Source organism: Apodemus sylvaticus, chromosome 4, assembly GCF_947179515.1.
Source record: "Apodemus sylvaticus chromosome 4, mApoSyl1.1, whole genome shotgun sequence".
In the NCBI taxonomy this organism is placed as follows: Eukaryota; Metazoa; Chordata; class Mammalia; order Rodentia; family Muridae; genus Apodemus; species Apodemus sylvaticus.
Genome location: NC_067475.1, coordinates 113,407,763 through 113,680,262, shown reverse-complemented (window position 1 = coordinate 113,680,262; position 272,500 = coordinate 113,407,763). Strand labels below are relative to the sequence as shown.

At 43.7% G+C, this 272,500-nt stretch overlaps 6 protein-coding genes across 18 annotated transcripts; 3 read left to right on the top strand and 3 right to left on the bottom strand.

Moving 5' to 3' along the window:
• Window positions 1-14,677: 14,677 nt before the first annotated feature.
• Window positions 14,678-16,498, bottom strand: LOC127683693 (exonuclease GOR-like). The gene has a single exon (XM_052180967.1). It carries the CDS (start codon window positions 16,496-16,498, stop codon window positions 14,678-14,680), a length of 1,821 nt encoding a protein of 606 aa, XP_052036927.1.
• Window positions 16,499-87,688: 71,190 nt separating this feature from the next.
• Supt20h (SPT20 homolog, SAGA complex component) lies at window positions 87,689-119,872 on the top strand. 11 transcript variants are annotated; one of them, XM_052180508.1, is made up of 27 exons: window positions 87,689-87,738; window positions 87,976-88,085; window positions 90,440-90,525; window positions 91,714-91,749; window positions 92,188-92,246; window positions 92,844-92,910; window positions 95,906-96,035; window positions 97,632-97,735; window positions 99,506-99,622; window positions 99,736-99,789; window positions 100,845-100,984; window positions 101,613-101,769; window positions 101,859-101,915; window positions 102,973-103,044; window positions 104,059-104,216; window positions 105,176-105,202; window positions 105,711-105,743; window positions 106,648-106,756; window positions 107,104-107,203; window positions 107,490-107,645; window positions 109,306-109,612; window positions 110,213-110,370; window positions 112,680-112,735; window positions 114,139-114,258; window positions 116,921-117,026; window positions 118,693-118,796; window positions 119,437-119,872. In XM_052180508.1, exons 3-27 carry the CDS (start codon window positions 90,523-90,525, stop codon window positions 119,572-119,574), a joined length of 2,568 nt encoding a protein of 855 aa, XP_052036468.1. In that variant the 5' UTR covers window positions 87,689-87,738; window positions 87,976-88,085; window positions 90,440-90,522; the 3' UTR covers window positions 119,575-119,872. The 11 variants fall into 11 exon arrangements, with proteins under 11 accessions (XP_052036468.1, XP_052036474.1, XP_052036469.1 ...); XM_052180514.1 differs by having other exon boundaries at window positions 87,697-87,773; window positions 95,909-96,035; window positions 109,543-109,612; XM_052180509.1 differs by having other exon boundaries at window positions 87,697-87,773; window positions 95,909-96,035.
• Exosc8 (exosome component 8) lies at window positions 119,783-126,052 on the bottom strand. Of its 2 annotated transcripts, XM_052180521.1 has the most exons (12): window positions 125,972-126,052; window positions 125,496-125,532; window positions 125,300-125,363; window positions 124,679-124,763; window positions 124,109-124,202; window positions 123,797-123,842; window positions 123,198-123,303; window positions 123,066-123,111; window positions 122,157-122,253; window positions 120,822-120,942; window positions 120,292-120,398; window positions 119,783-120,001 (listed from the first exon to the last, which is right to left on the bottom strand). In XM_052180521.1, exons 1-12 carry the CDS (start codon window positions 125,986-125,988, stop codon window positions 119,886-119,888), a joined length of 936 nt encoding a protein of 311 aa, XP_052036481.1. In that variant the 5' UTR covers window positions 125,989-126,052; the 3' UTR covers window positions 119,783-119,885. The 2 variants fall into 2 exon arrangements, with proteins under 2 accessions (XP_052036481.1, XP_052036482.1); XM_052180522.1 differs by lacking the exon at window positions 124,109-124,202 and having other exon boundaries at window positions 124,690-124,763.
• A 232-nt stretch (window positions 126,053-126,284) lies between these two features.
• On the top strand, window positions 126,285-143,643 carry Alg5 (ALG5 dolichyl-phosphate beta-glucosyltransferase). Of its 2 annotated transcripts, none has more exons than XM_052180520.1 (10): window positions 126,285-126,375; window positions 129,388-129,559; window positions 129,870-129,916; window positions 131,624-131,692; window positions 132,361-132,453; window positions 138,412-138,525; window positions 138,916-138,975; window positions 139,816-139,967; window positions 142,345-142,430; window positions 143,079-143,643. In XM_052180520.1, the coding sequence occupies exons 1-10, from the start codon at window positions 126,352-126,354 to the stop codon at window positions 143,192-143,194; spliced, it is 933 nt and encodes a 310-aa protein (XP_052036480.1). In that variant the 5' UTR covers window positions 126,285-126,351; the 3' UTR covers window positions 143,195-143,643. The 2 variants fall into 2 exon arrangements, with proteins under 2 accessions (XP_052036480.1, XP_052036479.1); XM_052180519.1 differs by lacking the exon at window positions 126,285-126,375 and adding an exon at window positions 126,582-126,689.
• Window positions 143,644-149,815: 6,172 nt separating this feature from the next.
• Window positions 149,816-203,343, top strand: Smad9 (SMAD family member 9). The gene is made up of 6 exons (XM_052180505.1): window positions 149,816-149,954; window positions 179,847-180,464; window positions 183,738-183,995; window positions 188,208-188,429; window positions 194,800-195,056; window positions 198,775-203,343. Exons 2-6 carry the CDS (start codon window positions 180,053-180,055, stop codon window positions 198,916-198,918), a joined length of 1,293 nt encoding a protein of 430 aa, XP_052036465.1. The 5' UTR covers window positions 149,816-149,954; window positions 179,847-180,052; the 3' UTR covers window positions 198,919-203,343.
• A 1,458-nt stretch (window positions 203,344-204,801) lies between these two features.
• Rfxap (regulatory factor X associated protein) lies at window positions 204,802-209,482 on the bottom strand. Its single transcript, XM_052180506.1, has 3 exons — window positions 208,875-209,482; window positions 207,049-207,156; window positions 204,802-206,253 (listed from the first exon to the last, which is right to left on the bottom strand). Exons 1-3 carry the CDS (start codon window positions 209,259-209,261, stop codon window positions 206,143-206,145), a joined length of 606 nt encoding a protein of 201 aa, XP_052036466.1. The 5' UTR covers window positions 209,262-209,482; the 3' UTR covers window positions 204,802-206,142.
• Between the last annotated feature and the right edge of the window lie 63,018 nt (window positions 209,483-272,500).

Here is a 272,500-nt window from a genome sequence, read left to right as displayed (position 1 = left end):
AGGCAGACACCATGCTGGAGAAAGAGCTGAGAATTCCACAGCAGTGGGGAGCTTATGCATAGGAGACCCTCAAAGCCCATTTCCACAGAGCTGCACTTCCTCAAAAAAGGCCACACCTCCTTAATAGTCCCCCTCCCTATGGGCCAAGCATTCAAACACGTGAGTCTATGGGAGCCAAACCTATTCAAACCACCACATTAGATATGAAGAAAACATTCTCCCAGAAGCCAAGAAATAAAAATTCTTCTAGAAGTATACATTAGTTACCAAGGGGTAAATGAGAAAGAATGTAAAGAAAGTATCTGGATGATGGTGGGAACTTAGAGAAAGATGTTTTTAATACAAATCAAAGTTGAAAAAACAGCAGAGAGAAAGCAGATTTTTCAGTATGGGAGAGTTAAGAATATTTGGTAAAGTGAAGGTATTGGGTCTAGACTAGATTTAAGATGCAAATGGTAGCCTAAAAAGCTGGTCAGTATCCTCAAATAAGGAGGCCTAGAAATTAATTCTTTGATTGTAGATTTTGATTGCTTTAAGATATAAGCGAAGGGGTGATACAGGCCAGTACCCACCAATGAGGACAGTGGCTCAGTCAACAGAGCAAATGTTCACCAGCATGAGGTATCACTGCTGAGAGCCTGGACAAGGTCTGACTCAGGAGACTGGAAGACACCAGCAAGTCTACAAGGAGAGCAAGAAACTGGGCATGCTAGCCGATACCTGCAATCCCAACAAGAGAGTAGGGAAATCAGGAATTTGATGTCATCTCCTGCTACATACTGAATTTAAAACCAGCCTGGGCTACATGAAAACTGTTTCAAACAGAGAATGACTACTGGGGTTGAAGAGATGGCTCAGTGGATAAGAGCACGGGCTGCTCTTGCCAAAGGACAGAGGTTCAATTCCTAGCACCCACATGCTGTTTACAGCGGTCTATAAATCCAGTTACAGGGAGTCCTATACCTTTTCCTTGTTTCTTTAGGCACAGATATTTGGCAAGCAATACATACGTACATGTAAAATAAATACTTTAAAAAGTATATAAAGGAGACAGAACAAAAAGATGTAGGAGATCAACAATTAAAGAGTTTTATGGAAAGTATTCAAAAATAGTGGCTGTGAGAACACAGATGATTCAGTTGTGGAAATCAAGATTACCGAATTTCCCCCAGTAATAGGAGTGGAATAAACAGGAAGAAGAAGGACGGAGCAGGAAGGGCAGCAGAGATATCCAAAACAAGGGAAGAGCCCTGTAGGAGCTCCCAGGATGGACAGAGGCTCTGGCTCTCCAGCTCAGGGTGGAGACGTGATAAGGGTGGAAATAGAAAGCAAAGAAAATCTATAACAGCTGCTCTGAGGAACTAGAAAGGAATTTAATGAACAATGGATAAAAAGGACGGACTAACAAGCAGCATTTGGAGTCCAAACAACATGAGATAACATAAATTTGCAGTGGACCGGAGTCTTTCGTCTCCTAAGTTTCCATGACACCAAGCAGGCTTCATTATCTGATCACCTCATCAATTTTCCCTTGATACATACATTCTTTTTCAATTTTTCCAGTCCACATTTAAATGTATCCAGTAATGAATTAAGAAACCACATTGTTTGATAAAAATCTATGAGAAACAGTATCAGAAAGATAAAATCATATTTAACCAAATATATTTTACCTTAATCATGTATCATAATACCATGCTAGTAATTTATTGAACAATATTGCCTGTTCAAGTAAAATTATTTGAAAATATGCTTACAGAATTAGCATAATAAATTGAAAAAAATCCCTCCCAATTGCATAATTTAATTGATATCATGTCAAGTTAAATAGAATGCCTCATCTCTTCCTGCAAATTCTGTGAGATGAGAGCAGTTTCCATATTCTGACCTGGGTGTGGTTGGAAGCTGATATATTTGAGAGGATGATTTGAGAAGATTGCCACAAGTTTCAAACCAGCCTGAGCTACCAAAAATTAGCAAAGGAAAAGTATGAACAATACATGTAATTTCAGTTTCAGCATCCTGCATCCCCTTCCGAGAATTTCCGTGAAACAAATCTAGTCTCTGCATCTAGTTATTTTGTGTGGCTGCTTTTACAATGCATAGGCATGGTTTAAGTTTCAGTGCTATGAAGAGACACCACGACCATGGCAACTCTCATAAAGTCAAAGATTTAATTCGGGCTGGCTTATAGTATCAAAGGTTTAGTCCATTATCATCATGATGAAAAGCATTGCAGCATGCAGGCAGCAGACATGATGCTAGAGAAGGAGTTAAGAGTTCTATATCTTGATCCAAAGGCAGCATACAGGGACTGTGTTCTGACCTGGGTGTGGCAGCCAGAAGGAGACTAGAATTCCACACTGTGAAAAGCTTGAGTATAGAAGACCTCAAGCCCATTCCCACAGTGACACACTTCCTCAAACGTGGTCACACCAATCCTGACAAGGCCACACCTAACAGTGACATTCCCAATGGGTCAAGCATTTAAACACATGAGTCTTTGGGGGCCAAACCTATTCAAACCACAACAGGGTAGTTAGTTGTAACAGAGAATGTATGGCCCATGGAGCCTGTTTTAATTGGAGTTTTACCACTGTGGAAAAACACCATGACCAAGCCAACTCTTTTTTTTTATTCAATATAGTTTTATTTACATTTCAAATGATTTCCCCTTTCTGCCCCCCCCCCACTCCCCGAAATTCCCATAAGCCCTCTTCCCTTCATCCACCCCTTCCTACTTCCCTGTTCTGGTATTGCCCTATACTGCTATACCGAGTCTTTCCAGAACCAGGGGCCACTCCTCCATTCTTCTTGTACATCATTTGATGTGTGGATTATGTTTTGGGTATTGATTTCACCTTACACCAGTCAGAATGGCTAAGATTAAAAATTCAGGAGACAGCAGGTATTGGCAAGGATGTGGAGAAAGAGGAACACTCCTCCACTTCTGGTGGTGTTGCAAATTGGTACAACCACTCTGGAAATCAGTCTGGCAGTTCCTCAGAAAACTGGGCATGTCACTTCCAAAGGATCCTGCTATACCACTCCTGGGCATATACACAGAGGATTCCCCAGCAGGTAATAAGGATATGTGCTCTACTATGTTCATAGCAACCCTATTTATAATAGCCAGAAGCTGGAAAGAACCCAGGTGTATTAGTTTGGGTTCTCTAGAGTCACAGAACGTATGATAGTCTTAATATAGTTAGGGAATTTGTCGATGACTTACAATCTATAGTCCAACTCCCCAACACTGGTCAGCAGCAGCTGTAGATGGAAGTCCAAGGATCTAGCAGTTGCTCAGTCCCATGAGGCAAGCAGGCAAGGAAGAGTGAGTCAATCTTCCTTCTTCCAATGTCCTTATATATCTCCAGCAGAGGATGTAGCCCAGATTAAAGGCTATAGATCTCCAACAGAGGGTGTGGCCCACAGTAAAGGCATGTGCCTCCATGCCTTTAATCCCAGATGATCTTGAACTTGGAGATCTCCTTGTCTTAATCTTCTGGAATCCATAGCCACTATGCTTCAAGATCTCCATGCCAAGATCCAGGCCAGAAACTTATATCTCTGAGCCTCCAGATTAGAATCATAGGTGAGCCTTCCAATTCTAGATTGTAGTTCATTCCAGATATAGTCAAATTGACAACCAAGAATAGCCAGTACACCAGGTATCCCTCAGTGGAAGAATGGATGCAAAAAAAATGTGGTATATATACACAATGGAGTATTATTCAGCCATTAAAAACAATGAATTCATGAAATTCTTAGACAAATGAATGGAACTGGAGAACATCATACTAAGTGGGGTAACCCAGTCTCAAAAGATCAATCATGGTAAGCCAACTCTTATTAAGGACAATATTTAATTGGGGCTACCTTACAGGTACAGAGGTTCAGTCCATTTTTATCAAAACAGGAGCATGGCAGCATCCAGGCAGGCATGGTGCAGGGGTTGCCAAGAGTTCAACGTCTTGTTCAAAGGCTAACAGGAGCTTCCAGGCAGCAAGGATGAGAGTCTTAAAGCCTGTGCCCATACTTCCTGGAACAAGGCCATACCTATTCCAACAAGGCCACACCCACTAATAGTGCTACTACCTGTGGGTCAAGCATATTCAAACCACTACAGAGACTAAATGACTAGCTGCCCTATAATGAAGTTTCCACCCAGTATCTGCTGTGTATCTTCTGAGAATAAAGTGCTGAGAGAAGAGAGTGGTCAACAGAGGGACAAGTCCACCCTGTGGGACTCTATTTTCTTAATGGTGGGAAGTTACTAACCTGTGTTTGAAAGTCAAAAAATGTCTACTTTATGCCTCATGAAAACAGACCCTCACAACACATGTCCCTCTTACCTTCTGAAGAGAAAAACAGAGATTTCAAGTGTACAACGGGCTCATACACTATTGAGACTCACACAGAGAAGCGGGACCACACACCTTCTGACACAGGTTCACTGCTCTAAAGGGATATTTAACTTTAATCACTGGGTCTGTGTGGTCATTAAGTAATAAGGTAAGAACTTATTTTGTCTTATGTTTTTCAGAGGGTTAGAGTCCATCGTGGCAGGCAGTCATGGTGCTAGATCAGCATGCTGACCACTCATGTCTTTAAATGCAAGCACAAAGAAAAGAGTCAACCAAAGCATAGAGAGAAATTTAGATCTATCAGATTTGCTTGGAGCAAATGGCCTACTTCCTCAGTAGGGCCATGCTTCCTAAACCTCCCCAAATTGAGCCACCAACTAGGGACCAAGTATGGGAGCCCATAGGGGACATTCTCACTCAAACTACAACTTGCCATTACAGAGTGACAGGGTGGGTAGAAGTTGGCACTGAGATCCTTCCTGTGGTTGTACTAACTAAAGCTGCTAAAGACCTGCTATTGGCTAGGGAGGCAGCTCAAAATGCTGCAGTTGTCCGGCAAGCAAGAGGCTCTAGCTTCAATCCCCAACACCTAAGTTATAAAATAAAATAAAATAAAATAAAATAAAATAAAATAAAATAAAATAAAATAAAATAAAATAAAATAAAATAAAATAGACAGAAAAAAGAGAAAAGATGTTTGAGATTTCTGTAGACAGTGTTCTCACTACATGTATGCATATGAATCAAGGCAAATGTGAGTTAGCTTAGGTGCTCATCAATTTAGAATGTAATTTTAAAGTACAAATTTTTATTTGTACTTAGGCATATATGTGTCTCTGTGTGTAAGGGGTGTGTGTGTGTGTGTGTGTGTGTGTGTGTGTTGGTGTCCTGGTATCCACAGAGGCCAGAAGAGGTTCTCAGATCATTTGAAGCTAAAGTTCTAGGCAAATGTGAGCTGGGAACCAAACTCAGATCCTCTACAAGAGAAGCAGGCACTCTTAACTACTGAGCTTTCTCTTGAGGCTGACAATATTTGTTTCTTTTTTTATTTTAATATTTGTTTCTTTTCTTTCTTAAAACAAAACAAAACAAAACAAAAAAAAACAAAGAAAAAAGAAAGAACATCAGAGTCACACTGTATAGGAGACCCCAGTCTAGCCTCCAACTCAGGTTACTCCTGCCTCAGACTCTCAAGTTCTAGAACTACATGTGTGCACTACTGTACCCATCTTTAATTGATTAATTTTAAAACAAAGTAATAAAGATAAATATAAGCAATTAATTTAAAAGACAGAGTGTAAAGTCAGGCATGGTAGCATGTGACTATAATTCCAACTCTCAGGAGATAAAAACAAGAAAATGAGTTCTAGCCCAACCTGAGATACACAATGAGGCCCTGTCTCAAAACACAAAAACAAAACACTCACTAGGAAATATACAAAGGGTGGCCAGAAGACACAAAAAAAGTTGCTATGGTGATAGACTGCAAAAAGGGTATTATCCCAATGAAGGTCTCAAAATAGAAAGCATGCTCTGGAATGATACATTAATTACTTTGTCAGAATGTGTACTCTGGACATGGTATATTAGTTACCGAGTCAGAAGGTGTGTTCTTGGTATGGTCTATTAGTTACAGAGGGTGACTGTGCTGGGCATAGTGCATTGGTGACTTAGCCTCTGGGCATGGTGTGTTAATCATGGTTCCTAGAGTCACAGAACTTATGGAATGTCTCTCTATATTGAGGGAATTTATAATGATGACTTACAGTCTGTAGTCCAACTAACCCACCATTGGGCAGCTGTGGATGGGAAGTCTAAGAATCCAGTCAGTCTCACAAGACTAGTTGTTTCATATGGTCTCCTATAGAAGTAGGTTCCAACAGATGTGCTGGCAAGTAAATGCAAGCAGGTGAAGAAGAGTTAATCTTCCTTCTTTCAACGTCCTTAGTAGGCCTCCAGTAGACGGCATGGCCCAGATTAAAGGTGTGTACTGCCATGACTGGATATGGGACTTGCTTTGTCCTAGGCTGACCTTGAACTCAGAGATCTCCTTCCTTTAGTCTCCTGGGATTAAAGGCCAGTACTCCCTTGCCTGGGCCTAAACTTTTCATGACCACTGTGCCTCAAAATCTCCACGCCAAGATCCAGGTCAGAAACTTGTGTCTTCCAGCCTCAAGATCCAGATCACAGGTGAGATGAGCCCTCCAATTCTGGATTGTAGTTCATTCCAGATATAGTCAAGCTGACAATCAGGAATACCCATTACACACAGTATATTAGTTACTTGCACAGAAGGTATACTCTAGGCATCGTATATTAGCTGCTCACACAGAAGGTATGGTCTGGGCATGGTATATTAGTTACTGCCTTAGAGTTTCCAATGCTGTTGGAAAAGGTTTCCAATGCTCCAAAAAGGTTACCATGACCAAAATAACTCTTATAAAGGAGAAAATTTAATTGGGGTTAGCTTACACAATAGGTTCAGAGGTTCAGTCCATTATCATCAAGGTGGGAGCATGGCAGCATCCAGACAGATGTGGAGCTAGAGGAGTTAAAAGTTCTACATCTTGATCCAAAGGCAGATAGAACACTGGCTCCCTCATGGCTAGGAGAAGGGTTGAAAAGCCCACCCCACAGTGACATACTTCCTCCAACAAGACCATGCCTACTCCAACAAGGCCATACCTCCTAAGAGTGCCATTCGATGGGCCAAGAAACCACCAGTTACTCCGTCAGTGTTTTCTTGGTATGGTCTATTAGTTACACAGGAAGTCTGTGCTGGGCATGGTGCATGGGTCACTTAACCAGAAGCAATGCTTTGTACATTGTATATTAGTTACTGTGGTGGTCTGAATGAAAATGACCCCCACAGACTCATGGGCAGTGGCATTATTGGACGTGTGGCTTTGTTGGAATAGGGGTGGCCTTTTTTGAAGGAAGCTTGTCACTGCAATGCGGTCTTTGAGGTTTCAGAAGCTCACACCAAGCCTAGTGGCTCATTCTCTTTCCCTGTGACCTGCCAATTCAGATGTAGAAGCCTCGGCTCTTTCTCTAGCATCACGTCTGCCTGCATGCCGCCATGCTTACCACCATGATGGTAATGGACTAAGCCTCTTGGCTGTCAGTCAGCTCCAGTTGTTTTCCTTTATACGAATTTGTTGTGGTCATGGCATCTGTTCACAACAATAAAATCCTAAACAGTTTGTTACCTGGAATATTAAAAAAAAGTAGAACCAGCACATTCCAGCACTTGTACCTCTGCCCTGGTGGCCTGGCAGGCAATGGTTGACCTGATTTTTGGTTGGTTGGTTGGTTGGTTGGTTGGTTGGTTGGTTGGGTTGGTTTTGGGTTTTTTTTTTTTTTTTGGTTTTTTTGTTTTTTGTTTGTTTGTTTGTTTGTTTGTTTGTTTGAGACAGGGTTTCTCTGTAGCCCTAGCTGTCCTGGAACTCACTCTGTAGACCAGGCTGGCCTCAAACTCAGAAATCTGCCTGCCTCTGCCTCCTCTGCCTCTGCCTCTGCCTCCTCTGCCTCTGCCTCTGCCTCCTCTGCCTCCTCTGCCTCCGCCTCCTCTGCCTCCTCTGCCTCTGCCTCCTCTGCCTCTGCCTCCTCTGCCTCCTCTGCCTCTGCCTCCTCTGCCTCCTCTGCCTCTGCCTCCTCTGCCTCTGCCTCCTCTGCCTCCTCTGCCTCCGCCTCCTCTGCCTCCTCTGCCTCTGCCTCCTCTGCCTCCTCTGCCTCTGCCTCCTCTGCCTCCTCTGCCTCCGCCTCCTCTGCCTCCTCTGCCTCTGCCTCCTCTGCCTCTGCCTCCTCTGCCTCCTCTGCCTCTGCCTCCTCTGCCTCCTCTGCCTCTGCCTCCTCTGCCTCCTCTGCCTCTGCCTCCTCTGCCTCCTCTGCCTCCGCCTCCTCTGCCTCCTCTGCCTCTGCCTCCTCTGCCTCTGCCTCCTCTGCCTCCTCTGCCTCTGCCTCCTCTGCCTCTGCCTCCTCTGCCTCCGCCTCCTCTGCCTCCTCTGCCTCTGCCTCCTCTGCCTCCTCTGCCTCCTCTGCCTCCTCTGCCTCCTCTGCCTCCTCTGCCTGCCTCTGCCTCCTCTGCCTCTGCCTCTGCCTCCTCTGCCTCCGCCTCTGCCTCTGCCTCTGCCTCCGCCTCCTCTGCCTCCTCTGCCTCTGCCTCCTCTGCCTCCTCTGCCTCTGCCTCCTCTGCCTCCTCTGCCTCTGCCTCCTCTGCCTCCTCTGCCTCTGCCTCCTCTGCCTCTGCCTCCTCTGCCTCCTCTGCCTCCGCCTCCTCTGCCTCCTCTGCCTCTGCCTCCTCTGCCTCTGCCTCCTCTGCCTCTGCCTCCTCTGCCTCTGCCTCCTCTGCCTCCTCTGCCTCTGCCTCCTCCGCCTCCTCTGCCTCTGCCTCCTCTGCCTCCTCTGCCTCCTCTGCCTCCTCTGCCTCCTCTGCCTCTGCCTCCTCTGCCTCCTCTGCCTCCGCCTCCTCTGCCTCCTCTGCCTCTGCCTCCTCTGCCTCCTCTGCCTCTGCCTCCTCTGCCTCCTCTGCCTCTGCCTCCTCTGCCTCTGCCTCCTCTGCCTCCTCTGCCTCCGCCTCCTCTGCCTCCTCTGCCTCTGCCTCCTCTGCCTCTGCCTCCTCTGCCTCCTCTGCCTCTGCCTCCTCTGCCTCCTCTGCCTCTGCCTCCTCTGCCTCCTCTGCCTCCGCCTCCTCTGCCTCCTCTGCCTCTGCCTCCTCTGCCTCTGCCTCCTCTGCCTCCTCTGCCTCTGCCTCCTCTGCCTCCTCTGCCTCTGCCTCCTCTGCCTCCTCTGCCTCTGCCTCCTCTGCCTCCTCTGCCTCCTCTGCCTCCTCTGCCTCCTCTGCCTCCTCTGCCTCTGCCTCCTCTGCCTCCTCTGCCTCTGCCTCCTCTGCCTCTGCCTCCTCTGCCTCCGCCTCCTCCGCCTCCTCTGCCTCTGCCTCCTCTGCCTCCTCTGCCTCCTCTGCCTCCTCTGCCTCCTCTGCCTCTGCCTCCTCTGCCTCCTCTGCCTCCTCTGCCTCCTCTGCCTCCTCTGCCTCCTCTGCCTCCACCTCCTCTGCCTCCTCTGCCTCTGCCTCCTCTGCCTCTGCCTCCTCTGCCTCCTCTGCCTCTGCCTCCTCTGCCTCCTCTGCCTCTGCCTCCTCTGCCTCTGCCTCCTCTGCCTCCTCTGCCTCTGCCTCCTCTGCCTCCTCTGCCTCCTCTGCCTCCTCTGCCTCCTCTGCCTCCTCTGCCTCTGCCTCCTCTGCCTCCTCTGCCTCCGCCTCCTCTGCCTCCTCTGCCTCTGCCTCCTCTGCCTCTGCCTCCTCTGCCTCCTCTGCCTCTGCCTCCTCTGCCTCCTCTGCCTCTGCCTCCTCTGCCTCTGCCTCCTCTGCCTCCTCTGCCTCCGCCTCCTCTGCCTCCTCTGCCTCTGCCTCCTCTGCCTCTGCCTCCTCTGCCTCCTCTGCCTCTGCCTCCTCTGCCTCCTCTGCCTCTGCCTCCTCTGCCTCCTCTGCCTCCGCCTCCTCTGCCTCCTCTGCCTCTGCCTCCTCTGCCTCCTCTGCCTCCTCTGCCTCCTCTGCCTCCTCTGCCTCCTCTGCCTCTGCCTCCTCTGCCTCTGCCTCCTCTGCCTCCGCCTCCTCCGCCTCCTCTGCCTCTGCCTCCTCTGCCTCCTCTGCCTCCTCTGCCTCCTCTGCCTCCTCTGCCTCTGCCTCCTCTGCCTCCTCTGCCTCCTCTGCCTCCTCTGCCTCCTCTGCCTCCTCTGCCTCCGCCTCCTCTGCCTCCTCTGCCTCTGCCTCCTCTGCCTCTGCCTCCTCTGCCTCCTCTGCCTCTGCCTCCTCTGCCTCCTCTGCCTCTGCCTCCTCTGCCTCTGCCTCCTCTGCCTCCTCTGCCTCCGCCTCCTCTGCCTCCTCTGCCTCTGCCTCCTCTGCCTCTGCCTCCTCTGCCTCCTCTGCCTCTGCCTCCTCTGCCTCCTCTGCCTCTGCCTCCTCTGCCTCCTCTGCCTCTGCCTCCTCTGCCTCCTCTGCCTCCGCCTCCTCTGCCTCCTCTGCCTCTGCCTCCTCTGCCTCTGCCTCCTCTGCCTCCTCTGCCTCTGCCTCCTCTGCCTCTGCCTCCTCTGCCTCCGCCTCCTCTGCCTCCTCTGCCTCCTCTGCCTCCTCTGCCTCCTCTGCCTCCTCTGCCTCCTCTGCCTGCCTCTGCCTCCTCTGCCTCTGCCTCTGCCTCCTCTGCCTCCGCCTCTGCCTCTGCCTCTGCCTCCGCCTCCTCTGCCTCCTCTGCCTCTGCCTCCTCTGCCTCTGCCTCCTCTGCCTCCTCTGCCTCTGCCTCCTCTGCCTCTGCCTCCTCTGCCTCCTCTGCCTCTGCCTCCTCTGCCTCCTCTGCCTCCGCCTCCTCTGCCTCCTCTGCCTCTGCCTCCTCTGCCTCTGCCTCCTCTGCCTCCTCTGCCTCTGCCTCCTCTGCCTCTGCCTCCTCTGCCTCCTCTGCCTCTGCCTCCTCCGCCTCCTCTGCCTCCTCTGCCTCCTCTGCCTCCTCTGCCTCCTCTGCCTCCTCTGCCTCCTCTGCCTCTGCCTCCTCTGCCTCCTCTGCCTCCTCTGCCTCCTCTGCCTCCTCTGCCTCTGCCTCCTCTGCCTCTGCCTCCTCTGCCTCCTCTGCCTCTGCCTCCTCTGCCTCCTCTGCCTCTGCCTCCTCTGCCTCCTCTGCCTCTGCCTCCTCTGCCTCTGCCTCCTCTGCCTCCTCTGCCTCTGCCTCCTCTGCCTCTGCCTCTTCTGCCTCCGCCTCCTCTGCCTCCTCTGCCTCTGCCTCCTCTGCCTCCTCTGCCTCCTCTGCCTCCTCTGCCTCCTCTGCCTCCTCTGCCTGCCTCTGCCTCCTCTGCCTCTGCCTCTGCCTCCTCTGCCTCTGCCTCTGCCTCCGCCTCCTCTGCCTCCTCTGCCTCTGCCTCCTCTGCCTCCTCTGCCTCCTCTGCCTCTGCCTCCTCTGCCTCCTCTGCCTCTGCCTCCTCTGCCTCCTCTGCCTCTGCCTCCTCTGCCTCCTCTGCCTCCGCCTCCTCTGCCTCCTCTGCCTCTGCCTCCTCTGCCTCCTCTGCCTCCGCCTCCTCTGCCTCCGCCTCCTCTGCCTCTGCCTCCTCTGCCTCCTCTGCCTCTGCCTCCTCTGCCTCCTCTGCCTCTGCCTCCTCTGCCTCCTCTGCCTCCTCTGCCTCCGCCTCCTCTGCCTCTGCCTCCTCTGCCTCTGCCTCCTCTGCCTCCTCTGCCTCTGCCTCCTCTGCCTCTGCCTCCTCTGCCTCCTCTGCCTCCTCTGCCTCCGCCTCCTCTGCCTCCTCTGCCTCCGCCTCCTCTGCCTCTGCCTCCTCTGCCTCCTCTGCCTCTGCCTCCTCTGCCTCCTCTGCCTCTGCCTCCTCTGCCTCCTCTGCCTCTGCCTCCTCTGCCTCCTCTGCCTCCGCCTCCTCTGCCTCCTCTGCCTCTGCCTCCTCTGCCTCTGCCTCCTCTGCCTCCTCTGCCTCTGCCTCCTCTGCCTCTGCCTCCTCTGCCGCCTCCGCCTCCTCCGCCTCCTCCGCCTCCTCCGCCTCCTCTGCCTCTGCCTCCTCTGCCTCCTCTGCCTCCTCTGCCTCCTCTGCCTCCTCTGCCTCCTCTGCCTCCTCTGCCTCCGCCTCCGCCTCCGCCTCCGCCTCCGCCTCCGCCTCTGCCTCCGCCTCCCAAGTGCTGGGATTAAAGGCATGAGACGTCTCTTTTCCTTTCCTTTCTTTTTGTTTTTGTTTGTTTTGTTTTTTGAGACAGGGTTTCTTTGTGTAGCCCTGGCTGTCCTAGAACTTGTTCTAGAAAGCAGGCTGGTTTTGAACTCACAGAGATCCTCCTGCCTCTGCCTTCCAAATCCCTTCCTGAGATTAAAGGCATGCCCCACCAGTGTCTGACTAAAGATGAAGATTCTAATTCTATATGCATTATCAGTTTCTCTCCTTCAAAAGTTTGTTGATGCTGTTTGGGGTTATTAAAGAATATTTTCATCTGCACAGAGCTCAGCTGAAATACATGTTTTCTGAAAATGGGTTAAGGATATGACTCTTACTGCATAAAAGCTCTACTTTTGCAAATGATTTGTATGATCATTGTAATTAAACACCAGGCTGGCCTCGAACTCAGAAATCCGCTTGCCTCTGCCTCCCAGAGTGCTGGGATTACAGGCGTGAGCCACCACCGCCCGGCATTTAAACTTTTTATACCCAAGGCAGGAAAATGAGCTCATTAGCATTAAGAACTTCATATTTCTAATTTGTGTTAAAATGTTCAAAATGGAAATAGCACTTAATACTGTTTTGTCCCCTGGCTCCCCTGGGTGGGATTACAGGAGTGAATTCCCATGCCTGGTTGATGTCCCTCAACTGCTTTTTCAAAAGTAAATTCTAAATTACCAGAGCAAAACTAAACATTCTATTCTTTGGACTAATAACTCTTGCCTGTGTTCTTTTTGTTTTGCAATCTTATATGTTATTCTCAAATAAAGTTTTTTTTTAAAAAAAGGAAATAGAGATTTGTGCCCATGTGTTTGTTTAAATTTGATAGGATGGGTGTAGGGTTTGAGACAGACTGCCAGGACAGGAGATTCTAGCTCAGAATCAGGCTTTGTGTTCTGAGCCTTACAAAGCAGAGACAGAGCAGATGTTTCTGTTGGTCATTCACGTATTTTGGAGAAAGAGTCTGGCTTTGAACTGTGCTGAAGTTCTCCCCCCCCCCCTTCTTGCTCGACCCCGCTCGCCCCAGTCCAAAGATTAATTTACTTACATACATATAAATGTAAGACCACACCCCAGAAGAGGGCATCAGATCTCATTACAAATGATTGTGAGGCACCATGTGGTTGCTGGGAATTCAGTGCTCTTAACTGCTGAGCTATCTCTCCAGCCCTGTGCTGAAGTTCTTATGTGGCTGAAATAGCTGTGAACTTTAATCCATCTCTCAGTTGTGTGCTTAGACTGTTGGTAACTTGGGTTACATGTGCAGCCCTTGTTTTAAATATATACATACACACACACACACACACACACATAATAATTTTAAATATAGGGGTCTTACATAGGCTGGTTGGCTACCAACTCTGTATAGCCAACCATGACTTTGAACTCCCAGATACCTGTGTTTAGAAACTAGCCAGAGTTTATGTGGAAAAACAGTGTTTGGAAAAGATGAAATTGTTTTTCATTGATTCATTGAATTGAATCAAATTAAAGCAATTCTAGTGAAAGAGAATAGGATTGTAGGCATTGTGACCATATCGGCAATATTGTGCTTTTAATATTTTATCACTTAAACTACGAATCGGGGATAAAGGTGTGTGTGTGTGTGTGTGTGTGAATTCTTGTGAGGGACCTAGTATAACAACAACAACAAGCTGTAGAGAAGCCCTGTGTGTGTGGGGGGGGGGAACCAAATCCAAAAAACCAAAATAAAAGAGTTTAAAGTTTTATTGTGTGTGTGTGTGTGTGTACAAACACTAACATTCCTTATTAAACTTATCCTATGCCACCCAAAAGATGGGTAGTTAAAACTAGCTCATTTTCTCCCCTTGCATTCTAAAACACAGTAGCTTGCATTAGCCTTCATATAATAACAGAGTATGACCTTTCTTCACAGTTAAGAGAAAAGTGCATTTGATTTTTTGGTTAAAAAAAAAAAACAAGAATCATAAGAAGAGATAAAGAGTGTTTGGATCCACAATATTTTCTAGTGGAAATAATTCAATAAACTTTCAACCAAGTTCTGAAAATCATTCAAAAACCACTTGTATTTTATAATGGATATATTTTACAAATGAAATTTGTTTATAAAGTAGAAGGAATTGAGTTACCTCCATCTAAAACATTCTTAAACAATTTCAACTCCAAGAACAAAACAAAACAAAACAACCTGAAAACTGAGAGATTATCAGTGTTCCTTGGAACTAGTCACTTCCAACAAATTTCATTCATCTTCTTGACCCATTAAGGACCTAGCAAACTAAGAGTGGTAGCTTCTATGTAGGCAAAGTTAAAGTCATACTAACAGTTCCAGTGACACTTGTTGAATCAAAACTGTCTCACCTCTAAGGCAGGCAGGCTGTTTTCTTCAGGCAACTCTGAGAAAGTTCTGGAATCAGCTGAAAGATTTCCTCTTTCTCCCTTTAGTTGGGTGTGATGAGACTTAACTAAAGTCATTCTGTATGAAGAATTTTCACGCCCACAACACTCCAAGCAGTGCCCAGCCTTGCTCGGTAAGACTGCATAACTCTGCAAGGTTTCAGGCTTGGACTAAAAATTTAACAACTGTATGGCATCCACTCCTCACCCACACATCTGTAATCAACACAGCGAAGTCTTCAAGTCTCTAGCTGGGGAAGTTGTTCTGAGTCACTTTCTTCCAGGTATAACATATCTGGCATCTCGGACATCTCAGGCATCTCCACCATCTTGGGCGTCTGGGTGTATCGGCTAGTGCAAACAGGCAGCTTCTGCTGAGAGCCTCTCTTCTGGCAAGCTGCATGCTGCTGAGCGGGGCTAGAGGTCTTGGTGTCTTCTTGCATCTTCCAGGTCACCAGCTGCATACAGGCTCTGGCATCCTCGATGGAGTTGTGCCCACCGCTGTGTGCCTGGATCTTCTGGCTGAGGTACTGAGAGATAAGGCCCCGCAGGGAGCGCTTGTAGGGCAGGCCCCGGTGATGCGGGAAGAGCACGGATGTGTCCACCACAGTGTCATGGATGAACTTCAAAGCCAGTAGGTCACTCTCAAGGCTGTGTCCAATGAGGATGGTTTCAGTGCTGAACAACCTAAGGAGAATGGACTGGACATCACACAGCCTAACTCTGGTGTTCACCACGTCAGCCTCGGTCACTCCAGAAAACATGGTGTTGTAGTCCACAATCTCATTGTCCGGCTTGACAAAGGAGTCATAAATCACGCATAAATCAGTGTCCACCACTGTGACGCGGGTGAGCTCTAGGCCATGTGTGGTATAGGACATCTCACAGTCCAGGGCGTAGATTCCCGCGTGCGCTTCCCAGTTCTTCTTCGGTAAGGTCTTGACAAAGCCATACAAGTTGTCCTTCCTGCCATCCTGCACGTGTTGCTTGGCCACCTTGCAGCCTGTGGCGTCCAGGGGCGCGTAGCAGCACGAGTAGTGCACCTGCCAGCCTCCCTGCACGGGGATGGAGAGGACACGCCCCCAGTGGTACACGCAGGGCTCCGAGCAGAGGCTGCGGCCTGAGGATGACACGAGGTACTTGGTGCCACAGCGGCAGCAGAACCTGTGTGCCGGGCTCAGCTGAGGCTCTCCTGTGAAGAGCTTTGCCGACCCTGGCCTCTCCGGATGCTCGAACGGGAAGCCATGCCCCTTGCGCTGCTCCTCGGTGAGCAGATAACCCTTCAGGCAGTTGTACAAGGTGGCCTTGCTGAGACCCGGGATGGCGCTGGGAACCCGGCCCCTGAGCATCTTCAGGGTGTGCAGAGCGGCATTCAGGTACTTGTTCTTGCTGGGACTTTGGTCATAGATCACTTTCTCCTCTGACTGTGCCTTCTCGATGGCCTCCAGATGCGAAGAGGAGAACTTAAGGCACACTTCGGTGAACAAGCCCAAGTAGTGCTGACGCAGGGCGACAGGGATCTTGTCCTTAAGCTCCTTGGTGAGGATGGGCTTCTTCACTCCACAAAACGTATAGCTGTAGATCACTTGCTGCGGAGAGAGTGTGTAGTTATTGCAATGTGGAGGCTGACCTGTGGCTATGCTGCTGCTGGTCCTTTTGGCAACTGTGGTGTTGGCCAGGCTGGGGCTGGCCATGTGGATGAGCCTTCTCTTCTCTCGAGCTGAGGCTGAGGATGATGACGAGGAGGGAGACAACAACGACAAGGAGGAGGAGGAAGACGTGGTCGACGTCGTCAACGTCTCAGGGCAGAGCATCTTCCTCCGAACCAGCTGGGGTCGCCAGTGCAGTAGCTCCGAAGGTGCTTCAAGACAGCCCTGGTGCGCGCCGGGGCCAGGCCTCAGCAAAGGCGTCTGGACCACGATGAGTTGGTGGCTCTGGCGACAAGTTGGGGGGCAGTCGTAGTAAATCAGCAGAAAGTTCCCGACTGGATGAACCAGGACTCTCCTGGCTTCCGGATGCCCTGGTGGGAACCAACTACGCACGGTAATTTTCAGGCTCATACTGCTCTTCAGCGAGGGACTCGCCTACCAGAGTTGTGGAGGGTGAAAGAGCGCTGCAGCCTTTAAATACAGGGCGGTGGGCGGAGCTCCCGCCTCTCTAAACCGATCCCATCCAATCACATTGGATCTACTATCCTCTAGACCGCTTCCGGACTACTGGGCTCCTCCTACCAGGAAGTGTAGCTCTTGAATCAATTGGGATTCCTGAGTCCAGTTTGTCCTCCTGTTTGTTTGATTTGTAATTGATGTCTTTATTAGTTTCTTTTGAGAAGTTTGTACACTGCATTTCAATCCTAACCATCACCCCTTAACTCATTCTAGAACCATCTATCTCCCTTCCATGGATAAGGATATAACATATAACACTTTGTTTCTTTTTTTTTTTTTTTTTTTTTTTCCGAGACAGGGTTTCTCTGTATAGCCCTGGCTGACTGTCCTGGAACTCACTCTGTAGACCAGGCTGGCCTCAAACTCAGAAATCCGCCTGCCTCTGCCTCCCAAGTGCTGGGATTAAAGGCGTGCACTACCACCACCGGCTAGCACTTTGTTCCTTTATTTTATTTTAAACCCACAGAGTCCAATTTCAGCAGCCCATATACTCTCTTAGGTATGGGATCATCCCTGGGTTATTATTACATTTTGGGTCGGTGGGAATATTTTATGTTTCTTTCCTTCCATTCCCCCTTTTCCCTCCTCTCCACTCTCCACCTCCCTCTTTCATTCCTCTGCCTCCCTTCCCCGCTCCCTCCCCCTCCCTTCCTCCCCTCTCTTCCATTTCTGAGACAGCCTTGCTAAAGTTCTTGCATCAGCATCCTGAGGTAAGGCCATGAGCAAATAGATTTGAAATTCCAGACTTTGACCCAGGAAGGTCAGGCTCTAGCCCGAGTGACCTGGCAGTCGTATAACCCCACTATCATCTTGAAAGCACACCGAAAGAAAATTAAAACTAGAAGACTTCACCCACTTTACCCAAGGTCAGTCAACACAGCATTCCTCGCCAGATAATCCAATAACCATTTCCAGGGATTCTGCAGCTCCTGGCCTACCAACAGCACCGGCACAATTACCAAGTAATAAATGAGAAGTAAAATAGCATAAATATTTAAACGATTCTTAAACCTTAAGACTTTGCCTCAAATGAGAAATATGTAAATTGAACTTTCATTAATTTCAAAATAAAAAAAAATCAATTAGACCTAACAATGGCAATTTACTGAGTGAAAACTTGAACTTGTTCTGAAATCTCTGCATTGAATCTTTTGTGCAAATAAATGTTGCTGTGTGGTTGTAGACAATTTACCCAGACTCAATGTTTTTATTCAAAAATTGGTTTTATTTTTTGAAAGGATGGATGATGGGTTAAACACACTGTGAGGGTTAATGCAGTCAACTGAACTGGATCTATAAGACAAGAGGCTGTCTCAGTCAAGCCTCCAGGTGAGTTTGTGGGTGATTAGAGTAACTACTTAGGTGAAGTAATATGGGAAACCCCTCCATTAGAGCAGCATTGTTCCCTAGACCTGGGATTTGGATGGCTTAAAATGGAGGAATGGAACTGAACACTGGCACTCACTGACTCCTCCTCCCTGCCTGCCATAAGACCTATCTCTGCACGATCCTGACTGTGGTTTTTCTCATCAAGATAGACTACACCCTTGTACAGTGAACTCAAAGAAACACTTTCTTCCTTAAATTTGTTTTGTCGGGATATTTTAAAATTATTTTTATACAATGTATCTTGATCATGATCTCCCTCCTCCAAATGCCTGGATCTTCCCCCACCTCACCACCAAGCAATTGTCATGTTCTTTCTTTTCAAAAATTAAAAAAAAAAAAAAAAAGTAAAAGAAAATCAAAACAGCCAGGCAATGGTGGTGCACGCCTTTAATCTCAGCACTTGGCAGGCAGAGGCGGGAGGATTTCTGAGTTGGAGGCCAACCTGGTCTACAGAGCAAGTTCCAGGACAGCCAGGGCTACACAGAGAAATCTTGTCTCAAAAACAAAAAAAAAGAGGGAAATCAAATCAAATTGTAACAAATATTAACAAAAAATACTGAAATGAAACCAAAAAATTCCACCAAAACAAAGAAAAAGAATCTTTAAATCTATTTGATGTTGGCCAGTAACTACTCCTGGGCATGGGACCCACTCTGGAGTGTGGCAGGTACTACCAATTGTTAGGGTACTTTATCACAGCGACAAGAAAAGTAAATAAGATGCAGGGTAGGGGCTTTGAGGTTTCAAAAACCTTGGAATCCTCAAATTCCTGCTTGCAGCTCACAATGTGAGCTGTGAGCTGTCCCTGCTGTTATGCCTCACTCTGCCATCATGCAGTCTAACCTAGCCCACAGCCTTCTCTTTTACAAGTTGTCTTGATCTTGGTGACGTTTTATTTATTTTTGAAATTGTAATGTAGTTGCATCATTTCCCGCTTCCTTCCTTTCAAACACTCCCATATGTTCCTCCTTCTTCTCCTTCCAATTCCTGGCATGTTTTATCATTAATTTTGTTACATGTGTATATGTAAATATATATGTATTTCAAAATGCAACGTGCTTGGTCAGTATAATACTACTTGTATGTATGTTTTCAGGGATGACCAGGTATTGGGCTACAAGCCAAGTTTTAGGGTCAGAATACTGCTGCCTACAGGGCATCAGTCCTGCTGTTCGCCGAGTCTTACCATTCTGCTTGGGTAAGATGAAATCTCATAGTTTTGATTTTCATTTCTCTAGTTTCTGGGGACAATGAACATTTATTTAAATATCTATTGTAGTGGCTATACTTGGTTGTCAACTTGTCTATGTCTGGAATGAACTACAATCCAGAATTGGAAGGCTCACCTGTGATCCCAATCTGGAGTCGGGGATATACAAAAAAAAAAAAAAAAAGAAGAAGAAAGTTCTAACAGATGTGCTGGAAAGTAAGTGCAAGCCAGCAAAGAAGAGTGAATCTTCCTTCTTCCAATGTCCTTATGTAGGCCTCCAGCAGAAGACATGGACGAAATTAAAGGTATGTGCCACCATGCGTGGATCTGGGACTTACTTTGTTCCAGGCTGACCTTGAACTCAGAGATCTCCTTCCCTTAGTCTTCTGGGATTAAAAGTGTGCACTACTTTGCCTGGGCCTAAGCTTTTCATAGCCACTGTGACTCAAGATCTCCATGCCAAGATCCAGGTCAGAAACTTGTATCTTCCAGACTCAAGATCTGGATCACAGGTGAGCCCTTTGTGGTGGCAATTCCTGGTTGTCAACTTGATTATATCTGGAATTATATCTGATTATATCTAGACTACAGTCTAGAATTGGAAGGCTCACCTATGATCCTAATTTGGAGGCTCAGAGATATAAGTTTCTGACCTGGATCTTGGCATGGAGACCTTGAAGCATAGAGGCTAAAACAAGGAGATCTCCGAGTTCAAGATCATTTGGGATTAAAGGCATGGATGCACATGCCTTTAATCTGGGCCACACCCTCTGTTGGAGACCTACACCCTTTAATCTGGGCTATACCCTCTGCTGGAGATATATAAGGATTTTGGAAGAAGGAAGACTCTCTCACTCTTCCTTGCCTGCTTGCTTCGTGGGACTGAGAAACTGCTAGATCCTTGGACTTCCATCCACAGCTGCTGCTGATCATTGTTGGGGAGTTGGACTATAGACTGTAAGTCATAGACAAATTCCCTAACTATATAAAGACTATCCATACGTTCTATGACTCTAGAGAACCCAAACTAATACACCCTCCAATTCTGGATTGTAGTTCATTCCTGATATAGACAAGTTGACAACCAGGAGTAGCCATTACTTTCTGTTTCACATTCTATACATATTCTGCACAGGAAGAAGATGGAATAACATCTTTTGAGGGGTTTCCAGTTCTTTCCTTTCCTTCTTTGGTCAAGAATAAGATTGAGCCAGAAGCTGGAAAGAACCCAGATGTCCCTCAGTGGAGGAATGGATACAGAAAATGTGGCATATTTATACACCAGAATACTAATCGGCAATTAAAAGCAATGAATTCATGAACTTTTTTGGGGGGTTGGGGAGAGAAGATTTGTTTTTTTCCTGAGACAGGGTTTCTCTGTATAGCCCTGGCTGTCCTAGAGCTCACTCTGTAGACTAGGCTGGCCTCGAACTCAGAAATCTGCCTGCCTCTGCCTCCCAGAGTGCTGGGATTATAGGCATGTGCCACCACCACCAGGCTTCACGAACTTTTTAGACAAATGGTTGGAACTGAAAAATATCATGCTAAGTGAGGTAACCAAATCACAAAAGAACACACATAGAATTCAGTCGCTGATAAGTGGATATTAGCCCAGAAACTCTGAATACCTAAGACAAAATTCACATATCAAATGATTCACAAGAAGGAAGGAGAAAGCTGCTTGCACACTGGAACTGAGCACTTAGGCGGCTTTTGTCTGCCAGCCAGCCGGGCTGGGGCCTGTAATCTGCCCAGGGAACTGTGGAAGGAGAGAAGCCCCTTGGCCAAACTCCCTGCCTGCAGGGACACAAAAGGATCACTAGGTACTGTAACACCCTGAGCTTTAGATTTCTGGTGGTGCAAACCGACAGGGGTCTGCCTGCACTCAGGAACTGAGCACATAGGCGGTTCATCTGCAAGCCAGTCCGTCACAAGACCTGTGTCCTATGTGAGAATCAACAGAGGGAGTGACCCCCACCACAACTTCTTCCCTCCATAATAGAGCAGACAGAGAACACATGGTTGACCTTGACAACCTAAGTATAGCATTGCTTGAGGCAAGATTGAGAAGGGCTCCAAAGGCACAAAAGAGGAAGCCAGCATATCAGTAATCTGTGCCAGAAGAAACCCAGTCATCCAGTGGTGCAGAGATAACCTTAAAGATCCACAGTAGGTTGAAGCACCAGCCAGTGACAATAAGACCATCTAACTCCTGGGAGAACCAGATGGCTAAAGGCAAACGTAGGAACGTTACTAACAGAAACCAAGGCATTATGGCAGCATCTGAACCTAATTCTCCAACATTAGCAAGTCCTGGATACCCCAACACACCAGAAAAACAAGATTTGGATTTAAAATCACTGGTCATGATGCTAGTACAGGAACACATGAAGGACATACTTAAAGAAATTCAGGAGAAAATGGATCAAAAATTAGAAGCCCTTACAAGAGGAACACAAAAATCGTTGAAAGAAATTCAGGAGAATACAAAAGCCAATAAGGAGGAAACGCAAAAATCACTTAAAGAAATACAGGAGAACCTTGATCAACAGGCAGAAGTCATGAAAGAGGAAACACAAAAATTCCTTAAAGAATTAGAGGAAAACACAAACAAGCAAATGACAGAACTGAGCAAAAAATTTCCAGGATCTAAAAACAGAAGTAGAAACAACTAAGAAAGCACAAAGGGAGACAACTTTGGAGATAGAAAACCTTGGGAAGAAATCAGGGACCATAAACGCAAATATCAACAAGAGAATACAAGAGATAGAAGAAAGAATCTCAGATGCCGAAGACACCATAGAAACCATGGACTCAACAGTTAAAGAAAATACAAAATGCAAAAAGCTTGTAACCCAAAATATCCAGGAAATCCAGGACACAATGAGAAAGCCAAATCTAAGGATTACAGGTATTGATGAGAGTGAAGATTTACAACTTAAAGGGCCAGCAAATATCTTCAACAAAATTATGGAAGAAAACTTCCCTAACCTAAAGAGAGAGATGCCCATGAATATACAAGAAGCCTACAGAACTCCAAACAGACTGGACCAGAACAGAAATACTTCCTGCCACATAATAATCAAAACCCCAAATGTACTAAACAAAGAAAGAATACTTAGGGCAGTAAGAGAAAAAGGGCAAGTAACATATAAAGGAAGACCTATCAGAATTACACCAGATTTCTCACCAGAGACCATGAAAGTTAGAAGATCCTGGGCAGAGCTCATACAGACTCTAAGAGAACACAAATGCCTGCCGAGACTACTATACCCAGCGAAACTCTCAATTACTATAGATGGAGAAACCAAGATATTCCATGACAAAACCAAATTTACACAATATCTTTCTACAAACCCAGCCCTACAAAGGATAATAGGGGGAAAGCACCATTACAACGTGGGAAACTATACCCTGGAAAGAGCAGGATATTAAGCTTCTTTCATCAAACCCAAAGAAGATAACCATACACATATAAAATTATAATCAAAAATGATAGGAAGCAATAACCACTATTCCTTGATATATCTTAACATCAATGGACTCAATTCCCCAATAAAAAGACATAGACTAACAGACTGGTTACATAAACAAGATCCTACATTTTGCTGCATACAGGAAACACACCTCAATGTCAAAGACAAAAACTACCTTAGAGTAAAAGGCTGGAAGACAATTATACAAGCAAATGGTCCCAGGAAACAAGCCGGAGTTGCCATTCTAATTTCAGATAAAATTGACTTTCAACCTAATGTCATCAAAAGAGACATGGAAGGTCACTACTTGCTGGTCAAAGGAAAAATCCAACAAGAAGAACTCTCAATCCTGAATATCTATGCCCCAAATACAAGGGTGCCCTCATTCATAAAAGAAACTTTACTAAAGCTCAAAGTACACATTGCACCTAACACAATAATTGTGGGTGACTTCAACACTCCACTTTCACCAATGGACCGATCAGGAAAACAGAAACTAAACAGGGAGACAATGAAACTAATTGAAGCTTTGAACCAATTGGAGTTAGATATATATAGAACTTTTTATCCCAAAGCAAAAGAATATACCTTTTTCTCAGCACCTCATGGTACCTTCTCCAAAATAGATCATATAGTTGGTCACAAGACAGACCTCAACAAATACAAGAAGACTGAAATAATCCCATGCCTCCTATCAGATCACTATGGAGTAAAAGTGGTCTTTAGTAACAGTAAAAACAACAGAAAGCCCACATACACATGGAAACTGAACAATACTCTACTCAATGATACCTTGGTCAAGGAAGAAATAAAGAAAGAAATCAAAGATTTCTTAGAATTTAATGAAAATGAAGGCACAACATACACAAACCTATGGGACACAACGAAAGCAGTGCTAAGAGGAAAACTCATACCTTTGAGTGCCTCCAAAAAGAAATTTGAGAGAGCTTACATTAGAAGATTAATGGAACAACTGAAAACCCTGGACCAAGAAGAAGCTAATTCACCCAGGAGGAGAAGAAGACAGGAAATCATCAAACTCAGGGCTGAAATCAATCAAGTAGAAACCAAGAGAACCATACAAAGAATCAACAAGACCAAAAGCTGGTTCTTTGAAAAAATCACCAAGATAGATAAACCCTTAGCCAGAATAACCAAAGGGCACAGAGAAAGTATCCAAATTAACAAAATTAGAAATGAAAATGGAGATATTACAACAGAAACCGAGGAAATTCAAAAAATCATCAGATCCTACTTCAAAAACCTGTACTCAACACAACTGGAGAATCTGGAGGAAATGGACATTTTCTTAGACAGATACCAATTACCAAAATTAAACCAGGATCAAATAGACCATCTAAACAGATCCATAACCCCTAAAGAAATAGAAGGGGTCATAGATAGGCTTCCAACCAAAAAAAAAAACAAAGGACCAGATGGTTTCAATGCAGAATTCTATCAGACCTTCAAAGAAGACTTAACACCAATACTCTTCAAACTTTCCCACCAAATAGAAACAGAAGGAACACTACCCAACTCCTTCTTCGAAGCCACTATTATGCTGATACCAAAACCACACAAAGATCCAACTAAGAAAGAGAATTTCAGGCCAATTTCCCTTATGAATATCGATGCAAAAATACTAAATAAAATTCTTGCCCACCGAATCCAAGAACACATCAAAACGATCATCCACCATGATCAAGTAGGCTTCATACCAGGGATGCAGGGATGGTTCAATATAAGGAAATCCATAAATGCTATCCACTACATAAATAAACTCAAAGAAAAAACCACATCATCATTTCATTAGATGCTGAAAAGCATTTGACAACATTCAGCATCCTTTCATGCTAAAAGTCTTGGAAAGGACAGGAATTAAAGGCCCATATCTAAACATAGTAAAAACAATATACAGCAAACCAGTAGCCAATATCAAACTAAATGGAGAGAAACTTGAAGCAATCCCACTAAAATCAGGGACTAGACAAGGCTGCCCCCTCTCTCCATATCTTTTCAATATATTTCTTGAAGTCCTAGCTAGAGCAATTAGACAACAGAAGGAAGTCAAAGGGATACAAATTGGAAAGGAAGAGGTCAAACTATCACTATTTGCAAATGATAAGATCATATACTTAAGTGACCCTAAAAAACTTTACTAGAGAACTCCTACAGCTGATAAACAACTTCAGCAAAGTGGCTGGCTACAAAAGCAATGCAAGCAAATCAGTAGCCTTTATATATTCAAAGGATAAGCAGACTGAGAAAGAAATTAGGGAAATGACCCCCTTCACAATAGCTACAAACAGCATAAAGTATCTTGGGGTGACTCTAACCAAACAAGTGAAAGACCTATATGACAAGAACTTCAGATCTCTGAAGAAGGAAATCGAAGAAGATCTCAGAAAATGGAAAAACCTTCCATGCTCATGGATTGGCAGGATTAATACAGTTAAAATGGCCATCTTCCCAAAGGCAATCCACAGATTCAATGCTATGCCCATAAAAATTCCAACCCAGTTCTTCATAGAGCTAGAAAGAGCAATTTTCAAATTCATCTGGAATAACAAAAAACCCAGGATAGCTAAAACTATTCTCAACAGTAAAAGAACTTCAGCGGATTCAATATCCCAGATTTTAAACTCTACTACAGAGCAATAGTGATAAAAACTGCATGGTATTGGTACAATATCAGGCAAGCAGATCAATGGAATAGGATTGAAGACCCAGAAATGAACCAACACACCTATGGTCACTTGGTCTTTGACAAAGGAGCTGAAGGCATCCAGTGGAAAAAAGATAGTCTTTTCAACAAATGGTGCTGGTTCAATTGGAGGTCAGCATGCAGAAGAATGTGCATCGATCCATTCTTATCTGCTTGTACCAAGCTCAACTCCAAATGGATCAAGGACCTCCACATAAAACCTGACACACTGAAACTAATAGAAAAGAAACTGGGGAAGACCCTGGAGGACATGGGCACAGGGGAAAAGTTCCTGAATAGAACACCAATAGCGTATGCTCTAAGATCAAGAATTGACAAATGGGACCTCATAAAACTACAAAGTTTCTGTAAGGCAAAGGACACCATCAAAAGGACAAAATGTCAACCAACAGACTGGGAAAGGATCTTCACCAACCCTAAATCCGACAGAGGGCTAATATCTAATATATACAAAGAACTCAAGAAAGTAGAACCCAGAGAAGCAAATAACCCCATTAAAAAGTGGGGTACGGAGCTAAACAAAGAATTTTCACATGAAGAACTTCGGAGACCTGAGAAACACCTTAAGAAATGTTCAACATCATTAATCATTAGGGAAATGCAAATCAAAACAACCCTGATATTTCACCTCACACCAGTCAGAATGGCTAAGGTCAAAAACTCAGGAGACAGCAGGTGTTGGCGAGGATGTGGAGAAAGAAAACACTCCTCCACTGCTGGTGGGATTGCAAGATGGTGCAACCACTTTGGAAATCAGTCTGGCGGTTCCTCAGGAAACTGGGCATGTCACTTCCTGAGGACCCTGTTATACCACTACTGGGCATATATCCAGAGGATTCTTCAGCATGCAATAAGGACACATGCTCCACTATGTTCATAGCAGCCCTATTTGTAGTAGCCAAAAGCTGGAAAGAACCTAGGTGTCCTTGAATGGAGGAATGGATACAAAAAATGTGGTATATATTTACACAATGGAGTACTATTCAGCCATTAGAAACAATGAATTCATGAAATTCTTAGACAAATGGATGGAGCTAGAGAACATCATACTAAGTGAGGTAACCCAGTCTCAAAAGATCAATCATGGTATGCACTCACTGATAAGTGGATATTAGCCTAGAAACTTTGAATACCCAGGACATAATCTACAAATTAAATGATGTCCAAAAAGAATGGAGGAGTGGCCCCTGGTTCTGGAAAGATCCAGTGCAAGAGTATAGGGGAATTCCAGAACAGGGAAGTGGGAAGGGGTGGATGGAAGAATAGGGGGATGGAAGAGGGCTTATGGGACTTGCGGGGAGTGGGGACCCAGAAAAGGGGAAATCATTTGCAATGTAAATAAAAAAATAAAATAAAATAGAAAAAAAAAAAAAGAAGAAGGAAGGAAGGAGAAAGCCCTGGTCCTGGAAAGGCTTGATGCAGCAATGTAGGGGATTATCAGAACAGAGAAGTAGTAGGGGGTGATTGGGGAATGGGCAGAGGGAAAGGGGCTTAAAGGACTTATGGGGAGGGATGAACCAGGAAAAGGGAAATCACTTGGAATATAAACAGAGAATATAGAAAAAAAAAAAAAAAGATTGATTGAGCCCAGGAGTGGTGGTGATTGCCTGTAATCCCAGCACTCTGGCAGGCAGAGGCAGGCGGATTTCTTCTTTAGGTGCTTCTCGACCATTCGAGTTTCCTCAGTTGAGAATTCTTTGTTTAGCTCTGTACCCCATTTTTAATAGGGTTATTTGATAGTCTGGAGTCTAATTTCTTGAGTTCTTTGATATATTGGATATTAACCATCTACCAGATATAGGATTAGTAAAGATCTTTTTCCAATCTGTTGGTTGTCATTTTGTCCTATTGATGGTGTCCTTTGCCTTACAGAAACTTTGCAATTTTATGAGGTCCCATTTGTCAATTCTTGATCTCAGAGCCTAAACCGTTGGTGTTCTGTTCAGGAACTTTCCCCTGTGCCCACGTATTCAAGGCTCTTCCCCAACTTCTCTTCTATTATTTTCAGTGTATCTGGTTTTATGTGGAGGTCCTAGATCCACTTGAACCTGAGCATTGTACAAGGAGATAAGAATGGATTAATTTGCATTCTTCTGCATGCTAACCATCAGTACCATTGTTGAAAATGCTGTTATTTTTCCACTTGATAGTTTTAGCTCCTTTGTCAAAGATCAAGTGATAGTAGGTGTGTGGGTTCATTTCTGGGTCTTCAATTCTATGCCATTGATCTTCCTGCCTATCTCTGTACAAAAACCATGCAGTTTTTAAATAACTATTGCTCTGTAGTACAACTTGAGATCAGGGATGGTAATTTCCCCCAGAAGTTCTTTTATTGTTGAGAATAATTTTCACTATCCTGGGTTTTTCATTATTCCAAATAAATTTGCAAATTGCTCTTTCTAACTCTATGAAGAATCGAGTTGAAATTTTGATGGGCCTTGCATTGAATCTATAGATTACTTTCAGCAAGTTGGCCATTTTTACTATATTAATCCCTCCAATCCATGAGCATGGGAGAGCTTTCCATCTTCAGATATCTTCTTAGATTTCTTTCTTCAGAGACTTGAAGTTCTTGTCATACACATCTTTCATTCACTTGGTTAGAGTCACACCAAAGTATTTTATATTATTTGTGACTATTGTGAAGGGTGTCATTTCCCTAATTTCTTTCTCAGCTGGTTTATCAAAGTCTTATGAAATAAAGACAACCTTCTGAACTAGATGTCACTCCCTAGTCACTCCTGAAGGCTTGCTGTGATGCTTGAGAGCTGCCTTTGAGTTTTCCTTTCCCTATCTACTCTGTGGCTCAGCTGTAAGTAAATAGAGACATACCACTCCTTTTAACTTGCTGTTAGAGGAAAAACTAAGAAACAAGTAAAATACTATTTTTTGTGACCAGCAGAACTATCAATATATTGATTGTGAGCCACTATCACAAACCAAGAAGAAAATAGAAAAGTTTATTAATGTTAGATGACTTCTTATATATTTGTTTATTTTAAATATTATATATTGCTACATTTATTTTACTTCATTTTTAAAAGATACCACACTCCCACACTTGCACTCCTGCTGACATACATAGTAATATTTCAAAAGTGAATCTTTTTGTTTAAACGAGATGCAGAAAAGGAGTTCGTAAGGGTGAATGTCACGGTTGATATTGATGGCAAACAGTAGAGAATTCAGTGCAAATCAGCTTTCCAACATCCATATCTTGGAATTCTGACTTCTAGAACTATGGGGGAATAAATGTGTACTGTCGAAGTTATTTGATCTGTGGAACTTTGATGTGGTAACCCTGGCAAACCAATACAACTAGGAAGGTCAGTGTCCCTGAGATTAGCTTGCTGGATGGAGCAGGACCATGGAAAGCCCTGATTAGGCCAACTCTACCACCATCTAGCCATTCTTCCACAAAGGACAACAGAGAACCTGCCCCACCCCCACAGCCAGCTCTGCAGATGGCAGGAACTAAGGACAAGCAACACTCACGCACCACTGTGTCTTCTCTAAATAACATGAAGGCTGTCCTTCTTCAGAAATAGAATCCAGGGAAAAATGATACAATAGTTGCTAATTCCCCACAGAATGGAAGAACCAGCTCTGGTCCCATCAAATACTGAATTAGATTCCCAGCCCAATTTACTGAGAAAAGAACTTTCCCTTCTCTGTCACCAAAAAAATAATACGGTCCCGCCCTAAAATCTTCTCCTCTCCAGCATAGCCTCCACTGGCAACAGGCTTGCTTCTCCAGCAGTGGCTGATGTTGTCTGCCACACAAGAGCAGAAGTGAGTCCTTCATTGCAGTTGCCACTGTACTCCAAAAGCATAGCCAAGGCCCTGGGGTCACAAGACACATTCACAGTCACTTTAATGTTTCTGTGTTATGTAACTCCATTGCTGTTAATTAAGTGAATCGATATAATGGCTCAAATGCAAATTTGCAAATAAAGATTATGTTTTGTAAATAGATAGTATAAATATAAAACATATTAATACCTTTATTTTGTGATTTTAATTGCAATTAAATCCAAATATTTATTATGAAGACTCAAGTAATGTTGATTTGACTTTTTTTTTTTTGCTAGTTAATAGTTCTTTATTATTGATCCAGGAATACATCTTTTAGTTCTAATACTGTAATCAAGCAATTATGCAGCTGGACAGAAGCCTGGTAGAATTCAAACTCTTAAACTCTTAACATTGTATTCTTTTTTTTTTTTAGATGATTTTTATTAGATATTTTCTTTATTTACATTCTGAATGTTATACTCTTTCCTTGTTTCCCCTTAGAAAACCCCTACCCCTTCCCCCTCCCCCTACTCCCTAACCCACCCACTCCTGCTTCCTATCCTGGCGCTGGGGCATCGAGCATTCATAGGACCAAGGGCCTCTCCTCTCTTTGATGTCCCACTTCTCCAATTGCCCCAGGCTGGATATCAACTAGGAACACATTTGCTAACTCAATTGATATCTTAGGCTTCGAACTCAGACATTTGAAATGGAACCACAAAGGTTTATACATAGTGCCCTGAGACCTGAGCCCACACCCATGACCCAACACACACACACACACATCTCACTGCACCCCCACAAATATCACACATACATACAACACACACACTTACACACACACTATAAAACACTGATATGAACGAGGCCAAGAACTATTACATCAATTTATCAATATGTGTGCAGAAGGCAGGCTTAGGAAAACAACATTCTGGCCAAAACCATGAATTATGATAACTTGGGATTTGGACACAGAGCAAAGACAGGGTCCTCTTTTCCACAGTATTTCTCTGTCCTTTCAAAATGTTTGAAACATCTCATCACAAATATGAAAATATGCCACGGGAAAAGCACTTAGGGACTACTAAGAAGGACTTCTGGAGCACAGATTAAATTTCTTTTGATGCATCTGAGTTAGAAAAGGAAACTGAGTTTTCTTTTCCTTCAGGGAAATCCTTCAGGCCCTTGTAGGCTTTTTTAAACTCATGGCCTGAAGCAAACAAGCCTGAGATTTTTCTTCATTCGACTAATCTTCTGAAGAGAACTCAACTAATCTTCTGAAGAGAACTCACTTAAAGCTTTTAGAAGACAAAGGTACAATTCGTGTCTTGCATTTTATAACATGTTCTTAAGAGTACAAATGATGAATTCTACCACAGACAAATGATGTCAAGTTTTCTGGAAGAAAACTTTAAACTGAGGTCCTCTCTGTTTTATAGAAACCTCATGGTCCCTGATGGCTCCCTCCCCCCATATCATGAATGTTTATCCTAGTTCTTTTCCTTGCCAGAATGTTTTGCAGCCAAGCACTAAATCAGAAGCCAGTGGATTTCCCTAGAGGTATGACCACATTGGACACTCAGTAAGGTTTGAATTCATTTTGTTCCAAAGTTTTCTAAGGAACTCATAAGATAATCTCTGAATCTAGAGATGTTAGTCATAGGGCCTAAAGGAATTCACCTTCACTGAACCAACAAGAAAAAACAGCAGTAGCAGAAAACAGGCTGCAGGAATCTGCACCAGGCTTCCCAGGTTTTTAAAACAAGTAAGGATTCACAAATGATGCATTTAAAAATTTTACTAATTTTTTTAAAACTATGTGCACAGCATGCTATGTGTCTGTTATAAGTGAGTTTTTCCTTGGGGCAGCAAGATTTGGTTTTAGGTTTAGTTGTAGTGCTGGGGTTAAAATTCAGACGAGGACTCTGCCACAGAGCTGCACCACAGTGCTCAATATCCCATTTGAGAGCAATGGAGTGATTCTTCACACTGAATCAGTGTTTGGAGACACCACTGACCTCTATGCTGTTAGAAATCATGTCTTTCCAGGACACAATCAAATGACAGTTCCCTGCCTCTCTAAGAACTTTTCTCCCATAACTATTAGAGGGAAATAACTCATGATTTAACACTGATGAGATATGAGCAGAGTTACTGACCACCCTCCAACTCCTGTTATGCGGATTGCACATTTTCTCCTGGGATCCAGAAAAAAAAATAGGAAAACTTTGGAAACAGTATACTCAGACTCCAGAGAAATATGTGTTCTACTCCAAAGCCCCTAACTAAGAGGGAAAATCCTGTGGCTTTTCAAGAAGCTCAGGATTCACAAACACTACAACCATTCCATTACCAAATTTTCTAACAACAATTTTTTTACAAACATTTCTAAAGTGCTTTAGAAAGCAGGTACTAATTATGTTCTAGAGTCATCCAAAGGTGTACTTAAGTATAATAAATATAAAACAAAACTCGTTACAGGCAGTTTATATGTTTGTTGCAAACCAATTCTTTTCTTGGGGGGGGGGGGTTTCCAGACAGGGTTTCTCTGTATAGTCCTGGCTGTCCTGGAACTCACTCTGTAGACCAGGCTGGCCTCGAACTCAGAAATCCGCCTGCCTCTGCCTCCCAGAGTGCTGGGATTACAGGCGTGCACCACCACCGCCCAGCACAAACCAATCCAAAAATAACAGGTGTCCTGCACTCGAGGGGGAGACAGCACGGTGAGGGCCTCTGAAGGACAGCCTGGGCAGCACAGTGAGAAACCTTATCAGGGGAAAAGGTACTCCGGGGCTCTAAAGAACTGGACACAAGTATTGACTTACTTCCGGTTGTCGGCCGTCAGCCCTCACATTACTCATTCACAGTGAGTGCTCCCTGAAATTCAGAACACTATAGATTTGCTTCCATTGAGGAGTGCCCCACCCCCCAAGATGTGTCCAATTTCCTTCTTCGCAGCAGTAAATGGCAACTGCACCTAACTTTCCCTAGAACTTAAAATCTCACTAAATAAAATGTGCAGAGGTGGACATACAGCTGGCTTTAGTTGTCGAGAAACCATAGCAGCTGTGCGAGCTCCATTAGAGGGCGCCCCTCTCGGGTGAAGGAGAGGTTACAGGTCACAGTAAGCATGGAAGGTGGGGAGCTGCACTAGCAAAGGACCCTGATTCCTGTACACAGCACTGGGGCTCAGGGGTCCAACTGCTCAAATGCCAACCTGTGTCACCTACTCCGCTAATCCTTCATAAAGCTTTGCAGGAACAAGCCCTCTTCACGCTCAGGGCTTTTTTGCTTTTAATTACACTTAAAAAGATTTCTTAAAAAGAATTTCATGCATATGCACTGTATGTACATCACTGCATTGGCTGTGTGATAAGCTTTTGGGGGGGAAGATGAAACATACTTATCTACTCAACCCAAAGAGAGATCCCACAAAAGACCAGTGACTGGATACCACAAAGTCCACCCTGGTGAACCAATGAGTTTTATTGAAGCTAACTACAGGAGTACATTGAGGGGATTCTTAGAGGAGCAGAAATGAGTCAGAGACAACAGCATCTCCAAAGCCCACCCCAGCGTGGGTGACAGCTCACAGATGGCGGGAACCTGGAGCACAGGGCACAGCCTACAGACAGCTCAAGAGGCTGGAGAGTGTCCTTTCCCGGTGCCTCTTTCTTCCAGGCAGTTGTTAGTTGGTATGCTCTAGGAGGCTTCTTTGCAGCTCAGCTTCCTTCCCATCTGAAGGGCACTTACAGCTTTAATTACTGACTCTGGCAAGGAGGTGCCTAGTGAATCTAGTCAGCTTCAGGGACTTCCTGAGGCACTTTTGAATAGTTTACCTTCTTTCTGCAGGATGGAATGCTTTACTCTCAGAGGAAACTCTTAAATAAAAGCATTCCACCTTCTCAAGATAGGTTGTTTTGAAATTCCAGAATTTGACTTACCCACAAAGAGCTCTTTCATTTTGCTGCAGAACAGTGTATCCACATACCCTGGTTTGAGCAAAGTACCAGGACAATCAAGGTCTTTCCACAGAAAAAGATAATGTCTGTTATCACAGACTAACCTCTCCCCTTTCTCACCCCTTTGCAAAAGTTTCGCTTCCACTGAGTTTTCTCTCTAAGAATTAGTTCTACAAGGAAAGCATCTGAATTCCACTTGTGAGGCAGAACCCAAGTTCATTCTGGTGTCAGCCAACTGGTATGAAAGACAGTATCCAAAAATCATAGGAAACATCCAAGCATACAAATTAAGTACAAGACAAATGAATAATATTTTCAATGAAATATACATAGATTAGCCTTTGCTTTTATACATTTAAATATGTACACATAAATATTCATGGATATACATACATACATACACAAGAGAGAGATAATATTATCTGAGGATTACAAAGGATGTAATGAACACATAAATACCTGGAAAACTACATAATTTCCATTTCTGGTATTAGCATTTATATAAAGAAAAATTGGTTATTCCCTCGCTGACTTTTTGACTTGTATAGTACTTATCTGTCAGACAGTCTGACATTCATGTTTAAAGAATCATCTTTCTGCACGGTGTGTGTCTACCCCGTGTTCTATTGCTATGAAGAGATACCATGACCAATGCAACTCTTTAAAAAAAGAACACATTTAAATGAGGCTTGCTTACAGTTGATAAGTTTAGTCCATCCTCCTCCTGGGGAGGGGAGCATGGCAGCACGGAGGCATGTGGTAGCTGAGAAGTCTATATCCAGATCCAAAGGCAGCAAGGGGAGAAAGAGAGAGAGAGAGAGAGAGAGAGAGCGAGAGAGAGACAGACAGACAGACTCTGGGTCTACCCTGGGCCTTTGAAACCTCAAAGGCAGCCTTCCTACCAGAAGGCCACAGCTCCTAATCCTTTCAAATAGCACCACTCCACGGTGACAAAATATTCAAATCTATGAGTGATTCAGCACAGGGAGTGTGTAGCATCAGAAGCCTTGCTCCTCAGTGCTCTGTGTTGCTATTCCCATTACTCCCTCATTATAAAGTTTATCAGCACACAGCCATGCCTGCTCATTGCCTGTTTCCTGTGGTTAATATCAAAGAGTTAAACAGTCGCAGCATGGATGCTAGTGGTCTACAGAGCCTTAAATCCTTGCTTTCTGCCATTTCAATAAAGTGTTTCTCTAAACTTTATCTACATCCACCTGACCATCTTTCCTCTCCCAGTTTACCTCACTTTTCCTTCCAAAATACAGACTACTAGCACCTTCTTTATTGTAGATCTGAATGGTCATTCAGTGTCCAGTGTTCATCTTAGAGAGAACCTTTTTTTTTTCTAAAGTATTATATGTGAGTACACTGTAGCTATCTTCAGATTCTCCAGAAGAGGGCGTCAGATCTCATTACAGATGGCTGTGAGCCACCATGTGCTTGCTGAGATTTGAACCCAGGACCTTCGGAAGAGCAGTCAGTGCTCTTAACCGCTGAGCCATCTCTCCAGCCCCTAGAGAGACCCTTTTAAATGTTTAGGCTCTACCATTGAAGTACGAGTCATCGCTAGTTCTCATACTCAAGCCTTGCTCTCCAGCCTCTGCTCTTTCCTGTGTAGTCACGTTATCCTCTCCAAGTGCCAGGACATGTATACAATACATATGTGGTCTGTTGGTTTGTTGTTCATTTTGATACAAAAAAGGACCCTGCAAAGAGGCCAAGCTGGGGTTGAATGCCATCATCCACAAGCCCAAAACCTTGCTGCAAGGTCACTTGCCCTCAGATATATGGGACACCATTAGACCCCTTTTGGTTAGACTAGACAGCCAGCACTCAAGGAGGGAGCTGTCTGTCTCTGCTCTCCTAGCACTAAGGGTACAGGTGTGTATCACTGCATCCTGTTCTTGTGTGGATGTGTGGATCCGAGCACAGGTTGTCATGCCTGTGTCACTAAGCAATGTCTCTGGCCTAACCTCTGGATTCTTTAAAGCCATCTGCAGTGTATTTTGCTGTCGGGAGTCATTTGCTGCTTCTCTGAAGCAGAGGCAGGAAAGAGAGAGAAAAAGTCTGCCTTCCAGGCAGAGTCCAGGCAGGTCAGGGCCTGCTGGCAGATTTTTCTGGCCTGCTGACGCACAGAACAATAAAAGGAGGTGCCCTTCAGGTTCAGCGTTAGGGGCTGAAGATTCTATTGAGCTTTGTGGAAGGAACAGGAAGGTCTTGGATGGAAATAAATGTCTTGTGAATATTTCAGCAAATTGTTTCTGTTAGCTCGTGCCTTTGCTTCCCATGGTAATGATGTATAAGAAGGTTATGAGGAATATACTTGCTACTGACATGCTAATGACCTGCAGTCCTCCCATATCTGTCTCTCATATCTTTTTCTATCTTTCCTATAATCAGCTTCACATCCTCCACAGAAGACTGTTTGACTTCCTACCAGCCAGACCTGTACATTTTACCCTAAAATTAACTTCTCCAGCATCCAGAGAAAATGTTGCTCGTACATTATTAGAAATTTCTCCCACATAACCTCCTGCTTGACATATAGGGTAATAAATCATAGGATGGACGTGACAATAATATATTCACAGGCTAATTCATTTTTAGAAGCACCAAAAATGACACTATGACGTGTGTGCTGTCCTCTCACCTCCTTAACATAGTCAACTCCAGGCCGCAGCACCCTGAGAACAAGATACCCAGTAACGTACACAGCAAATCAACTGTGTAAAGTCAAGCTCTTTCAGAAGGAAGGAGAGACTAAGGCAGAATCTAATTTAACTATGAACTGGGCTATATGCATCCTTTTCCTAGGCATTTGGTTCCAAAACCAATCATATTTGTCAGCATTGAAAACCGTTTGAATCAGTATGCTGCTGCAAGCCTTTAGTCCCAGCATTCAGGAGGCAGAGGGAGGCAGAGCTTCTCAAGTCGCCAAGTTCCAGGCCAGCCAGAGCCATACCATGGGACTCTTTCAGTCTCAACTCCCAACATTGTTTGATCAACAATTCTTTTCATTCATCTGCACTCATTCAGAAAACTCACTCGAGGACATGATTTGTAAATTTTGTTCATTCAGTTTTCCTTAATTAGCACATCAAGTTTCCCTCCTTGTGCAAGTTCTGGGGCATCTCTGATGGGTTTACCATCTAATGTGGGCTATGCTTGCTTTGCTCTCTGTTTAGCCTTGCAGCCTGTGCCTGGTTGCTCTCTAGTGCAAGGGCTGATTTTCTGACTTTCTCTCCTTGTCACTACCTTATCTCAGTGCCTATACACACATGCAATAAATCCTTATCTAAAGATGGTACAGGGCTGGAGAAATGGCTCAGTGGTTAAGAGCACTGACTGTTCTTCTGAAGGTCCTGAGTTCAAATCCCAGCAACCACAAGGTGGCTCACAACCATCTGTAATGAGATCTGACTCCCTCTTCTGGAGTGTCTGAAGCTACAGTGTACTTGCATATAATAAATAAATAAATCTTTAAAAAAAAAAGATGATACAAATCAGAGAATTGATAAATGAATGATCAAAAGTTAGAATGTCAAGAGGGCCTGGCGTAAAGAGATGTTTTTATGCTCTCCTAAATCTAAGAGAAGAAAATAATTGCTTGGTTTAAGGGACAAAACTAATCTGGCTTTAATTTTTGTTTGTTTGTTTTAAGATTTATTTATTTATTTATTTTCTATGAGTACACTGTCACTCTCTTCAGACATACCAGAAGAGGGCATCAGATCGCATTGCAGATGGTTGTGAGCCATCATGTGGTTGCTAGGAATTGAACTCAGTACCTCTGGAAGATTGCTTCTCGGCCTTTTAGCTAAGATCAAGTGTAGTACCTCTGGAAGAGCAGTCCGTGCTCTTAACTGCTGAGCCATCTCTCCAACCCCTTTCATTTTGTTTTATATTTGAGGCTGGAGCAATGGCTTAGCAGTTCCAGGACTGGCATTCAGCTCCCATCAGTCCTGTCCCTTGGCTCGCACCTGCCTCGAGCTCTAGCTCCAGGAGACCCGACTTTCTCTTCTAGACTCCTTGGGCACTGCACTCACATGCATATACACAAATAAAATATGACATAAACATTTTTTTAAACTTGAAGGAATATGTCTTAGTCAGGGTTTGTATTCCTGCACAAAAATCATGACTAAGAAGCAAGTTGGGGAGGAAAGGGTTTATTCAGCTTACATTTCCACATTGAGGTTCATCACCAAAGGAAGTCAGGACTGGAACTCAAGCAGGTTAGGAAGCAGGAGCTGATGCAGAGGCCATGGAGGGATGTTTCTTACTGGCTTGCTTCCCCTGGCTTGCTCAGCTTGCTTTCTTACAGAAACCAGAACTACCAGCCCAGGGATGGCATCACCCACAATAGGCCCTCCCCCATTGATCACTAATTGAGAAAATGCCTTAAAGCTGGATCTCATGGAGGCATTTCCTCACCTGAAGCTGCCTCTCTGTGATAACTCCAGCCTGTGTCAAGTTGACACAGTCTACCATCCAGTATAGCGTATATCTATCATCTCTGTTTATTCTGAAGCAGAGGTATGACTTCTTGGGTATGAATAAGGAAACGAAAGAGCCATGATGCCTTTCCAATCAGGTGATATCCTCAACTGGACCAAAGACCGACCTCAGAGCAGAAAGAATATTCTGGTAGCGAATGGCTTTCTGGCTTGAGCTGCAGCCCCCATTCTTGTATGTCTAGGCTAAAGGCCTGTCCAGCAGACTTTCCACTTGCCAGTCTATGTACAAATGCCAGGGTCTTCAAACGGAAATGCATGTGAAAGTACAAAGGATGTAGGCTCACATTTACATATGGGCACACACATGCACATCTGATTGGTTCTTTGTCCCAGCAGCTCTAAGCACATCCCCAGAACCTTGTAAACCTTCTTGCCCTCACAATAGCCAGATGTGATTGTCCAAGTTTGGATTTGTTTTGTTGTTGTTTGCTTGTTTGTTTGTTTGTAATTGAGCCAGGGTCATATTGTGGATGCCTCTGGCTGGCCTGAAACTTACTATTTAGACTAGCCTGACTTAAACAAATTGAATTCTTCCTGCCTCTGCCCCTTGGATGCTGGGATTAAAGGTAAGCACTACCACATCTGGCTCAGGGTCACAGTTTGTGCTGCGTCATTCTGTTGTTAATCTGACATTAACCCCATCCTCTTCAAATATCTCCTGGGCCCCACACAAGAGAAACTCGGAGCCTCAGATCTGGAATCCATTTTGTTCTAGGTTTCCATCAGTCTGCCTACAAACTGATGGAAGCATCTGCATAAATCTAAGGAGGGGCAGGAAGGGGAAAGGGCCAGGGAGGGGGGATCTGGAAGGCTATTGCTTTCTGGAGACAGGAGCATGCCCTGGAGTTGGACTGACAGGAGGAACAAAGGAAGCTTTGCTTGGGTCTCTGTAAAACTCTATGGCAGATGCAGCCTCAGCGCTGCCTCCTGACCTGTGCTGCTAAAGTCATAACAGCAGTGCTGACCTGCATTGAAAACGTCCACACAGAGCTTGCTTTCTTTTCTTGTTGCTGTGATAAAATACCCGGACAAAAGCAGCCCTCTTGGCAGACAGTGAATTTTAGTTAGATGCACAAGATATAGCCGACATTGGTTGGCAGTTATTGCCTGGGACACTTGAGGTACCTGGTCAAGTTGTATCCCAAGTCAGAAAGAGAGGGATCAAAGCTTGTGTTCCATTCACTTTCTTTTTCAGGCCAAGATCCAATCCCAGGTGCAGCCATTTGAGGACAGGCCTTGCAACTTCAACTAATGTATCACCACCACCACCCCTCACTGGCAGGGCCAAGGGTTAAGTGTTCCTGACAGGCAGAGCTGGAGCCTTGGCAAATTGACATTAAAGACCATCACATACTGTTTCCTTGTTGGTCCAACCTTGAGTGAATCCTTGGCTGCTCCTCTGGAAAGGAAAGAATTGAACCTTCATTCTTTCCCAGCTTCTGGTGTTAGTAGGGCTACAACACTCTTCTGACATGGCCTATTAGTTTTGAACTCCATAAGTGAACACAGTCTTCTTCCAAGTCCTCATAACCCTGTTTTCAAGTCTTTAGGACATGTGACTCTTATCTAGAGGAAGAGTCCTTCTAAAGTCACCTCCCATTACACTCACATCCCCAACTCATCCTCCAGATGGAGACAAGAAAACACCTTCACAGAACAAAGGAAATAAGATGATTCTTTCACCATTACAAAGGTGCAAGCACTGATAAGGACACACTTTTATTCCTCGTACTCCTCTGGGTGCGCTGTTTATTTTTGCCTCATAGGGAGCCCACGATAGCTTAAAACCTAAACTCATTCTGCAGTAATCTGATAAACCTGACCTCACACAGAAGAAGAGGCCCTGGTCCACCCGGCCTCTGGATGGCCGTTCAGATTCACTCTCGGCACTGAGTTCAGCCATCAATTAACTTTTGTTGCTTCCCTGACTCAATCCTCATCTGCCGGTCTTAAGGCCTTTCCATGGCCTTTATTTCTGCATAGAATAGCTCAGGAAGTCTGTCCTCACCCTCATGCCCTTTGCCCCAGTCACTCCCATTCACTCAAGGAGTCTACCTTGAATGTCCTGCCTGATCGTACACCCATCTTAAATTTCTCCTTTGGAGCACATTGGTTAATTTAATTAACTTTAGCCCAAAGCTACCTCTGTACATGTTCAAAGTTAAAGCTAAAGGGTTTTTTTTTTTTTTTTACACAGTTAACTACTATCTGAATTGATATCTAAACAAGGACCTGAGTCTCAGATATTCACAAGCACTTAATCCTCAAATACAACAGACAGGGCTATATCCAACCAGACTGCCTCCACAACTCACTCCTTTTCTCTGGTTTTAATAATAACTTGCTCATATGGTTGGGGAAGAGATACTATGGACATATTTGGAACACACAGTTGGTAACTCCAGAAAGTCAAAGAAATCCCATCAAGATGTGGAAAACTAAATTTGCTGTAATCTTGTCTTTTAATTACATTACCTCTATAATTCACTAATTAAAAGTGTGTCTTTCGATGCTTCCAAACTGTGACTTCCTGTTACGCTTTCTCTGTATATCCTTAGTACCCGGCATGGTGTTCACCAAACAGGCCTTCAATATGCACGGAGCGAAAGAAAGAAATAGAGAACAGATGGCACGTAATGGATGGTTACAATTAAAATCCCTCCATTTCAGTGATACACCCTTTGAAACTAAAGCAAGTCTACTACAGGCTGGAGGGCAGGAGAGAAGTGGAGAGGAAACAGAGGAGGAGGAATACTGAAGGAAGAAGAAAAGGGAAGAAGTGGAGGTGGGGGAAGCTACCTCCAAAGAAGGCTAGAGATGTATTCTGTCTGGCAGAAAATTAGCGTAGTGGGTGGGTGAGCACCCTCATAGAAACAGGGGGAAGGGGGATAGGATAGGGAGTTTGTGGAGGGGAAACCAGGAAGGGGGATAACATTTGAAATGTAAATACATAAAATAACCAATAAAAATGAAAGAAAGAAAGATCTACTGATTCCTTTCCTTGCTCTCCAGCACCCTCCCAGAAGACAACATGATAACTTCCCCTAAGGGTGTGTGTGTGTGTGTGTGTGTGTGTAGGAGTTGATGTTGGTGCCTTTTTCATTAATTCAGAAGCAAAAGAAGCCTAGTACCACTTGGGTAAACCAAGTCGGGTCAAAGAAGTTCATGTGAAGGGAAATACAAGAGACTCCCTGTAGAGGACACTACTTTTCAGCTGAACACATGGATGGCAACTCCTAAGCCACACACACTGCTTCTTATGTGAATTCCAGAATATTGACAGCACGGAACTTCCACAATTAAGAAAGTTAAAAGACATTTGTATAAGGGACTGATGCACTCAGAACGGAAAGAAATTGTGTTTATGATTTTTAAATTATAGGAAAGGGGTCTGGAAGATGGCTCAACGGCAGAGCACTTGCTTGGCATCTGTGCAGTTCAGGGATCCAACCAAATATGGGAAACTTCATAGTCTATTGCAGAGAAGGAAACAATTTATCCAATCTGGCAATGTAAGAAAAGGGGCAGGAATCAGCTCAATGCAAAGCACCTACCAGCCTGCATGACACCCAAGATTTGATCTCTGGTATGTTTTTTCTTTCTTTCCTTCTTTCTTTTCTTCTTTCTTTCTTTCTTTCTTTCTTTCTTTCTTTCTTTCTTTCTTTCTTTCTTTCATTATCCAGGCATACCAGAATATCCCTGTAATCCCAGCAGTCCTACTCTAGGAATGGCTCAAAAATCTATATTATATAAAAATCTATGATTTATAAGTACTGGAAACTAAATCAGTCTTTAAGTAATTATAAAGCCCATTTTTCTGGTCCAAGCTGCTTGAATAAGCATATTAGAATGGGATGTCAGCACGTGACCCTTTTTCCATAATCACACCATGCCGCAATTCCCTGCAAGCACCGGCCTTGTTTTCCTCTATTGCGGAACTCTCTGTGCTGATCCAGGTTTTCAGATTCAAATGTCTACTGAGCATCTTCAGTTATATGGCTTGAATGTGCTTTACACTCAGTAGGTCTGCAACAGAATTCATAGTCTCATCATCTGGTTCCCTTAGAAGAGTGGGCTCCTTCTATTTTCACTAATGAATCATTATGGTTCCTAAAAGCTACATATTACATATAGTTGGGTATCTGTAGTGGTTAATCTTGACTGCCCTGAGAACAGCTAGGCAACTGTTAAGCCATGCCTCTGGGGTGTCATTGTTTCTAGCAAGTTCATAAGGGCTCTGCCTTAATGAGGGTTTAGTCTGCTGACAGACTCAGGTTGTGAGTAGACTGTGGGAAAGTGGAACCTGCATTTAAGTGAGTTGGGGAGGAGGCTACATCTAGCCCTGGTGCCTTTCAGTAACTGGGTCATTTTACTTCCTGCCTGCATGGCTTGGGCTGCTCTACCATGCCTTCCCACCTTCATGGACTGAAAGTACGGAGGGAGAATATCTTTCCTCTTTTGTTTTGTGAGATATTTCATCACAGTGACTTGGAAAGTAACTGCTACACTGTGGATGTGAAACCTGAGTGTCCTGTCTGTGTTATAAAGGTGCAAGCTGTGAACATAGAACCTGAGCATTGTGTCTGTCTGTGATCTACAGGTATAAACAACATAGTTTTATATGTGGACTGCATGTACATATGTGTACAAGCACATCACTAGTACTGATAGAGCACAGTAAATTACCGGAGGATACCATGGAGACCAGGTGATAAAGTGTGTCTCTCTTCACCCTGTGAATCCCAGGAATCCAGCTGAAGTCCCTGGGTTGGTGGCAGCTGTCCCCACCCAGTGAGCCATCTCTCTGTTCATATTAGCCCCATTTTATACAGAAGAAAACTGTATAAAGGTTTTGTAAGATCCCCCAAAAAACCGAGGGTGCCCCAGCACCCCACACCCTGGAAGGCGACACCCAAATCACTCGCCAGAAACGGTCTCGATGCAATAACATGAGGATTTCTTTATTCTAGAATTCTGGGTTCCACAGCTGTACACCGTGCAGGGTGAGAGGACTGTGGACCAAGAGTGCCGAATTGCAACAGCTTTTATAAGTTTACGACAAAACCCAAGAATCACAAACCAATCATTTCTGAGCATGGAGAGCCCGCGAAATGTGAGCCAATAGATTATACTACTCCATAGTTTTTAGGCCAATCAGTTTAAATTATCGCGCTCAGTGGACCAATTAGTTTCCTATTTTCTTGAATGTCTATATGTGTGAACTCCTCCTGCACAGGGATAATGGGGTAAGCAATTTACAGAAGCAAGATAAGCTTAGCCCATTTCCAGTTACCTTGTGGGGCCAGGATCACCTATTCAAGGCCTTTCTGCTAGCTCTAAACAAAGGGCGGGCTCTGGAATGTGACCTTTTACCTAGTTTCTAACAAAGCGAGATAGCATTTTAAACTTCTGACTTCTTGGGGTCATTAGAGTTAGGCTGTATTATTTTCTATCCTTTCAGTTTCAGACCTTTGGGCTAAGGCCTTCTATGTCTGCATAAAGCATCTACATCATTTCAGGCTTCTCATATCCTTTACTGAGTGTCCTCTCACCGTCTCAACCACTGTGTGCTACCATAATAATTCTGCAGGACCAAAAACAATATCAAGGCTTGACATTAGGTAGCTACTGCCAATATTTTAATATTTTTTAGATCAGTGAGAACGCAGCTGTATTTCTCCTTGCCAGGTCTGAGGAATACCATCCAAGAATTTTGATGGGATCTTTGAGACTTACAGGATTCCTTTATTATTTCATTTAATTCCACTTGAGAGGCCTTTTTTTTCCTGCTCGGTTGTGCAAAAATGTCCTATGATATATACCTGGCAATACACATTTCATAGCCTCCAGACTTCTAGGATGAAAGCCAGAGAGGCCTGAGTGAAATAATGCATGGTAATGAGAACATGACAAAAGCAGATGCGAGACACTTCCCAGGGATTTCTCCCTTCTAGCAGACAAAGAGCAGCCCTTGAGGGGCCGAAGCTGAGACTTTGTCTAAGGACAAAACCCTAGAATTCCTTATAAATGCCTCATGAGAGTCATATCCAGTTCTCTGGAAGGTCAGGGCACTAGGCTGTACTCTGTAGAATGAGAAAGACACACACACACACACACACACAAAAGCATCTGCCTCCATCTCTGGATGCTGGCCCCTGACACAGTCATACAATCCAAATTAACTGTGCAGGAACTAAATTGAATCAAGTTTTCCTGGAATCCAGCCAGACCATGTTAGCCTTCCCATCTGTAAAGTCTAAGCCTTCTAACAGTTGGATTTGGTTTAAGATAAGAATTCCCATCCCTCGCTCAGGGTGGGGAGCAGGTAGAACTGTGAGAGAGGAAAGAAAAGAGAAGGCGCAAGAATCAGAGACCCACCCACTCATTAGCATTAGAATCAGAGACCCACCCACTCATTAGCACACTCAGGAGCCCCATAAACACACTAATTTATACTCAGTCATGTGAGCTTTGTGCATGCTGCCTCCGTTCCTGGGAGTTCCTAGAAGCTTTGATCGGGTTCTTTTAAAAGGCTTTGTTTCTCAGGAGTCTTCCATCCCCTCTGCCTCTTGCAGTCTTTCTGCCTCCTCCTCCATAGCTGTCCCTGAGCCCGAAGGGGTGGGATTTGATGTGGCATCCCACTTAGGACTGAGTGTTCCAAGGTGTCATATCTATCTCCCTCTTTCTGTCTCCCTGTCTCTTTGTCTCTGTCTCTCTCTGTCTCTCTGTCTTTGTCTGTGTGTGTGTGTGTGTACATATATTTTATATATATAATTATATCATAAAATACACATTATGAAGCTTCTACTGTATTAGGTTTCACTACCCATTAAATAGCCCCACTTGCTCATCACATTCCAGCCCCTCCCCATCTGTGCTAGTCAGGGTTCTCTAGAGTCACAGAACTTATGGAATGTCTCTTTATATTGAGGGAATTTGTTGTGATGACTTACAGTTTGTAGTCCAACTAACCCAACAATGGTCAGCTCTGAGTGGGAAGTCAAAGAATCTAGTAGTTTCTCAGTCCCACAAGGCTAGTTGTTCCAGCTGGTCTTCTGTAGAAGTAGGTTCCAACAGATGTGCTGATAAGTAAATGCAAACAGGCAAAGAAAAGGGAATCTTCCTTCTTCCAAAGTCCTTATGTAGGTCTCCAACAGAAGGTGGCATCCAGATTAAAGGTGTGTACCACCACGCCTGGATCTGGGACTTGCTTTATCCCGGGTTGACCTTGAACTCAGAGATCTCCTTCCCTTAGTCTCCTGGGATTAAAGGCATGTACTATCCTGCCTGGGCCTAAGCTTTTCATAGCCACTATGCCTCAAGATCTCCATGCCAAGATCCAGGTCTTCTCTTGTGTCTTCCAGCCTCAAGAGCTGGACCACAGGTGAACCCTCCAATTCTAAATTGTAGTTCATTCCAGATATAGTCAAGTTGACAACCATGACTAGCCACTACTGAAGGGGCTTAAAAAAGAGAGGATGAGGGTTAAGGGAGTGTGGCACGGGGGTATGGGAGAAGGGTGTGCCCAGGCAGGCCTTTGTCCAGGCACCTCTTCTCCCTGAGGGACCACACACACAGAGGCATGGTATAGAATAGAGTTTATTCAGGGTAGAGGATGGGAGTTAGTGGTAGAGAAAGGCAGAGAGAGAGAGGGAGAGAGAGAGAGTAGAGAAGTGAAGTGGAGGCTGGCAATGACCACTTGGGGTGGGGGGGGAGGGAAGGGGAGGAGAGCCCAAGGGGCAGAGAGGTGAGAGTGGGATGGAAGAGAGCTAAGAGAGAGAGAGAGGAGGGACAAGTAGCCCCTTTTATAGTGGACCAGATCTATGGGGCAGGCCATACCTGGCTATTGCCAGGTAAGTGTGGGGTGGAGCTTAGACAGATACCAACAACTACACCATCCATCCATAACTATATATTCTATTTTCCTTTCCTAAGGAGATCTATGTGCTCACCTATAGTCCCTGTATTAGTTTGGGTTCTGTAGAATCACAGATCATATGGATAGTCTTTATATAGTTAGGGAATTTGTTGATGACTTACAGTCTATAGTCCAACTCCCCAACAATGATCAGCAGCAGCTGTGGATGGAAGTCCAAGGATCTAGCAGTTTCTCAGTCCCATGAAGCAAGCAGGCAAGGAAGAGTGAGAAAGAATCTTCCTTCTTCCAATGTTCTTATATATCTCCAGCAGAGGGTGTAGCCCAGATTAAAGGCATGTTCCTTCCTGCCTTTAATCCCAAATGTTCTTGAACTCAGAGATCTCCTTGTCTTAGCCACTATGCTTCAAGGTCTCCATGCCAAGATCCAGGTCAGAAACTTATCTCTGAGCCTCCAAATTAGGATCATAGGTGAGCCTTCCAATTCTAGACTGTAGTTCATTCCAGATATAGTCAAGTTGACAACCAGGAATAGCCACCACAATCCACCCCTTGTCAACTTGACACAAATGATATCTCATGTTCACATGAAACAATAACAAGATTGTGAATACGCCTAACATGATATAATTACTCCTCGTTCAATCGCAAATGCATTTGTAAATTTATAATGGAGAAATGTCCCTTGGGAACATTCTTTTAGTGTTTCAATACCAATTGATGTTAAAGGGATTGGAAGAAAGACAAATGTATCTTCAACAAAATAAGACAGAAGCATTCATATTACTTATAATCCTCGTTTCTGCAACTGGTTACATGGCCTTAGTTGGTATTTATAACTACCTTCTTCTGCTACCCATTCTGTATTTCCTTCACCTTCAGAAAGCACCTCAGCAGGTCTTGGCTCTTTTCCTGGAGGACTGACCCATACCTTCATTCCTGGTGGGTCTGTGTCCTTTGTCATCCTGCTTGGATTAGGCTGTTGTAGTTTCCCATTGACTTTAATCACAGGACATGGTAGTACTAAAAGACAGCCTAGGGGATCTCCTGCACTCCAGACATAATCCTGCTTACCTCCATTGTGGAGAGGCAATCCAATTTCCCCATGGTAATCTGGATCTATTACCCCTCCTAACACTGTTATTCCTTTCTTAGCCTGTTGGTTTAAGGGCATTAGAAGCCCAAAATGGCCAGGGGGAAGTCTGAGCTTCCAGTTCAATGGAATGTTTCTTGTGGCTCCTGGTAGGAGCACTCCCCTCTCTGGAACCAAAACTTCTAGGCCAGCAGAACCTAAATTATGGGGACAGGAAGCAAAAATTTTCCTAGAGGGTAACTAGGAATAATAGTGAGTGGAACAATTCCCTTTTCCACCCCTTGATTCCTGGACCAATGGTTCCTGGCTATGGGAGAAACTCTACCATATATTGAACGCTGATTCAAAGCATATACTGCCTTCTGAAGAACTCTGCCCCAGCCCTCCATGCTGTTGCCACCTAATTGGCACCGTAACTGTGTCTTCAAAAGGCCATCCCATCTTTCTATCAGACCAGCTGCTTCAGGATGATGGGGAACATGGTAAGACCAGTGAATTCCATAATCGTTGGCCCACTGTCACACTTCTCTGGCTGTGAAATGAGTTCCTTGGTCAGAAGTAATATTGTGTGGAATACCATGACGATAGATAAGGCATTCTGTGAGTCCACGGATGGTGGTTTTGGCAGAAGCTTTACTTGCAGGAAAAGCAAATCCATAACCAGAATAAGTATCTACTATAGTAAGAACAAAACGCTGTCCTTTCCACGGGGGAAGTGGTCCAATGTAGTGAACCTGCCACCAGGTTGCTGGCTGGTCACCTCGAGGAATGGTGCCATATCTGGGGCTCAGTGTTGGTTTCTGCTGTTGGCATATCTGGCATTCAGCAGCAGCTGTAGCCAGGTCAGCCTTGGTGAGTGGAAGTCCTTGTTGCTGAGCCCAAGCATAACCTCCATCTTGGCCACCATGGCCACTTTGTTCATGTGCCCACTGGGCAATAACTGGGATGGCTGGGGAAAGAGGCTGACTGTCCACAGAATGGGTCATCTTATCCACTTGATTACTGAACTCCTCCTCAGCTGAAGTCACCTTTTGGTGAGCATTTACATGGGACACAAATATCTTCACATCCTTTGCCCATTTGGAGAGATCTATCCACATACTTCTTCCCCAGATGTCTTTCTCACCAATTTTCCAATTGTGATCTTTCCATGTCCCAGACCATCCAGCCAGTCCATTGGCTACAGCCCGTGAGTCAGTGAACAATCGTACATCTGGCCATTTCTTCTTCCAAATAAACTGTAATACCATGTGTACTGCCCAAAGTTCTGCCCACTGTGAAGATTTTCCTTCACCTGCATCTTTCAGGCTTGTCCCAGAAAGGGGTTGTAATGCTGCAGCTGTCCACTTCTGGGTGGTGCCTGCATAACGTACAGAGCCATCAGTAAACCAGGAACTAGTCTTCTCTTCTTCAGTCAACTGGTCATAGGGAACACCCCATGAGGCTATAGGCGCATGCTTGGCAGCAGATGGCATTGTAACAGGAGTAGAAACCATAGGCATCTGAGCAACATTTTCATGTAACTTACTTGTGCCTTGAGGACCTGCTCTGGCCCGATCACGTATATACCACTTCCATTTGATAATAGACTGCTGTTGTGCATGCCCTACTTTATGACTTGGAGGGTCTGATAACACCCAGCTCATGATGGGCAGTTCAGGTCACATAGTAACTTGGTGTCCTATTGTCAAACGTTCAGTTTCCACTAAGGCCCAATAGCAGGCCAAGAGCTGTTTTTCAAAGGGAGAGTAGTTGTCTGCAGATGACAGTAGAGCTTTGCTCCAAAATCCCAAAGGTCCCTTCTGTGATTCACCTACAGGGGCCTGCCAGAGGCTCCAAACAGCATCTCTATCTGCCACTGACACATAAAGTACCATTGGGTCTGCTGGATCATATGGTCCAAGTGGTAGTGCAGCCTGCACAGCAGCCTGGACCTGTTGAAAAGCCTTCTCCTGTTCTGGGCCCCACACAAAGCTAGCAGCTTTCCCAGTCACTCGGTAAATAGGCCTGAGTAACACACCTAAGTGAGGAATGTGCTGTCTCCAGAATCCAAATAGACCCACTAAATGTTGGGCTTCTTTCTTGGTGGTGGGAGGGGCCAGGTGCAATAACTTATCTTTCACCTTAGAAGGAATATCTCTGCATGCCCCACACCACTGTACTCCTAAGAATTTCACTGAAGTAGATGGTCCTTGAATCTTGGTTGGATTTATTTCCCATCCTCTGATATGCATATGTGTTACCAATGAATCCAAAGTGGTTGCTACTTCCTGCTCACTTGGTCCAATCAGCATAATATCATCAATATAGTGCACCAATGTGATATTTTGTGGAAGAGACAAATGATCAAGGTCCCTTCTAACTAAGTTATGACACAGGGCAGGAGAGTTAATATATCCTTGAGGCAAAACTGTAAAGGTATACTGCTGGCCTTGCCAACTGAAAGCAAATTGCTTATGGTGGTCCTTATGGACAGGTACTGAGAAGACGGCATTTGCTAGGTCAATAGCTGCATACCAGGTTCCAGGAGATATGTTAATTTGCTCAAGTAACGAAACTACATCTGGTACAGCAGCTGCAATTGGAGTTACTACCTGATTTAATTTTCAATAGTCAACTGTCATCCTCCATGATCCATCTGTCTTCTGCACTGGCCAGATGGGAGAGTTAAAGGGAGATGTGGTGGGAACCACCACCCCTGCATCTTTCAAGTCCTTGATTGTGGCAGTAATTTCTGCAATTCCTCCAGGAATACAATATTGTTTTTGATTCACTATTTTCTTTGGCAGAGGCAACTCTAAAGGCTTCCATTTTGCCTTTCCAACCATAATGGCCCTCACTCCACAGGTTAGAGAACCAATATGAGAATTCTGCCAATTTCTGAGTATATCTATCCCAATTATACATTCTGGAACTGGGGAAATGACCACAGGACGTGTTCGGGGACCCACTGGACCTACTGTGAGTCGCACATCAGTCAAAACTCCTTTAATCGCCTGTCCTCCATAAGCCCCTATTCTAACTGGAGGGCCACAATGTTTTTTGGGATCTCCTGGGATCAGTATCAATTCAGAACCAGTATCCAATAGCCCCCGGAAAGTCTGATTATTTCCTTTCCCCCAGTGTACAATTACCCTTGTAAAAGGCCATAGGTCCCTCTGGGAAAGAATTGGAGAAAGACTAACAGCAAAACTTTTAGGTATCTTATCAAGATCCTTCCTCAGGGGAACCCGGCCACCCCTTCATTCAGGGGTTCAGGATCTGTAAACTGGCTCAAGTCTGGAAATTGATTCACTGGCCGAGATTGCCTTTAGCCATGATCCAATGCAGCCTTCCTATCATTTGTTTGAGGATTTTTCTGCTTATACAAATCAAACAGGTATGCAGTAGGTTTCCTATGTATTTCATCCCTGGAAACACCATGATCGATTAGCCAGCACCAAAGGTCCAAACAAGTCATACCATTATAAATTCCACCTCTCTGCCCATTACGGGGTATGTCATTATAAACATTGTTTTGTCTACACTGTCCATTATAATAACTACGATCACCTTGTCTCTGGCGATTCAATGCTGCCACCTGGCCCTTGTTAACTTGTGGCCCAATTAAACCCAGTGAATTTAATTCATCTAATTGAGCAGCAGCATCTCCAACCCTAAGGTCTGGCACAAGGAAAAGGGCAAGAACAAAACTCTTTAAATGTGCTGGTGCCCATCCCACCAGTTTGCATCTTATAGGACTGGTGAAGGGCATATCTTCTGGACCTTCCCACTGTGGAGGACTAGGTTTTATACAACGTATCGACTCTAGCCTTGCAATTTCCCTAAGCCTTAAAATCCCTTCATCAACACTAAGCCAAGGGATATCAGGCATCTCCAACTCCTTTTCAGTAGGCCATCTTTTGATAAATACTTCAGTCAACCAACCAAACAAACTTTTGACACCTTTTTGAACTGTGCGAGCTTCCATATTAAACCTAGAATCTCCACTCAGAGGGCCCATGCCAATAAACTCAGCCAGCTCTAGTTTTATGTTCCTTCCACCATTATCCCACACCCTTAAAATCCATTCCCACGCATATTCCCCAGACTTCTGCTTGAATGAATTAGCAAACTCATTAAGTTCCTTATTAGTATAGTGTATTTCCTCATGGACTACACTTTCTACCTCCCCTTTAGGGGCCTGCTTTGCCTTGAGTCTGGTTATAGGTCTAGAAGAAACTATTGGTGGGCCCTGAGAAACATCAATATTGTCAGCAAAAGTCACTGCTGGATTATCAGGCTTTGAGGGATTAATTTCCTCAGGTTGAGAAGGCATTATTTCAAGGTGTGGGGCTGAGGGTACTACTTCTTCAGGTGGAACAAATTCTTGAAAATCTGAAGATTCAAAATTCTCAATTTCAACAGGGTTTTCCCACACATCCCCATTCCAAGTTATAGGATCTCATTCTTTGCCAATTAATGCCCTTACTTTAACTGCTGACACCTTCTGAGGTCGAGACTTAAATTTTCGCTGTAATTCAGCCAACCTTATAATGAGGGCTTCAGTTTGATTTTCTGCTACTTGAGCTCTATGGCTGCTAGAGAGTAGATTCTCTTCAAGGGCACACTTAGCAACTTTTAGATTTTTTACTTGAGTCTGGAGCTCTTCGATTTTATCACACAACTCCTTCCTTTCCTTCATTGTTTTTTCCCCGAGATGCTAAGAGCAACCAGCCAGCAAAATCATTTTCTGATTTTTTTTCCCCAACTTGGAGAAAGTATTGTATACCACCGAATCACCTAATTCATCAAGATAATCAAAGGCATTAGCTTCTTTAAGCTTGAGATATAGTTTCATCCACGGGTCTTCAATATTCTCTGAGCTCCCAGGAGGGAGAGAATCTGGAGAAGTTTCAGTAGTTGAAGGTGCTAATGGATCAACCAACCAACTCCAAAAATTTGAAACATTCATCCTTATACTTCTGCTCCTCTAGAACCACTCCCGGTACCAACTTCTGTATTAGTTTGGGTTCTCTAGAGTCACTGAACATATGGATAGTCTTTATATAGTTAGGGAATTTGTTGATGACTTACAGTCTATAGTCCAACTCCCCCACAATGATCAGCAGCAGCTGTGGATGGAAGTCCAAGGATCAAGCAGTTTCTCAGTCCCACAAAGCAAGCAAGCAAGGAAGAGTGAGAGAGAATCTTCCTTCTTCCAATGTCCTTATATATCTCCAGTAGAGGGTGTAGCCCAGATTAAAGGTTGTAGGTCTCCAACAGAGGGTGTAGCCCAGATTATTGGCCTGTGGGTCTCCAGCAGAGGGTGTGGCCCAGATTAAAGGTGCATGCCTCCCTGTCTTTAATCCCAAATGTTCTTGAACTCGGAGATCTCCTTGTCTTAACCACTATACTTCAAGGTCTCCATGCCAAGATCCAGGTCAGAAACTTATATCTCTGAGCCTCCAAATTAGGATCATAGGTAAGCCTTCCAATTTTAGACTGTAGTTCATTCCAGATATAGTCAAGTTGACAACCAGGAATAGCCACCACAGTCCATTACTCTGTACATAGCCTCTAAGGTTTGTACTGTAGTTGTATGATTTATATGGCTATAGATTGCAGCTTGGTTCTTATTAAACAAATAATATCTACATAAAGTAAATACATACCATATTTGTCTTTCTGGGTCTGGGACACCTCACTCAGAATGGTTTTGTTTGTTTGTTTTCTAGTTCCATCCATTTGTCTGTGACGATCATGATTTTATTTTTTAACAGCTGCATGAGACTCCATTGTGTAAATTACCACATTTACCTCATCCATCTTTAATCTAGGCTCTTTCTAGTTTCTGGCTGTTATGAATAGAGGAGCAATGAGCATCAATGGAGCACGTGTCTCTGTGATAGGATGAAGGATCCTTAGGGCACATGTCCAACAGTGCTACCTTAAGGTAGACTGGTGCTCATCTTCCTGAGGAAGTGCCAAGTGATTTCCGCAGTGGCTGTACAAGTCCGCACTCCCAGTAGCAGTGGAGGGGCATTACCTTACTCCCCATCCTCACCAGCCCAAGCTGTGGAGCTCTGGCTTCTTTTATTGTTCTTGGCCATTCTGGTGGGTTTAAGATGAAATCTCAAAGTAGTTTGTTTTGCATTTCCCTGATACCTAAGGAAGTTGAACATTTCTTTATTTGAAGAATACACTCAGCCATTTCAGTTTCCTCTGTTGAAAATTCTGTTTAGATCTTTACCCCATTTTTAATTGGGTTATTTGTTTTCTTGATACAGAAGGGTTTTTTTTTTTTTTAGGTCTTTATATATTTTGTGTATATATTGATCAAGGGTCATTTCTTTTTCTTCATATCCTGACATGGTTTTTTATTTTATTTTTATTTTTCTCCAAAATAATATTTTTATTATTTGAGAATTACATACAATGCACCACAATCACATTCACTTCCTATTCCTCCCAGGTCCACCCTCCTACCCTTGCACACCTGAAATTAAACCAAATTCAGTTTGTGTTGCCCATATACTCGCTGGAGCATGGTCAAAATCCCAGTGGTCAGCCCCTTAAAGAAAACTGAGTCCTTCCCCACCCCACCCCTTGCAGAAGCCACCAAATGTGGAGAGCTACACTTCAGCATCTTTATCACAATTTTTGAGGGCGCCCTTCAAAAACTCCATGTCTGGACTGTTTCTTTTTGGAGGGGGAGAGAATTAGGAGAGGTTGTCACAGAAACCTTCGATATCTCCTATTCTCAAATTTGAGTCGGCAGTTATTGATTCCACTACAAAAGAGGGTTCCCTGCCCAATAGCAACTAGCAGGGTGGCAGTACAGATCATGGATGTCTTTTGAGGAGGCTTAACCCTGAAAACCAAACATTCTTCACCTCAGATACCTTGCTATTGCTCAGATTGGGCCGTGTGTCTGGGGCAGTATGGTGGGAACTTCCGGCTGCTGTACACCACCCCAACTGCCAGTACCTCTGGTTATGACCATCATGTTTGGTTTGCAGGCCTCTTCATGACCCTGTATTTGAGGACCTGCAGGGACAAGCTCCTTTGTCCACTACGGCTGTGCCCCCTATCTGCTGCTACTGCTGCTACTTGTCAAGTTTGTTATATGTGTTATATATTGGTCCTCTATCAGATGCCCAGCTGGTAAAAATCTATTTCCGTTTTGTAGGATGGCGATTTGCCCTTTGCCATGTAGAAGCTTCTCAGTTTCTTGAAGTCCCACTTATTAAATGTTGGTCTCACTGCCTGTGCTAACAGTGTTTTGTTCAGAAAGTCCTTTCCTGTGCCAATAAGTTCAAGGCAATTCCCCACCTTGTCTTCTATCAGGTTCAGTGTATCTGGTCTTTTGTTAAGGCCTTGATCGATTTGGAGCTGAGTTTTGTGTGGACCTATTTGCTATCTTCTATACATACATCCAGTTTGACCAGCACCTTTTGTTGCAGATATTGCCGTTTTCTTCGTGTGTATTTCTGGCTTATTGCTAAAAAACCAGATGTCCATAGGTGCATATGTTTATATCTGGTGCTCCAGTTCAACTGCATTGATCAATGTGTCTGTTCTATATAAATACAACGCTGCCTTTATTAGTATAGCTCTGCAGTGCAACTTGAAATCAGGGATAGTGATGCCTATTGCTGTTCTTTTATTTTTTATCTATCCTTTTTTGTATTTCTATATGAAGCCAAAATTTGTGTTTCGAGATTTGCAACAAACTATGTTGAAATTTTGATAGGGATTGCATTGAATCTGTTTATTATCTTTGGAAGAATGGCCATTTTCATTATTTTCATCCTGCCTATCCAAGAGCATGGGAGATCTTTCCATCTTCTGATATCTTTTTCAATTTTCTTCTTCTGTTTCTTAATATTTTTATCATATAAGTCTTTCACTTGTTTGGATAGAGTTACTTCGATAATTATATATTTTAAGGCTATTGTGAAAGGTGCCATCTCTTTGATTCATGTCTGTTTGTCACTTGCATATAGGAGAGCTGCTTATTTTTATGGGTTAATTTTGTATTCAGGTACTCTGCTTAAATTATTCAATCAGATCTAGAAGTTTTAGGGTCACTTACGTATACTATCATGTCATCTGCAAATAAGGATACTTTGACTTCTTCCTTTCCAATATGCATCCTTTGGGCTGCTTCAGTTATCTTAATGCCCTGGCAAAGACATCAAGCACTCTATTGGATAGGTATTGACATGTGAAGAACTCTCCATTGCTCTGCTTTTCATGAAATTGTTTCTCTTCACTTAAATTGATGTTGACTATGGGCTTGCTATGAAGTATCCTTAGTATGTTGAGGTATGTTCCTGTATCCCTAATATTTCCAGAACTTTTGTCAGGAAGAGGTATTGGATTTTTGCCAAAGGCTTTTTTTTTTTTTTTTTTTTTGCGTCTAATGAAATGACCATGAGATTTTTGTCTTTCAGTTTGTTTATATGGTGGATTACATTTATCTATAAATGTATGCTGAACTATCCCTGCATCTCTGGGGTGAGGCCTACTTGATCACAGTGGATGGTCTTTTTATGTGTTCTTGGACTCAGTTTGCAAATATTTTATTGAGAATTTTTGCATTTATATTCATAAGGGAAGTTGATCTGCATTTCTCTTTCTTTGATGAATCTTTATGTGGTTTGCATGTCCATGTAACTGTGGCCTTATATAAAACAAATTTGGAAATATTCACTCTGTTTCTGTTTCGGTTTCATAGAATAATTTAAGGAGTATTGAAATTAACTCTTCTCTGAAAATCTGGTATAATTCTGTACTAAAGCCATTTAGCCCTGGACTTTTTGTTTGTTTTATCAGTAGGAGACTTTTAATTCCCGTTTCTATTTCATTTGGTGCTACAGGTGTGTTTAAATTTTTCATCTGATCTTGTTTTAACTTTGGAAGGTAGTATATATTGAGAAAATTGTCCTTTTCTTTTAGATTTTCCAATTTGGTGGGGTACATGTGGAAATTTATTATTATTATTATTATTATTATTATTATTTTGCTTTGATTTAGGGATATTTGCTTTGATTTGGTTTGGGTTTGGTTTTTAAAATGTTCTTTTGATTCTCTGGATTCCTTTGGTGTCTGTTATATCCCCTTTTTTCATTTCTAATTTTGTTAATTTCAGAGTTCTTTCTTTGCCTTTTAGTTAACTGGATAAGGGTTTATCAATCAACTGATTTTTCCTCAAAGAACAACTTTTTGTTTCATTGGTTCTTTTTACTGTTTTTGTATTTATTTGAATCTTGTTTATTGATTTCAGTCCCGAGCCTGATTATTTCTTGCCATCTACACTGTGTGTGTGTGTGTGTGTGTGTTTCTTTTTGGTCTATAGCTTTCAGGTGTGCTGTTGTGTTACTAGTATGAGATATCTCCAATTGTTTAATGCAGACATTTAGTGCTATGGCTTTGCCTCTCAGAGTTATATTTATTGTGCTTTATAGGTTGGGTGTATTGTATATTCATTTTAATTCAATTTTAGAATGTATTCAGTTTCTTCTAATTTCTGTCTTGGCCCATTTTTTTATTCAGGAGTTGTTCAGTTTCCATTTGTGAGTTTTTTGTTTCATTTCTGTTGTTAATATCAGCTATTAGTCCCTTGGTGGTCTTCGAGGATGCAGGGTGTTATTTCAATTATCTTGTATCTGTTGAGACTTGTTTTGTGTCTGAGTATGTGATCAGTTTGGGAGAAAGTTTCAAGTTGTGCTGAGAAAAAGGTATATTCTTTTGTAATAAAATATTTTGTAAACATCTGTTAGGTCCATTTGGTTTATAATGTCAGTAGCTCTGGCATTTCTCTTTTTAGTTATTGTCTGGGTGTTGGGTCTGTTGGCCAGAGTGTGGTATTGAAGTGCCCCACAATTAGTGTGTGAGGGTCAACATGTGATTTAAGCTGTGGCAGTGTTTCCTTTAAGATCTTGGTCCCCTGTGCTTGGTGTGTTGATGTTAAGAATTATAACGTCCTCTTGGCAGATTTTTCCTCTGAGTATGTAGTGTTCACCTCTGTGTCTTCTGGTTAGTTTTGGTTTAACATCTTTTTTTTCCAGATATTAAAATGGCTATATCCCAGCTTGCTTCCTAGGTCTATTTACTTGGATTGTCTTTTTCCTTCTTTTTCTCTTGAGATGATGTCTACCTTTGATGTTAAGGTTTGTTTCTTGGATGCATACAAGAGCTCCTGCTTCCCAGGCCCTGACCCTTCTGATCTCAAAGTGCCCAAGACCTCACTTTGCCTTAGTTACCTCTAAATGCTATTAGCATACAAACCTGGAGAGTAGGTCTCTGACTTACAACATGTGGAGAACACATCAGAATTCCAGCTCCTTCTTTATGACAATAGGTAGTGATGTACACTGCTTTCTGGGCTCCTGAACTTAGCGGGAACAGGACTATGTCCCATCTTCCAGTGCCGGCCGGCATCTGTGCTCTTGATAGCTGTTCCAAATACCTTTATCAAGCCCTTCAAAATGAAAAGTACTCACTTAAAACATCTAAAAGTTCCAGAAAATGTTACAAAGATCTGTGGATTGTGTTAAAAAATGGAGTAAAATCACCATGTTTTGACAGCAAGAACTCAGGCAGTGCGGAATGTTTGATGTGTCTAGGCTACACATGGTAGGTAGCCAAGGATGTGGCATAGAAAGGGAATGTGAAGAGGCCATCACCAGCCCTGGGTAGACGCAGGGTCAGCTCTGCCTGGTATGGGGTCCAGTTTTCTTGTAAAGCACTCGAGGATATTTTAATAAACCAAGTTATTATAACCAAGAAAATTAGTTATGGAAATAGTCAAGCTGCATTTTCTTGAATGCAGACAGACTGGACTCCACTTGTGGAAAAGAATCCAGACAGATATTGGTTACCTGAACTGTCTTAAAACTGATGTATTGCAAGCAATGTTTCAAAGTGTGTATAACCGGGATGTGCCACAACTCAGATCCTCCTGAGGAAACCATGAGGACAAAACCAGGACTCACAGAAGTGACTCAGATGTTTGCCAGTGACACCACAGCTGAAATACAGAATAAAAGAATGAGTAAGCATACAGACTAAACTCTGCAAGTTTTTAAAGAATATTCAACATAGAGAACCTAAGGGCTACTACAGAAGCATATGGCATAAACATCACAGCCCAGTCAGGGCACACAAAGTTAGAAAAAGTTGTTAAAGATGCTATGTAATACAGACTACTTCTGAAGGTGACCCTCAACGGACAAAAGATCCTAAAGGACAAAAGGATACTCTACTGGCTGGTTTTGTGTGTCAACTTGACACAGGCTGGAGCTATCACAGAGAAAGGAGCTTCAGTTGGGGAAGTGCCTCCATGAGATCCAGCTGTGGGGCATTTTCTCAATTAGTGATCAAGGGGGGAGGGCCCCTTGTGGGTGATGCCATCCCTGGGCTGGTAGTCTTGGGTTCTATAAGAGAGCAGGCTGAGCAAACCAGGGGAAGCAAGACAGTAAGAAACATCCCACCATGGCTCCTGCTTCCTGACCTGCTTTGGTAATAAACAGCAATTTGGAAATGTAAGCTGAATAAACCCTTTCCTCTCCAACTTGCTTATTGGTCATGATGTTTGTGCAGGAATAGAAACTCTGACTAAGACAGAACCTATGACAGTTTCTTCGTTTTTTGTTTGTTTGTTTGTTTGGTTGGTTGGTTGGTTGGTTGGTTTTCTCCAGACAGGGTTTCTCTCTATAGCCCTGGCTGTCCTGGAACTCACTCTGTAGACCAGGATGGCCTCGAACTCAGAAATCCGCCTGTCTCTGCCTCCCAAGCGCTGGGATTAAAGGCATGCACCACCACTGCCCAGCCCTATGACAGTTTCAAAGCAAACAGTCATGGCAGACAAGGTTTGAAGCAATGGCTCTCAATTACTCTGGTGAGTTGATGGTTAGAGATCTGTATTCCAAGAAAACATGGATGCTTACATCAAAGACTAAGCTACAAATGAAGACAATCCCACATGATTAAGGCAATAAAATTGCCCTGTATGGAATAGCATTTTCCAAACCCTAAGAACAGATTACAGTTCAATGAGAGTTTGCCCAACAGCATCTGGTTTTTGGTTTGGTATCTAGCACATTTGAAAATACAAATGAGCCCAAGCCCCAACGAACACAAGAGCTTTGGAAGATAACAATGTGTCAACAACTGTAGCAAAAGAACCCCTGTGGCCCTGGATGTTGCTAGTTGGGGAGGCTCTGTGTGTTTCAGAATGGGAGTGGGGGTGGTTCAGTAAATGGGAACTCTCTTTTCTGCTCAATATTGATACAGATTAAACCCTTTTCTTAAAAAATAAAGTTTTTAAATAGAAGGATCACAGCTCAGTAGATCAAGGTTGACTGATCCAGAGGTCCCAAAATAACATCTTAAAGACAACAAGGCAACATTCACAGCTCTATTCTGCCATGTTTTCTCCAGGTGCTGCAACTGGCCCAGAGTACTCACCCACACATTCTCAGTTGTCTTCCCTGAGCTGTCCGCTTTCAGAAACACACAATGCACGTATCTTTTGCTTTGTTTTGTTTTGTTTTGTTTTTCCAGACCGGATTTCTCTGTGTAACCCTGAGCGTCTTGCAGCTCACTCTATAGACCAGGCTGGCCTCCAACTCAAACATCACCTGACTCTGCCCCCGAGTGCTGGGATTAAAAGCATGTGCCACCACCACCCAGCTTACATCTTTTAAAGAGAAAGATTTACAAAGTAGAGTTGGGCACATTACTTATCTAATATGATTTTTAGCTGTATATATCTGTAATGCTGGTACTCAGGAGGCTGAGACAGGAATTTAAGGCCAGCTTCTGCCTGGTAGCAAGACCCTGAAGGCCCATACTCAAAAATTTTTGTTACAGAGTTAACAGCTGTTTACTTTTAAATATTAATTAATAAATATCTCCCTTTTAATAAATAGCATAACAGGCACTATTTTTGACCACTGTAGGCAAAGTTCAAAGCTGTTTGATGGAAGTTTAAAACTGTGTGATGGATGCATGAATGAGTATTACATTGGTATCTGCCTTTGTATCTATCTTTGTATCTGTTTAACCTTGTCCTTGATGGAAAGATTTCTTTTTTGTTGTTTTGTGTTTTTGTTTTGCTTTTGTTTTTTTTTCAAACAGGTCTTTTCTGTATAGCCCTGGCTGTCCTGGAACTCACTCTGTAGACCAGGCTGGCCTTGAACTCAGAAATCTGCCTGCCTCTGCCTCCCAAGTGCTGGGATTACAGGCGTGTGCCACCACAGCCCAGCCAATGGAAAAATTCTTAAAGTTTCAACTAAAAAGTGAATGAATCTTTGACATCTATAGGCAGTTGCAAGTTACCTGCTGGAATATACCCAAATCCTTGAAGCCTCAAGTCCTTTGTACAAACTACCATAGTACTTTCATAGACAAATCCTCCTGTATATTTTAGGTGTGTCTACTTTACAAATGAGGCACATGTACCCCAGGATAGCTACAAAAGTGACACAACACAAAATCAAAAATTCACTTAAAGCATTATGAGCCTTAGGTTTTGGGCTTTGTTTGTTTAAAGGGGGATTATTTATTGTGATGATTTTTTTTTTGTAACGTGATTAGATGGTTCTCACGTGTCTTCAAAGGTCAATACTTGTTACAGTGTCAACAGCTAATGCCTCCTTGCAAAGTAAATATCATCTGTTATGTCACTTAAGGAATAAGGATGATGAATGCTTTTATGCTGTTGCTGAATGTGTCAAAACCATGGAAGGCCAGCTGTGTCTGCTCATGCAGCAAGACTCCTAACAGGGAAACTGCTATCCTATGTTAGTATAGTCAGAGAAAATCAGTTCTGTGTTTTAGATGCCTTATCCTGCTCTTTGCTATGAAGAGACACATGACCAAGGCAACTCTTATGAAAGAAAACATTTCATTGAGGGCTGGCTTACAGTTTCAGAGGTGAAGTCCATTGTCACCATGGCAGGGAGCCTGAAGGCAGACATAGTGTTGGAACAGGACAGGAGCAGAGAGTTACATTCTGATCTGCATGCAGAGAGAGAAGCTAGGCCTAGCATGGGCTTTTGAAACCTCCAAGCCCACCCTCACTGATACACTTCTTCCAATAAGGCCACACCTACTGCAGTAAGGCCACACCTCCTAATCCTTCTAACCCTTTCAAATAGTGCTACTCCCTGGTGACAAGGCACTCACAACTGTGAGCCACTAGGCAGTGGTGGCGCAGCACTCCTTTAATCCCAGCACTTGGGAGGCAGAGGCAGGCAGATTTCTGAGTTCGAGGCCAGCCTAGTCTACAGAGTGAGTTCCAGGACAGCCAAGGCTACACAGAGAAATCCTGTCTCGAAAACCAAAACAAAAAAACAAAAACAAACAAACAAACAAAAAACCTGTGAGTCTATGGGGTCCATTCTTATATAATCAAACCATCGTAGGTACCCAAACTTAGGATAGTACTTAATAACATGAGTTCTGAGTTCCCACTGCCTTGGGCTGGTTTTATCCAGTTTTCAGCTGCTTTAACTTTGTGAAAGATTTTTGGTTCTTGTTTTATTCTGGTTACAAGCAATCTCTCTACTAAGAAGTGGCAGTGGTACCATAAGAAGATCATTGTGAGAATTGAGCAACAAAAACGTACAAAATCATATCTCAGAGTCTGGCTTGATATAAATGTCCAATAAACACAAGTTATTGACAAAACCCCAAAGCTCTTCACTGTTCCTCTAATGTTAAAGAGGCAGGAAAGCCAGCAGCGGGGTGTAATCTACAGACCAGGGGAAACTGAGGATTCACAGCTTGGAAACAAAGTCATTTCTTAATTCTAGTGGATTTAAATATTTACAGTCTGTGGTAGTTAATGCCCATTGTGAACTTGACAAGATTAAGAAGTCTCTAGTGGGGTTGTGAAGAACACCTCCAGATGTGTCTACAAGGGCAGTTCCAGAGACAACTCAGTCACAGGGCAATGACACAGTGAACGGATCCTTCCCTTGAGGGATCATAATAGGACAGTTTTACTGGAGGCTGAGTAAGAGGTGCGACCTTGATGAAGGAAGGAGGTGGAGGGAGGCCTTCTTACGCCATGCCATGCCCCTCCCCCACTCTGTCCTATGTCCTCCTCCTCTGTTTCACTGTGATGGACTCACACAACAGTGACACAAGGACAAAACTTTCCTCTAGTAAGATGAGCTGTCACAGTGACAATGAGACCTTTATGTAATTTCGGAAGAATAGACACACAGTGTATGTGCTTGGTATCCACAGAGGAAATTCAAAACTGTAGTATTGTCCTTTAACCCTGACAAAATAATACAACGAGGGCCAGCAGGATGGCTTAACTGGTAAAGGCAGCCTGTGCCAAGTCTGACAACCCGAGTTCAAGCCCCAAGATCACAAGGCAAAAGAGGAGCATCAACTCTCAAGAATTGTGCCTTTAGGCTGGATGTGGTGGCACACACCTTTGGTGCTAGCGCAGAGGAGACAGGTAGGCAGATTTCCATGAGTTCGGGGCCAGCGCGGAGTAGACAGGTAGGCAGATTTCCATGAGTTCGGGGCCAGTCAGTCTATAGTGAGTTCCAGACCATGCAGAGATTTGTAGATAGACCCTTTCTCAAAAAAAATCAAAAGAACAACAACAAAAAAAAAACCCCAAAAAACAGAGTTGTACATAGGTACACATACACAAACAACACACACACACACACACACACACAAAGATAAATTTTATTTAATCCCAGCACTTGGGAGGCAAAGGTAGGCGGATTTCTGAGTTCAAGGCCAGCCTGGTCTACAAAGTAAGTTCCAGGACAACCAGGGCTACACAGAGAAACCCTATCTAGAAAAAAAAAAAAAAGAAAGAAAGAAAGAAAAAAGAAAGAAAGAAAGAAAAAGATAAATTTTTAAATTTTTAAAATAATATAAATACAGGATATATTATATGTAATATATAAATAATAAAATATAGAATATAAAAAACAATTAATATAGAGAAAATTTGTCATCAGAGCAATCAGTTTTAAGTCAGCCCTGGCTCTCACCTCCTTCTATACCTTCTATACCAATCTCAGCTTAGAGTCCTAGGTCCATTGCTTTTCCCACAGAACTAAAACTTTAAGTTCCCCAGGCTGCTCGGCTTCCTTCCCCAGCTAGCAACATAGTTGCTTATCTGGCAATACCAACAGGTGTGTCTTTTATGCTGCAGTCCTCTCCCAGTCCTCTCCCAGCCGTGGGAAGACTTCCCTCTCTGGGAGGGAAGCTGTGGTTGCCATGGACACAGAATGCCCCAGAAAACTTCTGAACAAATCTAATGTGGGAATTGTGTGCACAATGAAGACATGTATCTAGCATGCCTGCAACCCCAATACTCAGGAAACTGAGGCAGGAGGATCCTGAGTGAAAAGCCAGTCTAGCCTACCTAGTAGGATCTTGTCTCAGAACAAAAAAAGGAAGGAAGGAAGGAAGGAAGGAAGGAAGGAAGGAAGGAAGGAAGGAAGGAAGGAAGGAAGGAAAGAGAAATACAGGGCTTTGAAAGATGGCTCTTGCAGAGGACCAAATTCCCACCACCAATATCAGGCAGGTCCCTAACTTGTAACTCCAGTTCTAGATGATCCAACATTCTTTTTAGCCTCTGTGTACACTGAGAACATACACAGTGCACATATATATATGTGAGTATATATATGTGAGTATACTTACATATATATATGGAAGTACTCACATATATACACAAAATAAAAATGAATGTCTTTTCCAAAATACATACGGATGCATGTATGGATATATATATATATATAACATAAAATGTTTATCTATACACAATAAAATATTGGTGCTTTTCTATGTAGGATTTACTTACACAAGTGTTAAGTTCCTTAGGATAGCAGGGGCCTGAGGCATCAAAGACACTGCAGGAAAACCCTCAGGGCTCATAGGAGCTCACAGACAGTCAGGGAGCCAGCATGGGTCTGACCTAGGACCTCTGCATGTATGCTATGGTTGTGTAACTTGGTCTTCTTGTGGGACTTCTAACAGTGGGAACAGGGGCTGTCTCTGTTTGTGGGACCTTTTCCCTCCTACTGGGTTGCCTCATCTAGCCTTATTATGAGGGGAGGAGATTAGTCCTATTGCAACTTGATATACCATTTTGGTTGATATCCTTGAGAGGCTTGCACTTTCCTGAAGAGAAACAAAGGAGATGCGGATTGGGGCTGTGGGGATGGGTGAGAGGTTGATAGGTTGATACTGGGAGGATAGGAGGGAGGAGAAAACAGTCAAAATGTAATATATGAGAGAATCATTTCTTTTAATTTAAAAAACATGTTAGGTTCCTTAACATTCAGCTTCTTAAAAACTAATTAAGAATTCTGAAAGCCGAAAATGAGCCAGATATGATAGCCCCAATCTGTCATCAGAGCGATCTGGTGATTGAGGCAGAGTGAGTGCCACAGGTTCAAAGCCAGCTTGGTTTACTTAGGCAGTTCCAGCCAGCCAGGGCTACATAGCAAAATCTGTCAAAAAACAAAAAGCAAAAAAAAAAAAAAAAAAAAAAAAAACCCCACAAAGAACTGGTATTAAGTAATAAATTATGCTTCTAAAACTTTCATCTCTCTCCTAAAGGATAACTAGTATTGTTTTTCAAAGCACATCTTTTAAAAGGTTCTTGCAGTGTGGGTGTATGATGTCTGGATGTGATATAAAGTCTCTGAAGACAGGCAGAAAACAAGTTAGTTGACACCTCAAATCACAAGACTCTGCCACCCAAATATTCCAGATCTCAAAAGCACAACGAAAGGAGATTGCCAAGGCCAGCCTGGACTACATAATGCATTCCAGGCTAGTCTGGGTAACAGAGTGAGAGAGTGTCTCCGTTTCAAATGTACAAAAATATTTGCAGATTGGTCGTTTACCTACAGACAGGAGTACTCTGAGGAGCGAAAATCAACTTACACAGAGAAAATTCCTAGCTAGGTTCCCACTAGGTCCTGATATGCAAATGAGGGTACTCCAAATAGTACCACTCTTTTTTTTCTTTTTTTTTATTATCTTCTTCATTTACATTGTAAAACCTTTCCCAATTTCCCCCCTCCCAAAAGCCCCTCTCCCCAAAGATTCCCTACCCCTCCTCCCAATCCCTGCCTCCATATATATGCCCCTCTACCCAACACACTCCCACCTCCTCCCCACCCCTCCACCCCCTCACCCCCATCCTTTTCCCTTTGTTGGGGCCTCTATTGAGCCTTTACCTGAACAAAGGCCACTCCTCCCACTGATGCCCAACAAGGCATTTCTCTGCCACATTTTTGGCTGGAACCATGTGTGCCCCTTAGTTAATGGTTCAGTCCCTGGGAGTCTTGGGGTGTCTGGGTGTCCAAAGTCATTGTTCTTCCCATGTGGCTGTAAACCCCTTCAGCTCTTTTCTGATTGGCTGACTGTGGGATACAGTTCCTTGGTCCTGGTGAGATGACAAAATAGAAATTCCCAGGAACTTTTGACCATGCCAGGCTTGAGGCCCAGCCTTAAGAGAAACCTTGTGGTTTCTTAAGAAACCAAAGTAACATGTGGATTCCCCAGTCAGAACTGGCCACACTTTGAATTTAGGCCCAGCTAGCCACTTGAGAGCCTTCTTGGAGGTGTGGTTTTTCTTAACTGTCACAAGATGGGTCCATAGATCAACTGGGCAGCCTCAGTTAGCCGGTCAGCGATGTTCAACCCCAGTTGTTTGTGATGGCCCTAAAGATGGGCCTTGCAGCATTTTCTCTGCCTATATTAAGTCACCATTTTAGAACTTAGAGGCATTTTCCTGAAGGGGGACTGCAAGGAGAAATAGGCGTGATGTTCATGTTTCTATCCACATCCTTGTAATCATTCTGATCATTGAGTAAAGTAACATGATTGACAGGCATGTACTATAACGATCTGCTATATCACTGTATGGTCTCACTGAAGAAGGCAACAACCTGCCAGGAGAAGCAGAACAGGACATAGAGTTTCCTACTGCTGTGGAAGGAAACAGACGAAACTGTTAACATTTTAATTCCTTCACTTAAACTGAGAAAAAAAAATATTTTAAGGTTGCAATTACACCGAACATTCTCAATATAGTAAAGCTGGTGTCTAAAAATGTTTTCTTTCTTCAAATAAACATATGCAAATCTCAAAATGGGTGAACAGATGCCAAGCAATAGAGAAAAAGGAACCTTTCATGAGTAAAAACAGATCCGAAAAATAAAGCCACAGCATTACAAGGTGGCCCCCTGCTGTTTCTTTTTGAATAGTGCATCAAATAGAATCCCCAGCTGGGCGACAGGGCCAATTTTCAACAGTTTGGACTTGGGAAAATGACTTAAATCATTCTAGAAAGTTTAATCATTTATAAAATGTTTTAACAGTGAAACTGATAGAGTCTGAGTAATGTTATGCTGAGCACAGTGTTTGAGCTGCATAAACCAGCAAATCCCTTAGTGACAACATTGTTTATTTAAGGTCAGATTTTCGTTATTTATGTGATATATTGTTTAAATATTTCCAGAAGAAGATTATAATCATGCCAAATGGTTTCTCCAATGGGGATAGTCAGTCCAGCTCTGTGGCCAAACTCTTTTCACTTGGAAGAAAAATCTTATAGTTCATAAACCATTCCTAACACAAAGTACCCCCAAATCACAAGGTTCAACGGAGTCCAGAAAGTTAACTAAAAAAATCACAGCACTAAAGCTAATGCCATTTGGCCATTGCCTTTAGAGTTCTGGGAGCAGAAACAGAATAATCAGAAGAGAATTTAGCCCAGTTTTCAGGGTTCCCTGTATGTACTGGAGTGGTTAAGGGTCAGGAATTGTTTCAAGTAGGGGAAGGAAGTATTTCTACTCAAGCACTTTTGAGTCACTGCGTCTGGAGAGCTGAGGAGGAAGGAATCAGCCTTCAGCGATCAAGTGACTCATCCCATTTCGTTCCCAAAGTAAATACACCATGCTTTGTCTTCATTTTTTTTTCTACTTTTAATTTTCCTGAAGGGGGAAACCACATTTTTTTTTTTACAAGCTCAGGATTCACAAAATCTGCGCCATTCCCATGTACCAACCCAGACTTAGTCAGAAAACACTATTTTACTTTTACTGGGGTCATTCTGTGCTGAGGAAATAAAAACCTATGATTGCAACACAGAAATAAATGACTGGTGGATAACAGGTAGGTTGCCCGGCCTGTTTGCTAACAAGACTGTCAACCTCAGTTTGACCCCACAGATGAGAGGAGAGAGAGAGAGAGAGAGAGAGAGAGAGAGAGAGAGAGAGAGAGAGAGAGAGAGAGAAGAAACAAAGATGGAGGTCTGGGCTGGTGGCTCACACCTGTAATCCCAGTACCTAGAAGGTAAAAGAGAGAGGTTGCCAGGAGTCTGTGGCCAGTCTGCAACTCATAATGAGCTCTAGAGGCCTGTCTTGGATCCCACCTCAAACTAATGAAGCTTAAGAAGGTATTAGTAAACTGTGTGTGTCAGTGTGTGTGTGTGTGTGTGTGTGTGTGTGTGAATCTGCATACTAAGAACACTGTTTCTGTACCACATCCCTAGCCCACATGAAATCTTTAAGGACATGTAAGCTAGTATTGATAAAATAATAGAGCTACCCAAGGTTCAGAGCCTCTTCTTTGTGAGACTTATACAAGGGTAATCAGGCTCCTGTAGGCATTAATTCTGAATCTACTGCTACATTGATGATGACTATTCATATCAGCTCTGTGTTGCAATTAGGAAACATTCAGTGATTACTTCTTGAATGAATGAATGAATGAATGAGTGGAACACTGTTTTGAAAACTTTAATGAATACATTGACTGCCTATCTACTAGGGAGGGGAAAGATATTAGGCCAAACAATAGGGGGGGGGTGCTGAAGTTTAAGGAAAAGATCTACCTGGGCTAAACGTGACAGTTGGTATTTAATTGCTGAGATTATAGGAGAAGGTCCCACTGACACAAAGATGCTGGATGGTGGAGCCCGATACATTCCTGAAGTTAGAACATGGAGCAGACCCAGAAGAGACAAAGTGAGGAGAATTTTCCTGTGAGGGTTGGTAGCCCTGACTTGAGGCACAGAGTGCTCACTGGAAGGCTGACTAGAAGCAGTTCAGGTTTCTGTCAGCACTTTACTCTTGGATCCCCATCCGGAAATGCTCATGGAAGTCCTTGTTCACAGGACCACCATTAGAAATCACATTTGACTCTCTGCAGACACCGCCTTCAATTGATATAGAAAAATACAAGGGTCCGTATAAATGTTTAATAGAGTATATCAAGCTGACTTAGTTTCAGAGTTGAGGAATGAATTTACTTGTTTGATTCAAGTTTTTTATTTTGTTGAATGCTGACTTCTTTGGCACAGAGGTCATCTGAGTTTCAAGGCCACTCGTTGAAGCCACCAGAGGATCACAAGGAAAGGGTTATGTGGTCAAGTCAGAAGACTGTAATCGAAAGCAGATACCAAAAAGGACAGATGGGGAAATGCAGCAAACGCATTTTCACTGTGGGTCACGTGGCCTCCTTCACTTACCAGACCTGGATAGCTTCTCTAAGCTTCACACACAGGAGTTTCCTCTTCTGTGAAATGAGAAGATCCTTTACGATAACAACACGTTACGACCTGCCTGTGAAAGGCCTGGCCCCCAAGTCTTTTGGATCTAACTATGGCTGTGTTTTATTAACTGAAATATGGCATTTACCCCATCTCCTGTTCTGAGGACAGCATACCCCTGGGGAGGACATTCTTTAAACCTGAACTTCAGGACCAGAAGAACTCAAAATGCAGAGCTGTGGCTGGCCTACAGCTGAGATATATTGCTAAGTATGTTTGGATACTGTGAGGCTCATACACTTGGGTACTTATTCCTGCTTCAAAACCAACTACTGTTCCCCCCTTGAACCACACAGCAGGTGATACCAAGAGAGGCATATGGTGCCGTACCAGGCTTACTGTGCTGTATTAGGCCAGAGGTACTAGGCCACTGGACCACCCCAGCACGTGATACTTTAGTTTGAATAAAATGTTCCATATTAGACGTGGTGGTTCGTATCGTATCTATAATCCCAGCCTTCAGGAGTTGGTGTCAAGTTTAAGGATAGCCTGAGCTACATAATGAGGCACATCTATATAGGCCCTTGGTTCATACAAGGGACCCACAAATTCGAGACTTTGAAGAGAAACAGCCATGATGCTCAACACATTTTTTAAAGTATACATGTTGTATATGTAGAAAAAGTCTTATTAATATATACCTATAGCATCTCATGGCACACATGTAGACACAGACCCATGCATCTAAAATATATAGGAATAAATATGTAGAAATAAAACCACATGGTTTCCAAATGTATCAGGTCATCTGCTGTGTTTCTCAGACCTCCAATTCTAAGTCCCTAGGAACTATCAAAAAGAGAAAAGGTCCTCCACCCATCAGAAGTCATGCGGAGTGATTCCAAGGAACAGTAGAAACCTAGACTGCATCCAAGTTTTAACTGCCATGTCTTAAATCTCAGCTCTGGCTTCCAACATGTGACATAATTTAGAAACTTGTTTTAGGCAAAGAGAATTGCAGAACTTAAAACATCTTGTCCCCAAACATGGTAAGTATTAATGGAAAAATCCAGGCTTGTCATAAACTGCACAGAAATTAAATGAGGAAAAGGAGGAATTTGCAAAATGATATCTGTATCCTTTCAATCCTAAAGGGAAAGACGGAAGCGTGGCCCTTCCATGGATGTGCCAGGACAGACACTTCCTGTCTTCACTCTTCCCTGCTGCCAGGATGGGACCTAAAAGATAACAGAGCATCCAGTGTAGCACTGTTCCCTATCCAAGATGACAACAGACATTCAGACATGATTTTTACAACCTAGTAGTACCAGCACCATGTGTATGCACACACATGTAGGTCTGTACATGCATGAATGCACACATGCGCACCTCCTTCCCACTGTATTTTTTTACAGTTGGAATTTCACTCTAGCCCAGGCTGTCCTCAAATTCACTGTCCTTCTGCCTCAGCCTCTGAGTGCCAGGAATGCAAGCATGCACCTGTCACAAATAAAGAAGAATGAAGTTACATCTTTTTTAAAAAAACAAAAGAAAGCACACAAGATGATCTTCATCTGCTTATATGCTAAATGTGTGGACATGTTTTGATCAGCGAAACCCATCTGGGCACGGCTGTCATTCTCCATGAGAAAAGCGAGTCTGCTCCAGGTGCTGGATAGATTTCCTCCTCCACTGATGTGGCCCTGCCTGAGGAATGGTCCATCTGAGCGCGCTGCCCCCTCTCCCACTGTGGAGTTCCACTACACATGACCGCATAATTACAAACAATGCAAGCAGGTAATTAGTCTCATGTCTAGAAAGGGCAACTTTTAGGGTCTAAATAGTCTGTTGCAGATTCCCAGATGAGTGTTATCTCTAGACAACTTCTCCACTTGTGGTTAATGGGCCAAGGTCTTTATTCCCTTTCAAATGAATGAGGGTCCCAATCACTTTTAAGCAGCCCTGGAGCAGGGGGTGGAGGCTAAGGGCTCAGTGCCTGTGGCTGCAATGCCACTCCAAGCCAACTATGCATCTGAGGAGCGGAACAGACTTAGTCCCCCTAACGCATTGTTATAAAATTGCGTCAGAAATAGAAGCAATCAGTGGGGTGTTGGGTGGGCCAAATGACAAAGACACTAGGCATTCTGACTGGTAAATTATAAATGTTGAATATAAACATTTGTAGAACCTAGTGCAAAAGTACAAATGATAACATTCTCCATTATTGTAAACATTCAGACGGTAAACAGCCAAGTCAATAATCTGGGGATTACAATATGTTCTATTTGTATCTATTCTACACTGACAATTAGATTTTCTCATAATGGTCTAGAATTCCTGCAGTTCTGAGTCACAACATGGTAGTTAGCAGACTGTTAGTACTCCTCTTCTTAGGGAACAACTGCCCTTAGCTACCACCTGGGTCTGGGTGGTACTCAGGAGAATGGACATGCACAGGAGACCTAAAGAGGCTCTGCTTAAAGATATTTGGTCTGAGATTTCCAGGCTCCTAGTGACCCCCAATTGTTTGTGTCTCTAAAGAGACTTCACTCATAGGAAATGGCTTGGGAAGGACCTCTAAAGCGTGGTCCCCTGGAGAACCTCTTAAGTCAATGTCTAGAAGTTGTAGGTATTGTTTTGAGTGAGTAAATTTTGTCTGTTATAGAGTAATAAAGCCCTTTTAAAAGTTAAAACAAAAAATCTGTTAGTAAAAGATTTAATAAAACATGTTGGACCATCCATGTATATATTATTCTGTCCAAAAATAGAAAGATAATTATCATGTTATTTTTAAACAATGACATGTGCATGTGTCATTCTATGTAGACATATAAATTAATATACGCATTTACTTATAGATATAGACTAAAGTATGCCCTCCCTAAATTCATGTGGAATCCCTAAACCCAATAGGGCTTCTATTTGGAGACAAGGTCTCACTTTTTAGCCCAAATTGGTCTGTATGTAGCTGTACAAGCTCTGTATGCAGCTGAACTTGAGCTCAAAGTCATGATCCTTCTGCCTCAGCCTGATAGCACATCCCTATGAACCTAGCATTTGGGAAGGGGGCGGGGCAGAAAGATAAGAATTAGTCATCTTTGGCTACACGAGGTATTTGAGGCAACTTTGTGAGACCCTGTCAAAGAACAAGAGGAGGAGGAACCAGTGTTCATTCGCTTCATTTTATAACTAAGGAATCATCATAGTAATGTTGCTGCTATCATTTAAAAATAATCATTGCTTCTGTCCACCCAACCCACTGCCAGACTCTGCAGAACAAAACTATCCTCTTAGACGAAAATAAGAGTGATTCCTATCCCCATGAGTCCTTTAACATAAGGTAATCTAGAATCTACTATCCACACTGGAACAGTTTTGTAAAGGGAATTATTAAAAATCAAATCAGGATAAAGATACAATTGGAGCTGGTCCACACCAACCTGATTGATCACTTTACTTTTAGTTAACAGTCGTGGAGAGAACACCAATCCCTAAGGTAACAACTGAACACAAAGGCAAATGGCATTCACATTTCTGACTTCAGGCTCTTCAGGAAGGTTAAAGACCCTAGGTTTGAGATCAGTCTAGAAAATTTAGCAACATCCTGTCAAACGAAAGGGAGGAAAGACAGAAGGAAGGGAAGGGGCAAAGGGAGGAAGGAGGGAAGAAAGGGAGGGATGGAGGGAGGGAGGGGAAGGGAGGGGAGGGAAGCAGGCAAGAAGGCCAATCACTGTCTTACACCCAAGGAACTCAGCATCTATTAAAAGCAGGACCCTTTTGTATGTTTTAATCACACTGTAGTAACATATGTAGAGACACATGTTCTGTTAATAGAAGCAAAAAGCTCATACAAGACACTGAATGAAGTCTGAGGATATAGGAAAAGAAATGTCTGGGGAAACTTCTAGAAGGTGGCATCTATGTAATGATGAGTGAGCATGAGGCTGTGTGTCCTTTAAGACCTGAACAGTCTAACCAAAACAAGGAGCATGATCAAAGAGGCATAGGCATTCAGTCTCTGAATGAACAGTTATAAGTAATGGAGAATGGAGCTGTGTAAAAGTACAAAACGGTACTAGATGGTTTTATAAGGCTATACAGCCCATGCAACTCCTTGAGAACCACGTTTATTTTCTGAAGTGTTGGACAGTAATTTATCTTCTCATCATTTGTTACCAAATGCTTTGTCCCCACATGTGTAACTTACACTAGAATTCAGCAGGACTTTCTTCTTTTCCATGCCCATCTTCCCCAGACTCAGAGTCACTTAGGTTTTGTAGGAAAGGAGCTGGATTAGGACTCATGGGTAATCATGAATGACAGCGTGAACTCCATCCCCCATAAAAGAGACAAAAGGGCTCGGGCTTGGATGGGAATCAGAATGAAGCCCTTTTGTTGGGAGGAAAACTAGGCGGGGTCTCCATTGGAGATTAACTGTACTACCAACAAAGAGAAGACTCTAGACTAAGAATGCAAGATAGTTTCCCACCTAGAGAATTTACAGCTTAACTATGGATAAGGTCAAGTTTAAAGAAGAATCGATGAGGAGTAAGTCAGAGGTTAATTATCACAAGGCTGGTGAGCAAATTCAATTTCCTATGGCAAATAAAGTCTATAACTTTAGTGAGCTAAGACAATATCCTACAACAAACATTTGAATAAGCCTTGAGGTTACAATGTCTTGTTATAGGTTATAACACTAGAGGATTGTAGATAAAATGGTATATTTCTTTAATCTTCTTCATCTGAAATGAGATTGTAAATACCACTCTTAACATTCAGAATCCTTAAAGTGCCATGTCAATGTTTATTCTAACTTTGTATTGACATGTTAAACAAGGCTGAAGTTATTAAGTCAGACAAAACAGGTGGATAATCAAAAGAGAAGAGGTGAGAGGAAGAGAGGAAAGGAGAGTGGTTAGGGATGGGAGAAGAGAAAGATGAGGGACAAGGGAGTGAAAATATCAAAGGCTGAGTTCCACACTTTACCTCCCCCAAAGGGTAACACCAGTTATAGCAGACAAGGCACGCACTTCTGGGGGAAGATGGGCAAAATTTGTGTGTGTGTGTTGGTTGGCACTGCCAACTTGAAAGACTATAGAATTATCTGGAAGATGGGCCTCTGGACATGAGAGAGGGATTGTTGAGATCATTTTAATTTTGTCAACTGATGGGGATAGACTAGCCCTAACAAGACCTGATTGGACATGGTAGCTAAATAATGAATTTTGATTGTTGGAGCTTGGTGTTTTGTTTCAGGAATGAGTCAGTAACCAAACAAGGGAATGGGCCTTGGGGGCTAGCTGTAGGAATGTAATGTTGCTGGGGGATGGTCTGGAGCTACACTTACAGATACACACACACACACACACACACATACTCAGGAATGCTGAATTCTGAACCCTAAGATCTGGTTGCCCCAGATAACTTCTCATGTATACGGGCTTTAGCTATATAAACCTTACTCTCCAATGTAAAACTATTGATTAATAAGAGGCTAGAGCCTGTGACTGGGCAATGGAGAGAGAAAGGTGGGGCCTGAGAATCGAGTTAGGGATCTCAAGAGAGACCACAGAGGAAAATTAGAAAGGAGAGTGAGGGAGGAGGGGGTTGCAATGCGGCCAGCTGGATCATGACCACATGGCCAGGAGAAATACACTCTGAAGATGAGCTGATGGGACAAGAACAGCCTGTATGATCCTCAAACAAGTAACAAAGGGCATACGGCTGTTAGAATAGGTGAGCTGGAATAGATCAGAACCTGCCCAATCTAGAATCTAGGTTTATAGCTTATAAATAAAATGACAGGATTCTGTCTTTTATACAAGCTAGCTAGAATATACCATCATTTACATAATCTAATAGTTTTTATCATGGAGGAGAAGGGTAAAAGGCAAAACCTGTCAACACCAAGTTCGAATGTTAGAGCCCTTCAAAGACACTGGTAAAGAGAGCAAAAGCTTCCTCCCATGTGGTATCTCTGACTTGGGTATTAGTTTCTACTTTATGACCAGTGGGTACTTGAGAAAAAGGGAGATGTGGTTCCCTTGTAGATGATGTTGCTAATTAAGGTTGAACACATAATACTTTTTTCTTCTTCTTTCCTGAAAGAGTCTTACTATGCAGCCCAGGCTGGTCTTGAACTCCTAAACCTCCTGTCTGCACCTCTGGAGTACTGGGATTATATATAAACTTTGGCCACCAACTCCAGTTTAACACACAGTCTTCATTAAGAAAGTACAGAATCGGCCAGGCAGTGGTGGCACACGTCTTTAATCCCAGCACATGGGAGGCAGAGTCAGGCAGATTTCTGAGTTCGAGGCTAGCCTGGTTTACAGAGTGAGTTCCAGGACAGCCAGGGCTACACAAGGAAACCCTGTCTCGAAAAACCAAACAAACAAACAGAAGCCAGAAAGAAAAGAAAAGAAAGAAAGAAAGAAAGAAAGAAAGAAAGAAAGAAAGAAAGAAAGAAAGAAAGAAAGAAAGAAAAGAAGAAAGTCGAGAATCTATAGTATTTGGTGGTCCAGATTTCTCCCACTGCAAGTCTTTCTGGTGGAAATGTACTTGGGGAGTATCCTGTGTCTTCTCCTGAGTTTCTGGCCATTCCTTCTGTTGGCTTCTCTCTTCTGGCTCCTTTTTGTTTTCCCCCAGATCCAATCTTGGGCTTTTCTTATCATCAAATATAATGATCAAAATCAGGAAACAAGTAATACATTAATAGATATAAGTCAGGCATGGTGTATGGCCAAAATGGGAAGGTTACAATGTCAATTTTGGGATATATACGAAACAAAGTCTTAAAAATCCTTAGGCTGGATGGATGGCTCAGTGGTTAAGAGTGACTACTGCTCCTGCAAATTATATGACTTCAGGTCCCAGGACCCACATCTTACTCAAGTCTAGCCAGATATTTTGGTTCTTAGAGTCAGACATTGGTATTCTGGACACAGAGCTAAACAATCAATGACGTCACAACTACTCTGACTTCTTATCTTCCCAGAGTAACTCCTGTCTGCACTTTCTCTCCAGGGAAATTACAAAACTAGACTTTGACCTTCCTTAAAGCTTTGACTCAGTCCTTAGTGGCCCTGAATCTTTCCAAAGTTCTCTGTTAGTAATAATAAGATCCTCTCTTCTTCCATCTTCCAACTACCCCCATACTACCAGGAACTCAAAGCCTTCTTGTTGTTGAGGTTAGCCTTTCCCTTCTGCAAGAGTCCCATTCTCTCCATCCCAGTGATTCAATGGGGACTGGCACCATCAGAAGACAACCCTCAACCCTCCTACCCTAACAACAGGCACAAGACTAGACTTGCCAGTCAGCCTCTCCCATTCCTCAGCTTCCGTGACCAGGACTGCTCCAAGATAAGCTCGTACAATAACCAAGCCTAGTCAGATAGATACTATTTTTGAGAAAGATAAATACCTGAGTAGAATTATGGGGCAATTTTTGGTCTTGATAAACGTGAACCATTGTTGCTGTCATTTGAAAGGGAACCTGACAGAAAAACGAAGCCCACAAAAATAAGAGTTAATAGATGGAAAGGGAGAGGCCAAATCACTGCCGACAAGGTTTTAGTGTTCGGGAAGGGCCATCTCCAAAGCAGCAATCCTGGGCTTTTCATTTACATAAACCAATAAATTCTCTTTTGCCTAAACCATTTCAAATTAGGTAGAGGTCACCTATGGTAAGGAGTCCTAACCAATCCACCTCCATTGATTCTAGAGTCACTTTAGAAGGGGAACTAATGTCCTTCCTTCCTTCCTTCCTTCCTTCCTTCCTTCCTTCCTTCCTTCCTTCCTTCCTTCCCTCCCTCCTTACTGTCTTCCTGTAACTAAATGACTACAACAGGATTTTCAATTAGCAAAAAAAAAATGTTGCCTTTTACATTTTGTTAATGTTTTGCTTGGAGGCTTGGGAGTTGAACCTAGGCTCTAAGCACATGGCACAGTGCTAACTGAGCAGGCTGTGACAATGGGGCAGGCCTTGACAGGAACTACGCAAGATCAAGATTTAGTTGGGCTAGGAGACCTTACAAGGTTCTGGCTCAAAACAAAATTTTTAAGAAAAGGAATTGGGAGCTGCAGCTCACCAGCAGAAGGCATATCCAGTATACACACAGCTCTGCGTGGGCTCAGTCTCCAGAGGCAGAGCTAACACTGGAGGTGGGGACAGTGCTAGTCTTCAAATAATTGGAGAGGTAGGGAGACAGAGGTGTGAAAAATCACCAGCCTGGTTCCAATACTGAGCCAAGGCTACCTTGTGTCTTCCTGCATCGCGCATCAGGTTTCCTGTTTACTTGAGACAAGGTCCTACATAGTAAGGCCTGCCTCAGATTACCAGATAGCTAAGTCTGCCAAACTCCCGACCCTCCACTGCTTCTACATCCCGTGTTCTGGGATTACAAGAATGCACCACCAGCACATAAACATCATTTTTCTTGTTCTTGCATGAAAGTGTGGTGGTGTTAACAGTCTTAAACTTATAGGATGACAGCATATGACTTATCTCAAGCTATAATTTATCCCATCTAGGTTATGCCATTTCCAGCAAGGCTGCTTTTAGTCCTTTGCTGGGTGTGCTTGGCCTGTTATGGGACTTGCTACTTCTTTTCTTGCTGTCTTGGGTCCATTCAGAGCCAAACTGTGTTCTCAGCAGCTCTTCATGCTGTGCTTCGTTATAATATGCTGAAATGTGTGTTTGCTCCGCTGTGCTCGGTACTCTGTCCAGGACCTTTGTGCTATCATCTGAATGCTGAGGACTCCTTTCCCAGTCTCCCCAACCCAATTCCCAGTTTGGGACTGTTAAAAGGCAAGACTTAGCTGTTTTGGTAGTAGCCTCCCTGTAATTCCAGAACTCAGAGGGATCTGGAGTTCCAGGACAGCTTGCCTGACACAGTGAGACCACATCTCAAAATAAATGAATTAAATAAAGAAATATTGTTGTAGTGTAATTCCTGTGAGAGATTTTATAAGAGAAGAAAACTGTGGCTCAAAAAATTTTATAAAAATGCTGTCTAGGATTTGTCATTCCAATTTATTAAATAGCGCATTAAATGCTTTCCATCTGACAGTGACTTCATTTCAGTGAACAAATGAAGTGACTTAAACACAGGCCAACAGATTATCCAGCTAAATCTGTAAATGTGGGATAAAAAATATAACTGAAAGGTAGGCAGAAGGAATAGAAGCCACCAACAGAAAAGTCCAAGTACACCAACAGAGTACTAAGCACAGCGGAGCAAACACACATTTCAGCATATTATAACGAAGCACAGAATTTATAAATTCTCTTTGAATACTTAAAAAACAAATCAGAAAATCAGCAGTTATTGAAGAGTCTATCACCTACAAGATTGATTCTACACTTACAACCTTATTGCTCTTCAGGCTCACTGAATAGGTGATTTGGAACCCTAAAAACATTTGCCAGATCCCTGCCCCAAAATAGCCCTGAAAATATGCATCCTACTCTGTTTGACTTGGCCATATGCTTTAGGAGTCAGTCTTCATATCAACACAGCAACTCTCCATAAAACACCAACTGGTCTACTGAGAAGGTTAAATCTTGACGTTGATCTGTTAAGTCAACTACTTGGTGAGTGAATTCATTAACAGGCAAAGAGTTTGACCTCATAATCTATGCAAATGAAATTATCTTTTCGTGCTACCAATTAAAACCTGGCCTGGAGCTCTGTGCAGTCTTGCTCGTTTACTAAGCAGACACGGTGAAATAGTCGCAGGAAACACTGCTGTAGGTCATACAGTGACCAAGCAAATGAAACCCAAACCCACCAGGCCTACTGGAGAGAAAGGATAAAGATAGTGTATTTTATATTGCTGGAAACTGACCCTATGACCCTACTTCACTGGTTACGTTTCTATTGCTGTGATAAAATATTCTGCCCAAAGAAACTTAACAAAGGTGGGGGTTGCTTTGGTCTGGTATGAAGTGTGGTTCATCACAGCAGGTATGTGGCCGGAGCTTGAAGTAGCTGGCCATGGTCCACCGGAGGTCAGACTGCTTGTACTTCACTGCCTTTCTCCTTTGTATGCAGGCCAGGCGCCCAACCCATGGAATGGTACCCTTTATGTTTAGAGTGGATCTCCCCTCTGCAGCCAACCTAATTCAAAGGATCTCTTAAAGATGTGCCCAGAGGCTTAGCTTCCAGGTGATGCTAGATCCCAACAAGCTGACAATCAACATTAGCCATCACTCCCACTACATCAAGATTTTATAAGGCAGCCTTAATATTAGTGGCTCTCAACATCAAACTAAATGGAGAGAAACTTGAAGCAAACCCACTAAAATCAGGGACTAGCAAGGCTGCCCCCCTCTCTCCATATCTTTTCAATATAGTTCTTGAAATTCTAGCTAGAGCAATTAGACAACATAAGGGGGTCAAAGGGATACAAATTGGAAAGGAAGAAGTCAAACTATCACTATTTGCAGATGATATGATAGTCTACTTAAGTGACCCAAAAAACTTCACCAGACAACTCCTACAGCTGATAAACAACCTCAGCAAAGTGGCTGGTTATAAAATAAACTCAAGCAAACCAGTAGCCTTCCTATACTCAAAGGATAAGCAGGCTGAGAAAGAAGTTAGGGAAATGACACCCTTCACAATAGCCACAATGTTTGTAGCCATAAAGTATCTTGGTGTGACTCTAACCAAACAAATGAAAGATCTGTATGACAAGAACTTCAGGTCTCTGAAGAAGGAAATCGAAGAAGATCTCAGAAAATGGAAAAATCTTCCATGTTTGTGGATTGGCAGGACTAATATAGTTAAAATGGCCATCTTGCCAAAAGCAATCTACAGATTCAATGCAATCCTCATCAAAATTCCAACTCAGTTCTTCATAGAGTTAGAAAGAGCAATTCTCAAATTCATCTGGAATAACAAAAAACCCAGAATAACTAAAACTATTCTCAACAGTAAAAGAACTTCTGGGGGAATCAGTATCCCATACCTCAAGCAGTACTACAGAGCAATAGTGTTAAAAACTGCATGGTATTAGTATAGTGACAGACAGGCAAGTGGATCAATGGAATATGACTGAAGACCCAGAAATGAACCCACACACCTGTGGTCACTTGATCTTCGACAAAGGAGCTGAAAACATCCAGTGGAAAAATGACAACCTTTTCAGCAAATGGTGCTGGTTCAATTGGAGGTCAGCATGCAGAATAATGCGAATTGATCCATTCTTATCCCCTCATACTAAGCTCAACTCCAAGTGGATCAAGGACTTCTGCATAAAACCAGACACACTGAAACTAATAGTAAAGAAACTGGGGAAGACCCTTGAAGACATGGGCACAGGGGAAAAGTTTCTGAACAGAACACCAATAGCTTATGCTCTAAGATCAAGAATTGACAAATGGGATTTCATAAAATTACAAAGTTTCTGTAAGGCAAAGGACACTGTCAAAAGGACAAAACAGCAACCAACAAATTGGGAAAAGATCTTCACCAACCCTACATCTGACAGAGGGCTAATATCCAATATATACAAAGAACTCAAGAAGTTAGAACCAAGAGAACCAAATAACCCTATTAAAAATGGGGTACAGAGCTAAACAAAGAATTTTCACCTGAAGAAATTCAGATGGCTGTGAAGCACCTTAAGAAATGTTCAACATCATTAGTCATTAGGGAAATGCAAATCAAAACAACCCTGAGACTTCACCTCATACCAGTCAGAATGGCTAAGGTTAAAAACTTAGGAGACAGCAGGTGTTGGCGAGGATGTGGAAAAAGAGGAACACTCCGCCATTGCTGGTGGGATTACAAGATGGTACAACCACTCTGGAAATCAGTCTGGTGGTTCCTCAGAAAACTGGGCATGACACTTCCGGAGGACCCTGCTATACCACTCCTGGGCATATACCCGGAGGATTCCCTGGCATGCAACAAGGACACATGATCCACTAAGTTCATAGCAGCCCTGTTTGTAATAGCCAGAAGCTGGAAAGAACCCAGATGTCTCTCAATGGAGGAATGGATACAGAAATGTAGTATATTTACACAATGGAATACTGCTCAGCAATTAAAAACAGTGAATTCATGAAATTTTTAGGCAAGTGGTTGGAACTGGAAAATATCATCCTAAGTGAGGTAACCCAATCACAAAAGAATACACATGGAATGCAATCACTGATAAGTGGATATTAATTAGCCCAAAAGCTCTGAATACTCAAGACACAATTAGCATATCAAATGATTCCCAAGAAGGAAGGAAGGAGATGGCCCTGGTCCTAGAAAGGCTTGATCCAGCATTGTTGGGGAGTACCAGGATAGAGAAATGGGAGGGGGGTGAGTGGGGAATGGGCAGAGGGAAGAGGGCCTATGGGACATATGGGGAGGGGGGAACTGGGAAAGGGGAAAGCATTTGGAATGTAAACCAAGAATATAGAAAATAAAAAAAAATATTAATGGCTCTGAGAAGTGGTCAAGAGTAATCATTTTCTGACATCCTTCATCACCAACCATTTAACCTTTCTGGCCTGGCCAACATAGTGAGTTCTAGGCCAGCCAAGGCTACCCATGGAAACTCCATCTCTACCTGGCCCCAAGACCTACCTCTAGATAAAGGATCTTCCTTGTGTCAGCGTGTCAGAGTTCTCTAAACCAGGCAGAGAAAAGGTCTGGTTTGGGCTCTGCCTTCAGATGTTTACTAACTAGTCAATGAGACACAGAACATGCATGATGCTCAAGTATACCAAAACTCTGTAAATGTATGTCTGAGGAAAAGAGTGTCTCTCACAACTTTAATCTACTTGAATACTATGTGAAGGAAAGGAACCTTTTACTGGGCCTGTGAACAGGCATAAAATTATACAGAGAACAGAAGAGGTATTGCAACCTAGAAATAGTGAACTGAAGAGCCAGGGGGTTGATGGGATAGCAATTGTCAACTTTTTCAAAAAGCCAGAGGCTGTCTTATGCAGGCCTGTGTCACAAGCTTCAGAGTTTTAGAAGAGCCTTTTGATAGTTCTATCACTCATTAGTGTTGTTCACCCGAAAAGCTCCCTTTTCTTACACAGCTCACCTTGGTATATTTTGTCACTCTCAGTTCATTTCCCATGTTCATATTAACTCTTTGTGTGTGGGTAAAATTAAAGAGGAAATATATGTTGTTTAAATTTCAATACAGTTGTTTAACCTGAAACTACACACACACACACACACACACACACACACACACACACACACACACAATCTGACTCAGCCTCTTTTGTTGGCAGTCCATCTTTGTTTGGCTTTTTTGGGTTGCTATGCTAATATAAAGAACATTACTGCTTTGGGAAACAGGATTAACTAAAATCTAGGTGCTTAAAATATTCCCCTGCCCAACACAAACATGCCAGTGTGTTTATTCATCGGTCACTCCAAGTGCTCTTGACAGGCTATTTTGCTTCCCACTGTAGTTTACTCTTAGTAATTCCCCTTTAATACCCTGTTAAATGAGAGCGAAGGTTTTCTTTTGTGTATGGATGTTCTCTTACTCGCAAAATACAAGCATTTGAATCTCCCTCCCCCTCTTCTCTCTCTCCCTTCCTTCCTTCCTACCTTCCTTATTCTGATTTTTACTTTGAAACAGGGTTTCGCCATGTAGACCTGGCTGTCTGGAACTCACTATGTAGACCAGACTGTCCTCAAACTCAGAGATCCTCCTGCCTCTGTGTTCTGAGTGCTAAAGTCTACCTTTCATCGTCAGCTCTGAAAGATGATTTGTAGTACTGTATAAATGGTTATTGAATAAATTATAAAAACAAAATTAACAGATGCCTGTTGGAATGCTGAACCCTGTCTAAGCACCTAGTGTAGTGGTGTGTGCTTATAACAGCTCTAAGAGACTGAGGAGAGGTGGTCCTGGGTTTGAGACTATTCTACAATTCATGTCTCAAAAAGCAAAACAAACCCAACCTCTAATGTTCTGTAAACTTTGTATTTATATGTAATACCTCATTTTAGAATTTTGAGCTTTCTCTGAAAAGTGAAAGAGAAAATATTAAATGTTTTGGAAGATGGAGAAACTAGCAAGAGAGGTGGGAGATCATTGACAATTCATTATCCCAGTAGCTGTTTTTATGTTTAAACAAATTATTTACTAGCCAGGTGGTGGTGGCATACACCTGAAATCCTAGCACTTGGGAGGCAGAGGCAGGCAGATTTCTGAGTTTGAGGCCAGCCTGGTCTACAGAGTGAGTTCCAGGACAGCCAGGGCTATATAGAGAAACCCTGTCTCGAAAAAGCCAAAAAAAAAAAAAATTATTTACTTAACAAATTGTGATGCTAGATCATTTATCAGTGATTCATTATACCAAAGGAGGCAGATGAGTGGTGTGCCTGTTTTCCAGCACGTGTGCCTGTTTTCCAGCACGTAGGAGGCTGAAACTTGAGGCTCATGAAGTCTGGGCTAGCCTGAACCACAAAGAGACCTTGTCACAAAAATTGCTTTTAAAAAGGGCATGGATATAGCTCAGTGATAGATCTGCTTATATGATTTAGGTCCTAGGTTAAATCAATTTTCAGTACTGGAAAACAAAAAAACAGACAAAACCATCATATAAGGTTTTTTTTTTTTTTGATCTTTGAGATAGGGTCTCTCTCATGTTGTACAGACTGGCCTAGAAGTTGTTGTGTATCCAAGACTCCCTTGAACTCCTGATCCTCCTACCTCTAACTCCTAAGTGCTGGGATTATAAGTGTATGCTGCTATGCCCTAACCAAAACCCATAATTTATAAAAAGTGCCTCTGGAGCCAGCTAAGACAGGACACACATCTGCAGGGAGCCAGGTAAGGCAGGACACACATCTGCAGCCCCAGATGTTCTAGATGTTGTGGAAGGATGATCAGAAGTCCAAGGCCAGGGTGGCACAGGCCTGCAGTCCCAGTTACTGGGATAGATGAAAGAGGAAGAGAAAACCTTCACAGCCTGCCTACATTACAGAATAAAGCCAAAGTCAGCCTGGTTAACTGGGCAAGACCCCGTCTCACAACAATTCAAGCAGAGTTGGAATATAATACATAGTAGAGCACTTGCTTGGCATGTTTGAGACCCTTGGTGCAATCCTCAGAACGAGTTGGCTATTCTTGGTTGTCAACTTGACTACAACTTTTAATTCAGATCTTTTGAGCTGGAAAAAAAGACAAGTCAGCTGAGACTTCCAGCCTCAGAGACTTGGTAACCACTGGATTCTTGGACCTTCCATTCATAATCAGTCATTGTTGGATTAGCCGTACCACAGCCTGTAAGTCATTCTAATAAATCCTTCCTATCTATCTATCTATCTATCTATCTATCTACCTACCTACCTATCTCTATTTTATCTATATATAGAAAAAGAGGAGAGACAGAGTGGAATTCATTCTATAATTGTGTTACTCTAGAGAACCCTGACAAATGCACAGAACTATCAAAAAAACAATTATTTGTGTCAACACTTTACAAGCCAAAAGTCAAACATATTATGAAAACCCATAAAATACTTTTTTAAAATTTTATTCGATATATTTTTTATTTACATTTCAAATGATTTCCCCTTTTCTGGTCCCCCACTCCCCGAAAGTCACATAAGCCCCCTTCCCTCCCTCTGTTCTCCCACCCATCCCTTCCCACTTCCCTGTTCTGGTTTTGTCTTATACTGCTACATTGAGTCTTTCCAGAACTAGGGGCCACTCCTCTGTTCTTCTTGTACCTCATTTGATGTGTGGATTATGTTTTGGGTATTCCAGTTTTCCAGGCTAATATCCACTTATTAGTGAGTGCATACCATGATTGATCTTTTGAGACTGGGTTACCAGAGGATTCCCCAGCATGTAATAAGGATATATGCTCCACTATGTTCATAGCAGCCCTATTTATAATAGCCAGAAGCTGGAAAGAACCCAGGTATCCCTCAACAGAAGAATGGATGCAAAAAATGTGGTATATATATATATATATATACAATGGAGTACTATTCAGCCATTAGAAACAATGAATTCATGAAATTCTTAGGCAAATGGATGGAGCTGGAGAACATCATACTAAGTGAGGTAACCCAGTCTCAAAAGATCAATCATGGTATGCACTCACTAATAAGTGCAATACTTATTTTTAAGTGAAGTCCTGACCTCTAGTGGCTACACAGAATAACCCAATCTACTAAATAATTTTAATGCCATAATGAGAAAATGATATAACTTTCCTATTGAGAAGCAGTCAGTAAATATAATAACTGTGAAACCAATTGAACTTGTTGATTTTAAAATATGAACTTTGAGGCCAGGTGTGATGGCAAATCCCTGAAATGAGAGCAGCTTGGGAGTCAGAGGCAAGAGGATCAAGAGTTCGACATCATTTTCAGCTCCATAGCAAGTTCAAAGACAGCCTGGGAGTAACAGTGAAAACGTTATTGACAAAATAAGGGCTAGCAAGTGAAGGTCAGTGTATGAAAGGAGGGACACAGATGGACTGACCACACAGGGCCTCAAGTCATGTTGTGATGGGTCCCAGACCTTAGTAGCAACCCACACCTTAGCACAACTGACTCCATTAGGTAAAACTCAGTGCACCCTCAGCCTTACCTGGCTAAAAACACAAATGAAGGCCTAATCAATAAAAGTCCATAGTTCCTGGAAAGTTGCTAAATGCACTTACCTTGCTTTTTGGCTTCTGGCTAACTGTTCATGTTAACAAGTGTGTCAACCCAGGATAGTGTTTTTGTGCTTAAAATCCTACTGTGAGAAAGGTTGGGGCTACACTGGGATCCCAAACACCCAGTCCTGCTAATAAAGACTTTCTGTTGACTTAAACCTGTGTCAGCCAGGCAGTGGTGGCGCATGCCTTTAATCCCAGCACTTGAGAGGCAAAGACAGGCAGATTTCTGAGTTCGAAGCCAGCCTGGTCTACAGAGTGAGTTCCAGGATAGCCAGGGCTACACAGAGAAATCCTATCTCGAAAAACCAAAACCAAAACAAAAACAAAAAACCTATGTCTTGAGTTTTCACTGGTGGATATGCCATAACAATATCAAAGATGAGTTTATTTTGTGAACACCAGGGTCTCAGCAAAAGCATTTAGCAGGGAGGATACAGGATTATCTGGGTACTAGAAATGTGGAGGGCATTTCACAAAGGGGAGCCAGGCAGGAAAGAAGGCCTTGTCCATCCTTACTATTACGGCTTCATGGCCAGCTCACCTGGTGTCCACGCATGGCCTGGAGCAGCTTTGTCAAGACTCTGGACAGGGTCCCACAGGTAAGACAAGGCATGAAAGAGAAATAAAGAGATAACAAAGGAGAGAGTTGAAAGCTGGGTTCAAGAAGGGTGCGGGGGCTGACGACCCAGGCCGTTACGTTTATTAACTGCAGAGCTCTGTAAGTGGGGAAGTAGAAAACAAGTCAGTGAGGAGAATTAGACAGAATCACGGGGAGCTCAGAACATCTCAGCTCACCCTTAGCAAGGCACATTCTAGGAGGGCAAACCAAGCACTTTACATCATAATGCCTGGAACACTTGACCACACATAAGCAGTGGGAGGCCACGAGACAGTTTCTGGACTATCTCAGGCCCTCGTGACAGTCCATAGGCCTTGGCTGGCATGGTCTTGCCTAGGTAAGGGGAAAACCGCCAACAACCCATCATCAAGGTCTCCAGGCAGTCTTCAATCCATTCTAGGCCTTGACACATGCTGGTAATACTGTAACTATCCTCTCCTAGCCTTTACTTCACACCAAGACTACCTTGAATTCAATACTAAGAACGGGCTTATTACTTAGGGACTTAGGAAGCAGGGGAGAAAACACAACTCAAGAAAATAGCATGTACCCAGGCTAGAGCTGGGAAGCCAAGCTTCAACTACAAAACTAAGACACACTAATGTGGGGGCACTCGGGACATCAAGATCCCTGGCAGTGACTTGCCTCACTAGCACCCTCAGGGCCAGAGAGGGTGGGCCTCTGCTGGAACAGCTTTCTGTCTCATACTCTTAGATAGTGGTGTTTAAAAACTCAATGTGGGGTTGGCTGTCTACACTAATCTCAGCCTTCAGGGAGAAGAGGCAAATTGATTTCTGTGGGTTCAAAGCTACCCTGGTCTTTATAACAAGTTTCAGGTCAGCTATAGCAATAATAGTAATAACAACAACAACAACGATGACCAGGACCTATGCTGGAGCCTTGCTCTATCTTTATTGCAATGCTAGCTCAGTCGAGGTGGAGCATAGGTACACTGTGAACCATGAGCAAAGTTAACATGAGGGACAGAAAAAAAACATGACTGTCAGATCCTTACAGAGTGCAATCTGCACGTTTGTTGTGGTTAATCTACCATTGTGAAAGTCAGCCAGTGTCTCCTTTGCCAGCTACTCCGGCGAGGAGGTTGTCTGTTGTACTCTCACGACTTCTGCTTCAGATCTTGGCTGTTTGATTTCTGACACAAGACCAAGGCTCACCTAGACTCAATGACAAAGACCACTGGAGACAGATTTGTCTTCAGGAATGGCTTTGTGTTGATTTGCTTGAGGCAATGTCTTGCTCTCTAAGTCCGGCCTGCAAGTCACTGTGTAACGTACAAACCTTAGATTTGTGTCTGTCCTTCTGAGTGCTAGGATTACAGGCATGAGCTACCATGACAGCAAAGGGTTGGCTCTGAATAAAACTCTTCTACCAATTCTGAGCCAAACATTCGACTCCAGTAGTGTAGACTCAAATACGTGTACACGAGTGCTTCCAGTAGTTCTAACATAACAGCATGAAGGCAGAAAATGACCCATCAATTAAAAAAAAATTCTCAATGATTCCACGTGCTTTAAGGTACGGAATTACCACCAAATACTTCATCGTGCTCCGATCGTGCCTCTTCTAGATTTTTAGAACTCAACACTGGGGTGGTTAAAACAAAACTGAATCGGTGTTGGGAGACAGATTACCCGATAAAGGCTCTTGCCGCTAACCCTGACTCTGAGTCTGAACCCTAGATCGGGAAGGAGAAATCGGACTCCCACAAGCTGTCCTGTGACCTCCAAATGCGCCGCATACATACATGAACGAAATAAATGGGTGTAAAAGGGACTTAAGGAATTCGCTGGCACCTGACATACCACAAGCAAGCTCTAAGCTCTGAACTCGTTAACTTTGGTAAAGATGTCTCATAAAGTTTGGAAGTCCAACCGTTTCCAGCATCCCGAAAGTTAACGCTCATGCTCTCCTGCGCCACGTAAACAAGTCGGACAACTTGCTCCAGTGCTCTGCCCACACCTGAAGCTACTCTAAAGCCCTAGAGAGCGGAGGTCCCCCTCGCAGAGCTAGCAGCCCCTTCCAAAACGGCCAGCCACCGCCCATCTCCAACCCCGCCCACGGTCCCGCCCAGTCCGCCAATCAGAAGAGCGGCCGCCGGAACTCGCTGTTGGAGCTGTAAGTGAGCGTTGTGTCGGGCCTTGCACGGCCTCAAGACCCGCCCCTTCCACTAGCAGCGCGCCAATCGGAAGCGCTGCCGCAGGAAGTGGCGGTTGGAGGTGTGGGTGGGCGTTACAGTGGGCCTTAGGTGAGTTCTGAAGCTGAAGGTGGTGGGTGACTTAGGTAGGTTGGCGGACCGGCTGGTGGGGTGTGGGTCAAGAGTCGTGGGGGATCAGAAGTGACGGGAGGAGGTCGATCTGCGCCTCGGAGATCCCGGGGTTGGACGGGCCGGTCGGCGGCCATTCCGCGTGAACGCCCCTCAGCACTTGGCGGCCCCGTTCGCCTGCACTTTTAGTAATAGCTTGTCCTTTGCGCTCCGCTACAGGTATTTCTGGAAATTCGCTGCGGGGTTGGCAGAATGTTTCCTCAGGGCGGAGTCCGGGGTGACTGTTGAATCAAGGCCGATTGCTTCTCTGTGGAGTTGGCGTTCTAAGGGTAAAGCCGGGGTTAAAGAAAAAGAAATGTGCAGTTGACACCCAAGTTCCCCAGGGAGATCAGTTTAGCTGATGTCTGCCCTGGGAGCCATCTTTTATCGCCATCAGAGTCCCTAGTTAGAACGCCAAGTGCAAAAGCGATGTGCACAGACTTAGATTGAGTACAGGGTAATATGATTGATATACACTTAATATCAAAATTAAGAAAATACGTGCGTGCTCTCATCAAGTCGCTTCGTAATGCTTTGCTTAAGGAAAGGGAAAAAAAAAAAAAGAACCGTGGGTGCAGGTTGGAGTAGGCTGAAGGTTGGAATAATAGAACCTCAGGTTACAAATTGAGAAAGGACAGAATGTCTAATTAGGACTGTGATGCTGTGTGAGTCCCTTGCATTGAGTTCTCTGTAAAATAGAGACGTCAATAATGTTTGTAATAGTTTCACATGGGCTCTCAGCTCTCATAAATTATATATACAAGCAGAATATAAGAGATATGTTCGTTCTTTTGTGCGATAAAATAGTTTAAAAATACCCTTCCCTCCTAATTTGGTAAAAAGTAACTAATTTGAGTTACCACATTGGATTTGTAAGTCTTGGGGTTTTTTTGTTTTTGTTTGTTTTTGTTGTTGTTGTTGTTCTTTTTTTTAGTTTTTTTAAGACAGGGTTTCTCTGTGTAGCCCTGGCTGTCCTGGAACTCACTCTGTAGACCAGGCTGACCTTGAATTCAGAAATCCTTCTGCCTCTGCCTGGGATTAAAGGCTTGTCAACCACGCCCATCTGTAAGTCTTGTTATTTAGGTTTTGTGGTAAAAAAAAAAAAAAAACAAAAAAAAAACCCCAAATCACCTAATTTGGTTATACTTCCTCTAGTAATTCAAAGACAGGATTTATGTCATTCTTAAAAGACCTAGCCGGGGCGTTAGTGGCGCATGCCTGTAATCCTAGCACTCTGGGAGGCAGAGGCAGGCAGATTTCTGAATTCCAAGGCCAGCCTGGTCTACAGAGTGAGTTCCAGGACAGCCAGGGCTACACCGAGAAACCCTGTCTTGAAAAAAAAAATCCAAAAAACCTAAATAAATAAATAAATAAATAGTTCCAGGACAGCCAGGGCTACACAGAGAAACCCTGTCTTGAAAAAAAAAAATCCAAAAAACCTAAATAAATAAATAAATAAATAGTTCCAGGACAGCCAGGGCTACACAGAGAAACCCTGTCTTGAAAAAAAAAAAAATCCAAAAAACCTAAATAAATAAATAAATAAATGAGAGAGAGAGAGAGAGAGATTTTGGCTCTTAAAAACTAATATAAAAACCAGATAATTTTTCTTTAGCCTGTACTGGCTTAAGCTTTGGGGGTCCTTCCCTCTGAAAAAGAGTTTTGCATAGGAAATGTGGTTTTCTGTCACTAGAATTTGTACTTTAATGGAGTTGTGTAGTTTTTGTGGCAATAAGTATAAATTCATAGGTAAAGAATTGTAGTAAAACAATTTAGTGTCTTCAGAGCAGAGTGTATCATCTCTGGTAGGCAGAAAGGGTTAGAACAGTGGGCTTCCACTGTGGTGTTTCCTTATTTCTAGGTCCCAACTCTATTTTAGACTTTGGCCAGAATCCAGAGAATGGGACATGGGCGTCCATCTTAAAGCTGGATAGGTTACTTGGCTTTTAGGCCAGGATGAGAACCCTTGCATTATAGGAAAGGTTTTTCAAAGGTGTTTCTCCTTTTCTTAAGGAAAAGTTTTAGAGCAGTCTGGGAAGTGTAGCCTAGGGCATTTGGGGGAATAGAGGTGTGTTCTGGCTTTGCCATCAGTATGATTAAAAACTCAACTTTAAAGTGATCCTGCATAGTTGTCAAAGCCAGTGGGCAGGTTGCACAATCTGCAGAAAAGACAGTTCCGTAGCAATGCTAGAAAGCAAGTTTAGAGGCCAGTGTCTTCTCAGTGTAGTGTTGCTTTTAGGTGGTGTGGGGTAGATTTGGAATCTCAGACTGTTTTGCCCTATTCTGTGAGAGCCCTTTTCATCTGTGTGGGGTTTTTTTTGTTTGTTTTGTGTGGTTTTTTTTTTTGGATTTGGTTTTGTTTTTCCAGACAGGGTTTCTCTGTATACCCCTGACTGTCCTGGAACTCACTCTGTAGACCAGGCTGGCCTCGAAATCGGAAATCTGCCTGCCTCTGCCTCCCAGAGTGCTGGGATTATAGGTGTGCGCCAGCACCACCCGGCCTGTGTGGTTTTAAAACATTGTCTTGTAGAAGTTTGTTTCAAAGATACGTCAGAAATGTATGTGCCTTGAGTACTTTTCCTGATAATGACAATCTTTCTTTTGCAGTCTTAGGCTAACAGTTCCTATTTGTTTTTTCCTGCAGTATTTAAGAAGACATGGTTTCCAACCCACTTCCCCAGCACGGCTAAGTTTTATCTTCTTTTTGGGTCTTTATCTTATGCCACAATGGTAAGCTGTGAACATAGCATGTTAAAATATGTATTCTATACTATTCTCTTCCTTTAGCTCCATAAATTAATAGTGGATAGAAACACTCAGATAACTTAGTAGACATGTCAAAATTTTCTCTAGAAAATATCTGACTTGGATCTTGTCAGTTTAGTCGTAGGACGTGTAAATTACACAGATCCTTCATGTATTAAAAGTTAATTATGCTTTGCCATTTTTCTGAGTGTGGCAAGGAGGTTGCTATAAATACAGATTATTTGGGGGGGAGATTCTCATTTTAAGTTTCCTCTTACATCTTTTTTGTGTATGCTTGTTCTGTACATGTGGGTCTTTATGTTTATAATGAAATGGTAGTAATGTCAATGCTCTTCCTCTGGCCCTGTCTACCTTTTATTTTGAGACAGTCCCTTAGGTCTAGAACTGGCTGAGTAGGCCAGGTTGGCCCCTGAGGTGTACATCCCCTCACTGGGATCCATGCCCTCCTCCCCCAGCTTTCGTCTATGGAGTCTGGAGCTTGATCTCAGTTATTCGTGATTGGACTGAACTATTTCCCCTTCCCCGCGTGCTTTAAAGTTCATAAATGTAGGCAGATTTAGTTTGGCACAGATGTAATTCCAGTACAAGGTCAAAGGATGCCTGTGAGTTGAAGGCCAGTTCTGGCTAGAGAGAGAGCTCCAGCCAGCATAGACTACAGAGTCTCTAAACCCTGTCTCTACTCCCCCCCCCCCCCTTCCCATTCTCCCTCCACACACTTTAGTGCAAAAATACCTGCAGCAGAGCCCAAAGGGCAAGCTATTAACTAAAGTTCAGAGGCTGGTGCGGGTGGGGTTAGAGACAGGGTTTAGAAAATGTGTGTTATCTTCCTGCTCTAGAGGGCTTGCCTATTGATTTCTACCTTTATGTGTACATAAAGTACTCAGAGGGAGTAGTGAATACAGGATACAAGCATGTCTAGCTGGCAGATCCTGACTGCAGATGCCATTTTAGCATTTCTAATGAACTTATTACTGATCAAGTACCTAGGCATTTTAAGAAAAAAATCTTAGTAATGCATTAGAGGATAAAGGAGAGGAAAAACGCATTGCCCCTTTTCAGAAAATGAAATAAGCACTTAATGAAGTGTCAAGTATTCGTTATTTTTTTCTGAAAATAATTAATATTGCCAAATGTACTATTTGCTTTTTGCAGCAGCAAGCTCTCGAACAAGCTTTGGACCGTGCAGAGGTGAGACCTGACTGATTAAATATTGAAATAGTGATGTTTTTAACTGACAGAAATGCCATAATAGGACATTTTGATAACCTTGAAGAGAACAGTATTTTAAACAAGACCATAGAATTTCTGAAGATGTTTTTCTATCCTGATGAATTTTTCTAAAATACCTTAAAGTATAGGTCATTGCACTCAGATATGCAATTTTAAAATAAATGTAGCTATAAAACTTTTAGAATATATTTGTCGTGTGGAGTTGCATTTTGTGGTACCAAGCACTAGGCTGAGTCTTAGTGGGATCTCTGTTACATTTGTTTATGCCTGTGTACAAGGTGAAAGTTCAGGCTTGTTGGAGCCTAGGTGACTAAATGGGCCTCTCTGTCCTACTGAAGACTTGCAGCATGCCTGCACTGACTCATACAAGCTCTCTGACCGACTTCTCTGTTTCAGTATATCGTTGAAAGTGCTCAGCAGAGACCTCCTAAGAGGAAATACCTGTCTGGTGGAAGGTATGACTGCTTAATCGGTAATGTCTAAGTCAATGAAATAAGATAACTGCCACTTACTGTAGACATTTCAAATGTTGTCAGTTCTCTATATGGACAGGTTGAGCATCCCAGATACAGAAATGTAAGATACTCCACAAGATGGAGCTTATGTCTTGATGGAATGTCACAAATGGATGTTTTCATGTCTAACTCATGTGACAGATTACAGTTAGAATGCTTCACAGTAACAAGTGGTATATAAGATTGTCTTACATGTATTTCAGTAGATGTGTGTGACCCTACACAATATATTATGTTTCAGAAACTAAAGAAGTCCAAAACAATACAGATCTAAAGCATTTTAAATAGTCCAGAGATGCTCAGACCGCATTATGAATTCTTCAATTGAGCTGGGCAATATAACACCATGTTGAATTGGCATTGTACAGAAATTAACAGACAATTTGATGTAGAAACATTGAAGTCTAAATGTCTTGTAATATACAGTATAATGTATTAATTAAAGTGATCTTACAAGGTTTGGTTACAGAATTAAAATATTTAAAATAATAAAAAGCAAACAATTTTCATGTTGAATATTTATTGCTCTTTTTCTAGAAAGTCTATATTTCAAAAACTTTATGACTTATATGTTGAAGAATGTGAAAAAGAACCCGAGGTTAAGGTAAATATAAATTCTTTATAGTACTGGGCTTTGGAGTTGAGGTAGAATGGGGCAGTTTTTTAGAACATTGTTTGAGGCAGCTAGTGATTTATATGTTCACGGTTGAATGTCTTTTTCAGCCAGACTGCAGTCAGTTCTATAGCTGAGCAGTTACATTCCCGAGCTAATCTGAGTTAGTGCTGAAGAGCACTGTGCACTGACTAACAGGCCATCATAAACAAGGCCACAGTGCTTGACCTCCTTTGAGACCTGGTTTGCAGACTTGTGCTAGGACCTCAGTAACCCATTTCTTGTGATTTATCTGCACATATGGAAAGGATTCAGATGTGCTAGTAAAAATGAGTTTTACCAAAGAATAAGCTTGTGGCCAGATTAATTCATTTTTATTCAGTGTGAAGGTATCTATAATTATAATCAATAGAAATGGACATTTTTTAAAGCAACGTTGCAATTTATTACAAAAACGTTTTCTTGTGTGTGGTTTGTTTGAGATGTGGGTTTTACATTGCTGGCATAGAACTCATGGAGAGCTCCCAGAGTGTTGGGGCTGTGTGTCTACCACATGCAGCTTTAAGAAAGACATGTATATGGACTTAAACACGAGCATTGAACAGTGTCCTATTCACCCAAATTTAACTGTTTGGAAACTCAGGCTAAAAGTATTTTAGGGTCTTTGTGAGCTTCTATTTTATCTTTAATTTAAAAATGAATGTCATTTAAACAATTAGTCACCCCCCCCCAAAAAAAAACCCTAAACCAATTAGCATACCAGAACTGTCTGATGTTTAAAATTTCTATCTTAGGGAAAAGAACCTTAAATTTATAAGTAACTATTGTGGCATACTTTCCATAAGTTTTATTCAAGTTTTACCAAACAGATTGCATGTTTAAAGCATATGGGTTTTTTAAATTGTATAAAATTTGTATCTGTAAACTCATAACAATCTGCATAATTTCTATATCCATCCATTTTAGAAACGAGAGCTAAGAGAGAGATCCTAAAGAATCTAATGGGAGTCTTCAAGCCCAGCATGTTGTGTAGATTGTCTGCCTATTTTTAAGACACAGAAGCAGAGCTGAGCAATCGCTGGGCCCTGGAGCCAAAGATGCTCTCTGCGCATTTCAGAAAGCCATTTCCAGCCAGTAGTTTTTTTTGTTGTTGCTACCAATTATTTTCTGTTTTTTTTTTTTTTTTAGATACATTAAAATACCCACCCCTTCATTTTCAGATTGCATAGTATTTTCATTCTGTTTTGATATTGATTAGAAATTTATGATTCTTGGGACCAGTGAGATAGTTGAGCAGATAAAGGTACTTGCTGTGAAGCCTGAGAGGATTCCCAGGCTCTGCATGGTGGAAGGAGAGAACTGACTTACAAAATTGTTCTCTGACATCCATGTGAAGCCTGTGGCATGGGTATACCTCATCTGACACACAATGATGAGTTTAAAGTTAGACATTTAATATAAGGCACTCAAAACAGATTTGTAATTTTAAATACTGAAAAAAAAATTTCATATTTTTTTCTAAAGTAGATGAAATGAGTTTAATCTTTTAAGTTGGTTTCATTCAAAACCACATATTTTATAAAATTGTGTATTTTGATGTGTGTACATGTGTCTATATGTTAAAAATATTAAGGTGTTTACCCTATACTTGAATAAAACATATGGTATGATATTTAAAAATATTATAAATAAATGAATTTATAGAAAACTGTCTATTTTCTTTCACCAGTTAGCTCTTTTCAGGCTCAGCATTTCAGCTGATTTGACTTGCTGAACAACTTTCCATCTAAGTAGATTTTGAGTTGTTAAGAAAGTTGTCCCTCTCTACCTGTTAGGCTCATCCTCTCCTATTGAGTCCAGACAAGGCAGTCCTCTGCTGTCTATGTGCCCGGGCCACAGCCCAGGCCATGTGTGCACTCTGGTTGGTGGCTCAGTCTCTGGGAGCTCCCGTGGATCGGGATTACTTGATATGATACTTAAACTGGGTGACCATCCCCTTCAGCTCCTTCAGGCTTCTCCCTCACTCTTCCATAAGTGTCTCTGACCTTGATACCCTCGGGGAGGGAAATGCCTGGCCTGGGGTGGGGAGGGGAGGTGGGAGTAGATGGATAGCTGAGGAAAATTGGGTATGGGAGTGGGAAAGAGAGGGTAGGTGTGGGGTATAGGAAGTGGGAAGGTAGGGGAGCACCCTCTCAAAGGCAAAGGGCAGGGGGAAGGATCAGGAGGGGGCAACATTTGGAATGTAAATAAATAAAATTAAAAATGAAAATAAATAAGTGAATGAATGAATGAATGAATGGGAAGAAAAAGAAAGTTGGCCCTATCACTGTGCAATTAAAGCTGGTACCCCACTCTTCATTCATAGGTTGGGTTTCTTTCTTTTTTCTTCCTTTTGTTTCTGTCTTCCCTTTGAGACTCCAGTAGGCCTTCAAGTGTGATGATGATTCTTTTGCCTCAGCATGCCATGTGCTTGCTAATAGACATTAGCTGTCATGCTTTTTGTTGTTTGTTTAAAATACTGCTTCTCAACCTTCTAGTGCTGCAGCTCTTTAATACAGTTTCTTATGTTGTGAACCCCAACTATTAAATGACTTGCGTTGCTACTTCATAACTGTAATTTTCTTTGTAACTGAATCATAAAGTGAATATCTGATTTCTGATGGGCGACCCATGATGGGTTGTTAGACCCCCAAAGGGGTTGTGACCCACAGATTGAGAACGGCTGCTCTAAAAGCTAGTATTGCTATGTAATAAGATCCATCCTGGCCTGGAACTCAGTCTTTTTTGCCTTGGCATCTTCTGAGTGCTGAGATTACAGGTATACAGTCATGCATAGGAAGTTTATGGTGTGTGTTATTTTGTCTAAAGCATGCTAGTGATATTACTGTCCTATGAATTGTGACAGTTCCCAGGTATTTGGGATTGTAGAATGGGAGGGCCACCAGCAGGTATTTACTGTTTTCATGAACTTCACTTCTTTTTAAAGCAGAAATTAAGAAGAAATGTGAACTTGTTAGAGAAGCTTGTTATGCAAGAGACTTTGTCGTGCTTAGTAGTCAATCTGTACCCAGGGAATGAAGGGTATTCTTTGATGCTCAGGGGAAAAAATGGATCAGGTAAGACCTTCTAAAGTATGCCTACCACAAAGTACCTCTGCTTTTAAAAGTTAGCTTTTAAAAAATTAAAAGTTGACCTTTAATCACAGTTTATCCTGATTAAAAGACAAATTCTTATTCCATACTTTTTTCTCCTCTTGACTTTTGCTAGAATGTTTGACATTGTTGTAGTGTGTAGATGACTCTATAATTGGTTAGATCTTTAAAACTTTAGATTAATTTATTTTTGTTTTATGTGAATGGATGTTTTGCCTGCATCTCTATCTGTGTACCACATGTATGCCTGGTCCCTTCAGGGTCCAGAAGAAGAGGTTGGATACACTGACGACTGTGAGCCACCATGTAGGTGCTGGGAATTGAACCGGGTTCTTCTAGAAGAGCAGCCTGAGCTCGTAACTCTTGAGCCTTCCCTTCACTCCCAATCTCCTTTTATATTTTACTTTATTTTATTTTATTTAGTTGGAGGAGGGAGGGAAGATTGTGGCATTCGTGTAGTGGTCCCAGTGAGAGAACTCAGGTGTTCAAGCTTAGCTCCTAGTGCTTTACCCACTGAACCAGCTTGCCAGCTTGATTATGTCTTATAGTTAATAGAATAGGTGATTTTTAACAATTATTTTTTATTGCTATCTATATTTTAAGGTATTTTAGCTGCGTTTTATATATGAGTATAAAAACTTGCAAAGCATTCATTGTCTTTTAAGTAATTTTTATTGAGACATCAAAAAATAGTAAACATTGAAGACATTCCTAAAAAGGTTCTAATACTGGGGATGTGAAGAGCATTACAACATATTCTTTTTTTTTTTTTAAAGATGTATTTATTTATTGTATGTAAGTAAACTGTAGCTGTCTTCAGACACACCAGAAGAGGGCAACCGATCCCATTACAGACAGTTCTGAGTCACCATGTAGCTGCTGGGAATTGAACTCAGGACCTCTGCAAGAGCAGTCAGAGCTCTGAACCACTGAGCCATCTCTCCAGCCCAACATAAATATTCTTAGATTTCATTTAAAGAGGCACCTCAGAATTTAATAATGTGAGCCATACAAGGAACTTAGCTAGTGAAGAGTTTGATTTATAGGCGTAAGAATGTAGCTCAGTTGTTAGACTACTTACCTAGCATGCACAGAGCTTGGAGGTTAGTTCACAGCACCGCGTAAGCCCGATGAGGTGTCCCTCGTCTATACTCCTAACTCTCGGCATGTAGAGGCAGAAAGAGAATGTGTTTATTTTCCTGTTCTTGTTTAAAATGTTACATACTAAACAAGTTTTTCAGCACTACAATGTGATTGGCTTACAAGACTTAGCCTTTGAGCTGTGTTTTTAAGATTTACTTTTATTGTTTTTAATTGTGTATACATGTGTTTGTATGGGTATGTACATATAAATGCAGGTGCCCCAGGGGTGACAGTTTCAGTCACTGAGCTGCCCTGTGGGTACTAGGTACAGAACCCAGGTCTTCTGCAAGAATGGCAAGTGCTCTTAGTCACTGAGCCATCTCTTTAGCGTAGTGTATTCTATTTTTAAAAATAATTTAAATTATAGTTCCAATTTTTTTGTGAGGTGGTTTTTATAAACTTTGTTTTAAAATTGAGATTCTGAGACCATCCGCTTGCCTTATGAAGAAGGGGAATTGCTTGAATATTTGGATGCAGAAGAATTACCTCCTATTTTGGTTGATCTCCTTGAAAAATCACAGGTAAGAAAACAAGACAAAATATTGTTTTAAAAATAACCTATGTGTAGTAGCATTGCCTCCATAGCTGCTTAGAGGCTGAAACAGGAGCATCTTAAGGAAGTTTGAGGCCAGCCTGGGTAATGTAGCAAAACTCCAGTTCTAAAATTGTGTGTGTGTATGTGCGCATGTATATGTTGCATACACACACACACACACATATATATATATATATATATATATATGTGTGTGTGTGTGTGTGTGTGTGTATGTGCGCATGTATATGTTGCATACATACACACACACACATATATATATATATATATATATATGTGTGTGTGTGTGTGTGTGTGTATGTGTATATATACATATATATATATATGTATATATATATATATGTAAAAATGAAATGTCTTTTTCAATCCCTTCTTTTGTGGTACTGTTTAGTGAACTAAGGCCTCATATATGTTAGGCAATCAGTTTACAATTAAATTATACCCAGTATCCAGAAAAAAATATTAATGCTTTGTATGGTATATATCATGTGTGTGTGTTATGCTTTTTTAGGTACATATCCTTTGTGTGTGGTTTTGTTTTATGAGACATGAATATATTTCTAGCCCGGATAAATGTCTTAGAACTGGTGATATTCTTGCTTCAGCCTCCTGAATGCTACCGTTACAGATTGAGCTGCCACATGCTAGCGTTCTCAGGAGTGTTGAAGGCATAGCGTGAGACGTTGCAGCATTGCTGTTTAAGATGTTTATTGTGCCTTACTTGTTTGCTGCACTGCCATGTGCAGCTCTAGTACTTCTAAAATTGCTGTAATAAATGACCCTAGAATTTTCCCAAGGTTAAAATTAAGAAATTCTGAAAGAATCTGTTTTTGCTGTTTATGAAGCGTGCTTGCACGTCAGAACATAAATAGTAGTGCTTTCAAGAAAGTGCGCACTTTTAGGATTGGGTCTGGTTGATTAAAGGTAATGACTACTACGGTACTATTGATTTGTATTTGAGCACAAATAGCTGTAATGGTGCAGAGTACACGAACATACATGCTTGAGTGGTAGATAGTAGGTAAGTTGTAGCAAAGAGTGCTGAGGTTTCCTGAACTTACTTTTTTTTTTTTTTCTGAGACAGGGTTTCTTGTGTAGTCCTGGCTGTCCTGGAACTCACTCTGTAGACCAGGCTGGCCTCAAACTCAAAAATACGCCTGCCTCTGCCTCCCAAGTGCTGGGATTACAGGCGTGCGCCACCATCACCCGGCTTTCCTAAACACTCAATACAGCATAGTTGAGAGTTAAGTTTGTGGCTGGCTCCTTCCCATTAATAGACTCTAAAAGTCTAAATATTTTAGGAAAGCAAATAGTGAAGTTAGATTCTGGCAGGGTTGATTGACAGTGTGTGGCAATGAAAGACTACATAACAATTACGAAGCTAGCAGAGTGAAATGATGACCAGTGAGCTCCAGAAGAGCCTCAGTCTCAGCAAGTGCTGTAAGCGACTCTGTAGATGGATGCAGAGTCACCCTGGATGTCAGCGGATGCAATGCCAGTCTCCTGTTGACAGTTTTAAATTGCTTTTTAGAATGATGAACATAGAAATAAATAATCCTTAGCAGTCTATATAATGGTATATCCAGTGTATAAAAGCTACCCGCTGATTGTACAGACTTGGAAGAATGTGAGCCATTCACCACAGCTTGCTTATTTTGGTGAGCTCATATATTTGAAAGCTTGTATGTTGTTTGAAAATTGACACTTACCTGAACATTTTTTTTTTTACTTAAAACAGGTTAATATTTTTCATTGTGGATGTGTGATTGCTGAAATACGTGACTATAGGCAGTCCAGTAATATGAAGTCTCCGGGTTACCAGAGTAGGCACATTCTCTTACGCCCAACAATGCAGGTATGGAATGTTTAATTAGAACGTACTGCTTTTTTTGTTTGAGTTGGATTTTTATTAAATGTCCATATATTTGTAAGAACATACGTGTTTTTTAAATGTTTTGTTTTTTCTAGACTTTAGTCTGTGATGTCCATTCTATAACAAGTGACAACCATAAATGGACCCAGGTTAGTTCTCTCTCTAATCCCAAGTAGGCCACACGCAGTGAGAAGCATCAGTGAGAAGCTTCCTTTTACTGACATTAGAGCGGTGTGTTAGGGTGGACACTTGAACAAAACCAAGGTTCCCTTCTGAGCTTTAGGTTCTGATACTTTCTGTATATTTAGAAATCCCTCAAGGAACTACATGTAATCTAGTCCCAGTTGTTTCCAACCTTGCTGATAAACTGGAGTTAACCCGTGAAGCCTAATGTGAAAATTGTTTTTTTTATCCTCTCAAACAAAAGCTTCATCCTTACTATTGAAAACAAACAGATGGTGATTTTCTCTCATAGGATTCTATAATTCTACAGGAAGCCTAGACTTCCTCCCCACTCCCTCCCTTTCTTTTCTTTTTCTTTTTGAGGTAAGATCTTTAGCCTAGGCTAGCTTGGGACTTGAGATCCTGCTGCCTTAGCCTCCTGAGTCTCAGAGTAAAGACCTGTATCACCACACCTGGTCTAACAGGACTTCTTAGTCTGACATCAGCTAATTGATACTCTAGTTCTAGCTCCTGTTGCTTTGGAGAGAAAATGTCAGTAACGTGAAATTCCCCTCTGTGGAATGTGCTTGTGAACTAAGATTCAGGATATATGTAACTCATAAGTGACAAGGTTTAATCTGGGCTGTTATTTTCCTATCTATAAGGTTGAAAGTTCTTGTTAGAGAAAAACTTGCAGTCAACACTAGAGAGCAGAAAGCATCATTTTCTTAAGCTGAGGATTGGTTAAAAAAAGAGAATATAGCTATCCTCAGTTATTTTACCATTCCTGAATAAACTGTATTTTAAACAACCAAATAAATATTCACTCTTTGGATTTGATGATTTTATACATCATGCAAATAATTCAGTTTCCATTAGAAGTTTCTTCATCTTGTCAGATTTACATGTTAATGTTCAAACTTGAGTTACTACTACATTTACTTTAGTCTACCAAACTTCCTGGGAATATTTCTGAATTAAATGATGTATGTTTACATTATCAAAAATGCATCTGAGGCTGACATATGTCTGTGTATTTCAGGAAGACAAACTTTTGCTTGAGAGCCAGCTGATTCTAGCTACAGCAGAACCACTGTGTCTTGACCCATCTGTGGCTGTAGCATGCACCGCAAATAGACTGCTCTATAACCGGCAAAAGATGAACACTCGCCCAATGAAACGGTAATCACCAGCACTTGTGTGACACGGGTGCTTAAGTTTGGTGTTGTTGCTAGCCATAGTGTCCTTTCCTCAGCATGTAAGTGATGGATTCCTAAGTTCAAAAATGAGATTTTTTATGGCCTTGTATTGTGGATTTGTGTTATAGACCTTTTAAAAAATGTTTTCTGCATTATTGTAAAGTGGTATTTTCTTCAGTCTTTTAAAGAAGGAACTTTTATAAGTTTATGGCCTGTTCACCAGTTGTGAGACTGTAAGAAGACGAGATAGGACCAGAGGGATGGTTGCTCATTGCTTCTCAACACTACTTGGAAATAGTTAACATGGAAACAATGTGTAACTTAGAGTTTGGAGAAACCACAATCACAGTTGTAGACATTAGTTTATAATGACTCTCTCTAGTCCTGGATTCAGATTAGTGTGGCTCGATGGTCATGAGTATTTTGTTCTTTTTCTTTCACCTATGCTCTAAGCTTGCTGGTGTGAAAGTTGTATTCCTAGTGTGTGGTGTGTGTGTGGTGTGTGTGTGTGTGTTGTAAATATGTGTTTGTGATTGAATTTGTCATCAGTGCATGCCCTTTCTTTCCCGTGTGTTCTGAGTTGTTGCTTCATTGCTTCCCGTGTATCGTAGGTGTTTGAAGAGGTACTCCAGGTCCTCCCTGAACCGGCAGCAGGACCTCTCTCACTATCCTCCTCCCCCTCAACTGAGATTACTTGATTTCTTACAAAAGCGGAAGGAAAGGAAAGCAGGCCAGCATTATGACCTCAAAATTTCCAAAGCAGGAAATGTAAGTCATTAAGGGGCTCGCTCTGTACTAATAGGCTGGCTTTGCTCTAAGGTTTTTTGGTGTGTAATTGTCTTGTTTTTAATTTTCAGTGTGTGGACATGTGGAAACGGAGTCCCTGTCACTTGGCTGTGCCTTCTGAAGTAGATGTAAGTCCATGAAACGCTGCACTCTAGCATAGGGCCAAGGGTCAGCATTAGGAAGCTGATGCTGAGAGGAAAGAAGGAAAGAAAAAACAGCTTGTTTGAAAAGAAAGTTCACATTTCAAGAATCTGTGTCTATCAGTCATGTAAGTTTGTTGTATTAAGTGGGCTACCAATCCAGTCTCGGTTACTTAAGAGCATAAATTTGAATAGAGTTCCGTGTTAGGAGCAGAAATAATGTTAAGGTCCCAAAATGTGGGTAGAGTATGGCATATTTTATATAATAATAGGAAATGACCATGTGTTTTTCTGTAGTGGTCCTTCATAACTGACTCAGACTGGTAAAATTTAAAGATTAGTAATATTAGAAATCTGGAACTCCCAATAGTATTCTTTACTAATAACACATGAGTGCTAAGCAGTCATAAAGGTGTTATGAAGGACCATTTTATATTTCATGTTTTGTTTCTTTTAGTGTTTATATTTTAGATATACATGTGTGTGTGTGTGTGTGTGTGTGTACATGTGCAGACCATAACACGTGGAAGACCAGAGGACAACCATTGAGGGATGAGTCTTTGCTTCCACCATGTTATTCCTGGGCTGCAGACTCAGAACTTAAAAGGTTCAGTGGCAAGAACCTTTACCTGCTAAGCAATCTTGCCAGTTTACTTAATTCTTTATGATAGCTGTTTCAAAATTATTTACTATTTCAAGAATGCTTTTTGTAACAATTCTAATAGTTCTTACTGTTTTAACAGTTAAAACACAAAGCCAGAGACATCTATAGGCTATGTGTACAAACCAAGAAAGCAAGCCATATTAATCTTCTTGTTGCATATGTGGCCCCCAGGCAGCCAGTGCTCTTAACCACTTAATCATCTGCAGTCCCACATACTACACTTAATTAAACATATCAGGAGGGTTTTAAACTCCTTAAATACAAGTGCTTGGTGATACTGCTGGTTGGAATCCTTGTGCCTGCATTGTTTTTGTGAATTGTGCAGGTTCTTGTCTTTGTTCCGAGACTGATTACATTTTATTCAATGTCTTCATTGTTTAGGTGGAGAAATATGCTAAAGTGGAGAAATCCATCAAATCTGATGACTCACAGCCAACAATGTGGCCAGCTCATGTAAGTGATCAATTCCAGGTTCTTTGACTAATGATCCTGTGGATTTTTGCCTGTGCATTTTTTTGTTTTGAGACAGTGTCTCTTTTGGCCAAAACTGACCTCAAACTTGCAGTGTAGTCAAGGCTGACCTCAAACATACTGATCCTCGTGCTTTCACTGCCCGAGTGCTAGATGTGCCTCTGCTCTATGTTTTAAGTATGTTGTTTGTAAGCTAGGCTCTGAAGTTATTCAACAGAAAATATCTTTTCAGTAAGATGGCTTAAAAACATCTCTGAATGGAAATGATCTGATTTTCTCATTGTAATGGTTTCTTAAAGGGAGAAATTGGAATAATAGTTTGGATGGACTCTAGGCACAAAATAATAAGATTTATAGACATCTTAAGGATGTTTTGTATGAATGGCCTATGACAAAAATACTTCCACTTCCAAACCTTATATTCAGATTGTTAACTATTATAGTTGTATGTACAATGAATGAAGCTCTGTGCTGTCACCCTGGCTTGAAGAGATGCAACATTGGAACACTTGGCATAAAGAACTGTAAAGAAAGCGTCCTATGCTATAGTTCTCTCTGAGGGTTTGGTTGTTCCATTCCTTTACATTTATTTATTTGTTTATTATTATTGGTCTTGAAAGAGATCAGCCTGCCTCTGCCTCCCACGTGCTGGAGGTAAAGACACATGCCACCACCCCTGGCCACTTCATTTACCTGTAATGTGGGAATAGCCACACCAGCCATGAGTTTTGTTTTGACAGTTGGATGAGGTACTACTTGTTAGGTACTGTGACAATATTCAGGAAATGGTTTTTTTTATAATTTTCATTGTGCGTAGAAATGTATAACACTTTCTTAATAAGTGACTCAATATCATAACAATCATACGTGACCTTAAACATTCTTTCAGTGCCATGTATACACCAGACAGAAGTCAGTTTAAATTTTATTATTGGTCGTTGTTGATAATTTTTGCTGCTCGAGAAGAAATGACTTGGGATTCTCTGTTCTTTTCAGGATGTAAAAGATGATTATGTATTTGAATGTGAAGGTGGTAATCAGTATCAGAAAACCAAGCTAACCATCTTGCAGTCTCTTGGCGATCCACTTTACTATGGTAAAATACAGCCGTGGAAAGCAGAGGAAGAAAATGACAGCCAGATGTCTCCGTCCCAGTGAGTTCTGATGAGTGTGTAATAGACAGAGCTGGTCAGAGCCTATTTAGAGCGCCCAAGGAGCTGCCAGCTAATGCATACATTCCCTCTGGGGAAATGCTACTTGGTATAGAGCTGTGTTCTGACAGTGGATGTGAGTACAGTGGAATGCAGTTGCCGAGTTCTCTTAGTTACTTAGAATTAGTTTTGAAAGTGCAGATAATTATTTTCAGCATAGTCTTGGGATTTTGTTGTGGCATATTAATATTATTGTCAATTTATGTAGTTGATTTTCTAAATGGTACATCATTAGTACAGGATACTAATTATCAATTTTTATTTGGGAGTAACTCGGGATTATAAGCAGGGTCTGTGATTCCCTAGTTGGCCTGGAGCATATTATAGAGACGAGGCTGGTCTTGATTCACTGAGATCAGCCTGCCTTTGTCACTGCCTTTTGGGTGCTGGGGTAATTTTGATTGTATGGTTACTTTAGCATTTGTGTGTGTGTGTGTGTGTGTGTGTGTGTGTGTGTGTGTGTGTGTGTAACAAATTACGAAATGAAAAAAAAAAGTTCAGTTGTATGTCAAATTATTGTTAAACCTTTACCAAAATTTGTGAAGAACAATGAGTTTTAGAGTTACTTCACCCATACCTAGGTAAAAGTTAACACGAAGGAGCTAGCAGCAATCCTTGGTTAACAGCTCTCAGCTGGTTTGATTATGCATGCCCCTGAAGGTCTCCCTCATTCACCGCGGTGGGTTTGCCAGCATGGCTGCAGTGTAAGGCACAGTAGCTGCTCCTTTGTAAAGGTGCAGTTCCCATGGCCATGGCCGGCTTCCGGGAGTCACTGATGCCGGGAGTCACTGATGCAGCAAGTCTGTGCTCTTCCACATTCCTCCCTCCCTCTTCAGAACCTGAGAGCTGTGAAGCTTAAGTTTGGCTGGCCTTAATTGACTGTTTTTCATTTTGTATTTCAGCTCCTCTGCTGATGATCATTCAAATTGGTAATTAAAAAATAAAATTCACTTGTTTTAATATGTTAAGTTATAATGTCAAAATTTTTAAAAACTTGGAAAAGATTTATTTTTTAATATTTTTTAGAAAAGATTTTTGAGTTGGCAATAAGCTTTCATTCTTGTCTAGGAATGACTTGTTTAAGAATGACTTCCAGAATTGAATTAAATGAATGAAAAACCACAGGTCTCTCAGTAGTTGAGTAATTTTACTAAAGGGACAATGTTTGTGAAATTGTATAGTGGCTCTTGGTTATTTTATTCCAGATTGTGTAAATTATAAATAAACATTAAAATAAATTTCTCCTAAGGTGACCAGCCAAATGATTATTTTATCATGAATGTACAACTTGAGCATTATTTCTTGTGTTTAATTTTTAAATTAAACATTGGTAGACTTTTAAATGAATTTGAATATATTGCTGTGACTAAATATGAAAGACTTTAAGATGCTTTAAGACATTCTTACCTGAGACTTCTCTCTCTTGGTACATTTTAGGTTTATTATTGGGTCAAAGACTGACGCAGAGAGGTAAAGTGCATTTACTTCTTTATTTTTGGTTAGAGTGGATGTGAATCTGTATTTTTGTAGAGTAGAATATTCTATATTTGAGTCACAGATGTTGACTTTGCTATATATTTAACTGGACATTCCATCATCATTACTGTCTTGGGTTAATAAATCAGTTAAAATCTCTGAGGTACATTTTCTTAATATTTTAATGAAAATTAATAAAAACTGTATAAAATACAGTTTGTTTTAGGTAAGAAAACTTAGGTATGTGAGATATGATTTTAAGGAGAAAGTTTATAATCCAAGTCTAAGGGAAAAGGAATGAGACATTTTGTTGTCTTTGGTTTAATTATTGTAATCAGGGATGACCTTATAATTTCTATATTAGAAATAAGATCTTAAAAGTATGCATTTAAGTGCATTCATTTATCATAGTAACAGAGAAGATTTAAACATAATCTTGTCATTGGAAAGATTGGAGTATACTTTTTTCCATTCTACTTAGTGTGTGTGCTTGTCAGGTCCCTCACAGTTGGATGGCGGGTGGGGCTTGGTTCTCCCTCCTGCACATGGGTTCAGGGCAGTATGCATAGGTCGGCAGGCTGGAGGCCAGCGCCTTTGCGCATCTCCACAGCACATAACACACTTTTAAAGGCAGGACTTCATCATGCAGATCAGTCTAGTCTTGGTCTCTTGACCAGGCTTTCTGCCTTTCTGCTGTGGAGTAGTTAGCTTGTGCTATGTGCTAGGTGAATGAGAATTCACCTGGATGCTCTAGGTTTATGTCTTGGCACTTGTCACATTGGGATTTTTATGTTAAATCTGGTGGGACTTTTCCTATAATAGCATTACTTATTTCCTGTATGATTTGTGTTTAAGATAAATTTGGCCAATCCTTACCTGTTTTTCCCTAACATTTCAGGGTAGTTAATCAGTACCAGGAGTTGGTCCAGAATGAAGCCAAATGCCCAGTGAAGATGTCACACAGCTCTAGTGGTTCTGCCAGTCTCACTCCAGGGGAGGAGGCAGAAGTACGTTCACACGGTTCCTGCTGTGTGCCCATTGTTTGTCGAGAAGTCTCAGAGATGGGAAGAGCACAGCAGTTGTAATCTTGCTTTCACTTTTAGCTTTTTTTTATTATTGTACTTCATGTTTAAAGCTTCCGAAGTCCTCAATGATAGGTACAGGTATCATTTATTCCTGTTAAAGGTGGGTTGAGAAGGCTGGCAGGGGTTCCTTCACTTTCTACCCTTCCCCGGGACTCACCTCACTGCAGATGCTACAGTCTGTGGATTCTGAGTACACATAGGAATCTCAGGTGGGAATTATAGTGATAATGATTCATCTTAACAGATATGTTTAATGTCACTCCTCACAGCCGGAGACCTCGTCCATTCAGTCTTCAGTTTTGGGAAAGGGAGTGAAACATCGACCCCCACCCATCAAACTTCCCTCAAGCTCAGGAAATAGTTCCTCAGGTATTGGAGAAATCCTCGTCTCCGTGACCTAATAGTCATCTTTTTGAGTCATCTTTTTAACATTTCTTAAAATGTTACTCAGTTTGACTGTGAATTATGAATAGGGAAAAGACTTTTATGCTTTTCTATGTATTTATGAGTGTGTGTCTTTTTATATCTTTGCTCCTGGAGGTAGCAGATTTGGGTGGGTTGAGAGATCAGAGCTCTGGTCTGTATGATTGCTCAAGTACTCTTGTATTTACTGCACCAACTCTCCAGCCCTAGGGAATAATTTGTATTCTTCCAGGTAACTATTTCACAGCACAGCAGGCCAGCAGCTTCCTTAAATCTCCAACCCCTCCTCCTTCATCTAAGCCCAGCCTTTCTCGGAAGTCATCTGTGGATCTCAGTCAAGTTAGCATGCTTTCTCCAGCTGCCCTATCACCTGCCAGCTCATCCCAGAGTGAGTCATGATTTAAACTCTTGCTCAAATTTTCCTACATTTTTGCAATGGTATTTCTTGAGGCAGCTCTTATTCAATCTGTGAATAGTGAAACTTGAATGTACTGTGTACCCAAAATGTCTAAGTTGCATGAAATTCCAAGTAGACTTCTTGTTGGCTGTATGTATTTCGTGTTTACTGTAACTGTATTTGCTTTTCTGTATCTGTGTATGCACTCTGTGTATACCTTTCTTTTAGGCTTGTTGCCTAAGCATCTTAAAAAAATTACCTAGCAATAAGATTGCAAAATATTATTTATAGTGCACCCTAGGATCTTTTTTTCTTACTATATAAACTGTGGCTAATACTAAAAAGAAAATGTGAATTATTGAAAGTACTATCTTTATCTTTGTATGTGTAAGACACAGCTGCTTCCAAGGTTACAGGCAATAAATGGAAAATTAGTATTTGAGAGCATGCCTACACTTCTGTAAGGGGTCATTAAATGTGATTATCTGAACACAGGAAAAAGAATTCTCATTTCTGGATTCCCTTCTATATCAGCAAGCAGAGACATAGGAATGTTAGGTTAAATTTGGGATAATATCTTCAAATGAATAACTGAATAAGTTAGGTACTAATTTGGAAGGGGATTCCAGTTTTTTAGCTTTTTTCTTTTTCTTTTTTTTTTCTTTTTCTTTTTTGCTTGGTGGCTAGTGTGTGCTGTCAGTGTACTGCACAGTGCTAAGATGGTCCTAGATATTAACATCTGCATCCTGATAGCTCAAAAGGTGTAATTTTTCTGCCTTCTTGTTTTGCACAAAGAAAAATAAATAAATTTTCTGAAAGTCTTATTCACACTTCTCGTGTTGTGGGTATGGATTGTGGTGATCTACTGCACACAGTTGTTGTGTTAAGTCAGGGTGGAGTGACAGTTTCTGGACATTCACCTCTCTCTCCTTTCTTTCTGCAGGACATGAAAGCTAAAAAGGAAACACCTCAAGAGCTTTTGCTTTACTTTTTTGGTTTCATTTTTTTAAGATTTTTTTTTTAAGTTGATAAAACTGTGCATACTTCATTCACAACAGATTTTCTATACATTCAACATTTAAACAGAAGTACACAGTTACTGTTAAAGATGCAGTATTATCTATAAAGTACCTGCTTTATTCTTTGTAAATTTCTTTGTCAGGGTAAACTTGATATGTTGGGAATTAAGCATGTATATCTCAGTGCCGTAACTGATAGCTTGTGTAGCTTACTAAATATGTTGACAGTTTATCTCTGACAGTTAAACTAAAATAAGCAGTATTTTTTTAAAGAAGTCTTAAATTAGTGAAATCACAAATAACAAAAAATTAACTTAAATTCATTCTCAACTTTGTAGGCAAAAGACAGCATGTAGGAGACTAACTTTTTATTGGGTGTTGTGGTAGAGTGTAAGTGTATTTCCACTGTTAACTGTGATCCAGAGTGGGGTTTTTAGGTGATATACTGCATCCTTAATTGTAATTGAGTGTAGCAACACTCGTGGATCATGTAGAGAGTTAACACTTGCAGTTAACTGCTTTTAAAAAATTGGAACAAATTTGCCAGTGCTAAGTAAGATTCCATTAACCTTATTTTAAAAGGACCAGCTATTTATAACAAACTAGCAATTTTTATTTTTCTCAATGAGCAGGATCTGGAGCTCCTAAGCCATGTACTCCTACACCAACCCTTTCATCGGCCCCACACCCTCCTGACGCTCAGAACTCAGCTCCTAGTACCCCTTCAGCCACCCCATCTCCCCAAGACTCAGGCTTCACCCCTCAGCCCACTTTGTTAACTCAGTTTGCTCAGCAGCAAAGGGCTCTGAGCCAGGCAATGCCTGTGACAACCATTCCTCTTTCTACCATGGTAACATCTATAACAACAGGAAGCACGGTCTCCCCGGTCATGGCAGACTCTGCTGGGCTTAACTCCATCAGTGTAGTGAGCTCTGCTGGGTAAGTTGACAATGTTAATGACAGTTGTATTTGTGAGATTAAGACAAATTGCATATTATACTGAAATATAGTTTTTGATATGGTCAGGAGCTGCTTCATATGAATGATAGAATCTTAGTAACAAATTTATTACCTGTAAAAAGATGTACTTCCAGTTGGCCAGATTTTGTCCCTTGCCTGTTACTGTCTTTGAATCACTTGGGCAGGACATTGCGTCTCTGTATTCTGAAGTATCTAAGGATGTGCTCAGTACCTAAGCCAGCTTTTCACACTTCAGCAGTAAGAAAAAACTTGGCCTAGAAAATGAAAAGTTTTAAAAAAAAAAAAAAAAAAGATTTTATTTTGGGGTGTATGTGCTACAGTATATGTAGAGGTCAGAGGGCGACTTGCATGTTTTGGGTTTGTTTCCTTCTACCGTCTGCATGGTCAGGCTTAGTGGCAAGTGCCTGCTGAGCCATCTCACCTGCCCTAGGAGTTAATTTTTAATTCAGAAGGGATGGAACTTGTTTTTATTGCTTTTTGTCATTGTTTTTAGTCTGAAGAGTTGTGAGGCTGATATTTGCTTTCACCATGTGTAACGCTCTGTCCCTTACCCTGCAGTGGAGCCCAGGCTCTGAAGAATGGCTCAAACTCCATGTTGGGCTGTGACACTGGGGCCATACCTCCTGCAGGAAAAAGCCTGTGCAGCAGCCTGGTGCCATCAGGAGGTCTCTTAGCAAACGCACTGCCCAGTGCTATGCAGGCAACTCCTCAAGCAGGTTAGAATAAAGTCCATGGGAAAGCTTTGATTTATCTTGTTGTTTTGGTTTTCGATGCATTTTTAAAGACAGGATCTCATGTTGCTGGTCTCACCCTTGCTCTGTGCTGAAGGTGACCTTCAGTTGATCCTCCTGCTTCCACCTCGCTGGATGGCTGGCATGTCCCCATACCCATCCATAGAAACCGCTACTGAGGGACAGCGCTAAAAGCATTAAGTGTTTTATTTCTTCGATACTTGAAAAGCCTTTTGTAGTTCTGGTATCACATAACCACCTAGCAAAAGCTTCTAGGAAGAAACCTATTAAATCTACAAATCTGTGCACATTATGTCTTCTGCTTTGGAATAATAAGTAATGAAAGTAGTTTTAGTTACCTTATTCTTGTCTATGTAGTAATACTCCAGAGAAAACAGCACAAATATATATTCTCCTGCAAGCAATCTAGCATGGTATCCAAAAGCATGGATACTTATTTTTGTAATCTGTGGAAGTTGCTTTTTCCCATCATTTTCCCCAGAGATAAAGTAGTGATAGCAATAATAATTTGTCTCATGGGAGAGTGAATATAGGTCAGAGAAATATTCACACTGTAGCTGGGACAAGAGGAGCATTCAGCGTTGCTGTTCTTTGTAGTAGTAGCAGGTGGCTGAGTCAGACTCATTATGTTGCCTACGATAATGCTTGTTGTAATGCCGGTGACCAGTTCCTTTTCTTAACCTCAGGTATGGAAAACCTAGAAAGTATAATGTAAAATGTTATTTTCTAATTCTAGTTGTGCTTATTTTAATGAGAAGGATCCATGGAAATTAAAGTCACATCCTGAATTTTTGATGCTTAAATGAACATGAAAGGAATCTCATGGTACCAGGTTTACATGGCTCCCCTGCTGTTCTTAGAGAAGCCACTTAATCGACCCCAGTCTGAGTCTCACTGACATTATATGTCCTTAGGAGAAAGGGCAAGTCTACCAGTGCCTTGTTCAGCTGGAAAGCCACATACAGAGATCATGCTCCTTTGTATGCTCTACCACAGTGACACACTAAGTGCATGCTAGGACGGGAAACACAGCTGCACAGCAGTGAAATCTCAAGCCATTTCTCCCCAGGGACTCATTCCTAAATGGGACATGCCTGAGACCTTCTCAGTTTCTCATACTAGCCTTTGATGACGTCACATTCAAATTTTTCTATATCTCTTTCTGTAAATAACCTCTAACAGAAGACTACGTGTGTTACATATGTTTTTGTTTATGAGATTTTCCACTTCTTCCTCCCAAACCTTGTGATTACAGTTACAAGCCACTTTACTAGATAAGTTCCAGACTGATGTAGGCAAAAATTTCACATACGTTTTTGAAGAGGCCAGGTGGGGGCTGTTGAGACAGGGTCTGTCTTTATAGCTTCGGCTGTTTTAGAACTCACATCAGGCTGGCCTTTAACTCAGAGATCCACCTCCTCTACCTCCTGAGTGCTGGGATGAAAGGCATGCAACCTCCACAGTGGCTAATTTGCACATACTTGAGATCAAGGTCAACAAACTGTAGCTGTCCCGCCTGCCAGTATTGTTGTTTTATATCTGTCTGTGTGAGCATAGGTGACTCAAGGTCAGAGTCCAGGCCTAGTCAGTCCTCTCCCTTGTGGGTCCTCTCCTCAGTCCTGCCCCCTGTGGGTCCTCTCCTCAGTCCTGCCCCCTGTGGGTCCTCTCCTCAGTCCTGCCCCCTGTGGTCCTCTCCTCAGTCCTGCCCCCTGTGGGTCCTCTCCTCAGTCCTGCCCCCTGTGGGTCCTGGGCTTCCACTTGGTCCACTTGGGTGGCAAGTGCTGCTACCTGCTGTTTTGTTTTTCTTTACTTTTAGAATTAATAGGCCATTGTATTCTAACATTGGTTTTTACCTTCACACACACACACACACATACACACACAAAGGGGTGTGTTCTTTTAACATTTTGGTGATTGGTATTTTGTATGCAAAGTTTAGCATATTTTGTATGTAGCTGAGGAATGTAAACAAGTGACAGTTAATGTGCTTGCGCAGTGGTGGTAGTTTTTTTACATCTTGGTGAATACATAATCCTAGGTGTCTGTTTTCAATAGTAAGAGAAGGGAAGAAGTCTTTAAAATGTAGAATATAGTTTATACGTAATGCCTCACATCTTTTAATACAGTGTCAATATTGACAATAAAATGGTTCTTTTGTTATGTATAAACTAGTCATTTGGAGAAAGGACAGTAATATATTTTCACACGTTGAAGTATACATTTTCATTTGTAATGCTTTCAGTTCCTTTATAACCATTAGTTTTATTTAACAGGTATCCCATTTGGTTTAAAAAATACTTCAAGTCTCAGGCCTTTAAATCTACTCCAGGTAAACATGAAACAATACTTTTGATTGAAATCTTTATATTTTTTATTTTTAAAAACAATGTATATTTATACATGTCAGCTTTTGAAGTTTATCTGGAATCTTCTAAGGGTATATGTAGTTTTACCTTTATGTAGTTATGTGCAAAATAATCATAATAATAAAGGGTGTTCTGTAGATGAGGCTTTCATTGTGTTTACTCCCTACCTAGTCGAGAGCTAGCTGCCCCAAAGGGAGTCCCTGGAAAGGCATGTGCCAGAAATGTGGTAGCAGGGGCACTTGCAGATACGTGCTCGCTGGGCTCACCTGTGTTTTTGTGCTTGAGGTCTTCAAAATGTATGCATGCATTATTTTCTCCAAGGATGATTATGCTTTTTTAATACAGTGACAGATAACTGCTTATCATCTGTAAATGTTTGTTGGGTCTAATCTATACCTGATGATGAGGCCTTTCCTGACATTACTTTGTCACCATACCCATAAAGCCACAGAAACTGAGAATGTGCACACAGCTAGAGATGGCATTACTTTAATTAGAATTGCTTTCCTTCATGTTGTATCAACATGTGCCTTAAGAAGTCTATTCTGACAAGAGATAAAAAAGAAATGAGGACAAAGCTATCTTACCTACTAGCGAAGAAGAAGAAATCCTGAGCCTGAACAGTGTCAGATTCAGTGGGTTTAGTTTTCTTAACCAAAGGATTGCTGTTGTTAAATTTAACTTGAATTCAGAGTAAGAGCAACTAAGTCTCCACAGTAAAGGCTCTTTCTTATCATCCCTAGAATTTCTTGCCTTGTTATATTATGGTAATTTTAGGGCTATTGGCAAGACTACAACAAATTTGGGGGCTGGTTGTCTGACATACATTTCTGAATCATACCCTTTTAACTTTTGAGACAGAGACAGCTTGTGAAGTTGAGGTTGGCTTTGAACTCTCGCTTCTCTTGCCTCAGCCTGCCAAGTGCTGGGCACCCTAGCACCACAGAGCGTCCTCAGCTCGTTCTGCTCACAGCACATGCAGTGATCTTTTGTGCTGATCCATGGGAAGTGAGAAGGGTTTAGTAAGCTGTAAGTCTGTACAGCTAACTATTAACTTGAATTGAGAAGATTTGCATTTGAAAATATACACCAAAAACCAGTAGGACTTAAAAATAACTTCTGGGTGTAGCCTGATGAAGGGCAGGCAACTTGTTCTTTTGCTTCTGTGTGAAGTGCTAGAGGCTGCCCCAGCAGCTGCTGAGCTCCTTCACCACGCCTTGCTCTGTGCTCTGTCTTCATCTGTTCCTTCAGATGCCTAAGAGTGCCTGACTCCTAGTAAATTATCCATTAATGTTTTTAAGGAAATTTAAATACTTCACATGAAAACAGTAGAAAGGCAGCTAATTCTTGTTTAAATTCTGAATAGCTTCCTGGTGGTTCACTCATTTTTAACACCCAGCAGCAGCAGCCGCAGCCACAGCTCTCTCACTTCATACAGCCACCTCAGCAGCCTGCAGCTTCAGGTTCCCAACCGCAGGACGAGCAGGTATGGAATTCTTTTAGCTGTGTGTGTGTGTGTGTGTGTGTGTGTTCACTAGAGAACTTAGGACTTTTATATTTCTGCTGTTTTAATTTGTTGGAAGGAATAGTTCCAGAGTTGTTTCTCTTTATCAGCATCAGTAGCTGCCAGTTATTCCAATCACAGCTGTTTGGAATGGAGTTGTCCATCTTTGCCAGCTGTCACATACCATACGGTGGATGGCAGTAACAGGTAGCCCCACCTCACAGTGTCCTTTCTGACAAGCCTGTTATCTTCTGTTTGTAGAAATGTATTGCTGTTGTAATAGATCTGTGTGTGTTGTTGGGAAGTTTCAGGCAGTGGGAACAGGCAACAGCAGATGCTGCACACTGCCAGTCAGGATGAAGTTTAACAGGAATAGCAGTAACTTGAAGTCTGGAGAGGCAGGGAGAAGTGTGCCTGGACTTTGAATATGCTGTAGAATCAGTTGGGAAACTAAGCATACTTATTCCTGGGTTCCACCGTGTGTATCTCAGCCAATGCTGAAAACTACCCAGCCCCCTCTTGCCTAGCATGCCTTCAGGTCTTTGGTGGAACTCATCCTCTAGTAGGTTTCTCAGAGAAGACATGTTGAAAACTTTTCCTATATACTTAGCACACAAAGGAGTTTGCTTCTCTTACCCTTTTTAGAAACAAATGTTACTTATTTTCTTTCTGTCTGGTGTGTGAGGCCAGAGGATTGGTGGGAAAACGTTCTGACCTTCCACTCTTGGGTTCTGGGGTCAATCTTAGGGACAAGTGCCTTCACTGGATGGAAGCTTGTGGTTGCAGTTTTTTGTTGTTACTGTTGTTTTTGAGGCAAGCTCTTGTTCTGTATTGCGACATAACTTGGAACTCAGCAGTCATTCTGCCCCTAGCACCTAGGTGTGAACCTGCCAGCTGTTTGCCTATTTAAGTTTACATTTTAGTAGTATTGAGTACATTCACATTATTGCACAAAGAATTTTTTATCTTGCAAAATTGAAACTGTTTTGTTTGTTGTGTTTGAGACAGGGTTTCCTCTGTATAACAGCCCTGGCAGTCTTGGAACTCACTCTGTAGACTAGGCTGGCCTCAAACTCACAGAGATCCACCTGCTCTGCATCCCTAGTTTTGGTGAGGCATGTGCCACCACCCAGCTAAACTGAAACTTTATAAAAAGCTGATAACTTCTCAGCCCAAACACTGGCAGCCACCAGTGTGCTGTCCGATCTTACCCATCCTGAGCGCATCATGCAGGGCGGCAGGTTCTTAGTCATATGCCCTTTCGTGGCTCTTGCTGTGACACCAGAAGACCATTCATTTGCATATGTGAACAGAACTTGTTGGGACTCAGAACTTCTCTTCCTTCCTGGAGATAGCATGTTATGTTGCATCCTCACAGTGGTGTGGACCAGGGCCCAGACTGCCCAGATCCTCGCTGACACTTGCTAACTCCCCCGGTGGGCTTCTGTTATTTGTTTTGCTCACTTTCTTGTGGTAGGGATCAGACCCAGGGCCTCCGGCTCATTGGCACGTGCTCTACCACTGCACTTCCTGTTTCAGCCAGTTTTGTTTTGAGTAACTGCTGTCCAAGTTAAGTATAGGGTGAGAGTCTCCCTGGCTGATGGAGTGGGACAGCTTTTCTGAGTTTCTTTGAAAAAACAGTCTATCCAAATCCCTGGACTGTGACTCTTTACTGAGGCTGTTTTTCTGTCTTGTTCAGTTGAAGATGTATATACATACTCCATCTGAGAAATTCCCAAGAATTCCTCCTGCTCTCTGGCTCTGGTCATGTCCTGTGCAGCTTTGATACATTGTGCTCGTACATGTGTACTCTCTTACTATACTTTTGGCTTCATATTGGAGAAATGATTGCCAAATCAAACTAACAAACCCTTTCTCATTTATCTTCCTCTTAAGAGTCCTGCAGTTTTGACTTTGTTATAATTTATTAAGATGCTTTCTCTCTTTCACTTTATATGATCTTGAGAGGGTTGACAAGAGTCTGTCTTGTTAAAATGTCTTGCTTGCATGTATATCTATGCACCAGGTACTTGCATGGTACATGTGGAGGCCAGAAGAGGATACTGGGTCCCCTGGAACTAGATGGCTGAGTCTCCATGTAGGGGCTAGAAGAGCGGCCAGTGCTCTCAACTGCTGAACTGTCTCTCCAGCCTGAATTAACTCTTATAATTCTGTTTATTTAGTTGCTTGGCCAAAGGCCCTGAAGTTAAGTTTGTCTTTAAGTTGTCTACAAACCTTGTATGTGTGTGTGTGTGTGTGTTTTGTTTTACAACAGAACCTTACTATGTAGCCCAGGGTGGCTTCATACTCCTGCATTAGATCCAAGCACTGGGATTGTTGCATGAGCCACAAAGCCAATAATTTCTAGATTATTGAGTTGAGTAATTCTAATTCACTTTTTTTTTTTTTGAGTTTGTTTATTTTACAATAGCACTGCTCTGGAGTCTGGAGGTGATGCAGGGTTCTTGGTTTTAGAGTTTGTTTTTTGTTTGTTCATTCTGAGGACTGGGTTTCCTACTCAGTACTCTTAGTTCTTGCTACTTTTAATTCTTCCTCGTACATGAGAAAGAAAAGCTGTCTTTTCACTGGCTCAGAAAATTTCTCCCTTTTTGCCCAAGTCATTTGCTTTTCTTTTTCTCCTCAGGGTTCTGAACAAGGGTTAACTGCTCAAGAACAGGCCTTAACTGCGCAGCAAGCTGCCGTTATTAATCTTACTGGAGTAGGAGGCTTTCCCCAATCACAGGCAGCTGGTAGGTATCATTCCTGACTTCTACTAAGATCTCATTGAGTCAGTTATTTACCTTTTCTCCTTGCAAGCAGTAATCAGAAAAAAGTTCTAAAGTATTTAATCTGTTAAGTTGTTAATAGTTGACTAAGCGTTTTTTTTCTTTAAAAATTTGGAAGTTTCAAAAACTCTTTACAATGGTTAGCTGGCAAACTTTTACATATTTTTCTGAGTTTCTAGAACACTGTCAAAGAAGTTTTCATTGCTTGTACAGTAAGTGGTTAATTCTGTTTTAATTAAATTACCTGAGACCACATTTTTCTAGATTGCATAATTTTTCTGTTTATAGTTACATGACTTGAATCTTCATAATTAGCAAAACTCCTGCAAGCTACTTGTTATAAAAAGTGAAACTAGCTGGGCGGTGGTGGCACACGCTTTTAATCCCAGCACTTGGGAGGCAGAGGCAGGCGGATTTCTGAGTTCAAGGCCAGCCTGGTCTACAGAGTGGGTTCTAGGACAGCCAGAGCTACATAGAGAAAACCCTGTCTCGAAAAACCAAAAAAAAAAAAAAAAAAAACCCAACAAAAAACAAACCAAGGTGAAACTAACTGAATGCTTCTACTTTCAGGAGAAAATAATAAACCAAAAGTAATATTGTATTGAATTGAATTCATATTTGAATAACGTGATAGAATTTTATTAAAAAAATTAACAAAGGTGGTATGGAATTTGAGAATTAGTCAGTGAATTGTCCCTGTGTGCTGTGCCTTTAGATTTTATAACTTGGCTTCCAAATATGTATTTAATAGGAGTTATCAACATCTTTGTTTTGAAACATGCCTTTAATTCTCAGCATTTGGGAGGCAGAGATAGGCAGATTACTGAGTTCGAGGCCAGCCTGGTCTACAGAATGAGTTCTAGGACAGCCAGGGCTATACAGAGAAACCCTGTCTCGAAAAACCAAAAAAAAAGAAAAGAAAAAAATCTTATTAGAGTTGTAATTTAGAGCTAGTGAACTTCCAAATGAGCTTTGTAAATAATGTATCTTTGCCACACAAGTTACAATTAAAACAGCTATGGTATGATTTGTGAAAAGAATTGTAGACAGATCTTGAGAATGTGTATGGTTTCAGAAAAAGTGAGTCACGTGGCCCGGTCTTCAGCCTTCTGCCTGTATTGAGGAGATGTGGACTGATTGGCCCAGCCAGCTGCCTGTTCTAGTCTCCTCTGCTGGCTCACTGGAAGGTGCATTTAAAAAAAAAAAAAAAAACTTACCATTTTATGCCGCATAAGGGTGGTTTCTTGACCAAGCCCAGTATCAAGTTCCATGGCAATTAAAGAGGAAGGAGGCAGGTGTCGCTAAGGTGCTAGAGTGCTTTAGCACCACAGAGTGCTGGGTAAAATGGAGGACTCAGGACTAGTGAGTTTGAGGCCAGCCTGGGATGAATGAGACTGTCACCAACATAGACCAGGGAATACAGTGCCTTAGCTCGTGAACTCCCTTCCCTCTGTTTGGCTAGAATGTCCTGGAAACATTGAAACCCTTGATTAGGAGTCTAGATTTACTCTGAGATCTCTAAGATTTGATACTTTAATTATACTGCTTCTAGTTTTTCTATGTTGTCCTTTTCTAGCTTTGGTTGCCTTCAAACTTTTTGACTGGCCTGCTTTCCCTTCTCCCTCTGTAGTGTTGTCTCAGCTTGGCTCTGCCGAGAACAGACCTGAGCCAAGCCTTCCTCAGCAGAGACTCCAGCTCTCCTCTGCCTGTCAGCAGCAGCAGCAGCAGCTACAAGTAATCCAGCAGCTTCCCTCTGGCTAATTAAGACACTGAGCTCCAAAAGTACTGTACACTGCCTTCTATAGGGCTGCTTTCCTGTCTGTTCAGGCTGAAGCAACTGGTCAGCAACTTAGTCAATTTTATTTAGATGTCTGACATATTAAATGCCAGTCAGCTTGGAGCACTGAGTGTATTTTATAACAATTACAATTTAAGTCCTTTTTAAGGTTTTGGTGGCACATTCCACACATCCTTTTAATGTGCATTGTATTTTGAGAGTTTGAAGTGCCAATTATTAACTTTATAATTCTGTACTGTGGAAGTATTCCTGTTAGTGTCACACGTTTAGAACAATGTTCCTACTATTTTAGGAAAGTATATCAGCATACTGTGATGGACTCTTGAGTGCTGATTTTGCTATGAATTATTGTACAAGTGGTAACTGAAGTTGCTGCATTACTGCAGTATGGCCTGCCGGGGCTCATGACAGTGTAATGCTCAAGCCCTCAGCAGGCTCCTGCACTGTCCAGTTTGGGGCAGTCCCCTTGGTAATCCTGCTTTCTCCTTTTCTGGCTGTTGTCATCACTCCTGGGGAAGCACCTAGCTACACCTGCGCTTCTGGCATAACGTGCTCTCTTTTCCCTCCCTTTTGCAGCAGTTGCGATTCTTGCAGCACCAAATGGCTATGGCAGCAGCCGCCGCACAAACAGCCCAGCTACACCGTCACCGGCACGCAGGCAGCCAGTCAAAGAGTAAAATGAAGAGAGGCATGTCAACTACGCCAAAATTCTGAGCAATTTTTTTTCTTTTTTATAAACACAAGACCATTGAATGAAAAGAATTGTATTTCTACTTCATTTCCCCCTGAGATGTCAGTATTTTACATTGATATGTGTGCACACTTTATAAAGAAGCACAACCCTGTGATTCTTACATGAAAACATGGTTAAATGTTTTCCTGTACATACCAATTACAGAAATAACGTAAGAAGTACGAGAAATATCTTTCAAAGAATGTAATTAGGTATTTATTTAGTATAAAAAGCCTGTGCACAGTGTAACAAATACAAGTTTTTACATCTGTTTTGCAATCGTGGTGTTTGTTCATTTGTGCTCCATGCTCTGCATGACTCCGTCCAGTAGCCTGCTCACTTCTTTGTGTCTCGTGACTGCCCGACTCATGCAGTCCTGGAGTTTAGCTCCCGTCAGTCCGCTCCCGCCTGAAAAACCAGCCAGAGCTTGGTGCTTTCATCATTCTGTGAAAGCTGGGTTTTGGTTGTTTTTACATCAAACAGATCATCTAAATTGCTGTGGTTTCAAGATGTGCGGGTTAGATTTATTAGGAAGGCCTACAGAGGACAGGTATGTCCTCATTTTTAAGAATGATACACAACACTTAAAATAGCAAAGAAGCCTATAACCTTTTTATTAGCTAAGAGCCAAACACCCCCACTGCACTGCACACCCCACCTACCCCCACAGTTTTAAAGCCGCAGTGGAAAGCACACACCTGGCTTGTGAAGACAGCACAGCTTGCCCTCCTCATCCGTTACTATCGTTAAGGTTCCTGTGGACAGGTGTTCCTCCTCTCCGGTAGGATCAACTATCAATAAAGTGCTACAGTACAGAAAAGTGGGGGGGGGGGGGAGTGGGCATCAATTCTAGGTGCAGAATAATTTCAAACAGTACTAAAAGACATGGCGGCTCCAGCCTGGGTCTGGAAGAGCTAATTCAGACTGGAGGAAGGCAGAGGGAGGGGCAGCACCCCACAACCCAGTACTTTTAAACACTTGCTCTTCAGCTTGGGAACAAAACATCTTAAGTTCTCGGCAAGTACTGAAGACAGTTTCAGAAGATTACACAGTAGTGAGGCTAGAGCATAGCTCAGCACCAGGAGAAAGGCATCAGAAAACCAGGGAAGGGAAGGTGAACGAACACAACTGCTCCTGTACATCAGGAAAGTCTGACCACAGGAACTGCAGGCACAGCTCAAATCACCACAGAACAAGGCCTTGACTTAGGACCTGGAATGTTACTTACTCATCAAACACAGCAAAGGAAGTAGCAACAGGGTTTGTTCTAACATTCAAGTAACTTTTCTTCTTTAAATTGACTTCTGCTAAAGCAGTCTCTTCGTTTATAGTAACTTCAGGCAACTGTACTAGAGAAAGGCAAGTAATCATATAAGTGGGTCTGGTATATAGCTTGGTTTCTATGCTTTAGAAACCTTACCTCTGTTTAGCTTATCCGTAACAGTTATGGATTGCTTTGACAGGATCTCACTATGTAGTCCATGTGGTTAGAAACTCACTCTGGAAACTCGCCTACTATTAGAGTTTTGTGTTAGTATGTCATGACAATTGATGTAAATATGGAAGAGGAAAACTGCTTTTCAGAACAGCTTATGATCCAGCCTAGCTGATTTTTTCCTTTGTTTTGTTTCTTTTCCCTAAGACAGGGTTTCTTTGTATCCTCCTGGGCTGTTCTGGAACTTTGGAACTCCATCTGTAGACCAAGCTGCCTCAAACTCAGATCCTCCTGCCTCTGCCACCTGAGTGCTGGGATTAGAGGAGGTGTGCAGACTTGAACTATCTCCTATTTTATTTTATAACACTCATTTTGGTCATCTACACTTCTAAAGTAGTAGTAGGTGCTGTTCCTGGGCACTATTCTGTTAGAGAGGAAGCAAGCAGGTGGATTGTTTTTTAACTGAACTACAGGAATTCCCTATTAACTACATCTTCTACTCTGAATTAGCTGGATGTTTTATAGAGAGGACCCTGTTTTGTAGTCTAACTGGCCTCAGATCTGCTGTCCTCCTCTCCTCCTGTGTAGTGATTATAAGCATGCACAGCCATGCCTGGCTTAGTTTTCTTATCAATTCAGCACTGTAAAATGACCTGGAATATACACGAGTGAAATTCTAAGACATCAAGCTACCTTGGCCCTTACTAGGAAGCATCACTATCTGAGGTGATATTTATGTTCAGTCTGCACAAGCCACCTGAATTACAAGTGAGAATCCCCGATCCAAGTCGGTAGACTCTGGAAAGGACTGCTGCCCCAATGACGACTGCTGTAGAGATCAAAGCAATTCTAAAAGGCTACAGAACTAAAAGAATATAAAACTCAGAAGTACAGTTTTAGAAAACCCTGTAGAGTTGACTAACTTAGGAGCATAATCTGCACACGGTAGCTCATAGGCTGGGGCAGAAGGAACAAGAGTTCAAGGCCACCCTGGGCTGGGGCATACTCCTCTCAAACCAAAAATCATGAATAATAACTAAATCTCCAGAAAAACCTTTAAAAGTTTGGCCAGCTGGACTCTGACTGTATTAGCAGGAAAACTATCTTTATTAATAAATGGTTGCTTACCATTCTTTAAAGCTGCTAACAAAGCAAAGGTGCAGGCATCCAAAATGTTTCCATCGTAGTCTAGACAAATAAGGTCACAGTATAGAACCCAAGCAAGCTAAAAGAATTGACAGAAGAAATTAGACCTGGTAATAGCACAGTGCTTTTCTCTCTGTCTAAGAATTACAGAACCATTGGTTAGACAAAACAATGGTACAAGCCTAAGACCCTTTTTTCCCCCCTTAAACCTTTATAAAGTAGAAAGTCAAAGTAGTCAGGAAAGGTGAGCTTTGACTAGCAGACCGCAAGAGACAAACTGTCTACTCCCCTAAATAGAGCTATAGGTGCAAAGAGGAAGTTTTATTCTTGCTGCTACATTAGCAAATGAAAGGGCTAGCTGTATGTATGTATATATATATATATATATATATATATATATATGCTCTCTACTGTGTATTTAAGACTTTACAGTAATAGCACTATAAGTTCATGAGAGAAGCCAATGTGGGGACATACTATGTGCTATCCATTAAGATCAGCTTAAGCAAAACCTGATCTGCTATAAGGGATAAAAAAATTTTTTCCCCTTAAATTTGAAAGTATGTGTGTGTAACCTTAAAGGTTAGTTTCCTAGACAGGTAGTATTTGTTAACTGGACATGACACCGGCTATCCTAGCATTTGGTAGGATAAGGAAGGGGGAGGTAAAGACCAGCCCAGTCACACAATGTGACTCTCATTAAACCAAATAAAACCCAGCTGGAAAGGATTTATGAAGCAATTGTTTAGTTGGACAAATACAGATAAAATTGAACTTTTACAGAATCCCTTCTAAACTCTAAAATCTCAGGGTTGAAGGTTGACTAATTCCCACTACCACGCTAGGCTAGATAGCCACTTCAGAGTTCATAAAAGCTCAGTCTGTTCTTACCTTGCCTGCAGAAATGCATAAGTCTTCTTTCTTAATTATCTGTGAGCTTGATTTAATGATAAAGAACACAATAAATGTGAAGGTAAAACACGAGATAATGAATGGTGGTAAACTTTATCTTATTTGTCTTACTTCTCAATGACATCGGCGATGAACTGGCTGGTTACTTGAGCCTCTTCCCCAGGAGGTCCAGTCCGGAACCTCGATGAACACAGTGGTGGCAGGTCCACATTAGGGACTGAAACAAACAGTGCAGCTGTGAACGAAGTTTCATCTGACAGCTTGGGTTACTAGTAAAGGGACTACTCCACAGCGCAGGTGACTGGCCAAGGGTAGACTCTCAGGTGGAAAACATGGCAGTGTTAGAATTATAGTCCTCTGCTCACATCCAACTACTAAAGTTTAAATTTCGTTTCCCACCTTATGGAAAAGATAATCCAAGACCAAAAATATTGCCCAGTACTTTAAGTAGAGTGTAGACAGGGTTTTAATCTGCAATACTGGCTTTTTGAATAAGGGCAACTGAATAAGAACTGTCCATCCAGGGATAGCAAAGTGAAGTCCATGTGATGTCCTTCTCTGTTATCTTCTAATAAGTTTTGGGTGGGTGGGGGTCTATTCTATTTCTGAACTTTGAGAATTGCTATCTACCTCAATTACCAGGACTTCACTACAAGAGTTATCTTTCAACTTTCTTATAATTTGTTAAAATTATAAGACATTTAACTCACCGACATATCCTTTATCGGGGGCATCTACTGGTGGTGCTGCAAATTCCTACAAAAGCAAACAATATATTACAGTGAGAGAAGCCACTCAACACGATGACATTCTAGCCATTCACAGAGCTGTGCCAAAGACCCCTTCAGCCAGTTAATACTTAGGGACTTATGGCAGGTCCCCAAGGATGTAGGCACTGACTCCTAAGGGCTCCCAGGGTGTTATCAAACTGATGCTCATCAACAAGGGCCAGTGGGATTATGCCACCCTCTGTGACTTGATCAGCAGCCAAAATCTGAATTCAATTCCCAAATAACACTGACCTGACCAGGCTGGGGAGCCAGTAGTGGCCAGAAGCCAGGTATATAGCAATAACAGCCCAATGCAGCTGTAGATCCACAAAGGAGACTTAGAGACCTAGGGAAAGTTATCTTTCAAGTTCCTCTGCTGTCACAGGGACAGATAAACAGTACCTTCCTACTTCTGGGGGCCCACATGAGGCAGTGCCATTAAGTCCCAGGTATAAACCAGGCAAGGAGGATGTGTTCTGATAGTTATCACTTCAGCTTGACCACAGACCTAAACAAGAAAAGCTGCCCAGTGTCACATGAGAAAGCACAGGTCTTGTCGTCATGCTCTGCCTGCCTTCTGCTTATAGGCAGCGATTGGGAATTCTGTAGAGCACCTAAAAAGGTCAGCAGACAGTTACCATTCTTATGACTGACAAAAGCTATCCATGGCCACAAGGTATCACAGTAACAATCTGAATTCTGCTTTCAATTTTTTGCCTTATAAAGCATTAATAATGCTCACATGGTTAAAAAAAGGGTGGGGAATATTATTCTAAACCTCACGTGCATTAAGTTAATTTGGAAGTCAGACGACAGACATACAGGAGACCTACTGCTTTAACTCCACAAACGACTGTGGTGTTGCCCAGCCTCACCAGCGCAGAGCCGTCTGCCGTGCTGATTGAACCTGGAAAGGTAAGCACAGCATTAAAAAAAAAAAAAATTAAATGAAAATAACCACAAAGTTCCCTACAAAGTAGTGTAAATCTTTTCCATTGCCTCTGGAACTTTTGACAGGTTCATGTCAGTGACTTGAAAATGGTATTACTACTTAGCATTTTTAATTTTTTTCTTCTGTCTCCCAGTTTGAACTACTGTTTAGATCTACTACAAGGTTGGTGTGATGATAAAAATCTTTTTTTAAGTGCCTTATGTTTTCTTTTTTTTTTTTTAAGATTTATGTATTTTAAGTATATGACTACACTAGAGCATTGGATCCCATTACAGATGGTTGTGAGCCACCATGTGGTTGCTGGGAATTGAACTCTAGACTTCTAGAAGAGCAGCCAGTGCTCTTAACCTCTGAGCCATCTCTCCAGTCTGATAAAAATCTCATAACACCACCAAATGCCTTAGACACAGTAGAGCTGGCAGAAAAACTATGTAGCACCAAGGACGAAGGTGGGGACTATCCCACCCAACTGAAAGGAAGTTTATCCTCACCTATGTTGACAGTTGTAGTTCTGAATTCACCAAGTTCTCTTCCATCAGGACGGCAGTTTTCTTTCTAAATGTTTATAAGGAAACATTATATATGTCACTTGTGCAGCAGAAAACACATTAAGTCCCACTCATTTACATGAATTGAAGCATGGTGTTTTTACCAAAAGCTTTAACGTACACAATCTCCTTTACTCACCAGAAATCTCCTATAATACTCCAGCGGCTCCACAGTTCTGAAACATGTTTAAAATGTGTCTAAGTCAGTGCATCCTAAAGCATAAACCCAGAATTTACATTCGCCAGTATCTACAACTTTACCACGGAAGAGTGTATTCTTAGTTACGGGAGCTACGGCCTCATCAACTACACGCGGCCAGAAGTTAGAGCAGATGTGGTGCACACACCGCAGACACGGGTTTGCAGGTTGCACGCGTGGGCGGATTTGGGTTTAAACAGAACGCACCCAAAGGTTTCACCGTCCCTTCCGAAGGCGGCACTGCGTGGAGAGCGGCGTGGCGCTCGGCTAAGAGGTCCTCCCCGTCCCGGATACACTGTCCCTCAGCGCCTCGAGTGGGCTGAGCCCTCCCGCGGCCCCACGAGTCCTGGGGTCCCCCGCCCGCCGCCACGCGCCACACCCGCACCCGGGCCTTCTTTGCGCGCGCTGCCACTCACTTGAACCCAGCCGCCATTTTCCTGCCTGCGCTGCGCCTGCGCAGCCTTCCGCGCCTGCGCCCTCCCCTCGCCAGGCGTGCCTCCTGCCCAGGGCACTTTGAGGATTCCTGAGTTAGGGAAGTGCTGCGGGAAGCTGCTCTTTTCCCGCTCACGGGGCATCAACGCCAGCTCCGGCCACCCCCAGCGTCCCGCTAGCACCTAGTTAGAATCAGGCCTGTGGGGGAGCGCCGGGGTCGATACTGCTCACAACCGCCTGCGACGCCAGCCCCCGGGGTCCCACGCCCCGATCCCCACGGGCCTGCGCGCGCGTGCACAAACACACACACACGCAGGCGCGCGAAATGGAAAGGGGTGACTCGGAAACACTCCACGCTCCTTAGATGGTGGCGCTGCACGGCGTGTCGGTGAGGCCCGTAGCGCCGTCTGTTCGCACAGGTCCAGTGCTTTACTCGCCGCACTCGGAGACCGGCCTGTAGTCCCGAGTGGGGCCGCGCGGGGGCGCTGCGGATGGCGTCGGCTTCCTGCCGTGGCGGGGCGCAGCCAGGCGGGGGCGCTGCGGGCGGCGGGCGCGGGCCAGCCTGGCCTCTCCTGCGGGGCGGGGTGGGGCGGGGCGCTGCGCCGCACGGCGCTTCCGCAAGTGTGGAGCTGCGGGATGGCTACGCTGCTGCTGCAGCTGGCGGGGCTCGGCGTGGCGCTGGTGGCTGCCGCGCTCGTTCTGGTGAGACCGTGGTGGAGTCCCGGGCTCCGGGTGTCCCTTCCACGCTTCCCTCTCATGCTTGGCTCCCTTGGCCTCAGATTCCCTGAAATAAGAGTGCCCAGAGCCTCGGCCCAGGTCCTCCTGGCTCCTGCCACTGAACCCCCGCCTGTCACCCCGCACCCCACTCCCCAGTCTTCTTCCTGGACCTACCGTATGTACTGCAGCTGGAAAGAGCAGTGGATCTGTAAGACTAGAGACGATGGGTGAGCAAGAGACAAGCCCAGACTGTTCCTTTTGGCCTGGGGTCGTTTTTTGCTCCAGAATCAGGCACCCTAGCATTTTCTTTGCCATTCCTATAAAAATATGGCAGACCCCCGCTGACATGTAGAAGAGGACATATTTCCCAACTGAACTCTGCCACTATAGTTTGCAAAGGAGCCTGTAACTCATTGAGAAAGCAGATTATGAAAAGCTTTCTTGGATGGAGACTAGACTTGCATTGAGACAGGCGGCCAGAATGGCCTCTGCCACCTTGCCATATTCTGTCCTTGCACTGTCTTGGAATGGTGTAGCCGGATGACTGTTGCTGTGTGTCTGGGTGAGCCAGGCGCCCACTCTCACTAACATGCCTTCTTTAAAGGCTTGGAACAAATCTGAACTTTGGTGGCCACATTCCGGCTTGTGGCCACTTCACTTTGAGTCCAAAGGCTTACTGACTGTGTTAGTACAGTTATTACACAGGCTTAGCTGACAGTGTGCACGATGAAGTTGTGTGGATTGTACTAGATCCCACTGGCTTGAACTGGTAGAGTAGCCTTTATTTTACTGCAAGCGCGTTGCACTTGGTGGGCAGTGCGTTGCATCTTGAAGCCTACTTTCCATCCCCCTGTTGGCATTCTTTCTCTTCACACCGTGACCCACTTTTGAAAATAATTTAAAAACAATTCCAAATAACATTTCATCTGCATTTATTTCTATTGGGATCTCCTTAAAACTTGACTACAATAAGTTAATTCCAACTGTCTTTAAAATCTATTATTTCTGTGGTTCCAAATACCCTGTCAATTTAAATCCTCTTGAGTTTGCCAATATGGATTTCAAAGATGGCCTTCCTAAGCATCTTTAGCTTGCCCTCCACATTTTTGTAGGATCTGGCGATTTAATTAAGTGCATGTGTGTCTTCTTGATGTGCTTTGAGTGCTTTGATTTTTTTTTAATGAAAAGTCCTCAGCTACCCAATCACCCGAAACACCTTTACATATGGAAACACCTGTTTTTAAGACGATGAGATGTTTCCCTGATGTCTTAAAAGGGTGGCCAGCTTTTACTTTTGCGTCATTACAGACTTAAAATTTTTCGATGTTTTCATTCATCACAGTGATTATTCTTTCGTTGCTGCAGTTTCTTTTTCACAGGCCTGAGAAACAAACTTCTTCAAGTGACACCCCCCCTCCCCCTGTGTCCCTGTCTGTCCCCTTCCATGCAGCCCTTCTGGGTACAGGTGGAATTTGCTTTCTCTGTGACATGCTGTGTTAACATACACCTTCCCACCCCAGTTGTGGATTAATCGTTTTCTTAGGAGCATTGATTGCTCTCAGGAAAACTGAATTCAGAAGTCACAAACTGGACAGTAGAGCATACCGCCAGACTCTCTTTCTATATTTATTATTTTTAAGTGTGCGTGTGTGTGTGTGTGTGTGTGTGTGTGTGTGTGTATGTGCTCATGAATTCAGAAGCCAGAGACATCGGGTTCCCTGGAGCTGCACTTTCAGGCAGTCAGAGAGCCGCTACACTGGGTGCAGGGAACTGAGCTGTATCTTCTGCAAGAGCAGCCGGTGCTCTCATCCACTGAGCCCTCAAAGTCTTTATTTCCATTGTGGTCGCTCCCCGTACGCACATGGTGGGATACTAGAGAGAGTCATCAAAGCACGATGAGTAGAATTGCACACGTGTGTAGCTTGTTTTTAAAGTTCGCCAATAAAAACAGTGATCTAGATTATGGCTGATTCCCAAAATTTCTCAGTACTTATTTTTATTTCCTGTGCATGAGTGCTTTGCGAATGTATGTAGGTAAGTGCAGTGTGTGCATGCCTCATGTCCCCAGAGGCCAGCTGCCTTGGAACTGGGGTTATGGGTGGTTGTGAGCGGCCATGTGGCTGCTGGGAACCTTGCAAGTAGAGCCAGTGCTCTTAACTACTGAACCATCTCTCCAGCTCCAGGAGCTACATGCCTTAGATGTTACTCCAGAAGATGCTGTATTTTCAATTCAAGTTAAGGATAAGTATCAGAATACATTGTTAAGCATTGTGGTCCCTACTGTGGGCTTCAAGGGACCTCCCTTCATAGATCGAGTCTGTTCATCTTTCCACGTTACAGCTGCCATATGGACGTGTCCTCTCTCACGAGCTGTACCTGGTTATTCATATGTAAAAGTAGGCTGACTCTTAGATCTGGCATGGCAGAGGCCCAAGGACTGAGAGGTAAAAACAAGGCCTCCTGGACCCTTGAGTATGTTACCAATGGGGACAGGGACAATGGTCATTTCATAAGAGGATGTTTAGGAGGCTGGCTGCCATCTAACAGCAGAATCACCTCCAGAACTGTTAAAGAACCAAGCCTGAGACTGCATATTCCCCTCCCCAAATTTTGCAAATAACAATGTTTTTGAACAACAAATATTAGAGAACAGCATAAGTTATTTTTTCATGTATGTCCTTAGGTTTCAGTTGTGGCGTTTGTAACTGCTACAAAAATGCCACCAAGTTACCAACACGAGGAAGAGAAATTCTTTCTCAATGCCAAAGGCCAGAAGGAGGCTCTACCCAGCATCTGGGACTCACCTACGAAGCAGCTGTCTGTTGTCGTGCCTTCCTACAATGAAGAAAAACGGTGTAAGTTCTATTTGAGTGCGTTTGTAAAGGGTCATTTGGGATGAGGAGTTAACATGCAGTGTCTGCCCTCCCTGAAGAGTGCAGAGTTGGAACTGGGACTGGGGAGAGGGGACATGAGATAGCAGGATTGGAGTTCTTAGCAGAGAAGGAACCTGATGCGGGCCAGAGACATTCCGGGAGAGAATAAATGGCCTGGGTGACACTCATGGCGCCTTGGTAGATGACAGGCACCTTCTCCTGGGTAAGTGAAGTGTGCTGGGGCTAGCTAACCCTTTTTCAAAAGTAATCTGTAAAATATGTTTCCATTTAGTGCCTGTGATGATGGATGAAGCCCTGAACTACCTAGAAAAGAGACAGGTACCACACTTCCCTCGATGTCAGGATGTCACGTCTCCAGTCAGAACCACAGTGGGTCACCAGCTACTCCCCAAGCTAGGCGTACTGTGGGAGTCATTGTTCATTACTGGGCCATGTGTGGCTCAACCCGCTGCTGGCTGTCAGCAAGCAGGCTCAGCGTGTGACACGCTGCCCCCAGCAGCAGACAACCCAGGAAGCTGGCATTCCTCGCATGTCCCCTCCCCCAACTTTTCATTCTCTCTTGCTTGGTGACATTATAGATTGCATGCCAGTGAATGTGTGCAGACTTACCTCTGTGACGTTTAAAACTAGGTGATTGCGTATACATATAGTCTCGTATAAGAGATCCATTGGAGACTTTATAACATACTCTGCTAAGCTTAGTTTCTCAGATGAAATCACATTAAGTGATACAAAATTACGATCTTAAGACATATTAAATTATAAACTAAATTCTACAAAAATAAAATATCTTAGTACAACTTTCCCTCAGAAGCAGTCACCATTATTGGGTTGATTTCTATCTAAACATATATGCAGGCAGGCTCTCCTTCCTGCCAGGCGGGCACAGTACAGGGCTGTGAATCCAGCCCGGAAAGGTGGGTGCTTTTTAAACCTTGCACTTTTTATACTCCGAAACATAGTAGTTCACAGCTTTCTTTGGAGATGTCTAAGAACAGTTAAAGATGAAGTAGGCTTTATAGCTGGGTCTCTTTCTGTCTCTCTGTCTAGAAAATTCCTTGTTTTGATTTACTTTGCTTTGGGATTTGAGGCAGAGAGGGACTATTAACAGGCTCAGCACTTAAGTGTGAAGTAAATCGGAAGTGAGCTGAGCCCCTCCTCTAAGGCTGCCGAGTGGTGCAGCCACGCCACGCCACCCCAAACCTTCCTCTGACTTCAGACCTACAGACTTCATTCTTTCCCAGCCTTCCTTAGCACCACAGTGCACGCTGCAGCTTCCACACGTGTGGTGCGGGACAGATGAGGGCACCGAGCGCGAGCTCTCAGTCTACCCACATGTGTCCTGCTCCCTCTGAGCCTTTTTATTTCATGTGGTGGCGTACTACTGTTTGTATTTGTCCCTAGCAACACTGGAACGTCTGTTGCTTAAATTACAAGTTTTGGGGCCTAGCAGGTTGTCTAAGAAAGTAGCAAGCCTGATGGCCTGAGTACAGTTCCTGAGAATCCACGGTGCAAGGAGAGAACCAACTATTGCAAGTTGTCCTCTGACCATCATGCATGTTCCATGCATGTGCACGCACATGGGTACACACACACACATACACAATAGTAGCAACAACAACAATAATAATGTATGGGCATACACGTACACACAATAGTAGTAGTACTAAAAATAATATATTTGAAAGAAAAATATTTTTTAAATTACAGTTTTACAGGCTGACAAGGTAGCTCACTGGGTAAGGACCCTGCTGACAATCCTGACCACTTAAGTCAGTCCCTGAGACCCACCCTGTATAAGCTGGTACGCCTATCGAGGCCAGAGGCCAACAGTCTGTTTCCTCAGAAACAGTCCCCTCTAAGTTGTCCTCTGACCTCCATATGTACACCACGGCTGTGCCCCCCTCTCCCATACATGTGTGCATGCCCACCCAAAGATAAATGAAAGTTAAAATCTGCTGACAAGTTTATGAATCTCTATTGTGATTTTGCCAGATTATGATGTGTTACTTTTGCCTCTTGTAGAAACAAGATGGCACGTTCACTTATGAGGTGATAGTGGTTGACGATGGCAGCGAAGACCAGACGTCAAAGGTAAAATGTGTGTGTGCTCTCAGAACGGCCGGTTGATAGGAAACCTGGAGCCATTGAGTCCCCGTGGCTTGGTTCCACCTGCCGGAGGAGCCCAAACCTGGGATCATTCCTTTCCACCCCGTTTTCACCTCTGACCTAAAAAAGCAGGGAAAAGGGGCTTCTTTGTCTCACAGGTTCCAGCTTATCACGGCACGGAAGTCACAGAGGTGGGCGTCAGCTGTCACAATCAAGGGCAGAGAGAAACAAGTGTACCCATAATGCCTGCTCACTTGCCAACTTTCTTTAGTCAAACAGCATTCAGGGCCTAGAGAATGGCGCCACCCACAGTGGGCCCACCTTCCAGTGCCAGCAGTCAGGACAGTCCCCCATGGAAGTGCCCAAGACCAGCCCGACCTACGTACTTCCCATTCAGACTCTGGTCACAGAAGGGTGGGCTGAGAGTGGCCGCCCAGGCTGTGTGACTTGTGGGACCTAAACTGTCGCTCCGCTCTCTGTTTATACTTGGTTGTGTGTGTCTTAACCCACAGGGAGTGAGCACGCATGTATATGGGGCACAATGTGGCATTTTAGTACATGCATGTAACATGTTCTAATCACATCAGGATAGCCCATATCTTTGACACCAGTTCTCCAAGCTAACCGTATTCTGACTTTTATGTCATTGGCAGGTCGCATTAAAATACTGCCAGAAATACGGAAGTGACAAAGTACGAGTGATAACGCTGGTGCAGAACCGCGGGAAAGGTGGTGCTGTTAGGATGGTAATAAATCACATTTTTGTTTAATAACCTTTTCTGCCTGTAATGCCACATATCGGATAGCAGTGTTTCAAGTTATCAACACCTTTAATAGCTATGTTTGATTTAATGCAGTTTAAGCATCGTACTCTGTCTATATAATAGACGGATGTATTTGTGCTGAGTCTCATGTTGGCTTTGCTGTGGCTAGAGTGACTGAGCGCATAGTAGGACAGCATGCTCTTGTGTGATGAACTCTCCCACGGGAAGGAACCGCAGAGCGTGAACTCAGGTGAATCCTGGGTCTGCCAATGTGGTGCGCTGCAGAACAGGAGAGATGGGCATCTGCAGGAGTGGAGTGAAGGTGGTGTAGACTGGGGAGGCGCTCCGGTGAGGAGCCTGTAAGGCCTGGGCCAGAGGAGTTGGTTTCAGCCAAGGCCCATCAGATAGAAAACAAATTAAACTGAAAAACAGACTAGAAAGAAACAGTGCACATAAAAGAAAATCCAATAACGCTCTTTAAATACCTTAGTGGTAGGGACTCTTGGCTAGCTCTCCAGTTGTCAGCAGAGGCCCCCACTCACCTTTCATTTCCTTTTTCCTCATGAACAGGAAGTGACTCACCTCCACCTTCTGTACACACAGGGAAATGATGTGCTTTCCCAGAACCCCACCTGGTAACTCACTCCCATCTTGGGCCAGGATGGTGACACAAGGCCATCCCGACTCCTAGGGAGAAAGAGGATTGGTTCTCTTATTTTTGGCTTTTTCTTTTTCTTTCCTGTTTTATTATTGTTGTTTACTGCCTTCCTCTAAAACTCAGGGAAATCCTCCTGCCTCAGCACTGCCTCCCAAGTGCTGAGATGACAAGCTTGTGTTTCTGTGCCTCCTGATCACTTTTCTTTTAACATTTTTTTCTTAAACTAATAAAATTTATTTTAAAATATACAACTCAGTATTGACATTTTAAGTCATCAGCATAATTTGTAATAGTTAAATGCCTCTTAAATATACATGATATCTTCTGAAGCTGAAAGTCATATGCACTCAACCAGTTTTTAAAATCTCTTTGGAACATTAAATATGAAAGAAGTAGAAAATAAATCTCTTATGAAGTCCTCTATGAAAGGAAATTGTGACAAGTTCCTGAAGAGACAAAAACCTTTCCATCTCCAAGGGAGAACACTCAGCATAACTGTGGCTTCATAGAATGAATTGGGTAGTGTTCCTTCTGTTTCTATTTTGTGGAATAGTTTGAAGAGTATTGGTGTTAGGTCTTCTTTGAAGGCTTGATAGAATTCTGCACTAAACTCATCTAGTTCTGGGCTTTTTATTTGGTTGGGAATCTTTTAATGACTGCTTCTATTTCTTTAGGGGTTATGAGACTGTTTAGATGGTTTATCTGATCCTGATTTAAGTTAGGTATTTGGTTAGAAAAGTGTCCATTTTATCCAGGTTTTTCCAGTTTTGTTGGATATAGGCTTTTGTAGTAGGATCTGATAATTTTTTGAATTTCCTCAGTTTCTGTTGTTATGTCTTCCTTTTCATTCCTGATTTTGTTAATTTGGTTACTGACTCTGTGCCCTCTGGTTAGTCTGGCTAAGGGTTTATCTATCTTGTTGATTTTCTCAAAGAACCAGCTCCTGGTTTTGTTGACTTTTTGTTAAAAGATTTATTTATTTATTACATGTAAGTACAGAGTAGCTGTTTTCAGATACTCTAGAAGAGCGTGTCAGATCTCATTATGGATGGTTGTGGGCCACCATGTGGTTGCTGGGATTTGAACTCAGTACCTCAGGAAGAGCAGTCAGTGCTCTTAACCGCTGAGCCATCTCTCCAGCCCTCTGTTGACTTTTTATATAGTTTTTTGTTTCTACTTGGTTGATTTCAGCACTGAGTTTGATGATTTCCTGCCATCTATTCCTCTTGAGTGTATTTGCTTCTTTTTGTTCTAGGGCTTTCATATGTGCTGTTAAGCTGCTAGTGTATGCTTTCTCCAGTTTCTTTTTGCAGGCACTCAGAGCTATGAGTTTTCCTCTTAGCACTGCTCTCATTGTGTCCCATAAATTTGGGTATGTTGTGCCTTCATTTTCATTAAATTCTAAAACATCTTTAATTTCTTTACTTATTCCTTGACCAAGTTATCATTGAGTAGACTGTTGTTCAGCTTCCATGTGTATGTGGGCTTTCTGTTGTTTTTATTCCTATTGAAAACCAGCTTTAGTCCCTTAAAATAATCCCATAAAATGCATGGGATTATTTCAATCTTCTTGAATCTGTTGAGGCCTGTTTTGTGGCGGATTGATTATATGGTCAGTTTTAAAGAAAGTACTGAGAAGTACTTTTGTTTCTTTTGTTTTAGGATGAAATGTTCTATAAATATCTGTTAAAATCATTTGGTTCATAACTTGTTAGTTTCACTGTGTCTCTGTTTAGTTTGTGTTTCCATGATCTGTCCATTGATGAAAGTGGGGTGTTGAAATCTCCCACAATTATTGTGTGAGGTACAATGTGTGCTTTGAGCTTTAGTAAAGTTTCTTTTATGAATGTGGGTGTCCTTGTATTTGGAGCATAGATGTTCAGAATTGAGTTCTTCTTGGTAGATTTTTCCTTTGATGAGTATGAAGTGTCCTTATCCTTTTTGAAAACTTTTAGTTGAAAGTTGATTTTATCCAATGTTAGAATGGCTATTCCAGCTTATTTCTTGGAACCATTTGCTTGGAAAACTGTCCTCTAGCCTTTTGCTCTGAGGTAGTGTCTGTCTTTGACACTGAGGTATATATATTTCCTGCCTGCAGCAAAATGCTGGGTCCTGTTTACGTATCCAGTCTGTTTTTCTATGCCTTTTTAATGGGGAATTGAGTCCATTGATATTAAGAGATATTAATGAATAGTGATTATTGCTTCCTGTTATTTTTTATGTTATTGTTATGTTTGTGTGACTATCTTCTTTTGGGTTTGTTGAAAAAGATTACTTTCTTGCTTTTACTAGGGTGTAGTTTCCCTCCTTGTGTTGCCATTTTCCATCTATTATCCTTTGTACGGTTGGATTTGTGGAAAGATATTGTATAAATTTGTTTTTATCATGGAATATCTTGGTTTCTTCATCTATGGTAATTGAGAGTTTTGCTGGGTATAGTAGTCTGAGCTGGCATTTGTGTTGTCCTAGGGTCTGTATGACATCTGCCTAGGATCTTCTGACTTTCATAGTCTCTGGTGAGAAGTCTAGTGTAATTCTGATAGGTCTGCCTTTATATGCTACTAGACCTTTTTCCCTTACTGCTTTTAATATTCTTTCTTTTTTTGTGCATTTGGTGTTTTGATTGTTATGTGATGGGAGGAATTTCTTTTCTGGTCCAGTCTATTTGGAGTTCTGTAGGCTTCTTGTATGTTCATGGGCATCTCTTTCTTTAGGTTGGGGAAGTTTCCGTCTATAATTTTGTTGAAGATATTTACTGGCCCTTTAAGTTGGGAATCTTCGCTCTTTTCTATGCCTATTATCTTTAGGTTTGGTCTTCTCATTGTGTCCTGGATTTCCTGGATGTTTTGGGTTAGGAACTTTTTGCATTTTGCATTTTCTTTGACTGTTGTGTCAATGTTTTCTATGGTATCTTCTGCACCTGAGATTCTTTCTTCTATCCCTTTTATTCTGCTGGTGGTGCTTGCATCTATGACTCCTGATCTCTTTCCTAGGTTTTCTATCTCCAGGGTGTCTCCCTTTGTGATTTCTTTATTGTTTCTATTCCAGTTTTAGATCCTGGATGGTTTTGTTCACTTCCTTCACCTGTTTGGTTGTGTTATCCTGTAATTCTTTAAGGGATTTTTGTGTTTCCTCTTTAAGGATTTCTACCTGTTTACCTGTGTTCTCCTTTATTTCTTTAAGGGAGTTATTTATGTCCATCTTAAAGTCCTCAATTATCATCATGAGATGTGATTTTAAATCAGAGTCTTGCTTTTCTGGTGTGTTGGGGTATCCAGGGCTCACTGTGGTGGGAGAACTTGGTTCTGATGATGCCAAGTAGCCCTGGTTTCTGTCACTTATGTTCTTGCCCTTGCCTCTTACCATCTGGTTATCTCTGGTGTTAACTGGTCTTACTGTCTCTGACTGTGGCTTGTCCCTCCTGTAAGCCTGTGTGTCAGTACTCCAGGGAGACCAGTTCTCTCAGGGAGGAATTTGGGTATGGACAGCTGTGGCACAGGTTCAGCTCTGGGGTGCAGATGGAAACCAGAAGGATCCTGTCCCCGGCTGTTCCTTGGCTCCTGTGTCCTGATGACTCTGGGTGGGTCCCTCTTGGGCCAGGAATTTGAGCAGACGTGGTGGTCCTACCTTTGCTCATAGGTGTGTTGGCCCTCCTGGGAGACCAGCTCTCTCTCTCAGCAGTATTTGGGTATGGAGCGCTGTGGCACAGGATCAGTTCCTGGCGCAGAGGGAAACCAGAAGGATCCTGTCCCAGGCTGCTCCTCAGTTCCCTTCTTTTAACATTTCATCCTTGACAAGATGAGGGTTCTTTCTGAAAAGAGGAAGCCTTTAGATGTGAAGTGATGTGAGGTGCTCGGGCAAATGACTTAGCAGTGTCTGCCACAGGAGGATTGTAAGGGCGAGTAAAGTTAGACCATGAGCCTCGGGACAGGAGCATCCCTCCATTCATCCATTCTTTCATTTATAGTTAAACAGAACATTTAACCTGGAAAGGTGGCCCAGCATGTAAGAACTGGCTGCTCTTGCAGAGGACCCACGTTTGGTTCCTAGCACCAACATGGTGGCTCACAACCGTCTGTAACTCCAATTCCAGAGGATCCAGCACCTCCTCTGGCCTCTGCAGGCACTATATGTACATTGTGCATATTCCATACATGTATGCAAAACACTCATGTACACAAAATTAAAAATCAATAGCAATGTAGAAAATCATGTGTTTCATTAGATATTTTCATACATGGAGGTGTAAATTAATCAGAGCCACCCCCAGCTGTCCCTTCTTGTTCTCCTCACTCCTCACAGTGTTCCCTCAGTGCCTTTAGACTTAACAAAGAGTAAGACCTGAGGAAAGTCATCAGCCGTGAGCCTGTGTAGTATGAATGAGGTTTAGTTCAGTGGTGGTGACAGGACAGAAAAGGGGAAGATGCATGGGAGATGCCACGAGTCAGTGGAGGTGGGTCTGAGGGAGACGAGGACCTGCTGAGGAGGCCTGCTCAAGCCAAGGATTGGTGATAGCGCTCCGTGCACGTGGAGAGGAGCGTGCGTGCCTGCGTGTGTGCGTGCTTGCGCGCGCACGTGCGTGCCTGCATGCATGCATGCAGTCAGTGCTACTGCTGTCAGGGCCGTTGTGCTGCTTACTGTGATACAGCAGAGGTTGGGTTCACCCACTGCTCGTGTCCTTGTGAAACAGGCACGTACGGTGTAGTGTGCACTGACAACCAAACCTGTTCTCACAGTGTCAGGCACTGTGACAGACGGTGACAAGTGTCAGACCTGACACTAGTGCTACCTCCTCTGCCTTGATCAGCAACAGTTTACAATACTTAAGGCACCATAATAAAGAAAACTAACTCTTTACCCTTCACTTCTCAAGATTATGAGGCTTCAGACTTGAAATCCTCCTGCTCCTCCCTCCTGAGGGGATTACAGATGTGCAGAGCCGTATGCCTAGAGCACATGTGTTATCTCTGTTTGTTTGTCAGAGGACAGTTCTTTTATGTGCTCCTCAGGTCGCTTCTGGAGTCATGTGAGCAGCAGGACTCCCTGGCACAGGTACACAGAATGGTGTGATGAGTGTCAGCTCCTCCTAGGAGGATCCTAAAACATTTGCAGCAGTGAGGTGGACAGTAGATGGGTGTCAGGACATCTTATCCTCTTAGCAGTGAACTCCGGCCTCCTCCCCCCCCCCCCCCCCGGGTGTCCTTGAAAAGAATGAACTGCAGTGCCATTGAGCTGGAACATAATTCTAAGCAGTTTTCATCCCCCGGAATTTTTTAATACAGGGTGTATTCAGTTCCCGAGGAGAGAAGATCCTCATGGCAGATGCTGACGGGGCCACAAAGTTTCCAGATGTTGAGAAATTGGAAAAGGGTCTGAGTGATCTACAGCCGTGGCCTGTGAGTATAAGAGCGTGCTGTGAGTGATGGCGTGACGGCTCCAGAGCGAGCCAGAGCTTCCCTGAGGTCTAGCTTCCTTTCTTACTCTACAGAAAGACAGAGGGTCTCTCTCCATAGAGCACGCAGGCCTTGAGCTTGCAGAGACCCACCTGCCTCTGCCTCCCTAGTGCAGGGGCTGAAGATGCGTGCAGCCAAACCCAGCAGAGTCCTCCTAATAAGTGTGACTGGTTGTTTCCAACTATGCATATTCTGAATCCCTCAATAAACTTTATAAATATAATCTTATTTTTTTCAAAGTATTTATAAAGGTGAGATGTTTACATTGAAATGGATGTGCTTGTATGTGATACTTAAATATGGAAGAGAACAACGCTGTTGCTTTTTCCTCAGGAGCAGATGGCCATCGCATGTGGGTCCCGGGCTCATCTGGAGAAAGAGTCGATCGCTCAGGTGAGGCCTTCCCGGGCTCTGGCCTGCTGACACTTAATTTACTGACACGTGAACATCTGACAAGAGACGGGTCCCTAGGTTTTCTCAAAACTGGGCTTCCCTTCAGCTTCACTGGCGTTTATGAGAGTCAGTTTCTGTAAGTGTGCACAGGGGGGGACGAGATCCCCTCAGGACAGAGATCTCCCCTCAGGACAGAGACCTCCCCTCAGGACATAAATGCTCTTAGAGTTGTGTGTAAGATACAGAGAATTGTTCAATCATGGCAGACTTTTCTAAACCATGCTTGTCTTTTTAACAAAAAAAAAGTTTCCAAAATTGTGAGTAAATATTTCAAAATCTGAAAAAAAGCACAAACCCCGAAACATTCCGCATCCCAGGCTTCTGTGGTAGGTTCTATTCAGAGTACATTTTGAGTGTTGTTCAGAGTTTAAATATTTCTTGTTTCATGTTTCTAAGGACATGTTTCTATTGTCAGGCTTGTGACTGTCCCTTTTAGAAAGATACAGATGGTTAACAACTCTGCGTGGAGGCTGCTCCTTTGAGGGGGGAATCTTGCTAATCAGCCTGGGAGCCAGGACTCCAGTCTGCTCAGTGAACGCTGTCCTTATCCTCCCCTGGTTGGGTGATGAGACAGACGGCTGCAGTGCTCGTCCCCTCTGGTCCTGACCTTGTGCTCGCAGACCCAGGCCCTAGGAATTAGTAACTGTTCCCATAGTGCTCTGCTTCTGCAGCGGCCTCCTGCCATCCACACTGGCCATGTACCGGGCCAGCCGCGTGTTTTAAGTGCTGTCCTCAATGTCTCTGGGAATGGTAAATCGTTCTCTTCTGCCTTTGTTTTAGCGTTCTTACTTCCGTACCCTTCTTATGTACGGATTCCACTTCCTGGTGTGGTTCCTCTGTGTCAAAGGAATCAGGGACACACAGTGTGGATTCAAGTTACTGACCCGAGAAGCCGCAGCCCGGACCTTCTCGTCTCTGCACATTGAACGATGGTAGGTTTCCCCAGTGGGCATCCGGATACAGGCTTGTCGCCCGGCAGATATCCAGATGGAGCCACATTGGCATGTTTGATCCATGTTCATCTCAGCACAGGCTAGAATATACCCTGTCTTCTTAATCTTCCTTCCCCTCTCGCACTCTTCCCAGAGGTCTCTCCAGGTCTCTGTCTGCAGCCTGGCCAATGACTGCTGAACTCTTGTTCTCTCCCTCTCTCTCTCCTCCTCTCTCCCTCTTCCTTCCCTCTCCCCCTTTCCCTCCCTCCTTCCCTACCTCCCCCTCCCTCTCTCCTTCCCTCTCCCTTTCTCCCTCCCTCCCTTTTTTCTTCCCCCTTTCTCCCTCCTTCCCTCCCTCCCTCTTCCCTTCCCCTCTCTCCCTCCCTCCCTCTCCCCTTCCCTCTCTCTCCCTCCCTCCCTCTCCCTCCTCCTTTCTCCCACTCCCTCTTTCCCTCCCTCTCCCTCTCCTCCCTCTGTCCTTCCCTCCTTCCCTCTCATTCTCTCCCTCTCTCCCTCCTTACCCCTCTCTCCCTCCTTCTCCCTCTCTCTCCCCCTCCCCCTCCCTTTCTCTCCCTCCCTTCTCCCTCTTTCTCTTCCCCTCCCTCCCATCTCCTTCCCTCCCTCCCTCCCTCCCTCCCTCCCTCTCCCTCCCCCTCCCATCTCCACACCTAGCCCTTTCCATTCCTTTTCTCTCCTGTGTTCTTCCTTCACATTTTGTTCATTGACCCTGCCTGTGTCCTTCGGCCCCTGCCCGTCCACTCCATCCACAGCCTTTTCTGCAGCTACCTCCTCTTTCTCCATCTTGTCCTTCTTAAGTCACACACTTGTCCTTCCTGCCTCTTGAGCTAGCTCTGACATTGGCTCGGCCCTCGCACGTGTGCAGCCGTGACCACAGCCTGTTAGTTTCTCTCCATCTTCATCACCATGCAGCCCCAGGGGTCTTTGTAATCACACTCACCCATCGGCTGCGAGCCGTGCAGTGGCCTCCTTGGCCTTTCGAGGTGACTGCTGTGTTTCCTCCCCTTCCCCAGCCATGCACGTTATACTGGCATTATAGCTGTGGTTCCTCCTCCTCTGGGCCATTACTTAGGTTTTTCTCCTTCAAACATGTGCTCTTGAAGGCCTGAGGACATCACTTAGTTGGAAGAGTTCTTGCATACATGAGGCCCTGGACTTCATCTCTAGCTTTGGAGGGTAGGCTGGGGGGTTCTGGAGGAGAAGGAATCCCTCTAGACTTGACACACTAACCTGTTCTACTACAAGTAGTGCTTGGAGCAGTGCCAGTGCCCAGGACATGCTGCTGAAAGGGTCCTCCTGAGTGCCAGTCACAAGTTCTGTGTAGCTTGTTCCTGGTGGGTAGCTGTATAATTATATAATATGTGCCCACGTTTGATGTCTGTGTCAGTTTTGTGCATTGTTTCAAAGGTCTGTTATCTTCTCTAAAATAAATGTCATGTAAACTACAAAACAACTCTCTTCCACTGTAGCTTCAAAATTAAAATGTGTGTGTGTGTGTGTGTGTATGCGTGTCTATTTTAAAATCTTTATTTCCTAGATTAACGTAGGTGAGGTATAAAGAAGGTGGTCTTCAGGTGCAGGTGTCTGTCCTTCGGGTCCTGTACTGTCACTCTCAGTTCCCAGCGCTTACCCAGCATTCCAAATCCCTGACCCTGGCTGTAGCCAAGCCTCCTTGGCTCTTGCTACCTGGTTCTGTTTTCATGGTGACTGTGGTAGGCCTGCAGATCTAGTTCTGGATGAAAAGAGGGATCCAGGCTAGGCATAGCTGTCACCACGCGTGTAGGGGCACAGTAGCATAGCTGTCACCACATGTGTAGGGGCACAGTAGCATAGCTGTCACCATGCGTGTAGGGGCACATTAACCCCTGTGCGAATTCCTGCCACAACCAGAGCCTTCCAGTCTAGGCTTCCGTAGCTGCCAGGACCCACCCTGTTCCAGACAGCACAGGGAGGGGGTGGGGACCTTGAATCAGAAAAGAAACCAGGGTCCCGGCTGAGAGGAGGAAGCAGAGAAGCAGCCGTAAGGGAGCGGAGAGCCCTTGTTCTGTATGTAGCTGGGTGAGGCTGCGACCTCGGAGTCTGTCTGCGCACACAAGGCCGATTTCATCGGAGGGTGTCCGAGCCGTGGCTGAGGGTTAGCATCTCTCACTTGGATGTCACGTGACCATGCACTGGACATGTTGTTCTTCCTGAAGCGTCTGGTCCACTCAGTGTCAGTTATTTGACCCTCTGTGGGTCTGGCCTTCAGTTTTACATAGAAGTTTTCTTTACACATGTCCAGGAAGCCTCAAAACCTTCTCTGATTGGTGCCCCGACTTGTCCTTTTAAAAAAAAAAAATCAATATATTTTCTGTTTCAGGGCATTTGATGTAGAACTGCTGTACATAGCACAGTTTCTTCAAATCCCAATAGCAGAAGTTGCTGTCAACTGGACAGAGATCGAGGGTGAGTGCACTGTTCATTTACAACTGGTCCTTAACTGGCAATGCTGCTGTTGTCTGCGTCTGCTGGCTGCTTCACCCTCTCCCTCAGCCAAGCCTCCTCTGTGTTCCAGTGGATTCCGTCCTCGTGTTTATCTAGACTCTTCTCTGAGTCTTCAGTGGGCCTCGTCCTGACCCGAGTTCCCAGTAGCCGAGGTCCTCGGGCTGAGTACTACCAAAGCTCTGTGGAGCCAAGCGTCCATCCGCAGGGGCTGCCTCTCAGCTCCCAGGGCAGTCTGCCCAGTCCCTTCTCCCGTGACCTCTGAGACTCCCACACTCGAGAGTCGTCTGCGGCTCTTCACCCTGACAGGCTTGGCCTTATTGGGGAGGAGAATGACTTCAGTTTTATAATTTTAAAAGGATATATATATATATATATTTTTTTTTTTTTAAATACTGAAAATGTTAGATGCTCACAAAGGTCAGTGACTCTCCCACACATGCAGCCTCTCATGCAACATGTATGTGAGTGTGTGCGTGCATGCCCAGGCATCCACACATGTAGAAAACTGCTCTCTACTGTTCAGCCCCAGCCCCAGCTCCAGCCTGACTTGTAGGTTACAGCTGTAAACCACTGTACTGTTCTCCCAGTTTAATTTACTTTTAATTGCAGGTTCTAAGTTAGTTCCATTTTGGAGCTGGCTACAGATGGGCAAAGACCTGCTTTTTATCCGACTTCGGTATCTGACAGGTGCCTGGAGGCTCGAGCAAACACGGAAAGTGAGTTAGTGTGCTGCCTTGGCCGGACTGCATTTTTATCCTACAGTCTCATGCAATTTTACTTGAAATCAAGATTTCCAATAAAGCGTCAATGGACCTGTTCTCACTATCTGCCTTTGTATGTTCTTAAGAATTAACTGCTACGAGGAAACCATGTGATGTCTTTTTTTAAAATATTTGTGTCATAAGTTAGAGAGTCTTTTAATCCGCCGTCTGCATTTTGGCTCCTGTCACTTAAGGTTCTGAAACTTGGAGACCAAAGACAGAAGCAAAATTTTTTTTTATGGCACCTGAACAAGTTTTACAATCCTGATTAAATCACAATTCTGTAATAGTCATTTAAAGATGAAGACAACTGTGAGTTTAAATACAGGTTTCCCTGTTGTCAAAGAGACTTTATTTGTGACTCGGAATGCTAGAAAATTGTAATAAAGGTGTGACCGCGTCTCTGTGCTGAAGGTGTCCACTGTCTTGTCCATTCGTCTCCTAACGCTGCTGTGGATGCTGTGCCGTTCCACCCTCAGCCTCCCCTTGGGATAGGTGCTCTGTACAGCGTCTGTTTGCCCTTCATCCGTTCTCCTTTACTGTTCATTGCTGCCGTCAAACATCCTTGACCATGCAGACAAGAGTATTCCTAAGCCGTGGAACCCCTGGAAACCCTTTATCAGAAAAGTATCTTTTAAGGAAGAAATGTAAGTATATTTACTTATTACTGGAATTTGAGATAGTGTAAAGACCAGTAAAATTATAAAAGATAGTAAAGCAGAATTAAATTATTTCTGACATCGTAGAGAAACTTAAGAACAGTTTAGGTCCAAGCATGGTGATGCACACCTTTAAATCCCAGCACTGGGAGACGGAGGCATGCAGGTATTGGGGTTTGAGGTCAGCCTGGTCCACAGAGAAAGATCCAGGACAGCCAAGCTTAGGCAGTGAAGGAAACCCATAAAAAGCAGAAAGTGTGTGAGGATATAATTGAGCAAGGGGCCATGCTCCAGCCCCAGCAAGCAGCAGAACTTGGTGGCTTCAGCTCATGGTACTGACTTTCAAGTCAAGAACAGAAGAAAGGGGTTATGGACTCTTCCTCTGTGACTAAGGAAGGCTGCTGAGGCCCGGTGTGTGAGGGGTGGGCCCGCATGGGGGTCCAGAGAAGCCATTGTGAGAAAGTGAGGGTGAAGCCTGGATTGCCTTGAAGACCCCAGAGGTTCCAGATCCCAGAGCTGTGGGACAGCTGCTGAGGAGAGCTGCTAACCAGGCACAGGCTCAGCCCCGGGGAAAGAAGAGTGTTGCAGTCAACAAAGCAGAGAGGACTTGGGACCCGAAGAGCCTGTTGACCTTAGACATGGAGACGCAGAGTCCGTAGTCGGCCCCGCTGGTGTTTGGTATTTCCTAACTGCCCTCTTCCCTATGCTTTGGAACCATAATGTATATCATATGTATGTTGGAAGTATGTTATCTATTTTTGATTTTGATATTATAGAGGTTTACAGTTAAGAGACTGCATGAATTTCAGAAGAGACTTTGAACTTTGGATGTTTAAACATTGTTGAGACTGTGATAGACTCTGGGGAAATTTGGAGTTGAACTAAAAGCATTTAGTTCATGTTATGCCTACAAGCCCATGGGGGGGGCAAAAAATGGGCTGTGGTGGTTTGAATGGCTATGGCCCCCATGGACTCATGTGTTTGAATGCTTGGCCCACAGGGAGTGGCACTATTAGGAGGTGTGACCTTGTTGCAGTAGGTGCGGTCTTAGTGGAGGATGTGTGTCACTGTGGGGGTGGGCTCTGGGGTCTCCTATGCTCAAGCTATGCTCAGTGTGGAGCGTGTCTCCTGCTGCCTTTGGATTAAGATGTAGAACTCTCAGCTCCTTCTCGAGCACTGTGTCTGTCTGCTATGACAATAATGGACTAAAGATCTGAACTACAAGCCAGCTCCAATAAAATGTTTCTTTTGTAAGAGTTGCCATGGTCATGGTGTCTCTTCACAGCAATAAAACCCTAACCAAGATACCACCCCACCCTCCAGAGATAAAAAATAGCAAGTCTTGTTCTGTAAGTTTTCTCTGGCATTGCTCTGGTAGGGCCAGCTCATCGGGCTCACACATAGCACCCTCCGCCTTCCCTCTGGCTTTAGGGCTGGGGCTCTGTGTATGACTTGTGGAAGGTTGGAGAGCACAGGTGGCCCAGCTCACACCCAGAGGTTAGAGGACAATTCTGGTGTGGGTTCTAGGGATGAAACTCGGGTGTCAATTCTGTGCAAGGGCTTTTCCCAGCAGAGCCATCTTTCCATACAATTCTAGATTCTCTTGCAAACACACCCTAGTTCTCACGGGCTGTCTCCTCCAGATCCCTGTGGAAGGGGTGTGAGTTCACACTGTCCCCTCAATACCCCAGATGAGCAAGTAAGGACAGGGCTGCCACCCCTGCCTGATCAGGAACACCTGGTGTCACATTTTGTTCACACACTTTACAGTTCCATGTGAACTCTGGCAGCGCCAGGAGGTGTGCTGCTTTCTTGCCTGAGGTCTGGACTCTGGGTGACAGGGGTTTGAACTGTGTGCCAGTGGCTTTGTGGGCTAGGATCTTCAGCTCTAAGACAGAACTAATAACCTCACCTTACGTGATGTGCGGATGGAAGCAGAGGGTGCCCGCCTAGCACACGGCAAGTTCTGGGTCAGGGGGCTTGCGTGGTAGGCCCTCGTCTGCCCTCCATTGCTAAATCAAGACCGTCTCCCCTTTGCTCTCCTCAGTCCCTTCCTGTCTCTCTGAGTGAGCGAGCTCCCACGCATTCTTTATCCTGTGTATTCAGCTAGTTTGAAAGATGAGGCTTCTATTCTCCAAAGTCCAGTAGGTTTTACATATTGTAGGCTTTCTGGATAGTCTTTATGAAGGACATTGTGTCACCAGGCCAGCCCCTAGAGGGCTGCATCCTACCATGCTTCTCAGGGTCTCTGGGATTTCATCTCTGTCACATCCTTCCCATGTCCTCCCCCTGCTGTGACACCTGTGCTTGTGTGCTGGTCTTGAAGGATATGCATTTCTTTTATCAGCTGGAGCTCACACGAGCCAGTGCTCTGTGGTCTTAGTCTAGGTGCCAGGTGCCCAGCAAGCTAGCAACGCTAGTTATAGAGCAAATGACGACTTTGAAGCCAAGTTCTGAGGAAGGCAGGGACAGCATAGTTAGGACAGTTGTGGATGAAATGCAGAGGGAAGTCTGTCTGCTCTGGTTTGACTGAAATGTCCCCATAACCTCGTGCTCAAAAACACCTGGTCTCCAGCAGGTCACCCAGCTTTGTTTGGGTGGTACCAGTCAGTTTTGTTGTTGTTGTTGTTGTTGTAGCTGTTTTTAATCAACCTGACACAAGCTTGGATCATGGGGAAGAGAGACCCTCAGTTGACACAATGCTTCCATTAGATTGACCAGCTGGCAAGTCCCTGGGGAATTTTCTTTCTTTCTTTCTTTCTTTCTTTCTTTCTTTCTTTCTTTCTTTCTTTCTTTCTTTCTTTCTTTCTTTCTTTCTTTCTTTCTTTCTTTCTTTCTTTCTTTCTTTCAAGATTTATTTATTTATTATAATTTTATGTTTATGAGTACACTGTAGGTGTACAGCTGGTTATGAGACATCTACTTGTACTGGCCCCGCGCTCTCTAGCCCAAAGATTTATTTATTGTTTTATGTAAGTACACTGTAGCTGTCTTCAGAAACTCTAGATCCAGATGGTTGTGAGCCACCATGTGGTTGCTGGGATTTGAACTCAGGACCTTTGGAAGAGCAGTCAGTGCTCTTAACCGCTGAGCCATCTCTCCAGTCCCCACGGGGTGTTTTCTTAATTTATGATTGATGTGGGAGGGCCCAGATCACTGTGGGCGGTGCCACCTCTAGGCAGGTAGTCCTCCTGGATTATTGAGAGAGCAGGCTGAGCAAGCCAACAGGAGTGAGCCAGTAAGCAACCTTCCTCCAGGGCCTCTGCTTCAGGTCCTGTTCCAGGTTCCTCCCTGACTGCCCTTCACTGCCCTTCACAGTAGACTGTAAGGTGTGAGATGAAATAAACCGGTTCAGCCTCAGGCTGGGTTGGGTCTGTTTTATCATAGCAACAGGAAGTACCTAGGAATTGGCTGTAGATGTCGGATGTACAGAGGGGCCAGGTGCTCTAGGCCATCCATCTTCCTTCCAGGGCAATGAAACCAGCTGCCTCCTGCTCCTGCTGTGCAGCTGCAAGGTCTTCCAGCACGGTGCACGGTGCACGGTGCTCTTCCCCTCGATGGACTGCACCCTCTCCGATCAAGAGCGGAAATAAATCTCCCCTCCCTGACATCGCTGCTCTTGCATTTTTTGGTCACCGTGTATAGAAGTAACAAGTAGCTGGAAGGGGTGGGCAGGGTACAGTTACAGCTGTGAGCAGAGCCACCCCAATACTGGTCCCAAGACCACTTATGAAGAGCTGAATGCCAAGTCAAGCAGAGGGTACACATCAACTGATGGCCATGCTGAGTGTAAGTCAGCTTCCCGCACTGTGACGAAATACCCTGACAACTGAGGGGGAGGAAAAGCTTGTTTTGGCTCTGAGGTTTGGCTCTGTTTACACCCATGATGGGAGCATGAGGTCACTTCATCACCACCCAGAGAAGGAGCCAGGGTACCTAGATCCTCTTCAGTTCTATGTTGCCAGTAAGCGAAACTTATCTACCAAACCACTTCCCAAACGTGCTGCACGTTGGAGCCCAGGCGTGGTATACACACGATGTGCAGGGTGCTTCAGAGCCCAGCGGTAGCACTGTGCATGTAACAGACCTGGGCAGAGGAGCTCGCGGTAAGGATGCGCAAGTCTGCCCAATAGGTATACTCTGCTCAGAAAATGGAGAATTTTAGCTGTGGTTTTTCAGGTCCCTAGCCAAAATTATAAGGGAATTACCACCACATCACAACTGCAGTTGTGGTTTCCTGTGCATTTCTATCACACAGTGCTTTGGTGGAAGAGAACTGTTTCTATTAGATGATCAAAAAAAAAAAAATAGCAGAAGAAGATAGAGATGAGAATTTTTTGTTTGTTTGTTTTTCAGACAGGGTTTCTCTGTATAGCCTTGGCTGTCCTGGAACTCACTCTGTAGACCAGGCTGGCCTTGAACTCAGAAATCTGCCTGCCTCTGCCTCCCAAGTGCTGGGATTAAAAGGCATGTGCTACCACCAACTGGCGAGATAAGAATTTTTATAACCAGGACAGTCAAAAGAATCTGTCAGCATGAGCGCTCTTCGCCAAGGCTGGCATTTGCTTTCTTGAATCCCACCAGGTCTTATTGTTTTATCTCCCTAACCTTTAGGAAGTAAAGTCCAGAAAGGACAGAGTACACACAAGGGCCCCCGCCCACCCTGCCCCGCCCACCCTAACCCCAACCCCTAAGAGACTTCTGTGAATTCACGTCTCCATTGCAGAAGCATGAGCCTTCTTAGCAGAAGCTCTTCTGTGCTCCAACAGAAAGAGGAAACTGACTGGACCATTTCTTTCTTTAATATCATTTCTGGGAGTGGGGGGAGGGGGATCCCTGAGCCACAAGGTATCAATTCAGGAAACCTAATTAGTTTACTTGCCTCAAAGTGCACACAAAGCACAGCCCTCATCCAGCGCAGGGCTTTCAACATTTCCCAACACTGGACAGTACTTCTGGGGTTTCTTCCTCTCCCAGGTCAATCACAAGCCTATTATACCTCGGTTGCAGCAGGGTATATGAGCCAGGTGTAGAAAGGTAGAAAGACCCTTTCGATTAGAAGTTAAAGAGGCATTTAAACTTCTGTGATATATTTTTATAAACAAGTAAACAAGGTTTTCCTGGGCTACAGTTGGGTGATTAAAAAAAAAAACAACAAACAACCAAACTTGTTGCAGAAAGCAGTGGTTTGGTCTTTAGGAAAAGAAAGAAATGCAACCAAAGGACTTTCATTTACATTTCAAAGGTGCCTTGGCGTCCTAGAGGGTGTTTGTGCTCTGTGGCTGACTGAGGTGGCCCAGTACCATCCTCTTCCTATTGGAAGACCTATAAGGTTTGGGGAATCAAAGGCCCTTGGCACACCCGTGCCACTTTCCAAGTGGCATTTCAGAGCCAGGCAACCTAGGAGACAGCCTGGTCCCTGGGCAGGAAGGTTCTTTGTGCCCATAATATATATCATGAGTAGGTTAGGTAGCATGTATTATACACTGGATAAGAAATCACAACCTACATAATACGGGACTAGTTTGAAACTCTGCTCTCCACTCAGTAAATGTTCTTGGGCTGATGCCAGGGCAAGTTATGCCTCAGAAGAACAGACAGCCAATAAGCATGGTCTCCAGGGACCAAGACTCTGCGGTTCAGGAGACTGCACGGTTGGTGGTCCCGTCTGCCTCTCGGGGGCGTGGGCGGAGGGGGGGGGAGGACAGTCCCACCTCCCTCTGCTGCCTGCAGTCGGTCCAGATGGGAAGGACATTTCTGGGGATGACCCGGAGACTCCTCTGTCCCTGATGGCTATCTGCAGGCACGATGTGCAGGGCGGGCGCGCGGCGGGGCGGGGAGCGTGGCTCGGCCAGGGCGCTTGGCCCCTCCTGGCTGGGGCTGCGCGCACGGCCGCCTGGCGCCCTTCCAGCGCGGCGCACTCACGCGGGCGGCCGAGGAGGAGGCTCCAGCCTGACTGACGCCTCCAGAGCCGCTGTCTCGGTCCCCGCCGCCGCCGCCCGGCCGGCCCTGCAGCTACCGCGCAACCGGAGTGCGCGGGGGCACGCGTGGCACCGCGCGGACAGGTAAGCGCTGCCATGCCGCGGGCGTGGGCACTCGGGAGGTCCCTGAGGTCCTCGGGAGTGGGACTTGGGTTCTCCGTGAGCCTGGTGGTGTCTGGAGTGTGCGAGGGTTCCGCGGCATCCCGGCACCTGGGACCCATTGCGCGACGCGTGGCCCGGGGCGTGGGCAGGGATGCGGGATGCGGGTGGGCCGAGTGCAGAAGGATGCACACTGTCCTGCACCCAGGGACAAGCGCCCTGGAGCTCAGCTCCGGGAAGTAGTTCTTTGCTGGAGAGAGTGACAGCAGAGAGGCTGGAGAGTGCGTGTAAGGTAGTCATTGTGACTCTGGGGGAGATTTTAAAACTCCAGGGCACCCTTGGCTGCGAAGGCTTATTTCATATTCGTGTCATTTTTTTCTTCTCTGCTTACCTTTAAGGCACACACAGTGAGAAAGAGAGGGAAAAAGTTAGGAATGTTAAGTGTCTGTAGCTAGCACTTGGGTTGTGTTTGTCTTCTCCTAGGCCTACCATTGGGTGCCAGCGCTGCGCAGACGGGAGGGGGCGAGGTGGGGACAGATGCAGGCGACTGACTGACGCCGGCCTTGTGGGAGGAGGAGCGTGGGGAACCTTCTTAAGGGTGGCTAATAGCTGCACTTCATATTCCCTCCCCTCTCTCCCTCCCTCACCATGGCAATTGAAAATGATAGTTTTTGAGGTCCTCTGTTTAGGGTATTTCTGGACTGGAAATGGTACTCCGGAGAAATAACCTACAAATGAAGTGGATCTCCTTTTGGAAGCAAATTGTATGTAATTCAGTCAAATGCACAGCCACAGGACACTAGGAATCACTTTTTACTCTTATGGTGACCGTTCCGTGGCTTGCTGACGTTCTGTAAAAATGCAATTAGCAACGAGCATGGAGAATAACGGTTGTCTTCGGCCCTTTAAATGATGCCGCGTCCTAGGCCATTCCTCGGGAATATTTGTGGTTGTGAAATGTGCTAGCATGCCTGTCAATGAGAGGGAATGCCTTCGGATGTTTACACTTAAAGACTACTCATCTATATTTAAAAAAGGAAGTCAAAATATGGCACAAGCACGCTCTCTAGCAAATGCCCAGGATTCAGTGCTCTGCCTTTAGAAAGTCAGGAACATGATGATTTTGGATTCCTTTCAAGTCTTCAGTTGGTTGTCCAAGGACATCACAGTTAAGAAATCCGTGTGGTAGTTCATAAGGAACCTTTAGAATATGATAAGATTATCAACGTGATTTGAAAACAGACTTGTAGTGGTAAAGACTCCCTGATGACAAGGCAGCTCCCGGCAAGCCAGCCTTTGCTGAGTCTGTCCTGACGCTGAGGTCCCCCACTTTTATGTCAGGGTGCTCCCCTCTCCTCCCCTCACCCCTACCCACACCCAGTTTGAGCTATGCTTTGGAGAATGCTCCCATAGTGTGGATCCAGCCAGCTCACTTACCAGGAGTGTTGTCTAAAACTCAGAGACAAATTAAAGTTAATCTTAAGCTCTTGTCAGCAGGAGACACTTGGTGTTTTCTGTATCAAATATTTCTCTTCCTTTTACTGACATATTCCCCAGTTAATGAGCAACGTAGGAAAATATTCACCGATATCAGCTACTGCATCTCTGATAACTTGAGATGTAGGAAGAAAAAAGAGAAACATTTCCATTATAGGAAATTTCACCACAGGTATCTAAGCACCGCATAAATGGTAAATCTGTGTATTTTTTCTGATCCTGTGGTCAAATAGGAGGAGGGGAAAAAAGCCAAGAAATCATTCTTTCATATAAATAAAAGAATTCAATATCAGTTTTACAAATAATTAAATTCTGATGGACAAGAGTGCAATGTACTTTGCAGAGCTGGAGAGAGACGGGTCACTGCCCCGTTAAGGCAGCTGATTATATCTGACCTTCCCTCCCTAGCACAAGAAAACAATTTCATCATCATGCTTTAATATGATCTAAAACATACTTACCCAGGGGTATGCTCCAGTGGTGGGAAGGGCAGGGTCATGATATAAATATTCTTGGGTTTTATGTTTTGAAACATGGCATTTAATCCCAATGTTTTAACAGAGCTTAGCGTAGACGTCTGTTTATTCTTGTGCGTACCGAGGAATTCAGAAATGGGTGTATCCAGGATAAACCAGTAAACTGGGTGTAGGTTGAAAGCCCGGATCTCCTCAAATTGTTGTCATTCTGGACTGTTGGGTTTTTATTCCCTTGATTACTGGTTTTAGTGATTTGGAAAGTTGCCTAAATTTTATTTTGATGCTGTGGACAGGCAGGAGGGTGCTGTGCTAACCTGAGGAAGGTTTGTGTCAGAACAGGGACATAGTAAAATAAACAAATATTCCCTGGCGATGAGCTAACTTTTAAAAGCAAATACTCCTATAAGTTATGTCGGTGCCAACTAAAGTCTTTAGGATTTTAAGAATAAAGCCAGCATTGAATGTTTTCAGAACCATGGAAACTGGGTGCTGGCATTGCTGTGTCTTCAGCCTGCTAGCTGGTGAGCCCTAGGTCCCTTGGTCTGCCTCACACAGGGTGTCCTCTGCCAGGCTTATTTTCCCATTAGCCATTGGGGTTACAAGAATGAATTACAGCTTCCCATGCATACCCAGACTTTCCTCTTATCAGCCTATTTCCTTGAACCCAGGCTCGGTCTCAGAATGCCCCTCCCTCTGGTCTCACCTCCCTCCAGATCCCTGTATTTGCTGGACAACTCTTCATTTTGTGGAGTCTGCTCAGGTGCTCCCGTCACGGCATTCCCTGAGATAACCTCAGTGGCCGGCTTGTCCTGCTGGCCCTCTGAGTCTCCCCTGCTACTTTGCATTATTTGCTCAAGCACTTATGTCTTCCCCTCAGGTGCCCCTCACATGGTCAGGAGATGGTCTGGAGGGAACTGCGCTTCATCTCCCTTTGTCCCCCATACTGTTGACTGCAGCGGCCTGCTCAGGACTCAGTCAATAAATATTAATTAAATGAAGAACTCTCTTTATTGAAGCTGGGTCCCTTCTGAAATCAAATCTATAAAAGCATTTCACCCATAGACTAGGTCTTAAAAGTCCATCTTTCAAAGCTAGTGTGCAAGTGAGCTGAGGACACGTGAGGAAGGGAAGAGCTGATGTCAGCCCAGAGGAGAAGGCATCCTGAGCTCCAGCCACCCCAGTGGGCCTCCCCTGGGAACACCCAGGAGGCTGAGCAGTCCAGTCAGGAAGGTTCAGTGACAACTGTTACTGCAACAGAAAATTTCCATATCAGATTCACTATACACACAATGGAATCTTTTTAGAAAAATCCAGATTTTCATACAAGATAGCCACCACAATAAAACTCTAATGTGATTTTAACAAAAAAATTAGTAACACAATCCACTGGTTCCCCCCCCTCTCAAAATTGACATATATGTGTGCATATGTTCAGACTCCTGATTTGAGCTTCGAGCCGAATGCTCAAGGATCCTTAATATGCGCCAACAGCTGCTCACTGACCTAAGATGGAGTTACCGCGCACGCGCGCGCCCGGGTAAAATGGCAGGCCTGGAGGATCCATTGATGGCAAGGCTTCGGCTTTAATCGGGACGCTCTAATTAACTCCCAATCAACTTCATGAGAACCAGAGGCACTGCATTTAAAATTTTAGCTCCAGCTTGGTTTAAAAACAAAGCGCATGAATATTAAGAGATGGACGGTACATGTGCACGGGCCAGGACTGTAGCCTTCAGAGGCCGTCGTGCTGTCGTTGTGCTAGGCGCTGTCTGGGTTTTGGCTGGCCCTTCATCTCAAGCCCGTGTGTACTGAAGTCAAAGGGAACAAGCGAACCCGTGGGATGAATGCCAAGGAGGCTTACGTAGGCAGCTCTGCGGTTCTTCTAATCGATGCTTGAGTCGCCCTTAAATAATACTAAATATGAAATCCTCTCTCTCTCTCTCTCTCTGCCCTTCTGTCTCTGAACTAGCCAATCCCTTTATTTCCTTTGACTTCTTTCTCTCTCTGCCTCTCTTTCTTTCTCTTTTCTGCCTCCTTCTTTCCTGCCTTTCCCTCCTCCCCATTACTCCTCCCATCCATTTCCCTCCCTCCTCTTCCATTCCCCCTCTCCCCCTCCCTCTTCCTCCCTCCCCTTTCCTCCTTTCTGCCTTCCTCCCCCTCCCTCTCCCATCCTCCCCCTCTCCCCCTCCCTCCCCTCCCTCCTTTCTACCTTCCTCTCCACTCCTCTCCCCTTTCCCCTCCTCTCCCCTCCCCTTCCCTCCCCCTCCCCTCTCCTTTACCCTCCCCCTCCCTCCCTACCTCTCTTAGCTATTTGAGAATTTCATACTTGTTATTAGATTGTACTCATCCCTCCTCCAGCTCCTCTCAGAATCACCCTCACATCTCTACCTGCCCACATTCCTGTTGTCTTTGTGTTGTTGTTAACCTGTTATATCCAGTTTATGCTCTTGGAATGGTGGCCTTCTGCTGGAGTGGACTGACCTATCGAAGGCCACACCTTAAGGAAAACTGACTAACCTTCTCCCAAAAGCTGGGATGAAACTTCATCCAGCCTCTCTTCTCCATGTCGGGATTTTTTTTTTTTTTTAAGATAGACTCTTGCTATGTATTACAGGCTGTCCTCATATTTAAAGTGATCCTCCTGCCTCAGCCTCTCAAGTGTGGGATTACGGTCTTGTGCCACCAGGTACAACTGAAATTCGGTTAATACCTGACCACTTATGAGATTGCAAGCTATGGTGATTGTTTGCAGAAGGTTTGGAGATGGTGGGTGTGTGCACATTCGAACAAGAGCTTCAACTCCCTGACTCAGGGAGGCCTTCAAGACAGAGCAGATCTTCTGCCTTCAAGCCCAGCTTTAGTCTGAAGCCTGTGTCCCTCCTTCCCCAGGGCCTGTGCTTTTCACCGTCATCCCCCAGATGCCTGTTTGGGGTGAGCGTGCAGGCGGCTTGCTCCATGAGTGTGTAGATCTTTCTTAAGGCCTGATTGATGAGGGTTCAGGCCAAGGATTGGTTCCTTAAGCTTTCAGAGCTAAAATTGCCGGCCTTGACAAGACCATTCCTCAGGAAACGGTGGTGACAAGCCAGGAAAGGACTCAGAGAGCCTCCCTACTTTCTGCTCTGTGGTCCAACAGTTGAGCTCACTTACTGTTCATGCTTCATTCTTTTTTTCTCTCTCTTTTTTTTCTTTTAGTTTTTTCGAGACAGGGTTTCTCTGTGTAGCCCTGGCTGTCCTGGAACTCACTCTGTAGACCAGGCTAGCCTCGAAGTCAGAAATCCGCCTGCCTCTGCCTCCCAAGTGCTGGGATTAAAGGTGTGCGCCACCACCGCCTGGCTTCATGCTTCATTCTTAATTAATGGCCTCATCTTTTAGTTTTCTGAGAATCAGAGAGGACACAGTTGGCGTCCGGGAGGAGCAGGTCGTTCTGAAGCTAGCGCATTCATTAGTGCTGATGGGACAGTGTGACACTTGGAAGGTAGACAGGGAGGAGAGTGCTGTGGGAAGTGGGTTGCCACACGTCCTCAGGAAGGACTAAGTTTCTATTTGACCTGGCATTAGCAGAGTACAAGGTCCTTAAGCCACATGACTGTCTTAGCAGACTAGCAGAGGAAATACCTTAACAGCCATCTTGTCTGTGGGAAGGGGAATTTTTACTTGCAAACAAGTTACCGAACATATGTGTAAAGCAAGACCACCAGGGACCAGTGAGTACTCAGAGAGGAGAGACCTGTGAAGCCAAAACCTGTGACAGCGAACAAGAACATTGAGAAAATGTGCCCTGTGGAGCCGACGTCGGGGCCGCCCTCCAGGCCTTCTCTGCTTCCTAGGGACAGTAGAGCTTCCTTCTCAGTGTGTGAGCTGGATCAGAAGTTGGATTATCATATAGATTATCATATAATATGGGTTATCATATGAAAGCTTCGTGTACATGAGTGCTTCCCGATGGCTTATTGACTAATTATATGTTTGTACACATGGCCATTAGGTGCTAGCTGTGTCTGCAAACGATGACAGCTGGCACACTGATGCCATTTCAGAGGTGTGGCGATCCCTTTGCCTTCTGCCGTGATTACCTCTCAACCGCCGGCAAAACAGTCTGTGTAAACAGGTTCTGGCCTTTTGAACTATTCTGTGGATTTTTAAATGTGAGGCTATTGTAGGTGCAGGGTCAGAGTGTAAATATGAAGGGTGGGGATGGTGCTTCCCCCCAAACCAGGCTGTAGGGGGGCGGTGCTTCACAAAATAAGAAACAACATAAAAAAAATAATACCCTGGACTCTGCAGACAAGTTCACAAAGAGTGAAGGAGATCAGAAAGAGATCTGGGTAGCATCCCAGGGAAGCTGCGGACCCAGGGTGGGGCCAGTCCCACTGGAGGACCTGGGCTGCCTTTAGACTCTCAGCCTCGGTCAGAGATTTTTAAAATTTTTTTCTCAGGGGGTAGCAGTCAATGTAGAAATACATGAGTTGTCAAAGGATAAGAGACTGAGCAGGACGTCTGCAATTGACCCCCTGCGCTACCCCAGCGGGGCTTAGAGAACGTCATGAAAATGTAAGATCACAGGATGGGGCAGAGTGCTGGGAAGGGCTTGTTCTCTGGACACGGCATGGCTATTGGGCTCCAGCTCACAGCATCCAGGGTTACATGCAGAAGGTCAGGCCCGCTGAAATTCCCGCCTAGGTGGGGTAGATGACTTCTGAGCCCACCACCCCTCATTAAAGAGCTGAGAGAAGGAGAAGCACTCATTTTGGGGAATACATCTGCTGGTGGGATTCGCATGCTCCAGGGATGGCTCCACCTCCTGCACATGTGGCCAGAACCGGCAGGATCGAGTGGGGTATTAAAGAAAAACAGAGGTGAAGTTAGAAAAGGGGTTTATTAGAAGGTTACAGGGGTGTTGGGTGGGGGGTATAGGGACATATGTGATCATATTCCTTTGCCTATGTGTATGAAAATTTCAAGAATAAAGCAAAAAATTAAGGATAGTTATCATGGTTGGAGAGACAGCTCAGTAGTTAAGAGCTCTGGCTGCTCTCACAGAGGACATAGGTTCAATTCCCAGCACTCATCTGGCAGCTCACAACCATCCGTAACCAGTTTCAGGGGATATGATACCCTCTTCTGGCTTCTGTGGGCATCACATGCATGGGGTGCTCAAGATATACACGCAAGGCACACACTCAAGCACATAAAGTAAAAACAAATATTTACAAAAATATTAGCCAGGCATAGTGGTGCATGCCTTTAATCCCAGCACTCAGGAGGCAGAGACAGGTGGATCTCTGAGCATCCCAGGCCAGCTAGATCTACAGCACAAGTTCCAGAACAACCAGGGCTACACAGAGAAACCGTGTCTCAAAAAACCCATTGCTGTCACGTGTTCGGCCTCCTTGGGATGACTGAACGGTCACAGAGATTTGGAATCAGATTTCATCTCGAGCCACTCAGCCCTAGCACAGGCCCAGGATGTCCTTGATTGCGCATGTTTAGTTTCTGGCTTCACCCGCTTTCCTTCTAGTCCATAATAGCTTGGGGCTGGGGGTGGGGAAATGTCAACTCTAGTGAAGAGAAAAAGCATGGGGATTCAGGATTAGTCCTTAGACAAGGAAGAACTATTGAGTTTTAACGTGTGGCCAAAGGATAACTTTCAGAGGGTTGGGATAGGAAGGTTGTGTTAACAAGAGACAAGAAAGACAGTCTGAGGTGTTGTCATGCTTCTGGTGGTCATAGTGACACCGGGCAGGTCAGGTGTGGTGCTGGCTAAGGCACTATCACTTCTGACCTTCCCTGGACAGCAACCATGGCATGGCTTACTAGGGAGTTGTCTGTCTGTTTGCTTGAGACAATGTGTCACTACCATGCGGGCTGGCCATCTTCCTGCTTCAACCTTCCAAGTGCTGGAATTACAGGCACATGCACTTGATTTATTAGTGATTTCTCCTCACCTCTGGAAGGCAGGAACTCAGCCAACCTCAACACACACACACACACACACACACACACACAATCTGCTTAAAAACGTTGAAATAAATATTATTTATAGCTATGTAAGACTTTCCAGGGATTCACATTTAAGTTAGTATTCTGTATAAGACCATTTAAAACAGGTGTCTTAGGGTTTGACTTCCGTGAACAGACACCACGACCAAGGCAACTCTAATAAGGATAACATTTAATTGGGGTTGGCTTACAGGTTCAGTCCATTATCATCAAGGCTCCCGGGAACATGGCAGCACCCAGGCAGGCACAATGCAGAAGGAGCTGAGAGTTCTACCTCTTCATTTGGAGGCTGCTAGCAGAACACTGGCTTCCAGGCAGCTGGGATGAGAGTCTTAAAGCCCACGCCCACGGTGACACACCTGTTCCAACAGGGCCACTTCCAGGGCCAAGCATATACAAACCATCACCGTAGGTAAACTATTCAATGCCCAGAAGTAGCTGTATGTATTGTGTAAGTCTGCTTTTTAAAGACATTTATTATACGACACTAGTAAAGCAGCCAGTTTTAGACTGGAGGGAGAGTGGACTGATCACATGACATTTAATAAAGCAACAGTTTATGTCATTGATAAAACTGCACTTAGCCCTTGACTCATTCTCCATTTCTCAATGGTGTCTGCATGCCAGGTGGCATGGTTAATGGCTTTGGGGAGAGTCTCAGCTTTTAACAAATACAGGGATGAAGATGCCCGTTTGCCGCTGTGGGAGCTCAGTGTGCAGGAGAGATGCTAGCTGCTGCTGCTGCTTGAGGCCCCTGGGGAGGGTTTCCAAGAAGTCCTCTTCCTGAAGGAGGAGCAGAGGGAGCTGGAGATACAGGAAAGGTCAGAAGGTGACAAGCTTTCGAAGCTAAAGCCATGAGTGCACGCACACCTGCCTCACTCTGTTTCATGAAAATACATAAACTAGGCCAGGCAGTGGTGGCGCACGCCTGTAATCCCAGCACTTGGGAGGCAGAGGTAGACAGATTTCTGGGTTTGAGGTCAGCCTGGTCTACAGAGTGAGTTCCAGGACAGCCAGGGATATACAGAGAAACCCTGTCTCAAAAAAATAAAAAAAAAGAAAAAAGAAAAGAAAAGAAAAAAGGAAAAAGAAAAGAAAAAAAGAAAAAACAAGAAAAAAGAAAAAAAGAAAGAAAATACATAAACTACATAAAGTAAAAATTTAGGGGTGGCTATCAGTGCAACCTATAGAAACAATGGTGATCCCATTGTGCTGCAAGACACAGCAAAGTGTCACGTGGGCTATAGATGGATCTGCTCTGGACTAGGGATAAAATTGGCTAAGGTATCCGAATGGAAGGAAGATTCAGGAGCAGTCACCTGGGACATCGGGATTTGGTGCCCACCAGGATGTGGGGGTTGAAAAGAAGACAACCTGCTTTTCACATGGCCAAGAGCTGTCTCCATGCTTTCTAGTCAGCTCCTGGTAAGAGCTGCAAGAGAGTCTGAAGAGCAGCCAAGCTGCAAGAGAGTCTGCTGGATGGAAGCTGGGATCTCACCTTAAACTGAGCACTAAAATAATTGCTATCTATTTTATTAACCTTTCTTGCCTCAGCCATGATATATTTCTGGTTTGGTTTGGTTTGGTTTTTTTGTTTGTTTGTTTGTATGTTTGTCTCAGGGGATACAGCATCCTCTTCTGGCCTCTGAAGGCACTGGATACATGTGGTACATATACATATATGTAGGCAAAACCCTCATACACATGAAAATAGAAATCAATAAAAAAATTTTAAAGTATATTTTAAATGAACTTCAAATATTCTAGTATGTAATTGTGTAGTATGAGGTAAGTGTGGTTGGACCCATAATGTTTCCATGTGGTCAGCTCTTTTATACTCCTATCACCACATAGTCAGTTTTGAAAGAATGAAGTTCAGACTGTGTGGTTCTTCCCAAATGATGTCTTGGGGGTTCTGAAGTACTAGCAACTGTGACTATCACACTATCTAATTTCCCTCCTTGCCTCCAGAATACTTATAGTTGCCGTAGGAATGTTTGTAATATGATGTTTTAGTTGGAGAACATTTTTAAAAAGATTTATTTGGCCTGCACCATGTGCATGCAGAACCTGTGGAGGCCAGAAGAGGGCACTGACTCCCCTGGAACTGGAATTTGGGATGGTTTGAGCAGCCATGTGAGTGCTGGAAATCGAACCTAAGTCTTCTTCAAGAGATTCCTCCCGTCCCTCTTTCTCCCATCCTCCTTCTCTCCCTCCCTTGCCCACCCCAACGCTGGTTGAAGAACCTTTAGAGTTTACATCATAAGACAAACTGATAGAGAAAAAAAATAGCGCTGAGCAGTATTGATTAAGGCTGTATAAAGTTGCTGTCGGTTGGTTCTGAGGTAGAAAGCAGATCTCATTAAAAAGTGAATCTCTCTGGGGTTTAGTCCATAATTCCTCTTTCCCTCGGTGTTGAAGCAAATGTTATTTTTAAAATGGCACTTTGCTTTAAACCCCAAACCACTGCCATCAGAGGAAATTGATATGTTTACATGAATCTGCATTTACTGAGCAGAAGGGATCTGAAGGGCAGGCGGAGCGCCAGGGCTCAGGGCCTGGGCCCTCCTTCAGGGAGCAGCCTACGGGGATGGCTATCTAAAAGATACCCCGGCATTATACTTCATCAGCCGTTCATATTTCTACATAACCGTGACACATTATTTTACAAGAATTAATATTTATTAAAAACATGTTTAATTCTGGCAGAGGGAGGAAGATAAATCCCTTGAAGGATAACAGAACACACTGTTTGACACCTGGAATGAAATCTTTATCATGTAAAAAATGTGTTTACCGTTTTTAACCGTGGTTGAGTTTAAACTTGGCGGCGTTAAGCATGCCCCTACAGCAAATCTGTCACCACTGCTTGTCTCAGAGCTTTTCATCCTCTCTGACTGACATCTGAAACCTTTTGAGTAGGGGTCCCCATCTCCCCTTCCGGCCCACTCTGGTCCCTCCAGTCTGTGGACCGTCTTTATGACCCCTTGGATCTTCCACGCAGGATGAACCCTTATCGTTTATCCTTAGCGTCTGCTTTACGGCTAAGCAGTGTTCCAGAGGTTTGCCCACCTCGTAGAGCCTCTCTCTTCTTGTGACTGGAAAATAGAGACCTCAGGGGTGTGCGTCACACCCACGGGGCTGACTCTGAGTCCACTGGCACTGCAGGTGTTCTCTGCTTGCTGGTGGTGGATATGGGGAAGCCACACCTCTTTGTGTTTTGATTTGTGTCCCCAGTGATGCTGGTGCCATACGTCATGGGCTTGTCACCTTTGTGTCTTCCTTGAAGAAATGAGTATTTAATGCTGGGCTCACGTGATGGGAGTAGGGACCTGCAGAGCTCCAGTTCCCTGAAAGGCTGATGGGTCCGTTAAATCTATGAGTTTAAAACAAGACTGATCAGCCTGGAGAGATGGCTCAGCGGTTGGGAGCACTGCTTGCTCTCCCCAAAGGTCCTGAGTTCAACTCCCAGCAACCATGTGGTGGCTCACAACTATATAAACTGAGATCCGATGCCCTCTTCTGCCGTGCAGGTGTATCTACAGATAGGGCACTCATACATAAAATCAATAAATGAATCTTTGAGGGGAAAAAAAAAGACAAGCTTGATCAACAAACAAGACTTTAACTCAAGAAGAGAAAGGGAGGGAGGGAGGAAGAAAGGAAGGAGGAGAAATAAATGTCTAATTAAGTGTTTTCTCCACTTTATTTTCCTTTTTGTGAGACTAGGTTTATGTAGCCCTGGCTGTCCTAAAGCTTACATGTAGACCAGGCTGACCTCAAACTCACAGAGTTTGAGTTCCAAGTTCTGGGGATTAAAGGCAGGTGACACCACTCTCAGCTCCTGGGTGTTTTGTTTTGTTTTGCTTTTTGTTTTAACACAGGTCTTCTATGTAGTTCAAACTCATGGAAATCCTCCTGCCCCATCCCCCAATTGCTCTCACCGGAATTACAGAAGGGAAGTAACACAATTTGTACTTCTTCACCTTGCAATGTTGTTGCTGTTGTTGTTGTTGTTGTTATCGTTATTGTTGTTGCTGTTGTTGTTGTTGAGTTACAGGACTAGATTCTTGATGGTGATTCTGTAACAGACATGAATTGAGCAGAATATGGTACATTCTAAACAAATCTCATATATTTTCCCTTTCATGTATTGCATGTATTATATGTGCAATCTATATCCTTAATCAAGAGTATCACTTCTATAGAATTTAATAGCAAATGTAAATGAAAATTTCTAATATTTTTTCTCAGTTCCCTGCCCTTTACTCTGAACAGTCTTCAGGCAGACTGAGACTAGATTAAAGGCCAGCGCCTCGGAGAACAGGCGGTGGCCGCTGTGGCTCCACAGTGGTAAGGTGGTGCCTCCTCTTCAGGTGGCAATGGGGACAAACATCTGGCTTTCATAGTTCTGGGGACTTTTATCAGTGAGGATAAAAAGGTGTCATCTTCCAAGTCTTTGCCTTTTCCCGTAGCTTTTTCCTCCTCATTTAAAATGACCTTAAAGTTTCAAAAATATTTTAAAGCAGGCCAATTAGTAGCAAGACTCTTTAAAACCTGATTTCATTTCTGCTTTTGAAGTATTGACGTATTGGGTAGTTTTTTCTAAAAGTCCAACTGTGAACCCCAAAAATCCAAAATAGTGAAAGATAAGTACAAGACGTATTCAGTAGGAGACCATTAGAGGGGATAACCAGTTTTAGGAAGAATAAGTTCAGATAGGAACAAGACTGCGGACTACTGTTGAGGGTAAGACTCTGTGAGGTCTTCTTCAACTCATCTCTATTGGCAGTTAGATCCAGATCTCTGGTTAGAGGCCGTCTTCTGCATCACAGGATGCTGAGTGGTATCCTTGGCTTCTAACTGGTAGATCCCAAAGACATCTTCCTCCCTTCGCTGTGGCAACCAAGATGTCTTCAAACATTGTCAACTGTCCCCTCAGAGGCAAAAACTAACCTTGTCCTTCCTCATTAGGAGCCGAGATATGTGTGGTTAGAGCATCTGGGTTCTCAGAGCAGGAGGCGGGCTCCTCAGGCAAGGATGCAGTAAGTAATACAGCAGTTAGTACTGTGGAGCATCTGTTGTATTCTAATACCAACAGTTGGTGCCAGCATCATATCAACGATACCATTTCACATAGTTGAACGGTACAGAAGCAAGGGAATCGCTGTCTGTAAAAGCGATGCCTTCCAGTAAAGAAATGACACGGAGATAAGTGCAAGATACACAACATCTCGGGATGCCACAGAGGTCCTGATATCTGAGCTGGCTTTGAAGGGCGCCACTGGCAGTGGGCTCTGCAGACCCTGGTTGACATTTAGTTGTTGAGTGGAAAATCAAGATTGAAGCTAAACTCTCTAGGCCCCTCCCCCCCCATCTGTGCATGGGGGACCCAGTCCTCAGCTGTACTTAGAGCTGCTGTGATTTCATAGGGCAATTATACATTTCCCCCGAGGCTTAAGTAGAGCGATTAGTGCCCGGTAATCCCGGAACAATGCAACTTGAGAGACTATTTGTATACCTCACATATGGTTTGACATCATCACTAGGGCTCTGAGGTGCGGGGCAGGCTCCCATCACCACGGACTCCTGTCAGTTTATATCGATGGTGCACGGTTGATTTGGAAAGTTATACAGTAAAAGGCACATTCGCATCCTCTGGTTAGCAACTCCTCTATTGACTCGAAGTAGCTCTGCCGTGATGGAACCGAGATGCGACTCATGGCTCAGGTTGTGGAGAGGAGATAGATTACTTAATGTCACGGCAGCAATATTTGCCATTATGAAAAAACCTGCATTTACTCGGCAGCTGTTTACATACAAGAATGAGGAGAGTCACGCTGCCAGAAATATTTACATTCAGAATATTCTTCATTAAAAACTAAATGCATAAAAATTGCAAATGTATTTTTTACAGTGCACCCCACCCCAGGCAGACAGCCGCAGCCATTTCCTAGCTGCAGTCTTCCCCTCAAGTGACAGCAGGGTTCAGTCTGGCTGCTGTCACTGCCTGCTTATTTAATTCAACTAAAACTGATGAACGTGTTTACCGAAGACTTCCTTCAGAGGTTTTTCTTTTCTTTCTCAAACATCATAATAGTACTTGCGTATTTTCTGATTTAACCGCTCAAGTGTACTCGCTTGTCAGGAGGATTATTTATATACACTAAAGGCTACGGCCATGCTCAAAGATTAGAAGCAAGCTGGAGTTTCTCCGATTAGGGAGAACAATGAAGTACTCTACCTTCTGCTTCACCGTGTTGTGTTATTTTATTTTTAATTGTGTAGATGTGTATGTTTGTGTATAGGGACAGGGATGTGCACAGAAGCCAGAAGTCTCAGATCCTTTGGAGCTGAAGTCACAGGCAGTTGTGACCCTGCTGTTGTGTGTGATAGGAACCAACATCTGGTCCTCCTGAATGGTAGTACTTGCTCTTGACTGCTGAGGCTCTCCCCAGCCCCTGATGTACCATAGTTGATCGTCATGGTGACCGTACAGTTGAGGACTTAGGAACAGTTGAGGACTTAGGATTCAGGAACAGCAACTGGAGCATTCTTCCTCCATCATGTGACTTTGGAAGTGTCCCTGGGCACTAGAGCCCAAAGCCCTGACTACTGGGCTCTCCTGCCACTTGAACACTCTTCCAGCAGGACTTGCTCAATCATGGTATTTTCTTCTGTGCTTCTTACAGTTTCGCCCTCATTTTTTATCTCAGCTGTGCATGAATTACCTTTCCAGAGCCCATTCAGTCAACAAAGAGTGGCAAACACCTAATGTTAAATACACCTAGATGCCAAGGTACCATATTGTCAAAAAAAAATCCATGTGCTAATTGAATTTGTATCACAACAGAAAAAATAGAGTAAACAATTTTTAAAAACAGAAAAAGACTATAGCGCGACCTTGAAAACTAACACAGACACTTGTAATATTCCAATTGTAAAACACAATATGAATTTACAATAGGCAAAATAATGCTCTGTCAGCCTAGGGACTGAGGGAGATCAAAGAGGTACAATTGAAAGTTCAAAGGTGAAAGCTAAGCATCAATGTCAGTTGTTGAATTGCTGTTTTTTAAGAACATGTCAATAAGACCATGTAATGGAGAAGGCAAAGTGTAACCAGTAGTGGTGACGTGTAAGAGTTCCAACCTCATCTTTTGTATAGGGCTATCTAGATATCTCCCAACTACTTGTACACACACACACACACACACACACACACACACAATTTCAGTGGTCAATGACCTAAGTATAAAAGCCGAAACAATACAACTTTTAGAAGGCAGCATAAGGGTAATTTCTCATGGACTTGATCTTGGTAATGGATTCACCAAAAGCACAAGTAACCAAGAAAGGGTAAATATGTATTACTAAAATTAGGAGTATTTTCAATCTGAGTATAGTGGCACACACCTTTAATCCCCGCTCTCAGAAGGCAGAGGCAGGCAGATCTCTATGTGTTGAGGTTGTCCTGGTCTATACAACAAGTTCCAGGACACAAAGGGCTACTCAGAGAGACCCTATTTTAAAAAAAAACAACAATATTTTTTTATGCATTAAAACATTTTATTTCAAAAGTTTAAAGGGAACCTTCAGGATAATAGCTACATGTGCATGTGCATGCATGTGTACACATATGCATGTGCACATATATACACATACACATGGATCAACATAAACAAAATCAATAAAGGACTTTACAGTGCAGCAACAAAATAGCCCACGGGGCACAGTAGTCTGCACCTGTAATCCCAACACTTGCGGTGTGAGGGCAAGGCCAGCCCCAGCTGCACACCCGCACTCCGTCTTAAAATCAATGCAGAACAAAGCCAGAGGTGTAAAATACTTTGGCTGCTAACAGAAGATAACTGAGAAATCTCTAGCAATGTCAACTCCACATGGCACATGGCAACCTCTGTCCTAGGTCTGTGCCCCAAAGAATTGATCACCATCACTCAAATACATGTCTGCACCCACACAGTCATACCAACACAGTTCACAGTAGCCGGAAGCTGGAAGCAACCTGTATGTGGCCTGTGTGGCTGGATGAATGAACAGATTGGCATCTATGTTTATGGACACATATATGCATTTGTAAATGTGTCTGTGTACCTGATTAGCTGTAGAAGGATCCGACCCACAGACAGAGAGAACCTGTTGTGGGAGGGAGACGGGGTGGGAGTGGGGGAGGTGGAGGGTGGGAGGGTGGGGGGTGTGGCTGGGGGGGGTGGGAGGTGGGGGGTAAGTGGGGGGATGGGGGGGGTGGGGGAAGCTGCCAAGCCGCAACTGCATTTTGGTTTAGTGGGACAAGTTGAGTTTATGAGCTGGCAAGAGGTGGTGGCTATGTAGCATTGTGGATGTACTCAGTTTGATTGAATTTTTCTAAAAAATGAGTAATTCTACTTTGGTAGAGTTTGAGCAAAATAAGGGTAAAAAATATGCTAGCCATCCTTTGGAGTAAGCAAGTGTGTGTGTGTGTGTGTGTGTGTGTGTGTGTGTGTGTGTGTGTGTGTGTGTGGTGGTGGTGGTGGTGGTGGTTTGATTGAGAATGTCCCCCACTGGCTGATACTTTCAAGCACTTGGTCCCCTGCTGGTGGCTCTAAGAGCAGGAAGGTTTAGGAGGTTGGCCTTGCTGGGGGAAGTATGTCACTGGGGTGGGCTTTGAGGACACAAGGCCTTTCATTTCGCCCAGTTTTCTCCCTATTTGCACTTGCTATTAAATATGTGAGCTCTCAGTCCCCTGCCTCAGCCGCCACGCCTCCCGTCTGCCATCACGGACTCTTATCCCGCTGGAATCACAAGCCCAAATAAACTCCCTTCTGTGGGTTTCCCTGTCATGGTCTTTCATGACAGCAGTAGAAAAATCATCGATATAGTCGGTAAGGTGGCCAGCCTGGACTGTGTATAAAAGGTAGCCGGGCAAGCCAGTACAGTCGTGTTCCTCCATGGTTTCTACTCCAAGTTCTTGCTCTGACCACCCCTGATAAACTGTAGCCTGTGAGCCAAAGGCCCTCTCCTTCCCAAGCTGTTTTGGTCGGAGTGGTCCTAGATCACCTTACAACCAAAGTATGTGATGCCTTCCGCAATCGGTTCTAACCACCGACTTCTGTCGGGCAACAATTGCAGTAGCAGCAGCCTGTGTTGTTTTGTGAGCCTCGGGGGTCCTTGACTGCAGGGAAGTGACCAACCCTGGGCATCTGGTTTGTTACTTAGTATTGGGTGGCTTCTAGGGCAGCATAAAAAAAATCAGTGTGGGGTACTGCGGTTTGAACTTAAATTTTAAACATTTTTTTGTGCGTGTATGTGTCATGGTTTTGCCTGCATGTATGTATATCAGCACTGTATACATGCCTGGTGCTCAGAGAAGACAGAGGAGGGCATCAGAGCCCCTGGAACTGGAGTTAGGAACAGTTGTGAGTGGCCATGTGGGTGACAGGAAGTGAAAGATTCCAGGTCCTCTGCAAGAGGAGTCAGTGCTCCTAACTGCTAAACCATCTCTGCAGCCAACTCTAAAAGTTTTAAAAAGCCGGGCGGTGGTGGCGCACGCCTGTAATCTCAGCACTCTGGGAGGCAGAGGCAGGTGGATTTCTGAGTTCGAGGCCAGCCTGGTCTACCAAGTGAGTTCCAGGACAGCCAGGACTACACAGAGAAACCCTGTCTCGAAAAAAAACCAAAATCCAAAAAACCAAAAAAAAAAAAACAAAAATGAAAGGTTTAAAAATATTTATTATTAGCTTACCGATTATGAGTATCCCTTGTGGCTTTGACATGTATCCTTACTTATAGATGGCACTCTCTCCGTTCCCCTCCGCATCTGACAGCCCTGTCACTTTGCCCCCCCTGGCCCCCCACCACGCTTGTGAGAACCTTAGCAGGCACTCTCCATGGGCTGCCATGACTCCTCTTGACTTACACTGCTCTTCTGGTTCTTAATATGTAAAACACTGGAGCTCCTGTGGTGACAGAGCTACATAGAAAGGACTGTTCTTTCTGCATGCCTACTAACTTCCTGGTTGTCCTGGATCTATGGATGTCCTCCTGTTAAGGGGTCACAGATTAGCCATGTCTTTCTTATTATGAAAGGTAGTTGTCCTCCCTTGCACTGATTATTTCTAACAAGAGTTAAAACCCTTCAAGTCAGTGGTACAGTTAATCCTCATTATCCACGTGTGTGTGTGTGTGTGTGTATGAATTGTGTGTACACATACATACATTGAAATAAATATACACATATATGTACATATATAAATATATGTACATATGTATGTATATACATATATACACATATACATATATATGTGTATACAAATATATATGTGTGTATGTGTATATGTATATGTGTATGTGTGTATATGTGTGTATATGTATGTGTATGTGTATATGTATATGTACGTGTACATGTATGTATATATGTACGTGTGTGTATGTGTACGTGTATATGTATATATGTATGTGTATGTATATGTATGTGTATATGTATATGTATGTGTATGTGTATATCAGTACCACCACCATCATCAACAGAAACATTCCCAGCCTGCTCTGCACCCTGTCCTCCCCAGTGTGCTCATCTTGCTTCAACATTACTGAACTCACTTATTGTAGTATAGATTCACCCTCTCCTTCTGTTTCTTTTTGCTACTTAATTTCTGGAATTCTTTACCAAACAAGAGAGTGCCAAGAGGGCCTTGTTGGTGTGGCAGAACTGTGGTGGGTGTAGGAAAAGCAGGCAAGGATGAAGTTAGCCTGCCTGAAGCATTAGCATGATAGTTGGTCCATCTTAGCTACATCGCTATCCCCAGAGAGATCCTCTTGGAGAAAACTGGCAGCCTGGAGGTGCTCACATTCATGCCTCTGCCTCAGGATCCCAGCTTAGGCCTGGGGAGTCAGCTGGGCAGCTCAGGGGAGTCTGTCCTTTGTGAACCTGCTATAGATTGTGGCTCTCTGCAAGCTGGGAATGGTGAGGAAAAGCCATTGCTACCGAGCTGGCACAGAGGACTGGGACTTAGTCAGATTCTCCTCACTGTGATGTAACACCTGACCAAACTCTACAGAAGGAGAGTTACTGGGCTGGTGATGTCTGTCATTCTAGTCCATGGAGGCTGAAAGAGTGTGTCGAATCACAGCTGTTCACATGATGGCTTCCAGAGTGCAGAGAGAGACAGTTCCTCCACTAGACAGATCCTTTTTTCTCTTCTTTTCTTTTTTCTCTTCTCTTCTCTTCTCTTCTCTTCTCTTCTCTTCTCTTCTCTTCTCTTTCATTCTGCCTGTGCCCCAACATGGAATGGTGCCACTCACTCAGAGTGAGAGTCCCTTGCTTTGCCAATGCTCTCTGAAAATACCCTCACAGACATGCCAGTACATGTGCTTTACTGATCTCCCAAGTACTTCTCAGTTGGTTCAAGTGGAGAATCGAGATTAGTCATCTCAGACACTCTTGCCACCTTTTCAAGGAATTTTATGTGTATGAGTGTGTGCCTAATGCATGTATGTGTAACATGCGCATGCAGTGCTTACAATGGCCAGAAGAGGGCATCCGAGATGGTTGTGAGCTGATATGTGTGTGCTACCTCTGTAAGAGTAGCCAGTCCTCTGAAATGCTGAGCCACCTCTCTAGTCCCAGTTAGGATGTTTTTGATGGCACCAGTATCAAGCAAAACAGGTACTCATTCTTTGGGGGTACTTCTGTTTTTCAGAGGACCAAAGTGGGAAAGAAATGAAGTAGAAATTTAACACTTAAATATGACTTCTCTTTTGACAAAAGCAAGGTCCTGAATAAAAGATAGAAAATGTCTTTTTTTTTTTTTAAGTCTCTGTCCTCTGTATTGTGGGACCACTACCCATGTTTGGGCTGAGATACTCTACATGAGTATTGCCTGATATTTAGAATAATACAGTTTATCTTGTTTCTGAAGGCTGTGCTGGCAACATTTTTCCCCCAAGGGGCTCACTGACTTCAGCTGTGAAATAATACTGCCTGCTTACACAAAAGCTGGAGCAGTTGCAAAATTCCCAGGGATTTTAAGATTGGTGGTGTTTTGATGGGCGAAGAGTTTATAACATAAAGTGTCTCCATCACTAATTTGATTCATTCTGCAGTTTGCTGACAATGGTCCTTCAGGGCCCAACAACAATATCCAGTAAGATAGACACTGTGTATTTTTAAGTTAAAATAATATTTTGAAAATAATGAGATCTCTTAATTCTGCTCTCAAGCCTGCATTGGTACCAACCAAAAGATTAGATACACCTTTAGCAGTTAAATGTATGAAGTGTGGTGTTGTCTCAAATGGCAATATGGAAAGGCCTTAGTAAACAGTTTTTGAGTGGAAGGCTACTCATCTCTCAAAAAGCTGAATGTGGAACAGGCTTGGGGAGATGGAATTATGCTTTTACATTCATTATTACTTACTTTGTAAGATAAATAATCTTTCCCAAGTTTGTATTTGTGGTAAGCCCAGATTTTCATGGGTTAGATTTGCTTGGAGTCAAGATACCCTCTGTTGCGTAAGATCTGGTTTATTCTTTTCAGGGTTGCTAAGGTCCAGAATTTCTTAAAGGGCAATAGTTATTCACAAGTTTATAAACAATGCAGTAAAAATAGATTTCTAAGGACCTCAAATTTGCGATTCATCGATCATTCGTGTGGAAATACTTGGCCTGGATGCGTACTGCTCTTGAGAACGTGGAATGTTTTCTAAACATGTGAGGAGTTATGGATATGCCAGGGGAGAGAAAGACCTGCATTGTGTGGAATGTGAAGATATAAATTTCCACCAATGCATTCTAATATAAATCAAGAAGCACTTTTGAATCAGGTCTGGCTTAAGGGTTTTTCTATGAAGTAAAGGCATTATGATTATATTAGTCTTCTGTTGAGTTTGTGATATTTCACCAAAACAATTAATTATGCTCATTCTCTCTCCCCCTCCCCCCTCTCTCTTCCTGTCTCTGGTATGTGTATGTATATATATATATGTGGAGGTCAGAAGTATAATTTGGTGTTTGCCTTATTCTTTTTTAAATTGTATATTTATAAGTGTTCTGCCTTCATGTATATATGTGCCCCTGTAAATTGCTAGTGTCTGTGGAAGCCAAAAGAGAGCATTATATACCCTGAAATTGGAGTTACAGTTACATATGGGATGACTCTATGGATAAGATAGTCACTATTATTAGGGGCTCCAGGGCTCCAATAAGTCTTATCTTAGGAATGAAATAAGCATAAAGCCTAAAGCCTCATTGTTTTTTATAAAGTAGCATGTGTGTGTGTATCTGTGTGTGTCTGTGTGTATGTGTTGTGTGTGTGTGTGTGTGTATAATTTAAGGATTTGAGAAATCTAGTGTTATAGGGTTTTTTTTTGGTATGTGTCTATATGTTCATGTGTGTGTACCTATGTTGGGGAATGTGCACATATATATGTGTGTGTTTGTGGAAGCTGCAGGTGGACATCTGGAATCTTCCTTGACTCTTTCTTGGAGGGTTCCTCAGTTAATCTGGACATCACAGCCTGGCCAGCTTGAGCAGTGGACCTGACGGATTGTCTTGTCTCTGCTTCCCCAGTATCTGGACCCCAGGTTCAGTGGCAGGGTTGGCCTGAGGCGGTAGTCATGCTTGCGAGCTGTGCTGACAAGCCTCTCTCCACTCCTCACTCCACTTAAACCATGCTGAGGATCAGATCTAGGGCCACAGCCAAGCTAAGCCAGTGCTAACCGGTTCCACTGACTATGTCCATCTCTGTAGTCTTAACCAGAGCTGTAGTGAGCTCTGTGGGTGCCTCAGAGCGATCAGATGCCACCACTGCAGGAAGTGCGGGGAGGGACGGGGCAGAATCAATGCTGATTACTAAAGGGCCTATTCAGGGGAGGCTCAGGGATTTTCCTCAGAAGCTCACTGCTCTGAGCAACCAAGGTCGAAGCACTTCCCTCTTTTCTGCATACCTCAGTTTCTACTGTTTTTTTTTTTTTCCAAGTTGGGAGTTATTTCCCAGATCATTGAAAATTCAGGGTGCCAAGCTGGCTCCCTTTTCCCTAGCCTCCTTCTGTCCCATCCCAGTCCCCCAGGCTGGGAACACCCCAGCCCTCTCTCCTGCTGCCACACTGACAGGCTGCCCCATTGCCCTGCCCGACGTCTTCAGGGATCTTAATGTACAAATGCTGAGTTGCTGTGGCCTCATCCCCAAAATAGTCCAGACTTGTTTTTGTCTTCCCTCTTGAGGGCCCTGCCTGCTTAGGGGGGAAAAGTGGCAGGTTTATATTTTGATATCGACTGTGACTGCAGAATGTTTTTGAGGTTCATAAGTGCTGAGTACCTGCCTGACTGAGGTGTTTCTTTATAGCCCCAGCCTCTCAGCTTTCCTAGACCCTCCATCTTCCCCAGCCTCCTCCTCCCCAACCCCCCAGCCTCTCCAGCCCTCCACAAGCCTCCCATCCTCCTCAGCCTTTCCATCCACCAACAGCCCTCTAGCCTCCCCAGCTCCCTTAGTCCCCCCAACCCCAAGCCTCCCAGCCCCCACTCCTGCCTCCACAGCCTCCCAGCCCCCACTCCTTCAGCCCTCAGTCTCTCCAGAAGCCCCAGCCCTGGCCTCCCCAACCCCCAATCTCTCCAGGCTCACAGCTCCCCTCCCCTACCCCACCCCACAGCTCCACTGTGACTTTTTGTGTCCTCAGCTACAGGGATGAGAGGCTCCGTAGGAGTCTCCTTCCAGAATGCACTCTGCTCTTCCATCTACCCCTGTTTCTCAGCTCTTCCATCCCTATGACATTTCTTACCCCCTCCGAGTTACACGGGCTTCATTGACTTTAGGGTCTTCCTGTGACCAGGTGGGTAAACCTGCTGTCTTAGTTGGGATTACTATTGCTGTGAAGAAGATGAGACACCATGACCAAAAGCAGCTTGGGGAGGAAAAAGTTTGTTTCACTCACACTTCCATGTTTCTGTTCATCATCAAAAGCAGTGAGGGCAGGAACTCACACGGAGTAGGAACCTGAGGCAGGAGCTGATGCAGAGGCCATGGAGGGTGCTGCTTACTGGCTTGCTCCCCATGGCTTGCTCAGCCTGCTTTCTTATAGAACCCAGGACCACCAGCCCAGGGATGGCACCACCCACAATGGGCTCCCCCATGGATCACTAATTAAGGAAATGCCTTACAGCTGGATCTCATGAAGGCATTTCCTCTATTGAGGTTCCCTCCTCTGTCATGATGAGCTCTTTTCTAATGACTCTAGTTTGTAACCAGCCAGGACACATGCCTACACCTGTTCCCATTAGTTTCTCTTCTCTGTTCCCCTTCTCCCCCTCCGTCTGTGTTTTGAGAACAGGGTCTCACAGCTAAGGCTGGCCTCAGACTTGCTATGCACCCAAGGATGCTCTCAAATGCCCGAGTCTCCTGCCTCCATCTACCAGACAAACCCTCTGTGCTTATCCTTTCCGCTTGTTTGCTGTCTGTGTGGCCCCCGTGCCTTTCTCAAGACCACTGTGCTTTTCTGCACAGCGCTTCGTGGTTCGACAATATTATCCAATAGTGGAGTACTCAAATGTCAAGTGTCTACGCTTCAGAAGGCGGAGGGCCGTGTGTGCTGGGCGCTCAGTAGATGTTCAGAATGGAGTATGTTGAGACAAATGAGTAACTGGATGGCAGTTGACATAGCTCCGCGCTCTGGTTTGTTACTTCCTTTGAGCCTCTCCTGTGGTGCCCCGCGTGCCCTTAGAATGACAGCTTGTGGGGACTGAGCCACCAGAAGGCTTCTCTTCCTTCAGTGGGTGTGATGGTTGTATATGCTCATCCCAGGGAGTGGCACTATTAGGAGGTGTGGCCTTGTTGGAGGAAGCGTATCACTGTGGGGATGGACCTGAGCATGCCCAGTCTCTTCCTGGCTTCCTTTGGATAAAGATATAGAACCCTCAGCTCCTCCTGCGCCATGCCTGCCTGGATGCTGCCATGCTTTTGCCTTGATGACAATGGACTGAACCTCTGAACCTGTAAGCCGGCCCCAATGAAATGCTGTCTTTTATATAAATGCTGGCCTTGGTGTCTGTTCACAGCAGTAAAACCGTAACTAAGACAGCCAGGTTCCCTTCTTCTTCACCTTCCGTTTCAGTCTCACTCAGCCCCAGCCTTGGGTGCAAGTCTTCTGCTCCGTCTCAGCTTCTCAGGAGCTGTCCTTTTATCCCATCACCTTTGGGAGACAGAGTCTGCCGCTGTAGCATAAGCCTGGGTTCCTAGGCAGGGATCCACTCGTGATGAAGAATTCCCCAGGGCGGAGCTTCACACGCACTGTCTTAAAACCTTCTCACACCCAACTCGTTCTTGTTCTGTCTACCCACACAGACAACATGCCCAGCCTGAAAGCACTTCTTATCTGTTTTTGTTTTTGTTTTAAAGATTGTTTTATTTACTTAAGGTATATATATGGTTACACTGTAGCTGTCTTCTGACACACCAGAAGAGGGCATCAGATCCCATTGCAGATGGTTGTGAGCCACCATGTGGTTGCTGGGAATTGAACTCAGGATCTCTGGAAGAGGAGTCAGTGCTCTTAACCACTGAGCCATCTCTCCAGCCCCCTGAAAGCACTTCTTATTACTGTGTTAATTAGTGTTGGAGGAGATGCAATGTGAAAGTGGTCAGAACAGTTCTTTCAGCAAATGTATTTAAGTTCTGAGTGTTGCGTAAACTGTCTGGAAAGGGCTTGTTAACACATACTCAACACTGGCCACGAGTGGAGAGTCAGAAGGGGCATGCTTAAACTTCCTTCTAAATGAACAGTGGTCCCCCGCAGTGACATTATGTCCTAGAAGAAGGGTTTCCACTTACTGGGTAAGTTGGGATGATTCGGAGCAGCAGTCTGACAGATCTGTCTCAGGATTTTGAGATCCTGTCTTTTCAGACTCTCCCAAGGAGGCTGGGTTAGTGGAAATAAATAGTCAGTAATTGGACAGGCATGATGGTGCACACTTTTAATCCTGGGACCCAGGAAGCAGAGACAGGCAGTTCTCTTAAGTTCCATGCCAGCTTGGTCTACATAGCTAGAAGGACATAGTGGGACAGGGAACTGAAGCCACTCGGGGTCCTGGCTTCAGTTCAGTGGTGACATCTCTCTTCCATCCTCATTGGTGTTAGCTTGTTCCAGAAAGATTCCCGCCACAAATCTAAAAGCTGTTTGTTTGCCGTGTTCTTTGCACATTGCAAAGATAAGTTACAGGCAACACTACCTACCCTCCCACTGATTGTATTGTATTGTTAGATTGCATAAATGACCACAGGAGGGTGCTCTATTCCGGCAAGAGGCAGGCTGGGCAGTCAAGTGGTGGCTAAGGCAGTCAGGTGGGCTGGAGGCCATGGTCAGTGAACATTTAGATGCTCCAACAGCTGTAGGGAGTCAGGCTGGCACTTGCTAAATTCACACAGGGGTCTGCCCTGTGGATGCCCCTCTGATGGGAAGCTCTTGGTGAACAAGGCTCTCCCTTAGTTCCTCTCATGTCTGAAATGGGGAATGGGGTCACTTAACAGAGCCCAGGTTGCTTCTCCTGGGAAAACACCAACTGTCAGGGGAGAACCTTAGTGTTCATGAGATTCTAAGCTTGATTAAGTTTTAACACATTTCCCAGTAGCAGGACATCAGACAAACAGGGAAACAGAGAGGAGCAGGATCCTCACACGCTTCAGGCAGTCTGATTTAAATGTTAACTTTATTTTGCCTCTTTATATGGTGGTCATGGTCATGAATTTGCTGTTTATTGTCATGAGGTTCTGTATTTCATACTGCAGGGGCTCCCTTAATGCAAGGGTCTCTGCCTATTGGACTCTGGATTGTAGCCTTAAAACCTTGCTCTGGGGTCACTGTGTGGCCTCTGCGGTTATTGAAATTTCACGGTGAGGTCAGACTTGAAGAATAAGGCTTCCCAGACCTTCAGTTTATCAGAGATAGATGCGAGTCCCTGAGTATCACTCAGAAAGTTTGGAGAAACTTAGTTTAGGACCAATTGACTGTAAATCATAATCAAAAATAGGAAGTTTATTTTGCTGATGCAGCCAGCTCTCAGACACATAGCTAAGAATGAAAGGTTTTAATCACCTTATTATTCACACGACAGAGCTTGCTTTTTCTGTCATAGACACCTTATGATATAGTCTATTTTTTGTTTGTTTGTTTGTTTCATACAAGTTACTTTGCTCCAATAATTTGATTCTATTTGGTAGGATCCCACAGTTAAAAACAAAAACCCAAACCACCTCCACTGAAGACAACTGTCATTTGTTCCTTGGAACAGAGAGGTGGGCTTTTGTTATTTTAAGTGTATGTAGTTGAATTCTGCTGGACATTTTTTAATGAAAGTCTTTCTTTACCACTGAACTGTGAGTGAAGATTTATGTGATAACTTTACTAATAACAAATCCCACATAAAACTAAGCAGAATCCTAAGAGCTCCTAGGCTCACGTTCTCTTCCTCCTGAAAGCTTCTGACCCCGGCGGCCACTGCTTTAAGGCAGCCTGTCTAGATTGAGTAAACACAACTCACACAACGGTTAAGCCAAAAAGTCAACCTTTCTAAAGAAAACCAAGAGTAAGTCAAGCTGCCAGGTGAAAGGGAACAGCTTTGGAGGGCCTCTCAGGCCTCCTCAAGCACAGTTTGCTCTGGAGCCTCCAGAGGAGGGGGGGGCACGGAGGTCCTGTGAGGAGGGGGGCGCGGGAGCACTGCCTTCCGTGTATGGGACGTTATCCAGTTTGCCTAACCTTAGTGCTCTTTGGAGGCGCTGATCCTGACCTGGGGGGATCAAGAAAAGTTTATTCCAGAGTAGTTCAAGGACTCAGGGACAGCCTAGAATGCACCAGCCTTGCACTGCAAAATAAAAACGCAACAAACACTCAATACTGGTACCTTTCCCTCATGGAAGCAAAGTGGAATGAGATACTTAGAGCCTGTTAACAGGCAGCTGTAGGGGATTTTTGACCTCCGCTGAGTCTAAGAGACTGGAAGGGTTGGTTTGTTTCTCAGCGATGTGGCCAGTAGCCTCGGTGCCCAGGAGTAAGGTAGAGGGTTCCTGACACTGTGCTAAGAAGAGAAAATTCAGTTGCAGCTCAGCAAATTTAAATGTGTCTGTTGTGTGGCACAGGGCGAATGTGTCCTTTAGAGGGAGGCCAGCTGACTTGGGGGCAGAATAACAGATATGACTGTGGTGTCATTTAGTGTTCAGTGACCTGTGTGAAGCTGTGTCTGGTAGAAAGGCAGTTCTCAAACATTCTGGCCAAGGTGCCTTTCCACTTAAAAATTATGAAGAAACTCAGTGGGCGAGGTGTGGGTTACATCTCTCAGTTTTCTTCCATTTTGGCCATTGGAACAGTTCTTTACAAAGTTACTGCTTCACAGGCCAGCCAGGTGGTACAGCAGGAAAGGCACCTGCTACAAAGTCTGAAGACCAGAGTTCCTCCTAGAGCCCACATACTGGAAGGAGAGCTGTGACTCAAAAGTTGTTGTCTGAGCCCTGCAGGCATGTCATGGTGCGCACGCACATGCATACGCACACTCACACACGTGCACACACACGCAGGACATGTACACGGACACAAGCACACACAGGCATGCACACACCAAACAAACAAATAAATGTGATTTTTAAAGCTATTGATTTATTAAAATAAGTACATCTTTTATGAAGCAGATCTCTTTTTCCATTTTTTTATTTGTGTGTATATGGTTTACTGTGTGTATGCCTGTGTGCCGTGTCTGTGTGTATGTGTGTGTGTGTGTATGTACAGTGCCCAAGGAAGCCAGAAGAGGGCAACAGATTCCCTTCAACCTGGAGTTACAGGGTGGTTGTGAGCTACTGGGAATCAAACCCATGTCTTCTGCAAGAGTAACAAGTGCTCTTAATAGATGAGCCATCTCTTCGACATCAAGGAAAACAGTTTAAAATTAAAGACCACGGTTAAAAATTTGTAGAAACAGGCATTGTACTTCTTTGCAAATCTCTCTCTCTCTTTTTTGTTTTGTTTTGTTTTTTTGGGATTTGGTTTTTTCGAGACAGGGTTTCTCTGTATAGCCCTGGCTGTCCTGGAGCTCACTCTGTAGACCAGGCTGGCCTCGAACTCAGAAATCTGCCTGCTTCTGCCTCCCAGAGTGCTAGGATTACAGGCGTGCACCACACTGCCCGGCTTTGAATGACACCCTGTCGCGTCCAACCTCGCCGACAGGGAAAGACGCAACACCGGGGAGTTTTCTTCCTTCTCCAGTTTTATTTCGGGAACCTTGAACAAAGCTTAATTTCCTTATTCTTCTTGTTGGCGGCCCCCGAGCCCTCTCCCTGCTGCCCTTATATAGCCTTACAGCCCCGTCTGCAGTAGAATAGATAGTGTGCCGCTTCCTAATAGGTGAACTAAGTGAATTCTTCATTAGCATGTAAGTGTGATAACAAATACAGCACACTGCGCATGTACTAAAGTTGATTTACCATCAGAGAGCTGCATCCAGCCAGCGCCATCTTGTAATGGAGATGAACAAAAGGTGGCTTACTACAATACCCAATTTCTCATTTCCACCCCTCCATAGGACTGTTACGATCTGTAGTTTTGGCTGATGTATATGAAGACCATTTAGATCACAGAGATTTGTATTTGGAAAAGAGGACCTCACAGCCCAGAAAAGGCCTTAGGAGCCACAGTGATTTCTAGAAGCACACTGTGAAGGACTGATCTAGGGCCTGGGCAGTGACTGTGGGAGGTCTCAGTATCCCCCTTTCTGCCTATGTACATTTTCTACACTGCGGGTGGATTAATTGTGCAACCAAGAAATAAAGAGCAAGCAAATATGTGGTGGGAAGGGTTGAGGAACCCTGGAAACTCAGGCAGAGCCTTCATTGGTGTATGAGGGATCCACACCATTTTTTAACAGGAAAATGACTTGATGGGATTGTGTTTGGGAGGAAAGCGATTGGGGCGGGAGAGAGGGTAAAGGAGGAAAGTCACGATGCGATGAGGAGGCAGCCATGTTTAGGCAGGCTGTACTCGGTGCTGGGTAAATGGAGAGGAAGAGAGAAACTATGGTTAGAGATTTGGAAGGCAGTGACTAAGATCTGGCTGCGAGCAGGAGGGGGAAGGCAGGCTCAGCGGTGCCTTGGAATTTCCTTTTCTTTTTTTAAAAATTTATTTACATTTCAAGTGTTATTCTCTTACCTGGAGTTTCCTTTTTCTTTTTTTTTCTTCTTTCTTTTAATTTATTTACATTTCAGGTATTATTCTCTTACCCAGTTCCCCCTCCCCTAGAAACCGCCTCTCCTATGCCTCTTCCCCTGCTTTTATGAGGGTGTTCCTTCACCCCTGCACCCACTCCCACCTCCCTGCCCTCGATCCCCCTAGACATCTGTCAAACCTTCGTTGGACCAAGGGCCTCTCCTCTTATTGATGTCCAACAAGGCCATCCTCTGCTACATATGCAGCTGGAGCCACGGGTCCCTCCATGTGCACTCCTTGGTGGGTGGCTTAGTCACTGGGAGCTCTGGGACATCTGGTTGGTTGATATTGTTGTTCTTCCTATAGGGTTACAAACCCCTTCAGCTCCTTCAGTCCTTTCTCTAACTCCTACATTGGGGACCCTGTACTCAGTGCAATGGTTGGCTGAGTGCACCCAACTCTGTATCTGTAAGGCTCTGGCAGGGCCTCCCAGGAGACAGCTGTATCAGGCTCCTTTCAGCAAGCATTATCAGTGAGTGCATACCATGTGTGTTCTTTTGTGATTGGGTTACCTCACTCAGGATGATATTTTCTAGGTTCATCCATTTGCCTAAGAATTTCATGGAATTTTAAAGTTAAAGCACTAGAGGGTGCTTTGTTCCCTCAGTCCCATCCACGACCACTCTGAAAATGACCCAGACCGCTCACAGAGGCTTGTTCTGTCTTTCAGAGGCAACTGGCCCTACCTTTCAAGGGCTTTGGAAGAAGTCAGCCCACCTCCCAATTTGAATCGGTCCCCGCTGCTTCCAGAAGCAAAGGCAAGCTTGTTCCTATGACATCCGCGGACAGGTACTAGCTGCTGACCTGCCCAGGGCCCTGCAAGCCTTGAAAGGGCTCCTCCTCTTTCCCCGCGCAGGAGCCCGAGGTCTGCCTCCTATGCACCCCAGCACTCCCATCAGCTCCCTCTTCTCCTTCACCAGCCCCGCAGTGAAGAGGCTGCTGGGCTGGAAGCAGGGGGATGAAGAGGAGAAGTGGGCGGAGAAGGCGGTGGACTCTTTGGTGAAGAAGTTAAAGAAGAAGAAAGGCGCCATGGATGAACTGGAGAGGGCGCTGAGCTGCCCCGGCCAGCCCAGCAAGTGCGTCACCATCCCACGGTCCCTGGACGGACGCCTTCAGGTGTCCCACCGAAAGGGGCTGCCCCACGTCATCTACTGCCGCGTGTGGCGCTGGCCGGACCTGCAGTCCCATCATGAGCTGAAGGCCCTGGAGTGCTGCGAGTTCCCATTTGGGTCCAAGCAGAAGGAGGTCTGCATCAACCCGTACCATTACCGCAGGGTGGAGACCCCAGGTGGGTGCTTCCAGGGGGCCCTGCTTGCTTGGAGGTCAAGATCACCAGGCTCTGGGGATGGCACATCCTCAGGAAAATGATCTCCATACTCCGGATGTAAGGATGTGGGGTGGGGGTGGGGGACAGGGAAGAAACCACGAAGTCAGAAAATCGTGATACTCTTAGATGAAAAGGCTTGTAAGGTTGGTAGGGTTTTGGAAAATGCTGTTTTGAGTGGATTTAGGAGAACTAAATTCTTCCTAGTTCTTTAGAGATTGGGTGCCTTAATGGTTAACGGGGGGGGGGCAAGAATGAGGGGGAAGAGAGAGAGAGAGAGAGAGAGAGAGAGAAGAAACATGGGAAGAGAAGCCCCTTCTCCCCCATGCAGACTGAGTTCAATGACTATTAGGGTTAAACTGAAGACTGGGTGTAGGATCTCCATTACAGGGAAAGTGTCCCATCCATCAGAAACAGCCAACGAGAATTGCTGAAAGAGTCCAGGTTGGGGAAGGTGGGCCATTGTTCCTAAATACGTTTTTGCTGGGATGGCTTCCGGGACTTCACACATGTGAGCCAGCGCTCTCTCCCTGAAAAACCCTTAGTGCCCCTTTTACCCTTTGCTGGGAGTATACCCAAGGCTTCGCAAACCACATGGGAGCACTCTGCCTCTGACCGATGCTCACAGCCCTTCAAAATGCTTTAGGTTTTATGTTTTAAATACAGAAAATTATGTTTCAAAACTCTTCACATACCCGCTTGAGCGTGCATGCATGTGTGTGTGGGTGTGTGGGTGTGTCCATCTGTCTGTCTATCTTGCTCTCCCTTTGGAAGAGGTCTGCTCTTTTCTCCACTGTAGCAGTTTCCTGACCTTCCTGTGGGGGTGGGTGTTCCCGTGGGCTCCCAGGGGGAAGCAGTTTGTAATGGGCACCTTCTCTGTTTTCTTGACTAACTGCCTAGCTTCAGGAATGTGTGGGGGGGGGTCACCCCACCCCACTGTGCTGTCTGAATGGAAGCCCAAGTATTCTCCTCCTATAGTGTTGTATCCAAACCCGTCCACGGCAGGCCACACCCTTCAAGTTCCCCAAACTTGCCATCTTGCCATTAAGAACATCACATCCCCGTGTGCCAGGCTTGCTTCAGGGACTGGGATCCTGTCTGTGATTGGAAGGTCCCACCCTCTCAGCAAACCTGATGAGTTTGCTCCGGATGTCATCCTGCCTTCCCTCCTTCTCTGGACTCTCTTTACATACCAGGAATCGTGAGTGCCCAGGGTTTGATCTCCACCATCTGAGGACAGCTGGCATCCCACTCAGAACAAAACAAAACCCCGTTAACAGTATCTGAGTTTATATAAAAATATCTAAATGGGAAAACGTTCATTAAGAAATTCTGGGCCTGGAGAGATGGCTCAGCTGATAAGATCACATGCATTGCTCTTGCAAAGGACCTCAGTTCAGTTTGGTTCCCAGCACCAATGTTGCCTGTAACTCCAGATCTGGGGGATCCAACTCCCTTTGTGGTACCAGCACATATCTGCCCGCCCCCCATATTCTCAGAAAATAAATCTTTCAAGAATAATTTCTGAGTAACAGTTCTAAAATAAGATTTGATCACAGATAAGATGTGTGTAAAGATACACTTTGTTTTCTTTTTAGATACTCACTAAAAAGCCAGATTTTAAAGAGGTTTTTGAGTTTTCCTTTTTTTTTTTTTTTTTGTTTTTTTTGTTTTTTTTGAGACAGGGTTTCTCTGTATCATTTCAGTTTAGGATTCTCTTAAGATAAATGTCTGAATGTTTTATATATGTGCATAGCTTTTGTGTCATTAATTGTAGGTTTAAATTTCTAAAAAGATGAACTGAGATTATATAATTTAAAATTATAAATATTAATTTAAAATAATATTTAAGCTATAGAGTTTTTTCCCTCACTCCTAACAAATTTTGATAGAATGAGGTGATTTTCCTTACAAGGAATCAAACTGAAACTGACCTGGAAGACTGCTTGCTCCCTGAGGGCTGGTTCTCAGTGTCTGAAGGAGTTATGTAAGCTACTAGGGAAGAAAACTGGTCCCACCTAGCTGTAAAGCTGTGGACCGTGACAATGACCGGCCTGGCAAGATGTCCTCAAGGGTACAATTGTGGCACTTATATCTTAGGGATAACCAACAGCTGTCTAACTCGGCAGCCTTCTAGATACTCAAGCTGTTGATATGGTCAGAACTCCACCCTCGGGGTTTTTTCAGGGTCCAATGTGGTCCCACGTAACCAGGAAAACTTGGGTCCCCCTTTTCAGGTTCTTAGTCTCCTTAATCAAATAATTTGGGCCAGGCAGTGGTACACGCCTTTAATCCCCAAACTAGGAATGCAGAGGCAGGTGGATCTCTGAGTTCAAGGCCAGCCTGGTCTACAGAGTAAGTTGGGAGATGGCTGGGACTACAGAAAAACCCTGCCTTGAAAATTACCATCACCACCACCACCACCACCACCAATAATAATAATAATAATAATAATAATAATAATAATTTGTAAATAGCTGTCACTCATGTTCATTTTGATGAGTGGAACTCAGGTTGGCACAGGCCTGTAAGCCCATCTGTTCAGAGGATGACACAAGAAGATGCACTGTCAATGCCTGCTGCCCCGCCCGTGTGAGGCCCGTGGCCTCCACCTCAAGTACTGCGCAGGTGGAGGAAGGCTAGGAGGGAACCACTGCCCTGAACACATTTAATTGATAGGTTTTCAGGTTGGCTCTGCTTTTGTACTTCATTTCTTCATTTACCACTTCTATTTTACTTGATGGCTTTCGGCCTTTTGCTTTTAGGCCATTGTGGTAAGGCCGTAGAATAGTTCAGCAGCAGCAAGGCGTCTGAGCTTGGGGCTAATCGTCTAAATAATTCAACGTGGGCTCTAATGGAAAATATTCTGGGCCTCACCTAGGGTTTTACTGCAAGCATTTGGAACCAACTATGCCTCTTTTAGAAAGGACTTTGTCGGCAGGGTTGAGGAGAGATGCGAACAGATGGGTGGGAGAGCATGGGAGCCCCCCGAACTTGGTAACTGTAACTGCTTAAGATGCAGCTGGCAAGAAGGAGGGCTGGTGCCAGCGTAGCCCACAGGCTCTTCGTTGGTAGAGCTGACCTTGCGCAGAGCTTTCCACGAACACAATGAATGTGTGGAGAGGGGGCTGGTGGAGGAAAAACAGTCCTCTCACAAACGGTCAAGGTTAACAACCGCTGTCCCAATCCATCGCGGGCCAAGCTTAAGGCACCCTCTGATCTTCTCCTTGTTCCTAGTTCTGCCTCCAGTGCTGGTACCAAGACACAGCGAGTACAACCCTCAGCTCAGCCTCCTGGCCAAGTTCCGAAGCGCCTCGCTGCACAGCGAACCCCTCATGCCGCACAATGCCACCTACCCTGACTCTTTCCAGCAGTCTCTTGGTCCGGCACCGCCCTCCTCGCCAGGCCACGTGTTCCCGCAGTCTCCATGCTCCACCAGCTACCCGCACTCCCCCGGAAGTCCTTCTGAGTCAGACAGTCCCTATCAACACTCAGGTCAGTCGGTGGGAAACGGGGCGCACGTGGCTGATCATAAGTGTGGTTGTCGCATCTCACGCGTCTACAGTGCCTTTCACATCTTGCACGGCTATGGTTTTGGTTTACAGAGCCATCTGTGGGCCCGGGCTGTGTAACTCACCACTCTTCAGAATGATCAGGATTGGACCCAGTTTGGAGTAGAACTGCAGATACTTATTTTTGGATCCAGTCAGTCCTCCCTCTTTCAGATTGTAAATGGAATCGAATGCCATCCCTGGGGATTACAAAATACGTGATTATTGGTTGGTTTGTTTTGAAACATGGTCCCTGCTTTTATACAGGTTGGTCCAGAAACCACCAGTCTCTTGCCTCAGTTTCCCCAGTGCTGGGTTACAGGCACGCATGCTACTTTGCTGGGTGTAGAAGTAAGATTGACATGTTGTTGTATGACAAAAACATGAACATTTAAATGCTAAAAGGAAGGGCTGGCTCAGCAGGGAAAAGCACTAGCTACATGAGTCTGCCAACCTGAGTTACATCCCCAGAGCTTATGTAAAAGTGGAAAGCGAAAACGTGGACTCCACAAAGTTGTCTTCTGATCTCCACGTGTACTTCATGCACTAACTAAAACTAACTAATGAGTTTTGGCCTGAGAGCTAGCAGAACCGAGTTTAGGCCTTTGTTTGTCTCTGAGCAATACAAAGACATCTTTTACTACAAAAGCCATGTTCATGAACTCAGGGAAATGCAAAGCTAGGCCCCCACTCCAACTAATCCTCTCTTTCTGCTCCGAAGCCGAGGCAGCGGCCGAAGGTTCTAGGAGCTTCATGCTAGATTGAAAAAGCATATGTAAGAGGAAGGGGGTCTCAACTCCCCCTATAGGGGGGGTCACATATCAGTATCCTGCAAATCAGATATTTACATTACAATCCATAGTAATAACATTACAGTTATGAAGCAGGTGCAAAATAATTTTATGGTGTGGGGGAGTCACCACTGTAGGGGCGGCTCTTACGCTAACTCCTGTTCCCCAATTGGTTCTTGATCTGTCAGTAAAGAAACCATGGGCCAATTGCTGGGCAGAAGGGATAGGTGGGACTTCCGGGTTCCTAGAGGAAAAGAGACAGAGGAGATAGAGGTTCTCCATGCTTTGGAGAGAGAAGAACCAAGCAACCATGTGAAGTCTGGGGAGGATGGGGCGAGTGGCGGCTTCTACGGGCGGGTGGTCGGGGTGTTTATCAGGGACTAGAAGTATTTTAGCAGCTAAAGTTTAGGGCAGGTGGGAGCTACGGAGATAGGAATATTGTTAAGGGCACACTTTTCCAGGCAGTAGATAGCAGTGCCCACCAATTGTGTCCTAAGGCAAGTTGGAAAGGAACAATTGTGTGTGTGTGTCTTTTATCCGTGGATTCAAGGGAAGCTGGGTGGGGGCTGGTGGCACAGCCCATTCCTGGAGCACAGGCGGGGTAGCCAAAGCTACATGCAACACACATGAGGAGCTGTATTAAAGGGTCACAGCAGTAGGAAGGTTGGGGACCACGGCTCTAGTGTGTCTCCATAACGCACGTGCTATGGCATCGGTGAAGCTGCCCAAAGAAGAAACATGAAGAGGAGAGTTGTAGGAACCTCTTCAGTGTGAAATTAATCATATCTGAAGCTGAAAGTGCCCAAAGGCCTGCACACACACAGCTGGCACACACAGTTACAATCTAAGGGCTGCACACACACAGCTGGCACACACAGTTACAATCTAAGGGCTGCACACACACAGCTGGCACACACAGTTACAATCTAAGGGCTGCACACACACAGCTGGCACACACAGTTATAATCTAAGGCCTGCACACACAGCTGGTGCCCACAGTTACAATCTAAGGCCTGCAGACACAGCTGGCACACAGTTACAATCTAAGGGCTGCACACACACAGCTGGTGCCCACAGTTACAATCTAAGGCCTGCACACACAGAGCTGGCACACACAGTTACAATCTAAGGGCTGCACACACACAGCTGGCACACACAGTTACAATCTAAGGCCTGCAGACACACAGCTGGCACCCACAGTTATAATCTAAGGCCTGCAGACACAGCTGGCACACAGTTACAATCTAAGGGCTGCACACACACAGCTGGTGCCCACAGTTACAATCTAAGGCCTGCACACACACAGCTGGCACACACAGTTATAATCTAAGGCCTGCACACACACAGCTGGCACACACAGTTACAATCTAAGGCCTGCACACACACACAGCTGGCGCCCAGAGTTACAATCTAAGGCCTGCAGACACACAGTTGACGCCCACAGTTACAATCTAAGGGCTGCACACACACACAGCTGGTGCCCACAGTTACAATCTAAGGCCTGCAGACACACAGTTGACGCCCACAGTTATAATCTAAGGGCTGCACACACACAGCTGGTGCCCACAGTTACAATCTAAGGGCTGCACACACACAGCTGGTGCACACAGTTACAATCTAAGGGCTGCACACACACAGCTGGCGCACACAGTTACAATCTAAGGCCTGCACACACACAGCTGGCACACACAGTTACAATCTAAGGGCTGCACACACACAGCTGGCGCCCACAGTTACAATCTAAGGGCTGCACACACACAGCTGGCACACAGTTACAATCTAAGGCCTGCAGACACAGCTGGCACACACAGTTACAATCTAAGGGCTGCACACACACAGCTGGCACACACAGTTACAATCTAAGGGCTGCACACACACAGCTGGCGCCCACAGTTACAATCTAAGGGCTGCACACACACAGCTGGCACACAGTTACAATCTAAGGCCTGCAGACACACAACTGGCACCCACAGTTATAATCTAAGGGCTGCACACACAGCTGGCGCCCAGAGTTACAATCTAAGGCCTGCAGACACACAGTTGACGCCCACAGTTACAATCTAAGGGCTGTACACACACACAGCTGGTGCCCACAGTTACAATCTAAGGCCTGCAGACACACAGTTGATGCCCACAGTTATAATCTAAGGGCTGCACACACACAGCTGGTGCCCACAGTTATAATCTAAGGCCTGCACACACAGAGCTGGCACACACAGTTACAATCTAAGGGCTGCACACACACAGCTGGTGCCCACAGTTATAATCTAAGGCCTGCACACACAGAGCTGGCACACACAGTTATAATTTAAGGACTGCAGACACACAGCTGGTGCCCAAGGTGACAGTTTGCCTCACAGTTTTATTCATAAATCCCTTTACTTAATGGATATTCACAAACTCAATATAAGCCTTGCCTGAGGTTGCTGTAAAGGAATTAAGAGATTAGCCTTTTTTCCCTCTCAAAGAATTTAGGAGTTGTGCTGATATAAGGAGGAGCATCTTCCTTCAAAGTGTCTTTACTGTTTCCTCTTAAGGAGGTCATTGTACACCCTTGTTTACAAGTACGCCTTGTATTGTGTCTCTCTCGCCTAGGTGTCTCTCTCGCCTCCTTAGTGTCTAACCAAGAGCCTGAAAAGCCTGCCTGCTCACTCATTACTTATCACATAGAGAATTTCCCTGCTGTGTTTAAAACATAGGATCGGGCCCAAGGGCTAAAGGACAGGATAATTAAGTTACATATTTGCATAGCACACCTGCCCCGTAAAAGCTCACCTGTACTGGCGGGATTCCGCCTGGTTATACTAACAAGAGGATGCCAATCTGAGAAGCCAGCTCTCCTTAAAATATACTTATATATAAATAGATATCTGTGTATCACAGAGAGAATGTGATCCTGCTTTTTTCCTTGAATATAATTCATTCAGTGCTTTCGATTCAGTTTGTTATCATATTCATACTTTTTATAAAAATTAATCATTACTTTATTGCAGAATTACGGCTTTGACACTGGGATTCAGTTCAGTTCTGTAACAACAGGATGCCATCTTTTTCTCTGGATGGGGTGGCCTGCCCCCTCTCTCTTAGCTGTGTTTACTCTGGGGCTGGTAACATTTTATGTCAATCTGCCGGGGGCTGCCTTTCCCAGGCCCCTCCTTTCATTACACCTGTAAACAAGAGTCCTTGCTATGGAAATCAACAAGGATGTGGCCTTAAGCTCATGGATGCAATAAACAAATGAGCTAGCCCAAGACAGGAGGGCTGCAGAGTTCCTACAGTTAGCTTTCTGGCCGTCTGGGCTCGCTGCTGGAATCCCGGGCTCCCGGGCCCAGAGCTGACCTTCTTTCCCTCTTGTTGCTTTTCAGACTTCCGGCCGGTGTGCTACGAGGAACCGCAGCACTGGTGTTCGGTCGCCTACTACGAACTCAACAACCGGGTCGGGGAGACTTTCCAGGCGTCCTCCCGGAGCGTGCTCATAGACGGCTTCACCGACCCTTCCAATAACAGGAATAGGTTCTGTCTTGGGCTTCTTTCGAACGTAAACAGAAACTCGACGATAGAAAACACCAGGAGGCACATCGGAAAGGGTGAGAACCAGCAGCCTTCCCCATCGCTGCTTCTGAGCTCCTCCCGAAGCCGCTACGGTGGTTGTGTAGGAAGCCGAACCCCAGGCAGTGTCACCCCTGGACGGGGGCAGAAGGGGACTGTGCTCTCCCGAAATCTTTGCCTCTAAAGTCAGTAGACAACCTTGAGAGATGGCCTGGCAGGGAGCGCTGTAAAGATAAACCATCACAAAGGTCCACATGTCGTGGCACCGCACTAGAAAGGTTCAGGCAGGAGGCTAACCAGCCTGAGATAGAGGGTCCTCTCTACAAAAACCAACAAATAAGACTCACAATAAATATGAAGGCAGGACGAAGTTACTCAATGGAATTATTATTATTAGTAGTAGTAGTATTAGAGTATTTTAAGGTTTATTTTATTTTTATGTGTATGTGTGAGTACCTACATATATTTATTTGCACCAGAAAAAGGTGTCAGATCCCCCTGGGACTGGAGTTACAAATTGTGAGCCACTGGGAACTGAATCCAGGTCCTCTGCAAAAGCAGCCAGTGCTCTTAACTGTCACCCTAGCCCCTTGTAAGGTTTCTTTTTTAAAAAGGTAGATCCTAAAACCAAAACCAAAACACTACAGGATGTTATCCTGTGAAAAAACATTGATTTTGACACTGTAGAACATGCCATGTCCTAAAAGATGTTCATAGTACATCGCTAAATGAAAAAGGCCTCAAAACATCTTATAGAATAGACTCTCATTTTATTTTATTTTATTTCTTAAAAAACTGCCCTACATGTCTATGATTTTAACACTTGGGCAGTAGAGACCAGAGTATCAGAAGTTCAAGGTTATCCTCATCTACACAGAAAATTTGAGGCTAGCCTGAGCTACATGAGACTGTGACTTAATAAATACAAAATAAATACATGGACTTAAAAGATGTATAGCCGAGGTTACCTGTGCTTATTTCTGGGTAGTAGGTTTATGGTTGGTTTTTATTTTCTGTTTTTCAATTCTGCTCTTTTATGCTGTACTAAGAACCCAGGGCCTCAAGCACGTTAGACCATGAGGAAGCCAGACGGCCTGTCTGCATCCAACGAGTTTCCTCTAGTGGGCTCCTTGCTCGTGTGAGGATGGTGCAAGACACAGGCTGTGCAGGGCCTTGGATATCTGAAGCAGTAATGAGAGGAGTGTGGTATAGCTCAGGAGGAGGAGCCAACTGTGTGATTTGACAGTGATGGGAAGAGTGTGGTACAGCTCAGGAGGAGGAGCCAACTGTGTGATTGACAGTGGTGGGAGGAGTGTGGTACAGCTCAGGAGGAGGAGCCAACTGTGATTGACAGTGATGGGAGGAGTGTGGTACAGCTCAGGAGGAGCCAACTGTGTGATTGACAGTGATGGGAAGAGTGTGGTACAGCTCAGGAGGAGGAGCCAACTGTGATTGACAGGGATGGGAGGAGTGTGGTACAGCTAAGGAGGAGGAGCCAATTGTGATTGACAGTGATGGGAGGAGTGGTGCAGCTCAGGAGGAGGAGCCTACTGTGATTGACAGTGATGGGAAGAGTGTGGTATAGCTCAGGAGGAGGAGCTAACTGTGATTGACAGGGATGGGAGGAGTGTGGTACAGCTCAGGAGGAGGAGCCAATTGTGATTGACAGTGATGGGAGGAGTGTGGTGCAGCTCAGGAGGAGGAGCCTACTGTGTGATTGACAGTGATGGGAAGAGTGTGGTACAGCTCAGGAGGAGGAGCCAACTGTGATTGACAGGGATGGGAGGAGTGTGCAGCTCAGGAGGAGGAGCCTACTGTGTGATTGACAGTGATGGGAAGAGTGTGGTACAGCTCAGGAGGAGGAGCCAACTGTGATTGACAGGGATGGGAAGAGTGTGGTACAGCTCAGGAGGAGGAGCCAATTGTGATTGACAGTGATGGGAGGAGTGTGGTGCAGCTCAGGAGGAGGAGCCTACTGTGTGATTGACAGTGATGGGAAGAGTGTGGTACAGCTCAGGAAGAGGAGGAGCCAACTGTGTGATTGACAGTGATAGGAGGCGTGTGGTACAGCTCAGGAGGAGGAGCCAACTGTGTGATTGACAGTGATGGTACATTCAGTTGTATTATTGAGCAGCCTGTCCAGCGCTCCAGATACCTTGATAATTAGCCAGCTCTTAAAAAGCTCTGCAGAGGAGAAGGCAGCAGAGGCCAGGGCAGTGCCAAGTACAAACTCCAGGGAGGGGTGAGCTGTGTCAGTGGCTGAGGATTTACTCCAAGGACAGTGGGAGGGACAGCGGGGTTCCCTGAGCTGCAGTGGCATCTCGGGCTGGGCCTTCTGTGCTGGTCCTCCATGTGTGTTCCCTGCAGAGCAGTGGGGTGCGCCGCCCATCTCTGCCTTTCAACCGTCCGTCTGCAGCGTGTGCTATCTGCCGCTGCAGAAGAGGACCCCAGAGACCCTCTTGTCCCTGTCCCTACAGACCTAAGTCACACCCACAGCGCCTCTGGTCTTGGCCACCACATGGAGTTGAAAGACAGAACCCCAGCAGAAATGTAAACTGAGGTCTGGGCAGATCTTGCCTGAGAACCACATTGCCTGGATTCTCCTCATGATCTTGAGTGAACCTTTCCCTTTTGCGAATGTTCTTTTGAGATAAGGTCTTGCTGTGGAGCCCACGCTGGCCAGGAACTGAAGAGAATCCTGCTTCAGCCTCTTGGGCATGGGAGCATGTGCTGCCATGGCCAATGTATGAGTGTGTGTGTGTGTGCCTGTGGAGATGTTGCTGGGGACTGAACTTGGGACCTTGGTTGTAGTAGGTGAATGCTCTCCCACTGAGCCAGCCTCCACTGGTGTTTTCTTTGAGGTCTTTAGTCTTTATGGCTTGGTGTGAGAACAGGTTTAGGATTTTAACAGTATGTTTGTTTCCCCTTCTTTATCAAAGCTTCTCAGTTTGGTGAACACACTGATGATGTATTCTATCAAGGGGTTAATGACATTTTATTGCAACGAGAAAAGACATAGTGTTACTCCTCCACACTTCATAAAGAGCTAGCGTGAAGGGATACTACATGTCCCGAGGGCCAATCCCCAGTGAGCTCAAATCCTGACAGTTCTAAATTCTGAAGACGGTCAGTCTACTACTGTCCAAGAGAGGAGTGGGCCAATGGATTACATCAAATGTTGTCCGATGTCCTATGTTTAACAAACCATTTTGTCACTGCCGCAAAACTCCTCACTTGTTGTTTTCCCAGCTGAAGCAACAGGGCAGCATTCATTTGTAGGGAAATGCAAATTGCTCCCCCGTTAGGCAGTGGCTGCCTGAACAGTGTTTGGACGCCACAGCACCCTGCCAAGTCACTCACTGCATGCAGGCCCAACCTGAGAACAGATCTGCCCCAGGTGATCTTGACACTGACAGGGTTCAAAGCCACTGTGTTGGCTACCATGTGACCATGTGACCATGTGACTCCTGGAGCCGCTGCTAATGAAGAGATGTGATCATGTGACTCCTGCAGATGCTGCTGTCACCTGATATTCAGAGTTCGGTTTTAGGCTCCACTGCCTTTTTCCTCTAGGGACCCACCTCCCCTTTCCCTCCTGTGCTAGCTCGAGCAGGGTTTGCCGATAAGGCTTCAACAGAATGAAAACCACCCCCTAAACACACGCAGACCAGGCTTGAATTTCAAAAAATCTTAGCTGTTCTTTGCAGTAGGTTCCGGGAGGATTATGCACTTGAAGGTCATTCGGTTCAAATACCCACTAAACCTGCAGTAGTCCTGTGGCTCTGGGTGTGACAGGTCTGTAGGGACAGGGACAAGTGGGTCTCTGGGGTCCTCTTCTGCAGCAGCAGATAGCACACACTGCAGATGGATGTTGAAAGGCAGAGATGGGCGGCGCACCTCACTGCTCTGCAGGGAACACACATGGAGGACCAGCACAGAAGGCCCAGCCCGAGATGCCACTACAGCTCAGGGAACCCCGCTGTCCCTCCCACTGTCCTTGGAGTAAATCCTCAGCCTCTGACACAGCTCACCCCTCCCTGGAGTTTGTACTTGGCACTGCCCTGGCCTCTGCTGCCTTCTCTGCAGAGCTTTTTAAAAGCTGGCTAATCGTCAAGGGTGTCTGGAGCTCAAGCCGGGCGGTGGTGGCGCAAGCCTGTAATCTCAGTACTCTGGGAGGCAGAGGTAGGCGGATTTCTGAGTTCGAGGCCAGCCTGGTTTACAGAGTGAGTTCCAGGACAGTCAGGGCTACATAGAGAAACCCTGTCTCAGAAAAAAAAAAAACAAAAAAAAAAACAAAAAAAAAAACAAAAAACAAATCCAAAAACCCGAAAAAAACAAAAATAAACAAACAAAAAAGAGTGTCTGGAGCTCTGGACAGGGATGAACAGGCTGCTTTGAGTTCAACTATACAGCTGATTGGCCTGTCACTGTCAATCACTGTCGATCAGTCACTCACTGTCAATCACTGTCGCTGAGTACAAGCATGGCCAGGGGAGGCAGCCCTGGTTTTGCTTGTGAGGGTCCAGCAGAGACACTCTGTTCCAGCCAAAGACACCCTTCCACTTCCTCATGGTCACCAGTGCCTGAGTTGTGGGGGTCAGGCCTGGTGCCCATCATGGAAGAAAACAGAAGGAAGCTGAGGAGAAGTGCGAGGAGAGAAGGAGAAAGGAGGGGGAGGGGAAGATGGAAGGAATGGGGGTAGGAGAGGATGGAAGGTAGTGGGGGAGGGGAAGGGGAGGATCTTGAGTCTGGTTTATTTCTAACACTCTCCAGTTCCATGTATTTATGCTTCTTACAGCTGAATAAAATCTGCTGTGTGTGTGCAGCACACTTTATTTATTCAGTACGTCCCTTTTGAAATGTAATCCCAGGAGTGTTAGGTAAGCAGATAAAAGCTATGTGTGGCTTGCGTTACAGGACTGCGTGTAGAAGTGTGTCGAGAATGTCCCCGTCTCTCAGGGGCACACATGTGATTTATAGGGGTGAGTGACATTTCCCTGAAGCCTTTACGCAGAAGTATTTTAGGTCTTTTTTGTTTTGTTTTGTTTTGTTTTGGGGGGGGGGATTTGGTTTTTTCGAGACAGGGTTTCTCTGTGTAGCCCTGGCTGTCCAGGAACTCACTCTGTAAACCAGGCTGGCCTCGAACTCAGAAATCTGCCTGTCTCTGCCTCCCAGAGTGCTGGGAATATAGGCATGCACCACCACCGCCCCGGCTTAGTATTTTAGTTTTGAGTCAGGGCCTCACTGTGCAGCCCTGGCTGGCCTCAATACTATGTAGGCTGAGATGGTCTCAAACTCACCTGCATCTGCCCCTGAGTGCTGGGATTAAGGGCGTGAGCCAAAGAGATAGATTTTTAAGTGTTAGTAAGATTCTTCAAGCCCTGGGGTGGGTGTAGTGTGTGGATTTCAGTAGCAAGTCCACGACACTAGCTGGGCCTCCTGTGATCACCTTTTGTTTATATGTGGGTATGAAGGACTTTGTAGGGTTTTGATTGGTGTGTTTCTTTTGTGTCTAGTATCATGGAAGTTAATTTTATTTATTTATTTATTTATTTATTTATTTATTTATTTATTTATTTATTCTTTAATACTTTTTTACAGTCCCATCTTCATCCCCCTCCCCAGTCCCACCTCTCTCCATCCCATACCAACCCCCAAGTCCCCTACCCACCCCCACCCCAGGTCTCCAAGAGGATGTCCTCATCCCTCCACCCCCACCCCCACCAGACTACCCCACTCTCTGGGGGCCGCAAGTCTCTCGAGGCTTAGGAGCATCTCCACTCACTGAGGCCAGACCCGGCAGCCCTCTGCTGTCTGTGTCGGGGGCCTTATGCTGCTGTATGCTGCCTGGTTGGTGGCTCAGTGTCTGAGAGATCCTGGGGGTGGGTCCAGGTTAGCTGAGACTGCTGGTCTTCCTATGGGGCCGCCCTCCTCCTCAGCTTCTATGGAAGCTAATTTTGAAGTGAGCGAGATCGAAAGAAAAGGAAGCAGTCGTACGTGGGAGACTATTGACTCGTTCTTGAGAATGGCCATTCATCTGGGTAGGGTCTAATTTTTTTCTTTATGTTATGTTTATGGGTGTTTGCCTGTTTGTAGGTCTGCCTGAGTACCATGTAGATGTAGTACCTATGGAGGCCAGAAGAGGGCGACAGATCCTATGAAACTGGAATTATGGAGCGTTTGGGTGCTGGGAGCTGAACAATCTCTCCAGCTGCCAGGGTTAAGTTTTTAATGGATTTGTAGGAAAAGTCAAAGAAAACAAGCGGGTATTCTGGGCATGCGCACCTTCTCTTCTATGGCCAGGGATTATGTAGGAATTAAGCTGACGGTCGCCGGTCCCATCGCGTGAGGTGCTAGGAGCCATTGAGAAGGAAGCAGAGAAGCAAGAGCGTGGTTTTGTGCCCACAGGTGTGCATTTGTACTACGTTGGGGGCGAGGTGTACGCGGAGTGTGTGAGCGACAGCAGCATCTTTGTCCAGAGCCGCAACTGCAACTACCAGCACGGTTTCCACCCAGCCACCGTCTGCAAGATCCCCAGCGGCTGCAGCCTCAAGGTCTTCAACAACCAGCTCTTCGCCCAGCTGCTCGCCCAGTCGGTGCACCACGGCTTTGAAGTGGTGTACGAGCTGACCAAGATGTGCACGATTCGGATGAGCTTTGTGAAGGTAAGAGTGTTGTGTTGACTTTGGGATTACAACGTGGAAAATGGGAAGAAAGCACAACGCGCTCTTGGTGCTCGGCTCGGCATTTGCTGGGCCAGTTCAGGTGGATAACAGATTCTTTGTTTTTTTTCTTTCTAAAAAATGTATTGAATCTTGTCTTCTTTTTTTAAATTATGGAGTCAAACTTCCACTGCTCATATATTCCTGGGTGTAGGGTCACCCAAGGGAACTAGTGTGGTTGAGGTCAGCCTACCAGGGGAAACACCCTTAAATATAACTGACTCCCCATAAAACCCATTAACTGTCTTCAGTTAGGGATGAGGGATTTATAAACCTTCTTCCAGTTCCATGTTAGAATATTGACTAACATTCTTGTACCTTCCCATATAAATTTTATATATATTCTCCTATCTCACAATATGTAATTCTGGCTTTCTTGGAACTCATTGTATAGACCAGGCAAACTATAAACTCACAGAGATCCAGCTGCATTCTGGGAGTAAAGGCGTGTACCACTCCCAGCCACAACAAACCTTTGGGGGAAACTATTAACTTTATAGAAAGGTATAAGTATAAACTGAAAACAGTTATATGAAGTTTTTGCATTTTGCCTTATTAAGTAGCAGTGTGGTTGTTTTTGACATGAAGATGCGGGCATAGGGGTGACAATGATGACACAGAATGCTGCAGAGATGTCCCCCTCTCTCCCAGCCACCAGGCACTGCTGTCCCCCAGCAAAAGAATAAGATCTTCCTGTCAGTTGGGAAAGCTGCCAGGCAAATGTAGGGAATAAATTTATAGATAAATTGCAGAAGAGAATTGTCTCTACTCCAAGACAGCACTAATCGGTGTTGGCACAAAGTGGGGTGGAAATCTCAAGGCAGATATGAGTGATTCAAGGGAATCACCCTGATACTTAAAAATCTGGACTTGTTCATCAGACTCTATGCTGCTTATAAAGTTTTCACAAACTCCACCCGGGGGAGGAGGATGGCATTTTCCTTTAAATTTATTTTTTATTTTATGCATATGGGTGTTTTGTTTGCATGCATTCACACCACATGCATGCAGTGCTCAAAAATGCCAGAAGAGGGCATCGATTCCCCTGGAGCTGGAGTTACAGAAGGTTGTGAGCTGCCAGGTGGGTGCTGGGGCCATAGGTCCTCTGTAAGAACCACCAGTGCAGTTCACCGCTGAGCTGTCTCTCCAGGTCCCATTTCCCTTTTTAAAAGCTGGGTATGAAACCCAGGGCTTCATGAAGTGAGTTAGTGCCGCCTACTTCATGAAGTGCTACTACTGAACTGCAGTCCTAGCCTCACCTTAGGTAAGTTTTATTAGCCATTTAAAGTTAGTTACCAGGATCAATGATTCTTCTATTTCTCTATACCTAAATTATATTTCTAATATTGATAATTTTAATACTCATTTTAAAAAACAAGGATAAACATGTATAGTTTTCAATTTAAAGATATCTTCTTAAAGACACCTCTCTCGGGAGGGCAAAACTGCCTTACTCTATCTCTGACATTCAAAGCAGAAAGAAAACCCCTGGAAATTTTCCAGGTGCACTGCTGCTTTGCAGCCAGCAGGGGCACTACCTTGTAGTTGGGGAACCGTCCATTAAGTAGGACAGTTAGGTTTCCCAGGTCCCTGTTTTTCTAATAAGGATGAGCTGTTGGTATCTCATAGGTAATCACTGCAATACAAACATGCATAGACATGTGATCATTACATTACATTACAAAACTCCGTGTTTCTCAGACACACAGCAAATGTACAGAGCTACAAAATGTAATTCACAGGATACAGACTGCTACTGCTGTTCCGGGCTCCCCCCACCCCGCTTCCTACCTGCTCCTCCCTGTGATAATAGGGGAAGAAACTCGGGTCCTTGCACAGGCTAGGGAAGCACTTCAGCCCCAGGATTCATTGCCAGTCCTGCAAGGACTTAAACAAAATACAACTGTCCGTGATTAATTTCTTCCAAATGACTAGGGACTGGTGATGACCGTTGTAAGTGAAAGGCCAGACCATCTTTAAGGTCCTTGTCAGCGCTGATATCACTGGCCATAGCTTTCCTTCTTTTAGCCAGTCAACAACTATTTATTGAGCAGCTGTCAGGAGCTGCTGTCTGCTGGGATGATGACGGACTGCTGGTTATCCCCAGGCCTCTGCCTTGTGACGCCAGTGAACAGGTAGCAAGACAGGCAGTAAGCAGCAAGTGGGTTGAATGGGTCAAGGAAAAGAGAGAGGCTGCAGGCAGGGGAGGCAGCAGGAAGCAGGGTGTGCCCCAGAAGCCTGGAGGACTGGAGTCCACCCTGCAGGACCAGAGTCCTCCCTGCAGGAAGCAGTGGAGTCAGAGAGAAAAGCAAGCTTAGAAGCCATGGCAGCTTCTAAGCCTGGCTATGGAGGGGAAGCAGGTCTCAGGGTGGAGGGCGTGGCTGGTGAGATGGGAGCACTTCCTGAGAGCAAGTAGAGCTAGCACTCTCTAGTGCCCTGAGGCTTTGAACATTGGAGTTTCAAGGTCTGACTCTTTCTTTCCTTTGTTTTGGGCGGAAGATTGCTCTGTGTAGCTCAAACTGGCTTTAAATTCCTCGTCTTCAGTGGTTCAGTTGTGCAAATTTTGATGGTGACAAGGTCAAGTTGAAAATCAGAGGGTTAGAGGCTCCTGTTGAGGTTTCTGGGAAAATCAGAAATGGCAGACTCAGAACGGAAGGAGACCCAGGGAATGGGCAGCTGCCAGCAGCTCCCGCAGGCGCGGAGGGTGGTGATCGGAGGGTGGTGATCCTGAGCGGCCAGGCAGTGGGTGGGCTCATGCTGAACGATGATAAAAAAAGAGACTTCGGTTTGTATGTGTGTGTGTTTGCATGCATGTATGTCTGTACCGAGCTCTGTGGCCCTTTGAGGCCAGAAAGAAGGCTCTGAATCCCCTGGCCGTGAACTTAGAGGTGCTTGTGAGCTGCCATGCGGGCACTGGGAAGCAAACCCTGGTTCTCTAAAAGAGTAGCGGGAGTTCTGACCACTGGGGCTTCTCTCCAGCCATTGTGCTAAAGTTTTTAGACAACTCTGGAGAATCGTGATTACCAATAATAAACAGTCTGCCCACTTAGTGCTTAAATAACTTTCCATTGGTGAATAGCATATTAGAAATAAATATGAATATCCACCATCTATATATTATCTATCTATATCAACTATATCATCTATCTATCATCTATCAATATCTATTTATCTATCTATGTATCATATATCTATCATTTTAGTAACTGTCTCTCTTACCAATGGGGATAATGGGACATTTCTGATGGACCCTGCAATAGAAGAGAAATAAGCTCTAAGCTCTGACGTTGCACTCTCAAAATCAAGAGTTATGATCTTTGCAACTTTGCAACCTCTGGTCTTTAATGAGTAGTAGTTTTGTACAGACGCAGGCTTCCGCGTGAAGAGTAGGGCATACAGTTGAGCCTCTTTCCTTGTCTTGGGGGATGGCTTGCCAGCCTCTCCCATGTGGTTGCAGAGCCCAGGCACCACTAAATAGGTGTCTGGGTGTAAATGAACTAACAGAGACCACCCTGCCTGGCCCGCGCCACTCGGAGACGGCATCTGTTCCACAGAGCATCAACTTCTCACAGGAAGCACGTGACCCGCGTTCCCAGTGCTCTGCCTGGTGGCATCTGGCAAAACGCTACAATTCAGTCTGGGCTCTTTTCTTCCTTTGCAGGGTTGGGGAGCCGAGTATCATCGCCAGGATGTCACGAGCACCCCCTGCTGGATCGAGATTCATCTTCACGGACCGCTGCAGTGGCTGGACAAGGTGTTAACTCAGATGGGCTCCCCTCATAACCCTATTTCTTCAGTGTCTTAAGTCATGTCGGCAGCTACATTTCCACAGACTAGACGCAGGCAGAGGCTCCTATCATTGCAACTCGCAGCTAACGCAAGACTCTGGATGCAGATGTAAATACATGTCTGATGTATTCGAGTCACATTTTTATCACCTTTTGTTTTGTGCCACCTGCTTAACCTGGGGCCATTGCTGTGTGATTGAAGAAACTTGTTTTCCGGTCGATGCTCTGATTAGAAGCCAAGTCTTCTGTGAGAGGGGAAGCAGGATGTGAGGACGTTGGCAGGTCCCAAGGCCACTGAGTCAGCTGGTCACTCACTCTACAGAAGGTTGTATCCCTTATGGAAAACACAAAGCTGCTTACTTAGGAAAAAAACCAACAAAACAATCAAACCCACATAGTTTTAAAAGACCTCACTTGCAATGTGAATGGCAGGAAAGAAAACTGAGCTTGTCCAGTGATCTAGGAGGGAAAAAAAAATCCACAGAAAGTTTATCTCTGACTGAAATATGCATAGCCGGGTACTGTGCTGGTGTCGGGTACATTTAACCAGATCTAAGCTGTGATCGGAAAGGGAGAAACTGTGAAGCTGGGAGTCAGGTTGCCTCAGTCTACCACTGTTAAAACAAGCGAGCAGGCAAGCCAACCCAAGGCTTCTAAGGGAAAACAGCCTGAGGCGAGCCACGATCCTGAGACAGGGTTAGCCTAGAATTCAGGCCCAGGAGCACAGGGGGCTCCTGCTTCCTCTCTGGAAGTCAGCTTCCAGTCTTCCCGTTCCCGTTCCTCCTGTCTGACCTTGCAGATGGCTGCCTGCCCTGTGTACACTGCAAACCGTGCGCAGAGGTGAAGCTGTAGACCGGAAGGTCAGGAGTGAAGTCACATGGCTACCCGCACGTTCGTTCGCGCATGCTCCTCCGGAAGCCCACCAGGCAGGGCCCCCTTTGCCTCGTCTTTCCTCCTGGCGACAAATATCAGTTAGTTACAGATGATTCAACAACAGCAAAGCCTCGGGGGAAAGCCAGAGGCATCTATGGATCATATGTATGCATTTCTCAAACTGGCACCCGTGTTAAGTTATTAGCTGGGTACATCTGTGGCAGCCTCTTCTAAAGCTATGAAATACCTGGATATAGCTTCCCAGGTGAAGTAGGAATGTTTCATATGCCCTACCTTTTTTTCTTTTTGAGGAAACAGTGGTAGTGAATAATAAAGCATCTTTAAAAGCACCTTATGTACATATACATATATATGTATATATATACATGCATATATCAGCACGCATGTATCAAAGCTTGTTATTTCCCCCGTTGGATGCTAAAGGGAAACATCCTCCAGACTTCACGGTACACGCTACTCTTTAATCACCCCATTGTTTCTAAGTTTACTTCAGGCCCTTTGAGAAAGATGCACATGATTTAGGATGGCGTTCTTGGTGTGAAGGATAGAGCTTCCATAATTCCAGCTGCCCTCCTTTAATCCATCCTGCCTAGCATCCATGTTCATTTTTTGTTTCCCATTCAATTGTATTTAAGATAGAAATGATCATGTGAAGAGTCACTCACAATGCCTACTCTATCTATAAAACCAATTATTCACCTATATATCATATATGATATATTATCAGAAGACACTCATTTTGTCTCAAACTACCACTTAGAGTGTATAAACACCCCAGCATGTCGATTCTTTACGTCTGTGTGGCGCATTTGTGTGTACTGGGTACAGTGTCGGGGCTGTAGAATCATGCACATTAGAGGCAGGCCCCACCTCCATGATGCCGGGCATCTCACAGTAAACCATTTGCACAGACATCGGGTCTCAGAACTTTAGAAACCCACACATGTGAATTTTCTTGAGCTTGAAAAATAATGTAATTGAGTTCTTAATTGCGTCGCCTCAGAACAGTTAGGTAATTTATCTTCGCATAACTACTTCCACTCCTAGCCATCCCACTTCCTTGTGTCCCTATTTTTCTGATATTTCTCCAGGCTTCGTCCTTGGAAAAGCCATGCATGTGGCAGATCTCTGAGAGCCCATCCAGGACTCACAGTGTTCGTCTCAGATTCCTGACAGCCCTTTTGATCTCCTCACAAGTGACCAAATATCCCAGGAGTTCCTTACAATGTTAAGAAAACAAAATATTGAAGTGTGTCTGGTTTCTTTGAGGAAGGAATCATGCCGTAGATCCATATGTATATTGTCAGGGAACTTAGCTCTGAAGAGATGTAAGTCCTATGTTCCAGTAACATAGTCACATTTTAATGAGTCCTCCGCCTCCACTCCCCCTCCCGCTCCCCCCATCCCCCCAACCACTGCTGCTAAGAGATCTAAAATTATCATAATGTAATCCTTGCCCTCACCTCCTCTGAGTGACCCCAAGGCAGTCACTCCATGAAGCTGACCAGCATGGCGGGCTGCGTTTATTCTTTTACAGGATGAAGGGGAAAGTGGGCCGCCAGGCCCTTACTCACTGCCGTGGCCCCCAAATGCCCCGGGCAGGGCCAAGCAAGGGAGAACTGTATCGGTTTGGCTAACCCACAGACTCAGAATGTGTATCACTGTGTACAAGTCAGTATTTGTGAGTCTTAGCAAAAATAAGACATGATCAGTTTGTTTCAGCTAAACGATAACAGCCGCTTCAGAACTAAGCAGACGCCACCTTTCTTAACACACACACTGGTCGTTCTGTTGTATGGTCAGTGAAAGTGGCAAACTCTCTTGCGTTTAGATTGTTCTTTTCGTTGTGTTCTAAGGATGGCGTTATCCCCATAACGACAACAGAAAGAAGAATGACAAAAGCGTTTTATAAACATTGCTTGCTGGACTTGAAGCTCCTGCTTAATGCTGAAATGTTCCAGATAGTTCGTGTATATATTATATAAAGTAAAATATACCATGCATTCCACGTCGTCTTTCCTGCTAGGAGTCAAGAGCCTAACTTTGAAGGTCAGGTAACTCTCACACATGTTAAAGATCAATTCAAATGAATATGAAACAGACTGCAGAGAGTTGTCTTTGATTCCCAGCAGTCCAGCCTTCTGGAGATGCCATACACCACCATCTGGTAGTTTATGATAGACAGTGATAGACCTTTGTTGTATTCCTTAGCTGCCTGCAGCTATTACGAACTGGGTTGCTGGAACAGAAACTGAGGGATGGATGGGGAAGGGGCGAAAAGAAGGAGGGCCAAGACAGCGTTTCACTGATCAAGGCCGGACACTTTAATGGCGTCGGACCTTTTAACAGTTTGGGCAAACCCTTCCCCCCAGACTCCGGGCTGAGTTCCGGTGGAAGTTGTCTAGCTTCTCTTGGAGGTCCTTGTCTTGACTGCTCCGGCAGCTGGGTGGGTCACCTGCTTAATTCAGGAATTCCTAGACCTAGAGGAACAATGAACTTAACCTTCACTGAGCTTCTCCTCCCTAGGATAAAAATTCCTGCTTTAACCTACTTCCCTATTATGCCCTGCCCGAAGCCAGGGATTGTCCTCGACCAATGTCAAACTCCAACCATGTGCATGACTGGCCCAATATGGCTCTGTACAGACCTTTTGGCTTATTTTTCTTTCAAACTCTAGGAAATACTTCTATGTATATGATCTATGGCTCCTTATGATGCTTCATCATAAACTGTTCTACTTAGAAAATGGGATTCTTAAGAATTCTTCATGCTGTAAAAACTTTGGTGGCACTATAAAAAAAAGACATCTTGGAATATTTGGCATTACATGTGTAATTTTAATGATACTTTGCAGAATTTTTAGAGGCTTTTAATTATTGCTCCCCAGCTTAGCACCAGGACACACAACTCAAACCCTTTGTATGGTGAAGTAATTGTTATTAAAAAGTGAATCTAACACACACTGTCATTTGAGCATCCTACCTTAGTAACTCAACAACCATGTCCATCAAGGAACATGTCTATATTAAGATGATTAGCATGTGATGCTTAAAACACCTGGATATATAAGGAAACTTTCACTAAAAAAAATCATTTATTTTTTATATGCCGCTTTTGTTTAACTGATTAAAATGTTTTCTAAGAGAAGCTTGTGAAATTGCAAATGACTATGAAGTGTTTACAAGCTGCTGTTCCTTCTCTCTGCCCCAAGTTGTCCCACTGATTCTACAGCTTACAGCTTCGAGCTGGCTTACAGGAGTTTAGAAAGGGTCAGCATCTACATAATTTACAATCAGTGTTCTGTTCTAGAATACTGGGGGATGCATTTTAGCCTGAGTAATCCATCCTCTTACGGTTAAAAGTATTTTAGCTTGTGGTTTAGTGACGTGGTATACAGGCTAATATTCTATCAGAAAGCCAACCAAACAGCATTTCTAGGCATGCTGAGTATGAACATGATACACTGAGCTCTCCCATTTGGCTGGTGTTAGAATGTCCATAAACATAGTCACAAAAACGACAAGTCGAGTCAGTCTCCCTGTACCAGTGTTAAGGTGTTGGCTTGCTGATTCTGGAGGCGCTAGAGGAAAATGCATTTTCTTTTTCTAGGTCATGGGGGCTGGATCATTTCCCTTTCCCGCCCCTCTACCATCCCACCCCACTTTCAAAATTTGCCATCCAGTGAAAATGACTTTACGAAGTGTACCAGGTACTCACTGTAACATATTGACTAGAGCACCCCAATTTTACGGCCTTCAGTGCTAAACTGTTAGTAGCTGTTCCAGTTGACAGATCTGCAGGGCGGTTTGGTTAGCTTGGCATCACACTTCCCAGGGGATGGCTAGTTTATGTCAGTCTCACTGCCATGTCAGTCAGGGTACCAGATGGTACAACAGACATCAGACCCACCATGCATCTTTGATTTACCTAAGGTTTAGTAACTGCAGCTTTTCTACTGGGACCCAAGTTCACAAAATTATGACTCCCCGACCAGCTTGTAACTTATACCTCTCCTCAGTTTCATGTGGCCATTTTCCTCAGAGTTGGGCTGTGAGGAATCTCTCATTCTTGACTCTATCCCAGAATCCTCTCCCTCCCGGAGCTTCCATCCCCCTATTCCCTGACTAAGCTAACAGGCCAACAGCATTTTATTGACAGGTGATGTTTCTGGGCTGTGAACAGATTATCCTGACATTATTGTGCAGGTTAGGCTGGGCTTGTTACTATGCTAACTGGTTTGTCTTAAGGCTGGCACACCACTATTTCTTCTGCTCTATAAACAGGCCACACCATGTCCCGTGTCAGTTAATTATGAACCAAGAGACAGGTAAATAAAAAACTAATGATGGAAGAAGCTACAGTTGCATGTCAAAAGCCATCAATATATAGACTGGTAAAGTTGGGCAAACTGCAGTGCATCTACTCTAAAGCCAAAACCTTAGGGTTTTATGGGGATAAACATTTCCAATATGACAGGCAATAATTAAATTGTACTGGAAACTATCCTAATTCCTATCTAACTTCATGATGGGTATTTACTTCATTCTTAATGCCTTAGAGAAAGACTCTCAGCCCCTCAGTGATCTACTTTTGGGCTTAACAAGTATCTAAGCCATTTCCAAGTTCTTAAAACCCAAATCTAATCCCTTTCATTTATCTCTATTCATGTTACACTTTCCTACTTACTCTTGATCTGAAGCAGTAGAAGCTGGGCTATTCTGCTACAAAAATTCTAACACTGATACTGCAACATGATACTGTCACTACAAATTTATCAGGAAAAATTATAGCCACGCTGGGACATGTGTGGCTCACGGGCTGCAGTGGACAGGCATGCAGGCCTAGAGGCAACAGAGCTCCCAGCACTGTCAGCACAGTAGCAAACCGTGAACAAATTCCTCTACAGTGTGGAGCAGCTAAAGACATAAGCACAACAGACAACTCAGACAACAGACAACTCAGACAACAGGCAACTCAGACAACAGACAACTCAGACAACAGGCAACTCAAAGTTCAACAGCTGCCCTTTAATGGTCAATTCTGGCAAAAGGGTCTTTTTCAGATATACAAGTATAGAACACAAAATGAAGAGACTCACTCTTGTTTGTATTTATTTACTGTGGTGGTGGTGGTGAGGGTGGGGAGTGGGCTGAGGGCCTTGCACACGCTAGGTGGGTGCAGTAGGACCAAGCTGCAGCTCTAGTCCTGTGAGTACTTATTTCCAAGTTTAATGTGTCAACCACCTGACACATTTCGCCTTGAATCACTTATTAGCTTACTCCTGGATATACTCTCTTGGCATCTGATTCTGTATCTTATGGTATTTTTGCCTTTTTAAAGTTTTCCTAGAAAAAGTTAAAAAAAAAAAGTACCTAGATAACCCATCATTCCTTTAACAGTAGCTAGGAATAAGGGCTCAATTTTGAAAAGCACTGACAATATGTGAGCGTTACAATACTTTCAGGATCTCCTTTATAAAGAACATTAAGAATGACTATAAGAAAACCAACTCTGTCCTGGCCTTGGTGGGCTGAGTATATCGGAACTGTTCACAGATTCAACTGAGGAGACAACCTGCTTTACAGGATAGTGACCCCAAGCACGGAGGCACCAACTCTAATGTCCTCTCTCTAGTTCCATGAAGAGATCAGTGACCATGTTCCTCGTGGGTAGAAAGATGCTTAGCTTCCAGAGCTCCACTTAACTCCATAGAAAGGTTGCTGCGAGCACCTGACTTGGTGCTGGCTGCAGGTCATCAACGCAGCTGAGGCGCACTGACAGCAAGGTAGCATTTAACTGGTGGAAGACCACAGACACAGACACTGCAGAACGTTAGGGTTCCTGGCCCCTCACTACAGCCTGGCTAGTTGAAGGTCACGGTGACAACCCAAAACATGCTATTCCTCTCCAGTACCTCTTGATGACATTCACAGTAATGGGTGATTTGATATTACTATTACTTTTATAACTTCCACAGAAAGTAATTGCCTCGTTAGCTTCAGTAAGCATAACTGAAGAAAAACATTAAAAAACCATAAAGGTGATTTTTTTTTAAAACATAGTGATATGAAACAATTAAATGCAAAAATTCAATACTTATTTATCCTCAAATGTACACGCATATTACAGAAAGTAGTTTTTCTATTTCTTTCTTTCTCTTTTTTGAGAAAGAAACTTGCTATGTAGCCCAGGCTGGCTTTGAACTTGGGGTCCTCTTGGCTCAGTTTTCCAAGTTCAGGGATTCCAGGTGTGCACCCCCAATGCCTGATTCTCAAGGCGTCGTTGTCTTAGTCTGAAAGCACACCTGTCCATTATAGTAAGGTAAAGCACAGCAGACTTCCTCAGCCTTACACCGGTGCTCCTGGGACCTGCTGCTGCCTTTGCTCCAGCACTTGTTGATTTAGAAGCTGCTGCTGTTTCTGTAAAAACTGGACAACTTCTGGACTTCTTAGTAATGACTTAAAAAGGAAAAAATGGAAAAAGATTATTAATAGAATTATCTATTTTTTGTTTGAGAACAGGTCTCACACTATAGCCAGGCTGGCTTTGAACTCACAGCAATGCTCCTGGCCCAAGTCTTGCAAGTGCTGGCAAGTTTTTATAACAAAGAATCAACCATGCTGACCAGTCTTTTATATCTGATATACTTATTTTTCCTATGTCATGTGGCAGTTAAAAATTATCACCATCTTTGTCTACATTTTTATATTGTCAAGTTTAAAATCTTTGTGATTCTTTATTACTATAAAACCTCATTGTAGAAGTGTGAGACAAAATCTAAATTCATTTTTTAAAATAATTCTAATATTGTACTAAAAACTTACATAGAAAGTATAGCATAAGTTAAAGTCCCTCTTTCAAATTACCATCCAAATATTCCAATATCTTATAAAAACAATCGGCCCTTTCCTGACTGACTTCTAGTAATTTTTATTACTTGTATATTAGAGACCCTAATTAACCATTAGTAATTATATCTCAATGCCTTTACAGTACTATTCCACATACTTAGAGTCTGTTTTAAAATCTCATTTTGTTCAGTCAAAGGTTAGTCAGTGAAGAAAACAGCTAAAGGTGTTCCTTCCACTGCAGTCCTGGAAGGGGTAGGATGTGAGGTTCACCGTGTCCAGTGACAAGGCACTACGGAGTTTTGGTGGCTGGTCAGCTACTTGTAGCATCTTATAAAGGAAACAAGCAGTTTGAAAACAAGCAGTTTTCACTAACAGATCTGCAACTACTTGACAAGCACTTACCAGTCTTTTCTGATTTAACACTTGCTCTAAAAGTGTAGGTCTTGCAGGGCGATCGCCAAAAGATCCTGTTCTCTGTTTGACCATGGAGAGTATGTTGTCTGTGGTTTCCTGGGATCAATGATAAACATTTAGTACAGTATTGTAATCCACAACAGCAGGTATTTCAGTGGTAATGAACATCTCTTTATTTTTTCCTTTCTGTTCAGTTTCTGGGAACTTTAGGAAAGCCTCCAGGTAAGTCACAGGCGCTGGCAATTATTTTTAAGTACAAGTTCTTCTCCCTACAGGCTTTCCCATCTAGGATCTCCCGTCTCTTGTAAGGTCACAAACTGAAGCTATTGGGCAGAGGGGAAGTTAGTTACCTGTGAGCTGTTTTCACTATTAGAAAAGAATGAAAAGTGACACCAAAATCTCCTCATACAGAACAATCTTTAGCCCAAACAGTATGTCTGCTTTTGGACAAAATAAATTAACCAGAGGCAATCAATCTGCTGCTAATGAGGTACTGGGTTCATACGTGATTCACACCCACAATTAGATTAAAATACTGCTTACAGAAGCAAACAGCATTCAGAGTGAACTGGGTGCACGGGGCTGGAAATCCCCACTACAGAGCAAACAGGCAAGTTCTGCAGTAGCAACCTTTCCCCGAGACACTGAATCCCATTTTAAGTTAGTAATGCTTAACCCCATATATGAATGAACTAAATATTGAACTTTTCCTCACATAAAAGAACGTTGCTGAAATTAGTGAAACATTCTGCCCCCAGTAAAACCCTGGCCCTTTGTCTACTGGCTTTTGAGTTGTCTGTTGTCTATTAAAATATCCCCTTCCCACCTTTATCCTGAGATGCTTAGCAAAGTTTTGTTATAAACAGGTTTCCATACATACACGTTTTAGATCTCAAAAATATTAAAAGCTCTAAAAGAGGATTCTAATATCACAAAAGCAAAGACAGTTTCTTCTTCTAACTCTCCCCAGTCACCCTTATTTATAGGACTGCTTCCTTTACGTACACAACACATGGAGTGCTAGAAATGACTTGACTGTAGAGAGCCCTATTTCTTCACAGCTCCAGGCCTTGCATTGGGTAGGCAGGATGACGGCAATATCACAAAAATCAGACGTTTATAGTAGCAATAATTTTGAGTCTTCTAGGCCAAACTTCACAAATGTTAGAAGCCCCTCTTCAAAAGGAACTTCTGCGATAAGGAGTCTTCCTACTGTTTACGGATTTATTTTTGTTTTTTAAAAAGTTCTAATATTTAGGTGGATTTTGCTGGGTTTGAGCTGAAATGCACACCAATTATAATCTTCATCTAACCAAAATAAATCAAAAAAAAAAAAAACCCACCACTATTTGGGCATTATTTTAAGGCCAAAAGGCGAGGAAGCCAAGACTTGAGTGAGATGAATAACGGACCCAAGTGCACACAGCTAGCAGGAGAAGCCCAACTGCAGAGCACTGGCTTCTACCTTCCCATTTGAGTTGGCTCAACAGCGCCAACTGTATATGACTTGTATGAGTTACTATCCCATTGCCGATCCAACTTTTCTCGGGGACCAGGGGGGCTGAGAAGAAAAAAAATAAGGTCACTAAAGTTAACAGAAAACCAATAACAGGGTATGTAAACATGCAGGACGCTTCAGGGTAGAGACTGGGAAGAGTTTACTAACAGGAGGTGCAGATCACCTCCAAAGTGCCAATGTCAGCTGGGACTTTCACTGTCTGCTCAATGTCAGTGACAGCCCCTTGGGGTGACCCTGAGTGTGTACAAAGTGGCGTGGCACCCACCTGCCCTGGCCCAGGACCCGAGGAGCATACCTCCAGTTTGACGTTGCCTGTGCTGGCCGCGGAGGGGCCGCCAGAGCCCAGGGCCTGGTCGCTCTTCTTCTTCTTGTACTTGTCTTTGTACATCTTGTTGCGGTGCTTCTTGCACATCCAGGGCTTGCGCTGCTTGGCCACCTGGCTGGTGGTCTCGCGGCAGCCCTCGTAGGTGCAGGTCTTGGAGCCTCGCCTGCGCGCGCCGCCGCCACCCTCCGCGTCCTCGTCCTCCAGCTCCTCCGGGCTGGCCGCACTCTCGCCGCCGCCCGCCGGGTCCGATGTGTCCAGCAGGTCGGCGTCGTCCTCCCCGGCCTCGTCCTCGGGGTCTGCCGCCGCCTCACTCCCCGGCCTTACAGCGCCATCCGCCTCGGCCTCGTCCTGCCGCATCACCAGCACCGTCACCGGAGGGGCCGTCCGGGTGGCGGTGCTCGGCCCGGATCCCTCGGACGCCGCTTGCGCCTCCGTGCTGCCGCCAGAGTCCGGGTCCGCCACCGCGGCCCGTCAATACTTGAGAAACACAACCGTACTTGACAAGCAGCCCGCTGGACGCCCGGGAGTAGAGCCACCAGCACTGCATTGCGCGTGCGCGGTAGCGGTCCGCAAGCCTGCGCTTGGAAGCTCGGAGATTGGTGGAGTTGAGCAGGTGCGACATAACCGACTGCGCCTGCGCGGCGGCTTTCGCCACGCGTTTGCTGGGCGCAGGCGCACCAAGAACCCGGCTGATTTCCAGGCAGGGCGGAGCGGCCAACAGAAGCACCGATTGCGCCTGCGCAGCTGGTCTCCGCTCGCCTGGTACTCAACAGATTCGAAGCCAGTGCTGACGCTCCTGCCTTTTCTGACATCCCCAGTAATGGATTGTTGGCTTAGGTGACAGTTCTGCTTTTATTTTCCCCACAAGCTTCACAATGACTTCCATCTTGGGTGCACGGGTTGGTGTTCACACTAAAAACTAGCAAGAGGTCCCTTTTCTCCGTATCCCCTGCTGTGCTTGATATCTTATCTCTGATAATAACCATTCCTTCTGGGATGAGATAACACACTGAGGTTTGGATTTGCACTTCTTCAGGATTAGGGATGTATATTACACCCACCCGTTTGGCCTTTGTATGCTTGCCTTTGTGAACTAGATAGCCCATTTCAATAAGATTATTAGGTATTATCTTTTTATTTTTATTATATTTGTTTGATTTCTTTAAATATTCTGATGTTAACTGCCCGTCAAAAGTAGTTTGCAAATATTTTCTCCCATTCTCGTGTCCTTTACTGAGCTGCAACTTTTTAGTTTGATACCCATCAATTTGTCTCTTTTTTTCCACTTTCTGCCCGATTCCTAGGGCCTAGGGTTGCAGACATGGATGACTATGGTGGGCTTCCAAACGCTGGGGATGCAATTCTGGTCCTCATTTTTGGAAGTCAGCACATTATCCATTAAGCTTTCTCCCTACTTCATTCTCTCTCTCTCTCTCTCTCTCTCTCTCTCTCTCTCTCTCTCATCTTGGGGATCAAATCCATGTCATTATGCTTGCAAGGTAAACTCTTCACCAAGGAAGCCACCTTTCTATCTTACTGTCACAGATTTTTACGCAACTCTGTTTTATCTATCATGCACCTAGTTTACAAGATTACCTTCCTCCTAGTATTGTTACAGAAATGTTTCCCTTTTGGTACCATTTTCATCGAGCTTCAATAGCAGGGTAGTTCTAGACTTATGCCATTTAACTTTTAAGAATAATTGGTATTCATTATTCTTGAACTGTTTGCTAGGACTCAGCCGTGAAGCCACCGGATCTGGGTTTTTGTTCTGGGGGAATTTTGTTGTTGTTGCTAATCAATCCCAACTCCTTTTATTGTTCCATAGGTTTCTCATTTTCTCATGATTTAATCTTAATAAGATACATAAATTTGTTCATTTGTTATAACCTAGGTTATAACAAAGTTTGTTGACAGTTGTTTATAATATTTTATAAAAATCCTTTGTAATTCTTCCATACCATTTCTAATGCTTCTTCTCTCAATTTTTTTGTTTTGTTCTTTCAATTAGCCTTGGCTGTCCTGGAACTCACTCTGTAGACCAGGTTGGCCTCGAACTCAGAAATCTGCCTGCCTCTGCCTCCCAAGTGCTGGGATTAAAGGCATGCGCTACCACTGCCTGGCTTCTCTGTCAGTTTTGAATTTGAGTATTTCTTGTTCTTTTAACTCAGTCTTAGTTGTCAATTTTGTATAAAGCTCCATTATTATTATTATTATTATTATTATTACTTTAATGTATGAGTACACTGTCGCTTTATTTAGACATACCAGAAGAGGGCATCAGATCCCATTTCAGATGGTTGTGAGTCACCATGTGATTGCTGGCAATTGAACTCAGGACCTCTGGAAGAGCAGCCAGTGCCCTTAACCACTGAGTCATCTCTCCAGCACTGAGCTGTTTTTTTTTTTTTTTTTTTTTTTTAAGGTTTAATTTCCAAAGCCATAAAGTTCATTTATTGTAAACATACATTGTAAAGAATCAGTACATTTATAGAGGTACATAACGAGCCTTATATGACATTTTGGTTCCTTGGTTGTTCATGCTGCAGATCCAGTCCTGGCTTTGTGACTGCTTGGTAAGTGCCCTACCACCGCAGCTAGATTTCTAACCCTAAGACACACACTGTATACATACAATATAGTTTTCCTGCCTCTTCTGAAGCAACCCCTGCTCCAGCTCCCAGCCCCAGGATACCAGCATCCTACTCTCAGTCTCTGGAAAGTTGCCTTTTGTGGACCTTTTTTTTTTTTTTTTTTTTTTTTTTTTTTTTTATCAATGTAGCAGGCAGCATCCTGCAGTCTGAGCTTTGGTTTCCCAAGAATGATGAAGTTGGCATACATCGTCTCCAGGCTTTTCCCTAAAGTCTGAATATAGACACACTATCCCAAACTCACAATGGTTTGCCTTAAGGTTTTGAAAAATTGTAATGAAACAAAGGTAAAAAATTTCCAAGAAAAGACTATTCTCTGGGTCTTTGAAGCTGGTTTGTGACGTTCCCTGTGTCAAGCACAGCTTTACATTCTACATTTGTACAGCTCTACATTTGTTAATCTGTGCTTTGTTATAGAGGTGTGCTGGCCTTGAACTTCGCAATCCAGAAAAAAAAAAAACAATGTAAAAGAATGATTAATTGTTGGTTAATCATGACAGTGTTCTTTTAAGAGGACCTTAAAGCTGGGCCAGGTGGTATGTGCCTGTAATCTCAGCATGGGGGTGGGTGTGAGAAAGTTGTAAGCTCAAGGCCCCTCTGAGCCCCATCTCAAAACAATGAAAAGTAACCCCCAAAGAACAACAACAAAAGAATACCTCAACTTACTTTTCCTCCTAAAAATCCCACCATTCCTTGATTCATACATATTTCTAGAATCTAAAAGCACATGAAGGCTGTCTTTGCATAAGTGACAGTGAATGAATCCATTGGGGAAAGATGGAGGTAAGGGGTTCTGGGGAGATTTAGTGAGAGCTCTGCATACTGTGAACAGCTAATTAAATAGAAAAAAAGCCACCGGAAACAGACACATGGTTTGAGAACAGAGATTGTCTGTTCTGTGTAATACATTAATTGAAATAAGTGCTCCTTGAAGTTGAGCAAGATGCCTTGTTTCTGTGTTAGTGATTTAATATTCTGCTACCAAGGCTTTAAGGTTGGTTACAAAGCCCCCTGCCCTGTTTGCACTTGGGGTACTTCATGACTTTGGCGGTAGAAACACCCAATCCATTCCTGTCCTTATGCACCAGGAGGTGCTGACACCAGGAGGTGCTGGCTGCATGCAGCTCCTTTTCTAACAAGTGGGTGGGAAAAGCTTAGCTGGATCTCAGATCTTCTTAATTAAACTGACGAATCTTTCTTTGCCCTTCATGTTCTTTCCAAGATTAATTAACTTTTCAAGATTTAATTAAGTTCTGTTGAAATGCTGGCAAGCACGCCTCACGAGCATTTAAAAGCATACAGTCTGTGAGTGTCAAACATTCACCCTACCATCCAAACGGGGGCAGTGTATTTCTACATTAGTTTTGCTCAAGCTATCCTTATGCTAGATGCTAGCTAGATTCTGCTGCGAAGCTGAAAAAACTGAAGGTCCTAGGTGAACAAGCATTTTCCTCTGCAGTTCATAGCATTCTTAAAACTTCTCTTCAAAGTGGCAGCATTAAGGGGTGGGCCTGTGGGAGGTGATCAAGGGGGTAGGACAGAGTTCTCGTGACTACTATAATGTAGTAGAGTGTAGTCCTGAAAAGGGATCTTTCATGGCCTGGGGGGATGGCCCGGTTGATGGAGGCCTTACAACACTCAGCTGAAGGCCTGAGCTCCTGTCCTCAGCTCTCCTGTCCTCAGCTCTCCTGTCCTCAGCTCTCCTGTCCTCAGCTCTCCTGTTCAGAGCTGGGTTGACATGTGTCTGTTACCTCAGTGCTCTGGGTGCAGGAACAGGTGGATTCCTGAAGTTCCGGTCTAGCCTCGATGAATTCCAGGTTCCGTGAGAGACCTCTGGCCACCACACACTACACACAAATCCATTCCCATACAGGCTACACACACACACACACACACACACACACACACACACACACAGTCCTTGATCCTTCTGTCCTTTGTGGATCTAGCAAGAAGACAGCCTTTTGTGTGCTAGGGAAGAGGCTTCCACTAGACGAGATATTGGGAGCTTGATCTGAGACTTCTCGGTCTCTAGAACTGTGAAGAACATGTGGTTATTGCTTACTTATAAGTCATCTATAAGGCAGTATCCCTTTACAGCAGACTAAACAGACTAGCAAAGCTACTTTTTAAACATTTGTTGATAAAGCCATGAGATTTCCTTTTTCTATAATGAGACTGATGCCCTTCCCTTAAAGGCAGACTAAACATGGCTTTTCAGTGGAGAGATAGGGCCCTCACCTCTCTCCAGGCTTAGAAGGAGGAGAGAACACAGGCTCTGACTGAGAAATGGGAAGTTGTACAAAATGGGGCCATTATACACGCTGACGCTTGCCAAAAATGTGCAGCATGAATTTGATTAATTCTTTAGAACTCATTTCCTGTTTACAAGGACATAAGAGGGGAAAATACTAAACCCCAGGATGTGGAAGCAATTAGTAAAATTCCAAATGTGGATTCTAAAAGGCAGATGGTATTAGATAACTATCATGAATTTTCAAAGGTATATTAATCGCATTTGGTTATAGAAGAGATTGTCCTTGGATGTATAAGACTGATGATTAACAACTTGACAGTGAGTTGTTCTGATGACTGCATTTGACTTGAGTTGATATAGCTAACACAAATACACACACATACAGTTATGATTTACAAGTGCTAAATCTAGGCATATGGGTATTCATTGATCTGTATTTTAGAAACATATTTTCTATGCATTTGAAAATATATGTATATATAAAGTATAAATTAAGATAATTATACTATATGAAGGAGGACTTTATCAATTATTCTTGAAAGATATATCTTATCATCTTTATATTTTAATAATTTGATTATTCTTCATTGATTACACTTAAAATCATATGGGTTCATAGTGTGAATGAAATTCCTTTTTATTTAATTGTAAAGATTTTTTTTAACTTTATGTGTATGAGTGTTTGTCTGAAGGTTTGCCTAGTGTCCGTGTGTCCGTAGAGGGCAGGAGAGGGTGCCAGATCCCGAGATGAGTTATAGATGACTGTGAGCCACCATTGGGTGCAAGGAAGAATCAAACCTGGGTCTTCCAGAAGAACAAATACTGAACCATTTCTCAAGTACCTGTAACATTAAAAAAAAAAAGTTTAAAATGATTTTTAAAAGAAGAAACAAATGTTTGTGCTCAGCCTACTTTTTCCTGTTTACACAGTGAAAGATTCTGGCCCAGGGAGTGGTACCACTCACACTGAGTGAGCCTTTGTCAGTCCTGCAATTCACCAGGGAAAAACCAGTTCTACCTTCCGAGCCAAACTAAAGAAAGCTTTTAATTAAATACTGACCAGGCTGGGCATTGCTCAGGGTTACTCCCTGGAATTCCCAGCTGAGTGATGACAAGACGTGTGCTGTTGTGGTTATTTAAGGATAAAGTCACATGGCCACCTTATATTCCCATGTGGCTTGGCTGCTATTTCCCAAGAACTACAACTTCCTGGGGGATTACCTGGTCCCTGAGCAGGTGGGCCTTACAGGTTAACTTTTGGGAGTTATGCCTTCCTGCTCAATGAACACAATCAAGATAATTCCTTTTAGAATACCTAGAGGCTGTCTCCTAGGTGATTCTAGATCTCCTCAGGTTGACACTTGAGAGTAACCACCACAGCTCCATCTGGTGCCTACTTGACACCCAGATACATGAATTTAAGTCACAATATTCTGTCTCTTCTTCCCAGAGTGTTACATTCTGACAATATGAAATACAACCCAACTTCAAAAGTCCTCATAGTCTTTAACAATCCCAACAGTCTAAAAATCCATGTGATTAATCTGAGGTGCACAGCTGCCTCATAGTGATGAGTACCCCTAAAATATAAGTCAAGTTACATCCTTCCATTGTGAAATAAAGAATAAACACTTCTATTCACAAAAGGGAAAGATTGGGGGTACAGCAGGGACTGTTTGAACTCCTGGCTAAATCCAGCCAGGGAAACACCAAATTCTGCAGCAGATCTGTATCCAGCATCTGAAGCCTTTGATGAAGTAGATTGGCCCCCGAGGCTGTGGGTGGCCTTGCTTCCCCAGCTCTGGTACCCGATGCATATGTATCCCCTCTTTAGGCCAGTTCTACCCCTTGGTAGATGGTCCATAGATTCATCATCTCCAGTATCCTGGGGTCTCCACTGCAACCAAAAGTTTACGTTCACACCTCCTCTTGCAGCAACTTCAGTTCAAACACATATTTATGGTTGTTCTCAGAAACTGGAGCAGGAGTCAGGATCACACTACTACACCAATTTTGCATCTTTGATGCCTACAAATCAGTACCTTCTGGACAGTCTGGCAAGCTCAGCTGACAGCTTGATATGGCCTGGCTCATGGTGGTTTCAGTGTCTGTGTGTTGACCCTGAGGAGGTACTCCCCTAGGCAGCTGCCTCTGAGAAGCCGGGAAGCCCTTCAGCTTTGGCTTTCCTCCCTACGTGAATTTGGGTTTTCACAAGATGGAGACTCTGATACATGGTGTTTTCCTAAGGACTCTACACAGAAAAAATGGAGTTTGGGATGTGTGTGTGTGCACCTGAATATGTGTGTGTGTGTGTGTGTGTGTGTGTGTGTGTATGTATATGTGCATATGGGGTACAGAGATAATCTCTTGTATACTGTGTAAAAACATTCACCTGTCAATAGAATGCTGATTTGCCAATGAGCTGAGACAGGATTAAAATGTGGGGCATCCAGGAGAGAGAAAGAGAGAGAGAGAGAGAGAGAGAGAGAGAGAGAGAGAGAGAGAGAGAGAGAGAGAGAGAGAACTGCAGACCAGGTAATCAGCCACATGGCAGGACTTAAAATAGAATAAATGGGATAATTAAATTATGAGCTAGTTGGGGAACAGGCCCTAGTTTATGGCCTAAGCATCTATTCATAAATATAATTAAATTTCAGAGTCATTATTTCAGGGAACTTACGTGTGTGTGTGTGTGAAAGCTTGCAGTTATGTATGTGTTTATGTGTGTGTGTATATGTGTTACATGTATGTATGTGTGTGTTTCTGAACAAGAAACACAACAATCAGTTATGAGTTTTAGAAATGAATGAATAAAAGACTGGAGATATCGCTTAGTTGCCTAGCATCTGCAATCTCTGTAACAACAATGAAAAGAATATAAGGATGCAAGATGGAAGGCCAGACAATCCATTTTCCCCTGTAGACTCTCTTGATGATGCACTATTTAATGCTTTCCTGGAGATAAGCTCTTTCTAGAGCATCATTTAATGTACTTGTCTTTTTCCTGTCTGAATTCTCGAGTGATTATAAACTAAATGAATCTCTACCTCTGATGTAGTAATATCTAAGCACAGACTCTCTAACTGCCCTGCAATGAGTTAGATGGTAAAGCATTCTCTTTTGCTTTTACATCCGGGGCTTCCCATTCTCATTTTCATTTAATTTTCCTTGAACATGTTTCCCATGATTATCTAGCTTGATTCTGTCTCGTTCCAGTTTTCTTCTGCTTATGTTCTGACATTAACACTGATGTGTTTTTAAAACCACTCCAGGGTTTCTGTGGTATTTTGAGAAAGCATGTTCCCTAGAGACAGTATTTTTAAATTACCACCTTTAAATATTTTTAAGATTACCTTTATTCAGTGCGTGGGGTTGGGGGCATCCTTGGAACCAAATCCAGGTCCACGGCAAGAACACTAAGAGCTCTAACCTACAAGCTAACTTTACAGCTAATCACCACTGTTTTAACTCTGTAGAGCTCCATTCAAATTAGGGTTATCATTAGGTGATATATCTTTCCATCATTCCTACAATAATTACTACTGGGCCTACCAAAAGGTCTGACCCAGTCTTCAACTCCCCAAGGCTTCAAGAGCATCAAGAGCCGTCCACCCAGTTGACAGATCTAACACGACATGAGGATGATGGCCTTAGGTGTTGAGAGATTGCAATGCCTTCCATACTGCTGAGATGACTTTGCACTTAGAAAGAAAAGAGAACAGAGGCAGCTATAGGAAAAGGCAATTGCTCTAACTTTGGCAGAATCTAAGTATTTCAGACAACACTGTGAGGTCTGAGTGGCATGAATGATTAATTATGGCAATAACCTCAATTTCTTCACATCTGTCTTTAATCACACTCCTACCTAGTCTCCTCCTGTGTGGGCTTTGGCATAGGTCTGGCCAAAGCCCACATGTCTGGGCCAAAACCCTGCATGTCTACTAGCAGATGTGACACTATGGTGTCTTGATCAGTGCTGGGGAAGTTAGCTTTTGCACTGCTGGGAACACATTCCCAGGTTACGATGTTAAGGAAATAGCAAGAAAATAAGTGGAAGATGAGAATGTGTTGTACATCCTGACTGTGAAGAGAGGTGACAATCTGTCTTCATTACACATTGGATGCCGGCAGAGATGCACAAATGAATGAAAATTTCAAATGTTCCCCGCCCCATTTCTCCTTTCACATCCTTTTGAAGGATTCCCTTTAGACGTTTCTCCATGAGAGTAAGTTGACCTTTTCATTTGTTAATTCTCTAAACCATCATAGTTTGATTTTTGTGCCTAACAGATAGTTACAGCTATTTGTTAGTATCTTTACTAGGAGCTAAACGTGTAGCACCCTAGGTGTTTATTTTAGATTACTAGTTATCTTCTTTCAGAACATTGAGAGTACCATTTCACCATTTTTATCTGGATTCCGTTCTTGATAGGGCAAACCCCAGTGTCAATCTGTTTCTTCTTCAGTTTTTTTCTCCACTAGTAAGCTGCCATGTTATTGCCTTTGGGGTGCTGAGACATCCCCAAGAAATGTCTGGCTATAAATTGTCTTAGATGTTCTTGATCAAGAACCAGTGTGCTTTCTAAACCTAAGGGGGGTTGTTGTTGCTGTTTTAATCTTCAGTCAACAATGAAAAAGTCTTAGTCATGTGTGTAGTTAGCACTGTCAACTTGACACAGCCCTAGAGTCATCTGAGGGGAAAGCGTCAATGAAGACTTGTCTAGATCAGATTGGCCCGTGGACATGTCTCTGGGGATTGTCTTGATTAGTACTTGATTTAGGAGAGTTCAGCTCACTGTGGGTGACACCACCCCTGGGCAGGTGCTTTAGGATTGTATAAGAAAGCTAGCTCAGTATGGATCTGTGAGGTAAATAGAGAAGGAGCTAGCAGCAGGGTTACTCCAAGACTTCTCCATCTGGTTCCTTCCTGAGTTCCTGTCCTGATTTCCCTCAGGGATCAAGTGTGACCTGGAAGTGTAGGCTAAATAAACATTTTCCTCCAGAGTTGCATTTAGTCAGAGTGGTCTATCAAAGCAATGTATGGGGACAGTGAAGCCATCATCCCTTAAACACATACCTATCTCTTACAACTTCTGTCTGAATAGTTCTTCAGGAAATTTACCATTTTACTGATAATTACTTCTTTTTCTCTCTTATGTCTTTTTTCATCCAGTGGCACACCAAATAGATATAAGATGCCACGTTTTACATTTCTGCGTTAAACCAAACATGTTTGTTCTTTTGACTCAGTCAACAGATGCCATACAAGCAATTTTTTTTCTGGTTTTTTGGATTTGTTTTTTTCGAGACAGGATTTCTCTGTATAGCCCTGACTGTCCTGGAACTCACTCTGTAGACCAGGCTGACCTTGAACTCAGAAATCTGCCTGCCTCTGCCTCCCAGAGTGCTGGGATTACAGGCATGCACCACAACTACCTAGCATGCAAGCAAGTTTAAATGCAAAACTGCACTATGGGCTAGAACTGACACCACCAAAGAATCTACTAGGATTTTGTTACATGTGCAATAGTTATATGATTTGAAGTCCTACCAAGTTTTTTCCTAATTTCTCCCTTAAAGCTGCCTTTCTGTGATATCCTAAGTGTAGGACAAAGGAAAACTTTCTAAATGGATAGTAACATGAATCTGAAAGAATGCAATACTGTACAAAGTATGGTTTTCTAACTCCTTTTAACTACCACCACCACCACCACATCAACACTACCACATCACTCCCACCAGCACCACCACCATCACACCAGCACCAGTACCATCTGCACCAACATCACCCATCATCATCACCATTCCCCTTTCAGTTTAAATCTTCCATAATCAAGAAGAATCAATGTCCATTGTGTTTATAAACAAATTAGTCTTTGTTATGTTAAATTATAACTTAGTGCATACACATGTTGTCATTGATCAATATAATTTACGGTGTGGAAATTATTTTGGGCATTTGTATCAGGGGGAACATGCAGCATAATTTTCTCCACCAATGCTAATAAAACACTTTTCACCTAATAACTCACAGTTAGCATCACTTTTAGTATTGTTAGCAGCGTTAGGAATGAAAGCCAGCATGATGGCTCAATGGGTAAAGGTACTTGCCACCAACTTGACGACCTGAGCCTGGTCCCCAGGACCCACACTGGGACAGGAGAGAGCAGACTCCACAGTTGTCCCACCTCCACACATATGCTGGGGCATGTACCCTCCTCCCATGTTTTTGTCAAATTTAAGAAAGGGAGGAAAAATTCATCTCCTGTATTCTTTCCTAATTTCATTTATATGTCAAGCAATTGTTCTCTGATAACAGTTTTCTCACGATTCCTTTGGCTCTCTGCTTCTGGATTACTTAATGGGTTTTGTTGAGGAAGGCAGACAGACTTCCAGCCATCTCCCAGGACATGTCCTCATGAATTGAAGGGTCTGGTCTCTGTGGTATTGCCATGAAGTCTCAGCTGGAAGTGCCGGATTGTACAAGGGCCTGCAGGTCATGGAAACTGCTGTGCTTTGGGAACTTTTAGCTTCTCTTTCATGTTGTTTTGTTTTGTTTTGTTTTGTTTTGTTTTGTTTTGTTTTTTTCTTTGAGACACAGTTTCTCTCTATAGCCCTGGCTGTCCTGAAACTCACTCTGTAGACCAGGCTGGTCTCGAACTCAGAAATCCGCCTGCCTCTGCCTCCCAAGTGCTGGGATTAAAGGCATGTGCCACCACTGCCTGACATGTTCGTAGTTTCCTCTTACTTTCTTAGGAAGTAAGGTATGGATTTAGATGAGTAGCTGTTAGGTTTTGGCTGTGTTGTATCAGTACTTTAAAATGGAAGTTTAGCTTACATGCTTTTAGAGATATGTGCCTCTGTCAGGTCTTTCTGCCATCTTTCCACTGGTCACTTCTGGTTTCTCTGTCCACACTATCCACAACCAGTCCTGACCTCAGTTTCTCCTTCGTGCTCATCTCTACCATAATTCTTGGATTTGTGGCTTTCCTTTTCATTCAGATTTGGGGAAGCCTTCTTGAGTTTGATTTGCCTAAAATTCATTTGACTTTCATTGATCTTTTTCCTCTTAGTTCAGCTGTGTTGCACACTCACTGTGTGCTGATGGTCTTTTCACAGTTCTCTGCACCAGTACTCAGGGAGGTTGGGCTCCTGATTGTTGAGAACACTGAGCAAATCTTAAACTATGTTTGTATTATTTCTTACAGAAAACTGGTTTTTGAGATATGCTTTTGCCTTGGATTTTAGTACTATGGATCTAGCCCAAAGCTTGTGCAAGCTAGATTCCACCACAGAGCTCCATCTCCTGAGAGGGAGGGAGGGAGGGAGAGAGAGAGGGAAGGAGAGAGAGAGAGAGAGAAGAGAGAGAGAGAGAGAGAGAGAGAGAGAGAGAGAGAGAGAGAGAGAGAGAGAGAGAGAGAGAGAGAGAGACTGTAGCCCAGGCTGACTTGTGGTCTTTCTGCTTCAGCCTTCCAAGTACCATGGCTTTCAGACATGTGCCAGCAGACTGGAGTCTTAGAATACTTTTATAGCCTATTTGTTTTATATCTTTATCCATTTTAGGTAATACTCAGTTTTTTAAAAAGATTTATTTATATATTATATATATAGCATTCTCCTTTCACATGTGTCTGCACATTAGAAGAGGTGGCCCAATCTCATTATAGATGGTTGTGAGCCACCATGTGGTTGCTGGGAATTGAACTCAGGACCTCTGGAAGAGCAACCAGTGCTCTTAACTGCTGAGCCATCTCTCCAGCCTGGTAATACTCAGCTTGATGATGACTATTGATACATTTTTCCTTTAGTGTGTGTGCACTTAAGTATTGACAGACTCTTGAAATCTATACTTGATGTTCAGGCTCTTGTCTGTGATTATAGTTATCTATGTTGATGTAATGTAAAAAAACTGAAGTGAGTTCTTTCCCAGTGATACCTGCTATGTTTCAGAATGCCTTATGTAGAACATTCTAGAGCCATAGTTCTCCACCTGTGAGTCGTAACCCCACAGGGTCCCATATCAGATATCCCGCATATCATATATTTTTGTTATGATTCATAGCAGTAGTTGGATTACAGTTTTGAAGTAGCAACAAAATAATTTTATGGTTGGGGGGGTCACAGCAGATGAGGAACTTCATCAAAGGGTCTCAGCATTAGGTAGGTTGAGAACCACTGTTCTAGACGTTTTTTTACATAATATACATTCACATTCGACAATGGTTCCTGAAATGTTATTCCTGGGCCAACAGTAGCTACAGCACCTGGGAACTTGCCAAAACTGCAAAGTCTCTGTAGATTTAACGAACAGTGTCAGGAATAGGACCATGCAGTGTAGGTTTTAATGAGATCCCCGGGGAACTGCTGTAGATGCCCACATTTGAGGGCCTGCAATCTACACCACTTTCCCCGAGGCAGCACAGCTCAGGATGGAGCCCTAAGAGCTTTCCCTAGGCACATTAGCTGCTTACTCCCCAGCATGGCCACAAACAAATGAAAGAGGTGAGTCGGAGGGGGGGAGGGGTAGGGAGGTGAGAGGGTTGGGGGGAGTAAAAGTTTGCTCAGATATTCTGTGGATGTTTGTTGCACAGGGGGAAAAAATCACCTTTTTCTGGAGTGGAGATAACCCAAACTTTTTTCTTGCTATTTTTGTGTATCTACCTTTGATACTGAATATTGGGTGACTTTAGGAATTCATTCACGAACTCATTTCTTAACAGGTGTTGGTGTATGTTGTACACCCAATTCTGTGAGCATCAGGCACATCACCACAGAACTTAACAAATTCTTTCTGTATAAAGAATTAATGAAGAACTGCTAGCTGAGTAATGAGACTAAGAATACAATTAAGAATTATATTAAGAGACAAAGAATACAAGTATTTTAGTTGGCAAAATACTTGATCAACATTTCAAAAGATATATTCGTAGCTAGGCAGTGGTGATGCACGCTTGTAATCCCAGCACTCTGGGAGGCAGAGGCAGATGGATTTCTGAGTTTGAGGCCAGCCTGGTCTACAGAGTGAGTTCCAGTACAGCCAGAGCTATCCAGAGAAGCTCTGTCTCGAAAATAATAAAAAAAAATCCAAAACAAAACAAAACAAAAAACAAAAATATGATATATTCATTGCACTGGAAACCTAGTCTCAATATTACCTCTCAGTAGAAAATGCAAATTAAAACCCCAGGGGTTTGAGTAATATCCCCAGGAGGTAGGGATATTATCCATCAAGATGGCTACAGTTAGGACAGCAGTGCTGGCAAGAATCTGAAGCAACTAGGATGCCCACACATCAACAATGGGCCTTCAAGATGGCACAAGTACTTGGCAAGGGGCTTGTAGCTTTCATATGGTTAAACCTTTGCAAGAAAAGTTCTAGAATGTTGTGCTTTTGACTCTACTGCTCTGGAGATGGGGCTTGGGTGCCAACATGGGATGGAACTGCACACTTATAGTGGACAGGGATAGGAGTGCTTTGGTAGTTACGGTAGTTAGTGTGTGCTAAAATGTAATCACACACAGACGTGAGTTCTGATAACACGATTGTTTATGGGTGGTACTGGGGGTGGTGTGAAAGTGAGAGACCAGATACTGGGTTCAGACTCCATCTTAGAAAACCTGACCTAAGGTTGAACTCAAGTTAACCAACAGGTCAGTACCTAGCATCAGTTTCCAGGTTACCCACCAACAAGACCTGCAGCTAGCACCAGTTTCCAGGTTATTCCCCAACAAATCTACACCTCCAAGTTACAAGCCTGACACTTCACTTCCTAACAACCTCCATTAGGAGGAAAGCAGGAGTTAAGTTTATGGTGTGGCTCCAGCACGAGCCAATTATGTTACAGGCCACAATGGCCCACCAATCAGATATGTACTAGGCTAGATACCCACCACTTGCCTCTTGAAATGCTTGCCTAAAACTAACCTCAGGGCTCCACCTTCCTGCTGTATCAGATGAGATCAACACACTCAGGGTAGTATGGCTGTAGACTTTCCTGCTGTGTCAGATGAGATCAGCACACTCAGGGTAGTATGGCTGTAGACTTTCCTGCTGTATCAGATGAGATCAGCGCACTCAGGGTAGTATGGCTGTAGATCTTCCTGCTGTATCAGGGTTGGCAGGGAGCCCAAGTTTGAGCTTAAATAAAGAGACCCTAGTGTGGGTGCCTCAGAATAGGCTTCTTGGTGGTCTTTGGAATACATGAAAGTTTCCTGGATCAACATAAAATAGGACCTTTTGTATACTAAGGAACTATTCTATGACTGAGTTACATCTCTAGCCAAGTTTTATTTTTATTTTATTTATTTATTTAATTTGTTGAGAAAGGGTTTCCTCTGCATAGCCCTGTATGTCCTAGAATTTGCTCTGTAGACCAGGCTGGCTTTGAACATAGAGATCCACCTGATCTCTGTCTCCTGAGTGTTGGGGTTAAAGGCATGTGCCACCACTGCCTGTCTCCAGTTTTTATTCTCTAACCAATACAAAATTGTGCATATTATAGGATACATGTAAACAGTACACAGTGTTTGAGTTGGGATAACTCCCCAGAGATTTATTCTTCTGTAATGGTGGAAGCAGTCAACATTTTTTCTCCTAGCTTTTAGAAAGTATTATATGTAATCTTTGTAGTAACCCTGTTGTGCATTAGAATGCATTAGTCAGATATTATTTCTCCTGTGAAAGTATAATTTAGTAACCGGTCACGGGTGTCTTCACACCTCATCTTTCCCTCCTGCTGCCTCCCACTGCCGATGGTAACAGGCACTCTGCTTTCAACTTTGTAAGATGAGTATCTTTAGATACACATAGGAACGAGCTATGTTTGCAGTGTGCTTGTCTTTCTGTGTCTGGCTCACTTCACTCGATAGAAAGACCTGTAGTTCCATCCACATGGCTGCAAATGACAGTATTTTCCCCCTTTATGCCTAAATATATCCCATTTCATATGCATATATATTGTATAGAATACTGGTTTTGTTTGTTTTGAGAAATCATTGTTAAATAGAACTCGTCCTATGACTCCTGGTTAACCAGAGCCTCTTTTGTTGTGCAGACAACACAAATCTGTTTAACATGAGGACTGTTTTAATTTTTGTAAATTAGAAAAAAATGAAGCATTTTCCTCATTATACATGCTTACATTTTCCATTTTTTCAGCTCCACGGTTGGCAGCTTCTATTTTATCATATAGAAGAACATGTATAGTCATGACTTTCTATCTAGTGTATGTGTTATAGTCAGTATCTTGCTCAATACTGCTTCACAATTCACGCATAGCAATCTGTCTGAACATCATTAACTTGGGCCTCATTCTTTTCTCATGCGTCTCATACTGAGGAGCACTCTGTAGATCTCTATTCAGTCCATTTGATATATGACATCATTTCATTTATTTCATTTGGATGTTTCTTTGTTTGTTTTATTTTTTAATCCAGATGACCTTCAGGAGGGAGAAAGTGGGGTGTTGAAATCACCCACTGTTACTGAGTTAGAGTTAATTTGTGTTGCTGACTCCAAAGTCTGCTGTTTATGAAATATCATGTGCCAGAGTTTGGTGTATATATTTTTCAAATTCCATATTGTCATCATTTATCGTTACCTGATCAAATGAAGTGTCCTTTATCACTTCTGATTTGTCTAATTTGAGATCCATTTTGTTAGCTATTAGGATAGCAACATCTGATTGCTTCCTGGACCCACTTTCTCAGAAACCATTTTCATCCTTTTGTGTTAAGATGCTACCTACTTTTGAAAGTAATTTTTTTTCTTTTAGAAAACAGAAAGATGGATTTCATTTCTGAACTTCCACTAAACCTGTATCTTTTGACAGGGCAGTTGAAGCAATAGATACTTACAGCTATTGAAAGATGTGTGTTGGTCATTGCCATTTTAATAATTGTCAGGTGGTCAGAGGTCTTCAGACTAAATTTTCAGACTAAATTTTACTCCAAGGAATCAAGGATATCAGAAGTTGATTACAATATCCCCTTGAAATATAAACTTGAACACACTCTCTATTAGCTAGACTTGACTTAGGAAGGTGCCCTTCAGGATGGTATTTTGCTAGGAACATGATGTCTTTTGGACACCATTATGGTCTAGAGTACCTAGTCCTTGCCATTCTTGAGCTTTGGACATGACAGATGAAGAATGCAGTGTGGAGATGACCACAGCCATCATCCCATACACTTTTGGAGAAGCAGTGTCCCCATTGGTGCCTTCAGAAAACATTGATTTGGAGGAAAAGAATCCAGACTTCAGGTCCCTGGCCTTGACCAGTGCTCCATGTCCCTTTGCCAGATGGCATACTGACACCAACTCTTGCAAAGGTCATGCATAACCCTCCAACTTTCATAGCCAATGACTTGTTCTCATGTCTCTTACCTTCTTAGCCCTGAGAAACAAAAGGGAGATCTCACAGGCAGGGCTCCTTCAACTTTTAGACTCTTCATGGTAAACTGCTAACTGAACTGCTGTCCTCCCTTCTCTTTGGCCAGCAAGACTGGTTCTTTTACCTGCCTGTGATCTATCCAACTCTAGATTCTTCAAAAATGTTATCAAGCACAGATTTTCATTTCAGCCACTAAAATTGGAGTCTTTAGGCTTTGTTTCTAAGCTGTGCAGTTTTCAGACAAACTGAATTCTCTCAAACCATAATAGGCTCTCTCCAACCCCTACTCTGCCTTCATTCACCACCAACAGCCTTCTTACAGAGCGCTCTGTCTTCTGTGTTCCAGTCTCCTTCTCTTGTTCATGCCCCTCAGGTCCCTGCTTTGTCTTCTGACCCCGTTAGTCCATGGGTACTGATCTTGCCGATGTGACTAGTAATTTCCAACTACCAGATCCAACGGGTATGTGTCAGGCTGCCTTCATGTGACATTGTTCTCTGGTTATGGACACTTCTCTTCTGTCTGGCAACCTAGCACTGAAACCCATGTAGTTATTTTCTACTTTGGAGAGGGTGTTGTTTGCAAAGGTTCAGAAACCTGCTTCTGTTTCTTCTTTGCCAGCCTTTCTTGCCCTAGTGATATCTCACAATGACCTGGTTGTTTCTGTAGGTTAGGGCTACTTAGTTCTGTTTTGTTTGTGTCTTGAGATAATGTCTTAACAGTTGGGATTATAGGTGGACATCAGTATGCCCAGTCTCTGGCCTTTTTATACATCATGCTCTCTAAGAGTAAATTAGAAGTAATTGGAGACAACGTTGTGTTCTATGGAAAACACCTTGTTATACTTTCTCAGTATTAAAACCTGTACAGAGCCATATTGGGGCAGTCTTGCACTTGGTCAGAGTTTGACTTTGGTCAAGGTTAACTTCTCCCAGTTAGCCAGGATCCTGCTCCACCTAGGGTGGAGCGCTCGTAGTAAAGGTTAAGTTCATTGTTCCTCCAGGTATAGGGATTCCTGAATTAAACAGGTGACCCACCCAGCTGCCGGAGCAGTCAAGACGAAGACCTCCAAGAGAAGCTAGACAACTTCCACCAGAACTCAGCCTGGAGTCTGGGGGGAAGGGTTTGCCCGAACTGTTAAAAGGTCTGGCGCCATTAAAGTTTACGGCTTTGATCAGTGAACATTGACTTGGCCGCACGTTCTTTTCGCCCCTCTTCCCTATGACCCCAAAATTCTCTCAACAGGTAACCCGGTTTACATGTGGCTGCGGGCAGCTACATATTGGCGCCTGAACGTGGGAAGACCTGGCACGAGAGAATTTCTTGAGGTAGCCCTATCCAGCGAAGCTTCGCAGAAAAAGGTGAAAATTAATGGTATCCGCACGGTAAGCAACATAGAGGTCAAAACTAGCGCTAGTGAATTCGTGTCTATTGTTGTGAGTGCAAGGAAGGGATACAGTTTTTCAAGCATACTGTGCGCACCCGGCACAGGAGTTGCTTGGGTTGATAAGATAGGGAAATATGGGGAAGGAATTTGGTAGGCATTTGCCCAAAGCTCGTAAGAGCTGATTTCGGCGAAAAGAAAGGGGTTTTTAAAAATAGGCATATGTCCACAGCCTCTAAGAGCTGTTTAAAGAGGAAAATGGATGCAATTGCTTAACAAGCACGCTTAACTTTCTGTGTATCTTTCCGTGTTTGTCCCGGTGCACCGACTGTCTATGTGTATGTTTATGTCCTCTCTGTGTCTTTGTGTGAATGACTGTTTCATGTTAAAAAGAAAAATTGGTAAAGATTACATCTGCTGGTAACCTCTTGAGCTAGCCACAGTTTGTGTGGGGATTGATTCAAAGCCACGCCGCGACAGCGCAGCTCACTCAAGAGGCAAGCGTGGCCGGGGAAAAAGCCGCTCTTAAAGCCCAGAAACCTCGAGATTTGGGAAGACCTTGGTTTGGCTTGTGAAATTCATGTAGTCGCTTTATACTTGTTTCTAATTGGTTTTAATGATATAAGGCTTTACATTTCTTGACTAAAGAGTTATAAATTAATTGGTTATTATGTAAAAGGTATAGTGTTATTAAGAAAAGGTTAGTTTAAAACTGGTGATTCAGTGTTAGAGCTATCTTAACTAACTACACGTGGCCTAACGCCACTCATGCCTTGTTCTTGTTTATAATTGGATTTAAAGGTATATTTTGCATGACTTGACTATAGAGTATTGGCTTAAGTCACTGGACATGATTTAAAAGGTATAATGTTATTAACAAATGTTAGGTGAAAGCTGGTAGTTTAGGGTAGTCGCCATTTTTAAACAAACACGTGGCATGACGATTAAGGCTGGTAGTTTAGGGTAGTCGCCATTTTGAACACCACGTGGCATGACGCAATCCAGGAAATACAGGCCTTTGGGACGCTCCTAAATTGGCATGGTGTTTCATGTGAATCTTGGCCTGGAGATTAGACTTAATGAAGATTAAGATTTAAAATATTGTCTCTTTAATAAGTTACACTGTTATACACTTGAACATAAGAACTGGCATACAAACCTTGTGCTGTAAATATGTGTTTGCCATTAATTTTAAAGAAAATAGATTGTTTAAAATTGAGATTTGCTTCCAAAATTACAATTGTGCTCTAATATTGCAAGAAAACATTGAGTTACAATAAAAATCAGTGTGTCATTGGCTACAGTTTTCAGTTTGCAGGCTCGTAATTGTTAACATTTTGTAATTAAGATAATTTTGAGAGTGATACAGCTATGGGTTTTAGAGGCCCATTGCCACTTTTCCACAAGTTTATAGGCTACAATGGTAGGAGCAAAATTTAACCCTCCAAGATTAAAAAGGATATCTCTGTAGAAATGTATTTGATATCAAGTAGGTTCCTTTGACCATGGAATTACAGGTTTCTTTTGTTTAATCCTGAAAACGTCCTAGCAGGTTTGGGTCTGGTCTTAGTTAAAAGGCTCAGGTCTAGTCCTTGCCAAGGACTAAAGGTGGATCCTAGGGCAGATAAATAAAAAAAAAATGTGTTTTGTCTCTGTTTCAATATTAGAAGTTAAGATCTTAAAATTTTCAGTGTATAATGTTCATAGAATGTTTGTTACAGGCCCTTGCTCCTATAGACTTTTAGAATTTTTAGGTAAATGGCTTTCAAAAGTTGTTAGGATATATTAATTGGCTTTATCTTATTTACCTCATTTTAAGCTTGCCACAGAAGGTCTTAAACCTCTGTTTTCAAGGTAGGAAACGTTTGTTCCTTGCTTCAAGCAACAATCAAATTTATTATTAATGGTTGATCTATTACATGGCAAGCATTTTTAGGCAAAATTAATAATTGTTATCCAAAAGATAATTTGTACTATCAGATCACATGTTGATTCCTTTAAGTTTCTCCCTGCTTCAACACAGATACCTGAATTGGGTGCTATAGCAGCTATTTTTAAGATGTTAAAGGTCAAGCTTTTAATAATAGTAGATATACATAGCTCATGGTTTATAATTGCTTAAAATTGGTCCATTTTTAATACTGCTAATTCTTAATTTCTACAGTTTATACAAATGTGATTCAAATTTCTAAGAACAAAGGATATGTTCTCTAAATGACTGTCCTTTAGGTATTTGAAATAATTTTATATTTTGTGCACATCAAATTATAAAGATTTGTTCTTGATGTCCTCAATTTCTACCTCTACCACGTAATGGTGTTAATCCTAGAGGACTTAGTTATTACAGATAAATGATATTCATATTTCTAATTTAAAAGATTAAAAAAAATATGTACATGTGACTAATGATTCATTTTTAGGCTGTCTAGTTGCAACTGCTCTAACAGAAAAAGCAACTATATTTTATATAATTACATAGTTATTGCCTATGTTATGGTTTATACTTTGTGTTCCAACTTAAATTAATAAAACAATATCTTCTTGGAAGAAAGAAGAGAGGGGAAATTGTGTCCCTGTGCATATAATTTAAATTATGCTTGCATGTTTTTAAAAAAAATTTTAAAATTTAGATGCCAAGAAACTCCTTGCTAAATGTATATGACATCTTATAATTAGACATATTGATGTCTAGGTGAAATGAAGGAATTCACTTACTAACATATGCCATGATCCTGATTTAATATTGGGGGAGAAGGCATGTCCTCTGTTTTTTCCACAGAATGCTGCAGAAGATATGCTGACTGTGCTTGCTGAATGCCCAGACCATGGTAACATAAGAGCTATATTGGGTATATGTTCTTGACTTACCTCAATTGTTAAATGTCCCAGGTTAGATAAATTGCCTAGCTTCAAGCTTTTAGACTTTGTGGGACAGAACATGGAGACTGTTATGCTAGCTTAGGAAAAATTAATTAAGAAGAGTTAAAATGACTCTTCTCCTTATTGTGCTCAGCTGACTCAACCATAGACTGGTCTAGAAATAATTCCAATATTGAAGATTCCAATTTTGAAGATGGCTAACAATCTTCAGCCAGCTGTGTTAATTTAACATATAGTCTCCACTTTTCCTGAGAAGTAACAGCATATCTCTTGATACACAAGGCTACCTCTCCCATCTCAGAGGCCAAGCCTTGGGTCCTTAAAGTTGTTAATTTACAACTGAATTGGATACTTCTGGGACAAGTTAATCCTATTCCACCTTTAACTCTTGACCTTGTCTGTTAAGCAGACTGGCTGTCTCCACCCAGGCTCACCTGGATGGAGAGATTACATGTCTGTTAAAGACACTTGCAGACCCCCCTGGCTTCAAAACTTACACAAGTGGATCTCCAAAGAGGGAGCCACATAGAACTCAGATCTATGTGTGTTTGTTTATGAACAAACATGGGTACCAGCGAGACGTGCGAGGCAAAGCACTGCATGGGGAGGTGAATTTCTGCTTCTGAGTCCCCAGGAAGTACACCTAATTGCATAGGGGTTAACGTCGAGAGGCTGTCCTTAAAATAATAAGGGAGCCTATTACCCCTCCTCTGAAAAAGACGTTATACAATATTTAAGAGGAATTACGGTCAATGCTTCCCCTCCTGGTTAAGGCCCGCCTTCTTATGAAGGATATTTATCCACTTGTTTTCTACCTCCTCGTGTTCAAATTAATAAAAAAAGGGAGGACATGTACAGAGCCATATTGGGGCAGTCTTGCACTTGGTCAGAGTTTGACTTTGGTCAAGGTTAACTTCTCCCAGTTAGCCAGGATCCTGCTCCACCTAGGGTGGAGCGCTCGTAGTAAAGGTTAAGTTCATTGTTCCTCCAGGTATAGGGATTCCTGAATTAAACAGGTGACCCACCCAGCTGCCGGAGCAGTCAAGACGAAGACCTCCAAGAGAAGCTAGACAACTTCCACCGGAACTCAGCCTGGAGTCTGGGGGGAAGGGTTTGCCCGAACTGTTAAAAGGTCTGGCGCCATTAAAGTTTACGGCTTTGATCAGTGAACATTGACTTGGCCGCACGTTCTTTTCGCCCCTCTTCCCTATGACCCCAAAATTCTCTCAACAGGTAACCCGGTTTACATGTGGCTGCGGGCAGCTACAAAAACCATTTCTTCAACACAGATAGAGTTAATTGAGATCTCCCTTAATGATTTTATAAGGACTTGGCAATGTTGTTAAAAAAAAAAAAACAAGCCCCAAAGTAGCTATGTTCACTTCCTGTGGATGCTAGAACAAATTAATACACGAACATAGCAGCTTAATATGACAGAAATTTGTTATCTCACAGTTTTAGAAGCCCAAAATGTCCAATCACAATGACCACAAGACTAGATCTCCCCATCCTTTAGTGGCAGCCACACTCCCCAGGGCTTGCAGCCCCAGCACTCCAATCTCTGCCATTATTTTTGGTTTTTTCTTTCATCCGTTTCCGTACTTGCTCAGCCTCTCTTCTAAGGACACACATGACTGCATTCACAGTGGTCCTAGATAAATTAGGATGACCTCATCCCAAAATCTTTGATTTTATCACATCAAGGGGACAGGGTAGATAACAGTCACTTTCCATGGATGAGGCTGTGGGGTAGGTCTATGTTTCAGCCTACCATAGTGTCCTTAAATGCATCCTAAGAGTTGTGAGTGATGGTTTTTTATGAAGAATACTTGGATTTGCTTCGTGACTAGGACTGCTGATCAATGCATATACAAGGTAAAGATTATGCAGTACCTTACTGCCCACTGCTTTGTTGCTGAGCCAAACTGTGACATAGATGATGCAGTGTTTTTTTTTTTAAATAAAAAAATTCATTCTTTTCTTAGGTACCTCCCTACTTGTGGGCCTGTGCAGATGACAGGAAAGTGGTATCAAATACAAGTTTAGTATAAAGCACCAGATGAGCTTGATAAAATTCTCCAAGAAGATATATCTTATCTTCTTGGATAACATAAGAAGATATATCTTATCATGCACTCTTTAGGTTTTCAAGGTAGATGGGAGGAATGGGGTTGTAATGGGTCCTAGGAATTAGGATTCCTATAAGATATGTGAAATGGCCAGTCCTAAGAGTCCTGGTCCTAGGCTCCAAGAAAAGGCAAAGTCTACACATGCAGATTTTCTGGCTTTCTGCTTTCTATAAGTCAGAACACCTCTGTGGGTAAGGTAGACACAGTGATACCTCTCTCTTCCCAGTTGGTCCAAACTGTTAAAAAATACACACATCTACACACACACACACACATACACAAACACACACACACACACACGTAATTACTTTTTTTGATGAAGTTAAGCATCTGGCCCAGTGCCAGGCATCATAGGCTAGGGCTCCTTTTTAGGTGCAATCTTGTATTAATCACTTTTCAGTTGCTGTGATAAAACACCATGATTGGAAACAATTTAAGGAAGAAGAAGAGTTCATTTTTCCTTCAAGATGGTAGAGGGGTAGAGTCCATCATGATGGGGAGAGCATGGCAGTAGGCAGCAGGAGCAGGGAGCTGGGTGATCAGATTTCCATCCAACCAGACACAGGCAGCAGGGAGAGAAAGCAGGAAGTGGGAGAGACGACTCTACAACCTCAAAGCCCCCTCCCCCCCCCCATGACATAGGTTCCCCCGCAAGGCTCTACCTCCTAAGGGTTTCATAGCTTCTTCAAGCCAGTTCACCCTACACCAGAGTCTACAGGAACACCAGCCATCAAAACCACCGCACAGCCCTGCCTGCGATGACCACCATCCATATTAATCCTATCTTAAATTCAACTTTGGAGATTATGTCAAACTGAAGGGAGACTTAGAAATCACAGATGATCGCATGAAAGGTGAAGCCCCTCTTCATGGCTTCAGGAAACTATTGTGGGTCTTCCCACAATAACTGAAAGCTTTTGCAACAGCCTTTCACTTGAACACGTGCAGAGAGGCAGGAAATACCCTTTAGCAGGCAACAGAGATACTAGCCTGCTATCCGTGCAAAGTTCAGCATCAGCCCTGGTTCTAGGAGAGAATACAAGATGGAGCCTGCTGTGAGGCAGGAAGGAACAAATATCAGGGCAGTTAGTTAATTTACATAGATCAATCCCCCAGTTCCTAAATCCCAAACCTGGATATTTGTCCAGTTTTGAAGTGCTGCTTCCTAAACCATGCACCCAGCACTCTACCATAGTTGGGTATTCTTTGGAATAAATTGCCCCCCAACCTTAAAATAATTACTATAACACTGAAAATAAAACCACTTTGCACTGATTGCAACTCTCACGTATGAGAAGGGAATTCAATAGTAGTAAAAGTGGATTTGTAAGGAATGACTCACCAATGGGAGGAGGGATGATATGTGTAGATTTTCAGACTGAAGAATGTTTATAAGTCTAATAGTGTTAAAAATAAATGTGCAAATTTCTCCTCACCACAAATGGGTGTGACTTGGCCTGCTCCTTGGGGACTTAAATGGGTTTGCTTAACAATCTATGGTAGTTTGAATATGCTTGGCTCAGGGAGTGGCACTAGTAGGAGGTGTGGCCTTGTTGCAATAGGTGTGGCCTTGTTGGAGGAAGTGTGTCACTGTAGGGGCGGGCTTTGAGACCCTCCTCTTAGGTTCCTGGAAGTCATCTGTCTGTCTTCTGAACAAGACCTAGAACTCTCACTGCCATGCTTCCCACCATGATGATAATGGACTGAACCTCAGAACCAGTAAGCCAGCCCCAATTAAATGTTGTCCTTTGTAAGAGTTGCCTTGGTTGTGATATCTCTTCACAGCAATGGAAACCCTAACTAAGACATAGGGTCTCCGCTCTGGTGCCATTTCTTCTACTTGGTGAAATGTCCTCCTTCCTTTCTTCCTCCCTCCCTCCTTCCTTCCCTCCCTTCCTCTCTCCCATCCTCCCTCTCTCCCTCCCTCCCTTCCTTCCTCCCTCCCTCCCTCCCTTCCTCCCTTCCTTCCTTCCTTCCTTCCTTCCTTCCTTCCTTCCTTCCTCCCTCCCTTCCTCCCCTCCTTCCTTCCTTCCTTCCTTCCTTCCTTCCTTCCTTCCTCCCTCCCTTCCTCCCCTCCTTCCTTCCTTCCTTCCTTCCTTCCTTCCTTCCTTCCTTCCTTCCCTCCTTCCTTCCATTTTTTCAGTACTGTAGTGCAGGAGATGCATGAGGGATGGACTGTGCAGTCTGAAGGACAGCTGTGGTGGAATGCAGGCGTCGGGACCTGAGATTGAGTCAGGGCTGGGCAACCAGCCTGGAGCAGAGGGCCTAGAGGAGGCAACCCTGGCCCTTCTCTCTGGCCAGGGTCTCTCAAAGGTAAGATCAAAAAGGCCTTACCAGGGACATGCCAATATGTTATACAGGTTTTAAATGGAAAGATTTGAGGGTCTGGTGCCAGTTCAGGGAGGTGCCAGATTTATAAGTCAAAAGTCAAATTTTGTATCCAATTCTCATAACATGTAAAGTATTTTAAGCAGCCATCAGAATTTAAATTTTTAAATTTGTTTTTGAAACAGGGATTTTATGAAGTCCTGGCATTCCTGCCCCCCCCCCCCCCACACACACACACAGATCAGGCTGGCCTCAAGCTTACAGATATCCATCTGCCTGTCTGTGTCTCAAGTGCTGGGCTTAAAGTCATGCACCAGCACGCCTGGTTTTTAAAGGGTGGACTGTTACCGCTGTAGTTGGCGGTATGAACCCAGGAGAGTCAAGCCTAAAATATGAGGCACACTAAAATTTTACGCAATGGCCAACTTTATTCAGGGCATCAGACAATTTATATCCTGAGGGTATTCTGAAGGTTAGGCAAGGTCATATGAGTTTAGGCTGTAATACAGTCACAAAGGCAACCTGTGCTTGGAAGCATGTTTGAATAGCAAAAGCAAGCAGCAGTGTATAATTTGACTACAAACTCATTCCTATTTACTATACCTGGGAGCGGTGTGAAAAGTGCATTCCAAGACCACATCCATGTTATAGAGGAATAGATGTTACAAGACTACTGTTTGCTTGGATCAAGGATCTCACACAGCTTCATTTGAGGACTGTGCTCTGACGTGGGCTGCAAGTCTCCTGGTTCAGGTGGAGCAGTAAGCAGCTGCCCTTAAGGAGCTGGAAGCTTGGTGGGAAAACCTTTAAGCTTTAACCTCCTAAGTCATCACACTTTCTAATTGCATACTTTGTTAGTACCATATGTGAATGTGGTTGTTAGTGTAACATGATTTGCAATTCCCTTTAGATCTATTTGTGACTGACACATATTAACAGCATGTGGTACACTTCAGTGTGATACTTGGGTAAGCTCACAGAGTTCCTCCAGGCTTGCTTTACCCACCTTCCCCTACTGCACTGCAACCTCTAGTAACCATGGGTCTATCCTTGGGATTATATTTTGTTTTTCAAACTTCCACACAGGAAAAAAATCAGTGCCCCCTTCTCTCAAACCTATTACACGTAATATAATATCCTCTACTTAGGTCCGTACATATGACAAAATTTCATCCTTCTTTGTGGCTGAATACTACTCAACTGCATATGTTCAATTTATCACTCACCATCGTTGAGCGCCTACATCGAGTCCAGATCGTAGCTACACTAACAGGGCCACATACATATGGACATGCAGCTATCTCTTTGATAGACCAATTTCATTTTTTAGCAGAAGCCCAGAAATAGTATTGTGATGGTTTGTATATGCTTGGCCCAGGGAGTGGCACTATTAGGTAGTGTGACCTAGTTGGAGTAGGTGTGTCACTGTGGGTGTGGGCTTTAAGCCCCTGGCTGCCTGGAAGCCAATCTTCTAGCTGCCTTCCATGAAGATGTAGAACTTTCAGCTCCTCCTGCACCATGTGTCCTTGAAGCTGCCATGGTTTTGCCTGGATGATATTGGACTGAACCTCCAATATCTGTGAACCTGTGAGCCAGTTCCAATGAAATGCTGTCCTTATGAGTTGCCTTGGTCATGGCGTCTGTTCACAGCAATAAAACTCTAACTAAGATGTATATATGTATACATATATATATATATATATTCACTTATATATATGTATATATACTTACATATATATGTATATATATTATATAACATATATAATATAGTAGATCTCATTTTAGTTTCTGGAAGAGCCTCCATATGATTTTCTATAATAACTCTACTAATTTATATTCCTAGTAACAGTGTATAGGAATTCCTTCCTCACATTCTCACCAGCATTTCACATTCATTATAATTCCTGAGGGACAGAATTTGATAACAATTGGCTAGCATATCGGCTTCTGCTGCGGAGAGTGCAAGCCATCTGTCACAGCCAAGGAAAGCACCAGCAAGCATTTGTAGATGTGGGGAGGGTGGGGGTGGTGCTTCATTATTCTGAGAACAACCTGGTATCTCTGGGAGGTACTCATTTGCACATAAACCCACCCACCACTGATAGAAATGACTGGCTGGAGAGATGGGATGGCTCAGTGGTTAATAGCACTGTCTCCTCTTGCAGAAGACTTGTGTTCAGTTCCCAGAACTTACATGATAGATAAACACCACCTGTCACTCCAGTTCCCAAGAATCCAGTGCTGTCTTCTAGTCTCTGCAGAGACCTCCCCACATGTGGTGCACAGACATACAGGCAGGCAAAGCACCATGCACATAAAACTATTTTTAATAGTGACTATCAAGAATAATAATTGTGACAAAAGAAGAAGAAAAGCTACTGCGTTCATCTTGGTGTCTCTGAGCTCCATATTTGTGTAATCGATGATTGAATCAATGGTAACACGTTTGAGTGACCTGCTAAGGACAAAGCTAGCACTGGCTCTGCAAAATCCAAGGGCAATGTTGAGTTTCTTTTTTTTTTTTTAAGTATTTTATTTATAATTATGTGCATGTTGAAGAGGCAAATGCATATGAGTGTAGTTCCCAGTATGTCAGAGGCGTGGGATAGCTGGAGCTGGAGTGGGTGCTGAGAACTGAACTTAGATTCTATGCAAGAGCAGTTCACGTTCTTAGCTGCTAAGCCATCTCTCAGGCCTGATAGTGACCTTCTACCAATTGTGCTCCTCAGAGCTCGGAGTAGGGAATGATCTCTTTTTAGAAAAATTAATACTAATAAAATGTTCATTTTTTTTAGGATATAAACACTACCTGTGTTTTTGATTGGCCTTTTGCCCCTTCCTTATATGATTTTGAATAAAAGTAGAAGTTCCTATTGCTTTTTTCCGCAAACATTTTTTTTTTTTGTCTTTTTGTTTCTGGGAAAGTTCATAATTATATCAAAGGACATAGTTATTGTTGTTCCTCTATCTATCCAGGAATCTCTAAGAAAATAACCTGTAGAAGCTGAAGTATGTTGCCAAAATGGAGGAGTATGCCTATATAATTCCTATAGTTCAGTGATCTCTACAGTGTAGTCTACCTACCACATAGCTCTCTCTGTGGATAGCTGTTATTCAGTTTAGGGAATAATGAGAAGGAAAAAGTCTGTCTGTACACACACAGATCTCATATTTTCCAGAATATTTTTTACCCGAGATTAGCTGAATCTGTCGATGAGGAGTCCCATAACATAGATGACGGACTGTAAGTGGAATGTTCTCTTTGGCTTGGTATTTAGCAGTACATCTACTTTGGGATCAATATTATGATATATGTTTGACATGGAAAATAGAATTATATAGAGTTTTAGGGTTTTAGTCAATGTCTAAATTAGTACTAAAAAGAGTTGGGAGTTGGTACTAAAATTAAGCCCAGAAAACAAATTCTGAGGCAGTGAAGCTAGTTGTGAAAATTGTGGTAAATCCTAGGGTTATGTAACTGAGTCTCCCTCTTCTTTCCTCTTCCTAAAACACTAGATCCATTTTTTTCCCTCCAGTGTTTTCCTTCTTTCTTTCCTAGTTGGCTGAAGACATTTGGGAGTTTGACATTCACTTTCCTATTTCCAATACTGGCTGTTAGAGCTCGGCCTAGGAATAAACACAGAGATGCCTCTTTTGCATCTGTAGAGCTAAATCAGCACCGATTTCAAGGGTGGGGCAGTGGTGATGCGGAGACCACCGCTGTATAGTCTGCTAGTCACTTAGCTGTGTGGGCAGCAAATCATTCTACCGAGATGGGACTGGATTTTATTCATGAGCCGTCACAGACCCACGCCCCGTTTTACCCTCTAAAATGCACCTAATGGATACCTTAATTCATTCCTTTATTATCTTACAAGCACTTATGACACACTTGGTATGTGCCAGGTCTGCCTGAAAAGTTCTGGAGGAAGAGAAGAGGAGAAGAATCTCCTGATTCCAATAAAGTCACTTTATACTGAAGAGACTTTAAGATGTTGGAGTCCTAGCAAGCAAAGTTACTGATACCAACATTTTAAAGGTAAAATGCAACAGGGGGTGCGGGAGAGGGGTCAGTGGTTAAGAGCCCTGGCTGCTCTTGCAGAAGACCTAGGTTTGATTCTCAGCACTTACATGGTGGCGCACAACCTTCTGTAACTCCAACTTCAGGGAGCTGGTGCTCTCATATTATCTCCATGAGCACCAGGCATGTGCAAGGTGTGTGTACATACATGCAGGGGAAACAGCTATACACATGAACTTTTAAAATCTTAAAGAATAAAATGTTATAATATTAAGGTTTTATTACAGTAATGTCATCTCTTTTGTCCTCTTAAGAACATGTTCCTAAACTTTCATATCTTGAGATTATTAGCATCCTTGCTTTAAGCATGAACCAAAGTGGTTCTTTATAATTAGGCTCTGGATTGTGTCTCAGCTGCTGTGAACTTGACACAAGGACAGAAAACATCAAAGCACAAGACCCATATGGGGAAAAGCTCGTGCTCTAGAGACTGTCTTCCCGGTGTTTCCCAAGGTTAGTGTTGTATCCTTCAGCGCCTCCCTTCTTTCCTCTTTGCCTCCTTCCTTGAGCATTATTTCCATTTGTGTGGGTCTGAAGACAGAAACAGCTCTGCTCTCATCCAGCCTTCCTAGTGTGCAGATGTAAATCCATTGTAGTTATGCATTTGTTAATGTTGCAAAATGCTCATGTCAAAGTGCCATCAGAGCCAGTTTCAGTGTCCTTGTCAGTGTGTCCCGCCTCTCTGAGGAGCCCTGGTTCTGTTGGTTTACATCTTCCCAAATAGAACCTTTGTGCTCCTTAAGGAATATGTCCCCACTCCTCCCCGGCCCAGCTCTTGGCATCATTTTCTTCTTTCTGTCTCCATGAACCTGACTATTTTATACAATAAACAAGCGAATTCATACCACATTGGTCCATTTTAGCTGTATTTTCTTTAGTTGTCTGTGTTGTTTGTGTTATATTCAGCAAGTTGTTGTCAAATAGCTTTGCTGATGACTGGCATATATATTCTAAATTATAAACTTGAATTATATACTAAATATAGATAAATTCAAGTTCTAAAAGAATGAGGCAAAATTATGTTATTTTATGCATTATCATTCATTGAGTAAACCATGTTGGTTTTCTAAAAACCAGAACTTGATTTTTAAGTTCTGGCTGTAGATTTTGTTTCTCTGCATAGTTTTTTGCCTATGGTGGTCAGCCCTCAAGAGAGCTTTTGTCCAAACCAAGGAAGCTCAGGTCTAAAGCAAGGAGTGAAAAGTCTAAAGTGAGTGTGTCTGTGTTCAGGGCAAACATGTGCATGTCCAGTAAAAAGACAGTGGTACTCGGTGCAAGGATATGTTTTCCCAATTTGACATTGCCTATATCCAAGGCAAGACCTTATTTCCAATAAAAAGAAGCTTATACAATACAGTGATGCTAGTTTCCAAGTCAAGGATGCCTATTTTCAGATCTATGTGCATCATAGGTTGTACCAATTACAGGTTACTTTGGTCTTTAATTTCCACTTTATGGCTTATGCAAAAATGTTTAGTGGAAGTTACTCATGGATATCTATTATCCCTTATGTCAAGTTAGTTACATGTGCTAAGTCATCAAAATGGTCTACATTTTATAATATTTTATAAATTGGTCCAGACTTCCTGAAATTCCACCAGTTAAAGATTTAAAAACAGACTTAATTTTTTTATTTTCAATTCTAAAATTCTGAACAGAAGGGTCATTACAGGTGGCACACTTTTATTTTAAATTTCATGTTTGTACAATGATGGAATTAATCCCAAGCATTCATTTTCCAAAATATCCTCCTCATAGCACATCTCCTTTAAGAGATGGCAATCTCTCGTTCATTATTAATGTGGTAGCCTTATGCTGAAGGAAGTAATTAAAAATATTTATGGCTGTTTTGAGTCATCTCTCATTTCCTGACAGCTTCTTATCATCACAGACAGCAATTCTGGACATGATATTTTGTATAATAAAGAAGTACAATAATGCCTTTTTGGTAAGTTTTCTAGGTATTTTGAAAAAAAAAGAAGAAGAAGAAGAAAGAAATAGCCCTCTCTATCATTCAAAAGTTAGGGCTCTTTTCCATGCTATTGCAAGTAGTGAAAAAGTCTATCATATTTCAGAATTCTTGTTTTTGTGGAAAGTGGCAACATTTTTCAAAACTACTTCTAGCACTTAGCACATTCCTGGAACATGTTGATTGTGGAGGCTGTAAAATAAAATTTAGTTGTGGAGAAGTCTCTTTGATTTTTACCTCAGAATGTGTTTTATGACATTTAAATTGACCTTTAAATTAAGAATATTATAAAAAAATAGCTCACTTTTTTTTAAAGGTGCAACAGAGAAAATACCTTCTTTGTTGTGTTTTAGTTGTGCACAAAATGAGTTAGTTTTTACTTCCTAGCACCCCATTAGGGTGGGACTGTCATAGTGATACTCCTAGGACCCCTTTCTCTTGTTTGTCTGTGCAGGAAAACTTCCTGTTCTGTATGGCTTCATCTGTGTTTTCAGAGAAGCTTTAAGTGCATTAGGAACATTTTAGCTTGTCTCCATATAGTTTTATTTGAATTTCAATGGACTTTTTTCAACACAATTGGAAGAATAAGTAGTTAACAGTTGTGCAATCATGTCTGACTTTCTTTTTCTTCTTTCAGTATTAAGTTAGAAGACCCCAAAGACACTTTAGAACATTTTCACTAGTGTGATGAATTTTGCAAACACCAAGGATTATGGGCTTGAGGCTAGCCAGGGCTTTAGAGACCTTGTCTATTTGGATTTTTGTTTTTTTGGAGACAGGGTTTCTCTGTTTAGCCCTGGCTGACTGTCCTGGAACTCACTCTGTAGACCAGGCTGGCCTCGAACTCAGAAATCTGCCTGCCTCTGCCTCCCAGAGTGCTGGGATTACAGGCGAGCACCACCACCGCCCGGCTTAGAGACCTTGTCTAAAACAAAACAAAACAAACAAACAATCAACAAACACACAGTGTAGAAAATTTGGGTTTCCTGTAAGACACATAGCCATCACATGATGGGACTGGAATTGCCAGCAGGCACTGGAGCAGACATTAAGGAGATGCCCAGACAGGTAGAGTAACACATCGCAACTGTACCTTAGCCAAAAAGATCTACCAAACAGGATGAGAGCGTGGCTCCTTCCCCAGGAAGAGGAATCTCAGGGAACTGAGCAGCAAAAGTGATGGGTGGGAGGTGACTTAAGGTCTTACCTTCTGTGCCTTTCCACGAGAAGTACAGCCTATTTCTGGACACGTGAATCAGGACAACTGCCCTGGAGCAGTCTATCTGAGGGTAGACAGAGGAGTGACCCATCTGCAGCCACTGCTTGTGGTAATCTTTCACTGGACAATTTGTGCAGGGTACCAACTCCTTCCTAATTCTGGATCCCGTCACCCAGCACATCCTGGAAAGCTAGACTCCATGCTGTGTGTAGAGTGGTGTCTGCTCTGAGCCTGGGTAGGAAGAGAAGCCAGAGAGACACTAGGTGTAAGCCTCAAGCAGCGGAACTGCATAGCTCGGCTAGAACTGATCACTGCAGCAAAGGCTGAGGCTGGAGCTGACCGAGGTCCAATCGGTTGGTGAGGCTCAGAGATTCGGAGGCAGAGAATTCCATTACCATGAGAGTAAGTAGCCATGCCCTTTCTCCAAGGTACAAGCCCATGAACCATGGACCCTGCTTCAAGGTGGTGACTCGTGATTTTATAAAACAGTTAAGTTCATGGAATAGCTCCCATCTCTGTCTGGAGCTGGCCTAGATAGCCTCTCTAAACATCTATTCTGGATTTCCCTCAGCACTAGCCAGTTTTGCCCCGTGTAAGCTGAGTTCCTGGTATGATGATGTGGAACTTTGAAAGGTATGACTGCCCTGTACAGGATGGGTTGTCATTTTTGCATTTTACTATTGCCCTTATCTGTGGAGTGCTGGCAGACTCGGAGCCCACTGGGTTTCAAACATTTTCCTCTATAAACCTCTTCTGTGCTCTAATACCAGTTCCTTAACGAACAGTAGAAATATGTGAAAATATTGGCAGTCCCAAAGTGATCAGCTGATAGCCACAATTACAATTCAATTAACACTTTCTACACACTGGTTTACAAGAACAAGGACTTCTAACTAAGAAGAACAGGCAGTCCCAGGGAGCAGACACAAAACTACAAATAAGGAATCTGTGTTTGATGGTGGGATGAGAGCATCTTCCCATGGTTCTGAGGCCCATCTTATCTCTATAGTATCACATCAGCTGATGATTTAGTCAACCTATTACTTCTAGGAGACTTCAATTAGGCTTGCAAGTTGGCACACTCATAGCTTAGCTTTAACTAGGCTAGTTATTACTTGACTTAGTTGTCTGCTTCTAAATGGCACCAGTACTGATAATACTGGCACCCGGTCATAAACTCATTTTTGCATTTCCTTTGCTAAGGGGACATTATGTGATAAGCATGGTGAAGGGGAAGACATTCTATTCTGTAAGCCTTTGGCTAATGGTGCTGGAAAGAGACAATATAGAAGGAAAGGAAGCCATTACCATGGACCAATGGTCAACAACCCCATAGACTGTGCTCATAACATTATATAACCAGCTTAACCACTAGATATGTGTTCGGGAGATACATCAGGAAGCAGATCTGTCTTGAGGTCCAGCCTTCATCTCTGCTGTTGTTGCACTAGCTTCACAGCTACAGCTGAAATGGCCCCGATGTCAGGAAGCCTTGTCTTCAAACCTGGTCTTCACTTCTGCTACCCTGGCAACTGTGTCCAGTGACCCACGGTACAAGCACCATTCTGACCATGTTTTAGAAACACCCACCAGTGTGCTGTGCTGTAGCAGCTATCTATTTCCAGCCATGTACAAGTAGATGCCGAGGCTACTGTGAACCAAGCTCTATCATTTGTCTTCTGTGAGTTAGTCAATATAGACGTGGCACTGATGCAGTAGAAGTACTTGGTATGGTCGTCAGGGCCAGTAGTTGTGGTATCTACTTGCCATTTTGGATCTTTTCCAGCCCTATTTTGAATGAACCACTTTTACATGCAGTATATTGCTATCTAATGGTGTGACTGACTTGGTGATTGCTGGACCTGCTGATCTGTTAAGAGGCCATACTTTCTTCTGTCTCCAATGACTGAGCATACACAAACATGTATATCCTTGGACAAGAACTCTTTCCACAGAAGACTTAAGGTCAAGGACTCTGAATTGGTCCTGCCAAACTTAACTTAGAACTACAGTCTGTCTCAGAAGCTCCAGTGGTCCCTTTCTTCCATCACCTTCATCTCTCTCCCTCTTCTCTTTCCCCCTCTCCTTTTCCTTTCTTTCTTCTCCCCTGCAGTAGGAATCATAACTAACATACCTTTCTCATCTTGGAGCTTGCTTGCTTCTTGAAGGGGATGATGCTTTCCTAGGACTGTGAAGCCTTTGTGTCAGAAGCTCCAGGTCTTGTGCTGAGACAAGGGACCTCCTAGGGAAGAGATGGAGATGTTGGGTGTGGCTGTGCATGAGGCAGAGCAGGTGACAGATGCAGAGGTGGAAAGACTTGCAGAGGGTGCATAATATATCCAATATGGGAGAGGCTTCAGCAGTAGATTCTGTTTTCAAATTTGGACGGATAATTCTGGTAGAAATAAAACAGATAGGCTAAAACAGAACAAGGGAAACAGCAAGGAGGAGGTCAGGACACTGTGTTCCAGGCAAGGGACCGGTGATTTGCTCCACTGCAGCTAACAGTGGGACTGGAGAGCAGGGGCCTCAGTGACCCTGAGGTTGGACATGAGGTACAAGCCTGAGACAAAGGCCATTCTTTGATTTTATAGATGAGATGGCAGGGAGTTCAAGAGAAAATAGTTTTCTTCTCTGTCCCATCAAGTTTGAGATGTTAGGAAACCAAGAGAGCTGAGGGATGCCCAGGTCACGAGCAGGCGGCGAGCACACGTGGAGGGAGAGTTGGGAACTCTCACTGAAGAGGACGCTGTGGGTAAGAGTGACATTTTCACGGGTGCAGTGACCTCAGGAGGGACACGGGGGCTCACTGAGCTCAGTGGGGCAACGGATAAGAGGAGACCGAGGAAGAGAATGGAAGGAGATGTGGCAGAACTGAATCCCGAGGCCCAGAGTAGAGGAGGTGAAGAACCCCGAGGGCTCCGCATATGGAGATCAGCCAGGGAAGGCCAGATAAGGAGAGGACCGAGCCATAATCACCGTGATGCTGTTTGTAGTCTTAGCAGAGAAGTTTGATAATGCTGGCAGGTACTAGACACAGTGTGTGTCTTAGTCACGGTTTGTCTTCCTGCACAAAACATCATGACCAAGAAGCAAGTTGGGGAGGAAAGGGCTTGTTCCTCCACTTAGACTTCCACATTGCTGTTCATCACCAAAGGAAGTCAGGACAGGAACTCACACAGGGCAGGAGCTTGCAGGCAGGAGCTGATGCAGAGGCCATGGAGCGGTGCTGTTTACTGGCTTGCTTCCCCTGGCTTGTTCAGCTTGCTTTCTTATAGAACCCAGAACTACCATCCCAGAGAAGGCACCTCCCACAATGGGCTGCCACGCCCCTTGATCCCTAATTGAGAAAACGCCTTACAGCTGGATCTCATGGAGGCATTTCCTCAAGGGCGGCTCCTTTCTCTTTGATAACTCCAGCTTGTATCTCGTTGACATACAAAAGCAGCCAGTACAGTGGGGTCCTAGTGAAAGTGACACAGTAATGAAGACAGACACAAGAACACAGCCTGAGCAGGGTGAAGGGACAGAAGGAGAGACGTATTGGCAGATGGACAGGCTGGATTGAAAGGACTTCACTCTTCCGGGTTACCATTTTAAGATGCCAGAGACATGCACATGTTTATAGGCTCAAGGGCAAACAGAAAGAGCCAAGCTGTAGTTACAGGAGAGAGAAAGGTACAAAGGTATTGTTTGGGCGCCGAGTTTCTGCATATGTTATGAAGTCAAAAAAAAAGAGAGGGGCAGGGAATGGGAGGGATTTCTTCTAATTTCAGTGTTGGTGAAGGGATAAATTAAGATATTGATATTAGACATCAGGTCCCAGAGGATCCCATAAGAGTCACAAGTAGCAAGAAAGCTGGGCTCAGATAAGCATAGAGGCTGCTCTGAAGGCTAATCAGGCCAAATCTGCATAACTCATCCATAAAAATGTCTGTAACCATCAGATTTTATTTCCATCCAACTCGGAGTGAACGCATTTAAAACAGCTGAATATTTTATTAACCTGACAAAAAGTTGATCCGAAAACTTCCCGTAAGGAGAAGCTTGAGTCTAATCCGCTCCATGTCATATTTCTCTGTGACAGATGCTTCTCATTGTGAGTTCTTATTTACATAGAGCACAGACATATTGTCATTACAGATAATTAGTCTTAAAAGCACTGGCTTTCCTAACACCCATTTTAAGTTTCTCATTCATCCATTAGCCTGTTAAGAAAAATATGCTCCGCGTGAGCTTGTGGGTCTGACTATATTTCTGCTCAGATGCTGAAGAATTTTGATGACTCCATTATTCCAGCTTTTTAAACTTCCTTGCATTTTTCCCTGTGAAGATAATTGAATCACAAAATCTCAATGAGAGTTCTCCGAAATATCAGACAGCAGGTTTGGGTCCGGGAGTCTGTCTGTATTAAATGATGAACAAATGACAACATTTTAAGGTTGGGAGGGGCACGTTTTTCAGATTTTTTTCAGCTCATCTATTTTTTTTAATGACAGCATTTAAAAAATAAATAATTGCATTTGGGTAGAAAATACAGCACATGGTAACCTTTCTGTTGAAGAGCATATTGCAAGCAGGGACTCAGGTTGACTCACTGCACAGTGCCTCTTTGAGGTGTTTTAGGGAAGGCTTAGCACACTGCAGTATAAAAGTGTTCTCCTGGGTTAGCACAGAGTTCCCTTCCAATTCCCAGATTAGCTGTAATTTATCTGATGGATACATTGTTAAATTGATTAAAATTTTTGTAGGCATGGCCAAACATATACATTCATATTACATTTTTTCTTTCTCTGTAAGGCAATAGTAAAACTATCACTACACATTTATCTATGTTAAAAAACGTTAGGAAGGGGGTCTGGGCATGGTGGCATGTTATGACCCGTATTATAGTAACCAAGTGAATCATAAGTCTTAAAGCTCATTTAGTTTGCCAATTAGATTTATAGATATTATAACCACAATTACAAGGTGCCAATACAATAAAAGCTTTAGCCCAATATCTCTAACCTTGTAAAAATACCAGAAAACCGTCAGAAGCCAGCATCTCTCTTCTACCACACCTGCAGCCCCTTTACCTTAACTCCTAGCTCCGCCCCCTTTTCCCTTGTCCAATCATAAACCATATCTGAACGAATAGCCTGCAACAGTGGCATCTGTTTATAATCCCAGAACTCAGGAGGAAACTGTGGCAGGGAGACAGACTGCTGTGAGTTAGAAGCTAACCTGGGCTACCTGATGATTTCAAGACCAACCCAGGATGCACAGTGAGCAAAAGCAGAATTATCCGGAAAATGAAAATGTGAAGTAGACATTCTGGGATTATCAGAGGAAAGGGAGAGGAGAGAGTATTTGATAAGATATCGGCCATGGATTTTCTAGAATTACTAAAATACACGGATACTTGGATTTTAGAATAAAATTGGAGTTGGAAGCACATGAAGGAAAATGACTACGAATATAGATTGATATCATGGTAGCTTCACGACCTCAAGCTGTAGAGAGCCGGATGTCGTTGGCGCCGGTTCCTCACGGCTAATGCGCTCCGGAGCCAACTGGAAAGCTGTAGAGTGCAGACATGTCCTTTCCTCTCTGAGACCGATCCACGTGTGCCCAAGGGCAGGGTTTGGGATCCATGTTTCTAACTAGCTTACAGGTCACACCCTAGGGTGACACATAATGTCACTATTGGCACTAAGAACACAGGTTGTGTTCTTATGTCTGATTTCATTTCTGCTTCCCTTTCACTATGACCCTATTGCATCCAGTGTCTGCCAGGATTCTGAAGTCTCAGAAAGAAGGATTGCAATGGAAGTATTTTTCTTTCACATTTGGCCAGATAATTTTGGTAGGAATAAAAAAAAATGGGTTGAAAGAGAGCAAACATGACAACAAGGAGAAGTGAAGAATTGCGAGCTACAGGGAAGGCTCAATAGCTAAGAGCACTCGCTACCTTTTCAGAAGACCTGGGTTACACTCTCAGCATCCACATAGCAGCTCACAACTGTTTCCAGCTCCAGGGGATCTGGTCTTTATGGGCACTGCATGTTTGGTGTGTGTGTGTGTGTGTGTGTGTGTGTGTGTATGCATGCAAATACTCATAAATGTAAAATTTTCCAAGAAGATACAACCACATCAATACATTAAAATGCATTGAATTTCAACACATTTTCATGTACATGTCTTAGGAAACTGAGAACAGAAAGGGACATCAATAACCTGCTAAATCTATCTACAAAACCCCCACAGTAAATATTGTTCCTGACAAATCATTAGAAACATGCTGTTTACAATTCAGACAAGAGGGTTAAGGATGTCACTCAATGGTAGAGCATTTGCCTAGTTTGTGCGAGACCTTGAAGCTAATTCCCAGCCTCCACTCTCTCTTAAAAAAAAAAGAAAGAAAATCTAGTGAAAAAATACACTAGTTATAATAGTATATCTTCATTATTGACCTGGAATTTTCAAATTAAAAACCACAAAAGATAGAAGAAAGAAAAACTAAAGTTGTAATTAATCATAGGCAATGATTATTTACATTAAAAAGCAATTATAATTTTAAAAACATGAACATGGTCACTGTAGCATTTATAGTGAGTACATACCTAAGGGAAAAGTGAATTTTATTTTATCTTGAAGGCAACTATTTAGAAACTGTTAAAAAGAGGACATAACAGTTAAAGTAGGAACAGGATGTAAAGAAACAAGTCAAAGAAAGTAAAAACACGACTTAAGGCATATGAAGTAATCACGTTCTGCTTGTAATGCACATGTATAAATTTCCCCAATTATTTGCTCTGTTCAACGTTGCTTGTCTATGTAAATAAAACTTCCTCCACACTAGAAATGATGGCTTTTGTCAACTATGCTCTTTAACAGTGAATAACACTGGATGTGGCTCTGACTCCCAGGCTTGGAGGTGAGATACCTATTTTCTCTCAGGTGACTGTCTAAGGCGGGTCTGTCCAGGATCACACAGGGCACAGGAGTGGTGGAACAGCTGGGACAGGATCCTTCCAGTTGCCATCTGCACCTGGGAGCTAGGGCTTCCCCACAGCCCTCTGTGCACAGATCCTGCCAGGAGACAGCTGATCTCCCAGGAGAGCTGACACAGGCTTGCAGGCCCACAGGAGGGACAAGCTCCAGCCAGAGACAGCAAGACCAACTAACACCAGAGATAACCAAATGGCGAAAGGCAAGTGGAAGAACCTTACCAACTAGAAACCAAGGCCACATGGCATCATCAAAAACCAGTTCTCCCATCACAGTGAGCTCTGGATACTCCAACACACCAGAAAAGCAAGACTCCAATTTAAAAATCACATCTCGTGATGATGATAGGGGACTTAAGATGGACATAAATAACTCCCTTAAAGAAATACAGAAAAACACAGGTAAAAAGGTAGAACCCCTTAAAGAGGAAACAAAAAAAAAATCCTTTAAAGAATTATAGGAAAACAACCAAACAGGTGAAGGAATTGAATAAAACCATCCAGGATCTAAAAATGGAAGTAGAAACAATAAAGAAATCACAAAGGGAGACAACTCTGGAGATAGAAAACCTAGGAAAGAGATCAGGAGTAACAGACACAAGCATCACCAACAGAATATAAGAGATAGAAGAGAGAATCTCAGGTACAGAAGATACCATAGAAAACACTGACACAACAGTTAAAGAGTAACACCTAATGCTCAATGGTACTATTCAGAATGAAACCTTTAAGTCTGTGAATATATGGTGGTCTTGGGTACAATCTTCTATAACACTGTACAAAAATCACTTTGAAAGGTGGCCATATTTTATAAATGACTCAAAATTGTCTGACAAAAAGAGAGGTAGTTGAGATAAAGTAAATAAGGTAGCTAATAGAGTGGTCAAGACCAGCAAAAGCATTGAATACCTTCAAAGACATCTAGCCAAAGGCCACTTTGAACCAGTGCCTCCCCCAAACCAGTAACTATCCCACTGTGGCCTCTAGCAATAATTTTCTTTATTGTTTCTAAATTTTCACATGTTTTGACACCTAGTCTATGAAGGTTGATGTCCTAATACTGTGATTTCTTTATTAAACATAGTTTAAGGAGTGAGTTACATTACAAATGAAGTCACATTAGCTGCTAATGGGCAATTATTGGTTGTAGACTTTGTTAGAATTTTGTTAATCTTTTCTATAACCCATTCAAGCAGTTGTTAAGATTTTATGAGTGACTTGTGAGATAATGAATCCCTTCCATTGGTATGGAGATTATATGTGGACAAGAGAGTACTCTTAGTCCAAAAAAGAGAAAACAAACTAACTTTCTTCCTGTGCTTTTCTTTGGGTGGCCATGAAAGTCTGAGGTTTTGCTGGAGGGGGTGGTCCAGGTTTTGTGGTGTTCAGTGTTTAGCAGCCATGACATTCTGCATACCAGCTGCCACACTGTAAGGACACCTTCATTTTAGTTTATGGGGCCCATGAGGCTCTTGACCATGGAGTTGTGGTAACTCCTTCAGTTACAGAAGTCAATTGCTGGGTCAGAGAGCCTGAGGCACAGGTGAATACTACAGGTATAGAAACCCAGGTCAATCTGTTGTCCCAGCCTCGATGGTCTGGCAGTCTCCCCAGGAGAGAGCAATGTGGGAGGGGCTGTAAAGGTTTTGATTTTTGGCCACGACATCCCATACTTGCCATACTTGCCTTTACTTACTCCTACATGCCTCCATGGTGCCTTGGACTTTTGAATGGTATTTCACTCAACCCTTTTTATCTTATAGAACCAAAATAATGTAGCTTGCATTCCCATTACTAAAAATCAAGCTATTTGGGAGGCAAGTGGACAGTAGCATCCTGGGTAATTTATATAAAACTTAGTGCCTGTGAGATTCTTTTCAAAGGAAATGAGGAATTATTTCTCACTCTGACTAGTTTTCTCTTCTATTTCCTTCCTATTTCCTCTTTACTGGCTTCCCTTTCTTCTTGAAGGCAAATCTCTAAAACAGACTTTCACCATCCACTTTTGACTAGAGAAAGACATTATTCAAAGAACAGCCGTGATGCAGAGTAAACGCTATTTTGTTCATATTTGAAAGGTTAGCCAGAAATATTTATTCCTATAGGAATATTTTGTGGTGAGAGAGAGAGAAAAAAACCCTCTGGCCCAAAAGACAAAGCTGGAAAAAAAACAGTCTATAATCTGTGGAGATGAGTCAATCTGTTCGAAATCTAGTCATACAACCCCCATAGCATAGATTACAAATGGGCACAATTAGACTGGACACAGTCATTGTATCCACATCTCTCTCTCTCTCTCTCTCTCTCTCTCTCTCTCTCTCTCTCTCTCTCTCTGTGTGTGTGTGTGTGTGTGTGTGTGTATGTATGTGTGTGTGTGTGTGTGTGTGTGTGTGTGTATGTGTGGTGTATGTACACATGTGTGAGGGGGCAAACACACCGATGCCAAGGAGGACATTAGATACCTTGTTCCAGCACACTCTGTCTTGTTTCCCTTGAGCAAGGTCTCTAACTAAGGTAAGCGGCAGCCAGTGAGCTGCAGTAATCCTCATGTCTCCAGCTGGAAAGTATGGGCTCACTGTGATGCATGTGACCACACTTGGCTTTTTACCTGGGTTCTGGGGATTTGAACTTGGGTCCTCATGCTATCTCCCTAGTCCTAGTCCAAGCTTCTAATTTTCATTCTCTCTCCCTCTCCCCCTCTACCCTTTCCCCTCCCCTCTCCCTCCCCTCCCTCTCTCCCCCTCCTCTCCCCCTCTCTCTTTCCCCTCCCCTCCCCTCCCTCTCCTCCCTTTTTCTCTCCCTCCCTCCCTTCCCCATCTCTCTTGCTTTACATTTTAAATTATTTAGCTAAGTATCTTTTAGCCTGCCTTATCTCTTAAGACCCCATCAAACATACTTGATATTTTTCCTTAGAAATGATTTTTTTAAAAAAAAAATCTCAAATTACAGAGCTCTTTCTATCTTAAGGCGTAAAACTGTCATTTTTTTCTTTACTTTTCTGTAGTGTGTTTTATCAGTCTGTCAAAGGATCTTAGAAAATGATCATCACTGGAAGTCTTTAAAGGGATTAGAGATCTTTATGTTTTGTTCATGACTTTAATGAGGTTTTACCCAAAGGGGGAGAATAAAAGATAGACTCAAAGGTGTCTTTGGAAAAGATCAGAAAAGACTTGGAGGAGCTATTGTGTGTCTCTGAGGTTGGCAGTGCCTGTGTGGGAAGTAGAGACACAGAAATCAGAGTTAGGGCCTGGCAGACAACAAAACTCAGAAGCAGAGCCCTTCAGCGAGGGGCTGGTGCATTTCAAATATGCACCAAACAGGGCGAGGACTGAAGACAGCGAGAGAAGAAAGGACAGAAAGGACGGAAGAAGAGAAGGCGGGGCTTGAGCAAGGACAGCGAGCCTTGGACAGCCTGGGAGGGCGTGGCTCTGTTCTAGTTCTGGTCAGCCACACTGAATAGAAATGGAAAATGAGTTCTCTGTATTTGGATTTTTAAAAACATGATTATCAAAAAAAAAACATGATTATCATTTTATTTTGTCACTGAAATCTATCAGCTTTTATAATTTGATTTCCATTGCTTTTATAAATTAATTAACCAATTATCCATCAATTAACTTATATCCTGATCCTTCCTCTTCTTCCTGTCCCTCCCCTCCCCTTCATCCTCCTGTCCTTCCTTTCTCCCTTTCTAAAAAGGGAGGTCTCCCAGGGATATCAGCCCATCCTGGTATATCAAGTTGCAGTAGGACTAGGTGCATATTATTTTATCGTGCCTAGACAACGCAGTCTCTTTAGGAGAAAGGGATCCAGAGCCAGGCAACAGGGTCAGAGGTGGACCCTGCTCCTGCTTTGGGAGCCCCACATAACGACCCAGATGCACAACTGTCACTTCCATGCAGAGGGCCCAGGTCTGTCCGACGCATGCTCTCTGCTTGGCAGGTCTGTTTATATGGGTCCTTACGGGCCCAGGTTAGCTGATTCTGTGAGTTTTCTTATGGGATCCTTGCCCTCTGTGGCTCCTTCCATCTTCTCTCCCGTCTTCCACAGGATTTCCTAAGCTCTACCTAATGCTTGGCTGTGGGTCCCTGCATCTGTTTCCATCAGTTGCTAGGTGAAGTCTCTCAGATGAGAATTATGCTGGGCTCCTGTCTGCAATCATAGAATACCATTCATTGTGTCGGGGTGGGCTCCCCCTCATGGTGTGGGTCTCAGGATGGGCCAGTCCTTGGTCATTCGCCTTTCTCTCAGTTTCTGGTCCTTCTTTATCCCTGCACCCCTTGTAGGCAGGACAAATTGGGGATCAAAAGCTTTGTGGCCAGATTGGCGTTTCAATCCCTCCATTGGAAGTCTTTTCTGGCTACAGGAGACGGCCTTTTTTTGTGTTCCGTGTCCCCCACTGCTAGCAGTCTTAGTCACCATCATAGATTCCTGGGAGTCTCCATTGTCCCCACCTGATCCCAGAGATGGCCCCCCTCCACCAATTTCTGTTCTTTTCCTCAGTACTCTCTCCCTCCCCTCCCCCACTAACCCTTCCCCTCCCTGCCCCCTCTTCCACCCAGTTCCCTTTCTCTATCTGTCCCTCCCCCCAACCCCGTGTCTATTCTATTTCCCCTACTCAGTGAGACTCAAGCATCCCCCTTGGGCCCTCTTTGTTCCTTAGATTCTTTAGGTCTGTGGATTGTTGCGTGGTTATCTTGTACTTTGTGGCTAATATACGCCACTTATATCATAAGTGAGTGCATACCATATTTATCTTTCTGGGTCTGGGTTACCTCACTCAGATGATATTTTCTAGTTTCATCTATTTGGCTGCAAATTTCATGATGTCATTGCTTTTGACAGCTGAGCAACACTCCGATCTGTAAATGTACCACATCTTCTTTATCCAGTCTTTGGCTGAGGGGCATTTAGGTTGGTTCCAGTTTCTTGCTATTACAAATAAAGCTGCTACAAACATAGCTGAACAAGTGTTCTTGTGGGATGGTGGAGCATCTTTTGGGTCTATGCCTGGAGTGGTATAGCTAAGTCTCAGGTGACTCTATTGTCATTTTCTGAGAAACCACCAAATTGATGTCCAAAGTGGCTGTACAAGCTTGCATTCCCACCAGCAATGGAGGCGTGCTCCCCCTGATCCACATCCTCACCAGCATGTGTCATCCCTTGAGTTTTTGATTTTAATCATTCTGATGGCTGTAAGATGGAATCTCAGGGTTGTTTTGATTTGCATTTCCCTAATGACTAAGGATGTTGAACATTTCTTTAAGTGCTTCTGGGCCATTAGAAATTCCTCTGTTGAGAATTTTCTCTTTAAATCCGTACCCTCATTTTAATTGGATTATTTGATTTGTTGCTGTCTAGTTTCTTTTTAAGAAGATATCTTTGAGCAATCTGGATAGTAGAATCGCAAAGGGGCCCTGGAGAAGTGCTTCAGAACAGCGCAGAGGACACAGGAAGAGTGCGTTCTGAGGTTGCTGAGTGGGAAAGGTTAGAACCCGGATCCTAGATTAAAACAAAGCAAAGAAAAAAAATCCCACCAATGTCACGTGATTCGGGCTCAGTACAAGCTCTCAGGAAACAGTCATGGGAATGAGTGAGCTGCGCATTCTCTGCCTCTCTGTGTTGTCCGTGCCCCTGGAATTAGCGTCCCAGCCTCGATCGATCGCTCCTGGCCGTCATGTAGCTTATGTCTCTAAAACAAACTGATGGCTATCTAGGTAAACTAAGTGCCGGCTTTGAGGATTAACGGGGCATATATTGTGCTTCCTCCCTGATCTCTCTCTTAAAATAGAGAGAGTGAGTTTCCAATGAATAGATGATACTTCCTTTGATGAGGAAAGAAGGCTTGCTAACATCTAGTGTTTTACACGATTATTTTGTACTTAGACACTCTGTTTAAATTTTTAAAACTTAGCAAGACTGTTTTTTTTTTCCAGTTTGGAAATCAGACTTCTAACCCTCAAGGAGGTTTATGTTGCAGAAAGATTTTGTTCTTAACATCAGAAACAGAATGAGAAGGGACGCAGAAGGAACATTTTCACTAGTCATTAAAAATTTGCTTGGGCACAATCTTTATAAACAGATGTCCTGGCCAAAAGAAGTTTAATTGCTACTGGAAGCGTAGTTCAAACAAAATATGATTTTGTTCAGGCATAATGCATTAGTAAAATGTCAGTCAGCATGATTTTAAGATGAAAAAGGAAGGATATCCTTGCTCTCATTAAAATTGCCTCTCATTAACAGACAACTGAGCAAAACCACATCCTTTCTTAGTGTTTATTTCTGACTTTGTGTATTTTGATGCTTGCTCTAGCTGGCTTTCTGTTGCTATGATGAACACCATAAATAAAAGCGACTTGTGGGAGAAAGGGTATGCTTGGCTTACACTTCCCGGTCACAGTTCATTGCTAAGGGAAATTAAGGCAGGAACTGTCTTTTCTGGTTTTCTCTGACTGGCTTGCTCAACTTGCTTTCTTAGGCAGCTCAAGACCCTCTGTGTAGGGTTGGTACCGCCCAGAGTGGCCTGGGTCTTTCTACATCAATAAACAATCAGGGCTATGTCTCCATAGACCAATCTGATCTAGGCAATCTCCCAGCTGACACTCCCTCAAGTGTCAAGTTGATAGCTGTGGACAACTTGGCATTGATTGTCCTTACCACCTATGCTTATGTTTTCTGAATTATTATATATAAAATCTCAGTAACTTTATAGAAACAAACAAACTGTAAATTAAACTTCACTAGTAGGAAAATCCCTTCACATTCTCTCTTTTCTTTAAACATTTTTTTATTATTACATTTAAGTACACTGTAGCTGTCTTCAGACACACCAGAAGAGGGTGATAGATCTCTTTTACAGATGGTTGTGAGCTACCATGTGGTTGCTGGGATTTGAACTCAGGACCTTCGGAAGAGCAGTCAGTGCTCTTACCCGCTGAGCCATCTCTCCAGCCCCCATGTTCTCTTTACATAGTTCTCTGCATGTGGTTGCCTGTGGTCTCCCCTGAAACACTAAGCACTGGCTAAGGGGAAAGGGGTCCAGCTTCCCTTTATCTAAGATCAGAGCTTGGCAGCCAGATAGCCCTTCATGGGGGTTACGGTCCATCAGGAGGGTCACTGGAGAGGTGTCTGTCTGTCTTCAGCCAGGGAAGGAAGGGTGGACACTTCAGGGTCCAGAGAGCCCAGTGGGATGAAGGTAGGGATCAAGGAGCTTTAGTTCCAGTTATTCCTGAGCTGGCGTCTCCAGCTTGAGAATTTACCAGCTCCCAGGGGAGTGAGGTTGGGCTATTTGCACAGAACAGAGGCAAAAGTTGAGGCAAAGTTGAAGTTTTGGTGGCAATGATGGTGGGGACACACATGCTCATGAATACTAACATGTTTAATCATGATAGGGGTTCTGGAAGTCAGGGCTCTTAGGAGTTAAGTGTCAAAATCTTTAATGAATGAAGACTGTGGGATGGGAGAGTAGTAGCGGTGTGTGTGTGTGTGTGTGAGAGAGAGAGAGAGAGAGAGAGAGAGAGAGAGAGAGAGAGATCCTATTAAAAAGGAAAAGTGTTTGATAAAATGGAAACAAAAAATGTCAACTTAGACACTAGTTTGTTGAGAGTTTAGTAACGTGATTGAAGGTCACCTCAAAGCAAATGGGAGCTCTCCTTGGAAAAATAGGTCTGCTGGGTGCTTTCAGGAATCCTTGTCATTCTTGTCCAACCTTAGCCCAGTTCTGGTGCCCCTAATAATTATTCACAGAGCTGCAAGTGTCTTTCAGAGATGCATGCTAATGCCCAGAAGCCCCCAGAGGCAGAAAGATGTAGAAAGTAAGAGCTTACAATGCAGAGGAAAGGACGGGATATGTAAGCAGTTTCTTTCACCTACCTAAAGACAGGTTCTTGAATAGTTTGTGCTTACATATATTACCACCAGGCGGTGAATATATTTTCAGTGGCAAAACTAACAGCCAGCGCAGAGCTAAAATGCTTCCTCCGTGGGCTTGTTGGAAATTGAACTCTAACCTGGACCCTTGGGGCTCCCAGCATCTGAACCATCAACCATAGAATACACAGGCTGGACCTAGGACCCCGCATGTATGTAGCAGATCTGTAGCTTCGTCTTCATGTGGGTCCCGAACAACTGAACAGGGAGTTAATCCAAAAGCTGTTGTCTGTATGTGGGATATGTTCTTCTAGCCAGGCTGCCTTGTCTGACCTCAGTGGGAGAGGATCAGTAGCCTGGCAGGACTTGATGTGCCCGGATGGGGTGGGGGATGTGCAAGTGGCTGGGGCTCCACCTTCTCAGAGGAGGGGGGATGGGGGAGGGGTGCCGGGAGGGGAGAGCCATGGGGATATAAAGTGAATAAATCAAAAGAGAAAAAGAAAAAGTGCTTCCTCCATAGCTGGTCAGGAGACACCTCCCAGGCCTGCTCTGTAGAAGCACAGGAGGTAGTGAAAGTCCCCTGTCCTCTATTTCACAGGACCAGGTTAAAGTGAGTCTTCCCTTAACTGTGCTGCACGTGGGAACAGAACGGCTCTGTAAGCAAACTGGGGATTATTCCCAAGCAGAACATTAAAGTGAGGTTTAACTAATGGAGTCAGAAGAAGAAAAGCCATTTACTCTCTCTCTTTCTCTCTCTCTCTCTCTCTCTCTCTCTCTCTCTCTCTCTCTCTCTCTCTCTCTCCCTCCCTCTCTCCCTCTCTCTCTTAAGTTATAGGTCATTTTATAATTTATAATTCTACAGGAAAATTTCTAAATGGCTAACTTGTAGAATTCAAAACATTCACACCAGCAATGGCTCATGACTTCAGAGCATTAAATAAATGGCAGCCAGACAGGGCAATCTTCAATCTACTCCTATCTTCTTAAATGCAAAATTACTTATTAAAGAAATAATGAAGATTTACCAATGCAGCTCAAGCTAGCCATTTCCCCTGTAATGAGGGAACTGGGCTCCTCATTCATTTGCAGGATGAGAAAACACAACCAGTCTCCACCTGCGAGCACTTGACCTCCTTCTTCTGGGAACCAATTATAAAGTTCCAGGTGGGGTTCAAAGCAAACTACTGGAGCTGTGCTTATCAAACAGCTCCAGGCTCTGCAGATATGCCCAGTTCTACAAACACAAAGATATGTTTGTTGGACATCAGTTTTTCAGGCTACTCTGCTGCCAAAGCTTAGAAATGACTGCCACTAACTTCATCTTCAAAGGGGAAAAGAAAGGTAGAGGTGGAGGCCCTTCACTTACTTTGTAGCAGTGTGGCCCATGCTGTGGCCCTTCTCCCATGAGACCTTACTCTTCAGATTTCAGACTGGTGCTCACCGCTCTATTCAGTAAGAAGCAGTTGAATTAGTTCTTGCAAAATAGAAAAAACAAAACAAAACAAAAACCCTGTGGTTCTTATTCATTTGCTCTGAGTTGAAATTTGCCTCTCTCCTAACTTCCATAAACTCCAACCTTCAATAAATTTGGAGACAGGGCATATGGGAAATGGTTAGGCTCAATGGTGTCATCAGCATGGGGCTGTCTGGATGGTACCTGTGTCGTGACCAGAGGAAGGAAGGAGTGGCAGGGCTTGCTTGAGCAGACAAGGGCACAGGGAAAGAGCCCTGGCAGACTGTGGGCGTGCCAGCACGCTAGCTCCAGACTTTCAGCCTCTACAACTGTGGGGAAAGGATCTCTCCTGTCATAGCAGCCAAAGCAATGATACCATCCTACACCTAAGACCAAATTTCCCCATCAGTGTGCTGTAGGCAGCACATTCTGTGCAGAACGCATTCCTGTGTGGGGACCTGTTTACTGCAAGCAATGCTGTGCTGTCTAGTCTAGTTTGAGACATTAGCACAGTGTTATGAATTATATGTAAGGACGGTTGTCCAAGGGCCAGCTGGCTGCCTTCAATGTTATCGTACAGGCTTCCCTTGTAGAAGAGACTCTCAGCTTGATTAGAGTCTCTGGGTTCAAATCTGATTTAAAGATTCCGTTTTTCTCATCTGACTTTTTGTTTTCCTCATTAATTAAGCATTTCATAGGGTATAATTTCTAGGTTAAAAACAGAGGGGTTTGAAAGCCTCATTTTCCTTCTCAGTATTAATTAGTGTATTTATTAACTTTTTAATCTTCTTTTAAAGATTTATTTATTATTATTATATGTAAGTACACTGTAGCTGTCTTTAGACACGCCAGAAGAGGGTGTCAGATCTCATTACATTACGGATGGTTGTGAGCCACCATGTGGTTGCTGGGATTTGAACTCAGGACCTTTGGAAAAGCAGTCAGTGCTCTTAACTACAGAGCCATCTCTCCAGCCCAACTTTTTAATCTTTTATTTGTAACACTAATAGCTATGTAGCTGGGGCAAATGTCTTTACTTGCATGAAATATTTTATTTATGTTATTAGAAATCACGTGTACATCTGTATGTCTCTGTGTGGGTATGCACACAGGTGGAGGCCAGAAGAAGGTAACAGATCTCCTGCAATTGGAGTTACAGATGGTCGTGAGCTGCCATGTGGGTCCTGGGAACCATCCTTGCGTACTCTGCAAGAGTAGCAAGTGTTTATAATTGCTGAGCCATCTCTCCAGCCCCTGGTTTGTCAATTGGTTTTCTTGGTTTTGTGTGTGTGTGTGTGTGTGTGTGTGTGTGTGTGTGTGTGTGACATTGGGTTAGTCTCGCAAAGGTTCATGGGTGAAAGGGTTGGCCTCAGCAGTGTGCTATTGGGAATGATGGATCCTTTGGGAAGGAAGTAAGGGCCTAGGATGAAATCATTTAAGTCGTTGGGGGTTTGCTCTTGAATGGGAGAGTTGAACCCTGGCCTCTTTTTCTTTTTGCTTCCTAGCCATAAAGTGAGGGTCTACTGTCAGCACACGGTCCAAGAATGGAGTTGTGTGAGAATTCTGAGTGCTTGTGAGAGAATTCCAAGAAAGTAAGGCAAGAGTCTTGTGATCCCAGTTTCTTCAAAACCACAAAATTGTTCTTGGAACGTGTTTTTGTGACCACAGTGCATAGCACTGAGTTTACCTCAGACATTTGTTATATGTTTATATGCCTCTGTGGGGAGAAAAAAATGTTCTTGCCCCAGCCAGCTTGTCTGCTGCACACAGCTCACCCTTGTGATTGTACACCTGGCTCATGTGACTCTTCTCAACCCTCAGAGTGTAACTTTACCTCATGCTCTGAATGAGGTTGCCGATTGCATTAGACCTTAGTCTGCCTCTTCCAGATCTGGCTGCCTCTACAGTGGTGACAGTTTACCTCGGTCACATTCCCACCATTGATACCCTCTCTCCCCATGGATCTAAAAGCAATGGCCCCACTCTTTCACAGATGGGATTTTCTAAATCTTTGAGGCAAAGCAAGTCTTTTCCCTTCCTAATGATCCCAGGTTTTTTGATGTAGTGAAGGAAAGCTAACTAGAACACCTGTTAAGAGGGTGATAGTTTTCCACTCACAGGACAGGAAGAATGCCCAGTAGGATGCATCTATAATTCTGAGAGTTAGGTAGCAGTGGAATCTTCTGAGACTTATTAGAAAGGGAATCACCAGGTGTGTCCCCATCTCCCAAGTTTCTGATTCAGCAGACAGAGCATGGGCTTTGAAGCTCAGTATGCTTAATGTAAGTTCCTCTGAGATATGGATGGTGACTTCAGAGGATCACACCTCCCTTTCCCCTGGAACGTGTTCTAGTCTCTCTCTCTCTCTCTCTCTCTCTCTCTCTCTCTCTCTCTCTCTCTGCTTACCATATTGCTCACCCAGTGAAATCCTCCTATGTTCTGTTGTGTGACCTGTCATTTCTGCACCCAGAACTCCAGATTGTAGCCCAAGCTAGCATCCCCACTGGTAAGGAAGAGGGGTAGGCTTCCTAGACTGAGAGGGACATTGTCCAGCAGAACTAGACGAGGGGACACATGTACTTTGACATTTTCAGGGGACCATGCTAGAGAGAAATAGATGAAGTAACTTCAGCCTCATATATTGTTTAGCCAAAATATACCATTAGATAGCAGAATATTATCATAAAACATGCAACTGATACATAAATTACTATTGAAATAATTTGCTTTGGGGACTTGTAAATCTGGGGTGTGTTATACATTTCTGGCATATCTTGATGTGGAGTAGCTCCATTTTGGGTCCCCAGGATGGCACATCAGGGTTGCGTGTGGTTGGGGACTGGCAGTGGTATGGTAGAGAATTCGTGGGTGTGAGAATCACGCAAGGAGTCCCAAGAACAGAAAGCCTCCCCAGGGAGACCTGGGCCTTTTATGCTGCATATGGTTCTGCGACATGGGAAACACAACTGCTCAAAGGCCAGGCTTCCTTCTGTGAGAACATTGTAGGCTAGTCCAGAATTGTTTAGAAGGAAGTTTCTCATTTTAACAAGAAAGGGAAACAATCATAGATATCCATTATAACACCCTGAAATAGTCACATTTCCGAATTGGGGCCTGTCCTACCCTCAATTGAATTCATAACTTTTCTATTAATTCTGAGGTTCCAATCAGGCCAAAGAGCATCAGCTTAGCTGTTTTCATTTCTCCTGGGACAGAGTCTGGGAGATTACTTTAAATAAAAAGTTCCAGGCACAAGGCCATGTAAGGAAACCAGACCCACCATTTTGCAATCTGGTTTCCCCAGGGTGACTTCCAGTGGTCATCCACAGGACGCGCCTGAGATGAGAGAGCTAGCCTGTCCTGAAGGACCCTCCACAGCCCATGCTCCACTAACAACGTTTTGTCTAATTTAAGGTTTCCTGTTCCGACCACAGGGAAACTTCTCTTCCCCAATTATTCTAATTTCTACTCAAGTAGCTGTTAATTTGTAGTGTATTATCTTGGTCAATACCTTAAGCTGAAAATCATTTAACTGATTTTCTGTCTATCTGTCTGCGGCAGAGATAGAGTCACAGTAGAATGTTTGTTCTTTCAAACATCTTTTGAAATGTTTTGCTGAAGTTCATTTTTACTCTGCCTCCTAGATGGGGCCACCCCCGCAGGTCATTGGTCGACAATAGGTTGTGGCATTCGATACACCTCCAGCTGAATAGTTTAATCAATGAAAAATTGTTTCAGGTTAAATTATACAAAGCTGGTATTCTTTATTATTATTATTATTATTAATCATTCCATTTGTTTACATCTCAAATGATATCCACTTCCCAGTTACCCCCTTATAACCACTACCCCCATCCCCGGATATTCCACTTCCTGGATAGCCCTCCACCCCCATCCCACATCTGCCTTCCCCCTTCCTTTTGGCTATATGCTAGTGCTCCCCCACCCACCCACACTCTCCCACCCCACTGCTCCAGCATCCTCCTACTCTGGGGCATCAAACCTCCCTGGGATCAAGAGCCTCCCCTTTCATTGCTGTCAGGCAAGGCCATCCTCTGCTACCTATGTATCTGGAGCCATAGATCCTTCCAGGTACACTCCTTGGTTGGTGGTCTAGTCCCAGGGAGAACTGGGTGGTCATGTCAGCCTCTGTTAAAACTGGTATTCTTCTAGGCCATAATGGTTGAACACCAACAATTTTATCACTACAAAGGCTGGTATTTTTTTTCTTTTTTGTTCATCTCCAATGGCATTTAAAATTGAGTGGAAAGGAGAAAAAGTAAATATCAAAATTTCAAGCATGTCTTATTTCCAGTGGGCAATTGACAGAATGCATTAGAGTAGTGGCTGTCACCTCGGCTGCCACTGAAGGCTCTGTGTGCCAATCAAGCAAACCCTGCAGTGGATTTATGTCCGGTGGAGTTTGGACAAGCTGGTGGATGCAACCTCCTCAGTTACGTGGCACTTTACAACTTCTTTTGCAATTACATTGTGTTGACTGAGCCTCTGTCCTGACAGACTGAAGAAGGGAGTTTTTCGTACGTTAACCGTTAACTGAGCCTTTGTCCTGACAGACTGGAGAGGACATTGGAACCTTTACACCCTCCTGCATCCATCCACAGTGTGTGTGTGTGTGTGTGTGTGTGTGTGTGTGTGAGAGAGAGAGAGAGAGAGAGAGAGAGAGAGAGAGAGAGAGAGAGAGAGACAGAGAGACAGAGAGACAGAGAGAGACAGAGAGAGACAGAGATAGAGACAGAGACAGACAGACAGAGGTACAGAGGCAGAACTAGAGATTCAGAGATGGAGGGAGAGAGGAAGAGGTACAGAGACACAGAGAGACAGAAGGAGGGAGGGATGGAGAGGAAGGAGAGAGGGATGGAGAGGAAGGAGGGAGGGGTGGAGAGGAGGGAGGGAGGGATGGAGAGGAAGGAGGGAGGGATGGAAAGGAAGGAGAGAGGGATGGAGAGGAAGGAGGGAGGGATGGAGAGGAAGGAGGGAGGGATGGAGAGGAAGGAGGGAGGGATGGAGAGGAAGGAGGGAGGGAAGGAGGGAGCAGGGAGCGCTCACTGGAAGATTTGTAAGCACAGGGAAAGATCCAGCTGGGTGTCGTCCTGTTAAAGACAGATAAGGGCAGACTAAGCAGGAAGAACTGTGGGGCAGAGTCTGGGAGACCAACTTTGACATTATCAGGAAGAAATGTGGATCACCTGAGAGAGTTGATAGCAACAGGAAAGGTATAATCATGCAGGAGCCACGTAGATTATTTCAGGTGAAGGGTTGGACTCAGGACCACTAACCCATCTTTCCAAGATTTTCATTTTTCGAATTGCCACAGACTATATTTCTACCTAAAAGCCGCAGGCCCAAAGAATCAATCTGCCCTGTAAGCAGCCAAACCTCCTGTGGCTGATGGCGTCAATCATCCTACCTACCAGGTCTCTGCTCTGTGACAGACAAGGGACAGAGGGCACAGCACACCTGAGAAAGACAGGAAGTTAAAAAATCAGCAAATCGTGTTCACATTGCTATTTTATGTCAAGGGCATGGAGTTATTATGCAAGGTAGGTGTTCAATAAATATTTGTGACTTCAAAGAATAAATCAAGTGCTGCTGGGTAAGGAAGAAGCATTAAACTTGGAATGTTGGGCAAGGCTTAACAGAGGGAAGGATGCTCGAACTTGGCTTACCAAGAATCGCATGTGGTTTCCAAGGATCAGAGGCGTAGTGCTCCGCTAAGATGCATAGGCAGAAGCAACAGAGGCACACAGTCATCTGGGAAGTGGCTCTTCTCGTCTGAGATCCAGCTTAGGTCCACAGCCATATTCTGATGAGGCAGGAAGGAAATGATTTCATTCTGAAGACAGAGACCTAAATAATCACAGAAAACCAAAAATAAAAATGCTGTTTATTTCTGGTTCCTCTGTTAATGTATAATTAACATTTAGAATAAAAATCAAGAGAGAAGCTAATTCTAATGTTGGAAATGATTGAAGAGAAACTTCAGAGCATCTAAGAAAGGCCTTAACTTTCCACAAGCCTTTGAGGAGTGGGGCCTTCAGAGTTAAACCTAGAACCCCAAGTGTCATTTCTGTTTACCTCAGCCCTGTCTCTTCTCAGTGAATGGAGTATTAGAATACACAATGAAGCACATAGTTCTGTGATAATGCCCTTTTGATGTCACAGATGGGCTTTCAGTCAAGGTAAGCACATGAATTTAGTTCAGGCTAGCTACTGACATAAAGGATTAGGGAATGATCCAATATCAAAGCTTCAATAGGCATAAGCAACCCCATACACACACACACACACACACACACACACACACACACACACCAATTAAACTCTTTTGCTTATCATACTTCAAATAAGGCATGGATCACAAAGCAATTGCATATTTCCGAGAAAGCATTAAAAACCTGCCAGAGACAAATATTAAATATCTGGGTAACACTGAATGAATTTAAAGAAGCCTTCCTGTGAATCAACAATATAGATTTGCATTTGCTGAGGGTGTAATGTGAGAATTAGGTTTGGGGAAAGAATGTGAATATGGCTTTGAGCTGATGATCATCCAGAGAAACATTGAGACTTCAGGTGCCACTCTATGGCCACGGGGTACTGACTGTCACCTCCATTACTCCATATGGCATAAACATAAGACATCTTCCCAAGACAGAATTGACAAAGAACAGTAGAGTTATACATCCTCATCTCCATGTTATCTATCTGGCCTTTAATTGCCACATATACTTCATATGTATTAATGGGAAATATAATGTGATTTAATACATGTGTAAAATGTATAATAAAATTAGATCAAATAGCATCTTCATCTCTTCAAAAATTTATATTCCCTGTGACTTGGGAACAGCCACAGTTTCTATTTAGTTCTAGTGTTCGTAGGACAGTAAGTTCGTAGGACAGTAAGGTAGCTCTCTCTTTTATCATCTAGCTTTGACTGTCAATAGGCAGGAAGAGAGAGCCTGCCAGAGGCTGAAAGATTTGGGGACTTCCCTGAAAAGGGATGTGTTTCATGTGACTCTGTAGGATGGAGCTCTTAGGGGAACCTGAAAGGAAAGGAAAGTGTTGCCACTGGATGGGAAATAGGACAAACAGACAAACAGAGGGGTAGACAAACAGACAGAGGAGTAGAGACTGAAAAGATCATCAGGACACCCCAAGATCAACTTCTCAACACAAAGAAATTTATTTGCCCCAGAGGGATAAAAGGCAGGGGATTTGATTTTTAGGGCAGGAGGGGAGGTGGCATTGAGCTGGAAGGAGGGGGCCTTTTGAATTGATGGTACAGGAGGAGAAAGTGATCAAATAGGGGAGTAGACCTTAGTGACTAGCTTTAGAAATATAATATAGCTATTTTTTTTTAAAGCAAGGAAGCGGGAATGGGAGAGAAGGGCCAGGCCTGCCAGAGCCATGTTTGCCATGCTTGGGCTGGTTAGAGCCCCTCAGGAAACCAGAACAGCCCTGATCAGAAAGGACAGTCTTATTATTGAAGCTGTTCTGGTGGGGAGGAGTCTCTATAAGCTGAAAAACCAAATTCAGCTCTTAAATGCTTCCTGAAGGAATTAAGAGGATGTGGTAGGTAAGAGCAGATCCTTAAATAAGGCCTTGAAATGATAGATATCAAATGTTCTTGGAAATCTTCCTGGCCATGAGGGTCAGGGCACATTGGATGTGGGGCAAGCAGCTCGGAGCAAACAGTGACTTTCCAGATCGTCCCAGCTCCCTGAGTCTAGCTGTCCACAGGTGACAGTGTGAGCAGGGCAGAGAAGAAACTGTTTTGCTGTCATTAATTACCCAAACAGCATTCCTTGAAAGAAAACACTGGACAAGAGGGACTCTGGAGAAAATTGAAGTCTGGTTAGAAATCAAGGAAAATAGCTGAGCAAGTTATCCATTGGGAAGGTGGCAAGATTCTCCACCTTCCCTAAGGCAGGCCTGTCTTTTGAAAGCAGCTAGGCATGAATTCTAGTGAGTGGCTGGACAGGGAGCAAGGTGATCAACCAGTCAGGTTTCCTGCTACTGAGAGGAAAGCTCAGATACACAGGAAAACAAAATGGCCGGCATTTTGGTAGACTGCCCTCATAGAATGCGTATTTTGATAGGGGCACAGCAAACCAAGTGGCTGATGGGAAATTGGTGAACCATTACCTATATGACCCAGGCTCTATAGAAATAGCAAATATTTTCTCAGTACTCTAAGTATGTGTGTCTATGAATTCTTGATCAGTGTGTGTAAAGACTATCAACTGCAGCTTTCTGTTCCTGTCTGTTACAGCCTGAGACCGCTCCCCTACAAAGACAGCCTACAAAGACTAGCCAACCCTCCCCCTGCCCAGTATCCCTGCATGAACCTGCTGAAGTCCCAGGTTGTGTTAGTAGCATTAGAGAACCCCACCTGATCCCACCTTGATGTGTATGTACCTTTTCTTCATCCCCTTGCTACCCCTAGCCAGGGATCCAGGACGCAAGTCTCCCCAGTCTGAGCACTTATGTGGAGCTAAGATCATAGCACCGTCCTTTGGAGCACTCGGAAAACACTCATGGACTAGAGAGACTCTGCAGAGCACCTCTCAGATCTACACAGTTGTGGTTTCTTTGTCATAGTTATAGCACCAAAGAGTGCTATGATCAACCATCTTAGAAAAAATAATCTTTTTTTCACATTTTCTGTTCACTTCCCATGCACTCTTCTCTTCTCTCATTGGATCAGCGCTGAGTTCAGACAAATTCTCACATTTCCTGCTTATTTGGTGCATCTCATCTTTCATTTACCCACAATACACTTTACCTTACGGTAGCATGACCATCTTTGTCAGGCATCTAAAAGCGCCAGTTTCTACAATGCCCATCAGTCCTTGTTCAAACATATACCATTAAACTATCAACAGTGACAGTCTTATTTTTACAGCCCTGGGATTTATAAAAATTCTTTTTTACATGGTGTGCCATAGATGCCCTGTATTATTCAAATTTTCTTATCTATTTATTTCTCTGAGACCGGATCTCTCACTGAACCATGCCCTGCTTTTTATATTCCTGGGATTTGAACTCTGGCCCTCAGGTTTGAGCAGCAAGAGCTGTTCCTTACTGAGCCATCTCCCTAGTCCTGAACTTTTAATTTCCAGTATTTCAGGTTGGCATTACAACATTTCCATCTTTTCTCTGACTCCAACTTTCCTGTCCTATGACTTCTTCACTTTCATCTGTTTTTGTTCTCTTCAAATTCAGGAGCTCATTTGTTTCCTTTGTGATGTCTTTAAATACACTTATGGTCTTAATTCCACATCTGGGATTTCACATAAATTAACTTCTCTTGGAAGTCATTGCTACAGGTTTAGTAATATTTGGGGAAGTCGTGTTGCGTGGTTTATCATGCTTCTTGTGCTTGGTGTTGGGAGTTGCCCAACAGAGATGAGGTCATCAGTTGGACAGTTTTAGAACTATCACCCTTTCACTGTAGTTACTTTCCATGTTCAAGGTGGAGCAGGCTCTAGTGGGGTCAAGGTGTCATTTCCCTCTGCCCAGTAGTTACCTTTCCTGCCATGGGTTAGGGCCACCAGGCTCAACCCCCAGCACATCACTAAGAGTGAAATAGTGTCTGCAGAAACATCCCTGTCAAAGTGAAATGAAGTAGCAATCGATTAAATATCGTAAAAATCAATTAAATAACAGTGGCTCAACTCTAATATCTATGTAAAAGAAACATTGATAGTACTATGGACAGTTATATATTTTTACTGTTGTTCTGCTTGGAGAGGAAAAAAGCAGAGTAAGGCCAGTGCTTAGTGTTAGCATGACAATTAAAAAACAGAGGGAGAAGAAATATACAATGGGAGAAGAGTGGAAGGGATGGGGAGATAAGACAGCTATGGCGGAAGACTGGATGGAAGAGAAAGAGGATATGCATATATTTCATATATCATATATCACACATCACACATCATATATCATATATATGTATGTAGTGTGTGTATATATGTGTAGGTATATATCAGCTCTCAGGAGGCTGAGAAAGAACACTCTCCAAAACAGGCTAGACCATCAACAAGAGTGAAAATAAGAAAGAGAACAATTGAGAATAGGAAACCAAGCAGATAAAGTTGGTTATTTAAACTGACCTTAGGTATTATTTAGAAAGGAATATTAGTAAAGGAAAGTGTGGTGAAGAGTCTGAATGTAATCTCTCTTCTGCTGATGGTTCTGGCCTTTGTTGTAGGTGTTCCTTGCTGTCATTCCCTCTGCCAAGCGACATTTTGCACATCAGGTGCCAGATGCTGGTCATACCACTGATCGGCCCTTCTCTGGTCCAGTTGTAAACACTGGTCCAACTTTTGAGTGGTCCTTAATGGGTTGGGTTGTAACTCGGTCAGGCCCTGGGTCCTGGGTTGTCCCTGGTGAGCTCAGGTCACAGATGTTGGCCACACCTCAGCATGGTGCTCCCAGTGTCTAGTGGGCACCTGAAACCTGCTTCACTGAAGACTGGTTCAGACCAGATTTACATCTTGCTGGATACTGTGTGATTCTGATTCAAAGTTTCTACGCCTTTGTTTAAAGTCCTTCTGCAGGCCTGGTCTAAGCATGTATCCCTGTATACTTACTGTGGCTTCCCAGAGTATGAGGTTCAGCATGTGCCTAGCATTGCCAAGCTGTGGACTCAGTAGGGGTCTTCTGAGAAATGACTTCTCAGTATTGCTCCAGTTGGGTGCCAAGAAATGAGTATTTTCTTGGCCCTTGCCCTACCAGGTACAACGTCCACCTCCCTATCCTCCCTACCTCCCCCACCCCACCTCTCCTATTCTAAAAGTGTCTATTGCTGAAAGTGCAGTGCAGATTTTCTGAGCCCCTGTCTTAATTTTGGTTTGTTGCATTTCCTCCTACTGGGATGACAGTGCTGCCCCAAGCCATGCTAATTCCTCAGTGATAGACTAGCCTGTCTCCCCTGTTCTGCAAACTTCCTTATTTTATATTTAAAAGCAGGCATTTTTCTATCATATATGATTGCAGCTGTTACCAGTTCCCCCACCACACAATCCTATATGTTATCTGCATCTTTATAGTCTGTTCCAGTCTTGGAATTTCTAATTTTTTTTTTTTACAATAAAACCTTCTATCTGTGGAATTAAGAAAAATAAATGGCTATATTTTTGATTATGGCTTCAATAGAATTCATTTCATCCACAAACCTATTCGTGTCTCCTCTAATCTGGTCACTGTGTTTGGTCTAATCTGGTCACATTGCTGTTTCTAGGCTCAAAGAAGGAGCTGGTCCTTCTCTGCTCCAGGCTCATCATGATCTACATTTCTTCTTTAGTCAAGCTTACTGAGTGATTCAACACATGCTTCTGACAGTATGTCCAGCTCTCTGCTAGATCCGGAGGTAAAGCTTGAAGAGACAAGTCCCTTCTGACCTTTTACCTCTGCTGTCTCCTGGGCTATCTATCTTCAGCACCGCCCGCCCTCCTCCATCAGTGCTCCCCTCCCTTGACACTTGCTCATCCTTTGCAGCTTTGCAGCTCTTACCTCATGACACTGTGCTCTCCTTCTCACACACTCTTTTTGGTGTGACTCTTATATACTGATTTTTAAATAAATAAAGTAATTCCTTTATTTTATTTCTAAAATAATATCATTTATAAAATACTTAATAAATAAAAAATTCCCCTTTTATGTATCTCTTATATATTGATTTTTTAAAATAAAAGCCCCTCTTCTGAATTTGAAGTGATCACAGGATGTCTCACACATGCCTTCAGCCCAGTATCTCTTCTGACCTCTACCCATGATACCCAGCTATTTGGGCCTCTTCTCAGGAGTGACTTACAAGAATCTCAAACTGAGACTGATGAACCCATTATGCCCCAAAAGGAAGACTCTTCCAACCTTCCCATTCAGTTTTCCTCTATTCTGTGGACCTCATGTCCTCAAACTGAAGCTCTAATCACATTGCTTTGTAGCGATTTATAGTTGTGCAACCTTGGTGGGGGTCCTCTAAACCTGTCTTTCCCTTAGACACACAGTTGATGGTTCCATCCACCCATGAGGCTACTGTGAAGCCTAAATAGAATTACACATGATGTCTGGCAGTCAGCACACACCTGGAATGTTAGTTTCTCCCTTTTCCCCCTTCTCTTCTTTCCCTTGGGACTAAGGGATGGTATGCCAGTAGGTATTCATTTAAAGTCTGAAATAGATGTGTCTTCAACAGGTCTTAGGAATAGATCATCTACATAGCCTGTGTCCTGCATGCTGAGGTTTGTAAGGTTGCTATGTAATGTAATGCTAAATTCTATAACCCAAGATCTAGGCCTAGGAGTGACTTCTCAGGTTTATAAGCTTTTGTTGTACAAGTCTTGTTTCTTGGTTTAAAACTATTGGTTAAATAGAATTGGCAATAGCCAATTACTGGAGGGGTTAGGGGGAGGTGGTTTGGGAGTGACCTGGTTAGGGGAGAGAGACTGAGGAAGAATGAGAGGAGGGAACCGCCAGGAGGGAAGAGGACCCATGAGCACGTGGCCAAGAGAAACATCTGGGGTACACCACTGGGGAGGAAGCCAGGCCAGCAGTTACTCGCCAAGAATTGCCAAAGCCAAACAAAATAACTATCGTCTTGAGTTTTGTTTAGTTGAAAGACAGTCTGGGATGAGCTTAAATTGGTTCTACTACACCTGCATTCACAGCACAGTCTGAGAGCACGGCCTGGTGGGACACATCTGCAGTCCCAGTACCTGGCCTGGGGTTTGAGGGCAGCCTGGGTAACAAGAAAAACTCATTCCTAAACAAAAACAAAAGGTAGCAGCCTCCTCACCCCCACCACCAAAAACAAACAGCCGTCCCCCAATCTAAACAGTCTGAAAACCACATTCCTAAAATCCAGTGAAACTTTCAATATGCACTGAAGGACTCTGTGACCTTAATTTAGTCTTCTCTTATTAAATTGGCTTTGTGTCCATTGTCAATGTCTAAGTTACTAATTGGGAGGGTGAAGCACTGAGTAATGACACTGTTCCTTTATTTGTTCTAGTTCAGCGTTCACTATGACAACAGGACATAGAGGAATGAGGAGATCTTCTTGGAAAAAGTAATGATTCGAGACCCTTGGCATTTTGTCCTTAGATTGTGAAGGCACTGGCTCTGCTCAGTGTGTCTGTAACTTAATTACCTTGAGTTAGGCAGTTGGGAGCTGCTCTGTCTGCTTTCAGTGAAAAGGTCACATGTTGCTAAGCCACAGAGATCCCTTCCACAAAGAGAAAGAGGGTAGAAGACACACAGGCCACCCCAGCCTCAGGGAAGGAGTGTCTACCTGCTCCACAGGAAGATGAAGGGATGTGGCCAGAGCTTGAAGCAGTGTGGTTGGGGCACACACTCAAGGGTGCCACCAAGCTTTCTGCAGGGAAGGGTCTTAGGAAAATCGTTTAAACTAAGGTTTACTTGTCTGTCCTTGCCTGTTTTGTGAGATATCATGTAGCTTATAAGCACATGTTCAAAAGTGAATTCTATGTTTTTGCTACTCTCAATGGATTTTGTGTGAAAAACACCTGAAGAAAATTTACTTCTATGTTCCTAGCCAGTCATTAGTCAATTTGTGGGCTCTTCTTGGAGGTTCTCTGTGCAGTCAGCCCTGCTGTGGGAGTTTATGCCTTGTCTGCCTGTGCTCAGGGAATCTCGTGTGAGGGGAGACAGAAGCATCGACTCAGTGGGGAGCTTGTCATAGACTATCAGTAGGGTATGGTGCTCAGCCCACAGTAGACACTGTCCTAGAATAGTGAGGGACAACCCTATGGATGCACTCTCATGTGGGCAAGATGCAAGGAGATGTTTCATTTGGGGTGGAGGCAGGAATTGTGAATCCAAATAAAAGAAAGGGCATGTGAAAAGATGGGCCAAAGTGGCTCTACAACCACTGGAGAAATGCTATGGGGAAGTCACTGCAGGACAATAAATGGTAGATCAGCGGTTCATGTTACAAAGATCAT

Excerpts from the sequence above, each read along its gene's own strand:
- Alg5 (XM_052180519.1), top strand. The coding sequence starts at position 126,624 with ATGGCTACGCTGCTGCTGCAGCTGGCGGGGCTCGGCGTGGCGCTGGTG. Across the intron at positions 126,690-129,387 it reads TGGCTGCCGCGCTCGTTCTG|GTTTCAGTTGTGGCGTTTGT; the intron begins GTGAGACCGTGG and ends GTATGTCCTTAG. Across the intron at positions 138,976-139,815 it reads AGAAAGAGTCGATCGCTCAG|CGTTCTTACTTCCGTACCCT; the intron begins GTGAGGCCTTCC and ends CCTTTGTTTTAG.
- Rfxap (XM_052180506.1), bottom strand. The coding sequence starts at position 209,261 with ATGCGGCAGGACGAGGCCGAGGCGGATGGCGCTGTAAGGCCGGGGAGT. Across the intron at positions 207,157-208,874 it reads CAGGCAACGTCAAACTGGAG|GAAACCACAGACAACATACT; the intron begins GTATGCTCCTCG and ends CATTGATCCCAG. Across the intron at positions 206,254-207,048 it reads TGTTAAATCAGAAAAGACTG|TCATTACTAAGAAGTCCAGA; the intron begins GTAAGTGCTTGT and ends TTCCTTTTTAAG.
- Exosc8 (XM_052180521.1), bottom strand. Across the intron at positions 120,399-120,821 it reads TCCTTTGCTGTGTTTGATGA|CACTTTATTGATAGTTGATC; the intron begins GTAAGTAACATT and ends TCTGTACTGTAG. Across the intron at positions 120,002-120,291 it reads GTGCTGTCTTCACAAGCCAG|GCGGGAGCGGACTGACGGGA; the intron begins GTGTGTGCTTTC and ends CTGGTTTTTCAG.
- LOC127683693 (XM_052180967.1), bottom strand. The coding sequence starts at position 16,498 with ATGAGCCTGAAAATTACCGTGCGTAGTTGGTTCCCACCAGGGCATCCG.
- Supt20h (XM_052180508.1), top strand. Across the intron at positions 92,247-92,843 it reads AAATACCTGTCTGGTGGAAG|AAAGTCTATATTTCAAAAAC; the intron begins GTATGACTGCTT and ends CTCTTTTTCTAG. Across the intron at positions 109,613-110,212 it reads AGTGTAGTGAGCTCTGCTGG|TGGAGCCCAGGCTCTGAAGA; the intron begins GTAAGTTGACAA and ends CTTACCCTGCAG.
- Smad9 (XM_052180505.1), top strand. The coding sequence starts at position 180,053 with ATGCACCCCAGCACTCCCATCAGCTCCCTCTTCTCCTTCACCAGCCCC. Across the intron at positions 180,465-183,737 it reads CCGCAGGGTGGAGACCCCAG|TTCTGCCTCCAGTGCTGGTA; the intron begins GTGGGTGCTTCC and ends CCTTGTTCCTAG. Across the intron at positions 188,430-194,799 it reads CAGGAGGCACATCGGAAAGG|GTGTGCATTTGTACTACGTT; the intron begins GTGAGAACCAGC and ends TTGTGCCCACAG.